Here is a 288,358-nt window from a genome sequence, read left to right on the forward strand (position 1 = left end):
TTCGAATTTTTTTCTAGTGGAAGGCACTACTTAATAATTAGATGTTAAATTGAGCACTTGGTTATGTAGTTAAGCTTAAGAGTCTTACAATGAGACCATAGGACTTGGTGACATGTACATGCTCTTGTCATGCTTTATGTATGCAGTTGATGCTTAGTGGGCTGATCTAGCATTACTTTTGGGCCAACACCTATCTCTGCCATGCTATTGCTATGATGTATGTATCTTGGTTGGCTATGTATTACCCATTACATTGCTCAATCCGTTGTGCCTTTGGTTAGTCTCTTTTGTTACCGATTTAACGTACTCTATGTATGATGGTTATGCCTATAGGATGTATCTCAGTCTGACACATTGATCCTTTGATAGTTCTCAGTGCTAATGGCATATTCACTCATTGCTAGTTGCAACTATTCCCTGGCAGTTGCAGTTTGTCTCGTCTTAGTGTGATTTTCCCTCTTTAGAATTGATTTCTTACTATTGTACTTCATTTTCAGCATATTGTAATTGTAGTTTACTGCACTATTTATGTAAGTAGTCACCTCCATTTGACAGTCTTTTGCCTTGAGTTTGTGGACAGGTCAATACCCCTTGTTTTTAGGTTAATATGGTAAAGGTTTTGGGGCTGATTTGCAGGTTATCACAATAGCCTATTTTGCCCATTTGTGCATTTGTTTGGTCTCTGTATGGTTGTTGGTTCCAATGATAGTGTTATCTTTAATATTGATAAGTTGGATAACACTAACTATAGCTATTGGAAGGCCTAAATCTGGCAAGTTTTAGTGTAGAAAATATAAGTTAAGTCTTGAAAACATGAGGATATCAAGCTTGAATGTATTGATGTAGAGGATTGGGCTAAACTAGATGAGCTATGTAAGTCCACCATCATTTTGTCCCTCTCTAAGCAGGTTCACTATAATGTTCTCTCTGATGGGCAATCCACGTGGGACTTATGGGATAAGATTTGCAATGTCTATGAAAAGCATATCCCCGTTTCTTAGATGTATTGGCTGAAGCAACTCATGGACCTTCACATGAACAAGGGCAATTCCATGTCAGCCCACTTAAATGAGTTTCATTCTATTCTCAAAACTGTTTGTCTTCGCAGGGAATTGAATTCAAGGGTAATGTCCCTCCCATCTTTTCCTCTTGGTTAAACTGCTTGAATCATGGGATACATTTTGTATTGCTATGTGTGTAAACATGCCTACTAAAGGATTAAAGTTGCAAGATGTAGATGGTACACTCTTGAATGAAGAGGTTAACAAAGATAATATCAATGCTTTCACACCTCTCATGCTTTGATAGTTAGAGACAATAATGGTAGGAGCGGTAATGATCGTCGTGAATGAGACTCTCAGTAGTCTCATTCTCAATAAGTCCACAATAACTCCTGTGGCCGTAAGTCCTCATTGAGTTGTCATTATTGTGGAAAAGCAAGACATATTCAGCCATAGTGCCATAAAATACGCAAGAACAAGCACAAGGAAAAGGGAAAGAGTAAAGTACAGGAGAAACATGATTATTACAGCATTGTCCCTAGCAAGTCTAGTGTTAAGATTGAAGAGATTAATATCATGCAAACTTATTTCGATAATGATTTCATACTTGTATCTTCTCTAGATATTTCATAGCTGACTGATGGCTTGTCAGGATATACTCAGTGTTGGTTGATAGATTTAGGGGCTTCCTTTCATGTGATCCCTTATAGAAAGTAGTTTCACTCCTATCTTAATATGATTGGATATGTTTGTTTGGTAGCATTAGAGATAGCTGGTATTGGTGATGTCCAACCTTGGTTTAAGTAGCACATTCACTCTTCATGATATACCTCATAGAAAGTAGTTTCACTCCTATCGCAATATGATTGGATCTGTTCGTTTGGTGGCATAAGAGATAGTTGGTATTGGTGATGTCCAACTGCAGTTTGGTTCAAGTAGCACATTCACTCTTCATGATATACATCATGTACCAACTCTCACGAAGAGCCTTATCTCTACTAGCACTCTAGATGATATAGGTCACATTGTCTCCTTTGGAGATTTCTCATGGAAAATTACGTGTAGGAATCTTTTAATTGCGTGTGGTGCTAAGTCCAAAACTCTCTATCCCTTGCTTTTATTTGGGTATGTTGACCATGTTTTGGCAATGGATGCAATTTCATATGTATCTCTTTGGCATCGTCACCTTGGACACATGTCTTTGAAAGGAATGAAAATGCTTGCCCATTTGCAGTATCTTCTGTCCCTTGACTATAACTACTTTGAGTCTTGTAAACATTGTTTCTAGGGCTAGCACACCCGTAATATGCATAAAAAGTTTGGTATGATATACATGGGTAAGCCTTTTCTCTTATTCATTCGGATGTATGTGGTTCCATGCCTTGCAAGTCATTAGGAGTGGTGCCAACTATATGCATAAGGTTTGGGCATACCCTAGCCAAATACGTATGAACTCTCCCCAAAAAGGTTAAGCAAAAATCAAAACTCTTGGCTATATTTTAGCATTGGCTTACTCTTGTTGAGAAGCAGCCTAGGTATAGGAGGCTGAAATACCTAAGGTCGGTCGGATAATGGGGGTGAGTATATCTCTAAAGCCTTTGAGTAGTTTTGTGACAAGGGCTATTAAGCATCGGTTGACCGCCCCGTACACCCCACCCCAAAATGGTATGGCTGAGCGCATGAATAGGACAATTCAAGAGTGAGTCCATAGTATGCTTAGGTATGCATGCTTACAATAGCATTTTTGGAATGAGAAACTTACCACTGTTGTACACTATTGGTCCCCATGTACTACTCTTGACTATTAAGTTACAGAGGAGGTATGGTGTGAAAAACCTCCATCATATGCTCATTTGTGTATGAGGCTTTTTGCCATGTTCCCAAGGACAAGCGTAATAAGTTGGATCCTAAGCTTAGGAAATACATCTTTCTTGGTTATGGAGATGGAGGTGAGATCGGCTAAAATATCACATATGGGATCTATAGGCTCAAAAGGTTATCTGTAGCCATGATGTTGTTCTCCATGAGGAGAAAATGCATAAGTAGCATGAGCATGTCATTGATATATGCAGGGTGATATTTCAAGAGGAGCCTTCTACTAACAATACAACCAGCTAGACAACTTGTAGCAACATATGATATTCCGATGGCCCAGGTCCCTAATGCTCCATAGGATATACAAGCTCCATAGCCTATTTTAAGGAAATCTACTAGAGATAGATGACATATGTGCGATTTGAGCCCTCTATAGATTATCTTATGGTGACAGATGCTAGTGAGCCTCTTACTTATAATGAGACCATATGCAAAGGTGATAGTCACTCTTGGGAGAGGGCCATGCAATCAGAGTATGACTCACTGTAGAAAAATCATATGTGGGATTTGGTTCCTTTACATAGAGGAAAGCATGCTTGGCCATGCAAGTGGGTATACAAGTTGAAAAGTACCGTTGGTGGATGCCCCAAGCCAACATATAAAGCCAGATTGGTTATTAGGGGTTTCAAACAGAAACATAGCGTGGACTTTGATGAAGTCATTTCTCATATTGTGAAGATGACTACCATATGCTTGGTACTAGCTTTGGTTGCTTATCTTGACTTAGATCTTTATCATATAGATGTCAAGACAACTTTTCTTCATGGGGACTTGCATGATGAGATTTACATGGAGCAACCTAAGGGCTTTGCAAAACTTGGTAGGGACCACCTAGTGTGTAGATTGAGAAAGACCTTTATGGCCTTAAAAGTGGGCACCTAGGAAATGGTACCATAAATTTGATGCTTTTATGCATTCACAGGGATATTCCCATAGTGATATGAATCCTTGTTTATACACAAAGGCTCGTGATGGCAACCTTATGATTTTGATCCTCTGTGTAGATTATATGTTGATTGTTGGGAGTGCTCATGATGAGCTAGATACCTTAAAAGATTAACTCAAGAAGAGCTTTGAGATGAAGGATATGCAACACGCCTCACATATTCTTGGGATACTCTAAGGGGTTTACTTGTCATAGAAGGAGTACATCCAAAAGGTCCTTGAGTAGTTTCATCTACAATATGTTAAGCCTATTGGTTGCCCTTTACCTTCTCATGTGAAGGTTAGTCAAGCCAATTAATGAGTAGAAGGATGAGATAGACAAGATCCCTTATGCATTTGTAATGGGCCCTTGAGTAGTTTCATCTACAATATGTTAAGCCTATTGGTTGCCCTTTACCTTCTCATGTGAAGGTTAGTCAAGCCAATTAATGAGTAGAAGGATGAGATAGACAAAATCCCTTATGTATTTGTAATGGGCAATTTGATATATGCCATGATAGCCACTCACCCTAACATAGTATTTGCAATAGGAGTTGTGACATGCCATATGGTTATACTTGTTAGACGGCATTGGGATGTCGTCACAAGGGTATCATGAGGTACCTGAAGGGCATAGTAGCTACGTATATATGTTATGGTGACTAGGATAATATAGGGGTCATTGGGTATATTGATTCTAATTATGCATGACATACAGATAGTAGGAAGTCCACCTCTGGCTATGTCTTCACCTTTGTTGGATGTGTTATTTCTTAGATGTCTAAGGTGCAAAAATACACGGACCTATCTACTATAGAGGTAGAGTATATTGCAGCCACTGAGGCTTGCGAGGAGGATCTTTGGTTAGAGGCCATCTAATGACAAACCTTGACATTATCACATTGATGAAGTCCCTGCACTATATTCAGATTCTATGAGTGCTATTCAGTTGACTAAGAATCTGATCTTCCATGCGAAGACGAAGCACATTGAGGTGCATTACCACTTCATTAGGGAGGTCATTGAGGACAAGTCCATTGAGCTTCTCAAGATCTTAACTAAACAAAATCCTACAGATCTGCTCACTAGATATCTATGAGTGGAGCATTTTTCCTTCCTTAGGAAGTTGATGGGAGTTGGATGAGATGACATATTTCCTCAACCTGTTGTACATATGCACATTTGTACTTTGTCACTTTTTTCTTGCTTTCTTCTCACTAGGGACACATTCACCTTTAAGTGGGAGATTGTTGGGGGTAAAGTTGCATGTGCCTAGCCACCCCTGTATCAGTTATATTGAAAATACCCACACTGTGTATTAGTTACCTGCATAGTTATACACTGCAGGTGGCGAGCGCCTATCACTATCACTTCATTCTTTATTCTTTCAATGTCATTTGAATAAAAGGAAGGCTGGTCACATATTGTGACTATTGGAGTTTCCACATCTTCTCTCTCTCTCTCTCTCTCTCTCTCTCTCTCTCTCTCTCTCTCTCTCTCTCTCTCTCTCTCGCTCCACCATAGCTCTTGGTTCCACTCCATGCTTCCACTTCAAGGGCTCACTCCCTCCTTCAATTAAATCTATTATAGTTACATGTAAGGAATATTTTTATTGGCATGCCATGAAGCATGATGTATGTGTGTATTACTTATCGATGCATTAAACATCACCATGGTTAATCCTATGTATTACTTTCACCTTTACTTATATCTAATGGACCATGCAAGTAAATCTATATGGATTTTATTATTGGTCTTCTTATGACATCCACACAAAATGACATGATCTAGACTATACTTTAAGGATTTAATAAATGTGCTTATTTTAGTCCATGTAAAAAGAGATTGACCATACCAAATGTTGCTAAACTATTCATTAATACTATCTTTTCGTATTATAAATTCCCAAAAGTAATAGTTTCTTATCATGATGGTAAATTTTGTAATCATTTTTGGGTAACATTATTTAAAAATCTAGGTTTTAAGATGGATTTTACTTCCGCTTTCCACCCCAAAAGCAATGTTGAATCCAAAACAACCAATAGGATAATCCTTGACCCTTTTAGATCATATCAATTGACCAATCAAACAATTGGGACCACTTGCGCATCCTTCAATTTGCTTGCAAGGACACCCCGTGCTCTGCTACTAATAGAGCACCTTTTGAAGTTATCTATGGTAAGAAATCACGTGTCCCTATGACACCATAGCTACCAATGTTTTAACTACATGTACTTTAGCCAGTGACCATGTGAAGATTATAGAAAAGGTGAGTGATAAGATTAATCGATCACATTTGAGCTACATAACCCAAGCAAACAACAAATATAACGTCATAATATTTTTTAAAAATCAATTTAGTATGGCTACATATTGAAAAGAGGAGGTTGAAATCCATTAAAAGACATTTAAAATTAAACTAGATCCAAGATACTATGGGCCAAATGCATTTAGATTGGCCATTCCTCCTCATTGGGAAATCCACAAATCATTCCATATTAGTTTGCTAGAACATTTTAAGAGAATTCCACCATAACTCCAATTACATATGACTCATTGATATTAGAAAAAGACACAAATATGCTAGTACTTGACCATGACTAAACCATCACTAGAATTGATCATCAATACCATAGAAATTTAGCTAAATATAAAAACCATTGTATTGAAGAATCCTAGTGGATTCAAAAGCCATTGCCTACTTTGAGCTATGGTTACCAACCTATGATTACCTAATAATTGCATATCACTCACAATCACATTAATGTTTGATGAGCATAGATTCACCAAATTGAGGCAATGTTCCATGAAAATCCATTGTAACCTTATTTTCATAGGTGTATGCACAAATTTTACGCATTGAGGTAGTACATAATGTAGTGTAGGTTCATGGCATGAGACAACACTAGCTTGAGGTTGGCCACCCATGCATTTTTGTTGTTTAATCACTTATGGACCATTGCTATTAGTGTGCACTCTCTAGCACGGAGATATTGTATGCATCTATGCATAATTTGTTTATTTGGGTGTAAGGCCTAAAGGGCTAGATTATTAATTTTATAAACCTTAGGATAGATTTATTAGATAGGAATTTGATATTGTTAGACAAAAACATGGTGTTCATACAAAGAAATCAAGACAGTACCCAAAAAGGGGGATGCTTTTCAATTATTTCTAAGCACAAAAAGCTACGTAAATCCACAAATATATGCATGGGGAGGTGCTCGCCTGCGTGGGAGATTGTACTCAATACTCATGCCATGCAATCTTTATCTCTATTTTTTATTTTCTTCAATTTGTGTTGTCTCCAATTTTTGAGTTAATATTTGCTATTGGATGGTGAATAACTACAATAATGATTCCATCTATTTATAGTGTGTTGACTATAAACATTTGTAGCTCTACTTTTATGCAATTTCCTATGATACAATTAGAGATCAAGGTATAGTCTATCCCCCCACCCCCAAAACCAACCAACTAAATGAAAGCCATATGCTATTGGCATGATCAAATTACATGATAAGGAGTGTGCATAGGATATTCCTTTACCACATACATATGTGGAGGTAAGTATAAACTCTAATCCACCTTAACTAGGTAATTCATCAATGGTTTGCCTAGTCTTTAAAATAAAAAATATATTCTAGATACGTTGAATGGAAGGAATTTAGGACTCAATGGAGAAGAGAGGGAGTAGAGAGAGATAAAATAACTTTTGGATGTGAGAAAGAGAGATAAAAACAATTAAGAGACATACATACATACATACATACATACATACATACATACATACATACATACATATATATATATATATATATATATATATATATACATACATACATACATACATACATACATACATACATATATATATATATATATATATATATATATATATATATGTATGTATATATATATATATATATACATACATACATACATACATACATACATACATACATATATATATATATATATATATATATATATATATATATATATATGTATGTATGTATGTATGTATGTATGTATGTATGTATGTATGTATGTATGTGTGTGTGTGTGTGTGTGTATGCATGTATGTATGTATGTATGTATGTATGTATGTATGTATGTATGTATGTATTTATGTATGTCTTTTCTCTTCTCTCTCGACTCTATTGAGTTCTAATGAGTCTAGAGAGAGAGAGAGAGAGAGAGAGAGAGAGAGAGAGAGAGAGAGAGAGAGAGAGAGAGAGAGAGAGAGAGAGAGAGAGATTATGTGACTTACTTTGACTTTTTTTTTTGGTCTTGAGAAGAGGGTTGCTAGTGACTTGTCAAGAAGAGGGTTGCTTGCAACCCCATTTTGAGATGAATTTTTTTTCACAAGTCTCCTCCATCATTTCTTTGAGGGGACTTGTAAAAAAAAAATCACCAAACAGGGGGTTGGGTTGTCGGCAACCCCTTCTTAGTAATTTTTTTTTCACAGGTCCTCTCTAATTTTTTTTCACTGAACATGAAGTTGTCAGCAATCCCTTCCCAGCCAAAAAAAAATCATAAGTCCCCTTAGAGAGATGGAGGCAACTTGTGAAATTTTTTCACTGAGACAGGGTTACCAGCAACCCTTGTCTTCTCTAGCGATAAAAAATTTCATGTCCCCTTAGAGAGATGATGGAGGGGAGTTGTGATTCAAAGCTCTCTCTCTCTTTCTCTCTCAATGAGGAAACTACTACAACATTCAAGTGAACAAAGATTTGTTCTTCTAGTTCATATAGGAGATAAAGAGAATAAAGCATGGTTTTAGAATCATCTTTTAGTATAGTCAATATGGAATTTAGGTCAACATATGAGATCTCCCATTTGTTCATCTTAATTCTAACTACCTCTATGCCACTGTCAAAGACATCATGCCATTGCCCCAATCCTCAATTGCATTGCATCCCTCATCCACGGTCTACTCACCAGTAGGGTATCATAATCAACTCCCTTTATGATTATACAATTTAGTGAAAATTTAATATCCACAATCTTAATTGGCCAATCCTTCAGTATCTCAAAAGATTTGACTTTCATTCCATTGACCAATGTGACATTAAAACAAGCCATTTCTACATGCACATTGCCCCAAGCCTACAAAAGCCTATGACCTAGGACACTGATTCCTACCCTAGTGTCAACAACTCCCTTTTTGTTTATGACTCCCAATGCTATGAATGGGATCCTAGAAGGCATTGCCTTGCAATGTTCTTGACATGGAGTTTAGGGTAGGCTTAGTATATCCATTTCAACATCATATCCTTGCATGATTCTTATTTTTGGTTGTATTGGTCCTTCTATACATTCCTTTAATGCTTCTCAAAGCATAGGCCTTTAATGTTGAGGTTAATGTCACAAGCATATAGACATCCAACCCCTCCTCCTTGAGGTTAATGTGGGAAGCAGATTGGCATCCAACCCTTTACCCCTTCTAACACTCTATCTCCATTGCTAAAAAAACTTGATTGGTGCCAAGTTGCATTACCACTTAACTCTTGGTCTAGTTCCATAGTCCTTTCATTCCCCTCTAACCCATGTATGGGGGGATGAAGGCAAGGTCATGCTTGAGAGGTTATACAATTCATTTTCCACTATGGGTTTGGCATCCTAGAGATGTGCCTATGCTTCTTTTACCCAACTTCTAACCTTTTCTACTATTTCCGATCATGGTACTCTCCAACATTCACATTCTCCTTTTCCTTCATCTTTAGAGTAGATATTTTTGCCTTCACATCAAGGACTTGTTTTCCCTTAGTTAATAGTGTGGTGTTGTCCATTTTTAGGGTGAATCAGAGTGGAATCTAGTGCAAAGGCCCTAAAGACATGATCATCGAGCTAATGGAGGGTTTCTACCTCAAACAACCAGCATATAGATATATGACACCACACTCTAGACATCTTAAATTCACCTTACCTTATCTTTGTTATCTTGTTCTTTCTCGAGACATATCGATGAAATATGACTTGGCTAGCCATAATTCTAACAAGTGAGACATCCTTAGGTTCCCCCCATTCCTCGACCTCTTCCTCTACCCAAAGCCATCATTTGAAGTGGTCTAAAATCCATGAGGATAAGATACCCTTCCTCATCATAATTGATGTAAGGGTTCACATAAAGTTCTTCTTCTAATGGCTCTTCCACAAAGTGTACGGGTGCATTGCTAGGTGAATGAATGACAATGGGTCCAAGCAATTTGGGTATTCCTATTACATATGGATATCCACCCTAGGTATTGCAGGTCTTTACTCATTGGGTGTTGGCAATGCCAATGGATCTCCCCTTTTGTAGTGGAGAAACCTATTCATCTAATAGAATGGTTGTAGATAATCTTGTGGAAATGGCAACCTCCTAGAAAGTTGATATTGCATGGCCTTGTACTTTAATCTTTTGTAATGCATGCAAGCGTGCAATTGGGAATCAAGGTATTCCACCAGAAGGTAATTGTTGCCACAATGAATGCATTGCATGTGTGGTCTTATGGGTCACTTCAATGCATCCTAAAGCTTTCAAGCTCCTACTTGAGGCTAGCCATTTCTTATGTGAGGTCCACACTTTTCCTTGTGTCTTCCATGTCAAAGATTAGATGTTCAATGTGAATGGTGAATCTCTTGCTATGTATGGTGATAATGCATGTTGGTTGAATGGCCTTAGCAATCCTCTCCTTCAATAGGGTATTGACTCATATTTATTCTTTGAAAAACTTGGCCAACATGTCTCTTTTTAGATTTGAATTACTAGCTAGCACTTTGTAAATCTTATCATTCCTAATCCCATTAATAACCTCTTTGGAGATAGCTTTTTGCATGGATTTCTCACCTAGCTAGGATCCTCTTATAAGGACTTTGAATATGCATGATGTAGTGAAAATTTTCTTCCTTGTCTTTCTAACTCACATTCATGATTCTAACTTCAATTTTTTGTCTATTTCCTACTTTAGAAAATCTGTTGATAAAGAGGTCCTTGAGTGCATCAAAATCATTGCATTTGGCATCTTCTAGGCTTGTGAATCAAGTTCTAGCCTTCTCTCCTAGACATGGCCCAAAAGCTTGTGCTCATTTGTCAAATTCTTGGAGGTTTTTGGCCTCGCAAACTTGTTCAAATTTCTCTACAAAGTTATAAGGATCATTTTCTACTTTGTACTTCTCCATTTGCAATGTGACTATGGGAATTTTAGTTTAATTTCTCACATTGGGTGCTACTCTGAGCCCAATTAGGATTGAAACTACTAATGTTGCAATACTTAACTTATTGGCTAAATTATCTAGTAATCACTTGGTCTAAAGAGCTCGAACAAGGTGAGGTTTGCTTCTAGGGCTCTCTCCATGTCAGGATTCCCTCCCTATCCTACTCTTCCATGATGAATGTTAGGATCTGCTAGATTTGATTCAATCAACCTTTCTCCATTACTTATCTATGCTATGCATGTGTGTACTTGACAACTTAACGTAACAGATCATTCCCTAGTCTCCTTTCTTTAAGTCTGCTATTATTTATTGAGCTATCCTTCCCACATGCACTATCTTGGTTTGTTGATCATGTTGCATAATAAACTACTAAATATCTAGTGGGAACTCAGTTGTGTCAAACCAAAGCCATCCCCATTTGAGCTTGAGGCAAGCATGGTTCCTATCTCCTCTTGCATAGCCAAGATTTCAATGAGATTGATAGTGTAGATAGGGAGGTAGTGGCTCCCAAGAAAGGCACATCTCATTCTAGAAGTTATCGTGTGACTGATGTGTTGCATGCTAAGTGCTAAAAATATTGTTGCCTAATTCACCCTCATTTATTAGTAAGGCTTGTTAAGTGATGTAGTTTATGTTGTCTATGAACTCTAAGATGATTCTGATAATAAGATATGTTTCTCAAGCACATTTTCTTCCTCTGGTCATTGAATTTGTTGATGGTTGATATTCAGTCTCTTTGTCTCTTAATTTCCTTGGTTTATTCTTCCTTGCTTAGGTCTCATTCACTTGTTTTCTTGGGGTTGATTTAATTGTTCTCTTGTGGTTCCTTTTTCAAATTTATCTCCTTGCGTGTTTCACATTCCTTTTAAAGCCAACCATTCTTTTTACTAAATCAATGCAAATATATGTAGGTGCAATGTGCACACTTAAGCTTCTTCTTTTACCACAATCAATGTTACTCAATGTGATGCACTTACTTTTGTTGTGAAGGTGCTTAAGCTCTAGTAACTCTCTTTTCAATGATTCAACCACTTGCAAATGATTTCCTAGGTTAATTAAGGCAAGACTACATCCTTCTTAGAGTTTGTTGTTTCTTAGGCATATTCAAGTCTACAAAACTAGGATAGTCACTTCTAGTAGTCTAATTGCATCGTTTGCGATCCAAGTGTGTGATTGTCATGGCTAGATAGCACCTCTACCCAAGGTGTTCTCCAAAATTGTTCTAAACAAGTATACATAGGATCTTAGGTTGTCTACTTGAATTCACTTCACGATGTATGTGGAATGCCTCTAGCACTCTCTCTTTTTAGGAAGTAAGGTCAAATTATGTTTCTTGTTGATTTTCCTCAACATGTACAAACCTAGATCATCAAAGTATGTGATGATATTTGACATTTCCAAAAGCTAAGACTCCCCACTCTCAAGGTTTCACTAGCAACCAATGCCTTGAAGGTCCCTCTCCAAGCCTACCATGGTTACTTCCAATGAGGACAAAAAGGGATCCCTCTCATGCAATGTAAGAGACACTTTAGAGCCCCACAAGTCATCATCGATGTAGTTGGTTGCGATCTAAGAGATATAGTGGTGGTACAACCCTTAAGGCCTTTAGCTTGCTTGTGTCCCAAGGGGAATCTAATAGGTGTGCACTAAGGGAGTCCCTTTGGGGAGCTTAGTATAACAACTTGGGTGGTTAGCTTCAAGATGCCCAATGATGTTCCTTGCAACCCCTCATCAAGTTTTGAGTGTGAACATTACGTGTCATCACCTTTAGAGGCTTTGAAGATCTCAAGTTTTTTATGGCAATGCTTCGAAGGGGTGCTACCTTGAAAATATAGTTGTCTCCTTTCGAGTTTACATGCACATGGATCGAAGTACTTGGTTATTGGCAATCGAGTAGGAGCCAAGGCATGAAGAGACTACACTCAAGGTATTTCATAAATGGACTACCTCAATGGTTCTAAAGCAAGACTTGCTTGCACTATGTCTTGCTTGGCTTGGCAGTTGGGAGCTATGCAATGCAACTACTTGTCCAATGAAGGAAAAAGCACTTTAGGTGTTTACTCGGACAGTACCTCAATGATTCAAAAGCATCAAGTTTCCTTGCATGCAAGAATCAATACTACCAAAGTAGAGGATCTTAAAGTGATGCAAGTCCAAGGTTGTAAGGTGTTTGGTCACCCAATAGTTTCCTCCCTCTCAGTCAATGCTTTATCAAGTTAGAGGGGTGAGAATGGGCCCAAATGTTGCTTAGAAACTTATGAGGGCCGAGTTACACAATCTTGAAGCCTCCATATTTTGATTATCTCAAGGATAGTTGAGTCAAGCATAAAGGATCCTCCATGTCATACAAAAATGGTAGTCTAGCTTTTGGTAATGCACTTTAATAAAATCAAATTTAGCCTAGCCTTTGTAAACATCTTTTGAATGATCATTTGTAACTTCTCTATGGTGGAGTTCTTAAGGATTCTCCTCCCACCATTGATGAGGGTGCATATTCATGACCACCATACATGAAGTGAGTTTCATGCAACCTTACGTTATATGGTTTCTTCTTTCGTTCTAGCTATGGCTACATTGTGCTATGAGCATGATGGTAATATGGTTTGATGCTATGGCATCACTATGGCTTGGTTATATCTTGGTCTTATTTTGTCTTGATAAGTATTGAATTTCTTTCCATTAGAGTTCCCTCCATTTCAATTGGTATCATAGCTTTGTCTTTGATGCATATCTAATGCTATTTTCAACCAAAATTTCCACATTAAAGAAGATACATGTAATCCAGACATGTTGATGTGACATTTCTATGCCAATAGAACTTCTGCAATTAACCATGAATATTTGTAGAACCATTTAAGGAAAATCAAAAAATATGGTGGAGATTTGATGTATTTGGCAAGTCATCACCAAATTTTAAGAAAATTTGAAGATATTTTGATAAAATGGAGTCTACAGGACTTAAAAACAACTAGTTTCACTACTGCTTTTCAAGATGTGACTTCTCTATTCTCCTCTTCAAACTCCCTTTCAGGTTCCATGGAGGATACCACTACAATCTCTTCATCATTGCTTTGTAGACAAATAGATACCCTAGGAGTGATCTTCATTGTATAAGAAAGCTATTCACTACCCTTATGCCACACTTCTCAAAGATAGAAACCAACCATTATAGCTTGAATACTAGTGCAAATTGCACTTCTTTCTTGGCTTAAAAGCATGCAAGAATCAACCATGTTTTGGTTATTGGAGCTTTGCCATATTCCTTGACACAATGATCATCTAGTAGCTTACATTTCAAATTTTCTTGAGAACTTATCATTCTCCAAAACCCTAAGATGATAGGATAGTGGGATAGTTTGTGGTTGCAACTTTGAATTCATTGGAGTTGCATTCTTCATCAAGTCCATTATCATGACATTCTATCAAAAAATGGCAAGCCATTATTGCTATATTTGAGCTCTTTCTCTATTTTTTGAGTGATCTTATTCTCCAAAATCTATTTCAAATAAGGGGAAACCATGAAAGCTTTAATAAAGCTTCAAAAACCATTATGAAAATGTCATTCCTTGTCTTCAAGAACTTATTTCATCAAGCATTCAAGAAAGTTAGCATCAAATTTGCAATATTAAGGACTATTGTTGCAAGATTGGATCAAGAGGCTTGCATTTGGGGGAAATTACAATTTCAGCCCCAAACTCTTCTATCAAGGCTTTCATATTCAATATGGAGCATCTATAGATCATGAAGGAGTAGCCTATGGAGTATCAAGCTCCTTGGATTGGCCTAGCCATTCATTTTGCCTTTGAGGCATCAATTGGGTATATTACTTAAGATATTTTCTACCTATTTCCTTTCAATCTCTCTCAAATCCTCTTGATGAGCTTATTCCTCTTACTAAAAGATAGATTTAAAATATTGATTGAGTCCCATTACTTGAATTTGTATTAGAATTGAGTTAATAGAATATATTGAAGTTCACTTAGGATTGATTACAATAAGAATCCTTGAATCTTAATCCCCATTCCCTAACATGTCATTGATTTCTCTAATCTTGACATTTTAGCTTCTTCTCCATTCAAAAATGTTTTTTCCATTCCTTACATACTTGTTTGATTAGCCTAGCATATACTTGCCATGTTCAAATTTTGATCAAGGAGAAAGATGTATATTAGAGGGAGGTAGTGCAAAAAAAGAGAGGTGACCCTCTCACACTATCAAATATCTCAAAGGGATGTACAACCTGGACTGGGGTGAAACTTTGCATACCCCCTAGTTATTGAAATGAAAATTCTGTAGACACATTGAATGAATTCTCATTTGGGAAGGTTTTGGATTGATATTTGAAGACAAATGAAAAAAGTATGAGTTACACAGCTTGTTGTCATGATAGGAAGATTTAGTATTTGCCACATTTGGATCAACAAGACACACCCATAATTGAGACGATTATTATCAAATGATAGATTTTGATGGGATCTTTCAAATAAGTCCTTAGTTGTTGCATTTGGATCAATTTGAAGGGAAGTTATTGAGGTTTTATTGTCACTTTCTACTATAGATAATTCTTGGATAACTCATATAGAGGTCATTATTTACATTTGTTTTACCCACCTATTGATTTCCAAATCGAGAGGTTATTATATCTACTTTTTTTTCACCTTGTAAGCTTTGTTTAAAGCTATAAGCCACTTCATTTGGACAAATATTTAGCAACATATTGCCCATTCTCTAATAATCAGTCTCTTTCTATAGTACTCTTTACATACGACATGAAATAAGGAGGAATTTATGGATATCAACATTAATAAAGAGTGTCAACCAAGTAACTGAGGATCTAATTTGTCTATTAAAGCCATAATCAAGGCTAAGTTGTTATTGGCAATAGTACTTTGAATGGGAATAGTGGTTCTTTTGTGGATCCGAATGACAATAGTTAAATGGCTAACAAGAATATATCCATGATTCTAACAAATATGTTCAGCTCTCCAATGATGTTAGACACATGAATGAAGGTATATTTAGCTTAACCATACTATGGAATCAAAGTTTGAGCATATGGATTCTAAATTTCATCAAATCGATAGCAATAGCTAATAATCTAGATGGCAAATTGTAAATCTATCGGCCCTCTAATGATCCATTGACAATGAAACAATAAAAAAACCTACTTTGAAGTGAGAGAGAGCCATCAAAAGTCAAATATACCAATTGGCCCTAGAGAGCAATAAGAATTACATGGATATAATTTTTTTAATGTCTTTTTACCCTCAATCCATGAATATGCCACATAGGATGCAAGTATAGAATTAGTCCACTTATGAGGACATGCATGAAGAAAGAAGATCTTTTCATGGTCATCCATCTTTGGGACACCATTCTTTTGGACAACAATCTCATGGTCAACATTCTTTGGGAAATGATCTTCATAGACAGTATTCTTATGGGCAGGTTCATAAATAGTAGACAACAATATTATTTTGATAAAGAGTATAAGAGCATATCGAATTTTCTACATTTTTCAAAGGGGACAATCCACCACTAATGGAATTGGAGGAATGGATAAACAAATTGGAAATACACTTCACTCTTTACCCAAGATGATGAGGCCAAAATATGCTATGCAACCCTACATCTTGAGGATTATGTGCATACATGGTGGCAATACATGAATAAGATGGGTAAAATACTTCCAAGATGGGAGGCATTAAATAAAGTAATAGTGGAAGTCTTTGTGTCACTAGTCAAAAAGGATAAACTAGTGAGAAAATGGTATGGTCTCCAACAAAAGGATTACTCATGTGGGATTATTCTAACCTCTTTTTAAATCTCTCCATGTATGTAGTCAACTTGAATAAGTGCATCTTTGGGCTTGACTCATTCTTTCTTTGAAGATTGGTACTATGCAATCTACCATCATACATAAAGCAATTCAACTAGCTAAATGTACATCCAAAAGTCTCCCAAAACTATAGAAGAGTTATGACCAATTTTCTACCCAAAACAATGGGGTTTCCCCAAACAAATCAGTGCATGAGAGTAGGGTATCATTTTAGCCAGCTAAAAGAGAGTTTTTAAGCAAGATAGAAGAGCTCCAAATACTTGTAGTAAAAAGCCAACTTTTCCTACAATATGTGCTTTAAAATAGGGTACTATTTCTAGGCTTAATGCTAAGGCCAAAAGTGAGCATAAGCGAACTGATTTTGAAGCCAAGCATTATTAGTAATCCACCATGAATCACAAAGTCATAAATTGAAATTAAATACAAAGAGGAATAGAGAGACAAATGCACAAAAAATAGCATGATACAAATTGGGCAGAATCATCCCCCCATGTATTAAGAGGTCTCTCCCCAATGCATGTATTGATAGATTTTTATTGCCCTTGTGCCCAAAGTAGCATATTGCAACCATGCTTTACTCTCTTTTTGTGAATTACTCCCTTCTTTCTAATATCTAAAAAGCTACACAATATATTGGGTTCAAAAATATAATAGTATCCAACCTTAGAAGTATACAATAAAATATTAATAGTAGCCAAACTTAGAAGCATACAATAATATATCTAATGCTTCATGTTCATAAATGTATTATTGAAATAATTAGCACTCCACCCAATTATTTTACCAAGACTTAGAAGCATTATTTTACCAAGACTAATTATTAATAGTAGCCAAACTTAGAAGCATTATTTTACCAAGACTAATTATTTGCACTCCACCCAATGCTTCATAAATTCCAACCTTCTTTAAATTTTTAATCTAAATATCTATCCACTAACATCATAAAACACATTGATTCTCCACATGTCCACATTGCACAATTTGATTTGTACTACATATTCCCACGTTCAACAAGCTATGATTGTGTGCGACAGATTGATAGAAAATAAAACATAAAAACCCAACCACTTTAAATAACTAATCAAATAAATTAATATTCATAATATTACTAAGAGATAGAAAAATAATTGTCCTTAGTTTACAAATTAGAGAAACAACAAGAGTGATCAACCACATGCAAGTGCCATCGCACATGGTAGATTGGCACCTTAGTCAGTCAAGAATTAATAATAGCAATAATGAATAGGTATGCTACCTCACATGGACAATTAGTACCAAAATAGAAGCAACCATATGCTACCTCACGTGGAAAATTGGTACTAAAATAGAAGTAACCATATACTACAAACATTGCCTTGTGCAATGCATCAATGTTTGATTAAAATTTCTATTTCCTTGTGGTGGTAGGCAAAAATTAGTTCTCTGTAAGTTAGAGACAGTGATATTTTTGGAATCCGTTTAGATTCTTCTACTAAATATTTTTTATATTTGATTAAATCATGATGATACTCATGACCAATATGTGTAGTAATTTTATTATGATCAAGTATGATTTTAGGGGTTAGGACCTAAGTATCTTTCTCAAGCAGGGGTGGATCATCAACCATTGGGGCAATAGTAGGTGGATCGCCTTTAAAGGGTTTTAATAGATTAATATGAAAAGAATTATTGATTTTCCAATGAGGTTGGATATCTAAACAGAAATTATTTTTTGGAGATTGTTTATATTAAGATCACATATTGTTTTTTCAATGTTAAAATAATTAAGTTTTTAGCTTTAATCTTGTGAACAATTCCAAAATGTCCATAATATCTTGGTGCATGTTTAAATTTGGGAGGTTGTTCAATAGATTTCAATATTCTTTTCTAAATTTGAAGTAGCTTTATGGTGTTTATTTGCTTGAGCAATGTACAGAACTATGATTGGAAACTTTTATTAGCAATTTTATAGAAGATTTTTGTATAGTTATAGGCTATTGAGTCCATTGTGGGTACATCAATGGATGTGTAGACATAGGTGTAGATAATTTCTTACCATATATCCTTGAGGCATAGTTATTATTATAGGAAAATTTAAAAATAAGAAAGTATTGATTCCAATTAGTAGGACAACCAAGAGTATAAGATCTAAGGATATCTAGAATAATGCAATTGGTGGCTTCAATTTGATTATTTGTCTCAAGGAGGAAACTAGATGTAAAGTCCATTTTTGTGACTAGACTTTTGAAGAGAGCAACCCAAAAAATAATTGTAGAAATGATCATCTCATTGGAAAAACCATGATGAAGATATATGGTGTAAATGAATAGGTTAGCAACATGAGGGGTGGATAGGTTCTTTTAATAGGGTATAAAATAGGCTTGCTTATTAGACCTATCAACAATTGTCCAAATCATGTCATTATGGAATGATGTAGCAAGTAAACCAATTATGAAGTCTATAAACATTTATTTCCATGGTCCATTAGGTATAGGCAAAGACACAAGCAAACCACATTTTATTGATGGTTGCTAATGGTATTACTTTCACTTATTAGATACTTTGTATGTGCAAGAGATTAAAAAAGAATTTGCAATCAATTCTTACACTTGCTAAGATTAGCTCGATCATCAAATTTGTGGATGATAGATGTATTGTTCATGATTTCTCAACTGTTGATACAATTATTGTATCTATTTTACTATATTGTGAATTATGCAAGCTCAATAATAATAGGAAATGCGTGGAAGATATGGCATATGCAACTATACAAATTTGTGGGTTGTGTCACATGCAAAACTTTGGCATGGATGGCTTGGTCATGTGGATTTTCCTATTTTGCTACACTTGTATAGTTTTAACATGGTGTATTTATTGCTTACTCTTGAGGCACCTATTGAATGTATTTGTGAGGTCTCCATATTGGATAAAATGTAGCATGTTTCCTTTGCAAAAGATGGTTTAGTGTGAGTTGTTTGCCAATTGTAGCTTGTACATAATGATGTTTTGTGTTTTGATGCAAATCCCATATTTTGGCAATGTAATTACCTATACTTTGTGACTTCTATCGATGATTACTTTGAACATGAATGGGTATACTCTTTGAACAACAAGTCTAAAGTGTTCTTATGCTTCAAAGGGTTTGTATGCATGTTTAAAATTTTTTAAGGATTTAAAATGGACACTCTCCATTTTGATTGAGGGAAATATGCATCTAGACAATTTTAATGCAATTTTAGTTGAACATGGGATAAAACACCAATGCACTATGTTGTACACACCTTGAAAAAATGGTATAGCTTAGGGAATCATGGATGTGGCACAAAGTATGATTAATAATCAAGCTTTGTTTCATGGTTTCTTACTTGAGAGTATTCCATATACAGCTTATGTACTTAACAAGTATCCACCAAAGCATTGCAATCTAATATGGAGGTTGGGTCATGCAAAGGAAAGTGCATCACATTCATACAAAGGGAAAACCTAGAAGGTACATGTAGAATGCATAGAGGTGGATGTAAGAGCAATAAAAAGACCACAAAAAACAAAAAAATTGGAATCCAAGAGCCCATAACTTTGGAAAGTATAGTTTGAAGAGTCATTGAAAAAAATGTTTTACTCAAGGAGATGGAAAGATGATATAAGGACACCAATGTGCACGAACCTTGCTAGTGGGAAAAATATGACATTTTCTCAAAAAGACACAAAAGATTGCAAAAAATTATACAAAATTAATATCTCCCAATTTGAGAGATAATGGAATGATCTATAAAAAGAGAAAATGTACCATTCAAACAAATTGATTACCTTCGATTGCCCAAAATCAATCAAACAAGGCATTCATACAAGAGAAGATTAAACATCCTAATGCTACAGGTTTCACTGTAGCATTCTAGCTTTGACATTTGGTGTAGCATCATGTGTAACTTAAATAGAACTTTCTAGACCCAAAGTTTAAATCCAGACTCCTTAGCTTTGACTCAATATCTTGTGTTTCCATTTTGGATTCCAACAAGTTCAAGTTGGCTTCTTGTTCTTCCCTCATGTCATGCATCTCTTGTGGAATAAATATGTTTGGTATGGTTCTTTCTTAATTAGTAATAAAAAAAGGTACATAGAATTTATTGACTTTTGTGTACACTTATGGATAAGTATTCTTCTTGATGATATTTTTCACACTCATGTGATCTTAAAGTATTTGAAGTTGCTTCTATAATATTTATTACATTGTTAATATTAAGTTTGAATGTCTTTAAGTACTCCATTAGCACATTCATCAACTCCTTGATGTTGTCCAATCATTGGACAATTAGACTTTAAGACTTTCACCTCCTAGTACATCCATAGTGGAATTTGGGCATCTTATTATGATAACATACACAAGTTGAGTTGCAAGTCGAGGGACTCTTCTTTGGCTCTAATTTAATGGTTCAAGTTGGGTTTTTGACTTAGTCTAGTTGGATGGACTCCATTATTGTACTTATTAGCTCACTACTACTAGTAGTATCAATTGAGGCCATTATGATTGTTGCAATTGATTTGTTGAAATTGTTTGAGGCTCCTGTTGAGTTGGAGCATTGTATTGAGGCATTATTGGTATGCATGGATAAAGAATATGTGAGAGTTCCTAAAAAGGGATTTCTTTGTTCTATTTCTATTGGCATTAAGGTCAACAAGACTCATTTTCATTGTTCAATGGATAATTTAGCATCCACTTCATCATATAATCTAGCATTTGTTACTTCTTACAAATTTGCAATGTTTTTGAGTTCCAAAGCTTTCTTACCTGTGGTTCTGATCCTCTTAAGAATACTTTCGTTTGGATCCCCTCATCCAAATTATGAGTTAGCCGTCTCTTCTCTACGAACTCCATTTCAGAGATATATGACTAGACTCTTTCTTTGATTAATCGATTTAAAATAATTTCTTCTCTCATCTACTTCTCAAATTATTTTTATCCAAACTTTAGGCGTATTAGTTTGTTTGACATTAAAGAAATCTTAGTTCTTATCTAATTTGTTGTGTACTCTCTATTTCTTGCTCAAATATTTTTTAATTCAATATGTATTTTTATATGATCAAGGTGATGCTCTCAAGGTGAAACTATGGTGATTTTTTAATGACAAACTTTCTTGTAGTATTTTCCTATTTTTATTGGTGTTCTCTAGAGAGCCCTAACTTTTAGTGTGCAACCATGGGAGACAACTATCAAAGAGCACTATAAGAGGATAGAGTTGAACAAATGGTGCTAGTGAAAGGGAAGCAACACTGTGAAATATTTTCAAATCTCAAAGACCAAGGAAGTACTACAAAACTTTATTGCCAAAGTATAAAAGATGTATGGATTTAACACAATGTTGTTTAAATGGAAGCATTGAAAGTGGACATATTTCCATTGTCCACTTAAAGCAAGAAAGCCTATGTTGTTACCTTGAGCATCTTGGAAAGGATTTAAGGATGTTAGCCCAATGGCATTGCTTCCAAAACCCCAATAGGGGGGTCGCTGGTCCCTTAGCAACCCCGAACCACCAAGGGCCACCTCCATGGCCCTTAGGACCCAAAATAGCAGGTCTTTAGTAACCCCTAGGCCCCACAATGTGAAATAGGGTTCTTAAATAATTCCCACACCTTAGAACTCGATGTAGTGTACCTTGAGTTACTACTAACTTAACTACTCTATCTAACCTAAAGGCTAACTCCACAAAGGTCACATTTTTGCCATCTAGTCACATAAACCTTATCTAACATGCAAGTTAGGACCCAACCAATTGTTGGGGGTAAAGGCGCCTTTGCCTAGCCACTCGTGTTTTACTACACTGACAGTACCTGCCAATGCCATTGCACACTCTGCAGGTGGCGAGAACCCGTTATCGTCACTTTATTCTTTATTCTTTTAGTGACAATTTGAATAAAGGAAGGCCCGGTCACATATTGTGACAGTTGAAGTTCCCATTTGTGTCTCTTTCTCTTCTTGCTCTTGCTCTCCACCATAGCTCACTTCTAAGCAAGCTTCAATCCTTCTCACCTTTCAACTGGTATTAGAGCTTTGGATTAGAGCTTGATCATGGAGCTTGGCCCGACATTACTTCAGCCTGGATTGAAGACCTAGAGCTTGGAGCTTCAATGCTAGCCATGGCTTCTTCCCCCCGAGGTAACTCGCGCCTCTCCCCGGCCCTCATAGACTCTTTGCAGGTGTTCCTTGGCTTCATTGGGCACCTTGCATGCCCCCATTTGCCCCCTTATCCTCAGCATAACCAATAAGCCCCACAATCAGCTCACGTTTTTTTTTTTTTTTTTTTTGCATGTTTCAAAATCTAGCTAAAAAATCCCATTTTTTCTCATATCCCGAGCATCCGGAACCTGATTTAGGCAAGGTAAGAGTCTAACTTGGGGTTTTGGCATGCTCTGGACGCGATGACAATGTCAGATCTATCAAATTCTGATCACAACATTTTTTGCAATAGATTTGAGTTGATTTACAATAAGAAAATGTCACGCTCTTAGCTTATGTGATGCTCCTGAGGCTTGGTATTTGATGCCCAGATACTTTGGGGATGTTTGCCCAATGTTTTGAGATGCTTTGGAACTTGGTTTGAGCTTTCATAGCTCCATTTATGTAGGGATTTACTATTGTACATTGTTTGGGTAGCAAGGTTCTATCAGGGACGGCTTATGCATAATGCTATTTGGGTGTACTGTTGGATGTATTGATGCTTGCTCATCATGGTTTATGCCCAGATATGCTATTTGAGAGCTATTGAGCCTTGATTTGGATGCGAACACTTTGTTGTTGGTTGGGATTTATGCTACCTTGGTTGACAGGTTATTTTACCTCCAGTTTGGTTATGCCTATTGGTTTCAAGCTATGTCTTTGGGATATGCAATGAAGTATTGACCTTCAGGGTATGACATCGAGCTTGTCTTTGATTCTGGATCTTCATTTGAGCTTGAGCTCAGCTTTGGAATGCATTTGATGCTTCGTCTTGGATGTACATATGGTATGTACATTACCTATGTCTGATTGGTCTTGACATGCTTGGCCTATGCCACTACTACATGCTACTTACATTGTTTGGAGCCGATTGCTACTAGTGCCTTGCCTTGGCTTGCATTTGGATTCTGGAAACTTACTTGGGATATTTCTTGGCTTGCCAGAGTTGTATTTGGGATACAATTGATGTCTATGGATGCTCTAATTGGAGGCTACAGAGCCTATATGCTCATGATGTCTTATTGATGTCTAGTCTTGGATATTTCGTCACGGGTACTCTCATATGCCCTTCTTGAGCTTCTTGGCTTGATCCATATGGCTTTTGTGCTAGTGGGAGCATTGTTGGATGTTTGACAAACATTGAGCACGTGGTTTATGCTATTGAGCTTTGAGTCTTCTGAGACTCGGATCTTCTTCACTTGGATGTTGCATGGTTGATATGCCATGGCCTGCATACATGTACTTGGGCTGATTTGGGCTTCGCACTCCCTGAGCATTCACCTCTTTATGTCATGCCTTGCTAATGTTGTGTACACTTTGCCCTATTACACAAGGGGTGTGCCGGCTTATTAACGAATTCATTTGACATGCTTGGGTGTTTGCTCGATGTCCGTATGATTGTCATATGCTGATTTATGCCCGCTTGATGCTGGTTATGCTTTGACAGTCGATGGTTGACTTAGTGCATTGATTTTGCTTACAATTTGCTCTCATTGTACTTGGCTGTAATTTATTATAGCAAGTAGTTGTGTATGGACTGATGTGGAAATTTCATGCTGAATCATTCTGATTTTATGTACTTTTGATGGTACTTGGTGGACAACATCATTAGCTATCATTTTGTGATCATTTTGCCTTGGTTTTGGTAGTATTTTGGTTGTTTACAACAGAAAACAACGAGCAGTTTTGAACTGCCTGTACTATTTTTGATTACATTATGGATTCTTCTTCCATTGACAGTGCTATCTTCAACATCACTAAGCTTGATGGTACAAATTATGCCTATTGGAAGAGCCAAGTTTTGCACATATTGGTGTAGGAATTGCAGATAAGAGCAGCCTGAGACTATGACTGATGACGAGTGGAATGAGCTTGATGAGTTATGCAAGTCTACCCTCATCATGTCTCTCACTAAACAAGTACATTACAATGTGGCTGAGGAAGCATAGAGTGCTTGTAACACAATATTAGTGAGTTTGGGAATCTCCCAATTTCCATTTTCTGAATACTAAAAAGATGGCACCCAGATAACATGCCCATAAGTTTCTCAAAACTATATGATATGACCTATCATTGAAAAGCACTTGAAAAATGGAATCTATTGAGCTATAGAGCGCTTGATTTGAAGTTATAGTGTTCAAGTTATGACAAATCCAAAGATTTGACCACATGTCCCAAACTGATGAGAAATTTCCATATTCTCTAATATGGTGTTTTGTGGCAGTTTTGGGATAAAATTAAGAACCTCTATGACAAGAAAAGTCTAGCAAGTCAAATGTATTGGCTGAAGCAGCTTATGGACCTGCGCATGAAGGGGAATATGACAATGTTTGATCATTTGAGCCAGTTTCATGCTATTCTCAAGAACTTGACTTCGCAGGGTATTACCTTTAATGATGAGATTACTCCATTGTTTTTGCTTGGGACTCTAAGTGAGTCATGGGATGTATTTTGCACTGCCTTATGTGCTCCTGCTACTATTTTGAACTTGTCTGATGTAGAGAATGCTCTTCTGTAGGAAGAGATTAATCATAAGAACTTGGATGCCTCTTGTGTGTCACATGCTATGACTGTTAGAGGCAGAGATGGTAATGGCAAGAATGACCGTGGAAATGGCAGTGGCAAAGACTCGCAGAAGTCTAGGTCTAAGTTGCGTGGTAAGTCACGTAGCAAGTATCGTGGGAGAAATGCTAATGTGACATGTCATCATTGAGGCAAGAAGGGTCATATACGCCCATAGTGTCATGAGTTATGCAATGAGAAAGCGGAAAGAGACGGGAAAAGACAAAGTACAAGAAAAGTCCTTTGATCGTAGCATTATGCTTGCGAAATCCAGGAGATAAATGCCATGCAGATTGATGACTCCGATGAGGAGTACATACTTGCAGCTAGTTCTTATGATGCTACGTCGTTGACCGATGTTCACTCTTATTGGTCACAAGGATGGCTATTCGAGATCTAAACCATGTAAGAAGCCTGTTTACGCATCAAACCGACATCCCAGAGTATAAACTAGTCCAATAAACATTATATGAATCCGAATCATTCGAATACATGTCGTCCATAGTATATATACAATAGACATGTGAGTGAATGAATGAGCAAGAACTCTTCAAATGGAGCTTAATATCAAGCCCTTCAATGCCGAGAGCAATGCTAAAGAGTAAGGGTAGTACTAGGAGTAAGAGCATAGGTAGTAGATATGAAATGATGTAGGGAACATGGGCTGAAAATCAATACAAAATGTGTTGGCTGCTCCATGCCTATCTATTGCTACTCTCCAACTCAATGGTCACTGATCAATGCTCAATAGAGCCTCTTGAAGCTGGAAAAAATGTCAAGAACAAGCATTACTGAAGAGGGAAGTCAAAACGTACCTTAGGAGTGAAGGACTAGGGTAGCCATGAAAGCTTTAAATGAGCTCTTTTCCTTGGGCTAAAGCAAGTGATGATGATGCTCCTCGATTGCATGCTTTGATATCGTCGAAATGTGAAGTGAAATTGGAAGCACAATCATAAGCAAGAGCTATAGAGGTTTGTTAACCCTCAAACGAATAAGTTGAAAAATCTAAAGTAAAAGACAAAGACAAGGAAAAGTGAAACGGAAGACGAAGGTGCACCAAGAACAATATGGAAACGCAAGAAGTGCTAAAAAGTCCTAAATCAAGGAGAAAGATGCACAAGAAAAAGTGCGAGTCAATACTTTTGTAAAAGAGTACAAGGCGCACTATGATTTATTTTAAGAGCGCTGGGCACAAGCTCTCATCTATGCAAATTGTAAAAGTAGATGGGTGGTAGGAAGGAAGCTAGGAAGATAGGAGGACAATGGGAAAAAGGGCCTAGGCCGGACATGTAAAAAAGTAGATGAGGGAATGACCACCCAAAAGGGATTTAGTGTTTTGTATATAAAGTTGAAAAGTGAATGAGAAGCTCATTCTTGTGTGTGGCCAAAAGTAGCTCTCTTCTTCTTCTTCTTCTTCTTCTTGCTTGATTGAGCTTGTGCTTGAGAGAGTGTGTGAGAGTGTGAAGGAGTGAGTGTGTGAGGGTGAGGGACCGTGGTGGAGAAGCTCTCCATCTTCTCCTATCTTCTTCTCTTCTCTTCTATTCTCTTGTCGGCAATGGAGGTTGGAGTGTGGAGCTTGGAGTGTGAACCTTGAGGGAGGATGGAGCTTGCTTGAAGCTTGCACTTGGATTGTGGAGCTACCGGAGTGCTCAGAAGAGAAGGCAACTCGATCAGACATGGAGGTAAGCTCACTACACTTGTTGAGATGGATAGTGCGTCGGCTATGTGAGAGGTAGCCATTAGTACTCAGCTAGGAACGCTTGAAACAATAAGCGATCTGTGGGTCTTGGCGGTTGAGCTTGAGCTTGAGCTCACCTCTACATTTTGGTTCCGTTGCTGGGACCAATGGATTCAAGCCTTGAGTACTTGCGCACCTCGAATAGAGCATAGAAGTAGGGTTTTTCCCGAATCGATGCTTGAGGTAGACAGGTAGGAAGCGAGGGAGTTTGAAGAGATATTTGATCTTCTTAGCAAGTAAGTTTTTGGTTTTTTGGATTTGGAAAGGTAAGTTGGAGTAGAGAAGGTGTTTTCTTTGTGATTTGGATGCATTAGGGTAGGAAAAAACAAAGAAAAAAAAAGAAAAATAGGCATTGGGGTTTCTACTGTCATAACAAGGCAGGAGGGTTTGATTTGCTTGCCAATTTGTATTTTGAAGTTTATTTGCTATTCCAGGTATATGCAATCCTTCATTAGGGTCTATTCTTACATTCTCGAAGTTTGTGCGACCCCTCATAACCAAAACCGTTAGAATCGAGTGATTTTCGTTATCCCTGGGAACTCATTCGTATGAATCGGACACTGTTACTAAAGTTTGATTCCCATAATTGGACTTGAATGCCCGATTCTTAGAATTGAACCGTTCGATTTTCAGAATCAGACCAACCCATCCTGTCCGATCATACCCTGTTTGATTTTGAAAATCGGAGACACGAAAATCAGACTTCCAAAATCAGATGCTCAGAATCGAACTACGGAGAATCGACACTTCAAATCGGACACCCCATAATCGGAGTCCAATTCCCAGAATCGGAAGCACGAAAATCGGGCCAACCCATAATCGAACCACTTGTACTTGGACCATTTGATCGACCAATCGGACCAACCCAAAATTGGACGTCCAATTCTAATAAGAGGACTCTTGAGAATTAGACAAAAAATGTCAAAATTAGATAGGTGAATAGAATTTTTTTTTGACACATCTAGGCCTTGAAACCGATCCAAAGACTGTATAGAGCTGAAAGCACATCAGAGATCTATCACCGAGCTGAAATCTAGAGTAAGTAGTTCAAAACTTGGCTATGAACAGTCCTTAAAATCACGCATGGTATTTAGTGTAACAACCTTGCAGGCTGGGGGGGACTCTCCCCCCCCCCCCCTTCCCCGCGGATCCCCACAAAGGGGGCTCTACGTTCTCTACACCTCTCCCAAGTAGACTGGAGAGAAAACGCACATCGTGATAGGTCCTTCAAATTAGATCTTAGTGTAGTAATGGCTCTGCATAAGCATAGACTCTCACTTGTAAAACAACAACCGAAAGCCCATACTTGAACAAGGACAAATAAAGACCATAGAACCTCAATGTGCCAATCTAGCCAAGGGCAAAAAGGCCACACCACAAAAACATGTATAGGTTGCATTCGAACTACATCTAGTCCAAGTAGAATGCAACAACATCAAGCTACAACTGCAAGGATGACTAGACATGACAGTTTTGACGATAGATGTATCTTGAACGGCACTGCACACACGACCCAAGATATCAGTGGAGAATCCACATCTGGTTGTGCAGTTGGAGACTTTAAGGCATGTATCAGAAGGCTTAAATTTATAAGCCAAGACCTGGAAGATGAAGAAATAGTACCATATGCTTATCTTAGGGTCAAACTCATCGCAAAAAGAGAGCACTGTGTCGATGCTCTCATCAATGAAGGAGTTGATTTTAATATCTTGACCTATGAAGCATGGACTCGACTAGGCCAATCAGAGCCCACACCAACTGATGCAACTCTTAATCCTTACGGGGGACACCCACAAGCACTTATAGGGAAGTGCAAAATCCTTGAAACTATTGAAACTGAAAGCTTGCATATCCTATTCCATGTTCCTTCAAATAGTGCAAATTGTGGAAAGAAAACCCTCCTAGGACAACCCTTCAAAAGGGCGATGAAGTGTGAGGCTGATTATGTAGCACAGAGGATACACTTGACACTATCGGGTGCGAGGATAACCACAATCTTTAGCAAGGGGTGACCTCATCAAACCTCGAGGAAAAGGCAATGAATATTCTGACATACTAGGCAAGTCTAGTGATGAGAGCAAGGACTTGTAGAAAGAGTTGATACAAGCTCATATTGAATAGAGAGAACCAATGAGTGAGGCTGTGCTTGAAACAAGAAGGTCAGGAGACAATGCCAAAGACAGGCTTTTGAATTACAAATATCGTAGAAGGATACAAAAGAAATCTAAGCCTTATAGACAAAGGTATCGATGGAGAGCCAACACAATGCCGCGATGGATATCCAAAGCGTTGCTATGTGCTCAAGGGTATGGCGCAGGTAACTGATGGATTTGGGTACCAAAACCCCCTGCTAAACCACCTCTGTCAGCTGAAGGTCAGGACGTATCAAGAGCAAATAAGCGTAGGAGGAAATCTAAACAAAAAACCAAGTCTCGAGTAAAAAACATTGGAGTGATCAAGCCCCTCATGATTGAAATCAAGAAACCAAATGGGACTATTCGAAGGGTAGATCCTCAGCCTAGTGTGCTTAACAAGCGGATATTAGATGTAACCGCCGAGTGTGCACAAAGACCACTAGTGCCCAAGGAGCCTTTGACTTCCCAAGAGGATAAGGAGCACCACAGGCACAATGCTACTCATGATAAGGCTTATTTCTCAATGAAGCAAATGGCAGAATCATCTAATAGCCACGAGCAAATCTTCCAGCCAGTGCCAAGTCCACCTAGGAGTCCTAAACCTCCTACACCCTGTTTCCCTAGAAGAACATAAGAAGCACAACAACAATCGTCAAGTGCAGCTGCTCAATCCCAATCTCTATCTCCATCTAAGCTTCCAAATATTTGAGATGCAGGACATGACACCACCCTTAGCTCTCAGCCTATGGATATGCTTGTGCAATCCAATGTGGCTAGCTCAACTGATGCTCGATCTGCACAAGTGAATGCTACCACTTCCAATCTGCCTAAGGACTTGACACCACAGTCGATTACTAGTAGCCGATCCACTGAACTAACTGCTACTACTTCCAATCAGGAATTGTAGCAGTCACAGCCTTTGGCCATGACAATGCCCCTTGCGGAATGTGTCCTTAGCAATTCACAAGTGGAAGAGGTGTCACAACCAACATCCTCGACACCTCCAGCACTTCCGAAGCACCTAAAACCTAGGCTTAAAGAGAAATCTCTCGAAGATTTGGCCAAGAAGATGGCACATCTGACCAATGAACTAAAGATGAAGTGCATGATGAAGCTTGAACAAAGCTGACGGCCATCACACGTGCGTACGTCCATGTGGACATGGGAAGGCCAACACCAAAGCACACAAAGCTCATAGCCAAACACCTTACTTGGGATGAGCAACAACATGTTTGCTCTCTTTATGTAGCTATTGCTAAAGAAGTCATAAAGGACATCCCAAAGGCCATAGCTAGAGAATTGTGCTTGATACCCTCACTCTATACTGCTCAATGTGAGACAAATAAGGAAAAGATCGAAGCAATCAAACAAAAAGGGAAAGGACAAGGCAACTTTGTGCAGAAATGGTACTCCAACTAGAGGTTGGTAGCCAAAATTGGCCACCAAATAATGACGCTCACTAAGCAAAGGAAAGCCCTTTAGACATCAAGATATGATCCCACATATGTTATCCCGACCTAATTAAGAGTGTTGGCAATGGTCCATGAGGTCCATCTTTCTATCTCACTGTCCAAAAACATCCCTTATATGATAAATTGCTTCTAGAAGAAGATCTACACATGGCTAGTAGGCTAGGAGTAGGGAGCATGGTGCTTGATGTTAGCGCATATGTCTTCTGCCTCACTCAAGTCCCTGCAATCCTAGATCTCTATGCTTCCCATCAATACAACCATGATTTCTTCAACTGGTTCCATCCAAGCCTACATGAAAGGAACCCTAAACCATCTCTTGGTTCTACATTAGAGTCACTCAAACCTCTTGAGCAAGATAAAAACAACTCTAAACACAACACCCGCTCTGATAAGAAACAATGGAGGCATGCTTCAATGGGTAAGGACAAGAGTCTAGAGCAAACGCCCTAGGAGCCATTGCCAAGGCAATCGGATGAGGGGCTAAACGGGGGGAATTAGCTGAAAAGCTAGACTCTCGAAAAAGAGAGGTAGTTGTGCCCTCACAACCTAGCAAGGTTGTCCAGCAGGCCACGGCTACGTCCTATAAGAACACACTAGAAAAAGAGAATGTTGAGGCCCAACCAACCACATCAACGACTGACCTAGTTCAGGGTCTTGAGTCTTTAAAGGATACACCTCAATTGCCCAAGAAAAAGAGGAGAAAACAATGATAGTTGCAAGTGGCTGTAGGCACCAAGAAGATTGAGACCATGAGTGCTGAAGAGGAGTTGAGGAAGAAAGCATTAAGTCCACCCATGAATAAACCCATTGCCATCTCTCCTAATAGTGGTGAAATCTCAGATATATCCATGTGTTCTAATAAGTCAAAGCAACCATTAACATCAATGGTTGCTTGCAATGCTCAATCCACCGACAACAAAACTTGCATTGACTAATCAAGACTGGATACAACACTATCACCACAGGTTGAAAAAACTATACCAGTCACATCCGAGGAGAACCATGACACAATAACAACAAAACCTCAGGAGAAACATGAAAACCCTGAGGACATAAGTAACCCTAGTATCGACCAATCTTGCTCATCTAGGCCTGAGTCCCCAACTATGCTAAAGCCTAGAGAAACTCCCAGAACCTTGCATGAGATAGCAACTGAGCAAGCCTTCATAGAACATAGAAGTGTCACAGAGTGCTTGACTGAGCTGGATACTAAACTCAAATTATTCGCACATGTCTATGTCCTTGTAGATATGGATACATTCCCTAAGGAGCAGCTTGAGGAATACATATCATATCCGCTATCCTGGGAAGAGCAAGAATATCTTAATGAGCACTATGGCAAGCTCCTACATGAACGCATGCAAGTCATCTCTGATGAGAAGACCGACAAGCTATGCTTAGCTGTGACATTCAACGATGTGCTTTGCCAACCATATCTCTTAGAGATAGAGCAACTAAAGTGACAATCAAAGGGTCGAAGTCAATTTGAAAAATGTTGGTTTGAAAACTGTGCTACAATGGTTGAACTTGGAGCCCAGATTATGACAACCTCAGAGGAGTGACTGGCCAAATGGCGGTCTCAAAGAGACCCAACCTATGTGGCGCCAACTTCCTTTTGAGTATTGATTATTGTTCGGGGTATGGACTTAGTCGGAACTAGCCAAGAGAACTCTGTGGTTGATAAAATTCTCACTGAGGAGGAGCTACATGTTGCTGGTAGACTCGAACAAGGCACCACACTACTCAATGTTGCACAATATATGTTGTTATTGAGTAGGCTGCCACGAGTACTAGATGCATGTGCCACACTCCAGTACAATCCTGAGTTCTACAATTGGTTTTTATCCTCACGAAGTGACATGGATTCATAAATGTGTACATAAATAAACAATGAGTTTTGTGATTGTGTATAGATAATACAAAAAAAAAGCCAGCACACACAAGTAATGATAATCAAGCGTAGGTGATATGCATTGAAGTCAACACCATGGGATTCGAATAAATGATGTCTCTTTTAGGTGCACCTATTCATTGTATTTGAAGCATATGACTTGCATGTACTCTCATGAGTTGTCAAGTGGATATAGGATGACATAGGTCTCTGTACAAAAGCATTCAATGTTCAAGTTACAACAAGACCACCAACCCCACAAAGAGCCATTACAAAAAAAGTAACAGAAATACCACAAACAAAGAGCCATGACGGAAGCCCCACTGCTAGAAGAGAAAATCACCCTTGCAGAAAGCCCGCATCGCATTGAGCATGGCCCAAAGCATAGTCATTGGCTACTCTCTCTTTCTCTACATTTGGCTCACTGCAGTTGCTACCTCAATTGTATCGATATCTCACATATTACAAAGAGGTTTGCAAAATCTCAAGTGTATCTCTCCATCTCAACAACTGTTCCTCTAGCATCAAGGCTAGTAACACAATCATCCTTGTAATATCCATTTTTCATGGCCTTTGGATCTCAACATTTCTCAGTCAAAATGAAAGGCTGATAGCCTCAATGTATTGCATTGGTTGTATTCATTTTATCCAAAAAAAAGAGGAAAAAAAAAGATAGAAAAAGAGAAAACAAAAAGAAAAGAAAAGAAAAAAGCACCCATGATCACAACATAGCACCTACAGGTCCTCAAATCAGGTACGTCCAATGACCTTGATCGGATGGCTCTGTCCCTAATTCCCTAGCCCTTTTACACATCCCCCACAATTGTTCAGGGCACATCAAGGGCATGACATACCTAGGGAGCTCGTCTCGCCTATGGTTTGACCTGTCACCCTGAACCATTAGTACAATTCTTTTTTGCACTCCATCTCAGTGCCATTGCAATAAATAGGGGTAAGCAAGGCATGGAAGACCATGGAAAGTACATTGTACTCTTCAACCACTACATGTAGCCACCAGCTACCAAAGCTAAGGCATCAATGAGCTCAATTATGCTACATCATGTTGAAAAAATCACAAATGATGTCTCAAGAAGCCTTCAAGTGTACTGCTCCTCAATATTGACAAAATTTTCCACCCCATCGAACCCTTGCTTTATCCACCATTGCTACGAGGAACCAGACCTAACTACGTAATATCTAAGTATGCACGTGCACTCACATAATATCTGCACCACAATATATACACAGTTTGGGTCCTTAAGTGTAGGATAATACTCTCAAGTTGCTTAGAGTTCGACCTGTCTCCCAAGCTAATCAAACTACGTCTTGTGTACGATAAGAATACTAGCACTACCTCAGGGAGAGACCACATATGAGAGGTTTTCAATTGCAGGTATTGTAGACTCCGACGAAAGTACCGTAAGCTCTTCATCAACACTCAACTCTGAATTCTTATCCTTTATCATCCTACAAGCCCACCAAAGAATCGTTGCCCACTGTAGAATCCCCAAAACATCAATACATGTGCCAACCCATGAGTGCAACTCCCAACAAAACCCAACCCTATCACCAACCAATCAAGTCAACAAAGTGCCACCAACCACCTTTATCCGCACCACCAAAACTCCAAGGCAAATCATAACAGTCCCTTCCATCCACGTCTTCGGTGTATGCCAAAGCTTGCTATCTACAACGGTGAGTGCCATGGGATTAGGAGGGGGGTAATGTTAACCCTTAGACGAACAAGGTGGAAAATCTAAAGTAGAAGACAAAGCCAAGGCAAAGTGAAACAGAAGATGAAGACGCGTCAAGAAAAATATGGAAATGTAAGAAGTGATAAAAAGTCTTAAATTAAAGAGAAAGGCACACAAGAAAAAGTGCAAGGCAATACTTTTGTACAAGAGCACAAGGCGCACCATGATTTATTTTAACAGTGCTAGGCTCTCACCCTTGCAAATTGTAAAAGTAGATGGGCGGTAGGAAGGAAGCTAGGAAGATAGGAAGACAATGGAAAAAATGACCTACAACCGACCATGTAAAAAATGGGATAAGGGAATGACCGTCCAAAAGGGGTTTAGGGTTTTGTATATAAAATTAAAAAGTGAATGAAAAGATCATTCTTGTGTGTGGCCAAAACTAGCTCTCTTCTTCTTCTTCTTCTTCTCCTTCTTCTTTCTTGCTTGAGCTTGTGCTTGAGAGCGAGTGTGCGAGAGTGTGAGGGAGTGAGTGTGTGAGGGTGAGGGACCGTAGTGAAAAAACTCTCCATCTTCTCCTCTCCTTTTCTCTTCTCTTCTATTCTCTTGTCTTGCTCGTGACAATGGAGCTTGGAGCGTGGAGCTTGAGGATGGAGCTTGCTTGAAGCTTGCACTTGGATCATGGAGCTACCGGAGTGCTCAGAAGAAAAACTCACTACACTCGTAGAGATGGATAACGCGTCGGCTACGTGAGAGGTAGCCATTAGTGCTCGGCTTGGAATGCCTGAAACAATAAGTGATCCGTGGGTCTTGGCAGTTGAGCTTGAGCTTGAGCTTGCCTCTACAAGGTTCAAGTAAGAGAAAAGAGTCTAGTGTGTGGAAACTCTAATAGTCACAATGTGTGACTTGCTTTCTCTTATTTTATCGTCAATAACTAAAAGAATAAAGAATAAAGTGGTAGTGATGGGCACTTTTCCCACTTGTAGTGCATAGGTGTGTGGGTACAATATACAAGTAAATATAGGCGACTAGGTATAGGTGGACTTTAACTCTCGATAGATAGGTGCTCTCTTTTGTGCTTGAAACTACTATGTAGGAAATTGATGGGCTTGTCTATCAATGCTCTTGCACCACATGTTAAGCATATCACTAGTATTCATTCTAGACTGTGCTCGTTAAACCATGCAAAGTCGGCTATTACATGGTGATAGATATGTCTCATAAAAGTATTGGTAATGGATGTCCAAAACTTTCATTTTCCTTGGAATCTCGATCCAAAGTGGAAAATAGTCCCAAATATTCTTCCCATGAGCATTTGAATGGAATTGATTGATACATTATGAATCTCACTTTCATGAAATTAGTTTTCATTTAGTTTAAGCATAATTCAAAGCTAATTTGAATTGTTATTGTAACCTTTGTTACTTGTTGCAAATAATTAAATCAACTAAACAAAAAATCAATGATATGCAATGGATGTTTACCTTCTTGTAATGTTTGGCCCTTACATGAGGCACATCACCCTCACTTCCAACTCCTATCTTAGTGAAAGCCACAAATACAAGTAGGTGAGAGTCATCAAAGACATAAGAAGCCATGAAAGAAAACTAAAACCTAGAAGACAAAAAAATTAGTAGTTTATATGGAGGTACCAATCCACCAAATAAATGCTTATAGATACTTCTACCACTCCTAATCAAATTGTGAAACCATAGATGTCTAAAGATGAAACATTGTGCAATCAAGAAATGTAGTGTCCACAACTATAGCTATGACATTTACCAAAAATTCTTCCAATGCCAATGTAAAATCCTAATAGTTGCATTCCTTAACTGTCACTTCCTCCCCAACAAAGAAGAAGCCAGCAACACAAATAATATGCAAAAAATTCAAACAATCGAAGAGCAATCTAGAAGTAGCTAATGCAAATCTATATTAGGTATGCTCTAGTAAGTCCAAACCTTCTCTTGGGCTAAAACCAAACTTACATCTCTCATACTCTCTATATTTCTCCACATCATATAAGGTCCACTCCAACCCGATGTTGCAAATCTACATTAGATATGCTCTATTAAGTCCAAACCTCCTCGTGGACTGAAACCAAATTTACATCTCTCATGCTCTCTTTATTTTTCCACATCATCTAAGATCCACTCCAACTCGAAGTCATTCAAATCTTGCTCCCTTAATAGTAAGAGGTAAGAGTTTGTGTGCTTCATGTGAATAGGGATTAACTAAGGGAAGTGTATGAATGAAGGGACTTAGGGTTAAAGTTTCCTAGATCTAGATCATGGCCTATGTGAAGAGCTAAGAATGCTTCTTATACTTATAAGCAAGAATATTAGTTGTACTTCTAAGCAACTATTACAAGCAAGGAAATCTTTTTTGCATATTTTGCCATTGTCTATCACTCTCTCTTCCTCTTGCTCAAGTTTGTTAGCTTCAATTTGTCTTGTTCCCTTATCTTCTCTATTATAACATGGTATTAGAGCAGCTCAGCTTTGATCCATAGTCATTCTTGAAGCATTTACATAACTTGAGAGAAGATACACTTATCATAGCCATCTCTAATCATTATGGCCTGAGAGTGGCAACTTTCATTGGAGCATTTACAAAAGGAGAGGACAGGATGTGTCAACTCTGAAAATGTCTCTTGGGAATTTCTTCCTCTACTTGAGGCAAGTTGTGCAACACAATAGGATGCCCTTTCTTATAGTCCTTTACTCTCCTACAACATCTAACGTTCCTCTCACAATATTGTAACTTACAACAGATAGATCCCTAACCCTTTCACCTCTCACAAGGACCATATAATGTTTTTGCAAATTATGGCCCATTCCTAGCATAAGCCGTTGCCTCAAATTACAGGTTAATCGAACTCTTGCAAGTAGGAAATAGTTAGGTTTTTTGGGTATAGTTGTGGAATGGTCAACAAATATCCCATTACATCAAACCTCAACATTGGAGCTCCAATAGACTACTATTGTGATTTCACTCAAATCTAGATACATTTTGAGAGTAGTCTTGTTCATATTCATCTCATGGCTATTAAAGGCAATAACACTAGATCCTATCAGGGAGACCTCTTGATTGAGAGCTACTACTAAAACCCTAGCTTGGGGTAGTGTTGTCACAAACATTACAGTTTTGAGACAAGTTTTTCATCAAGTTTTGATTTTAATCTAATGATGTTGCTAAGTCATTATGACTAACTTGCTACCTCTTTTTTGAGCTAACTTCAAGTCTCAAGAATCCAAGTTGAAGGCATTGCTTATATTAGAGAATATTAAAATTCCCACTTACAAGCATTCATAAGCTTGACAAATGGCATTTTATAGCACGAAAGGTATATATGAACACCATCTTTATAGAAGCTAAATACTAGCAATTTTTTTAAACATTGAGGAGATGTATTTCAAAGTCATCGGATCATCAATAAAAACTAGCAACATCCTTGTTTAAGCAGACATCTATTTGTTTGCCTATTTACTCTTTCTACACAAACATCACCTCCATTGGTAGCTTTGAGATGGATTGGCTCAAAGTTCACTAAATACCTCCATTAGTGAACCAAAGAAAGAATTCTAAGATGCTCATATTCATTATGTTTAACCCATTGTACAACATTTGGCTGAGCATATCAAACTTAAGTGCTCTCATGCAATTTTGTGCATGTATTTAAGCTTTTTTCATGATTACAAGGTGTCATGGCATAGTATGAGCCATGAGACAACCATAAATGAATTCAAGATTTCTTTCTTAGGTTTAAAATCTATTTATTCAACATATAAGTTGGTCATAAGAAGAGGTCATAACATCTTAGCATGCATATATTTGATATTTCTTGTTATATTTTGTCAAGTCTTAATATCTCCTTTATAAAGACATAGATAAAGTTATAATCCATGCTCTCATAAGCCAAAAAGAGCAAATCTTGCCATATTATATATTATATTCAACTCCTTAACTCATCTCATTGAGCTTGTATCTGATTACTCATATGAGTTTGTAACGCCTTGACTATAAGCCTACCTTGTGGAGTAGACATTTCTCTTGACCATGTTATAAGATGAATGGTAAGACCATTCCTTATAAATCCATATGTCATTGCCAACCATCCAAAGAATTCCCTCATTGGTAATTGAGGAGATTATTATGCCTCATTGCCTAAACAATGGAGAGATGTTGCTATCTTTAGGATAAGGAGGATGTAGAGACAAAGTGGTCATCAAGTGCAATGGTTTATGTTTCCATAATCAAGAGTTCTAGCCTTATATTTATTCTTGTGGTAGAATAACCACAATGGCACAAATGTGGTATACAAGGATTTAAGATATCTACTACTTGAGCATAAAAAAGGAGCATCATTGAAAACCCAAGAGCAACCTCGTTCATGAAAGATAGAAATCTTGAACAACACACCCATAAATATACATTGTATCTTGCTTTTGTAGCATCTCTCCATGCATTAAAGAAACGCACATGATAGTAAACTATCATCGCATTAAAGCATCCCAATAAAATAGCACCTTGTTTTTTTGAACACTCTCAAATGTTCTTATCTGGAACTACTTGGGTGGAGGGTGCATATTGGACTGCCAAAGAAGAAAAGTAGCATATTGCAATGTAAAAGATGCACTGCTCACCTCACATCCTTACCACATATCCCAATAAGGAAATATCATTACTATCAAATTTACATGTTTTTTCAAATTTTGATTGGGTTGGTTGTTACAATACTCACGTATTCAAAGTGGATTTTGCTTCATGCTTGGAAGCTCATGCATATCCACTATGGTCACTTTTAGTTGTGAAGTTAAGGATATGGCAACTTTTGTAGCTACGATTGAGTATGTTTAGCTTGGACGTCTATTGGCTTATTTGGGTGTTGGATAGTCATTCACCACCATTATCTTCATTGATAATCAAAGTGTATTGGGAACTACATGGAGCTTGGTGTTTTATGCTCATTTTAAGTACATTGAGTCGCATTGTCATCATGTTTGAAAGACTCTTTGTAAGCAAGGTCAACTTGGCTTATGCACCAATACATAACCTAGCAAATCTCTACCTCTTAAGAAATTTGAAGCTTTTCATAAAGCTTTGGGCTTATTGACCTTTGTGGGTTGATCATAGTCTATCGAGCTTGACACTTCCCTATATATGAGTACCACCTCTTGTTCACTATATCACTTCTAGGAGAGATTTGTTACCATATTTTAGTCATGATACATGAGAACACTCTTATGACTATTAAGGTACTTTTTTCCCTCTTTAGGAGGTTTTTTCCACCAATATTTAGTCTTGTGACTCTTCTACTTTGATACCTCTTAATACATTTTGTGTTGTGCTTTTTGAAGTATCTTCTTGTCTAAGCTATGTGCGTGCATTTGTACAATCCTAAAATCTAGTTTCATTTGAGTGATTTCTTTGATTTCTAGTTTATTGGCTTTTTGCCTTGTACTTTATGCAACATTGGCTTGCTTTAAGTAACTTGAAGCATCACTTTACTCCTTATCTTTAACTTTTTATCAAATTTTCTACAAGTTATATTGTCTACTTTACACAACTTTTACTAGCAATATGTATATGTTAGTGGTTGCTTGTATCTATTATCATTTTGAGGATCTAAATGGCTACATATGATCATTAATTGACGTTCAATATACAATCAAATATTGATTGGACTTTAAATTATGATTTAAAATATAAGTATCTATTATAATATACATAGAACGTTGTAAAAGTAATGATAAGCTCTCTCTTTAGTTAAGGTTTTTTAAAAAAATTGTAATCAATTTTTCAAGAAACATGTTTGAAAAAGAAAATTGCTAGCTAAAATTTCCTTTAATTGAATGACTATTTGGTTGCTTTACTAATTTTGTTCACCATATGACTGAAGCTTAGAGATTACTCATTAGCATATGGCCAGTTGCTTATAGTACTTATAACTAGTTTTCTTAAAGCATTACTAATCAATGTGTAGAAAAAATTGATTACATTATTTACTCATGTTGACTATCTTTTGCAAACACTGCAAAACCACATTTTATGAGGAACATTTACTTTTTTTGTTGCCTTATTTCCCATGTTAACCATAGTCATATTTGATTCTAATCATAGTACAAGGATAGGGTGAAAACTACATGAGCTTGTAGAAAAAGGTGTCACTATGGCACCATGCCTTTACCACTCCTTCAAAAGGTGTTAATAATCTCTCTTCTATAACTCATTACTCTTTACTTTATTTTTATCTCTCTTTATAAAAAAACACACACGCACACACAAAAGAAATAGCGTAAGTTGACTTTCAATAGAGGTAGAATTGTAAACATGGAAAAGTGAGCCAAATAATGATGTGCCACTCTATGGGACTAGCCTTATAGTAGTAGTCTAAAAGCGCAATGGTACAATATGACTAAATGTTGGTGCATTCAAGGAGGCATTGAGAGAGAGATATTGTATTCTATATGCATATACATTAGGGTCCATATAGCAAACTTCCACAAATAGCATGATATAAATGCAAGTCAATATACATGAGGGAGACACGTAGTGGTAAGTGATAGTCTTGCTTCTTAGAGAAGTTGTATCAAATGATCTAGATAGTTTGTAGAGATGAGAAATCCAAGCTGAGTACCTCTCAAATACAAAGAGATTCACAAAGGTTGTGCATAAACTTACTCATCTCCAAGATTGTTTCCATGTTGCTTAAGCTAAATGTCTACATAATGATGCAGTAGGTCCAAACCTTACATATCAAAAGTTGAATTCAACTCGATCGTAAAATTAGCAATATATATCTCATTATATTTTGCCTTGTAACACCTACTATAGATTTTACTCTAATTTTTCTTCTCATCATTATCAACTCTTTGTTTGAATAACATTTACAGATTTCTACTTACTAGTAAAAAAATGTAGCTTTTCCTTTAATTTTTTAATGAGCCACAAAAGCTTGATTTGCAACATATATCATACACTTGTTTTATCAAGACTATTCTGCTTGTAATATGACAGAAACCAATTCGTTAAATGATAAAGCATTTAGATTATCTTTCATTATCAACGGGACAATAGATGCAAAACTTGGTTAATAATAAGAAAAACCATTAAATAATAGTTTGCACAAGTGAAATCTTTGGCAAAATCTCATCTTTGCAGTAGTTGACTACTTAAGATATCTAATATTTATAAAAAAATGTTCCATAAGTGTATTTGCATGTTCACTCTCTAATCCCTTATACAAGTAGGTAGCATAAGCCTCATTTCTTCCTTGTTACAAACATACAAGTATACCCTAAGCATCTTTAGCTATCATATATAAGCAAATGTGTAGGATCATAGTATGTGTTGACAAATAATGCCATCAAAGAATGAATCTTTGTATCTCTACCATCCCCATGAATCTTCTCAAAAGTAAATGGTGATGGTGCTTTGGTATTAATTGGAGAAAAACAATAGCATACAACGCCCTTAATAACAATTATTTCTATTATACTTGTAGCTTCCAAAGTACCACTAGGGCGAACTTTAATTCCATGCACAATGTTTCAAACCTCTTTTGCAATCAATACATAATGCATGATATCTAAATAAATAATCTCATTAGTTCCAAGGGCAATGCTTATCTGTATTCAATATATATACAAGCTTGTTAAATAATAAACCTACTTTTGAAAGTTATTATCTTAATAACAACATAATATCAAGGATTGCAAATAACTTATAAGCCTTGCTACTCATGTATAAACATTGATAATCAATTGTATAACTTATCTCAATTGCTTATTGTGCAATATGATTGCCATACACGAGCAAGCAATTGAAAAGACTAGAGTACATACTATTTTATATATAAACTTTTGACTCATGACAAGTATGATGAGCATGTTGAGATAGCAAGCTCAACACATGCGTACATTGATGATGGACCCTATGGCTAGATGGGTTCGTATGTCTACACTTAGCATTTTGGTGGTCACTATGATCCTCACATGGCCACTAACTTATCACTTATTACATTTAGTTTGTTGTTTGTTGCACCTACCTACAACATATATAGTTATAGCGCTAGTTAATTAGTATAGTTTGTTATGCACAGTTTGACTTAGTAGGCTACTTTCCTTTATGTTGTACTTATCTATACTTTGTGTACATTGTATTGTGGGCGAAAGAAGAAGAAAAAATCAATAAGAAAATGTTTGGCCTCCATCTCTCTTCTTGTGTCATTAAGTGAGCTTTCTCTTTCGTCTATGGTACGTGTTTGGCACAACGGCTCAAGCAAGTTCACCCACTATACGATTATTGACATGGTATCAGAGCAATATCACTAAGAGAGGCTAGTTTTGAAGACTAAAGAGAAGGAAAAGAAGCAAGGATTTGAGCAAGCAAGCAACTGGTAAGAAGCTCTCCCATTCTTCCACTCTTACTCTTGGATAGTGCATGTGGAAGCACCGAAAGCAAGGTGGAGCGAAAAAATATCATGTTGTTGTGAGATTTGGGATGTAAACTAAGCATGATATATTCTATAAACAAGCCCTTTCGAGCCTACTCGCTGCTTTTTTAGGTATTTGAGGCCATTTTGGAGACCCCTTTTTTAGAGTTGTAAGGTTGTAGACATCACTTTCAGAGTATATTCCCTGCTTTTTAAGGTATTTGAGGTAATTTTGGAGCCCAATTTTTTGGAGTTGCAAGGTTATAGACATTAGTTTCAGAGTATACTGCAATTTCGACTGTATCGATCGAAAGTGGATGCATAGGTTACAGATTTCGAATATTTAATTTTTGAGGGGTTTACTAAGAAGCAAACATAAGTTTTATCTCTAAATAGATTGTAGATTACATGTATTGTTGAGCAATCAATAAAAAAGATTGCTTGGTCTATTACGCACTTGTTATGAAAGATTGCACAAGACTTGCTTTCTATTTTATATCATTTTTGTGATAATGGTAGAGAATAGTGCAAATCCCGTCATTGAAAAGCTAGATAAGAATAAACTACTCTTCATGGAGTTTTATATGACGATCTTTCTTATTGAAAAGTAAAGAAAGTGGGCTAGAGCTGAGTATCCCTGCGATTGTAGATGAATTAAAGACATGAAAAGAATGGAATGCAAAAGACAAAAAGATGATGTATTAGCTATCTGCAGTCATTGATAATACTATATTGAAATATATCAATAATACAAAAACTTCACATACAGCTTGGACAATTTTTAAAAACGTGTTTTCAATAAATACAAAGACATGAAAGATTCAACTCTAGTAAGAGTTGAATACCTTGAAGAAAGAAAAAATTGTCTATTAATGAGTATATTTTGAAGGTGAGAAGCATTGTAGATGCTTTAGAAGCGATTGGTGCAATGCATGATGTCAATGATTTAGTTTTATCTACTTTGGGTGGCCTTAATAATCAAAAGGCTTGAAAATCATTTGTCACTTCTGTATATGTACGAAAGCCATTTCCAAACTTTAATAAGTTGATTTATATTATGATTATTGAAGAGATTAATATGTAAGATGACTTATTTGACAGAAATGGTAAACAAGTCCAAGCATTTTATTCAAATTCAAGAAAAAAACGTGATAGATCCTCTTTGAGACGTCATGATATAGGATGTGTTGGTGTAGCCATCAAAATATGTTAAATCAACAATTTGATAAAGTACAAGTTCTAAGACACTGTTAAAACTTTTAGAGGCAAGGAGAGCTCTAGACGAAGAGGTGGATAGCAAAATAGAGATTTTAATAATTTTATTGCTGTTTGCTATTAAGGTGGTAAAACATGTCATATTACAATCCATTGTTATATTTAAAAAAATGATATCCGCAGTGATAAATTGTAGCAAGAAAACTATTTATTGTTTTTATGACAGAATAAAAACAAAATGCGTATCTACTTGTTACGAATCATACGAAGAATGCTATTACAAGAAAGAAAAAACATGATGATGTATGGTATATTCATTTAGATGTATCTAATCATATGATCAATCATGTTGAATGGCGACTTGGAGAGATGCTAGATTTACAAAATTCAAGTTACCTATAAATAAGTGATGATTCATGCTTTCTAATTTTATATATTGGAAATGTTTCCTTATCCTTACATAATGGCCAGACAAAGAGTATGTTATATGTATTACATATATTATCAATTACAAAGAATTAAGTATTTGTTGATCAAATGGTAGAGCAAGGGTTATATGTTTGATTTAATGCAAAAGGTTGTTTTGTAGCAAACTTTAATAATAAGTGCATGTTGGTCACAAAATGAAATAGAGTTGGTCGTATATTCACTATAGATTCTAGAATTTCTACAATGAATGCTGCTATGTATGCTAAAGAACAAATAGTTGTAGATATTGAAATATGACAAACGTATTGGACATGCAAATATACAAAGGCTGAAATAAATACAATCCAAAGGATTGATTAAAAGATTGCTTGCTTTTAGAGTTATAGAATTTCATAAAGTGTGAAGCATATCGATTTGATAAGTAGACAAAACAATTATTTTCGCATGATAGAGATATGAGCGAAAATATACTTGATGTTGTACATATAAACGTTTGAGAACCTACACAAAATCTATCTCTTAGTGACAACAAATACTTAATTACATTTATTGATGATTATTTAAGAAAGCTATGGATAAATTTCATGAAAAAAAAATGATACATTTAAGCACTTCAAATATTTCAAGATAACTTTTAAAATAGAAACAATCTTGAAAGTTAAGTGCTTGAGATGAAATAGAGAGGGAGATTACCTCTCTAATGAGTTTAATGGGTTTTTGAGGTCTCATCGGATAAAGAGAGTTTACTTGCATGTATACCCCACACGAAAATGGAATTGCATGAAGAAAAAATAAGCATATTGTAGAGGTTACATGAGCATTGATTGATTGAAAAAAATATGCTAAAATATTTTTGGTATGAAGCTATTCATATTATTTTCTATATTATGAACAGAACTTCCACAACTGCAGTTTATAAGATGACTCCCAAAGAATACTTCCGATGTGTTACACTTCAAAGTGTTTGATTGTATTACATATGTTCATGTATCAAATGAGCTATGAAAGAAGCTTAATTCAAAGGTTTAAAATACATTTTTATTGGATACTTTTTAGAGCAGAAAGAATATCATTATAACCTTGTCACGCAAATAAGTTTAAAGTGAGCAATGATGCTATTTTTGATTAAATGAATAATTGATATACATCTATTGGTTATGTATTAAATGATAATGATCATGATAGCTATGTGCACAAAAAAGCAAGAATTATGAAATCTTAGTGAACCAAAAACATCATTTGATACTATACCTATAGTTAGCCCTTGGTTTGCGAAACTAAGGAGTAGCCCCACATCTTCAAGTGGATCTACAAGTGTTGCGAGTAAAGATAAAAGAAAAAACAAAGTGTTGAATAGTAATGATACATCTACTAGTCATTTGGGATTTGATGGAGGTTCTAATGGTTTAGAGAGCTTAAATAATGAGCTTAGTATTCCTTCAACCAGAATACCAAGTGTATAGAGAGTACATAGTAATGTAAAGGCTCCATTGAGTGACTCATTGATATGTAGATCTAGCAAGGTTAGATACCATGTTAAATAATTTGATTTTTAAGGTTATGCAGCTCACCATTATACTTATATAATGAAGGCAGTCGAGGATATTGAGTCCACTTGTTTTGATAATGTTATTTATCATGTTCATTAAGATGCAACAATGGATGAGGAGATGGTTGCATAAGAAGCCAATAAGACTTGGAATTTAGTATCCTTACCTATGGGCAAGAAAGCTATTTGTTGTAAGTGAATTTACAAAATCAAGCATAATACAGAGGGTTTGATTAGCAGGTATAAGACTAGGCTGGTTGCAAAATACTATGCTCTAACATAAGGCATAAATTATGAAGAGACATTAAGCTCACTTGCTAAGACCGTAATTGTTAGATGCATAATTACTTTGGTAATAGCCAAATGTTAGAGTTTGTAACAATAAATGAATGTTAAGAATGCCTTATTGTATGATGAATTGTAAGAAAAAGTGTATACGAAACAACTAGTAGATTATGAGACTTAAGAGTATCCCACGTATGTATGTAGATTAAAGAATGCACTTTATGGACTCAAGCAAGCACCTAAAGCATGGTTTGACAAGATTGGAGAGTATCTTGTCAATATTAGCTTTTATATTTCTAATGTTGATCACTCACTTTATGTGAAAAAGAAAAATGCATACTTAGCTATCATAGTTATCTATGTGGATGACTTTTTGAAGAAAAAGTGTCACTAAATTGATTGCTTATTAGGCATTCTCTATTTAATAAATTTATTTCAATAAATTAATAACTCACTTTTCTTCAAGTGTTGATGATGATCTAGCATGGCCATAAAACCATTTAGAGACCAATATTCCTAGTGCATCACTTAATGGGGTGATCAAAGCACTATGACGGAAATATATGGTACATGCAGTATAAGTTATGAAGGGGGAAAGAAGTATCTACCAAGTATAAGAGTGTACACAAGAATCGAGGAGTTACACTTAAATGAAGATGGATTGAGTTCTAAGAAGAGGAAGTGCATTAGCATTGTGTATATGTATTTATGTGTGTATCCAAGGACGCCTGGGAATGTTTTACTTGTGTGTAATTAGCATTGCATTCATTTGGGGTCATCCTCTACCCTACAAGTCAAGGTTTAAGGTTTTTTCTTTCATTAAGAAATACGAGAGAGAGAATTCTCTCACTAAGAAAGACGAGAGACGTGATCCTCTAGAAGTGAGGAGAGAAGTGATTTTCTCTTTCGAAGGTCTAAAATGACACAAGCTTTTGTGTGGAATTCAATCTTAAGGTTGAGGCCCAAGGCAATTTAATGAACTCTCCTTATCTACGACTCAAGGTGGTTGCATGGACCATAAGTTAAGAGTACAATTTAAAAAGCTGTTTTTTGAAAAATCCATTTTTTAAATATATCGCAATAGAAAAATGATATCTAAAAACAGGCCGCGAGGGATATTGAAAACAACGAGATCTACAACTTTCATGTTGAACTTTTTTCATCCAAACAATGCACAAAGAGATATCTCGAAATTAGTGATGCAGAGTGGAACAACCATATCTTGCATGAAAAACAACTCAACTCTCTCTCCAAGAAGAGAAGCTCTTGAAAGCCTATAAAAGAGGAGACTCTCCTTGGGTGCAGGGGAGAGATGAAGGAAGCATCACTTTGCACGTATCCAAGAGGAGAAGAGAAGGTGCAAGTGCTGCAAAAGCCTTGCTGAAATCAAGTGTTGCGGAAGCTTTGCTGAAATCAAGCTCCAAGAGGAGAGCCCTACATATATTGTGTAGGAGAGAAGGAGACTCAAGAAGGATCGAAAGGTGCCAACTTCCAAGTTGTGCAAGTGTATGCCGTGTAAGGATCCGTGATCTTCTTCCCAAGATCTACAAGTAAGAACTAGCTTATGTGTAATGGAGAAGCTTGCTCCTTGTCAATAATATAACTCCACAAGGGAGGGGGGGGGGGGGGGGGGGGGGGGGGGGGCGGGGGGGACTGGCCCATCTTCCAGTTCCTAGTGTGTTGTCAATCTCTCTCTCTCTACATCTTTCTTTTCTCTCATATGTTTACTCTTTGTGCCAGTATAATATTTACCATATATCTTTTAAGTATATAAGAAAGTCGAGCGTGTATCTCGGATTTTATAACAGTGGTATCAGAGCAGGTCTCTTTGCTTTTCTCAAAGTAAAGGCGATCCTTGCAAGAAGAAGGTAAAGATGGCAACTGATGAAGCACCTACAAGTGAGCAATTATAGGCTTGTTGGAGATTCCCGAAGTATGTCAATTGATTGATAGCTGAAGGGCAAGGGAAGAAGCTATTTATAAAGAATCGAATCCTCCAAAAGATTGTGATACTAGAGGAAACACCATTGCACCAATTGATGATAAAGATGCAAAGCATGCAATTCCTGAGAAGCTTCCTTAGAAGGAAGAAGGATTCTCGGGTCAAGAAGAGTAAAAAGACCTGACCTCGAGTGAGGCAAATAAGGAGGGAGTCATCTCCCTCAGCAACCAGCTACTCCCCTGATTACTCAAGTTCCTCCTCCTCCTCCTCATCTTCTAGTTTCTACTCTCTTGGTTCTAAGTCTCGTGCAATCCGCAAACGGACAAAGAGGGACCATAAGAGGAGCAAGCTTAAGAAGACTGAGACTTTCAAGTCTGGGGATAAGGACATAAAGTTTGACTCTTACTCTGGTAAGATAGATCATGCTAAGGCGTTAGCCTTTGTCAGGCAATTTGAAGTTACTTTTTCTAATGGTAATTTCTCAAAAAAGTCCAAGCTAAGGCATATAGGCATGCACTTGAAAGACACGCTAGCAATTGGTGGTTGACTCTCATTTTGGAGGGAAGGAAACCTACGACTTGAAAAAAGTTCAATAAGAGGTTTTATGCTCAGCTCTTACCTCTTGATTTTGAGAATGAATTCAAGAAGGAGTGGGATTGGCTAGGCCAGAAAGAGCATGAAAATGTCACTAGTTATGTGGAAAAGTTTCGGTCTACTCTTCTCAAGGTTACTCCTTTCATGCAGATCGACGATGAAGAGAAGAAAAGGAAGTTTGAAGCTGGCCTACTCCCTCATTTACACATAACCATGAAGGTGTATCCACATGAAATCTTGTCTCGCATGATGGAGTCCGCCATCATAGCTACAAGTTTGCATACACCTAGTACATCTCGAAAGTTGGAGATGAGTTCTTATAGAGCTAGACAAGAGCAGCTTTATGATCAACCAAGACACGGGACTAATCAAAGAAGGCCTACCTTTACCCATGACCAATATTCAAAGCCAGAGGGTAACAAGAAGAAGCGTAAGTATCTCTCACTCTTTGAGATACAAAAGTACAAAGAGGAAGAAAGGTGCTTTCTTTGTGGTGAGTTAGGGCATATGAAGCTTGATTGTCCTCACAAAAGGAAGAAAGTAAATGTGGTTAAAGATCCTCCTCTCCCATCCTCAAATTTTGTTCTAGATGTGCAAGCCAACACTCATTCAAATGAGAAGAAAAGACAACTCTTAAAGGGTTGGAAACAATCAACGAGTTTTGATACTCTTTGATCCAAGGTCCACAGATAATTTTGTGTCAGCAGATACTGTTGAAAGGCTACAAATTCCACCGGTTGATTGGGAACGCCAATTGGATCAGGTTCGGCATTTGAAGGACTTACAACCAATTCTACTCCCATTCAAGGGAATTTGAATTGGGGATTACTGTGACCAAGAATCTATTCTACTTGCACCCATAGGTAACTGCGATGTTATCTTAGGCATACCTTGGCATTACAAGATTAGACCTCTTCCCGATTTTGTTAAGAAGACCCTTGCATTTCAATTCAAGTGTCAGAACATAGTATGCATTGCTGATCCTGGAGATTGGTATGTGCCAATGGTTAGTCATGTTAGCATTTCTAAAGAAATGAAGAAAGATATTTCTGCGTACATGATTTTTGTAAGAGAGTCAAAAGAAACTAATGGTTCAAGGGCACTTGGTGTCTCTAATGAACACATAATACCAACTAATGCTTCTAAGCCTCAGACTTTAAAAGAGCCCCTCTCTTTAATTGATCAAGCTAGACATGATTTTGTTAAACAATATAAAGATTGTTTTAGTGATTCACTCCTAGGAGAGTTACCTCCTAAGCGCCGAGTAGATCACACAATTGATCTTATTCCATTCAGTTCACCACCTCACCAACCACCTTACCGAGTAAGTGTAAGTCAACAAGAGGAGATCCTAACACAAGTAAACAAATTGTTGGAAAAAGGGTTAGTTCAACCTAGCTCTTCTCCATACTGCTCTCCAGTCTTACTTGTTCAAAAGAAAGAGGGTTCTTTCCGTATGTGCATATACTATCGATCTTTGAACAAGATCACAATCAAGAATCGTTTTCCTATCCCAAGGATAGATGATATCTTGGATAAGTTGGAAGGGGTCAGTATCTTTAGTCGCATTGATCTCAAGATGGGCTATCACCAGATATAGATAGTAGCTGAAGATGTTCATAAGACACCTTTTCGTACGACATTTGGACTATACGGGTTCTTAGTCATGCCATTTGGTTTGACTAATGCACCCGCTACATTCAATCAAATGATGGAGAGAATTTTCAGACCTCACTCAAAGTTCACATGTGTCTTCTTTGATGACATTCTAATATTTTCACGGTTTGAAGAAGAGCATAGAAAACATATATCTATTGTTTTTCAAGAGCTTCGCAAGCATAGACTACAGGTCAATGCTAAGAAGAGTGAATTTTTCCTTTCGAAAATTCATTACTTAGGCCATATTGTTTCTCACAATTTGGTGAGAATGGATCTTGAGAAGATTCGAGCCATTGTTGAATGGCCTACACCTACTTCTGTACATGAAGTTAGAAGTTTATTGGGCCTATGTTCATACTATAGAAGGCTCATACGAGGTTTTGTGTATATTGCATCTCCTCTACATAACCTTACTAAGAAGCGAATGCCTTTTTGCTGGGAATCAAGGCAACTACAAGCCTTTGAAAAAATTAAGTTTCTTGTGACTCAAGAACTAGTTCTCATAGTTTCGGATCTTCAAAAACCTTTTGAAGTTCACTGCGATGCTTCTGGGGATTGCATTGGAGCTGTGCTTAACCAAGAGCATCATGTAATAGCATTTGAGAGCCGATGCCTCAAGGACCATGAGCTACATGCTCCAGTATATGAGAAAGAGCTTATGGCGATAATACATGCTCTTCAAGTATGGAAACACTATTTACTTAGTGCAAATTTTGTTATTAAAATAGATCACCAAAGTCTAAGATACTTCCTCACTTCGAAGAAGCTCTTAGAGAAATAGATGCGTTGGGCAAATTTCTTATCTATGTTTCATTTACAAATGCTTCACACATCTGGGACTTAGAATGTGGTAGGAGATGCTCTACCACGGCGACCTAGAGTAAATGCAATTACAATTGTTTACCATAACGAGTTCATGGATTTACCCAAAATGTATGCAACTGATTCTGACTTCTTAACCATGTGGAATCAGCTTAACTCAAGTCAATCGATTGCACCTTACTCGATTCGAGATGGTTATTTCTATTATCATCAAGCAATTTGTGTAGCATTACCATTGCGACACAAGGTAATGGATGAAGCACATACATCTCCATATATTGGACATAGGGGTATTCTACCCACTACTCAAGCATTGGAAAGATATTTCTTTTGGCCCACTCTTAGAGCTAACATTGAAAGATATGTCCGCGACTGCAAGATATGTCAAAAAGTAAAGTATAACAAGCATAAACCACCAAGTCTACTGAAGCCATTACCTATTCCCAATTAGCCTTGGAAAAGTATAGCCATGGACTTTATCATGGAGCTTCCTTGCACACAAGCAAGCAATGATGCAATTTGGACTATCATTGATAGATTTAGTAAGCAAGCTCACTTTATACCGGTGCGAAAGACAATCAAAGCCGATCATATGGCTAAGCTATTCATTGCTCATATTTTCAAGTATCATGGCATATCTAAGTCCATTATAAGTTATCGAGATCCCCGCATGACTAGCCCCTTTTGGCGAGCTCTCTTCGAGAACCTCAGGACAAAGTTAAAAGTTTTCATCCTCTTATCATCCTCAAATGGATAGGCAGAGTGAAAGTGCTAATTTTACTATTTTGGACCTTTTGAAATCCTATGTCTCTGATAATCAAAGAGAATGAAAAAAGTATTTGCCTTTAGTAGAGTTTGCATATAATAATACGGTGCACTCTAGTACTGGTAAGATACCCTTTGAAATCATCTATGGTAAGCCTTAATTACCACCCATTTTTCTTACGAAGGATAAGATCTTTGCAGAGCAGATGAGTTTATTACAGACATTGATACAACTTTCACTCAAAAAAAAGCTGCTATCCAAAGGACACAAGAGAAGCATAAACGCGAAGCAGATAAGCATCATTGTAAGTTAGATTTCAAGTTGGAACAGTATGTTTTTCTTAAGTTTGAGAAGGCTCGCTTGAAGAAGCAGAAAAGTCAAAAGGGTAAAGTGATTAAGCTTTTTAATCGCTATTATGGCTCTTTCAAGATCACAGAAAAGATAAACGATGTGACTTTTTGTTTGGATCTACCAAGTCATTGGAACATTTATAATGCTTTCTATATAAGTTTGCTACGTCCCTATATTGGAGAACCTCCAATGGAACCAATCAAGGAAAATTTACATGACATAAAAGAAACAAAAGAGTTCCTTGGGCCTGAAAGAATTTTACACCATCAAGACAATACTCTAAGGTCAAGTAAGGTATTACGGAAGTATCTGGTTAAGTTTAAGAATTATCCCCCATTGGACGCTTAGTTTATGACTGAGAGAGAACTAAAAGACTTTCCACATCCTCTTAAGGACTATGTATCCCCTCTACAGTTAAGGTCAACTGTTTAGAAGCCAGAGGGATGTCACTAAATTGATTGCTTATTACACATTTTCTATTTAATAAATTTATGTCAATAAATTAATGACTCACTTTTCTTTAAGTGTTGATAATGATCTAGCATGGCCATGAGACCATTTAGAGACCAATATTCATAGTGCATTACTTAATGGAGTGATCAGAGCACTATGACCGGGATATCCGATACAGACAATATAAGTTATGAAGGGGGAAAGAAGTGTCTGCCAAGTATAAGAGTGTACACAAGAACCAAGGAGTTACACATAAATGAAGATGGATTGAGTTCTAAGAAGAGAAAGTGCATTATCATTGTGTATATGTATTTATGTGTGTATCCAAGGATGCCTGGGAATGTTGTATTTGTGTGTAATTAGCATTACATTCATTTGGAGCCATCCTCTCCCCTACAAGTCAAGGTTTAAGGTCTTTTCTTTCATTAAGAAAGATGAGAGAGACAATTCTCTCACTAAGAAAGATGAGAAACACGATCATCTGGAAGTTCGAAGAGAAGTGATTTTCTCTTTCTAAAGTCTAAAATAACACAAGCTTTTGTGTGCAATTCAATCTTAAGGATGAGGCCAAGGCAATCTAATGAACTCTCCTTATTTATGACTCAAGGTAGTTGCATAGATCATAAGTTAAGAGTACAGTTTAAAAAGCTGTTTTTTGAAAAATTCATTTTAAAAATATTTTGCAACAGAAAAATGATATCTAAAAACGGGCCGCTAAGGGTATTGAAAACAACGAGATCTACAACTTTCATGTTGAATGTTTTTTCATCCAAACAATGCATAAAGAGATATCTCAAAATTAGTGTTGCAGAGTGGAACAACCACATCTTGCATGAAGAATAACTCAACTCTCTCTCCAAGAAAAGAAGCTCTTAAAAGCCTATAAAAGAGAAGGCTCTTCTTGGGTGCACGGGAGAGATAAAGAAAGCATCACTTTGCATGTATCCAAGAGAAAAAGAGAAGGTGCAAGTGCTACAGATGCCCTACTGAAATCAAGTGCTGCGGAAGCTCTACTGAAATCAAGTGCTGCGGAAGCTCTACTGAAATCAAGCTCCAAGAGGAGAGCCCTACACATATTGTATAAGAGAGGAGACTCAAGAAGGATCGAAAGGTATCAACTTACAAGTTGTGCAAGTGTTAACCGGTTGTATACCGTGTAAAAAACCGTGATCTTCTTCCTAAGATCTATAAGTAAGAACTAGCTTATATGTAACGGAGGAGCTTGCTCCTTGGTGTCAATAATATAACACCACAAGGGGAGAGACTGGTCCATCTTCCAGTCCCTAATGTGTTGTCAATCTCTCTATCTCTCTCTATCTCTATCTATCTCTCTATATCTTTCTTTTCTCTCATATGTTCTCTTTATGCCAGTATAATATTTACCATATATCTTTTAAGTATATAAAAAAGTCGAGATAAGGGATTTCAATGAGCTGAGATACTTTCTTAATATTAAGGTAACCAGATGTAATGATAGTATATAACTATCCCAAATATAATACGACTCACATATACTATCCAAGTATAGTATAACAGTATATAAATCTCTTTCAATACCATTGGAGCAAAATATGAAGTTGAGTGTTAATATTAGAAATGAGATAGAATATCCTACTATGTTCAAAAGAATAGTAAAGTTTGATTTACATGACTATCACACGATCTCATTTGAGTTATACTATTAGCCTTGTTAATCTGTTTATGTAGATACTTAAAAAGCCTCATTTGGATGTAGTTAGATTTTTTATGGGATATGTGAAGTTCACTTTATATTATGGACTTTTTTATGAGATAAGTAAGGATGTATAAGTGTGTGGATACATAGATGTAAATTAGATTGATAGAATGATAAACAGATCTACTAATGGATTCATGTTTTTCCTTTGTATAGCAATTACATAAACTAGCAAAAAGCAACTTACAATTACATTATCGAATATAGAGACTGAGTATAGAGATACTACTATGCTAACATGTGAAAAAATATAAGTGTAAAAGTTAGTGTGATTTGGATGTAGAAAAAGATAGTCCAATTATCATTCGATGTGGCAATATAAGCAATATACAACTAGCTAAGAATCTAGTGATCCATGCTATGACAAAACATTGAGGTGCACTATCACTTTGTGAGAGAAAATGCTTGCTGGAGAGATTAACTTGGTATATGATAACATACAAGATAAAATAATTAACATTTGTGAGAGAAAATACTTGCTCTAGAGAGATTAACTTGGTATATAATAACATACAATATAAAATAACTGACATTTTCACAAAGACATTGGATACTGAGAAACTTTGAAAGTTTTAAAGTTTACTTGGAGTTGCAAAGATACAGATGAGCTTGAGAAAAGTGTTAAGATAACAAGCTTAACGCGTGAAAACATTGATGATAAACCGCTTGGCTAGATGAATTTACGCGTCTATATTTAACACGTTGGTGATCATTATGATCCTCACATGGCCATTAACTTATCACTTATTGCATTTAGTTTGTTGCAATGGCCTACAATTGATATGGTTATAATGCTAATCAATTAGTATAGTAAGCTATGCATTGTTTTACTTAGTAGGTATCTTTTCTTTATGTTATATCTTATTTATATTTTGTGAACTTTATATTGTGGGTGAAAAAATAAAAGACCAACAAGAAAACGTTTGTCTCCATCTCTCCTTTTGTATCATTGAGCAAGCTTTCTCTTTTATGTATGGTGTGTATTTAGTGCAACAACTCAAGCAAGTCTTCCCTACCACACGATTCTTGACAGAACAAGGCAAGTTTGTTATATTAGAATGTACAACACTTATGATAACCATTTGTAGGAAGTCAATACAAAAACCTTCATTGTACATGTTTGTTCTATAGTTTGCTTTTACCATTTGATAATTAAGCATACCTCCTCAACTTTTCTTGAACAAGGTTCTATGTGGAAGATTTTTATGTTTGCATGAGACTAAAATGCCTACAAAGTCTCAAATATTTGCTACTTTTATGACTACAATGCCTTACAATTTGAAGAAATTTTGTTTGCTTTTACAAAATCTTATGACAACAATACCTCAAAGTTTGAAGGCTTTCTAAATGGCTTTCTTTAGAGTCATGTTTTGCCATGACACCAAGCATTCTTCTAGAATACTAAAAAAGTTATGTTTAGCTAACGGCTTGCCTAAAAATTTACCTTAAGTGAACTAGTCAGCTATATATGTGTCCGAGTTGGCTTATTGCACGCAAGCTAAAGACAAAAGGTAATGTGTTCTTCGGAAGAGCAAATGAGCTAAGCTAGCTCACCTCATTTAGAAATAAAAATGGAAAAAAGATACGTTCCATTTGACTTACCTTCAAGAAAAGGTCATTGAGAATCCATGCTCTCGCAATACTCGGCGCAGGTTGTTACGTTCTTCTTTAACGCGCAGGACAAGCTTGAGTTCTTGTAACAAAACGTTCATCATTAAACAGAATGCTTATCTATATTATCTGGCGGGTTCTACAAAAGAGTAGATTGACGTTCGTAAGATTTACTATACTTCACAGACAACAGATTCGACGAAGCTCGAGTGCAGAAGTGGGCCGTTGGGAACGTGCGAAGCTCAAATTATACGTCGATATCAACCTACTCGAAAAGATTCAGCAATCTGTTTGAGTCCTTCGCCATACTTCTTCCACTGTCGAGCTGTTCATAACAGACACATGGTTTGAGAAAATCCCATCGTTTTGATTCATTCTTGTATAAGAATTGTTCAAGAGAAAAAGGAAACGTAAGAGATTCATTTCTTGTGCATAAGTGGTTATTCACAACTTACTCTGCTTGCATGTGTCTGGAGGCTTGCGTTACACTTTTTGTGCCACATTTACGGCTGGTATGGTGGGGCAGCTTCATATCAGAGGGAAAGAAGTAGGCAAGTACATGTATTGGGAGAGAGGGTTTTGACCAGAGTACCCAAGCTTTGGACATCGGGCAAGTTGCAGATTCTGGAGTGCACACAGAGTCTCTTTATTTGGCATCTATCTGTCGGAGCATCTCTTAGGCTACATTTGCTACTTTCTTGAGGTTGAAGTCGAGTGTCGTGATGAGACTTCTTTTTCATCATTATCAAATTTTGCTCAAGGGCGAATAGGTTAACAAGCTTGGAGTCTAATCACTCTGACCTTGACATAGAAAGGTGTGGTGACTCTGCAAACACATTATTGCATTTGGGTGCAAATAACTTTTCTATGCCAGTTTGCAGCAGCAATTTCAATGGCCCATTACTCCAATCCAGTCCTTAGATAATAATCAACATCTTTATTTGACATGTACAGGTCATGCATATTATGGCTTTATGATCGAGTCATCTCCATCAATACAAAGACATGAATGTTTTTGACACTTGTCTATCCTCTACAAAAAGGGTGTGGAAGATCGGTGGACTTCACTCCTCTCACATAGATCTAGGGTCTAACCAATCACGGGTCCCTTTCACAACCTTGGACCTAGAGGGTACATCGCCCTCTTTGAGCTTCTCCAGACCATGGTCCTTAGCTATAGGAGGATGTCTCACACTTACAGATGTAGTGTACTTGGGAAACAGATTTAAGGATATTTGTTGGCTTCATGAATCCCCATTTTGGAGTTGCAATGGGTTGTTATAAAGTAGATATTCAGGGCATGTCCACATACAAGCCCACCCAAAATCTAGCTAGATATCTAGCTCCAAGGTGACTCTATGAGAAGAGGAGTGATATGAATCAGAGTTGCACTAGCATAGTTCGAAACAAAGAATGATATGGGCTAGACATTCATGCTGTCTCAAAATACGCTACCAAGATACTCTCTAAAATCTCCAAAAATAGGTAAGAGCACAAGCTGGCTTGGTCACAAACTCCCACATCTTGTGTGTCAGGATGGCGTTTGCTTTTCCACTTCCAAAAGGAATATTGAGTTTCTAAGGCTTTGTAAGAATGGGATGGTAGGTGCTTGAAGGGGGAGACCAGGAAAATTATATGATCCAGCATAGGAGGCTGGGATTGTAATTTAGAAGATAACACACTGAACAGGATAGATGCTATTGTCGAGGGTTGCTCCTCCCCAACAGCAAATGTCACTAAACCTCTGTCCTGAAATGGCAGATGTCTACTACTGCCAGATGGGGGATATAGTTGGCAAGCTGAAATGCCCCCTCTGGAAATGAAATTGCAATAAAGGAAGCCTACTCCTAGGTTGAAAATACAAAATTTAAGACCTGTTTGGATGGCCAGAAACTGTGCAATCTGGTTGTATCGAAAATGCTGCACACCAATGATGATGAAGACAATAAACCATGAGACAAGGAATGGCAATTCCAGAACGTAGGACAAGTCATATCTTTTGTTATCCATGGCCAGGCATTTTCGAGTACCTACTAACTTGACCATACATCACCTCATGAGTAGCAAGTGGCAAACATGGAAGTGCTTAGCCTTTGAAGCTGGTTGGTTACAAGATAGGAAACAGCTACTTAATGCTTTCATATGTTTCTAGCAAGGCAACCAGATATGTTTCATATGTTAATGCTTTTACTAAGCTTATACCAAAGAAAAATCTGACACAGTCAAGATTTATTTTCATGCAAGCAACAACAGATCCTAGAATTCTACTGTCTAAACCACCTATGACTGAGGATGATCTGGATGGTCCACCCAAAACCCAAGCAAAGCAACTTATAGGCGTAAGCTAGAACGATGAGATCACTTTGGTGTGATTTCTGGTCCAAGCTATGTTGAAAGTTAGGACCTGCTAGATGAGATCACTTTGGTATGCTTTCTAGTCCAAGCTATGGTAAGAGTTAGCACCTGCTAAAAAATCCCTACTATGACATCCGGATGGCTAGAGGCATCAGCCATGTATAATGGGATGGGTGCACAGTTGCCCGAAACAGAGTTTTGGACCCTTGAAGTGGAAACACTGAAATGGTTGAAGCTTTTTGGAGCTGCAACACGTTTCAGGATCACCTCCTGTCTTTTCTGGAGGTTTTTAAAAACAAAAAACTTTTGTTTTGTTTCTTGGGGGTTGCTGGGGTTTTGGGTGTTTTTTTTTGGGGCAGGGGTTTGAACTTTACCCCACCTATGCATCCATTTTTAGCTGACAAACAGTGTTTTAGTTTTGGCCTTCATTTGTAGCCTTCAAATTCTACTTTTATTGCCTGTGTTTGCATGCTTGTTTCTCTCATCAAAGCCATCTATAATGAGGGGATGCATGGAGTTCCACGTAAGATTTGTGTAACTATGAAAGTTGCACTAACTCTCAGCTCCTCCTAGCAAACAATAGCTACAAAATAGTGAGTGTAATGGGTATGCTGGGCAATGGAAGCATCTAATTATGTAAAGGCTAAAGTAGGAGCTGTATGACATACTACAACTACACACACGCGCGTGAGCTTTCGCACTATATATTTTTCGGGTTCTTGTTTCCCCATTTCACCATTCTAGACCAAGGCCCAAACTTCAAATTGCAACTCCCAAACATGTTTCCATTTCCCCGTTTCTAAAACTCCTGGCAACTATGAACGGGTGACAGGCTTCCGTTGAGCTAAAAATGCATTAGCTTGACTTAAACAGCCCCAAAACACGCTTAATTAATGAAGAAACATTCTTATTTAAAAAAGTAGCGCGATCCTAGAGAGTTACAATGTCCCACATGCAAAACCCTAATTTGCGTGCCCCAAACTTTTTATAAATAGGCATGCAACCCACCACACAGGTTTCAAGAGCCATATCTCCGTTGCCTCTATCCCGTTCGCAAAAGACATCGCAGTTAGAGCTTCCCATTGCTATCTACTACCATCTGGTGCTTAATTCCAGTCTCCAACTCCACCTATGAGTTGTTGCCTATAGCCCGGAGCTGTCGCCTGCATCTAGGAGTTGTCACTTATTGAGAAACCACTTCTTTAGTTTACATACTTCATTTGGGATTTTGCACTGATATCCCCAAAAAGGGTTGGTGTCCACATTTTGGCCACTTTTTTAGTGGCTGCCCACACAATGGTGCATCACCCTAGACAGCCTATGTCTATAAGTAGGCAATCACTTCATTCATTCTTGACCACTCTCTTCAGTTATTCTTCACCACCTTCTTCAGTCACCACCACTTCCCTTTTCTCTCCAGCCCCTTCCATTGCTCTCGCATCCCTTCTAGAGGACATTGCGGTTCGTGGCTCGTGTGACTGCCTTCACCCTTTCTCTTTTGCTTCAAGTGCCATGTTCCATCATTAGGCCTTGCATTTGGAGCATCTTCCATTTGGCGTCACCATCATCTACATAGCGTCAACACCCTTCTCCTTCAAGCTCCACCTTCACCTGCGTTTTACAATGAGGTCTTCTCCTTGCTTGGTGTCATCATCTCTAGCTTGGCATTAGCATCCTAGCCTTTGGCAACAGTCTACACCACCTAGTGTTAGTGATTTTATCATTCATCTATCACATGGGCTACTGGGACGCTTTTTTGCAGCCCGGCTTCTCCTCCATCACATGGCGTCACTCGCCTGTCACAGAGGCTGCTGGGACATGTGTTGTTGCAACCCAGCTCATACTCCATCATCTGGTATCATCATTATCCACTTGGTGTCAGCATCTGGGCTGCTCTCCTTGTGTTTGACAAATCCGACACTCTAGGATTTGCGTTTTACTGCCCAAGTCACTCCCCAGCATTAGAGGACTACGGTTCGCTCCCTTGACAATTGGTGAACATCCTCCACATCTTCGATGGCATAAGAGGACTGCGGTTTGCTCCCTCGCACTATTCGAAGGATTGCGTTTCGCTTCCTTCACAGTGCAAATTTCCCTTAGGTGTTGTTGCCTGATTCAGATAGGATAGTGTAGTTATCTTTTGAGCTTTAGCTCCACTGTATTAGCTTTTTCTTTTCATAGCATGATTTAGTGCATCATCACTATGTTCTTGTGTTTCTGAGGTTTTCTTCTCTCTTAGTATTTGCCGTACACACTGTGTGTTACTCCTTGCAAACCCTACTCTCTCTGCATTGTCGCTTATTTTGACATCATATTAGAGGATATATGTTATTGTGACTTGGTATTAGAGTGTAGGAGCTTAGAGAACTAAAGACCTTGTTCATCAGAGAAGGCATAGACAAGTTGCGTGTTCGGCATCATCTACTGATTTCCCCCTTCATTCCCACTACATCACTAGGAGACAAGGATACCTTTCTCTTCCTCTCCCACCTTCATTCCCCTTTTACAGGTTGATACTTTGGTGCTATGACTTCTCCATAGGCAGATGGACAGAGACCACTCGGTGTTCCTCTTCTGGCATCATTGGAACCCCCACCAATGCTTACCTCCACAGACCTGCTCTATCCCACTGAAGTATATGCATCTATCCCTAGGAGCTCATTGTGTCACCTCTCCGTTCTGGGCCACATATTTTATTTTGCACTGGCTTTCAATTTTTTATGCTCAAGGTCATAAGATGCATCTGATGCATACTAAGCCCTTTCGAGCCATAGGAGGATTGATTGGTACCATGGCCTTCTTGCGACCATCGCAATGCTCTATGGAGATTGCTTCTACTACTTTTAAAGTTTCAAGAATGCCACCTCGACAACCTATCGTTATGTAGCTTGCTCCCTCAAGAGAGAGTGATTGTTGGATACCGTCTCCCTTGGCAATTTGCTCCTTCCAAAGACAATGATTGTTTAACACCCTTGATTATTTTGTCTCCATCGTTTGCTCCACTGAGAGATAGTGATTGTCGCTCAATCCGCCTAAGCCTCCTTTTTTCCCACCTTGAACTACTGAGGTTTGAAAGGCCATCTCTAGGAGTTCTTTGATATTTTTCAATACCACAAATACCTTCTTCAACACGATCGGTGCCACTTCCTTCGTCGTCAAATGATTTGGAGTTTGTGATCTATGAGTTTTTAGATTCTCTCTCTCTCTCATTGAGGGGGCTTCAAAGAGGGATATACTCTGTTTGCCCTTACAGGGGGCTTCTATTGAGCTAAAAATGCATTACCTTCACTTAGGTAGCCCCAAAACATGCTTAATTAAGGAAGAAACCTTGTTTATTTAAAAAGAAATGCATTCCTAGAGAGTGCTTGGGAGGAGGGCCCAAACTTTCTATAAATAGGTATCCTACCCTCAATTCAAACTCAATCTCGTTTTTGCAGATGCCAAGTATTTCAACTTGATGCCCACACCTTGGACGTGGAACACACAGCGGTCCAAGCTGGCCATTGCTGTCTACAACAGTTTGGTGCATGTTTCTAGCCTACCACACACTATTTGGAGCTGATTTCAGCATGCTGACTACTGCTGCTGCTAGTTTTTCTTGCGTTTTTAGTATCTCTTTCTCCTACAGCCTGCGTTTGCTGTTTTCTCTCTGCCACAGCTAGTTTTTTTGTCTTTCTCTCTCTTGCATTGCCATTTGCATTAGATTCAGCCCTCCTTGGTTGCATTTGTTGGTGTTCAATATCCGAAGGCTGCCTTGTTGTGTTTCGAGATCCGTTTAGAGTATGACACACTCTCCAACTCATTATCCCTGCCTTGATCCTTGAGATACATGAGTTCGAGGTACAATATTAATTCATTGCATAGTGTGTTTGCTACATGAGCATTGTTTATTCAATAGTTATATCACTTCATTCATTCTTTGTGTTCATTGTCTCTGAGTTACCCTAACCCTAATTGTGTTCTTCCATCAGTTTGTGCTTTGTCGTATGCCGTCATTTGTGTTTCTATGTTAGGATATTTCTTCACATGGTATTAGAGCTGAGTTCTCTAAGAGAAACCTAGGCCTTGATCTGAAAGCTCTACACAAGAAGCAAAAACAACAGAAGTGAAGATGACTTCGAACTCTACTTCTGCACCACTTCTCACATCCAGGCTAAATCCATCGATGAATGAGTCGGAGTCACCTCACAGCTTACTTCACAAGCTCCCGACATGGTTGGATAGACATTGGACTACCATGGAGTTCCATTACCTTACGAGATCACTGTAGTTGAGTATGATCTCATTTTGATACATAGAGCCCAGCACTAGATAGAAGGTAAGTCTAAATTTCACCCTTTAGATTCGGTGCATTGATCTACTGACCATGTAGAAAGGGCATAATCTCCACTTAGGACTGGCTATCCACAAGTAGAAACTGGCATAGAGTACACTCCATTGCCTTTAAACTTATTCTCTCTAGTGTCATATATGTCTACCATTTTAGATTCTGTTAATGATGATTCCCCTTTTCCTATTGGTATGGATGATTTTCATGATGGACGTATGCAAAACAATTTCTAGTTTATAAGTAATGAGGAAGACAAATATTTCTTTGTGAACTCGAGACTAGGTAAGCAGTTGAAACAAGAAATTCAATACTCCTTTCTCTTCTTTTTTTTCAAATAATTTTCTTTTCAAAGGCCAAAATGAAATACGTGCATCTTTATCATCATTATGTCAATTTAATGCATTTCATGGACAAAAGGAACCCACATTATTTCCTACATCTACATCTATCACAAAACCATTTAATCTCCCTCCCATCCCATCCTCTTATTCCGTTGCCACATCCTTTCAGTCTCCATTAAGTGCACCGCATGTTGCCTCTCATGTAGAATCACGTGTGTTTTTATTCACTACACTGCAGGGTTCTTCAAACTTAGGCACAACCGTTAGGTCCTCATCTCTTCCTTAGCCAAGTGGTGTTCCACCTTTTCCTCACATACTTTTAGGATCATTGCAGCTTGGGTATTTCCCCTAGTCTCTCCCAAGTGTGGATCAGTTGGTGCCACAGTTTGCCTCCATGGCATTACCTAGTGGATCCTTTGGTCATTATGTTGTGTCCTAGTCGACATTTGGACAGGGCTTACATGTCCCATTGCCTTCTCTACTAACACCTCATGGAAACATTCATGTTCTAGTGACTCCATATCAATTAGCACTCACTGGACACTCACAATCTTTTTTTGTCTACTGACCTCTTCCCCCTTCTCATTATCAAACACCACCACCACCACCACCACCACTACCACTACCATCTTATCCTCCACATCCATCTTACCCCACATTCCCAACACCTCATGGTTCTACCTCATCTTCCGCCAAGTATGTATTCAATGACAAGACCGGTTTTAACGGGTCCAACTTGCAACTTGGTTGAACTTGATGAGACATCTCCTTGACTCATAGAACCTATAGGATCTTGCGTAGAGATTGAAACCCTAGCCCAATCTTGCATTTGTTCCATATGAGGTCATCCGCTCATGGAAGGCTAGAAATGCCTCCGCTATTGTCGAGTTGATGTAGGACTTATTGTCCGAGTTTCATTCTCAGCTTCAATATTTTGACTTAGCGTTAGAGCGATGGGTACATTTGACTGACAGCTATGCGGCTTGAGATAGGACCTGTCGAATAAATCTTGACCATGAGTTTCAGAACTTCAAAATCTCTGACCGGGATGACTTGAAAGCCAAGTTGGCTGAGTATCAACGTCTCCTTGTTAAAATCTCCACTACAGGGACTTCAAATTTGTGTAGCAAGTGGTTTCTTTGCCCAATCTACCCACATTCTATGAATTTGAATGTCAGCTATTGCGTTATGTACGACTGTTCGTGATCAGTTTCATATGAATAATCCATCAAAGGAGGCTCTTGTTGCTCATTCTCAAAAGGAGTGGCAAGAGAAAGGTAAACAAAATCAAACTTCAAATCAAAATAAAAATAAAAAACAAGCAGGGAAATCAAAAGGATGCTCCCAATCTCAACTCAAACTCTAGTGGGAGAACGTACCTAAGAAGAATAGGTATTGTCAATATTGTCAAAGGGTTGGCCATTTTGATTACAAGTGTTAATCAAAGGCAAGAGACATGGCACCAAAACCCAAATCACATACCCCCGCCCCTCAGTCAAGCAACTCCTCTCAGTGGAGGTAGGGTGAAGGCAAGGGTGGGTGGAAAGCTCAGACCCACACTACCACCGGTCAGCCATCTCAATCGACAATGTTCTTAACTCCACAAGGCTTGTTTGACTGGTCTACAGAGGCCCACATCGTCTCCATAGAGACATCCCATGCGAGTCTCGTCCGTGAGTTGCCTTCGGACGAGGTTACCGCCGCAGAGGCCCACTCATCACAGTCGAGCACATGAACACCTGTTTGGATTGTGGACAGTGGAGCTATACATCAAATGACTCCTATAGAGGACATCTTCCATTCCCAAGCCCCTATAGTCGGGCGGGTCTACGTAGAAAACTCCTCGATCAAGATCGAGGCTCATGTTTGTGCAATTTTGCCATTGACAAGGGTTCACATCTGGCTTCATTGGACAATGTATACTGTGTCCCTTAGCTTGGGGTGAACTTGTTATCTATTTAGCAGCTTTGCCGGTTGGAGCGAGTAGTTTTCTTTACAGCGATCACAGTTGAGGTCCTTTACTCTCAGACTGATATAGTGATTGATTGTGGTGAGGCACAGCCTAATGGCCTATACCACATGACCCACTTTCTTACCGAGCTGATAGCCAAGGGCTTCATATTCCATAGCTTCTAGGCATTAGCCACATCTCAAAAGCCTACGAACAATGAGTGTCTTTGGCATTTCCGCCTAGGGTATCTGGGCTATGACTCTCTTTATGAGTTGTCGCTGTGAGATGGTTGAGAGCCTTTCTTGCTTGAAGCTAGCTTCACATGTCTGTAGAGCATGTTAGCTCAGGAAGCAACACTGTACCCCATTTTCTCAATAGTCTACACATAGACCTAAGGCGCCTCTTAGATTGATTCACGTTGTTCTTTGTGGACACACATCTATTGCTGCCTTGAACGAGCATGCTATACGTCTTTTTGACAGTGGATGATCATTCGCAATACATGTGGTTGTACTTCCTCGGGCAAAAGTCCAATGCTTTCACATATTTCTCTGCTTGGGTGTACTTGTTATTTATTCAACAGCTTTGCTGGTTGGAGCGAGCTGTTTTCTTTATAGCGATCACAGTCGAGGTCTTTCACTCTCAGACTGATATAGTGATTGCTCGTGGTGAGGCCCAGCCTAATGGCCTATACCACATGACCCACTTTCTTACCGAGCTGACAACCAAGGGCTTCGTATTCCATAGCTTCTAGGCATTAGCCACATCTCAAAAGCCTATGAACAATGAGCGTCTTTGGCATTTCCGCCTAGGGTATCTTGGCTATGACTCTCTTTATGAGTTGTCTCGCTGTGAGATGGTTGAGAGCCTTCCTTGTCTGAAGCTAGCTTGAGATGTCTGTAGAGCATGTTAGCTCAGGAAGCAATACCGTACCCCATTTCCTCAATAGTCTACACATAGACCTAAGGTGCCTCTTAGATTGATTCACATTGATCTTTGTGGGCCCACATCTATTGCTGCCTTGAACGAGCGTGCTATACGTCTTTTTGACAGTGGATGATCATTCGCAATACATGTGGGTGTATTTCCTCAAGCATAAGTTCGATGCTTTCACATATTTCTTTGCTTGGGTGCTATTGGTTCATAACCAAACGGGTCGTCATGTTGGTTGCATGAGAAGTAATAGCAGTGGTGGGCTTATCTACCACAAGTTTTCCGAGTTTCTACAATAGCATGGCATCTCTCGCCCCAGCTCACCTCTACCAACTCCCCCTCTCAAAATGGAGTTGTAGAGCATAGGAACCGAATAGTCATGGAAATGACACGCTCTATCATGTTCGCAAAACAGAGCTCCCTAAGCGCCTTTGGGTTGAGGCTACTAACACTACGGTGTACATTCTCAACCGATGCCCTCTGATTACGACTCTTTCTCAGAAGACCCCATACAAGGCTTTCTTTGGCTCTCGACCTATCATATCTCACTTTCAGAGTCTTTGGGTGTCTTGCATGCACACACATACCTGATGATAAAATAGGAAAGCTCACTCCCTGAGCTAATCTCCTTATTGGTGTAGGGAAACTTCTTTGGTTAATTTATACTAGGCCAAACTTAGCTTACTTAATCAACATTCTCGGTCAGTATTTTGCAACAACTAGAATGTCACATTGGATTGCATGCCTTCATTTATTGCATTATTTACGGTGTATTTATTCTAATAGCCTCACTTATGGTTCTGGTTTATGTTTGTAGGGATACACTCATTTTGATTGGCTAGGAGATCCTGACACCCGGCATTCCCATGGTGGCTACCTCTTCACCTTGGGCAAGGCTCCCATTTCCTTGTCCAACCGTAAGCAAGAGACGATGGCGGCTTCCATGGCCGAGGCTGAGTATAGGGCTCTCTTCAATGGCACCATGGAGGCCATCTACCTGAGGAGCTTACTGGCGGCGCTTCACTTCCCTTGTGACTCTCTGATCATTGCCTACTGCAACATTGCCCTTGCGGGCAATCCATCATCACACCACAGACGCGGCATGTGGAAGTCTACTTCCACTTTTTCAAAGAGCAGGTTGAGCTAGGCACTATCCGCCTAGAGTTTGTACCTCCATCAGATAATTTTGCAGACATTTTGACCAAAGCGGTCAACTAGCCAGTTCTTCAATACCTTTTACCTAGGTTCGACTTTTCTTTTTTGCAAATAAAGTGTGGCTAATTATATTACTTCAAAAAAAACCTGAATACAAGAAAGTGCTCATGCTCAACAGACTAGCTGGAGCTGATGCAGAGTCACAAATATATCAGATGTGCAAGCCTCCCAGGGCAGTCTAGGAGGGGTAGGGGCAAGAAGCCATGGAGGGGGGGTGTATCACCATCTGGGGCTGCTTGCCTGCATCACGAAAAACAGGTCCTAGCCGCCCCAACTGCGGATGAAATGACAACGGAGCTCTTGACGAGCCCTAGACTCGCCCTGCACCTGGTTTCATCGACCGCAGAGGAAGTGGATGATGAAGGTCAAGAGCTTTGCTAAGGTCGCCTGTACTGAAAGCCTCTCTCCGTCAAAAGCCTCTTAACACCGCACCTTCTAGATATGCCATCCAATAAGACTCCCTATAATCTCCCATACCTTAGAGCGGTCTGATGTAAGCTCCAGTACTTGGCGGATGGGTAAAGTCCAAGTCGACCACTACGCATGACCCTGCCTCAATAATGAATATTGTGTCGTGCATCCCAGCCTCATGCAGAAGGTGAGGGCCCCAACTGACTGCCTGCCAACAGAAAGCTCCCCATGAGATACATCCAAGACTGGGTGCTATACGGCAGAGGATGTGGCATGCTCCTCTCCACACAAGTTGCGCCGTCTCACACAACCAAAGGCAGCGCATTGGGGTTTCCAAAGGCTGCTGTGTGCAGCGCTTAAAACCTCCCTCCTGCATCTAGACTAGCCAACTTCCCATTGCCATGCCTCCATGTGCCACCAACCATAAGAAATACGATACCCTTCTCAGCCTCCAGCTATCCCATAGGCGACACCAGAAGGTCCCTCAGAAAGCCTCCGTAATGCTGTGCTCCGCCCAGTGCCTGCTACGTGACGATGCCCAATCCATGTCCTCTTGCATCAGTACGTGTCTGCCAATCTTGGTTGTGTACTCCAGGAACCTCAGTGGCTTCTTGGCGACCGTAGTGGCTGGCCATAGCCACTCTCTTGGATCCCACTCTAGCTTATCAAGTGGGTTGCCATCTCAGATCTAAAGGCGCCACTCCCTGAGCTCCTCCCAAAGACATAAGGGTCCAGCCGCCATGTCTTTCCCTTAAGGCCAATCACCCGACTCCTCCATGAAAGGACATCTATCCCCTCATCTTGCTACCCTCTTTCAAGGGCCAGACGCCCCCCCCTTTTGCACGATGAAGGAGATCCCAAGTGGAGCACTGCCCAGTCTACCTGCCACCTGTAGGGGAATATCTACTGGTGAAAACCTAGTGGCCCATACCTCCCTGGACTCTACCGGCTCTCCTATCAAGGGAGCAAGCCACTCCTAAGGTATTCCTATGTCTATCTCCCTTCTCCTCAACTCCACTCCTCTCTAGCAGCGCGATACTCGCTATAGCACCTCCGCGTCCACCATCCTGTACACCTCTTGCCATGTCTTGACGGTACGAGCCGGGCCGACCTCCCAACCAGTCCATTGGATGTGGGGGCGCTCGTCAATCTGTCCCCCTTTTGAGAGAAGACTGATGAGGCATACCAAAATGCCTCCCTGGCATCTGTCTTGAAGTAAAAATCTCCTAGAAGGTCCTGAAGTGAAAATATCCTAGAAGGTCATCAATAAGGGGTCCTTCACCACCTCCTAGTAGGTAGTGAAGAAAGCCTTAGAAAGGCCATCCTCTCCCGAGCATTTTTGCCCGTCCTGTGTATGCAAAGACTCCTCTAGTTCCTTCTTTGTGAAGGGGGCTAGGAGGAAGCGTCCCATCTCGTTTGTGATAAGGGACAAGATGTGATCCGGGACCTGCTGTCTACATCGCTTTCCTCTAGCTAAGGCTGTCTCCTGCTAGAAAAGGCATTCGTAGTAGTTGGTGACAATCTCCATCACCTCGTCTGGGCTAGAAGGAATCCTCCCATATTGACCCCGAAGGCTGCGTATCTACCATCCTGAGGTGCGGGGATGGTGCACCTGAAAAAACTCCTTGCACATCGTATCTCCCTTTTGCACCTAGAAGGCTACTAAGGTGCGGAATGAGAACTCCAAGTGCTTGTCCTCTAGGCCGGCCATGGCTGCTCGCGCATGCACCTCTTGTGCGTGGAGGGTGGGATCCCCTGGTGCCTCCTATAATAATCTCTGCATGGCTACCAGGTCCCGTCAAAGTACTCTCTCCTTCTCCCAACTTTATTGCATGGCCTGTAGGGCTTCCCCCCGGTAGATACTGCTCGACTCGGCTAGGACCTCTACAACCTCCTCTGCGATCCGGTCCCTCCTGCCTCACTCCCTAGTCAAAATCTGCTCAATTTGTCTCTCCACCTCCTCCCTCTTATAGATTAAGTCAGGGATCCGACAAGATCATGTGTCTAGGGCAGATGCTGGGGGATCAAGTGTCAGGAGAACCAGGCAATGATCGGACAGCGTGGTGCCCGCCAACTGCCCAAACCTAGCCTCTAAGAGAGCATCCCGACTCTCCCACATAGAACCTGCCCAACCACTCAAGCAGGACTCCACCTAGTCGCCTGTAACCCCAAGAAAAGTCTAGTGATCTCTTTCTCCTGTGGAAGGCAGGGTCTCTCCAAGCATCGCGTGCTCCTACTACCCGTAGAAAGACCTCTCATGCCCTCTCCAACCATGCCCTAGTAGTTTTTGCCTCTGCCCTGCTAGTCCTCTGAAGCCTCCAAGTGGTTGAAGTCTCTTCCAACAATCCAGGAGTCCACCCTTCCAAGTCCTGCCGCGATCTCCACCTAGAACCTGTTGTGTGTCCTAACCTCAGTAGGGGCATAGACATTGAGGACTCCAAGACACGAGTCCCAAGTATCCAATCTAATCCATAGAACCCTCCCTGCCACTATTGTCCCGTGGTCTCATACACAAGCGGTGAGACTCGGGCCAATAGAGGTGCATATGCATCCACTCATGCCATGGGCACTGATAGCGTACTCCCTGTAAGTGTGTGAACTGCCCGAGAGTACATTCCCTACCCGTTGGGCCGGGGCAAGTGTGAGCTTGTGCTCCTATAGAAGTAGAATGCCGATCCGTCCGGCAAGGGCAGGCTCCAACTCTTGCCAAACAATCAACTTCTTGGAACCACGTGTCCCACTATAGTGGAGGCTATTCACATTCCATGATGCAAGGTATAAACTCATAGGGAGACCTGTGACTAACTAAACAAGCATCTGTTCGGTGTGGAAGCTACTGACGAAGAAGAGGAACTATGAGGCATGTGTATACGCTTCGCTGCAAGCCTAGATGGTGAACTCCATTCCCCCATATGGTAGCCCTTGGGCAAGACCATAGGGGTGATGGATGCACGTAGTGGTACCATCCCGATCACATCCATTGGCGCTCTCCACTACGGAGGATCTCGAAAGATAATGCTCAGATGAGGGACCTCGGCCCCAACCCACCAGTTAATGTCCATCATGCAACCTGGCCACTGCTGGGAGAAAAGTGACAGTCCACCTGTTAATGTCCATCGAGGCTGGAAAAGGCATCTGTAGTAGTCGGTGGCAATCTCCATCACCTCGTCTGAACTAGAAGGAGTCCTCCCATATTGACCCCGAAGACTGCATATTTACTCTCCTGAGGTGCGTGGCTGGTGCACCTGAAAAAACTCCCTGCACATTGTTTCCCCCTTTTGCGCCTAGAAGGCTACTCGGGTGCGGAATGAGAACTCCAACTGCTTGTCCACTGGCCAACGATGGCTGTTCGCGCGCGCACCTCTTGTGCGTGGAGGGTAGGATCCCTTGGTGCCTCCTATAATGATCTCTGCGTGGCTACAAGGTCCCCTCGTAGTGCTCTCCTCCTCCCAACTTTGTTGCCTGGCCTGTAGGGCTTCCTCCTGGTAGATACTGCTTGACTCAGCTAGGACCTCTACAACCTCCTCTACGATCCGATCCCTCCCGCCCCACTCCCTAGTCCAAATCTACTCAGTTTGTCTCTTCATCTCCTCCCTCTTATAGATGAAGTCAGGGATCCGACAAGATCGTGTGTCTAGGGCAAATGCTAGGGGATCAAGTGTTAGGAGAACCAGGCAATGATCGGACAGCGTGGTGCCCGCCAACTGCCCAAACCTAGCCTCCAAGAGAGCATCCCGACTCTCCCACATAGAACCTGCCCAACCACTCAAGCAGGACTCCACCTAGTCGCCTGTAACCCCAAGAAAAGTCTAGTGATCTCTTTCTCCTGTGGAAGGCAGGGTCTCTCCAAGCATCGCGTGCTCCTACTACCCGTAGAAAGACCTCTCATGCCCTCTCCAGCCATGCCCTGGTAGTTTTTGCCTCTGCCCTGCTGGTCCTCTAAAGCCTCCAAGTGGTTGAAGTCTCTTCCAACAATCCAAGAGTCCACCTTTCGGAGTCCTGCCGCGATCTCCACCCAGAACCTGTTGTGTGTTCTAACCTCAGTAGGGGCATAGACATTGAGGACTCCAAGACACGAGTCCCCAATATCCAATCTGATCCATAGAACCCTCCCTGCCACTATCGTCCTGTGGTCTCGCACACAAGCGGTGAGACTTGGGCCAATAGAGGTGCATACACCTCCACTCATGCCATGGGCACCGATAGCGTGCTCGCTGTAAGTGTGTGAACTGCCCGAGAGTAGCTTCCCTACCCGCTGGGCCTAGGAAAGAGTGAGCTTGTGCTCCTGTAGAAGTAGAATGTCGATCCGTCCGGCAAGGGCAGGCTACAACTCTTGCCAACCAATCAACTTCTTGGAACCACGTGTACCACTATAGTAGAGGCTATTCACATTCCACGATGCAAGGTGTAAACTCATAGGGAGACCTGTGACTAACTAAACAAGCATCTCTTTGGTGTGGAAGTTGCTAACAAAGAAGAGGAACTATGAGGCATGTGTATATGCTTCGCTGCAAGCCTAGATGGTGAACTCCATTCCCCCATGGTAGCCCTCGGGCAGGACCATGGGGGTGATGGATGCGCGTAGTGGTACCATCCCGATCACATCCATTGGTACTCTCCACTACGGAGGAGCTCGAAAGATAATGCTTAGATAAGGGACCTCGGCCCCAACCAACCATGTAAAGTTCATCATGCAACCGGGAGAAAAGTGGCAGTCCATCAGTTAATGTCCATCGAGGCTGTCTTCTGCTGGAAAAGGCATCTGTAGTTGTCGATGGCAATCTCCATCACCTCGTCTGGGCTAGAAGGAGTCCTCCCATCCTCACCTCGAAGGCTCCGTATCTACCCTCCTGAGGTGCGGGGCTGGTGCACTTGAAAAAACTCCCTGCACATCGTGTCCCCCTTTTGCGCCTAGAAGGCTACTGAGGTCCGGAATGAGAACTCCAAGTGCTTGTCCTCTAGGCCGATGATGGCTGCTTGCGTGCGCACCTCTTGTGCGTGGAGGGTGGGATCCCCTGGTGCCTCCTATAATAATCTCTGTGTGGCTACAAGGTCCCATCGTAGTGCTCTCTCCTCCTCCCGACTTTACTGCCTCGCTTGTAGGGCTTCCTCCTAGTAGATACTGCTCAACTCGGCTAGGACCTTTACAACCTCCTCTGCGATCCGGTCCCTCCTGCCCCACTCCCTAGTCCAAATCTGCTCAGTTTGTCTCTTCACCTCCTCCCTCTTATAGATCAAGTCAAGGATCCGACAAGATCGTGTGTCTAGGGCAAATGTTGGGGGATCAAGTGTCAGGAGAACCAGGCAATGTTCGGACAATGTGGTGCCCGCCAACTGCCCAACCTAGCCTCCAGGAGAGCATCCCCACTCTCCCACATAGAACCTGTCCAACCACTCAAGCAGGACTCCACCTAGCCGCCTGTAACCCCAAGAGAAGTCTAGTGATCTCTTCCTCCTGTGGAAGGCAAGGTCTCTCCAAACATCGCATGCTTCTGCTACCAGTAGAAAAACCTCTCATGCCCTCCCCAGCCATGCCCTGGTAGTTTTTGCCTTTGCCCTGTTGGTCCTCTAAAGCCTCCAAGTGATTGAAGTCTCTTCCAATAATCCAAGAGTCCACCTTTCGGAGTCTTGCCGCGATCTTTACCCAGAACCTATTGTGTGTCCTAACCTCAGTAGGGGCATAAACGTTGAGGACTCCAAGACACGAGTCCCCAACATCCAATCTGATCCATAGAACCCTCCTTGCCACTATCGTCCCGTGGTCTCGTACAGAAGCGGTGAGACTCGGGCCCATAGAGGTGCATATGCCTCCACTCATGCCGTGGGCACCCATAGCATGCTCCCTGTAAGTGTGTCAACTGCCTGAGAGTACCTTCCCTACCCGCTGGGCCTGGGCAAGAGTGAGCTTGTGCTCTTGTAGAAGTAGAATGTCAATCTGTCCGGCAAGGGCAGGCTGCAACTCTTGCCAAACAATCAACTTCTTGGAACCACGTGCCCCATTATAGTGGAGGCTATTCACATTCCACGATGCAAGGTGTAAACTCAATAGGGAGACCTGTGACTAACTAAACAAGCATCTGTTCAGTGTGGAAGCTGCTGACGAAGAAGAGGAACTATGAGGCATGTGTATACGCTTCATTGCAAGTCTGGATGGTGAACTCCATTTCCCCATGATAGCCCTCGGGCAAGACCATGGGGGTGATGGATGCGCGTAGTGGTACCATCCCGATCACATCCATTGGTGCTCTCCACTGCGGAGGGGCTCAAAAGATAATGCTCAAATGAGGGACCTCGGCCCCAACCCACCAATTAATGTCCATCATGCAACCTGGCCACTGCTGGGAGAAAAGTGCCAGTCCACCTTCTCCCATCCACTGGGAGATGTGATTTGCCACCTAGCTCTTCATGTCCTCTTGTATCTAAGTCATCGTTCAGTCTCCTCTGTGAGAAGTCTGAAGTAAGAAGGCGTAGTTTGGTCCATCTAGTGGTGCTAGTAGATGGCCACCTAGCTCTTCATGTCCTCTTGTATCTAAGTCATCGTTCAGTCTCCTCTGTGAGAAGTCTGAAGTAAGAAGGCGTAGTTTGGTCCATCTAGTGGTGCTAGTAGATGGACATACCATGAAGATTCTCACCTACAAGGGTACTGGGAACTCTCCGTGCTCACACGGCGGGTGTGGGATGGGGCCAATGGGTGAGGCGGTATGTGATACCTCAATGGGGGGTGGATGTGTAGCCTTGTGGTCCTCTGGGTTGGGGGGGGGGGGGGGGGGGGGGGGGATGCTCTGTCGAGGGAGCGACGCTCGCTCTCCTGCTCCTTTCTGTTGTGGCTGTGTTTGAGGGGTTGCTTCCGACCCCCCTGCCTCCCTCTTTGTCATCTCTGTACTCGTGTAAAACGGTCCACCTGTGGGCTTGTCGACGAAGCTGCTCTAGCTTTGAAATGCGTGCACTTTGATGCCTGGTGCCCAAAGTCATGGCAACGCAAGCACTGCCCTGGCTGCCCAATCACAATGACCTGCTGCTTGAAGGAGTGTGCGCTTGCCTCTATCTCTAGGAACTGTGGTATATTCTTGGTCTCTTTCACTGCCACCCGTATCTTTGGGACTCTTGCCACTGTCACTGCATCTGCGAAAGAGGCGGGAAGAACAGTGCCGAAGAGCCATCCAAAGTCTTCCACCAACTGGCGATACTCTATCACCAGTCCGAGAAAGAGAAGGGTAAATGGGTGTCTAAGGAACCTATTGTGGAGTGCAAATGCCTCCACTATGAAGCCACTATACCAAGGGACCATGTAGATGACCCCCTTTGTGGAAGTATAGGGTGAGCTGGCCAGCAACTCACAGGCTACGTCTGCCAAGGTGAGTTGTACCATGAAGATCCCTTGGCCCATTAGAATTGCCTCCACGATTTGCGTTGTGCTGATGCGCAGCATGGAGTGAAGCTAGTCCCGAGTCTGGGCCTTGGATGGGGAATGTCCTACTACCTGACCAATTATCATTTTTTCTTTTAGCTCCAACTTTGTGGAACAGACGGCTAAGAGTTGTTCCTCAAAGAGGATGACGCACAAGGCATTTGACTGGGGGGGCCTCATTGAATGCACCGGCGTCTGACCAAGGGTTTTCTTGCAACAAGGGGGAGGGAGGGGGGTGTTTCTGTTTTTCCAGCGGTGGCCAAAGGGGGGGGTCAAAGGAGGGGGGAGGCGCTATGGCGGCAAGAGGGATGGGGGAGGCGCGATGGCGGCACACAGCGCATCGGTAGGGAGCCATTTATTAATGCTTCCTTCAATCTAAACCACACAAGCTTCGTTTTCAGCCTTGGGAATGGTACCTAGGTTCTACTTCTTCAGATTGACAGGGAGAGGATAGTGATAGTGATGATGCTTATAGTTTTTAGACATTCATTCATTCGTTTATTCTTTTATATTGTACTTACGGATATTTGTAACTTCATCCGCACTGTCATGAGGATGACATGATTGTAACAGGGCACTTGGGCAAGTGAACAATTTCCCTGCGAGAGCACTATCCAAGAGGCACCGTTGCATTGCATTTTGCGTGAGCATGACATCTTGTATCTCTCTTTGCATTAACCCATGCATTGGCATTCTATTCATGTCAACATGTATCTTTGCGTATTTATCGCTTTTCGGTCTTTTGGAGTAGTCGACTCTGGATCCACCATATCCGTGGCATTGCACATGGCAATTTCCAAGGTAGTTTTTCCTAGCTTGCTTGCTTGCTTTGCTTGTCTTGCTTGCTTCACATCTTAGCCATTTTCCTTTTTCACTAACATCCAATAATGGTAGGGATACTATGCTTGTTTTGTGAAGGTCTTGAGTCTAACAATCCCTTATCACTCTCCCGTTTGGGGCACATATATTCAATAGGACGAAAACTGATTTGAAACCCACCCTTAATGTTAAATCTATCAAAACTACAAAGCCCTTTAAAAAAAGGAAAAACAAAAAAGTCTATAACTGATTCCATCTACCTACGCAAGACTTGATAGGCCACTAGGTAGCCGACGTGCACCCTTTGTCCAATACCATGGCCTCTCTAGGGTGATCACTTGGGCTCCCTTGGTAAGATAACCATCACCTCTGTAGTCTTAGTAGGCCACTGGGCAACTGACACACAACCTTTCTTCGATGCTTTGGCTGCTTTGGAACGGGACGCCTTGGGATATAAGACAAACGGTAAAAAAAGAGCTTGGCTGACCTACTTCTTTGGGCACCGTTATTGGGCTAGAGAGAGGGTGTTAAGCTAAAAATGCATTACTTTCGCTTAAACAGTCCCAAAACATGCTTAATTAAGGAAAAAACCTTGTTTATTTAAAAAGAAATGCATTTCAAGAGAGTGTTTGTATCCCATAAGCACAAACCCACGTGGGAGAACCCAAACTTTCTATAAATAGGTATGCTACCCTCCATTTAGTCTCAATCTCGTTTTTGCAGATTTCAGGTATTCCATCATGTTGCCCATACCTCGGACGCGGAGGACATCGCGTTGCAAGCTGGCCATTGTTGTCTACAACAGTCTAGCACCTCTTTCCAACCTACCAACCTAACACACACTGTTTGGAGCTGAATTCAACATGCTAACTATTGCTGTTGTTTTTTCTTGCGTTTTTAGTCTTTCTCTCTCATTCAACCTGCGTTTGTTGTTTTCTCTCTTGCAACCAACGTTTTTAGTCTTTCTCTCTCCTGCACTGCCGTCTGCATTAGATTTAGCCTTTCTTGGTTGCGTTTACTAGTGTTCAACATCTGGAGGCTGCCTTGCTGCGATTCGAGATCCGTTCAAAATATAACACACTCTTCAGCTTATTATCCTTGCCCTGATTCTTGAGATACAGGAGTTCGAGGTACAATATTCATTAATTGCATAGTATGTTTGTTGCATGAGCATTGCATATTCAATAGTCATATCACTTCATTCATTCTCTGTGTTCATTGTCTTTGAGTTACCGTAACCCTAATTGTGTTCTTCCATCAATCTGTGCTTTGTTGTACAGTGTCATTTGTGTTTGTGTGTTAGGGTGTTTCTTCACTTATTCTACTTCTTCGACTTTAGAGGGGATCCTTGTGTCTCCAACCTCTAGGGGGATACCTACTCATCTTGAAGTTTGTCACCCTCCATTTACTCTTTGGGGATGACTGTCTTGGAGCAATCATTTCTCCTATTAATACCCAAGATCTTTAGCGACTGCCTAGATCGGGGCCTTGGAGGTCTAGCCACGATTTGATGACGAGGCCTTCGAATTCCTTTTAGCATGGAGTTATGGAGCTAGTGGCTTCTCTCCTGAGGTGGAGTCAGGTTCTATAGTTTATCTTATCTACTCTTCCTTACTATAGGTTACCTTTCAAGTGGAAATCTTGGATCTTTGGCATCCTCTACATCTTCTTTGTATCTCTCTTTGCTTCTCTTTCTTCATCTCTTTTTGGGCTTGAGAGAGGGTATTAAGAAACTATTTCTTCAGCTTACACATTTCATTTAGGGTTTCACATTGATAGCCCAAAAGCGCTAGTGTCCACATTTTGGCCACTTTTTCAATGGGCGCCCACATAGTGGTGCACCACCCTAGACAGCTTATGCCTATAAATAGACAGTCACTTCATTCATTCTTGATCACTCTCTCTTCAGTCATTCTTCACCACGTTCTTTAGTCACCATTGCTTCCCTTCTCTCCCCAACCCCTATCACTGCCCTCACACCCCCTCAAGAGGATATTGTGGTTCATAACTCATGGCTGCCTTCACCTTCCTCTTTTGCTTTAGATGTCATATTCCATCATTAGGCCTTACATTTGGAGCATCTTCCACCTCGGGTCACCATCGTCTGCTTGGCATCAACACCCTTTTCCTTCAAGCTCTACCTTCACCTTCATTTTTCACTCTGGAGGTCTTCTCCTTGCTTGGCGTTAGCATCTAAGCCTCTTGCAACAATCTACACCACCTAGCGTCAATGATTTCATCATTTGTCTATCACATGGGCTTGGGACTTGTGTTTTTGCAGCCTGGCTTCTTCTCCATCACTTCGCATCACTCACCTGTCACACAAAGGCTACCGCGACCTATGTTCTTGCAGCCCGGCTCATCCTCGATTTGCATCATCATTATCCACTTACTGTTAGCATTTGGGCTGCTCTCCCTGCATTTGACAGGTCTAATACTCTAGGATTTGCATTTTATTGTGCCTAGGTCACTCTTCCACATCGGAGAACTACAATTCTCCCTCGACAGCCGGTGATCATCTTTCACATCTTCGATGGCATCAGAGGACTGTAGTCCACTTCCTCGACAGCTGTCTTTTACCTTCTAGTGATGATTACTCTGTGTAGTGATGGGTTAGACACGAAGATCAAGACAGTAGGTGTTCGTTAGGTACGGAGAGACAGAGAGAGTAAGAGAGAGCAAAGTAGAGAGTGTGCACGATTTTAGGTACAATGACGAGTGTGTACCTTTAGGTTTTTAGATAGATATATATGTGTAAGTACAAGTGCTAAGGGTGTGTTCACACCCGAGCACATTTAAAGGCACAAGGGCCTTTATTCCCAACAACCTCCCATCTAAAGGCAATGTGCCTTAAGAGGAGAAAAGAATCAACTAAGTCTAGGTATGTACAAAGCTAAAATACATATATCTATCCAACTCCCATCATCTGTCAACAATGAGCAAACCGCTCTACTAGAAGACCCTTCGTAAGAAGGTCTCTAGGATTATCATCTGTATGCACTTTGACAAGCTCAATGCTCTTGCTATCAAGTACATCTCTAATGAAGTGGTACTTCACCTGTATGTGCTTTGTCTTTGCATGAAAGACTAGATTCCGTACTAGCATGATAGCACTCTAACTATCACAATGGAGAAAAGGTAACTCTGTGATGCCAAGCTCTCCCACCAAACGTGAAAGCCATAAAGCCTCCTTGCATGCCTCAGTGACAGCCACATACTCTGCCTCTATAGTAGACAATGCAACACACTTTTGTAGCCTGGAGATCCAAGAGACTGCTCCTATGAAAGCAAACACATACCCAGAAGTGGACTTCCAACAATCCGCATGACCAAACATAGTCTGCATCCGTAAAGCCAACAACAGATACCTTATGCTTTCCAAAGCAGATGCACAACTCCTTTGTGCCTTCGAGGTATCTCATAATTCCTTTCACTGCATCCCAATGCTTCTTGCCAAAGTCTGCAATGTATCTGCTAACCACTCACATTGCAAAGGCAATGTGAGGACATGTAGCAACCATAGCATACATCAAACTGCCAACAGCTGAAGCATATGGTATCTTGGCCATTTCAGACTTCTCATCATCAAATGTAGGGATGTCCTTTGCTCTAAGTTTTACATATGGAAGCAATGGAACCCCAATTGTTTTCCCCCCCTCCATATTGAAACGCTGCAAAACCTTGGAGATATACTCCTACTGAGATAGATAGAGTAAGCCTTTTGATCTATCTCTGAGTATTCGCATGTCAAGAATGTGATTTGCATCACCAAGATCCTTCATGTCAAAGCTGCTATGAAGACTTTGCTTCAATGAATCCAATGCATGAGTATCCCTGCTAACAATCAACATGTCATCAACATACAAAACCAAGATAATCAAGTTGCCATCTGTTGCCTTCTTGGTGTACAAGCAATGATCTACTTGACTTTTATGAAAGCCTTGAGACTGCATGAATGTATCAAACTTATGATACCATTCTCTTGGTGCTTGTTTCAGCCCATACAAACTCCTTTTGAGTTTAGTTTACATATCATCTTTTCTTTCCCTTTTCAACAAACCCTTCAAGCTGCTGCATATATATGTCTTCATGCAAATCACCATGTAAAAATGCAGTCTTTACATCCATCTGAATGAGCTCCATATCTTCACCTGCAACCAATCCCAAAATGGTTCTCAATGTAATCATCTTGACTATAGGAGAGAAGAATTATCAAAGTCAATTCCATGTTCCTGCTTGTACCCCTTCGCAACCAATCTGGCTTTGTACTTTGGTAATGAACCAAAAGTGACCTTCATCTTGTAAACCCATTTGCATGGAAGTGTTTTCTACCCTTTAGGCAACTGCACCAAGTCCCAAGTGCCATTTTTCTCAAGAGATTCCATTTCAGACAACATGGCTTTATACAATTTCTTGCTGTCCTATCTCTCCATTGCTTCCTTGAAGCAAGACCGTTCACCACAGTCTGTTAATATGACATAATCAGCCACATTGTTTGCACCAGAAACAAATCTGTCAGCTTGTCTAGTAGCCCTAGACGATCTCCTAACCCAATGATCATTGTTTGCTAGTTGTTCCTGCAAATTTCCATTTTCAGCATGCTGTCCTAGCATTTCAGCCTGCAAATCAGCATTAACAGCTTGCTGTCTTGACTATTCCTGCACATGTAGTAGCTCATTATCATGGGCAATAGCTGGCTGATCAATTCCAACATCATTTTCTGTATTTACAAGTTCATTTACAGCAAGTATTTGCTGCTGTACAACGGGTACATCTTGCTATCCAAAAGGTATTTCTTTCTGGAATACAATTCTACGGACCTCAATCTTTTCGGGCTGTTTCTGCATGCGATCTTCCCGGAAGATAACATCATTGCTGCGTACTACTTTTCTTTTCTCGAGATTCCATAATCTATACCCAATTTCACCCTCGTCACCATATCCTAGAAAAATACATTTACAGGACTTTGGCTCAAGTTTGCTGTGTTTTTCTTTACGAATGTGCACAAAAGCCTCGCAACCAAACACTTCCAGGTGAGCATATGAAGGTGGCTTGCCCAACCACGCTTCTTGGGGAACTTCCCCCACAAAGACCTATTTGGTGACCAAATAATTAAGTGAATGGCTGTCATAACAGCCTCTGCCCAAAAACCATGGGGTAATGTAATATGAGACAGCATCGTACGGACCGTATTATGTATGGTCCGATTCATACGCTCTGCAACTCCATTTTGGGGTGGATTATGAGAGGCAGTGAGCTCCCTCTTTATCCCTTTGCTGTCACAAAATGCCTGAAAGACCTTGGACACATATTCCCCACCATTGTCAGAGCAAAGACACTTAAGTGTCTTTTAGTCTGATCACAGTGCTCAAAATCAGCATAACGAAGACAAGGCAAGTAACCCAAACGTGAAAGTACTTTCATTCCAGTTTGACTCATATGTCCCAACCGGCCATGCCACAAAGAAACACCTGGCTGCTCGATCACGACAACAACATGGTCACGCACACTAGATACATGAAGTGGATACAAAGTATCACTCTTGCAATCTCTGGCAATCACTCTAGATCCCTTACAAATCTTCAATTTTCCATCACCAAAGGTGGTATGAAAACCATTATCATCTAGCTGCCCTATGCTACTCAAGCTCTTCTTGAGCTGAGGTACATGTCGTACATGCTGAAGTGTAAAGACAGAGCCATGCTGAAACTGCAACTGCACAATGGCAATACCTGCAATGTCACATGCATAGTTGTCCCCAAGATGAACAACACCATATCGACCCCCTGTATAGTCAGAGAACCACTCATGATGAGAGGTGACATGAAAGGAAGCACTTGAATCAAGAATCCAAGTATGCATGTCATTATCTGTATCTGCAAGTAAAGCATGTGCACCAAAGTGTGAAGAGACAAAGAGTACGTCACTCCCACTATCACTATCATGAGTGACTACATTCACCTCTTCAATTTTGACACTGCTCATCTTAGACTGACTGTCTTTCTTCTCTTCCTTATTATCATCTGTCTTCTTGCCTTTTTCTTTCTCTTTCATCTATTTGTACCAGTCACGTTTAAAGTGACCCTTCTCGCTACAATGATGGCATTCAACATCTTTGCCACGTGATTTACTACGTCCCTTGCTATCATATTTGTCTTTCTGCTGTGATTTGCCCCTAGTATGCAAAGCACTGGAAGACTTATTGGATGCATTGTTTTGCCGATTCATTTCTTCCATGAGTAGAGCACTCTCTACATCAACATACAAAAGGAACACATTAGAATTGCTCATAGCAGTCCCGAATGTATCCCAACTCTTTGGTAGAGTGCAAAGCAAGAAAGTAGCCTGAAATTCCTTATCAATCAAGAACTTCAAGGCAACCAGCTGGCTGAAAATGGAGTTAAACTCACTCAAGTGAGTAGACATTGCTATACCCTCTTTCATATGCAAATCCATAAGCTTTTTCAGCCAATACACTTTGCTTGCAGCACTCTTTTGTGCATACAGTTCTTCGAGTCTAGTCTATATAGCATATGCAGAATCCAAACCTTCAATGTTAAACAACAAGACATCACAAATTGATAGCTCGATGGTTGAGCGTGCAAGCTCATTTAACTCATCCCAATTGTCTTGTTCCATATCTGTGGGCTTTGCCCCTTGTTTTGATTGGCTTTGCCTGCTTCTTTTGCAACAAGATATTGTAGCACTGCTTTTGTCAAACTGCAAAGTTATGTGCTCTTTCAAGCTTCTTTATGTGCATGAGATTACTGCTGTCATTGCTGCCAGCCATGATTTTCAGCCCAAATGTGACCAAAAAATCAGCAAATGCAGGCCCAAACTGTCACCCAAGTGACCAAGGTACAAACAAGTACCAACCAATGATAAATGACCATGTAAAAGCACAGATTTCAGATCTGTAAGTATATTTTCAGAAGCACCAAACCATGTGCTACAGCATTCCACAACTGATTACAACTGTTCCAAGGGCATATACATCACATTACATGAGAGATCCCAAAATTTTAGCTGCAATTTCTGTTGTACATGTACCCACGAGCATAAAATTTGACACGCACGGTCAAAAGCCCCAAAATTTTTGTTATCAAAACATCAACCATACATCTGCATTTTCTCTATCATGCATAGAACATGCCAATTTTACCAAAATAGAGCAATTTCAGCAAAGCCCCCAAATTTTACCAAGTGTTGATGTCCAAATTGTGTAAAATTCAACCTGCATGTACATAAAATGACCAAATGCCGCACAGATTTTGCCCAAACTGCAAAAGCCCTAAATTGCACGGGGTCTAATGTGCATCAATGTTGAGAAATTGGGTAAATTTCAGCCCAATTTGTGTAAGTATATTTTCAGAAGCACCAAACCATGTGCTACAGCATTCCACAACTGATTACAACTACTCCAAGGGCATATACATCACATTACATGAGAAATCCCAAAATTTTAGCTGCAATTTCTGTTGTACATGTACCCATGGGCATAAAATTTGACACGCACGGTCAAAAGCCCCAAAAATTTTGTGCTCAAAACATCAACCACACATCTGCATTTTCTCTATCATGCATAGAACATGCCAATTTTGCCAAAATAGAGCAATTTCAGCAAAGCCCCCAAATTTTACCAAGTGTTGATGTCCAAATTGCGTAAAATTCAACCTGCATGTACATAAAAGGACCAAATGCCGCACAGATTTTGCCCAAACTGCAAAAGCCCTAAATTGCACGGGGTCTAATGTGCATCAATGTTGAGAAATTGGGTAAATTTCAGCCCAATTTGTGCATATACATGAAAAGATCCAAATGTCGGGGACAAAATGTCACAAATTCCTGCAATTTCTGAGACAGATATCACTGTTGCATCTTGCTTGCACCAAATCTAGACAAATCCCCAAATTTTCCAAGTCCTGCATGCACTAATTTCAGTGAAATTGAAAGAATTTCACTAAATGTGAAAAGCCCCAAAAAATTCCCGAGTAAATGTACACCAACTTTGCAATTCCTTAGTCAGATTGTCTAGTTCTGCGTTAAGATCCCGGAACTGTGGAAAAGCCCCAAATTTCTAGGCCTAAATCTGCCCAAAATCCTAAACGTGCATACACGCATGAACACCCGTCAGTGGGCAAAGGACTTGTTTGCAAGAAACCTTTGAAAAAATAAAATTTTGCAAAGGGAAAATGAGAGATCCATTCCCGTTGACCAGTCACAGTCGTCGTGACCTGTCACCTGCAGTTGCATTGCAGAAAGAAAGTGTTGTCTAATCACGCCTACAGCTCCCGCCAATTGCCTGCAGTCGCGTTTGTCGTCAGTGCTACAGTCGTCGTGTACAGCTCCCGCGAATTGTGCCTCTAAACCATGCAGTGTCTATCGTCCGCACTACCACGCTGCCACACTTACTCCTTGGTCTAGTCACTGCCCGCTGGTCTTCAACTTGATGTTGGTTCCCTAGTCAGGTGGACTGCCCAAACGCCACACACGTCAATTCCTTTTTAGCACAACTTGAGTTGCACAGGCCTTTTGCCTGACAACCTATTCGATGGCTGCCTACACGACCTGTCGACTATCTTTCTTCTGCTTGTCCAATCCACCTGAGACTCTTGCACGAACTCCGAGGAGTACGAACCCCTCAACCACAGCTCTGATACCAGTTTGTAGTACGGGTTAGGCACGAAGATCGAGAGACAGTAGACAGAGAGAGTAGAGAGTGCACAATTTTAGGTACAATGACGAGTGTGTACCTTGAGGTTTTTAGATAGATATATATGTGTAAATACAAGTGCTAAGGGTGTATTCACACTCGAGCACATTTAAAGGCACGAGGGCCTTTACTCCCAACACTTTGATAGCCCACTATCAGGAGGACTGTGTTTCGCTCCCTTCATTGTGTAGGTTTCCCTTAGGTGTTGTTGCCTAATTCAAACAAGATAGTGTAGTTATCTTTTGAATTTTTGCTCCGCTGCATTAGCTTTTTCTTCTCATAGCAGGATTCAACGCATCACCGTCTTTTTCTTGTGTTTCTGAGTTTTTCTTCTCTCTTAGTGTTTGTTGTACACTGTGTGTTACTCCCTACAAACCCTATTGTCTCTCTACATTGTCGCTTATTTTAACATGATATCAGAGTGTATCTACTATTTTGACACACATGGTACCCTGGAGCTATCGTCTAGTATTTGAAGCTTGTTTTTGCTGCTGACATCATCATCTAGAGTTATTGCCATCAATTTGACATTGTCACTATCATCCAAAATCTACATTTGTTGAGTTTCTTTGTCTTCTAGCTGTCGCATACACTTCCTACACAGTTGTCTATTGTGTCTTGTTGTTGCCTAGTTTTTCTATCTCCTCACATACCTACATTTTCGATCTTCCTCTCTACTCATTGCTTGTTTGCATTAGATTCAGCCTCTCCGGCTGCGCTTCTTGCTATTCGATAAACGGAGGCTAGCTTGCTATGTTTCAGGATCCGTTCAGAGTATGATACTCTCTAGCTCATAACTTTTTCCTTGATCCCAAAGATATGAGAGTTCAAGGTTCAATATTCACTACATAGTGTGCTTGCTCCATGAGCATTGTATATTCAATAGTCATTCACTTCATTATTCATCGTGTTTAAGTTACCCTCACCCTAACTCTGTTTTGTGTTTATCTGTTAATGTTTTGTTATACGATTGGTTTTGTATTTTTGCATTTAGAGGATTTTTTTACATGATATTAGATTAGAGCCAAGTTCTCTTTGAGATACCTAGGACGTTGATCACAAACTCATTTGTATAAGGGAGAAGAACAAAAGGGTCACATGACTTCGAACACTTCCACATCGCTTCAGTCTCCACAACCAAACATGTCCAAAAACAACCAATTGTGGGCTTCCTGGCTTGCCTCTAATAGATTTGACATGGCTAGAGAGACTTCAAACTACCATGGAGTCCATCGACCATATGAGATTTCAGCTACGGGATACGATCTTATCCTTACGCATAGGGTAAGACTGAAAATGACCATGCAAGAAAGACGGAATCTCCACCATGGACTAACCATCCACAAATGGTAATTGGCATGAACTATACCCCACTTCCATTATTCATCTTTACTCCAGTGTTATGTATGAACACATCTATTCATGCTGATTCCTCTTTTTGTGGAGTGTCAGAAGATCCTCTTGATGAAGGGACTACCCATAATAATTTTTGGTCTGTGAACAATAAAGAAGATAGATATTTAATTGAAAGCAGAAATTGTAAGTATCCCTTCACTTCCTTTTCCTTCAAATGATTTTGTTTCTCATGGTCAAATAGTGCATCCACATCCTCATCACAATCATCTTTTCAATTTCATGCATTAATGGACAAAACTTAAAAGGAACTCGCTTTATTTCCCATTTCCACACCCATAACAAATCCTTTTGAGCTCCCACCCTCACATTCCGCTACACCTTCCTTTCAATCTCCATTGAGTGCATCACATGTTCCATCACACAGCACCTTGGGGGGTTCTACACACTTAAGCATAGCCTTTAGAACACCTCCTTCCCCCTATTCGGGCAGCATACTCGTGATGGAGGCTTAACCTCCCCCCCAGACACTTTTTGGGTATCCCTTTGGGAGTACATCCCAAACATATTGGAGTGTCCCCCTAGTTGATACCACAATTCATCTCCCTAGCCTTACCTAGTGGCTTAACTGGTCATTCTTCCATTTCCCGGCCAACATTGGGACAGGCTTCTCTCTCTCAGTGCCTCCACCTCCCCCATCGGCACCTTATGGAAATATCCATATTCTTGTGTCTCTGCATCAATTGGCACCATTGGGCACACAACCTATTTTTGCACACCACCCTCCTCCACCTTATCCACCTTCATATTCTACACCACCCATCTACCCCCCACCAGCTTCCCATTCATCCTTATTTGCCAAGCATGATTTTTCAAGCAAGACTCATTTTAATCGGTCGAATTTCACCACTTGGTCCAAGTTGATAAGGCATGTATTGGATTTCCAAGATTTGTAGGAACTTGTCCTCTGATAAAAACCTTAGCTTAATCCCAGCATCGTTGGTATCCATACGAGGTTTGTCGCTCTTGGAAAGGCAGAAATGCCATAGCCATTGTCGAGTTGATGCAAGGTCTCCTTCCTGAATTTCACTCACAACTCCAGCATTTTGACCTTGCCTCTAAGTGTTGGGCCCATCTTGTTGACTGCTATGTGGCGCAAGATCGGGCTCATCGCATTAACTTAGATCATGAGCTTCAAAACTTCACCATCACTAATCAGGATGACTTGAAAGTCAAGCTAGTTGAGTATCGGTATTTACCCCCCGCTGAGTTCTCAATCGGTGGGGTCCCTAAATTCCCTAAAGATCAGGTTACATTGTTCCTTAATAAGCTGCAGCAGAAATATTTCCATTTTGTATAGCAGGTGATCTCAGAGTCGTAGATGCCCACATTTTATGAATTTGAGTGTCAGCTTCTACATTACAATCCGCTATTTGATTAGTTTCATGGAACATCCTCTATAAGGGAGCCTTTTACATTACGATCCGCTATTGAATCAGTTTCATGGAACATTCTCCATAAAGGGGGCCTTTGTTGCATCTTCTCAGAAGGGGCAGCAAGGGGAGGGCAAGCAAACTCCACCTTCCAATCAACATCCAAATCCAAACCAAGTTAGTGAGTCACAAGGAACTTCCTAGTCAAAACTCAAATCTAGGTAGTAGAATGTACCAAAGAAAAATTGGTATTGTCAACATTGTCATCGGTATTGTCAACATTGTTAAAACATTGATCGCTTTGACGACGAGTGTCATTCAAAGGCTAAGGGCGATCCGCCCAAGACTCGTGTCTCGAGTCCATCTGGTGCAAGTACTTCTGCCCCCCTCCACAACCAAGACAACAGGCTAGACCCATTGCTTGCATGGTAGCTGGTTCTTCTAAAATGTTTATGTATCCTAATGTTGTAAGCTCAGTTATCCTCAAGCATGTGTTGCCTCTCTTGAGAACCAACTTGATGAGTCCCTTCTTGCTCGGAGTTGACCTCTCCTTCGAGTTCAGAGCTAGCACTATTTGAGCCCATTTTCTCTAGAGACATTTATACCCACAGATTGTGGGGCCTTCCTTCAATTCAGATCTCCATGATATTGACCGTGATTCCTTTCCACTCCCTACCTACACATCACTTCATCCTTGTAGGGCACACTCTAGTTTGTCTTCTCTTTTCTGTTGCACATTTCTCCTTTTACTTTCTTGCATTCTTAGTGTGTCTATCTTTTGGTAGTGGGAGTCCCATTCACATTTGTCCATAGCACTCACTTGCACTTAACATTGAAGTTGAGATTTGCATGTTTTATAATCTTATGTAGTTGTTTTTGCTTCCTTTTGCAAGTTGACATTTGCTTCTATAGGATCTACTGCCTAGCAAAGCCTTGAATCATTTCAACACTCCTTCCCTTGGTTCCATCTTCTGATGGCGCTTTTTTCACAAGGTTTGTCATTGCCTCTTTAGAGGTCATTTTGAGGCTATTCATTTCATAGGTTTTCAATTGAACATGTATCTCACTCTTCTTCTTTGGGTGCTACTACTTTTTTCCATTGACATTGATATTTTAGGGATAGAGGGGGTCCTTACTTTTCCCTCCACCGTCTGATGGTGAGAGGGATTGGTTTATGATTTTCCCTTCCACCTTGCGAAGGGCAACTTCTTCTCTTGATAGTGACAATGATGATGATTATAATTTTTTACTCTTAGACATTTATTTATTTTGTATTGTACATTATGGACATCTGTAACTTCATCCGCACTGTCAAGATGATATGATTGTAAAGGATGCTTAGACAAGTGAATAATTACCTTGTGAGGGTACTATCTAGGTGGCACTGTCGCATCATATTATATATGAGTATGAAAACTTGCATCTTCCTTTTTGTTCATGTAAACATGCATTTGTGCGCATTTATATCTTTTTAGTGGAGTTGTTGACTCCGGATCCACCACGCATTTATCCCTTTTTTGTCACCCTTGGAGTGGTCGAGTTCGGATCCACCATACTCGTGGCATTGCACATAGCGGTCTCCTAAGGTAGTTTTTCCCTAAGCTTGCATGCTAGCTTTGCTTATCTTGCTTGCTCTCACATCCGTTGTGCTTGTCTCTCCACATATTCTCCATATGATTGGTATACTCAAACCCTTAGGTAATCCCTAGGCAATTATCCTAGTAGTATATGGGATTGTTTTGCTTGTTTTTGAAGGTAGTTGGGCTATCCATCCTTATTTCTCGTACTTTGGGATGTAGTAACTCAATGGGAAATTAATGCTAAATCTTATGACAAACTAAAAAAAGCCCTCAAAACCAAAAAAAAATTATATTATTGATTCCATCCGTCTTTGCAGGACTTTGTAGACCCTTGCACAGCCGATGAGCATCCTTCGCCTTAATGCCCTGGTCTCTTTGGGATGATCACTTGGGATCCCTTAGTAAGATAACCATTGCCTTTATAGTCTTGGTAGGTCATTGGGTAGCCAACGTGTACCGTTTGCTTGATGCCCTGGCTGTTTTGGGATGGGATGCCTTGGGGTAATAGAAAAATTAACAAAAAGGGCTTATTTATCATGGCTCAATTTTGGGCCTCAGAGGGGGCGTTGAGCTAAAAATGCATTAGCTTGAGATAAACAACCCCAAAGCATGCTTAATTAATGAAGAAAGCTACTTCTTTTAAAAAGAAACGTGATCCTCAAGAGTTATTGTGTCCCACATGTAAAGCCCTAATTTGGGTGCCCAAAATATAAATAGGCATGCAACTCACCACTCTCCCTCCATCTCATTTTTGTAGGTTTCAAGTATTGTATCTCTGTTGCCCACACCCTATTTGTGGAGGATAGTACGGTCCAAGCTCCCCATTGCTGAATGCTACCATCTAGGGCATGATTCCAGTCTTTGACTCCACCTATGATCTGTCACCTGCAGCCCAAAGTTGTTACGTGCATCTATGAGCTATCACATGGTACCCTAGAGTTGTTGCCTACTATTTGATGCTTACGTTTGCTGTTGACATCATCATCTGGAGCTATCGCCATCAGTCTAATACTCACCATCATGCAAAATCTGTGTTTGCTGAGTTTCTCTCTCCTCCAGCTACTATCACCTTCTTTGTTGGTGTCGACATCCACCTACTTGGAGTTAGATCTTCTCTTTTGGGTGACGATTCATCCTTGCGTTCAGCTGCCCTAGAGGTCCTCCTCTCACCTACATCTGCATCATCATTTGGTGTTAGTTTTTCAAGCTCCATACATTTGCATTTTGGTTCATGGCCCCTCTCGTTCATTAGGCATCACACTTCCTACTAGTGCTCCCATCATCAGAGGCTGTTACGTTTGTGTTTTTAGTTTCTCACTCTTTGTTTACCTCTGGTATCACTCCCCAGCAGTTGGCATTAGTGTTCAGGCCTACGTTTGCGAACCTAGAGGCTCCTCACCCTTCGACGGCAATCTCCTTGCTCCAAGCATCACCGGTTATCATTCCTGTGTTGCGAATTCAAAGGCTCCTCTTTGACGGCAGTCTCCGTCCTCTAGGCAATACCTCATAATCCTTGCGTTTACAGTCTTAGAGACTTCTTCAGCAATCTTCCTGCTCCATGGAATCTTTCGTACTACGACATCGTTGTATCAGATTCACTTTATTATTTCAATCCACCACCTTGTTCATTTGAGTTTCCCTTCTCTTCTCACTATTTGCCGTACACATTGTTTCTCCCTGCAAATCCTATTGTCTCTTTGTTTGCTTACTCATTTCTTGACATAGTATCAGAGCCAGAGGCGCTCAATGAGCTACGAAGATCCTCTGTATCGAAAAAGGCAAAGACAGGTTGCAGGTTCAGCATTAACATTTGATTATCACTCTACTTCCGCTACGTCAAGGGGCTCTTACTCCATCCCTAGATCTATCTTCAATTACAACCCTTGGATTTTTAGCAGCGACTCTGTGACTAGGCCTTCCTTCCAACATGGTATTATAGAGCTAGTGGCTTCTCACCTGAGGTTGTGTTTTAGGTTCTACTGCTCATCTGGTATCCTAACTATCTTCACAGGGTCTCCTTTCAGGTGGCATTCTTGAATCACAAGGTGAATCTTCTTCTCTTCACCTCACTCCTCTTTTGTGCTTCTTTTTGGGCCTAAGAGAGGGTGTTAAGAAACCACATCATTTCATACAATTTTCTTCTTCAATCCCAGTTTTGATTTCAATTTTCAGCCCCAAAAAGGCTTTCTAGGGCCCTTTGAGAAAGTTGGAGCACCATTTCAGAGACTTTAGTGGGCAAGACTTGAGACTGTTCGTGCCTATATATACAACACCTCCAGTTCATTCTTTACCACACACCACTCCCTCTCACTTCTTTTGTGAGACCATCATCTCTCTCTACTCTCCTTCACCATCCCTATTACGAGATGCCAATCTTCTTCCTTCATAGGGCTGCGTTTATGGTAGCAAGCTTCACCTTCTTTATTAGCGTTAGCATCCACTTGCCTGGTGTTAGATCTTCTCTTTTAGGCGACAATCCATCCTTGTGTTTGGCTGCCTCGGAAGTCCTCCTCTCACCTAGCGTCTGTATCATCATCTAGCGTTAGCTTTTTAGGCTCCATACATTTGTGTTCTGGTTCTTGGCCCCTCCCCTTCATCAAGCATCACACTTGTCAAAAGACGACATACCAGCGAGACAATGGGTTTGCAGGGAGGAACATGGAGTGAACTCGGCAAACATGAAGAAGACAAGAGAAGAAAGAAGAAACTCTGATGAATAAAATGATAAAGTTCTGAATCATGGAGTGAATGTGAGACAAGGGAACAAGGGTGCCGTAGCACAAGGAAGATGATGAAGACAACCATGAACCATGAACCGCAATGTCCTCCTGAAGGGGTGTGAGGGCAATGGAGAGGTTGGAGAGAAGAGGTGATGGACTGAATGAATCAGCCGCGAAGAATGAGTGACAGGGGCAGCCTATAAATAGGCAAGTAACTATCTAGGGTGGTGCCCGGAGGGAGGGCGTCAGCTGTCTAGGATAGCGCCACACAATGGGTGTCTAGTCCCTTTTTGGGGATGTCCACTGTGAAACCCTAAACGCAAAACGTGAAACCCTAAATGCAAAACGTTAAACACAAAACTGCACGTGAAGGGTTTCTCAACAACACTTCTTATTGCCGCTTCCATCATCAAAGGCTACTACATTTGCATTTTTAGTTTCTGGCTCTTTCTTCATCTCTAGTGTTACTCCCCAGTAGCTGGCATCAGTCTTCAGGCCTACATTTGCAGACTTTGAGGCTCCCATCCTTTGACGACAATCTCCCTACTCCAGGCATCACCAGTTATCATCCTTGTATTGCGGATTCAAAGGCTCCTCTTCAATAGCAGTCTCTGTGCTCCAAGCTACATCTCATAGTCCTTGCATTTGTAGTCTTAGAGGCTTCTTTGGCAATCTTCTTGCCCGAGGGCATCATTCGTGCTACGGAGCTCTTGTATTAGATTCAGTTCCTTATTTCAATCCTTCATCATCTTATTCATTTAAGTTTCTCTTCTCTTCTTAGTGTTTGTTGTATACACTTTGTGTTTCTCCCTACAAACTCTAGTGTCTCTCTACATAACACCTTTCTTTGACATAATGATAGTGAATCTCAATGTGTTCCATGTGAGCATGAAACACAAGATTTCATACTATTGCTATAGCACTCTTAACTATAAGACAAAATGGATATAGGACCCTCCAATGAGATTTGTAGATTAGCCAACAATTTGCATAGCCATACACATTCAACTCTTGCTGGGAAAGCTGCCCTCATAGTTGTCAGGTACAAAAAGTACGACACGGTACGGTACGATAAAATATGGTACTAAATGGTACCTTAAGATTTTATAAGGTATGGTACGATATTAGTACGAAAAAAAATTAACTTCATTATTTTGAACTATAGATGATAGAACAGATGTTAAGAGTCTAAATAGCAATGCTATTGGAGTATATAAGATGAATACTTGAGGGTAACACGTCAAAACCTCTATGGCATATGCTGCATGCCCAACATGCGCTACGACTTACAAGTATAAACATAGGAGTGGATACATCATACATGAATGATCATACAAATAAGAGGCATGTATGCTTGAGAGAGAGAAGGTTGAGAGAGAGGGAGAGGCGAGAGAGAGAGAGAGAGAGAGAGAGAGAGAGAGAGAGAGATGAAATGACACGAGATGCTTTATTAACGTCTACAAGAGGCCAAAATAACTTGTGAGACCAACAGTTACCAAACAAACCACCAAAGGTTTTAGTAAAAGATTTATGAATTTTGTTATGGTTTTGTTTGGCATTGCTAAGGATAAAGTAGCTACCGACGGTACATTCACTAATTCGTGTACTCTCAGAAGGTACATTAGGCCAAGCTATCCTCTAGCCTAGTTTTATTAGCAATGTTTACTAATGCTTTGGGTTGGGTGATGCAAAATGAGCTGCGAACAAAGGTAAAATCAATAGGATTAAGCTACTTGATGATTCTCAAATGGTGCTGAATTTATTTATTGATGACACTAACATATTGTGAAAATGATGGGATATCAATTAGAAACGTTTGGAACTGCTTGAATACCTTATGTATGGCCTTTGGCTCTAGAATAAATCATAACAAAACATGTATGAGGAGTCTAATCAAGCTTCCACCCCCTTTCTTGGTTGATCTATTAAGGCTACAAAATCACCACCACCACAACAACAACAACAGTCAACAACCCAAACCACCATCAACAACAACAACCACGCAACAAAACAAAACAAAACAAAAAGTGCTTGTTTTTTTGTACGAATTCGTACAATATGGTATGAACCAGCTCGTACTACGTACGAGTGCAACTATGGCTGCCCTATACTTGGCCTCACAAGACAAGGTAGCCACTGCGTGTTGTTTCTTGCTAAGCCATGAAATGCACAAACAACCTTAAAAGAAAGTGTCCTATAGTAGATTGCAAAGTGTCTGAGTCACCAGCCCAATCCAAATTGTTGTAAGCTTGCAGTTGTAAATCTCCCTCTCAGCAAATAATAATGCATACGTCTGAGTACCTTTCAAATAGTGAAATATCTACTTAACAGCTTGCCAATGGATTGTCTGTGGACTGTTCATAAACATGCTCACCCAAGATACTGCAAACTGTAAGTCCGAGTGTGTGTTGCAAAGATAAATAAGATAGCCAACAACTTGGTTGTAAATTGCAACATCAAACATCTCACTACCATCATGCATGGACAGCTTCAGCCCTGACTCCATCGGAGTGCTTATTGGCTTACAATCTTGCATGTTGAACGTATGCAAAAGCTTATCCATATACTGTGACCGTGACATAATGATACCATGCTGATTTTGGGTGTAAGCCCCAAATTATAGTGTAAGCATCCCATATCTAATATAGCAAAAGCATGTTTCAAATCAGCCTTAAAATCTGCAATTTTATCCTCCCTAGGTCTGGTGAGCAGCATATCATCCACATAAAGAATGATAACCAACAAGGCCCCCCCTCCCCTTCATTCTTAATGTATAGAGTGGGAGCAATTGGACTATTTTTGAACCCAATGCTGGCCAAATAAGTATCAATTTTTGAATACCATGCATGAGGAACGTGTTTCAATCCATAAAGAACCTTATGCAACTTGCAAACCAAGTGCTCTTTTCCTTTCACCACAAACCCTAGAGGATATGAGATATATACATCCTCATGAAGGTCATCATTCAAGAATGTTGTCTTTATGTCCAAATGATGCACTTTCCAACCATAATGCACAGCCATAGCAATAACACACCTCACTGTACTCATGCGGGATGTAGAAACAAATATCTCCTCATAACCTGTCTTTCTTCTCGGCATAGCCTTTTGCTACTAGACGTGCCTTATACCTAGCTCTGGCTTTGGCACATGAACATAAGACTATGTATCCAAACACACAACAATAGTCAAACTTCAATTTCCTCTCATGCCAAGTTTCAAAAGGAGTGCTAGTTTTTAAGTGCCTTTGTAGGCGCAAGATTCAACACATGATTAGCACATTAAAGACCCTCAAGCCAAAATCTGTGGGGTAGCCCCTTACTTTTCCGCATACATCTACTATCTTCATGAGTATCTGATTCTTTTTTTCAACAATGCCATTCTGTAGAGGTGTCATCCTCATAGTGACTTGATGTGTGATGCCATTCTCAAGTAAGAATGTCTCAAATGTGCAAGACGTGTCCCCTTGATCCGTATGAAGTGTCTACACATTTAAACTTGTTTCAACCTCTAGCTTTGCAACCATGTGACCATAGTGGGCATCCCATAGCTTTGTACTCTACATAGTGGCCATGAGTGTGCTGATTGGCAGAGCATCATGAGATCTTCTCTTATATGTATCTAATAAGAAAAGGCCCTTATACAAGAGGCTTGACAATCAAAGAGCATAATCAAGCTCTTTGCCTTTGACAATGCACTTGTCATCCTTAAAGATGACTTGAAAACCTTGTTTATTGAATGCTGAAATTGACAATAGATTTTTAGTAATCCCAAGCATAACAATTCATCCACAAGCATGAGGTTTGATCCATCTACAGCAGTAATCAACATTGAACCGATGCCACAAACATCATAGCTAGAGTTATTTGCACATGTAGCTTGCTTCCCCGTAGGGGCTGAATGCATAGATGTAAATAAATAGTTCCTTGAACTGATGTGTCTAGATGTCCCATTGTCAAACTACCATGTATGCTGCTGAAAAAATGCAGAATCAGCCATGGAGGTGTAAACAATGCATAATCCTCCTCAACTAAATTGGCTATAGCATCATCATCTGAAGACTGAGCGGCTGATGTCTCCTGGACAACCAAACCAGAGTCTTTCTTCTCCTCCATAGCCAACCTTTTTCTACATTCTTCAATGTAATGGCCGGGCAAGATAAGACTCTGGAAGTGACTTTAAGGTGATGTTGATCATCTCATCATCAATCAGCACCTCATCAATGTTCAATAGCTGCTCTCAAATCTTGAATGTAAGTGAAGTGATTTGTCATAGCATCATCTTCATCTATGTGTGCATTGGCCAATTCTCTTCTCAAGTAAGAGATTTTAGCCTCATTGTGTGTTGCAAACATCTGCTCAAGATATCCCAAGCTGCCTTGGAGGCCTTCAATGATCGGATATGAGGTAAACTTGCCCTCTTGATTGAAAGAGCAATCAAAGATAAGGCATGTGCAACCTTAGCATCCCATTTCCTTTGTTTTTTTGTAGGGGAAACATGGGCAGCAATAGGGGCAGCTTACTGTTCTCTAGTCCCTCTTTGAGGTATCTTAGGTGCAAACCCTCCTGGTCAGGCTGAATCACCAGTCACAAAATCCCAATGACCCTTTGCAACAAACAGATTGTGCACCATGAAACTCCACAAGGAGTAGTTGGTGCCATCTAATTTGTCCTCTTGAGTGAGGACACCCAACATGTTTCTATGGTCACCATGACCTTGCTAAGCCATTGTTGCAATAAAGTGCACAAACTGCAGCTAAACACTTCCCAACTAAAGTGTAAAACGTACTCTCATGAGTATCGAGATCCCAACATGGGGTATAAATGCAAGTACCAAAACTGTCCAAGCTTGTCAAGTGCCTTGAAATGCATGCCAAGATCAGTACCAAATCTGCAATACAAAACAATTCACTGCTGTACCACTGCAGTTGCCTTGGAATTTGTGCCAAATACAAATTTCAGCAATTTAATGCTGCAAATCCCCAAATTTTCAGAAAATTTTGTGCAAAATCTGATCCAAACAGCAAATGAATGCTGTTGCTGCACCTCTTTACTGCTTTGGGATGTGTGCCAAGTAAAATCCCTGAATGTTCTAAACAAAATTCCAAGAAATTGAACAGATTTTATACTTACAGCCCAATGATTTGATGTAATGTTGCCTTGGGATGCTTGCTGGACCAAAAAATCGGAAACGCCCCAAATTTCTTGCACAAATGTCAAAGAAATTGCTCAATATTGGCAATTTTAGTGGAGATTCAGACACTGGATCTCAAATCGGGGAAAGCCCCATATTTCAGGGCATCCTCCTCAGGGAGTGTGTTGATGGGTTCAACAACTCCAAGGTGATGGCAGCATAGTCGATAGAGTAGGTGGTGCTGCTGCTGTTGTGGTGTGCAGGATGTACAAGCAGCATGCGGCACAATGCAGGCTGGGGCAGAAGGCAGCAATGCTATCTGAACAGGCAGCAGGTTTATTTACTCTAGAGCCTAGTGTCACTACTTTAATGTTCTAAGACACTAGGTGTACACACCTTACATTGACACTTTAATAAGTATCCACACCACACAAATTACATTGGGCACTGCCTAGAATTGGCAAATTCAAAAGATTAACAATAAATAGCAAACAGCACGGTACTCAGACACTTACAAAACATTAGACAGCATGATTGGCAAGAGTATGTGGAATGTTAACTGCTAACAAGGTATCAACAGGCAACTTGTTGGTACTCTTATGTAGATACCTATTGCATACCCATCGATGCACTCAAGAACCACCTCTGAGATTCACAATTGGAAGGCATAAAATTCTGGTCCTGGTGTGCATCTATGTACAAAGTGTCTATATGCAAGTGCAACAGCTACTCCACCTTGACGGGCTCATAAGTTTTGGAAAGCATAATGTCAGGGCAGTATCCTTCCAATTTCTTTGCGACAGCTATTTTCATGATGCATAAAGGGATAAGAATAATCTCAGTCATTTTACGAAAAAAAAAAGAATAATCTCAGTCATGTACTTGGACACACTTTTCTTCCTTCTTGTGATAAGCACAGATTTCAGCACACCTTGCTCAAAATATGATTCTAAAATGTATTACTAGAACCAGATCTGTTAGCTTATGACCAACAGCCTTCCATTCAAAGCCTCCTCATTGCAAGCCCAGAACACCAATGCACCTTCAATTTCACAAATGAAAATTCTTCTAATATCATGAAAATCAAAAGAGGGAATTCATTGCCATACACCCTATGGCCCCTCCCTCCCCCCCCAAAAAAAGCAAAACAAAAAAAGTGGGTTAATAATATCAGCTTACCATTGCCACTGACAGTCATCAGGTAAAGTCTGTTTCCAGCAGCAGTTGCAGTGATAAGAACATGTGGTATCTTTAACTCATACAGGTAATATGTCCTTCCATCATGTTCAACAACTTCCATATCTTGTACCTGCCCTTCCACATTCTGACCAACTAATTCTGGTCCAAAAGCATCAATAACTTTCTCCGGTGGGCCAACTGCTTCAATTTTTGCATCATCCCCTAGATCTGATGTCAAAAGTTTTAGTTTTGTTTAAGTCAAAACTTTATACATTACTTGTTGCACGCCATATTATTCTAGCAGCCTAAAAGGAGGGATTTATTTTTCAAAACATACAATTGACCATGAAGAAAGCAATCTGGAAGTACAATTTGTACTTTTGAAAGTAATGCGTACATTAAAACCACTGTTATGGACAATATTCTTAGCCACCTATATGTAGGAAAAGTTTCAAACTACAACTACATGCTCTATAAAAGATTGGCTATAGAATGTAATTCTGGCAAATAAAACTTTGGCCATATCCTGTGGTGCTTCATCATTTAACCTAGAATATCCTAAGTACTGAAGAAAGTATTGATGACATCCTTGAACAATCAGCTGCACACACAGCACAATGTCTTAGATTCTGCGAAGTATTGAATTCTTGACCAAGGGTTGATGCTAGAAAGAGAATATTAAGTAAAATCCCTAGGTCAATATTCTCATGTAGCACATGGTGTATCCAAAGTGTTACACTTGTAATAACATACATATTCAAAGTGTTCAATATATCATCTTTGTGGCATTTGTTAGGATATATTTTCTGTGTGCCCTGTGTGGCTATGAATGTGCTGTGTGTGCTTGGAAAAACACTATCCCTGTAATAAGGGTCAAAAGCCTATGCAATAACATTTTATTATGTCCCATTTCCTAACTTTTTTTTCATGGAGACTGTTGAATTAATGAATAGAAATGTGTGCAAAATTCAGGCCAACCAAATATAGCCAAAGACAGCCAAAAAGCTGCTAGCCAAGAAAAGAAGGACAATGGCAGATGGACAATTGGAGTGAAATGGATAATCTCCATCCATGTACCAGCTACCTGATTATGGAAAACAGCAACAGAAACCATAAAACCCCCTCAATACAACCCTCTCTCTCTCATAATAATCCCTGCTGATATCATAGAAGCCACTTCCAATAATAAGCCTGTAATGACCAACATGACCATGAATTCCAGAGGTAGAGTCAAATATAAAAGCTGTTAAGCCTTTCTAGTATGCTAGATGTGCCAAAGTCTGATCGAATGCCAGAAATGAAACATATGAGAATGTTACAGCTAAAACATGTCAATCTGAGATATTCTTCTCAAGACCCATGCATGATTAGTAATTCTTTGGGATGTCCCTCAAGTCCAAACCTTGGAAATAAATTCCCAAATCTGTCTGGCAACCGGGCAAGAAACAAAACGATGAGATGCAGTTTCCGCACGTCAAAAGACACAATCACCACAACAATCTTGCATTGTCACCCTATGTGACTACAAGGGACACTTGCAACACGAACTCTTTGTACAAAAGTCCTGCCCTGATATGAGATCTGTGACTTCCTTTGGTCCAGGTCAGACAGACCCAAGGATTCCAGGGCCAAGGTGGTGTGGGCGACCATCATACAACATCGGTCAAAGGGAGGGCTTGGGATCATAGACCCATAGTATCATAGTATAGTCCTCTTGGGCAAGCTAGTTGTCCGCAGCCTCACCCCAGGAGGGCAGACCTAAAAGGTCCTATTGCAGGAGGGTCTTCAGGATTGTAGAGGCCGTCCCTGAGATGGATCTTCACGTCAGCCCACTTCACCCCTCCCCCCCAGATCACCTTTCATACGCAGCTTGCTCTGCGTGTGATAGGGCCTCCGTAAGGCCCTAATCCAGAGCCTCCCAAGCAGCCAAGATGAGATAGACCATCAGTCGGTGATCTGAAAACCCCGGGTCACAGATCGGGAAGGGGCACAGATTCGCGAGCACCCCCACATCCAATGGGCTGGGTGAGAGGCCGGGGTGAGAGGCCAACCCGGCTCGTACCATCAGGACATGGTGGGAGGTGCACAAGATGGTGGACGAGAAGGTGCTGCAGCGAGTATTAGGATGCCAAGAGGAGTGGAGTTGAGGAGAAGGGAGATAGACACAACAATACCTCAGGAGTGGCTTACTTCCCCAATACAAGAGCCAATAGAGCCTGGGGAGGTGTGGGCCGCTAGGTTCTCACCAACTGGTATCCCCCTACAGGTGGCAGGTATAGTGGGCGACGCTCCACCTGGGACTTTCTTCACTGTGCAAGAGGGGGGGCATCTAGCCCTTGAGACAGAGGGCGATAGGATGAGGGGATAGCTGTTCTTTCATGGAGGAGGATTCGGGTGATAGGCCTTCAGGGAAAGAGATGGCGGTTGCACCCTTATGTCTTCTAGAAAGAGCTTAGGGAGTGGCTCCTCTGGATCTAGGAGGGCATACCACTTGATGAGCTGGAGTGGAATCTAGGAGAGTGGCTATGGCCAAGCACTACGGTCACAAAGAAGCCACCGAGATTCTTAGAGTACACTGCTAAGATTGGCCAACACCTACTCATGCAAGAGAATATGGATTGGGCGCCGTCACATAGTAGGCACTGGGCGGAGCACACCATCATGGAGCCTTTCCGATGGACTTTATGGTGCCGCCTATGGGATAGCTGGAGGTCGAGGAGGGTATCGTATTTCTTATGGTTGGTGGCACATAGAGTCTTGGCGGTGGAAAGTTGGCTTGCCTAGATGCAGAAGGAGGGAGGTTGTAAGCGCTGCACACAGCAGCCTCTGGAAACCCCAAAGCATTGCCTTTGGTCGTGTGAGGCAGCGCAACTTGTGTGGAGAGGAGCATGCCGCATCCTTCACCGTTTAACACCCAACCGTTGATGTATCTCATGGGGAGCCTTCTGCTGGCAAGCAATCAACCAGGGCCGTCACCTTCTGTATGAGGCCGAGATGCAGGACACGATATTCATTATTGAGGGAGGGTCGTGCGCAGTGGTCGACTTGGAGGCTCTACCCATCCGCCAAGTACTGGATCCCACAGTAGTCCGCTCTCAGGTATGGGAGATCATAGGGAGTCTTACTAGTTGGCATATCTGGAAGGCACGGTGTCAGGAGGCTTTCAGCGAAGAGAGACTTTCAATACAGATGACCTTAGCATAGCTCTGGACCTCCATCATCCACTCCCTCCGCAGCCGATGGGATCAAGTGCAAGGCGAGTCTAGGGCGAGTCAGGAGCTCCGTTGTCATTTCATGTGCACTTGGGGTGGCCAAGACTTGTCCTTCATGATGCAGGCAGGCAACCCCAGATTGCAATACATCCCCCCTCCGTGGCTTCTTGCCCCCATCCCCCCCAAACCGCCTTGAGAGGCTTGTACACATGATGTATTTGTGACTTTGCATCAGCTTCAGCTAGTCTGTTGAGCATGAGCACTCCGTTGTAATCAGTTTTTTGAGTAATATAATCAGCCACATTTTACTTGCAAAAAAAAAAAAGCATGAGGACGTGCTTGCATCTACAAAATGACGGGCTACTAATTCTCTATTGCACCAAGCTTCTAAGAATTTGTGCACTTGGTTTTTCAGCAGGCAGGAAACTGCTAAATGATGACAAACAAACGACTTTCAATCATGATGAAATTTATTTTCAAAGTTCAAACACAATGCTCACTAGCTCAACAAGCACGCTGAACATATAGGCATGTCACATGTTTTTGTAAGGCATTTGTATTTAAGTATGCAAAAGACGAAGAAAGTTTTGTTGTGTATAAACTCTCAAACTTTAGTGTGTTGCAATATTCTTAAAAGCCAGTATATGTCTTTCCTTGTATTCACTTTGTCTACTGGGGGAGACACAGCAACCTTTATTCTTTTTAACCATTACTCAGCCCAGTTCACTAAGATTATACAGTCCAATCATCAACGTCAATTGATGCATGTTCTTAACAAGTCTTACTTGAAACTGTTTCCCTAATCTAAATGTGACTTGAAGATACAACCCATCTTTGAAGCGAGTGTAAATGAGCACTCCCATGATACCAGGATGAAGCCATGTCATGGCTCAGCTCATCCCTATGATCCAAAACCAGATCATGTCAAGCACTTTTCTGAACCAATCTTGAAGAAGCACTCGTTTACTTTTCAACCTGGCAAAGCATGCATGCTCTATACTACACAATCACAGAAAACTTCAAAAGCTATGGGCAATCATTCAGATATTGACTGTTAAGAAATAAGATGATACATCCAAATAGAGTAAAATTGGAGAAATATGGTACTGCTTCAACTGCAGATCACAACTTGATGAAAGCATATAAAACCAAAAAACCTCGAGAAGTTGTTATACATACCACTTGCAAATCTCAAGACCGGGGCCACAACAACACTAATGTTCCCTTCTTGTTTGCTTGAAAACCTTAAGTCAATTTCTGTGCCTCCAAGGTCAGCAATCGAAACAGGAACCTGAAGACAAAAAGGACTCATTCTGTTACTGACTGACATAAGAATTCAGAAACCACAAAAAAATCTGCATTGCCATCCTAATGACCTTCATATTGGACTTGGATTCACAGAACAATATTCAAGAATTCTGAGGTGGTTACATTACCCATTGAACACAGCACAAGAAAATATGTCAAACCATAACAGGGTTAATTCACATGCCAATCCAAGTCTCGACCAGTTTTCCACCAGTAACAAATTTCCTCTCGTATCCAAACGCCCAGTGGCATGTCAGATCCAAAGCCCAAACAGCATGTCAGCTTACTAGTTTGTTTGGGGATTTGATAGAGAAAGAGCTTTTTTAACTTTCACTTTGCATTTCAAAGTTTCATAACTTGTGGATTGATTCATACTGTGGGGAAGTTTTTGTGATGCTGAAACTAGCTGCCCACTGTCAATATTGTTTGGCTGAACAAGCAAGATCTCACCTTGACTAAGTAAACCCAGCAATCAACTTCATCTCACGGTTCACCTGAGCATTGGAATTGTTTTGCAGTATTCTTTTGAAATTAAAAATTAGAAAAGCCTTGTGCACTGTCAGAGTGTCAAACAACTAGCGACCATGCACATCTATTTGGCATTAACACTCCATCATCAAGCAAATGATTTCTTTTCCTTTGCATGCACATTAATCATTTTTATGACCATCTCATCCCTCAAGAAGAGTCCCAATTGCAATTTGAGTTGGGTAACCTTGTCCCATTCCCATGTTGGAGTCCCTCTCATGTTGACTAGGGATGCCAGTTCCTGTCCTAGTCTCCCATGGTTGCATTCCCTCCATGGATGGATCCATATAGTATGATCCGTCCAGGCAGAAATGCCCGGGAGAGGATGGCCTCTCTAAGGCTTTCTTCACTACCTTCTAAAAAGTGGTCAAGGACCCCCTATTGATGGCCTTTCAGGAGATTTTCACTTCAGGACAAATGCCGAGTCTATCGACAAGCCTTATCAGTCTTCTCCCCAAAGGGGGAGACTGGTTGGAGCTTTCCAAGTGGAGACCGATCACCTTATTGTCAGTGGCCTATAAGGCACTGGCAAAGATGATTAGTAGGCGACTATGCCCCTTGCTTCCAAACATCATCCATGACACACAGACAGGCTTTGTCCAGGATAGGAGCATCCTGGACAATGTATTCACCTTCTTTGAGGCAATAAATTGGGCCCAGTACACTGGGCAGAGACTGGCCATACTACTCTTCGATTTTGAGAAAGCCTATGACACGGTGGACTGGGATTTCCTAGAGGGCACCATGGTGAGGTTGGGTTTCCCCCAGGCTTGGATTTCCGGGGTCTCCGCACTTTACAGATCGGCCACCAACAGGGTTCTCATAGGAGGGAGGCGAGGGGAGGAGTTTCGGCTGGAGAGATCGGTCCGACAGGGCTGTCCCCTAGCCCCGTACCTATTCCTTCTCTTTGCAGACGCGATGCCTCACTTCCTCGGGTCACGTGTGAGCGGTTTACATGGCCTTCGACTTCTAGTAAGATAGGAGACCGAGTTGTTAGACTCAGAGTATGCAGATGATACAGCGCTCTACATAGAGGACGACGAGTTGATGCTGGAGAGAGTGAGGTTGGCTCTTGAGGTGTTTTGTTCTGCAGCAGGAGCAAAAATCAATTGGCAAAATTCAGTTGGTTTCCTCACAAACCTGAACTCTAGCACGGAGTGGGACATCCACCTGGGATTTAGATGGGTGAGCGGAGGATAGACCATTCAGTACCTAGGGTTCCAGGTGGGACTCGACATCACTCCCGCCCAGCAGTTCCTTCCAGTCCTCGATTCTATTCGGAGGAAGCTGACCTACTGGAGCACGGCTCGCCTCTCACTAGCCGGCCGAACCCTAGTAGTTAGCCATGTCCTCCTGGCGACGGCCTGGTACATCGCCTCGTGTTGGTGCTTCTCCTCCTACGTAATGCAGCTTCGCTGCCTAGTGCAGAATTTCCTTTGGTTCGGGTCAGATGGCTCCAGGGATTCAATGGCCAAGGTAGCGTGGGCGACCATTATACGACATCGGTCAAAGGGAGGGCTTGGGATCATAGACCCAGAGTACCAGAGTATGGCCCTCCTGGGCAAGCTAGTTGTCCGCGGCCTCACACCGGAAGACAGACCTGGCAGGTCCTATTGCACGAGGGTCTTCAGGACTGTAGACCGAGGCTTGGCGGGGAGTGGAGGCCGTCCCTGAGATGGATCTTCACGTCAGCCCAGATCACCCCCTCCCCCCCCCCCCCCCCAGATCACCCTTCCTACGCCGCTTGCTCCACGAGTGGCAGGGCCTCCGTAAGACCCTAATCCAAAGCCAGGCTGCCAGAAGAATATAGACCATCATCTGGTGATTTGGAACCCCCAGGTCTAGGACCGGGAAGGGGCACAGATTAGCGAGCGCCCCCACATCCAGCAAGCTGGTTGGGAGGCTAGCCCGGCTCGTACCATCAAGACATGGCGGGAGGTGTACAGGATGGCGGACGAGGAGGTACTGAAGCAAGTATTAGGCTGCCAGCAAGGAGTGGAGCTGAGGAGAAGGGAGATAGACGCAGCAATACCTCAGGAGTGGCTTGCTCCCCCAATCCGAGAACCAATAGAGCCCAGGGAGATATGGGCTGCTAGGTTTTCACCAGCAGGCATCCCCCTACAGGTGGCAAGAAAAGTGGGTGGCGCTTCACCAAGGACCTCTTTCATAGTGCAGGAGGGGGGGCGTCTGGCTCTTGACAGAGGGCAACAGGACGAGGGGATAGCTGTCCTTCCATGGAAGAGGATCCGAGTGATTGGCCTTCAAGGGAAGACATGGCGGTTGGATCCTTTGGTCTTTTGGCAGGAGCTCACAGAGTGGTGGCTCTAGATCTGGGAAGGAAGGCCACTTGATAAGCTGGAGTGGGATCCGGGAGAGTGGCTTTGGCCAGCCACTGCAGTCGCCAAGAAGCCACCAAGGTTCTTAGAGTACACCGCCAGGATCAACAGACACGTACTGATGCAGAAGAACATGGATTGGGCGCCATCACGTAGCAGGCACTGGGCGGAGCACAGCATCATGGAGCCGTTCTGAGGGACCTTGTGGCGCCGCCTATGGGACAGCTGGAGGCCGAGGAGGGTATCGTTTTTTTTTTTTGCTGGTGGCACATGGAGGCTTGGAGTGGGAAGCTAGCTTGCCCGGATGCAGAAGAAGGGAGTTTGTAAGTGCTACACACAACAAGCTATGAAAACCCCAAAGCAGTGCCTTTGGTCGTGTGAGGTGGCATAGCTCGTATGGAGAGAAGTATGCCGCATCCTGCGCCGCATAGCACCCAGCCTTGGATAAATCTCTTGGGGTGCTTTCTGCTGGCAGGCAGTCAGCCAGGGCCGTCAACTTCTGTATGAGACCGGGATGCAAGATACGTGTAAACGCCCCGAACAACGTAGTATGCTTAACAATTATGATATTCGCTTGTTTTTTAGACTTAATATAAAAGAGAATGAACACTTAAATCTGAAAATGAAAATTACTCACAAAATTACAACCATGAAAATGTAAAAGTAATGGAGATAAGATTGAGGGTTGAAGATGGGCAAACCCCCCCTCCCTTCCCCCCCCCCCCCCCGAAGGAATGTATTTCTGCTCAACCCAAGTCCCTTAGGGAAGAGCTCAGTTACAATCAACGTGAGAGTGAGGAGAAGTAATTCTCACTCTCACAAGATCATGCAAAGATGTACAAACACACATGCATTATCTATTATGCAATGATAAGAACTGATTTCTTTACAGTATGAGAGAAGAAAGAGGGGAAATCAGCCTTTCTCTATCGTTGATCAGCAGTACATGGATAGGGCTTGCTTCTTGTTGCTAAAATGGAAGAAAGAGCTCGAGAAGGAGGTGTTGTAATGAATTTACAGGCTTGTTGTCCTGTAAAACAGCAGTGATAGAAGAGGAAATATGGAGGAATTTGATAACGGAGAAGTGGGGGATGATGACGGGGATGAATGGGGCCAGTTTCTGGCTATCTGTGGGTGCTGTACATGAGTTTACAGCAAAGAAAAATGATGCATAGGAGGGAGGAGAACTAGTACAAAAGGGGAAAGTGGAGTAGCGCAAGACAAGTGTCCAGTCACATGCCATGAGATGTGACAAGTGGTGGGACACTTAAAAACTTGTGAGACAAGTGTCTTGACACTTTGTCTCTTCTCTATGGCCTTCCTTTTTGGGCTGACTACTGTCAAGAATAGAAACAACCAAATTTAGTAAGCACAGTCAAAGTATAGAATTTACTATTTTTAGAATAACATCCCTATTTTTAAGGACTGGCATTTTTAGGCTAATTTGAGGCTCCTAAAATTTAGGGACCTCCTAAAATTTGGGGATCTCCTAAAATTTAGGAACCCTCCCCCCCCCAATATGGGTGTCATATGAAAGCTTTTTCCATGTACATCGCAAAAACAGTATCAAAATCTTCATGTGACTTTCCTATGCAAAGAAATGTGCATTTCAAGCTTTCAGTCCACACATGCACATTGTACAAGCATTTCATGATCATGCCATCTTGTTGATTGTAACTATCTGTTCTGGCGGATCTAGCCCACACTTCAAGGCATCAATCCTTTCTGTGTGCGAGTCTAACCCTGATATGCGTGAGTTCTGGTCACAGGCGCCCAATCGGGCCATATAGGTGAAAGTGTGAACTATCTTTTCTCTAACCCACCGTGTGGGTCCACCATAACCTGTGACCACTCATCAGTGGCCAGCTCCAATGCACTTTTCTTTATATCTAATTAGTGCAAAAGAAACAAATTTTTAATAAATCATTATATAGACAAATTAGTGAAAAATGATACAAATTCTGTTTCTATAGAGTTGTGACAATAAGATATTCATTATTGAGGTAGAGTCGTGCGCAATGGTGGGTTTAGAGGCTCTGCCCATCCGCCAAGTACTGGACCCCACAGCAGACAACTCTGAGGTATGGGAAATCATAGGAAGTCTTACTGGTTGGCATATCTAAAAGGCACGGTGTCAGGTGGCTTTCGGCGGAGAGAGACTTTCAGTACAGGTGACCTTAGTAGAGCTCTAGACCTCCATCATCCACTCCCTTTAAGGCCGATGGGATCAAGTGCAGGGCGAGTCCAGGGCTCATCAAGAGCTCCAAGGTCATTTCATGCACACTTGGGGTGGCCAGGACCTGTTCTTCATGATACAGGCAAGCAACCCCAGATGGGGATACACCCCCCCCCCGCCCCCCCCCCCCTCCATGGCTTCTTGCCCCTATGTCCCCTAGACCGCCTTGAGAGGCTTGTATATATGATGTATCTGTGACTTTCACCAGCTCTAGCTTGATTTGTTGAGCATGAGCACTTCTTTGTATTCAGGGGTTTTTTCTGAAGTAATATAATAAGCCACACTTTATGTGCAAAAAAAAAAATTTGTATGATCCATCCAGTCTAGTTGGATATGTACGATCCATTCAGTTTTCGTCCAACTTTTTTTTTTTTTAAAGTTCATGTTCAAAGAAAAGTTGTTTTCCGCTCTACCCTTATCACAAGCTCCTCTACTTTTCTCTGTCCTCCATCCACTTCTCTCTAGACTCTACCTCTACATCATCTTCCTCTTATGTCTCATCCCCTATAGCTCTACTTCTATTTTCTCTTCCTTTACCTCCTCTTCTTTCCCTTCCCTTGCCTCTACCTATATCTCTATATTCTTTACTCCTCTTACAATGTCTAAGCCTCTTCATGAAGCCTTCCCATTATACACAGCTCACCTTAAGTCTTAGCCTTAAATTTCTTTTTGTATCTACTATCTACTACTTGTTGTACTTGCCACTTGACACTTGTGACTTCCTATACCGTGATCCATGAACCATGATTCATCATTGTAGCTAGCTTTTTCAAAATCCATCATGCATGTCTTCAATCTTATAAATAAAATTGGATCTTGGAAATCACTTGTGATTAGAGTCTTGGATTTACATTTTGTCTCAACCTCTCGTCATGTCCATGACTCATTGTTGAAAATTGAAGCAAAGACATTTGTGTTTCATAAACTATATTAGTATTGGACAGATAATACCTTCTGATACTTTATCTCATGGGTAGCCACTCTCATGTTAAAACAAGTAATATTTACTAGTCTTACCTTTAATTTTCTAAGTATTTTTTAATGACCATATGAAACACGGGATTTTATTCAAGATTTTTTCGTGTATGTTCTGTACTGTACTAAGTCCGTGGACTGGATGGATCGGACAGATCGTACCTAACTATCCTACTATCTCCATCCCCAAAACCTGTCCCATGTTACTATGTCTTCAGTGTGTTACCAAGAGTTTTCATCAGCCACATTTCATTTCACTACTGCAGCATTTGATGGCCAGCACTATCTCACTCATTGTATGGAAGCAAACAGAGCAATAGTTACCTATACTTCACAAGGTTTCACGACCCTTAGGAATAGGCTCACAACATGGTATGTCAGTTGGAGGACACCCTCACGAATGCTACACAGTTGGGCAAGTGAACTGAAGAGAAGCTGTCAATTTTTTTAGATGGACTTGAGCACCAGATTTGGAGCTGGATACTCAACAAAGAGCTCCCTTGAGCTAGCATAGAATTTTGAGATATGCAGCAATGGGGGAAAGCCCAAGCACTTGTCATCTAGTACCCCACAACAATCTAGTAGTTCTCAAGATACCATCCAGAGGTGCATGACCTTTGCCGCTACTTCTACTATAGCCAGTTTTGGTCAGAGATTTTCAAACCTGTTTGGGACCCGTAATAGTGAATATGTAATATCATTAAAGGCCACTCAACATTGGCATGGACTGCTTGCCATGGTCCAGTGAAGGCTTTCAGGAGGAAATACAGTCAATAGCTCAAAAGGTCATTAAATATTGCTCTCGAGGTTCATAGGACCACTTCTATTGGGACTTTGTGTTTGTGCCTCTCATTCACTGTCACATAATCCTAGGTATTAGGTAGTTTCTTGAATATCAACCTGCACCCATCTGGCCTCAGCATTCTTTGCTCATCACCCAGATCATGCATGGTAACCCAGAAACCCATTACACTAGGGCTGAAATGTCAAATGCATTTCCCAACTGAGATGTTTCAACCTGCAAATGGTTGGCCCTTGCACTCTAGAAATGTGTAGCTGATAGTTGAGCATATATTTTTAAATCTAATTCTCTAGCCATTTCTTCTCTCAAAAAAAATATATATTGAGTCATTTTACTGCCATTTCACTTACAATCAACCCAAGGGGGTGACCTTTCATACATGAAATGCATGGGAACTAAAATGTTCTGCAATTACCCTACCCAAGTATGCCAAACCAATGACCATCAATGAAGATAAAAGGCATCCCTAATTCAAATTTTACTCTTGATTTTCAATGGTGCTAAAGGTCTCAGTAATTTAACTTTGACCTCAAAGACGAAGGTGTGAAAAGGTGTTGCTTATGCACTTGCCAGTTGTATACATACATGGATGGCAATGGAAAGAGAGAGAGAATCTAAGAGATGGAGAAGCACTAGAATGCTGAGTCTGACTTGCATGCCCATTCAACCTGTCTGCAACAGCTGACTGATAGAGTCCACCAACTGTTGCACATATCCTCTGCAGCCGACTGCATACCTGCTGCTTGCAACTTCTATTTCTAATCGCACAGAAGTCCTGTGTACAACCACCCTCTCTTTTCTAGCCAAAAATCACTGCCTCCTCCCGTTCCTGCATCAATTATCTCTGGCATCTGATATCTCCTGCCCCATGATCCACCCCTGTGTTGTTTGCTGTGACAGCGGCCTGGCGAGATCTGCAGGGATTTCTGTGAGACAGACTGTTTAGCAGACCTTCAGCTTTGGTGGCCACTGTGTCTGAGATTAGCGTATCCTCCATCCACCAAGTAGCAATGGCCATGGGATCGGACTGTAAAGACAAGGAAGAAATGGCACATTGCACCCATTTGTAGCTAGTCGATTAAACGCAGCAAGAATGTTATAGATAATCTCATGCAGGGCTTTGATGGCCAGAACTCTCCAGCACCTGTAGTGTGCTCATATGCTCCAATCACTACCCAATCCAATGATTCTCAAGATATCAGTTGGAAGCATTTGTTGGAGTTTGCCAATACTTTGTTGAGTGAATAATAAGTATATTGAATATAATCACAATAATCTTCCGGACTATGATGAGGATGCATTAGATACTCATGAGGACACAAAGAAAGTGCTGCATTGTTTTTCTGCATTTTACAAGAGAGACGTTATACTCTTTTTCACGGCCACAATTCCTGTGGTCACCTAGCCAGTGGTTGCACTCTGTTCTAAAAGAGGATTGTGAGGGAGAGATTCTTATGGGTCCAAGAGGTTTTTATGAAGTCATGCTTGAATTGGCTAAGAAGGGAGATGATCTTTTGGGGAAGTTGCACTCTGTTTTGCAAGACGATTGTGAGGGAGAGCTTCTTATGGGTCAAGAGGTTTTTATGAAGTCATGTTTGAATCAGCTAAGAATGGAGATGATCTTTTGGGAAGTTGCCTCTATTTTTTATTTACAGTTGGTTCATGCTGTGCCATGGTGGACCGTGGCAGACTTTTAGCATCTACTTGAACACAAATGTCCAGCCTAGGTTGAGGATGAAGGATGTCCAGCAGTTTACTAGCCTTTATTGAAGGATGTAATGGCTGCCATTGGCACTGTTTTGGTGCCTCCAAGCATGCAAGCAGCAAACTGAAATCACATGTGTCTATCATGGATACTACATGCAAAAGACCGAATTGGTTGAGCTTGAATTGTTGTGGTATGCATCCCTTAAGATTTAGACCCAAATGGGATACTTTTGCAGGTCGTTGTTTCCCCTGAGAGAAAATGGGCCATTTCATGGTTGAATGCCCTGGAAAAATGGATGCCAGGGTTGATCTCAATGTTGATGCAGCCATGATGCTTGACGGGTTTGGTGTTGATGAATCTCTTTGGCACATTGGCAAAATCTCAGAACTCATTCCATACATATGTACATAGAAAGGATAGTAGTCTCATGAGTGTAATGCAATCGATATGGCTCCCTCTAGTTCCAAGTTGCCAAGTAATTGCATGTTGATCACTCTAGGATCCGCCATCTCATCTTGCCTTTGATAAGAAGGGCAAGGTGATTACTCCTGGAACCACCATTATCCACGATCAGCTTCTAAGAATGAGGATAAACCCTCTACTCCCAAGTCTAAACTTCATGGGCAGAATGCAGTGTAGTGCTAACAGATTTCCAGGATGATGGGGCGCTCAAAGCATTGGCATCTACAGTTAAAATCGAGGCAGGATCAGCCTCAGGTCTAAGCTTTGTTTGGTTTATGAAAGAAGATTGCAACTTGGAATGTCTGTGGCATTTGCTCTCGGAGCAGAAGCACGATATGTGGAATATTTCCATGAAAATGCATGGGATGTGTTATGCGTTGTGGAGCACAAGAGACACAAAGAAGTGAACAAGATTATTCAATGCCCTGGGTACAAGTTGTTTTGTATTGGAGCCCAGACGCACTGTGATGTGGCACTCTAGTATCCTCATGGTTGTTCATGAAAGACTTCAGCCTATTCCACTAAAAAATGATGTGTTTGGCCGATTCCTAGTGATTGAAATTATGTTTGAAGGCAAGCTTTTATGGCTGGTGGAAGTCTTTGAGCATAAGGATGCCTCACATCATCATGATTTATGGGAACCGCTTAGAGCCAATTTGTTCCTTGGCAGAGCAAACTTGCCAATGGGTGATTTCAATATGTATACACACGTCCCGTTCTCCTTCCCCACACTTGGTAATGGATGCACCAAAAGGCCACAACTAGAATCACTTTGCATCAACGGTTCTTAAACACGATCTTCAGCCTGGGCTATGTCTATCGGATTCTGGATATACCATCCATTTGGCACAGCACAGTGAGACATGGAGTCATCTGTGCGAATCTATGTCATGCACCATGAAGCTTTTTTATCAAAGATTTTGGAAATGAAAGTTTTACAGCAATATGTTCTATTGGATCACTTTTCCCAACAATTTTTCATGCTTAGACAGCCCATCAAAACCTTTGCGCCCACTTCAAGGCAAGATACCCTGCAGTCAATTAATCAGTTTTTACCTGATTTTCCATGTACACAGAGTGTATCCTTTGATCTATTGATTGGAAAACGGGTTTCCAGGCACTCATTTGTTTCCTAATGCTTGGGTCTCTAGATAATGCATTTTTTGCACCCTTGTCTTCACGCTTGGTTGATCTTATTAAGCACTTTCAGCCATGCTCTTATCGGCAAGTCAAGCTTAATGAGTCCTTTACACAAGAGAATATGGCATAGATGTAAAATGCCAAGACCCAGATGGTTACAAATCCTAAGATTGTTGTTTGTCTATGTAGGCAATATTTTATGCATATTCTTGGTTCACTGAAGCCCATTCCAATTAGATTGCCTATGCTCGTCCAGTGTTTCATTGATCCAAGATCAGGTTTCTCCTGATATTCATGTTGGTTGAGATCACAGATGTCTTGTTGCATCTGCTCAAAGATAAAAGCCTTTGCTAGGATGGTCTCACGAAGGAATTCTTTGAGACTTATGCTACTACCTTGGCCAAACCTTCGACATCTATATGAAAAGAGGTGTAGGCCATGGGAATTATGCGTGCATCTTGGCAAGAGGACATGTATAAGATCTCCTCCAAGGTGTTGGCCAATTGCCTCCATAACCATCTCCCTACCATTGTGCATTCGAATCAATATGTCTTCATCAAGGGCAATAATATCTTGGATAACATTCTGAATGTACAAATGGGTATTGTGTGTGGTACTCAAATGAGGAGGTTGTACTCATACAAATAGACTTGGAGAAGGCCTTTGATTATTTGGAATGGGGCCTCGCATATCTCACTTGACATACACTATCAGTGGGGATGCCTCTTCTCAAGTCATGCTAAATGGTCGATCATTGAGCCCTTTGATCTAGCATCAGATATGGTTACCTTTTGAGTCCCTTGTTTTTTATCCTTGCTACCCATCCTATTCTCAAAATATTGTCACATTTAGTTGATAATAGGCAGCTGGTTGGCTTATTCCTTCCATCAAATTAGCATTTTGTTGGGTAGGCATGGGCTGATGATACCTTTATGATATAGAAAGCTTATCGGGATAACCTCCCTAAGGCATTGGGCATCTAGGACTTGTTTGGTCAAGCTTGGAGCCTGCATATTTGTTACACTTATCATGTTCCTCCTAAGTTCTATTGTGAATGCTCCCTTATCCATGGGCACTTTTTACCTTCCAGCTGAAGAACGGTTTTTTGCCAATGTGAACACCCGTCAATGGGTGTGGTACTTAGTACCTTAGGGGTTGTACTTTCACATCATTCTCACATAGTGGATGTGACATTCCAACACACTCCTCTCTCTTGCTATTCATTTGTTCACTATGAATGTGTGTATGCGCATGCTGCTGAACCCTAACCTGATAGTGGTATCAAAGAATACCTTTCAGCCACCGCCATCACCACTTGAGCTGTTGTAGAGCCTCGTGCTTGGCTACTCTTTTCCTCGCCAATAGTTTTGAGTGCCGCCATAGAACCTCGCACTTGACTGCTCTTTTCCTTGACGACTGTCTCTAAAACCTGCTTTTGATCAGCTCATCCTTACGTTTGCTACAGCAACTTTACCGCCCTTCACAAAAGTAGCTTGCATAAGCTGTACCAGCCTGCTTGTCATCAACGCTATCTGCCATGTTCGAAATCAGCTCTTGACTGCCCCGCTCTATGTGCCATATGCACTTGACTACCCCTTTCATATGCTTCACACTGCTAACATCGGGTATGACAGCTCACACTGAACAGGGGTGGACAGGTCTGGCACCGAAACGCAGTGGTGCCCACATCATTTTAACCCCGACGGGCCCGACAGTTTGCATTTCAATCAACAACCTGCACATGTGCTCACATGATGCCCAACAGACCAAACATTCAATTATTATTTCTTCCACACCTTAATCAGCATTAATCCAACAAATAAACTCGTGTTCACGTGCAGTCCCCATCCAAGCACAATTTTAAGGATTTTTGTAGCAGACATCAATTTCAGCCCAATTTCTTCAAAAAAATTGGGGCTTCTGCCTAAAACCATTGAATCTCACCAACATTTTGGGGATTTTGTCCACTTCCCAAAATTGCAAATTTTTTTGCCAAAATTTTCGGGCTTTCACATTCGAGCTCAAATTTTTAAAAAATTTCAGTAAGTAAATTTGGAGCTTTTGTGAAAATTTTCCAGATTCATCGACATTAAGGCCAATTACACTTTCTATATCGACATTTGTGGACATTGGAGCCTTTTTAGTTGCAAATGCTTTATCACTATCATCCATTTTGCAAAATATTGTAAGTTTTTTGGCCTTTTCCTTGCTTTATTTGTCACAAATACCATCAATTTGCACCAAGGCATGGCAGGGCAAATTGATTTGCTCAATATGTTTGGGAACTCTGATAAATTGGATGGCACTAATTATCCCATGTGGAAATACATCATGAAGTATGTTCTAGTTGCCAAGCAAGTTTAGGGTTATGTATGTGGTTCAAAGGTTAGGCCTACACGCCCAACTATGCAAAATGCTACAAGTTCTTCTAGCTCATCCACTGTCACCAATGGATCTTCCACTACAGCTCCTACGACACCTCCCACTATAGATTAGTTGAGATGGGATGGGCATGATGCCCAAGCTCATGTTTTGATTGCAGTTTCGTGCAGGAGATAGGCTATCCCACATATTTGATCATGCACAACGGCCAAGGATGCTTGGGAGAATGATTGTGCCTAGAAACAATGGGTTTATATGTGCAAGAATGGTATGGGTCCACTAGTTAAGTCTAGTGCGACATAATTTGCATGTGCCTACATAAAGATACTTCTATTCTATTGAATTATGTGACCATGTGAAGGTGTGTGACTAAAGAAATTTCTATGTGGAACCGGTCTATGACTCACATAAAGCGGTAATTCCTTCAACTAACACCTAGACTTTACATACTCACATATAAACAGAGACCTCTCTCCCTCGCTCAACACCAGATTGGCCTCGAAGACCGGCGCCCCTCTCGATATTCCTTTATCAATTAAAAGACAAAAATTTACAAAAATGGTAACGTTCCAAAATACATAACCTGTGAACAGTTGGTTTTTATCTCTTCTAAGTAAATCCCAGCTGCATAGGAACAATACAGCATGTCCAGATCAACATCCCTTACTCTCCAACATGTGCAGAATTCACTGTTCTTACTATCCAGCACACTGTTCTTACCGTTCAGCATGTGCAGAGTTCATTGTTCTTACTCAGCATGAGCAGAGTTCACCGTTCTTACGATTCAGCATGTGCAGAGTTCACTCTTCTTATTCAGCATGAACAGAGTTCACTGTTCTGATCCAGCATGTGCAGAGTTCACTGTTCTGATTCAGCATGAATAGAGTTCACTGTTCTTATTCAGCATGTGCAGAGTTCACTTCGATGGAATCAATCCATCATGCAAAGCATTTCTTCTGAGAATAGAGAGAGGTGATCAGAGGGAGCAAGCTCTACCTTCGTGCTTGAGTCAGAGACGTAGAAGTACTCTCCATGGCTGGTTTTCTTGCAGCAATCTGCCCTCAACTCCTCCAAACTTCATTCTCCCATCTGTCCCTTATGCCTATTACGTTTTCTTTTAATGCTCTCTCTCTCTCTCTTTTGAGAATTTGTGCCACATGGCATACATGTAACAATTTTCCCATTTAAACCTTCCGGTCTAAAATTCTCCATGATCGGTGCAAAATTTGACCTCGATACAAGCCAGAGAATTAATCCTCGTGTAAAAACGAAGACAATGATGCGAACAGATTCTGGGGTCCAAAAATAGTAGCTCCCTAAATTTTAGGGATGGTGACCCCTGCATTCCTTAAGTTGTTCTGTGCAACTTTTATCATTGCGACCACATCAAAAGTGTAATGTGGCTCAGTTACAATGACTTTTATTCCATGAGCATTCTCACATGTGCATCTTCTATCTTGGCCAGGCTCATTATCCTGCACCATCTCCAGTAGCTAAGCACACAGTCCCAAACTACTGACATTCTATTCTTCAGTGCCCATTCAATATGGAACTAGTCCTAAGGCTCAGACAAACCATTAGTCCAATTTGTCCCAATGGCTGCCTCTTCTGGCCATGCAAAGATCCCGCTTATTCCAAGAGAACTCTGGGGTTAAAAAGCAATAGCAACAAAAGAAAAGAAAAATAAAATATTTATATAAGTAAATAAGAAAAGCAATTGTAAAAAGTATCACTACCTGGTGACACTATGTGTGTTAAAACCTAGTGTACACTATTGGAACATGGTGTGTGTGCATATACTAGTGACAGTGATCAAGTGGGTCAATCATATTAATATAAAGACCCGACCTTATCGTACTGTACCTAATCTCATGGGAGAATCGTATTAATATAAGGAGCATTTAGCTCATCCCAAAGTGAAGTTCAAATGGAAAAAGATGTATCCATTAAGTTGGTATCTTATGGTACTAATACATAAGGTATGGTACCTAAAGTATCGTATAGTATGAAACCTTTCGTATGTGGCACTAGTGCAACTATGGGTTTAATACTTTGGTGAACTACCCTATGTGAGTGCACAAGTGTGTCCACTGACTCTATGTGCTTCATTGTATCAGGTGCGCAATGAAGCTCGTGTAGCCTATTTGTATAAACAGCACGAGATAGAGCACATGACAAAGGATGATTCAGTGGATGTATACATGACATGTATCAAAGCATCACGAAGCAACTTGCAAATATTGATGAGATAACTCCTGATGCCTCTCTTGTATCTACAGTCTTGGCTGGCCTCCATGATACTTATCAAAGTTTTGCTACTACACTTTGCTTAGTTGCAAAAGGAGATGCTGAGGAATACACATTCGATGCATTGGTGTCATTCTTATTGCAAATCTTAAAAAGGCCAAAATGTCAGTCAAATTAGCTCTTGTAGTATCCTCATTTGGACAAGCGAATTCAAATTCATGAAGGATCAACACCCACTTAGTTACTCTTAGTGCATTTTCAGCATATTGCAAAACCTAGGACAAAAAAACTGAGAATGAGTGAGTACTATGAAAGGCTTTTGAATCAAGTAAGATTTCCATCCTATGACTGCATATATCAGTCCCATACTAATAGCTCTTCTTCCATCCAATCCTTTTACGTGGCTCCAATTGATCTACTTATATAAAATACACGTCTCATGCGAGACATTCCGTTCCCTTTATGTATCAAAATAACTCCAAAAACATTCTTTCCAACATTAATGCTAAACTTTTCTTCTATTTGTGAGAATGCATCCTCTTCAACCTATATGCAGACTAAAAGATCTTTTTGAGCTACTTTGGGCAAGGCATGTACATATTCAGCTAGCATATGGAAAGATCTCGATAGATACATGAGATTCCGAACAAAACTTATTAGCTCTTATATAGTTTTTGGAGAATCCATAAAAAGCAAAGCCTCAAATTTACTTAGTTCCTGTGAAATGCCACTAGCTATGATTTGGCCTTGGCTGAAAATGGCAGTGGATGCAAGCTGATTACACTCCATACCAATCGAGAGGGGAGGGATACATGTCACGAGAGTTCAACACTTTTTTGGCTGAAAGGGGAATTACACATCATTGTACTACATCCTACACACCTCGACAAAATATGTGTGAAGTGTATGTGCTGAATTGTAGACCCACTAAAGCATTAAGCTGAATGTACACCTTATCAAGCTTGGAAAGGCCAAAAACTGATGGTGTCACATATTCATGTCTTTGGTTGTTTGGCATATGCTTTGGTGCCACAACCACCAAGACAAATTGCAAGACAAGGCTGTCAAATGCATTTTTACAGGTTACAATGTAGAGAGTAAAGGGTACCCCTTGTACCAACCCTCTATGCCTCTTTTGACTCTGTCCAAAAGTAGACTGTGAGAGATTACTTGGACTATCTACTTTATGCTTTGGACGACAGCCTTGCATGTTCATATTTCTAGGGTTTCCTAGAACCATGTTTACTCTCCTAAATAAATGGGCAGTGGTACTATTTTGAATGTGGAGACTCGCATGGTTGCCCTTCGTTGGTGGTTGTTTCAAGCCATGTGTGTTGGTCATCAACTTTCGGTCTCTATTGCCGCTATTTTCTCAAGGACTACGGTGTTGTACATTGGAATACTAAAATTCAAGGCTCCTAATGGCGTGTGCTTAACATTGATCAAGCAATTATTGTACCATATTTTCTATTAACTCATTTGTTGTGCTCGTGGAAGGTTGTAATTCAAAAGGTTGTTTGGCATCCAACGGATTGATGCCAACTCTTTGCAAGCTAAATTGTTAGTCATTTCTAGGCTATCCCTTCAGAAGGAAAACAAGGTGATCACCCTAGGTTTGATAAAATGGTACAACTCCAATTGTTGATGCTACACTAGCGGCACAAGGTGTCCTAATGTCGCTTCACAACATCTAACAGGTTTTTCGGATCCCTAGCAGATACGTGGTTTGCGGCACATGCTTTTCTTGCATTTGGTGGATTGGTGGCCTTTCCCTAGACTTACTCCAATCATCCATAGCAAGATTACAAACTTGCAATCCAGCTACATTTGGAGGGTGCCTTTGTTAATCAAATCTATCACCTGTTGGATATGACTCACGCCTATGCTCACAGAGGAGTGTTGGTGATCCACGGTCGGACATTGGAGCACTTTTTACTCTCCTTATGAGAGGTCTTTCCCCCAATTATATTCTCTTTTATTATATGTGCTTATGTTACGCAACTCGAGCACTTATTGTGTTTTACAACTTGCGGGTATGAACGCACATTAACAACCCTAAGGTTTAAGGGTTGTACTTTGTACTTTCATTATACTCTTGGTAATTGCATTGGGAGTCATGTCTTCACTCTCTCACTCTCTTCACTGTCAGTTGTGTACTCTCAGTTGAGCTTTGATCTTCCCCATACATTTGGTATCAGAGCTGAGATTCAACTCAACTTCAACTTTACCCAATCCTAATCAGCTTGGAGCTCTTGACCTTGTTCAACTTAGCCCCGCTATCTACAGTCTGCAGCCCACACCCTAGCCCAGTGGCAGCAGCTCTAGCGCCGCCACCTACCTCCTCAGCAGTGCTTGGTCCATCCCCAACTTCCACCTACATTAGAACTCCAAGCTCCCCTCACCTGTCTCCAACGCCGCAACCACCTACAGAGTCACTTGCCTCAAGGAGCACCACATGCATCCTATGGCACCGTCTACCTATTACTCTGCCACCTGAAGGCTGCTCCGCCAGGATTCTCCTACTCCATCAAGCCTGTCAGCTCTCGTCAACATTAGGCAGCCAACATTGAAGGTAACAGATACATTTTTTATTATATTCAAAATTTTGAATTTCAGAAAGGGGCTTCTTGCCCAGGTAGTCTCGTGTCGTGGACACACCTCTTACAGTGATTTCTTGGAAAGCAAGATAAAGAAATTTGGGGTTTTTTGGTTCAGTGCGCGCAACATTGGCACATGTCCTTCAAGTTCAGTCTGAAATAGACTAAAATTGTGCATTTTGGAAGACAAATTTTTGGGGATCTTGCATTGATTGTGTTGTTGAGCATTGTTTGTGCATTGGACAGCTGTACATTGGACAGTTTTGACAGAGCGTGACACATTTTTCAACAGTCAATTACAGCATGGTGCATGCTGTAATTTTTGGAAATTTTCAACTTTCCAAGTTGTTCCAACTTAAGCTCTTGCCCTTGTGCTCTTTGAAACAGTGATATTTACTATGGGCAATCAAGGACAAAGTGATGTATTCACATATGTATCCAAGGAGGATAGATTGGACGGCAACAATCATTCTCTACGGTCTTTCATGATGAAGAATGTGCTGATTGCAAAAAATCTTTGGGATTATGTTATTGGTGGAGAAGTCCATCCTCAAGTTGTGGCTCATGCAACACCTCATACAGGAGGATGTGGTCAAAGGCCCACTCCAGCTCAGCCACTTCCATAGAGATCTGCAGCACAAAAGGCTTGGGACACATGTGATGCTTAAGCATTCTCACTAATTGCATTGGCAGTTCAATGGTCTCACAAATGCAATCTGCAGCTTCTTCATGTGAAGCATGGCTTACACATGAGTAAATGTTTGTGGGAAAAAATGAGACACGCATCTCTTTCTTGAAAAAAGAGCTTGAGAATGTGAAGATCGATGAAGGTGATTCCGTACAAGATCATCTTAACAAAATTCAGGACTTACCTGAGCAACTAATGAATGTAGATTAGTATTACTCGGATGCACACTTGATCTTTACTACTCTGAGTTCTCTGCCCCCTCTTATTTGGCCTTTCATATGGCCCTAAATCTCACCATGAGAATTTCTTCGCAGCCACTTACCTTTCTTCAATTGGTTAGTTTTCTCTTAGAAGAAGAGCAAACAAGAAAGAATAGTGGGATGGATGTAATAGCCTCTGAACACACTTTTATACCAAGGCAAAAGGGCAAGGGCAACCAGTCTAAAAATGCTCCACAGAGTTCTAGAAGTTTAGGTACTTCACAGAGCATCAAGAAACAAGGGGGACATGCAAGCCAAGAAGGGCAAGTGCCACTATTATAAAAAGCCAAGTCATTACATCACAGAATGTATAAAGCGCATTGCCAACGAGTTAGGGATGTCTGTTTCTAATGCACCTTCTACTACTAAGAGTCCGCATATTTTATTGTAGACCATGACTATCGCTTCTACACTTGCAGCTATGACTCTTCTAGGACCGATAGAGCATTTAACTCTACTGAGGATGCTAGCACTTGGTTTTTTGATAGTGCTACTTCTAAGCACGTTACATCCCACAGGGATTCATTTTCCTCTGTTATTGCATGCCAACAATGCATCTTACCTTATTAAAGGTGTTGGGGAGATTGTCTTGATAGCCATCAATGGCTCTACTCTCCATTTATAGGATGCATTATATATGCCAAGCATAAAGAAGAATTTGTTGTCCATTTCTTCTTTAGCAAAGTGTGGTATGCAGGTCACGTTTGATGATGACAAATGTATGTCAAGGATAAAGAATTCTTGACTTTGGTTTTGATTGGCACATTATGTCATGGACTCTATGAGTTAGATACTTATTCGATTGATCAATCGGTCTATTTAACATCTACCCTTACTCCTACTATAGACAGAGTTATGGCATGCTGACATGGGATATATCAACTATGGCAGTTTGATGCTTATGCAATGTACTCAGATGCTAGATGGCTTACCTTTCTTGGAGAGACCTCCTGAGCATATTTGTGAGAGATGCATTTTAGGGAAAATGTATCAATTCTCGTTTTCTTGTGATGTTGCTTTTGAGGCAACCACCAAGTTACAAATTGTGCATTCGAATGTAAGTGGATCTATGCAAACAAAGTCATTGGTTGGATGTTATTATTTCGTCACCTTCATTGATGACTTGTTTTTGTTGGGTCTACTCATTGGTGAAAAAGTCACAGGTGTATGATGCGTTTTTCGATTTTGTTACACTTGTTGAAAATCAATCTGGCTGCAGGATTAAGACTCTCCCTTTGGACCGAGAGAGAGAATATGTCTTCCATGCTAAATATTTTTTTGAAGCAAAAAGCCATTGTCCATTAGTATCCTACTACGTATACTCCACATCAAAATAGGGTTGCAAAAAGGAAGAATTGGTCACTCATGGAGATGGCCAAATATATGCTGAAAGCTAAGAAATTGCAACATGGCTTTTGGATGGAAGCGGTTACATGTACTTGCCATGTTTTAAACAGGTGCCCTACCAAGGCATTAAAAAATGCTATGCAGTTGGCCATTTTCGTACTTTTGGATGTCTTGTGTATGCTCATATTTCCAAAGTACTAAGAAAGAAGTTGGACAATAAGGATGTTAAATACATTTTGTTAAGGTACAGCAATGAGAGCAAAAAAAATAGACTATATGATCCTATTTCCAAGAAAGTCTTTGTCAGTAGGGATGTGGTTTTTGATGAAAATAAAAATTATCCCTTCCTGATTTTGATACGTATCAGGCTGCATATGATGTGTTTGAAGGGCTGCTGCCAATTTCTTTTAGTGATACAGCTAGAGCTTTAGTAAATGAATACAATGTTCGGCCAACTACTCTATTGAGCAATACAAAAATTCAACCCATGGCTGATCTGAATATTCAACAGGAGCTTGTACACAATTAGGAAGCTAGGTAGATGCCGAGATAGTACTTGCAGATGAAAGATAGTCATTTGGATGCTCCTATTGCTGGTCGTACTAGAAGACAAGCTCATTTGCATGATCATGCTAATACAATGAAGTCTATTATGGCAGCACACACACTTGATGAGAAGAAGCCTAAATGTTTTGACGATGCACAACAAAGTGTGCATTGGATGGCAGCAATGCAAGCTGAATTTGATTCTATGATTTATCATAAAGAATCAAGCATGGGATTAGTGACATTGCATGTTGGGAAGAAAGCCATTGGTACAAAGTGGGTATATAAGCTGAAAACAAATGTAGATGGATGCATTGATAAGTGTAAAGCCAACCTTGTGGCAAAAGGCTACACGCAAAAGAAAGGCATTGACTATGAGGAGACATTTGCTCCTACATCCTACATGACTACCATTCGATCTATGGTTGCTTTGGCTACCCATCATAGTTGGATTGTGCACGAGCTTGATATTAGTACTGCATTTTTACAAGGGAACTTCAAGAAGAAGTGTATGTACAACAGCCCATTGGTTTTGCAGTTGAGGGATCAGAACACTTGGTATGTAAGCTCAAAAAGGTTTTGTATGGTTTAAAGTAAGGACCTTGAGCTTGGTATGCAAAAATTGATGCCTTTTTACTCAGCCAAGGGTTCATTAACAGCTCATCAGAGTCTACTCTTTACGTATGCAAAGAGAGGGGATTCTTGCTGGTCATATGTCTTTATGTAGATAATCTTTTACTCACAAGGACACATGCTGATCAGATTTCAGCATTCAAGAAAGATTTACAACAAACTTTTGAGATGTCAAACTTAGGGCATTTGCACTACTATTTGGGCATTCAGTTCATTCGTGATGCTAGAGGCATTGGATTGTCACAGTCCAGATATATTGGTAGACTCCTTGAGAGGTTTGGCTTACACGATTGCAAGCCAGTTTGCACACCAATGGAGATTGGATTCAAGTTGTCCTTGCATGATGATAGTGATTCGTTTGGCATCCATACATATGCTACAGCACTTCAATGTCTTATTTATTTATGCAACACAAGGCCACATATTCAATTTGCAATTTCAGCCCTGAGCAAATAGACGCACAGCCCATACATGTCACATTGGCAAGCTGTTAAGTGTGTTTTTTAATTACTTGCAAGGTACTAGGACTCTTAGACTACTTTATGCTAAGGGGGAACCCACTGCAACTACATGCTTACAATGATTCAAATTGAGCTAATGATTTTGATTCACGTCACTCTACCAGTGGAAACGGTTTCTTTCTTGGCTCATTTTGCTTCTCTTGGCTTAGCAAGAAACAATCCATTGTTGCCACATCATCTTGTGAAGCTGAATACAAGGCAGCTTTCACTACCACACTTGAATGTGTATACTGAGACGTTTGTTGACTAATCTTGATGTATCTGTCACCACAGGGCCTACTCCCTTGCTTACTAACAGTCAAAGTGCCATTGCAATGGGACAAAACCTAGTGTTTCATGCACACACAAAACACATAGAGATCCACTATCACTTTCTCAGAGAGAGGCTACATACAAGAGATGTCAGCCTTGTCTACTATCCTACCACTAGTAATGTGGAAGACATCTTCACCAAAGCTCTTCGTCGCGACAAATTTGAAGCATTTCACAATGCTTTAAATTTGATCTCCTTTGGTGGATGATTCTTGTAGGGTAACCACTTTTCACTCCAAGGGCGTTTGTTCGATATGACTCACACCTACACTCATAAAGGAGTGTCAATGATCCATGGTAGGATATTGGGGCACTTTTTACTCTCCTTATGAGAGGTTTTTTTCCCCCTAGTTATATTCTCTTTTATTTTAGGTGCTTATGTTACACAGTTCAGGCACTTATCGTGTTTTACAACTTTCTGGTGTGAATGCACATTAACAACCCTAAGGTTTAAGGGTTGTACTTTGTACTTGCATTACACTCTTGGTAATTGCATCGCGGTTATGTCTTTACTCTCTTACTCTCTTCACTGTTAATTGTGTACTCTCGGCTAAGCTTTGATCTTTCCCATCTCACATTAGCTACTTGATAGGATTCATTACTAGTTGGAAGCCATAGTTGCCTTCATACATCATATGGTACTAATTGGATCGTACGGTCAAACTGGTCATTTCAGGCCACCCTGTCTAGTGGGCTTTTGCATGTTCCCGCCTGCGCCTTTTTGGGTCCATGTTGTCATATGTGGCACTTTAGGAGGGTGGGAAGCCTTGGATACTTCAGCCCACCCCCTTCTCCAGCTATACACTCCTCCCCCAATCCCCCCTTGGATTCCATCCAGCTGGTAGCCTTGTTTGACTATTCCCCCCTTCTCTCATCTACAAAAGGTGCTCCTCTCCTCCATGCTTCCATACCAATTCAACAAGCATTTTCCATTCTCATCTTCCTCTCTTGGATCTTGAATCTCGGTGGTGATTTGTCAATAGAGTCTCTAGCCTCTCACTCTCTCCTCTTTCGGGCACCCCATCAAGGCTCAAGCCTCAAGTCTCACCCATCCCCTCTCTCTCACTCTTCCTCTTTCAACTTTACCCCAACCCTCTCCCTCTCTTTCAACTTTCAAGAGTCAAGACTCAAGCATCTCACTCTCACTCTCCCTTAGGCCTCTCCATAGTTGTCAAGTATGAAAGGTATGATATAGTACGGAACAATAAAATACGGTACTAAATGGTGCCTTATGATTTTATACGGTAATGTGCACTATTAGTACGAAAAATATTTAAGATGATTTTTTAAAATAACAAAAACCACAAATCATTAAATGATAGAATACATGTTTAAAATGGAAATAGTCATTTCATTACAAAATAAGATGAATACATGAGGGTGACCATCGCAGTTGCATGGGCCACACAAAACATACAGACTATACAACTATAGTCTAGATGTCTACAAGCTAGTCGAGCCACCCCTCCTCGATGTTAGAGGGTGTCAAATGACCATAACCCTACTACCACCTACTTGAACTCCTCGCCCATGAGCACGCTGACTACGAGTATCACGAGAATCTGCTGCTATAAGCTCTCTATAGAACTCTACAAAATCATCTCCTCCTCCTTGTCCACCTCATGATGTACATTCGAAACAGTGTCGCCCGTCAACTTAAATGTATCAACATTCACTTACACAATGCAGTGATGCATGTAAGATTATCAATGCTAAAGTCTAAATTGTAAAGTATAAACTTCAAAGTTCAAAGTTTAAAACAATAAATTTTAAATTTTATGGATACAAAGAGGTTCAATAGATTTAGCGATCAAACTTTACCTGCTTCGGACTACCCATACTCATCATAGAGAATAGGCACTCCAATTTCTCTCACATGCACCCGAAGAGCAATCCTGGGCAAGGACCCTCATGGCTAAGGGCTAAAGAATTTCCAATGCGTATCCAAAGTTTGCCACCAAAATAAAGGCTTCACACGTGACTCTCTCCTCCAACAAGTGAGAGAAGTAAAAGCCACATACCCTCTCTGATCTACAGAGCATCCTAGCTTCTCCAGCACTGCATTGTGGTCATCCACAGGGACCAAACGAGTCAAATAAGCAAGCTAGTCTGAATGGAACTCTCTATTATCCATGACCATCGGCCACTTGTAGACCGGATGTACCAATGTAACAAAACCATGGATAGACTTATGCATCCATGCCCATCTCCCCTCTACTATTTCTAAAACATATGTACACTGTGTCTCTGTGATCACTCTACAAATACGTACCTCCACCAATGCCACTCTAAAGAAGTGAACGAGAAGGCCCATGGTGGACCCCTCCCAATCACTCATACGTAACACCCTATAAAAGGGAGTCATGACAATGACAATGACATGGACTTTTTGCCAAAATTGCTCATTAAGGCACAAGCGCTACAATGGCTTTGGCCTTCTCTATCTCATGCTCATCCCACTCGTTCCATAGAGTGGACACCACTGTTTGGCGCAAGGTGGGCAAACCGCACCTCATAAAGGTGCTCCAGCAATAACCACATGTAAGCAAAGCGAGTTGAATAAGGCTTCTTTAACTCCAATGTGCTATGCTCACGATAAATCGCAAGCACCTTTACCTTTACTGTGAAGAAGGTGACAATTGATGTAGCTTTGCGGACCACCCTCTTCACCTACTTGAGCTTCTTAATATCCTCCATAAGTAAGTCCAAACAGTGACTTACACATGGAGTCCACACAACCGTGGAAACTCAGCCTCAAGCAAATGGCCCATGTGCCAACAATTCGATGCATTGTCGGTAATAACTTGCACCACATTCGAGGGGCCCACCTACAACCACAATTGGCAAATTACAAGTAAGTATACTAACAATACTTGGAGGTTAGAGAGAGAAAGAGAGAGTTGAGCCTTTCAAGTTTCAACTTTCAAGGTTCAAGAATAAAAAGAGATGGGGGTTGGGGCCCGGGGGGAAAGAGAATCGAGATAGATATTAGAGAGAAATTAGAATGGGGAGATAGATAGTTATGCATAAATCAATTATCATAATGAAAGAAAGTGAAATAAATTTGAAAACATAGCAGCCAAAAATATCAAAAACGTCTAGAAACGAAACATCAGAAACATGTTTCATAAGTTTCTTTCAAAAGGGGGTAAAATAAGAAACACGTATTTTTTATATAGGGATTTTTAATAGTTTTCACTAGGGAAAGAGGTTTTAAACCTCTATGAAACTCTCTCTTAAACAAAGAATAGCCAATTGAGCTTGAGTGATAATAGAGTCAATTAAGAATAATACGTTACATATCCATGATACATTATTGACTTATCACTTATGTCAAAGTGCTATACTATGGTTTAGAACTCAAACATTATGATTCATACATATCATACAAAGAAAATTGAAATTAACATGTAAATAGCCTATCTACAATATGGACCGAGTCAAGTTGCAACATCATGATTCTCATTTCAAAACAAACTGACAAAATATCAAAATCGAGAATGAATCGTAATATATCATAAATAACTCATAAATGAGACTAAAGTCATATAAGATTCAACTCTTAAGACAAAAATCTTGAGCCCTCACAAGTCATTACACATCATCATCATCATGTTTAACATTGCCCAATAGTTTTTGTCAAAAAAACCATGTTTTGGATTCCAACTCACCGAACCAAAAAAAAAAAAAAAAAAAAAAAAAAAACACCCACGTTTTTTACTCTCAGAAACGTTACGTACTTTAAGAAATGTTTCATAAGTTTAAAATTTATAGAAATGCGTTTCGTAGGTGCTATGTTTGAAAAGCAATGTATACCTCAATGATAGCTTATCGAATGTGGCGGTAGATGAATGCGCCCGTTGTTTTTCTCTCCCTCTGTCGATATCTACGGCCCATAAAAAGTAAATGCCAAGTGAATATGAGACAAGTATGTTAATGATGCCCCCTTTCTTATGATCACTCCATCCGTCTGTGAAAATGGAGCAACCATATTTTATCCATGCGAAATAGGATCAAGGGCTCTATGAATCCTCTCTTTCTCTTCATCAATATTTTCGTCCTCATGTCACTGTATGTGACACCGGTTCATCCTTCACATGGACCCACATTGGCAATGGCTTTTACCATCTTCTTCCATTGCTCTTGCTTTAGGACATTGAATGCAAGATTACACTCAATCACCATGTGTGATCCACGCATATGAGAAGGAGCTTGAGAGAGAGAGGATTGTCTTTCCGGCACCACATGAGCCTCCACTCTGTCTTTTACCGAAGCCATACGGATATGGAGCCTCCACCACCAATGGTAGAGCCCTCTCCCACATTAGTCGAAGATACACCCGTATTCGATGCTTCCTCGTTAGTAGACATAGGAGTTGGTGCCGATAAGCGACTTCCTCCTCCTCTTGTGAATTCTCCTCTCATCTTGGCGAGAATCTCTTCCACGATGTTTTGAGGGATCTCCTTGCATGCAACAACTTATCCCCCATCTTGGAAAGATGTTGGAGAAGCCGAGTTGCACCACTTGTATAGCGCTTCTCGCAATACTTGCATGTCCAATGGTGGGATTTGGTCTTTGTGTCCCTCTCCACATGGATCACATGCAAATTGAAGGCCCAGTGCTTCTCACGAGTCATGGTGTCCATGACGAATAAAGAGGCCCCAAGGGGGGAGAGAGAGAGAGAGAGAGAGAGAGAGAGAGAGAGAGTCGGTGTGGAGATTGCTCCTCGAGCCTTGCTGGATTGAATGGCATCCCCTATTCATGATCGGTTTATGTACTGGAAGTCTCAAGGCTAGCCTCTCCATGTGAGACTTAAAGATGCTCAATGCATTATGATCAGCATGATTTCGTTTTTCTTGCCATTGCTTCCTTAGACCAAGAAATCCCTATTGGAATTGGTTCATCCTATCCAATTCATGCTATGGAAAAAGAAAGGAAATCCTCAGGGCTAGATGTGGATTTCATGGCAGCATGTGACTACTCCTAAAAGGATGGGGGAGCATCTCTTTTGGATGTTAATTTTCATATGGCTGCTTTGAAGTTACCTCTTCTACAGGCACTTTGTATAGAGAGTAATCCCTCGACAAATATAGCAAATTTTTTATAGAAAGGACTGGCATTTCTCATGGTAGTACAGTTATTCATGCTTCTTGGTGGCATATACTTAACTCCACAAGATCTATTAAGGTCTCCCAGTCTTTTTTCCTTTCCTATATGATCACCTCTTGCCAGGCGATGTTACGTTGTACAGTTTGACACCCCCCGGATTTTCAAAAGGAGGAGAATTCCCTACTAGGTGAAGTACTGGCTTCCTCCCAATTGTTGGATTGGCCTGATAAAGATCTGCAGCATGACCAGTTTAACCGGATGGCTTGTTTGGGGTTACAGAAAGTCCTGGATGGTGTCATTCCTAGGCAGGCCCGTCTTTATTTCTTTCGATGTATTCGTTAGCACTTTCGGGTGCCTATAGTATCATAATATTTGAACAACCATACAACATAAACTTAGGAGCTACTATCTTTTCCCTGCATTACAGCTTTGTCTCCCTGGCATGATTGGATGTTTATGATTCTTGATGATTTCGAGAAAAGGTCAGCTAACTAGATATATCATCAGATGGTGGAGGCCAAGAGATGGGTCACGGATAAGGCTAATAAAGTATGGCATATTCAAGACAGCAAAAAAAAATGGCACGATAGATTCATCCAGCTCTGGAAATCTAAGGTTCCATATCAGGGAAAAGTGTTTATCTGGAGGCTACTTATTGGGGCTCTTCTTACTGGGAATGTGTTACGTACTCGTAAAATCTCTATTGGGAACTGTATCTTTTGTACCACATATGATGAGATAGTTCAGATTATCCTTGCCTTTTCCATTTCCTTAGATGGACAGCCTTGTGGCATAGTGGGTGAAGAGAGTAGTTTGCAAAGCCATATCAGTTGTCACCTTCTTCACCATAAAGGTAAAGGTGCTTGCGATGTATCGTGAGCATAGCACACTCAAGTTAAAGAAGCCTTCTTCAATTCACTTTGCTTACATGTGGTTATTACTCGGATGAGTGAGATGACCATGAAACACAGGAGGCCAAAGCCATGTAGTACTTGTGCCTCAATGAGTAATTTTGGCAGAAAGTCCATGCAATTGTCATTGTCATGACTCCCTTTAATAAGGTGTTACGCATGAGTGATTGCAAGGGGTCCACCATGGGCCTTCTCCTTCACTTCTTTAGAGTGGCATTGGTGGAGACACGAGCTTGCATGGTAATTACAAAGACACAACCTGCACAAGTTCTAGAGATAGCAAAGAGGAGATGGGCATGGATGCATAAGCCCATCCATGGTTTTGCAACAGTGGTACATCTGGCCTACAAGTCACCGACGGTCATGAATAATAGAGAGCTACATTACGAACAGCTTGCTTATTTGACTCATGTGGTCCTTGTGGATAACCACAATGCAGTACTCGAGGAGCTAGAATGCTATGCAAATTAGAGAGCAAATGTGCATTTTACTTCTCCCAGTTGTTGAAAGAGAGAGTCACTTGTGAAGCCTCTATTTTAGTGGCAAAACTTTGGATACGCAATGGAGACCCTTCAGCCTTTGGCCATAAGAGTCCTTACTCAAGATTTCTTTTCAAGTGCAGGCGAGAGAAACTCGAGTGTATATTCTCTCATTCACACAAAGATTTGCAATCAACTTAGCACACAACAATTAAAGTAGCCAACCTATTGCTGCACTAACTTACACATGATAAGGGCTATGATAAGCATGGATAGTCCAAGACTCGTAAACACTTAACCATAAATTTTAAAACTTTTTGTTTTAAATTTTAAAGTTTATACTTTACAATTTAGACTTTAGCATTTACAATCTTATGTGCATTCTATAGGTGAATATTGATACATTCAAATTGCAGTCAACACTCTTCCGAGTGTACATCAAGAGGTGGATGAGGAGAAAAAGATTATCTTTGCGGAGCTCTATAGAGAGCTTATAGCAAGAGATACTCGTGACACTCATAGTCAATGTGCCCATGGGCACGGAGTTCGAGTAGATAGTAGCATAGACATGGTCATTCGGTGCCCTCCGACATCGAGGAGGAGTGATTTAAGTGGCTTGCAAACAAATGTAAGGCGGGACTCTAGTAGCTCCCATCCCATGCCTCATGATGGCATCCCTCCCCTTGCTTACACAACCAGCACCTAGCAAGCTATCATTTGATGATGATGATAACCTTATCAATGAGGACGAGAGAGTGTCTCATCATCCAATGTCGAGGAGTCATCTTCAAACTCTCTTGATGGGCACTCATATGGTTCTGATGATGATGGTGATAGTGATGCCTCATCATAGATTCATAGGTCTATCTCTTGTTTGTATCTACTATCATTGTATCCACATACCATTATGATCCATCGTCCATGTATATACTAGACTCTAGTGTCTAGTTGTATCACATGTTGCACCCAATGCATACAACCGCAAGGGCCACACTCATGACTCATCTTATTTTGTAATGAAATGGCTATTTTCACTTTAAACATGTGTTCTATCATTTAATGATTTATGGTTTTTTTAATTACTTTTTTCGTACTTATAATATACTGTACCTTATAAAATCATATGGTACCATTTAGTACTATGTTTTATCGTACAGTACCATATCATACATTTTGTCCCTAACGATTATGTTGGAAGCTAAAGCTAATTTTGTTTGGGGCCTTCACAAAAGCAGGTCATGGTAAGAATTGACTATTATGGAAGAATGGATTAATAAAACTCCATTCAAATGCAAGGTCTTTCTTTGGAGAATGCTGATTGGTGGCTTGCCCCTTGCTTTGGCCATCTCAAGAAGACATATTTCTAAGGGCACCTACTTCTCTTGCACAACCAATGTAGAGTCTTCTCAGCACAATCATGTTGCTAGATTCAAAGGTCTTCTCCACTAGTAGCTGGATTTTGTTCAATACAAAAGCCTTCTTGGGTAGAACAACTGAGGAAACTGTGTATGCCAGGAGACTAAATCCTCCGTCAAAACTCAGAAAGTGAATGCTGAATACTGAATATGAGAAGGTAGAATAGGCACAATTGAGTATAGCAATATCCCTCTCACGGAACCTCATACTCTATTGTATCTTACACACTCTGTTGGAACCACATGACTACATGAAATGAACACCACAATCACAGTGGACCAAACTGCGCAAACCTATTGCACACAAATAATAATATCGTAAGAATGGCTACACCAGATAAACAACTGGCCAACCTGACCAGTAAACTATCTGGGTTTCCTGAAAGGAATATACAGGAACTACATAACCTCTAACCACAACTCTAGGATCTAAATTCAAAAAAATCTAACTGTATGCTGAACGTGTTCAAGTGGATCAAAGGTGTCTAGTCATAACACAACTAGCCACAACAAACCAAAATGACCAAACCAACTATAAATGGACTAAAAGTATCGAAGTTCCATGATGTCCCCTAGGGCTTACGACCAAGAAATGGCGTAGGCACATATAGTTAACAGCTCCTCTCAAATCCTATATGGGATACTACATATGCTAAATCTGGGGTGAAAACTCGAAAAATTAATCTCCGATAGACATCCACCAAGCATAGGTACTTCACTCTAAAGAAGTTTTATAGGTTACCTATGTAGTAGTCTCTGACTCCACCTGAAAGGGATCCAAAATACTTCTCTGAATTGAAAATTACTCTTGTTGAGAAATACTCGTAAATATAACTAAATGCAAAAGTAGAGAATGAAGTCTTGTGAAGACATGATTGCCTCCTACTTTAGACTGTCCAGTGCAATCCAGTAACTATAATGTTGTACAAGCTAGTACGATGGATTGGCAATGACCGTTTGTATCAAAAGGTGTTTTTACCCGTTGGAAGTGAGCATTTGGAAAAATTTTCTAGCCATTTGGTGGAGCATTTTGGCCGCTGAGGGCTCTCTCCCACAATACCGCTCTAATGCAACCCTGAAGCTAAATCCAAAAAAAATTATATGTCCATGGCTTTGTGGATATTTTCCTTGATAGCCTTCAAGAGCATAAGGTATCATCTACCAAGACTTGGCAGACTAACAATTAATATGACAACCTCAGCATCTTCTACCAAGTGAGATGACATCGTCAGAATAGGATAGGTTGCAAGAGCAAAGAACATAGGACTCAATGGATAACCTTGTCTAACAAATCTCAAAAGTAAGAACAGCTCTATAACACCTCCATTGAGCATCACTCATACAAACAATGTGGATCAAGGTGCACTATCTTTGGGATATGTTAATGCAATCTATTAGAAAGCAGCTTGGCAAAAATCTTACACATACAACCCATCAAGAAAATAGGCCACCAATGTTTGAGAAAAGAAGGTGAGGGTGCCTTAAGTAGCAATTGCTAACTTCCACTTTCCAAAAAATCAGGCATAATCCCTGTTTCCCAAACTTCCTAACAAAAAGAGGTAAAAGGTGGCACAAGTACATTTGCATACTTTGCAAAGAAATCATTTGTCAAGCCATCCTAGCTAGGGATTTGGTCCGTGGATGTATGCACCAAACTACATCCATCTCATCTTCACTAATATTTGCTTCCAAGGACACAATTGTGTGGGAGGCAACTTGATTCTAGACCAAATCATAAAGCCTGGGAGAGTAGCCACAACCCTCTCATGAAGCCTAAGTCCATCCATGAGCAATCTCTACACACATGCACAATGTTTTGTGGCTCTGTAACCATCTAATCGAACGAGTTTTGCTATTAGTAAGTTGATCCAATGGCCCAGACCTCCTAGCATATAGCTATCAAAGGTTTAGCAAGGTAGTAGCATAAGTCTCAAAGAAGTCATTCATGAGACCATCCCACCTAGGGCTTTTATTCCTAGGCAGATGCAATAAGACATCCATGACCTCATCCTTGCAAGCCTCCAAAGCAACATTAAGGTCAGGAGAAACCTAATCTTGGATCAACACATAAACATCGAGCAAGTATAGGCAATCTGATAAGAACGGCACTCCCACAAACCAAGGAGATCCATAAAATATTGCCTACACAAATGCATAGTAGTCTTAGGATCTTTAACCATCTAATTATTGGCATTCTGCAGCCACACCATATTCTCCCATGCAAAGGATGCATGCAGCCCACGATAAAATTAATATGACTGGCAAGAGTTATCCTACAAGCCTTCTATCAAAGCCTTAAACTTGGCCTATTAATAAGAGTGCAGCTGAAAGTGCTTAATAAGATCAGCCAAGCGTGAAGACAAGGGTGCTAAAAATGCATCATCTAGAGACTCCAGCAATAGCGAATGAACCAACACTAACATCGCCTTAGCAACATGCGTGCATTGCCTGTTAAGTGAGGCACGATGAATTCCATATTGTGTGGCAACCCGTTCGACATTGCACATTTCCAATCAATTCATCAAAGGATGCATTCCTTGTATAGGGAAAATCAAGTAAAAACTAATCAAGTAACTGTATCATGTAACCATTGAAGACCTCATGCCTCCAAAGCACAACATGCCCAAAAACGGCGTAGAGGTATTGAAGGGTTGCTAAGCATGAGAAACTACAAGGGAAAGTGATCCGATACAACATATTGCTGCAAAATTGTCATTTCCAAACTCTTTGGCAAAAAAGCAGTATCTTGCATGACATAGATCCAATCAAGATGCCTCCATGTCTCACTGTGCTATGCCAAATGGAAGGTATATCTAGAATCCGATGGACATAACCAAGGCCAAATACTGTATTTAAGGATCGCTGATGCAAAGCGATCCCAATCATGGCCTTTTGGTGCATCACATACAAAGTGCAGAGAAGTAGAATGCAACACATCTACACACATTGAAACCACCCATCGACAAGGCTGCTCTATCAAAGAAGAGATTGGATCTAAGCCATTCTCATAAAGCACCAGAATGTGATCCATCATTACACACATAAACTCCCATTAGCCATAAAGCTTGCCTTCAAACATAATTTCAATCACCAAGGCGGCCAAACACACCATTTTTTACTAGAGCGGGCTGAAATCTTTCATGAACAACCATGAGGACAAGAGTGTCACATCGCAATGCCCCCAACACAAGACAAACTTGTATCTATGGCATTGAACAATCCCATGTTCTTCTTTGTGACTCTTGTGCTCCACCACACATAATGCATCCCATGCATTTTCATGGAAAACACACCACATATCATGCTATTTGCTATGAGAGCAAACACCACATGTAAAGAAATACTCGTCTGCAAATAACAAATACAATCATATGACAAAGCACACATTGATAAAGAACACAATTAGGGTTAGGGTAACTCAAAGACAATGAACATTAAAAAGAATAGTGAATAAATTATGCTCAATATATGTACATTGCTTAATGCAACAAACAGTGAAATACTAACCCTCAACTCTCTCGTCTCGAGAACTAAGGCAAAGAGTATGAGCAAGAGAGTGAGTTGTACTTTGAGGGATCCCGAAATGCAGCAGATAGCCTCCGTAAATGTCTAACAGCAATGAATGCAAATCAGGTGTGGCCAGATCAATGATAGATGGATAGTCGAAGAGCAAAATCAGCAAACATAGGCTAGAATGATGATGTGGCAACATGGCAATAGCTAGAAGCTGATAAACGCAAGTTGCTGATGGCATGTGAGACTTGTAGACAGCAAACACAAGTACAGTTGATGATGTCATAGGTTGGTGACAATAGTCGGAGCCCAAACGCAGGTATAGTGTCTAATTTGGGGGTAAATGCCACAAGCTAAGCAATGACAACAGGCCGAAACTGATAAAGATGGCTAGACAACATACGCCAGGTGATGAGTAGGAGTAGACAACAGCTCGAACTGAGATATTCTCCACGAAGTGAGGTGTGGATAGCAGAGCCACATGCCAGCAACCTACAAAACAAGATTAAGGATGAGTGGTGGGAAATTTGTCTATTTGTAGATGGATGGGTCCCCCAAAATTAAAGTTCGGCTTATGGGCCATAGACACTCTCTAGGATTATGTTCTTTTTAATAAAGTCCAGTAACTTTGAGTTTTGGGCTGTAATTAAAATCTAATTAAGTTTAGAATGCATTTTAACAAGAGCCAAGAAGCAATAATCAAGATAGCTCCTGGTCCCTTTTTCCTTTTACCCCAGGGCATCCCACCTCAAAGCAGCCAAGGCACCAAGCAAATACCCCCTCTAGGAGGTGTTCACAATAACCCCCTCTAAGGAGGACATACTATGGAACTAATCAAACAACCGAACATGACATAGTAGCTTCCACTCCAACTCATAAACCGTGGGTATACTTAGCTATGAAATCATTTTTTCTAAGAAATTGAAATATTTCTTAGGGAGCTTGTTAAGGAACAATGCAACTTAAGGTCATCTTGTTCTATGATCCTAAATTCATGGAGCTCATAGTTAAGATTTATATTATGGGTCTTATCCCAAGCTGCCTAGTGGTTAGTCAAGTGTTTCTACTGCTCTAATGCAATGTCAAAATGTTGTAATTGAGAATGAAACTCTAGGAGTAAACCGGCATCCACTCAACAATGGCTGAGGTGTTTCTAGCTTTCCAAGAACAAACAACCTCGTATGGAACAAGGCGAGGGTCTCTTAAGAACTATGAGGTATCTGAAGAACAAGGCGAGGGTACTAAGGAGAAGGAGATACGTACACAAAAACAGGCTATGATGGTCCAAAAAGTGCCACCTGAGGAGGCACTGGGACTCAATAGCCTTGCCCAACTGTAGGCTAAGGCATAGGGAAAAAACCAGTTAGTCCACTAGGTAAAGTCATCATAGTGAACTATGGTACCAACTAATCCACACTCCAGAAAACTTGGGAGTGTGTCCCACACATAAAACCCGAAATTCTATCAAACAAAGGTCGAACCTCCTATTGTGGTGCATCTATACCACCCGAAAATATCCTAAAAGATGTATCTATGTTTTGTGTATCCCCCGATGTGATGTGAGGTGTCATTGGTAGTGTATGCATAGCAAAAGTGAATCGAGTGAATGGTAATGCAGCAGAAGAACTAGGTGCAATGGGTGGAATATTTGAAGTGTGAGTGAATTCATTAAATTGAATTTCTAAATTTAGCATTTGAAAATGAAAAGTGAATGAAAATAGAAATAAAGAATGAGATGTTTCCCCTACTTCAAATTGACCTTGTGCAGCGAAACTTGAAGGAAAAGTAGAAGCAACAAAACTTACAAAAGTGTTTACAAACTTTTTCTTATATGCACCTCTTCTTGTATTTACATAAAGCAATCGGTCCTCTTTGGGAATTAAACTATTGTGAATTGATTGCACTATTTCTTCATCCTTCTAAGTATCTCCGAAATCCTGCAAAGAACTAGAGACTTAAAAAGATAAGAGAGGGGTAGAAAATAGAGATTTTTACCCTGCATTGGTTTGTCTAGCAATGGAATGGCCTGTCCCACCTAGAGTGTTTGGCCTTCCTAGAAAATTAGTAGCAGTGATCATTTAGGCTCCCTTGGTAAGATAACCATTGCCTTTGTAGTCTTGGTAGATCATTGGGCAGCCAACATGCACCCTTTTCCCGATACCTTGGCTACTTTAGGGTGGGATGCCTTGGGGTAAAATCAAAATCCATATCAAGATGTTAAAGTTGAAGTTTGCCAATATCACTTTCTTAAGAGTTTCAATAGGTGGAGATTCCCCCTTTGGAGGTGACAATTGCTTTGATGATGAGAAACACAATACGCTTTGATGAAGCAAAAGACTAAGATGTGAGATCATAATTTATGTGCTCTTGAAAGGTCTAATACTCATGGTAATTCAAATGTCAATGGGGATAACAAAGGCTTACCTTCTTCTAGTAGTGTTGAGCCCAATGCATAAAAATTGTGCTCAGGTCGTGTAATCTCATATGGCCTTTGAACTCCATGGTAGCCTAATGTCTCTCCTTCTATATCAGATCCTTACAGAGCAAGCTATAAGTAAGAGACTTGGAACATTACTTAGGGTGGACACAAGATTCTCATATGGATCCTTGTTTACACTTGCAAGCAGTACAGCTATTGCTTCATCTTCATCAATTTTCTTCTTAAGAGTTGCAAGCTGGGTTTTTAGGCTCTTGAACTTGTTAATGTGTATGGTCATGGAAGCACTATCTTTCATATCTAGTTTATAAAATTGCATGAGTAATTTTACCTTTGAATTATTTGCTTGGGTACCAAACATTCTGTCAAGTTTCTCCCAAGCATTTCTAGCATCTCTAATGCCAGAGATATGATGTAGCACATCATCACTTAGTCCCCAGGCAATGAAGCCTAGAGCCTTGTTTTTCATCTTTTTTCACTACTTTGTCTTGAGCTCGTCTTCTTCAACGAACCCATCTTCATCATCTTCCTTCTTGGTATCTGCATCATCTTCAAATAGATCCCAGAAGTCCTTTCGTATAAGGTGGTACATGGTTTTCTCTTTCCAGGCATGAAAGCCTTCACCGTTGAATTTAGTTGTTTGCTCAAGCTCTTCCATTTTTTATTAATAGCAATTTAGCTAGGAAAGGAGTTGTTCCTCAATGTGTCAAACCTAATCAAGTCTCTGCACACAGCTCTAGAGACTCGAGCAGTGTAGATATGTTTGAAGTCATCGTCCCTCTATGAACCTCTTTCTAATGGCGAGCTCTCCAATCAAAAGCCTAGAAGTTGGAAACTCGAGAGTGTGTCTTTTGAGTTCGATGCAAGGCCTAACATCTTCTAGGGATGCAAATCAAATCTTAGTTATACAACAAGATCTTGAATTAATGTGAAAACAAGCATTGCACCGGGACCAAGATTTTGGGGCCAATCAGGTGTCGCCTAATCTCAACTTCATGTGGCAATCTAGCCCAAAGTGCTAGGAGTGATGAACTTATCATTTATTATGTATTATATGACTTCATTGCTGACTATGATGAATATATTTTAGGGTTCCACCACCCTTCTATGAAAAGCAAGGCTGCTTTCACTTCTTCGAAGGGGAAATTCGAAGGTCGCAACAAGTAATAAGGTTGGAAGACAAGTCCTAAAAAGGGTTACACCCCTTCTTCAAAAAGGACAAAGGTCCTAGACAAAAGTAGCATAATATTTTAAAAAAGAATAGATATGGCAGTCACAACTAGGACCATATCAATTGGAGGAGAAATGCCATAACAAGGGCCAAGGTCATTCTCCAAGATCACCTCCCTATCAAGTCTCCGATCCACCAACAAGTAATACTCCCTCTCAAGTCTTCTTCTAGCACCTGCACGCATTGCTCCTATTGCTCCTAGTTCCTACCCACCCTAATGGTGACTCATAGGTAATGTGGCATATAGATAGGCCCCTTTATCAACATCTTTCTAAAGGTATGGCTAGCTAGTCCTGCTTGCCACCCGTGATTGACTTCACACCACAAACTCATCTAGCTGTCTTTATGGGGAATTTTGAAATTTTCATGTTGCCATGATCTGCGCAGCTTCTCCCTCAAGTTCCCTTGGCAAAGATCTACTGAAAACGTGTCCAATCATAGTACTAACCTTAAGTTAGCCCTTTCTAAGTCTCTTAAGGTAGATTAGGCTAGTCTGGCATTTATACTACTCTCGCTACTAAGGCTACCTAAGTCTAACACATATGCTACTTTGTCCTTAGGATAGGTACCTTTGGGACTTTCCTTCCTTCAATTCCATCTACTTACTCACTCACTTTTATGTTTTGTTGCATTTTACTCTTACTTTAGCTTACTTTTTTTCTTTTCTCAGCTTAGTACCAAAGCATCTCTTCTAGCACTTCCATGTTGGGCTTGTATTTCAATTAAGGATTAACACTCCAAATATGCACTGATCCTGACTAGGCTAGAGACACAATTTGTTGGTTGGTGGTCCATGGTGGCTCCATTTCCTCTCTTGATTGAGCCCTCATTCGTTTGACAAGTACAAAGGCCTCCCTTTGGAGGCCATGCATCACGCATCTCTTGATGTACCATGGTGGCTATTTCTTGAACATAAACTCTTCCAATGAGGTGTTTCTATATCGACTTCTGCATCAGGTTCTTTTCAGCATGAGCCAACACTACCTCCTCCTCCTCCAACATGAGAACACAAACTTGCCAAAAGCATAGGCTGAAATGATAAGAGGATGATCAAGCATGCCAAAAAAAAGTTGAAAATGACTACATAACAGCAAAACGTCAACTGTAAAAGGAAAAAGAACTGCAAATATGGTAAAAACACAGGCTGGACAGCAAAAATGCAAAGCTGGCAGCAAAAACGCATGCTACAGCAGGCCACTTCAGACTGAAAATTTTGCCACCCAGCTATCTACACCATCGCCTGAACCTACCAAGATCATGAAGACAAACCTGAAAACAGCAGTCAAAAAGAGAAGGCAGCACTAGAACCAAGAGACATCTCTAATACCATGTCAGAAAAGTGTAGAGCAATGGAAGCAAAGAGAAACTTCTGATAGAAACAACAATCAGCACAAAGAACAAAAAAGAACAACAAGAACATTGGAACTCAAAAGAAAATAGATTGGGAAAATGGAATCCATATACCAAGGTCAAGAACAATAAATGGCACAGGCTGAGTGTGCAGCCAGCAGAGTGCAGACTCCCTCTCTCTTCACTAGGAAGCAGGCATGTTGTAGGATGAGTATCTAATGACTGCATGACAATGGAGCAGCAGGAGCCTATAAATAGGCTAAAATAAATATATAAAAATGACCAGTCAGCTAGAAATTCTAGGTGCACTAAATACTGTCAGCCAACGAAATGGCATTGTCATAATAATGAAATGCATTGTAGTTGTGGGTCTAGACATCCATATGGAACACTTTGGCACCCAGGATATGTACACTGTTAACAGCATTGTGTGTATATGTTGGGCCCTTGGAAGGCATAAAAGTCTACGAGAGTTTGTTCCCTCCAAGGTGAAAATTTTACCTCATTGAGCAAAGCATTCATGAGCACTCTGTCGCTCACCCAGGACCGTGAACAGCTACCACACTACCTTTACTACCCTTTACTTCTTCATACTTTTACATCAGCATCTTTGATTGTGGTCGCATGTAGTTGCAACTACGGAACCAAATCAAACAAACAATTTTTTTTTTTGTTTTTTCTGATAATCTAAGTTCCATCGTTTGGGTAACTCGCAAGAAGTTATATTTTAGCATTCATTGCATTTATGTTCTAACAGCTGATTTGCAACATATGCAACTTTCTATAGTAGGATGACATGAAAACAAAACCTTTTTGGCAGCAATTTCTAGCCCTCCAGCCCAACAGAACCTTCTACAGCTGGCTGCTGTCTTTTCTCAACCTTTGTAGCAGGCATTTTCCCCTCTCTAGAGTTCCTGCCCTCAAATGCAGCAGTTTTTGTGTGTGTTTGTGGTTTTTTGCAGGTTTTATCAGAGGACAATGGCTGATCAGTACAATTGGCAAGATCAGGTGAATCGTCAATAGGACGAAGACTATGTGCAAAGATCGAGTGAATCATCACTCTGATAAAGACCATGTGGACCAACATAGCAACGGTCATGATCATGAAGGCCGGCATTACAACCACCAAGATAGAGATGATCATCACAAAGACTGTCAAGGTATCACCATTGAGAGGATTGTGCGACAAGAGGATTGTCGCAAAGACTAAAGATATCAAAGATCGAAGCGTGCTTCAGATCATGATTACACTTCATCACCAGCCCAATCCCTTCATGTTTCTACCTTCTTGTGACATTAATGTGACATTAAAAGTGACATTTAATGTCACGTTAAGGTCATAAATATGGAATGTGACATTAAAGTGACATTTAATGTGACATTAAGGTAAATCTAGGGGAACATGCACGAGAATGACCGTCCGGGCTCTTGGGCGCCCGAACGGGGTTAAGGGGAGCCTAGAGAGTAAGAGAGTCCAAGAATAGTAGGACTCAAGAAAAGTGGACGGCTGGCAGAGGAATACGGGTGAGAGGTGCCAGCACTTATCTAGGCGTGGTTGGGAGGAGAAGAATCACTCGTGCTCAGGGTTTTCATCGTTTTTCTCTGTCTTTCCCGAAGCCATTTTTCATTGGTATCAGAGCCGTGAGGATTCCTGGAGATCTTCAACGAAAGGGCAGTGACGAATTCTCAAGTGCCCGCAATCCGTTTAGTCGACAGTCGACGGACCGTAAAGTCATTGGTCAAACGTCAAGTGCCCGCTTTTCATTTAGTTGACAACAGTCGACGGATCTGTAAGCCACTGGTCAGATGTGACGTGACACATCACAAAAAACTTAACGTGACGTGTAATTGTGGTCACGAAACGTATCGAAAGGGCAGCCATTTTTTTACGCCTGTTTAAAAAACGCATAAGCTGATCGTGGGCCACCGAATCCTGGCTACGCCTGTTTGTGAATGCCCTCCATGAACACACCAACAAAACACGCATTCTTCTCCTTTTCACGGGCTGAAGTTGAAGTTCTTTTCTGATACGTGTTTGATCAGTCGCCTGCGTGTTCGGACTTCTTCTTTTCAGCCTCGACTGTATTTATATCACAAGTACATGTTAAGCAAGAAGCAAATTCAGGAAAGCGACATTGATGACCAGCGTAATTATTAAAGAAGGGGGCTGAATACTAGTCGTTCTGCAAAGAAGCTCCATTTTCTGCGTGACCGACTTTGTTCGGGCGATAAAATTTGTTCCTTACTCTTCTGATTTCTTTCCAAACCAGCAACCATTGCCTGCCATTAAAATCAGGGAAGTACTTTACTTTGTCTGCAAATTTCTTATCTTTGCTTTCCAATTCCAGTGTATTAATGGCAGAAAAAGGGAAAGAAAGGGTAATGGAAAGCTCTAGTTCTGGGGACCAACCTATGGTAGATCCCCATGAACCAGAAATACAAGAAGAACAATGGGAAGAATTTTTTGCTACACGAGAGCAATTTGATGATCTTACTGCTCGTGTGCAAGCTCAGGGGGTTCAAATGGAATTTTTAACTCAAACACTCACTGAAATAAAATCTCAAATAACTTTATTGTTGGAAAGAGATAAAAATAAGATAGAAACCTCCGATGTCCCATCTTCATCGAAAGATTTAGATGTGACTATGCGAGATCCTAAGGAACCCCAACCTTACCATAAATTGAGGGATAATCCAGTTCTAAAGGATATGAAACCACCCCAATTTTACGGGGAGGAAAAAGATAGGAATAAAGACACAATCTTTAATTTTCTCCAAAAATGGGAAGATTTACATAAATTAAAAAATACCCCACCACATCTCCAAGACTTTGGGGCCCAAAGCATATAAGTGGTGGCGAACTTTAAAGGAGGTAAATAAAATACCTGAAACCTGGGCTCAATTTGAATCCGTCTTTTTGAAAGAATTTCTTCCTGAAAATGAAATGGAAAGAAATTGGGAAGATTGGGATTATGTCAGACAAAAGGGACGACCCCTGTTGACATATCTGAAGGAATATCGTGAGATAATCCTCAAATTGGAAGGAATAGATGAATTCCAAAAAACAAGAGGATTCATTAGGAGACTAGATAAAGCCTGTAAAAATGAAGTAAAACGGAGTTTACCTAAGACGCTGGAAGAGGCAATTAAATTTGCATTAATTCATGAAGATAGTATGCGTCCAGGTACACTCACTAGTCTCACTGATACGGAACCCAAGTCTAAGGAATTGGAAACCTCAAAATTTGTGGGTAAATTTAAAAGGAAAATGCCATTTTTTAAGGGTAAAAAACAACCTTTTGAAAAGAAACCATATATGAGGCCAAAGTTAAGTCCTGATGACTTTGATAAGGCCAAAAAAGAAAAGTTGTGTTTCAATTGCCTATCCCCTAACCATGCTGCTTGGAATTGCCCTCAAAAGAAAAAGGGGGAAGACAAAGGAAAGGATAAGGACAAAGGCAAGGGAAAAGAAAAACAAATCCATGTAGTGCAGACCTTAGAATTAAAGGACCATGAAAAGTACAAATCTTTAGAGGTCTTGCACATGGATGTACAACATAAGTGTTGTATGTCAACTTCTATGTGGCAGCCTACTTTTGGTTCACATGATTTACTTAGAGTACATGGATTGATAGCTGAAAAAAGGGTTAGAGTCATGATTGATGACTCTGCCACACATAATTTTATAAATTATGCACTTGTCAAAAAATTGAAACTTCCCCAACAAAACAGTGGGCATCAATATGTTGTTCGTATGATGCAAGGCCAATACAATAAAATATGGGATACAATGGTATCCAATTTGAAAATTGAGATTCAAGGATATAAAGATAAACTTGATTTCCAAATAATGAACATGGAAAGAGCTGATATTGCTCTAGGGAGGGAGTGGCTATGGGGATTGGAACCATCGTTAAAACGTAGTTATCACCATAATACACTGGAATTTGAAAGGGATGGTAAGATTTTTTATTCAAGGTGAACATCAAGTATCTGATAATCCTTTGCTGTGTTCTACTGAAGTTCAGAAGCTGATAAAGAAGGAAGTTTGTGAGGTATATATGCTATGGTCTCTTCCTGTACAGAATACTTTTACTTTCTGTAATATAAAGCAACAATTTTCTTATGTTTGTGAGTTGAATGTTAATAATGAATTGAGTAGTTTGTTAGATAATTTTAAAGATGTGTTTCCTTCTGATTTACCAAGTGGTCTGAAGGATATCTAACAAGGGGATAGCATTGGGACGGTTTGAGGACAGGCTGAAATTGAGATGGGAAGCTAGAAAATGGCCATCCCATGTCACTATGCCATCTAAAACTGGTGTTGTGGAATGACAAGATCAGACCATATTCGAGATGGCATGTTCAAAGCTTGAGCAACAAGGGTTATCACACACCCTTTGGACTGACGTTGTATCTACTATGGTTTATATATGCAACAGCTCATCAACTCTTGCCTTACAAGATATATCTCCCTATCAGACTTTCTTCAAATGAAAGCCCTCTATTTCCCACTTACGCATCTTGGATGTCATGCCTAAGTCCATGATGATAAGAAAAAGAGGGGGAAACTCAATGCAAAGTCCATGTGGCAGGTATTTGTTGATTATAGTCACATAACTGAAGGATATAGCCTCTATGTTCCCGATTCCAATAAAGTGGTGGTGAGCCAAGATGATGTCTTCAATGAGTCCCTTACTACTTCTATAGACACTTCCCTCAATGGTGCTATGCATGTGGATCCTCAATGATTTCCCCTCCCTCCCCCACCCTCGGCACCGCCCCTTCCTTCCACATTACCTCTTAGCATCCCTTCCTCTTCTTCAGCACTCCCACCTCCCCATCCCTTGCCTCCCCCTCCTCCAACAACCTACAACCTCTACTACCCCTAAGTCTTCTTCAAGGGACACTCCACCGCCAAAGGGGGAGCTTCCTTCCCATGATGAGGGGGAACCACTTTTTGATACAAGTGCACCACAGGTACTAAAGACCCCTCAGCCTCCCTTGCAGGATGAGCAGCCATATGATTTCAACGGTTGATGTAGGATTCTTGGGTTACCTCTTTCCCAAAGACACCAAAGGGCCCTCGTCGATCAGCTAGACTACCAAAGAGCAGTGGTTGTTCACTATATGTAAACTATGCCCTTATGACCCAAGTCTTCGACGACTAGGAGCCCACCACCCTTGATATGGCTCTTGCACAGCAGACATGGTGTTGTGCTATCCAAGATGAGCTCAATCCAATCGAGCAGATGGGAGTTGGTTTTGCCTCCCTTGAGGTGGAAAGTTATTGGTGTGAAGTGGGTCTAGATGACTAAATACCTATCTAATGGCACCTTGGACAAGCATAACACAAGGCTTGTTGCTAAGGGTTTCACTCAAAAGGTTGGCTTGGATTACTTGTCTTTGCTCTGACGAACCAAATGTCTACCATTCGGACCCTATTACCTCTTGTAGCCCCACATCACTCATCCATGTATCAAATGGATGTGAAGTCCACGTTCCTTAACATCCTATGGGGGGAGATTTATGTGAATCAACCCCAAAGTTTCAATGTGCCTGCCGGCGAGGAGGAGCATATGTACCACTTGCATAAGACTCTCTATGGCGTGAAGCAAGCCCCTAGAGCTCGGTATCAGCATAGACCACTTCTTCCTTGAGCATAGGACCCCAATCTCTCCTTTTGTGCTGGAGGGTCAGGATTGTATTCTCATCATCCTTTACACCAATATGAACATGCATTGTTTTGCTACATTGAATGCTGGAAAGCTTCCACAGCCTTCCAAAAGGCTGGTCAAAAAAATACTCAAGCCATGCTGCTGTCTCTAATCACTCTCTCAGCCAAAACAAAGCGGTTCCCTGCTCAATGAACTTCACTGTAATGGGCATTTGTGAAGCCTCTGCTGACTTCCTTTTATTTACAGAAACATTACATTCTAGCAAGCACTTATCACTCCCTTCACACACTTAAGTTTATTATCCAGAAGTTACTATGATGCACAAGCAAGCATACTTCTACTTGTAATTACAGCTTTGATAAACCCACTCTACACTTTTGCTGCCTACTCAAATCTTACAAAGCTTCTAGGCTCTAGCAACCTCCAATAGGAAAAACCTATATGTCCGTCCTTCATCACGTGTTCTTTATAGTACTAATGTGGAATAGGCTGAGTTTTATTTTACTTGAGAAAACATTTTCCAACTTCAACAAAATGCTAGATCTAGTTTTAAGCATACGTTTTCTAGAGCTCCTAGATGTCTTGTAAGTATATTTGCATTTCAGAAAAACTTCTACAACTTCAAAATCAAAATGGAAGAGACGAAGTTATCCACTTATGTACAAATGTTCTAGCATGACTAATGGTTCTAAAACATTTATTAGAGGCCCAAGTAAAAATTTTGCCCATTATTACAATCAAAGCATGTTAATTCATCCAATTGATCACTGGTTTTTTTGTTTCTTGTTAAGTTTACCTCTTCCCAATCCTCAGGAACTTTGAATGAGTAAGGAATTATTGGGCTCCAGCCAACGCCATGACCACCAGACTTAGCATCCGGTCTACGATATGTTCTAAGCCCTAAAACCCCACCCCGAAAAAAAAAACATGTCAGTCCAACAATGAAATTGCTCATTTATTCAAAGTAGTTTTAGACATTCAAAGCTACCTTACAAGTTACAATACATAGCCTTGAAATGTCAAGTCTAAAAGAAGACTTGTCATCTAATACTAGAGAGACTCTCTTAATGCTCTTAAAAACATGAACATTGAACTACAAGTGTGCACTCAAAGCTATCAGGCAAGGTGAATAGAGGTCTTAGATCAATGAAGACAAATAATTAATGCTTTTTAGTTTAATAGGAGAGTTGCCATACACAAACTTACAAAATCTTCAAATGCAAAAAACTTGAATAAACAAAATGTGCATATCTCAAGCAAAAGACATTGAGAAGATTTTGAATATGCCACACTTTTTAAAAATACTTTGTTAGCATTGAAAGAAGATTGAGACAAATCATGCTGGTGCAATGCTTCAAATTACTACTAGTTAGCTAGTTTAAAAGTGGGTGGCATGTTGTCGTGTGGTGATCTTAACTTCCAAGTAGTGCTCTCTCCTTTTTTTTCATAAAGGGTAATTGTATTAATTACCAAAACATAATCTCAAAAGGACAACATGACCAATAATACAAAGATTCTTCTTTTTTTCATGAAGATAATTGAATTAAATAGCAATATTTACATCAAAACATTAGGTCAGTTAAGAAAAGCAGAATAGACACAAATCAAGCCAAAAGGTCTCCAAGACCATAACACACAAGAATCACATAGAAAGGATTGTTGGAGTGGAGTAAACAATATCCAACCAAGGAGCAGCAATGTCAAGAAGAACTAGGTCCACTGAAACCATACAGGAGATCTACCATAACAATGAACCGCAAACACAGGCCACATGACCATGGATACCCGAGGCAGAATCAAAAATGAAAGCATTCCGAGTACACCAAATGCACAATGCCCAACAAAGATCTTTCGGACATGGAGCACTTCTCCCGTTGGAAGACCCCCAATGAGCAACCGCCACATAAACACTTTTCCTTGATACGGGACCTTAGACTTCCAAAGTTGGATAAATCTTTCCCGCCACTTCTTTTTACTATCCCTACGATGCCATAACCTATTCACTTTCCCCATGACCCATCTCTTGCCTTCTACCATCTGATGATATATCTGATTAGCTGACATTTTCCCAAAATCATCAAGAAGCACAAACATCCAATCATGCCAAGGATCCAATGGTTGTACTGCAAGCAAAGGAAAGAACCTCTGAAGACTGTCCTGTATGGACGACCAAATGTCCGTGTATCTACGAGGCACCCTAAAGTACTAACAAATACCTCTCTCTCTCTCTCTCTCTCTCTCTCTCTCTCTCTCTCTCTCTCTCTCTCTCAATCAATAGGTAATTGTATTAATTGCAAAAAAGGTACAAGATTACAAGATGCAAGATGGCTCTAAGCCATCATACACATTTTTTTGAAGAAGTACAAAAGTCACACAAGAAAAGAACAGAAATGAGCACAAAAATCAGCCCAGGGCAAGGTAAACCCATGAAACATTTCACCTTTGGGCAAGTCCCAAGTGAAACGCAAAGTGACACGATTGAACAGTATATGTGATATAGTTTTCTTTATAAATAATGAGATGCAACTTACATATTTATACCATGCAAACCCTTTCATGTCAATAAATGATGTCTATCATATATGCAAAGTGTTTAAAAACACTCAAAAAAGCACAAAAAAACAATTTTCTTTCATTTAAACATCTTGTTTCAGTCAGCCGTTTCACTCTAGGCATTTCGTGTTTCAGTGAAATGTTTCAGCCGTTTCGCATTTCACTGCCAATGAAACGCGTTTCACAATTACCATGGGGCAGGGTCACTGAGGAGACTGCCCAATGCCAAGGTACTAAATCCTCAGGGAAAAAGGAGCACTAACGACCAGGAAGGGCTATCGTATGGGCTTCCACATGCAAAACAAACCCACCCCCCATGGATTTCAGTGTGCAAGCATGATTTTCAAGATATCCATGATATGGCAGTATGCATAGAGTCTTTCTTTCACGGCATAAATGGGAGTGGCAGGTGAGATCCTTCAAAGCAATATTAGACTAAGGCAACAATGGCAAAAAGTAAGTGAGCATAGGAAGCATAATGGTCTATGCCACTTTAAGGCATACATGGAAGGGCCAATCTTGAGATTTCCAATAAACAAATTTGGCTTCTAGTTTTTGCGAGAGCCATTTCATCAAGTGTTTGGGCTGCACATCCACTCCCAAGGGATAGAAAAGATGCCTAACGATGTCTCCCTCTGCTAAACAAGCACACCCTACCATCCCAAATCCAGTAAATTGGAGCCCATGGAAGCAATAAGGGATGATTTGACAACATTAATGCACAAACATTGCATTTCCAAACAAATTCCAAACATCCGAAGCCTTGTGAAGATTAGAAGCATCCGCTTTCAAAACCATGAAGGTGTCATCAACCAACACCTGACCAACAAAATGCTAGGGGATGAAGGAAGGGATAAACTAGCTAGTTATCTTATATCAGCAAGATGCGACAACATAGAAAGAATGGGGTGTGCAGCAAGTGCAAAAAGAAGAAGGCTCAGAGGACAGCCCTAGCGAACCAAGCATGCAAGGGAAAAGGGCTCAATAACTCCACCATTGAGTATAACAAAAGATGTAGCCCCCACACCAGTAGTATAGATCAACCTGGACATACAAGGCCCAAAGCCCATGGCTTGCATGAGGTCCACAAGAAAAGACCACTCTAGGAAATCAAAGGCCTTTTCCAAGTGAAGTACCAGGACCACCTCTTGCTATGTATGTCACAGATACTCAATGGACACTTGGGCATTTAGGAGCTTAGCCTCTTGATAAGACTGCAGCTGAAAACACTGTATAAGTCTGGCCAGCTTTGCCCATAACAAGACCAAGAAAGTATCATGAGGAGAATCAAGCAATAGTAGGCAAACCAAGTCTAGGGTGTCCTCCACAACATGCAAGCTTGACAAAGTGAGAAGGCATTGTGCACATAAAGTCCCACAAGCCACAAAACCTCTCCTTCAAAAACAATTTCCACCACTATAAAGCAGCCATGCACATCATTCTTGATAAGAACAGGCTGAAGTTTCACATGCACCACCACAAGGACACCGGAGTAGTATAGTGCTCCGCATAAAAAAGGTAAAAACCCTCACAATCCAAAGTGCAATCAGCCTCGTCATGACTTTTGTGCTCAATAGCACACAACACATCCCAAGAATTCTGATGCAAAATGCGTCACATGTCATGTTGCTACTACGAGAACAAATTCACACTCTAGTAGACATTGGAAATCTGCCAGGGGCCGCCAGGGCACAACATGCACCAAGCGGCGGTCAAAAAACAAACGTAGCTTAGCCAATAAAGCATCCCGTATATGAGCAGAATGCAAGAGCACCTCATAAAAGCCCCTACGGCCTACGAAAATTTCATCCACACAGTCAGCTTGTATCAAAGAGGCCAGCCATTGACGGAGGACCCGGACAAGCATGGGGATTCTACATATGAAAAATAGTATGACACCGTTTTCATACAAACCAAAAACTGAGCACAGCACAGCCTTAGTATCCACATTAGCATTGGAAAGATTTTGGTGAGCATAATCACCCAATAAAGTATTCGAGAATTCAGACAACTGTTCCCAATCCAACTATTGGGAGTCGTCAGAGACAGTGGCTGCTTGTGCATAAGAGCGGACAAGAGTGTGCACTGGAGTAGAAGCCTCCACAAAGTCCATAGGTTCATCGGAAGCATCTTTAGGACATTTGCCTCCTGCTGATTATCCCAACAGGGCACCATTTCTTCTGTACATGAAACCATCTCCTCATAGTTAGCCACACAATCCAGGGCCACTGCAACCTCTGGTCAGTCCACATGCACAGTAGCAGGCCCAACCATGTCGGCTGTTCCCCTCTCCTCTCTATGTTTCTCTATCTCTGCCAGACTCCTGATATGCTCAGCCCTGCACACAGAGGTAGGGCAGGTTTGTGCTGGCCTGTAGGCCTGATCTTTTGTCTCTATCTCTGTCGCGCTGCAAAGTTGCAACTGCAGTGTCTGCCCTGCCCTGCCCTATCTGTGATAGTGCCCTGCTGAAAACCTAACTGCCACGCATCCTAATCTGTCTGTGACAGTGCCTGCACACCACCTGTCCTGCCCTGTCTGTGACAGCATGTTGCCTTGTCTGTCCTAGTCTGTGACAGCCTGCCGACGAACCAATTGTCTGCCCTGCCCTGTTTGTGGCAATGCCTGCTGAAGACCTGACTGTCCTTCACTGACTGTACTGCGCCCACCCTGCCCTGCTCTCTCTCTCTCTCTCTCTCTCTCTCTCTCTCTCTCTCTCTCTCTCTCTCTCTCTGCATCACAGCCTGCCCTGCACACAGCAGGAACAGGCGAACGATAGGCAGCAAGCTGAAGAGCAGGCAGGTGGCACACAAGCCCCAAGCCCACACAAGCGCAGGGAACACTGATCAGGTAGGGAAGATCTGGCATAGAGGAGCAGCTTTTATCATGTTCGACCCTCTCTCTCTCTCTCTCTCTCTCTCTCTCTCTCTCTCTCGGGGCAGCCGGGTGCTATATCTTGCCCTTTGCTACTTTCCCCCACAAGGGTCAAGATATGCCATCGGGGAGCCCTAGCAACAGGAGGGAAAGGGGAATGGAGGAGGAGAGCTCCCTTTCACAGACTTATCAGATGAGATAATACACTATTCCAGACAGGGAGAGATTCTCCTCGTAGGAGATTTTAATGCTAGGACACAAAGCAGATGGTGTGACACACATGATTTTGAAGTGGTTACAACACTCAGGATCCATCTCCAGTGGTCGTCACTCTCCGACACTGCATTGCTCTGCCCTTCAGCATTCTGTATACTCTCACATTCACTTACAACATTCATTCACTTCAAAGTTTATTCTCTCTCTGTTTGTCTCTGTGTGTGGGTTTTTGCATTTTGCGTTTAGGGTTTGTGGTTTACTTATCTTTGTTTGAGTCTTTGTGTTTTAGTCTTGGTCCTACATGCTATGTTTGCTCAGTGCAAACCCTAGCATATCTTCATAAGCATCATCTAACCAGCCTTCCTTCCATGGATGGCTGGTAAATCCCTGATTGCAACTTAATTTCAGCAGCAAACAATAAATGCAAATCTGAAAATACAAATTTACCTACTGATCTTGGACAATGCACTCCTGATTAGCCCCAAAATTAGTGCCCCTTTCAGTATTTCTTTAGCTTTATTGAAGAAATTTTGATTTACAATGGGATTCTCCTGATCCCCTTCGCAATCCAAACTCCCCTTGCTATCCAAGGTGACCAGCAAGTCTTCAAACTAATTTGCCCCTTGATTCGGGCACTTAATTGGCCTTCACCCACTTCATACACAATGAAGATGTCCCAAATTCAATAGCTGGCTAGTCCTCCACCTGAATTTAGCTGAAATTCACTTCAGTCCTGAAAACTCCAAGTCTTGGAGCTCCAATATCTGGCACACTTCCTGAGGCTGCTACAAACCCTAATTTATGCTGTAAATTAGGGTTTACAAAAGAGAAGTTTGTAATTTCTCAACCTCCAAGGGTCTGAATGCTGAGATCTTCAGAGCAAGACTCTGAAATGGTTGCAAGATGAGAGAAAAAGCCGTAAAGAGAAAAAATTCAGAGTTTTGTCGCGAAGAATGACTGAAAATCAATCAAAGGCAGCTACTGCCCTGCTACAACAGCTTGTAAATGCAAAGAATTGAAGAGAATTAGTCATTTACTGCTACTTCCCTATCTCAACAGCTTGTAGATGCTGTCACCTGCTGTTGATTGATTGGTCTTCTCCTGCCCCTGGCTGCCTGAGAAGGTCCTACAATGGCTGCAAATCAAACCAGCAACATCTTCTCCCTCTCTCTTGCAGGTTGAATCCACTAAAAATGCGTCTCTCCAGTCCCTAAAGACGTTTTTCAATCAAGCATGGGCATTTTTGACAAGTGGCAACCTTACCAAATGGTTTTTCCAGCATTTTTCATAATTAAATATTAATTTTCAGTCTTTAAATACTGAAAATTAATCTAATAATTATTTCAGTGCACTGAAAAATAATCTGACTGGCCAATAATTTAATTGGCTAGGCATCTTCCACTCCTGAGTGTCTCTGTGCTATCTTTGACCATCAAATTGGTATTAGGTACCATTAAACGACACTCCTCTACTGTCACTAACTAACACTTATGGCCAAATAAATGACCTAGGCCAACAACTAGCACCACATACAACCAAGTACTTGTGTGGCGTAACTTATAGCAACTTCTGCCTTTGGCATCATGTGATTTCCTCGGGTCCCGAGCTCATAAATTTACTCTAACCCCAATTGCACCTCACATGTGCAACATTTACTTAATCATATAATTAAAAGTGAATCCACGTGTTAAGTGAGGTTTCAAAAATACATGTCCTCATGACAGCCCTCCCCCTTGAAATCCTTGCAATCCTCCTCGATTGCGCTGCCAAATCCATCAAAAGCAAAGTACTACACTCGAATTTCCATAGGGCATCATAGTTAACATAACATTGCGTGTTGTTGTTCAACCATTCCATATGCCCAACATATGCTGAAAACTACCAACCAACATAACATAACATAACACTCACAAAGAATCTCAAAAACATTGCCAAATTATCATGTGACATATCCATTTCTTATGAGCTCAACTCATTTGGCAAAACCAAACCATAGCATAGCATAACCAAGCATAAACTATGGCTAAAACATCAGTGGCATCATAACATATGTTGTTGTGCATGGAACTAGATGTAAACCATTGAAAACTCAGCATAATCTGATCATAAACTGATCACTTGTTGTTGATCTGAGAACTAATCACAAACTGCTGCAAATGTGACCCCAAACTTATCACAAACTCATTGCAAGAACTGACTAGCAATCAATGCAAAAACTGATGCAAAATTGATCCCAAAAGTGACCATAAACAATTCTCAATCTGATCAAAAACTGAGTTGAATACCACTAAATATTAATGATCATACGCTGAAAACCAATATTCGATAATCAGCCCCTAATGATCATTAACTAATGCTACACCAACCATAGCCAATGCCATACCAACCATAATTGATTATACACCGAGCATAGCGGATGCAAATGTACAATTTCAGAGCTCTAGTGAAAACCATACTGATTTGCATACCAAACATAGTGACTAGTACACTGAATAGTGATCTGGCAAATATACTGTTCAGCTACAATACCCTGAATGTATGTTGAATACATTCAAGATCCACTACTTCTAAAGCTGTCCATTATTGAGGAGCGCAGGTGCTAGCTCCCTCTCAAGCATCAGGTAATACTCTGGACCTTTGCTCTACTGAACATGATTGAGCCCGAACTAAAGTCGAACTAAAGTCAGCTCTAACTGGAAAGCATCAAGGTAAAGCTACAACTGCTGAGGATGGTCTGCCAAGTCATCCTCCTCCATCCATTTCTTCTCCATTGGTGAATAATCCTGAAACTTCACCAAGTACCTTCTAGAATCCTTACCCCTAATATTCCTCTCTTTGTGTGCAAAAATCTCCTCTGGTACAATATTTCATCAAGCTCTTCAACCTCTGATTGAATTTCAGCAGATACATCCTCTGGCACATCTCCATGAAAAGGTCTAAGCAAACTCACAAGAAAGGCATTGTATATCCGTCAGTGTGGAGGCAATTTCAGCCAATAGCATGCATCATTGGTCCTCTTCAACACTTGAAATGGCCCATGCTATCTCATAGACAGCTTTGGATACAATCGCTCTTTTTCCTTCATCTTTTTCAACCATGCCTTTTCAAATCGCAGCAATACATAATCGCCCTCTGCAAAGTTCAAAGCACGCCTATGACGATTAGCTGCTCTCTTTTGCTTATCCTCTGATCTTTGAAGCCCATACTTAACCTTCTGATAAGCTGCATCCATGCTTTCCACATAGCGATCAAACTCAAAGATCTTATCTTTTGTGTGCAAAATAGAGGGTACTTTCTTACCACCCTCTACCACCTCAAAAGGAGCCTTACAAGTGGAACTATGTATTGTGTTGTTGTATGCAAACTCAACCAAGGGCAAATACTACTCCCATTGTGTCTTGTCGTCTAAAACATACCACCTCAAAAAATCTAACACTGTTGCTTCCTCAAATTGACCATCTGTCTGCGGACTGTCTGCGGATGGAAGGATGATGAGAAGTTCAGTGTGATACCCATATTCTCAAACAAGCCATTTCAAAATAAACTCGTCATCCGCGGGTCTCAATCACTAATGATCAACTCTAGCATACCATGATACTTAAAGATATGTTGCAAAAAAAATCGTGCCATATGATCAGCCTAAATTTTCTTCCTCTCCGGAATGAAATGGGCTTGTTTGCTAAACCTACAAATGATAGTCCATATCCCATCATTCCCTATAAGTGTCTTAGGAAGCTCAAAAATAAGGTCCATTGCAATGCTCTGCCAAGGCCTATCTGGAATAGGCAAGGGCTGCAACAAATGCCGCATTTTTGCCTATCATGCTTTATCTTCTCGCATACAATGCATGTCTTAACAAACTGTTCTACATCATACCTCAAAGCTGGCCAATAAAAGAAATGCTCCACTACCTTGACCGTGGCATCAATACCTCTATGTCGTGCATACGAAAGAGCATTACTTTCAGTGATAACTCTAGGCCTTAACTGTTTTGTGGCACACAGCCGTCCATGCATCATCAAAAATCCATCTCTTACACAAATGTCCATCCCTTTGGCCATTGCAAATCTGATCATAAACATTAGCAAAGTTCGAATCAGCAACATATTGCTCTTTCATGGCATCCAACTCAGTGTAATAAACTATATTGACAGTCCACAACTGATTTTTTTTTCTTTTTTTTTTTGCAAATAAGTGTGGCTAATTATATTACTTCAAAAAAAAACTTGAATACAAAGAAGTGCTCATGCTCAATAGACCAAGCTCGAGCTGGTGAAAGTCGTAGATACATCGTATATACAAGCCTCTCAAGGCGGTCTGGGGGGGATAGGGGCAAGAAGCCATGGAGGGCGGGTGTATCACCATCTGGGGCTACATGTCTGCATCACGAAAAACAAGTCCTGGCAGCCCCAAGTGCGCATGCAATGACCTCAAAGCTCCTGACGAGCCCTGGACTCGCCCTGCACTTGATCCCATCAGCCTCGAAGGGAGTGGATAATGAAGGTCCATAGCTCTGCTAAGGTCGCCTGTACTGAAAGTCTCTCTCCGCCGAAAGCCACCTAACACCACCTCTTCCAGATATGCCAACCAGTAAGACTCCATATGATTTCCCATACCTCAGAGCGGTCTGCTATGGGCTCCAGTACCTAGCGGATGGGTAGAGCCTCTAAACCCACCACTGCGCATGACCCTGCCTCAATAATGAATATCATATCCTGCATCCTAGCCTCATACAGAAGGTGACGGCCCTAGCTGACCACCTACCAACAGAAAGCACCCCAAGAGATTTATCCAAGGCTGGGTGCTATGTGGCGCAGGATGCAGCATACTCCTCTCCACACGAACTGTGCCGCCTCACACGACCAAAGGCAGTGCTTTGGGTTTTCCATAGACTGCTGTGTGCAACACTTACAAGCTTCCTCCTTCTGCATTTGGGCAAGCCAGCTTCCCACCGCCAAGCCTCCATGTGCCACCCGCCAAAAAAAATACGATACCCTCCTCGGCCTTCAGTTGTCCCATAGGAAGCGCCAAAAGGTCTGTCGGAATGGCTCCGTGACGCTGTGCTCCGCCCAATGCTTGCTACGTGACGGCGCCCAATCCATGTCCTCTTACATTAGTACGTGTCAGCAAATCCTGGCAGTGTACTCTAGGAACCTCGGTGGCTTCTTGGCAATCGCAGTGGCCGGCCAAAGCCACTCTCCCGGATCCCACTCGAGCTCATCAAGTGGCCTTCCTTCCCACATCCAGAGGCGCCACTCCCTAAGCTCCTGCCAAAAGACTAAAGGGTCTAGCCGCCATGTCTTTCTCTGAAGGCCAACCACCCGGATCCTCTTCCATGGAAGGACAGCTATCCCCTCGTCCTGCTGCCCTCTGTCAAGAGCCAGACGCCCCCCCTCCTACACTGTGAAAAAGGTCCCAGGTGGAGCGCCACCCACTCTTCCTGCCACCTGTAGGGGGATGCATGCTGGTGAAAACCTAGCGGCCCATACCTCCCCAGGCTCTATCGACTCTCAGATCGGGGGAGCAAGCCACTCCTAAGGTATCGCTGTGTCTATCTCCCCTCTCCTCAGCTCCACTCCTCGCTGGCAGCCTGCTACTTGCTTCAGCACCTCCTCGTCCACCATCCTGTACACCTCCCGCCATGTCTTGATGATACGAGCCGGGCCACCCTCCCAACTAGCCCACTACATGTGGGAGTGCTTGCCAATCTGTGCCCCTTCCGGTCCTTGACCTGGGGATTCCAAATCACCGGTTGACGGTCTATCTCCTCCTAGCAGCCTGGGGGTCTCTAGATTAGGGCTTTACGAAGGCCCTGCCACACGCGGACCAAGCTGCGTAGAAAGGGTGACCTGGGCTGACGTGAAGATCCATCTCAGGAACGGCCTCCACTCACCGCCAAGCCTCAGTCTACAGTCCTGAAGACCCTCCTGCAATAGGACCTTCCACGTCTATCCTCCCAGTGTGAGCCCACGGACTACTAGCTTGCCCAGGAGGGCAATACTCTGATACTCTGGGTCTATGATCCCAAGCCCTCCCTCCGACTGATCTCGTATAATGGTCGCCCACGCCACCTTGGCCCTAGAATCCCTGGAGTAGTCTGACCCGGCGAAAAGGAAATTCCGCACTAGGCGGCGAAACTGCATTACGCAGGAGGAGAAGAAGCACCAATACGAGGCGATGTACCAAGCCGTCGCTAGGAGGACTTGGTTAACTACCAGGGCTTGGCCGACTAGTGAGAGGCAAGTCATGCTCTAGTAGATCAGCTTCCTCCGAATAGAATCGAGGACTGGAAGAAACTGTTGGGCGAGAGTGATGTCGAGTCCCACCTGGAACCCTAGGTACCGGACGGTCTATCCTCTACTCACCCATCTAAATCCCAGGTGGACGTCTCGCTCCGTGCTAGAGTCCGAGTATGTGAGGAAACTAACCGACTTTCGCCAGTTGATTTTTGCTCCCGATGTAGAACAGAACACCTCTATGTAGAGCACTGTATAATCTGCATACTCTGAGTCTAACATCTCGGTCTCCTCTCTTACTGGAAGTCGAAGGCCACGTAAACTGCTCACACGTGACCTGAGGAAGTGAGACATTGCCTCTGCAAAGAGAAGGAACAGGTACGGAGCCAAGGGGCAGCCCTGTCGAACTAATCTCTCTAGCCGAAACATCTCCCCTCGCCTCCCTCCTATGAGAACCTTGCTGGTGGCTGATCTGTGAAGTGCAGAGACCCCGAAAATCCAAGCCTGGGGGAAACCCAACCTCACCATGGTACCCTCTAGGAAATCCCAATCCACCCTATCATAGGCTTTCTCAAAATCGAAGAGTAGTACAGCCAGTCTTTGCCCACTCTACTGGGCCCACTCTATCGCCTCAAAGAAGGTGAATACATTGTCCGAGATGCTCCTATCCTGGACAAAGCCTGTCTATGTGTCATGAATGATGTCTAGAAGCAAGGGGCGTAGTTGCCTACCAATCATCTTTGCCAATGCCTTATAGGCTACTGACAATAAGGTGATCGGTCTCCATTGCGAAAGCTCCAACCGATCTCCCCCTTTGGGTAGAAGACTGATAAGGTCTGCCGATAGACTCCCTGGTATCTATCCTAAAGTGAAAATCTCTTGAAAGGCCATCAGTAGGGGGTCCTTCACCACTTTCCAAAAGGTAGTGAAGAAAGCCTTAGAGAGGCCATCATCTCCCGAGCATTTCTGCCTGTCCTATGTATGGAAAGCCTCCTCTAGTTCCTTCTCTATGAAGGGGGCTAGGGAGAGCATCCCATCTCCTCTGTGACGAGGGACGGAATGTTATCCCAGACCTGCTGTCTACATCTCTGTCCTCTAGTTGAGGCTGTCTCTTGCTGGAAGAGGCGACTATAGTAGTCGGTGGCAATCTCCATCACCTCATCTAAGCTAGAACGGGTTCTCTCATACTGATCTTGGAAGCTGCGTATCTACTCTCCTGAGGTGCGAGGCTGGTGCACCTAAAAAAACTCCTTGCACATCGTGTCCCCTTCCGCGCTCAAAAAGCTGCTAAAGTGCGGAAAGAGAACTCAAAGCGCCTATCCTCTAGACCAGCAATGGCTGCTCGCGCAGGCACCTCCTGTGCATGGAGTGGATCCCTTGGTGCCTCCTATAATAATCTCTGCGTGGCTGCAAGGTCCTATCAGAGTGCTCTCTCCTCCTCCCAACTCTGCTACCTGGCCTGGATGGCTGCCTCTTGGCAGATTCTGCTCGACTCAGCTAGGGCCTCTGCAACCTCCTTTGCGATCTGTCCCCTCCTTGCCCACTCTCTGGTCCAAATCTGCTCTATCTGTCTCGTCACCAACTCCCTCCTGTAGATCGAGTCAAGATCCGACAAGATCGTGTATCTAGGGCAGATGCTGGGGGATCTAGTGTCAAGAGAACCGGGCAATGATAGAACAACGTGGTGCCCGCCAACTGCCCAATCTAGCCTCCCTGAGAGTCTCCCCACTCTCCCACATAAAACCTATCCAACTGCTCCAACAAGACTCCACCTAGCCACCTATATCCCCAAGAGAAGTCCAGCGACCTCTCCCTCTTGTGGAAGGCACCCCGGCCAAGCCCTGGTAGTTTCTCCCTCTGCCCTACTGCTCCTTCGAAGCCTCCAGGTTGTTGAAGTCTCCTCCAACAATCCAGGAGTCCACCTCTGGGAGTCCTTCCGTGATCTCCACCCAGAACCTGCTGCGTGCCCTAACCTCTGTAGGGGCATAGATATTAAGAACTCCAAGGCACAAGTTCCCAATATCCAATCTGATTCATAGCACCCTCCCTGCCACTATCATCCTGTAGTCTCAAACACAAGCAGTAAGACTCGGACGTGGAGGGCGGTGGGATGTAGAGGGCAGTGGGTGTGGGGGCTGTGGAGACTCAGGAGAGGTAGTCTGTGGCACCGGTGGTGGATATGGAGGGGCTGCGGTCCTTCCGGGTGGAGCGGGCACGCTTTGGGGGGGAGCAAAAGGGGGAGTGCTCTGCCGAGGGGGCGTCGCACGCCCACCTGCTCCCTGTTGCCGAGGCTGGGTCTGAGACTGGCTGCGCCCCCCCTACCGTCTCCCTCTCTGTCGTCTCTAACCCGTGTGAAACCATCAGCGTCCATCTGCGAGCCTATCGGCGGAGCCACCTTGACTCCGAAACACGTGTAACCTGCTGCATAATGCCCAAAGTCGTGGCAGCGCAGGCACTGCCCAGGTTGCACCGTCACAATGACCTACTGCCTAAAGGAGTTCCCACCCGCCTTAATCTCTAGGAACTCTGGAATATTCTTGACCTCTTTCACTGCCACCCGTACCTTTGGGACTCCTGCAAGTGTCACTAAATCCGCAAAGGATGCGGGAAGGATAGTGCCGAAAAGTCATCCAAAGTCTTCCACCAACTGGCGATACTCAATCACCAGGTCGGGGAAAAGAAGGGTGATCGGGTGCCAAAGAAACCTGTTGTGGAGTGCAAATGCCTTCACAATAAAGCCTTTGTACTAGGGGACCATGTGTATGACCCCTTCGTGGACGCATATGGTGAACTGACGAGTAACTCGCGAGCTGCGTCCACCGAGCTAAGCCGGACCATGAAGATCCCTTGGCCCAATTGGACTGCCTCCTCGATCTGCATTGTCCCGATGCGTAGCGTGGAGTGTAGCCAGTCCTAAAGCTGGGCCCTGGCTAGGGAATGTCCTACTACCTGACCATAAATCGTTTCCATTAGCTCCATCTCCTTAGCTCGGATGGCTAAGAGCTGTTCCTCAGAGAGGACTACGCGCAAGGTGTTTGACTGGCGGGCACTTACTGACTGTGCCGGCGTCTGACCAGAAGTTTCCATTGCGCGTCCCTATTGAAAAACATGCTGATCACACTTTTGAACTGCCGGAGGAGGGGCAGCGTTGCTACAAATGGAGGGAGCAATCGAGGTGGAGTGGGGGTGGTGTGCGATGTCGATGAAGAGGGGGGAAAGGGGGGGGGGGGGTTTCTATTTTTTTACGTTGATGGAGGCACCAAGCACCACAAAAGATGTTTCCAGACTGAAGTCGCACGGGCGAGGGACCTGGAGCTACCAGTTGAAAGCAACGGGGGATAGCACAAGAGTTGGGGGGGGGAGGGTGTGTTTTTGGGCGTTAGATTTGGGGGATGCAGAGGGGTCAGAAAGAGGGGAATAACAGAGAACGTTAGGTTGGACGTCTAATTGGGGGTCAGCGCAAGATTTGGGGTTGGGGGGGGGGGGGGGGGGGGGGGGGGGGGGGGGCGGGCGGGGGGGGAGAAGAGATGGGCTTCAGATCGGAACCAAGGCGGAGGGAGGTTGGCGCGAAGAGGTGAACTTGGGGAGGGGAAACAGGTGTAGGGCAGTGCTGTTGAAAGCAGCACGATGGCACAAGAGTCTGGCAGGGGCGAGAGGCACAACGCGTCGTGGGAGGGGACAAGCGGATGGAATGGTTGGGTCATGGGGGGCACACTGTGACGAGTCAATGGGAGAGACGGGGGTTGCGGGAGCGTGGTGGCAGGTCAGCGATGACGGGCGACAGAGTGTTTCAAAAATGATCGCGCTTCTTCCTGTTCGACAACTGAAGTTTACGTGGCACTGCATCACTTTTCCCACTCTTTCTCTGCGATCTGTTCTTGTTTCCAGCCCTATTTATCATATTTGACCTGATTTTCAGCTTTATTTTAAGATTTATCATTTTTCTCAACCTTTGACTCTTTGACATGTGACTTGGCATCATCATTGTGGAATCCTGCATCCTTTCCATGCGGCAATGTGTCGGTTGTAGTAGCAATTTCTATAAGCTGAGATATGCTGGAAACAATGGACTTAATGCAAAAATCTCGAATACCCTTTGGCAAACCACAAATATACTTCTCCACCTACTCATGGAGGGGTACTGTGCGATAAGAAGTAGTTGGCAGCAATGCATCCCAAAACTTCTAATTATACTGATCCAAGTTCTTGCAGTCTTTGGAAATCAACTAATTCCAAGCTGTTATGATATCTACTTCAAAGGTACTTGTCAACCAATTTAAAGCAAACATTTGCTTGAACTAGACCCAAGTGGTAGGTGACTTTTCTTGAATAAGAAGTGTAGACCACCACTGCAATGCATTTCCCTTCAAAAATGTGGCTGCCTTGCGTATCTTAGATGCCTCTATAAAGTTGCCTCTAGAATGGGCTGCATCAAACTGCGGAATAAAAATAAGTGCTTTCAACCTACCTTGTGCACCACTGAAAGGCTCAAACTTCACGCCTTTTGCCACCTTCATCATAGTCCTTCGGCAGACCTATGGGAGTCAAGTCATCATAAATGGGCTGCTGCAAAAAAGGGTGCATTGGCTGTACTTGCATAAAAACCAGCACTATTTGAAGCGCTTACATGACCAGCACCAAATCGTTGTGCTCCAATAGTCCCTAGGGGTGCCAATACATATCATATGGCCCGCTTTGTGCCTCAAGCATCATGCTTATGCTGCCATACATGGGATTAGGCATTCCACTTGCATTACCCGCATACATTGGGTGTTGTGAACCATACATTGGCTGCTGCATACCGTAGGGATTTGTGCCATACATTCCCGTATGCGGTGTCTATCCAATGATAGCATGAAAAATAGTACCACCACCAAAGTATCCTTACTGTCCCATGCTTGCATGTGCATAAGTGCCTTCTTGCCCATGTTCCCATGGATTGGCACTACCAAGTTGGCCATGCATTTGCACTTGCTACCCCACGGATACCAACTATTTGTACTCATCAAGCATTTTGGACTCTTCTAAAGAAGGCTTAGGCATTTCCTTCAGTTCTTGTAGTTGTCTCGAAGCTGTAGAAGGTGTCTTCTTCTTATACGATGGAAATGCCCCAAATTCAATGGCTCGCTAGTCCTCCACCTGAATTTAGCTTAAATTCGCCTTCAAACCTAAAAATTCCAAGTCTTGGAGCTTCCAATTTTTGGAACGCTTCCCAAGGCTGCTGATAAACCTTAATTTCTGCTGTAAATTAGGGTTTACAGCATAGAAATTTACAATTTCTCAGCCTCCAAGGGTCCAAATGCTGAGATCTTCGGAGCAAGGTTGTGAAATGGCTGGAAGATGAGAAAGAAAGCTGCAAAGAAAAAAAATTCAGAGTTTTGTCCCGAAGAATGACTGAAAATCAATCAAATGCAGCTGCCACCTCTCCTTATTGCCATGTCAAGTTTTTATGCATGTTTATAGACCTAGTGCTATTTGTTGTGTCTTGAAATTGTCAAATTCTCAATGAAAATAAAGATACATAAATTCACTGTGAAAATATATTATGAAGTTCTTGCAATCCTTGGGAATACAAATCTGATTGTCATTGCTATCACCCTACAAATAGCTTATCAAGTCAAGTGTTTCAAGAAAGTGGCAATGGCTACCTCTCACATAGCCATGCACGCTCTCACACAAGGATGTAGTAAGCTTACCGTTGAATCCGATTGTTGTAGTTCTCTTCCTCAAATCCTTCAATGGCTACATGATTCAAGGTGCTCGCTCAAGCAAGCTCCAACCTCCAACCTCCATAGCTGCATATGCTAGAAAAGAGAAGAGAAAAAGGAGGAGGAGAGAAGCTTCACCACGGTCCCTCACGCTCACACACACTCACACACTCCCTCTCTCATCCTCCCTCTCTCCCTCTCTCATGTACAAGAAGAAAGCAAAAGCAAGAATAAGAAGAGAGCTAGTTTGCTTGCATAAACACTAAGAATGATCTTATCCATTCACTTTTTGACTTTTATACATGCCCTTCTCCCCTTGGGCACCCAACCCTTTTCCATGACCGCTACCCTACCACAATAGCTTGTAGATGCAAAAAACTGAAGAAAATCAGTCATTTACTACTGTTGCCCTGTCTTAACAGCCTGTAGATGCTATCACCTGCTATTGATTGGTTCTCTCTTGTCCCTGGCTGCCTCAAAAGGTCCTCCAATGGCTGCAAATCAGACCAATAGCATCTCCTCCCTCTGTCTTGCAAGTTGAATCCACTAAAAATACCTCTCTCCAACCTCTAAAGATGTTTTTCAGTCTTGCATGGGCATTTTTGACAAGTGGCGACCTTCCCAAATGGTTTCTCTAGCATTATCCATAATTAAATATTAATTTTCAGTCTTTAAATACTGAAAATTAATCTAATAATTATTTTGGTGCCTTGAAAAATAATCTGACCGGCCAATAATTAAATTGGCTAGACATCTTTCACTCCCGAGTGTCTCGATGCCATCTTTGACCATCAGATTGGCATTAAGTACCATTAAACACCACTTCTCTAGTATCACCAACTAACACTTATAACCAAATGAATGACCTAGGCCAACAACTAGCACCAGATACCACCAAGTACTTGTGCAGCATAACTTATAGCAACTTTTGCCTTTGACATCCTATGTTTTCCTCGGGTCTCGGGCTCGTAAATTTACTCTAACCCCAGTTGCACCTCACATGTGCAACATTTACTTAATCATGTGATTAAAAATAAATCCACATGTTAAGTGAGGTTTCAAAAATACATGTCCTCATGACACATCAACTCTCATCATGTGGCGTCTGCTTCCTCCCATCTGGCATCAATATCTACACACCTGGCGTTAGCATCTAGGCTGTCATCGACTGCATTTAACAGTAGCTCGCACACCTTTGGCTTTTGCATTTTGCAATCAAGCTATCTTCCCAACATTTGAGGATTGCAATTCACTCCCTCGATAGCTCATGATCATCTTTCTCATTTCTGATGGCATCAAAGAACTGCGATTCGCTCTCTAAACAGTTGTCATTCACCTTCTGATGATTACTTTGATAGTCTACTACCCGAAGGACTGTGTTCTACTCCCATAACTATGCAAATTTCCAAGGTGTTGCCGCTTAAGTCAAACAGGACTGTGCAGTTATCTTTTGAGCTTCGGCTCTGCTATATCAACTTTTGTTCACATAGCATGATTCAACACTTCATAATCTTGTTTTCTTGTGTTTCTGAGTTTTTCTTCTCTCTCAATGTTTGCCGTCACACTGTGTTTCTCCCCGAAAATCCCAAAACACTAATTACAGCAAGTATGAAATTCACACAAACTGAAAATGCAAATGTTACCACTTTAATCTTCGACAATGGACAACCTATTGGCCCCAAAACTAGCGCCCCTTGCAGTATTTCTTTATTTTAAATTGCAAATGGATAAAGCACAACTAAGATTCACTAATCTCCTCCACTAATCCAAGTGCCTCCGGCTGTCATAAATGACCAACAAGCCTTCAAAGTTCAAAACAATTTACCTCTTGGTTTGCTTGGGGATCGGCCTTTACCCTACTCCTTGAAAGACAAATTGAACCCTAAATCTGATATCGGGTGGCTCCCCTCTTGAATCTCCCTAAAATTCCTCAATTTCAACTACTCGAATTCAAGTCCCACACCCTCAATTCTAAGCACACATCCTGAGGTGGTTGTCAAATCCTAATTTCTACTTTAAATTAGGATTTACAGCAAAGATTTTTCAATATTTCCACCTCTAATGACTCAAATTGTTGGATTTTGCTAAGATAACTTGCGAGATGGCTGGGGGACGAAAGAGAATGCTATGGAGAGAAATTTCAAAGTTTCATAACAAGAAATGCTAAAAATTTGATGCTACCTTGTTCAAACAACCATGGAAGCTGTCACCTATAGCTTAGGACCACCTCAAAGACTGTCGTCCCCTCCTGTATGCTATCACCTATACCATAATGACCTTGGGTTGTTGTCACTTGCTCTGGAGGGCTCCAAACTGCTATCACCTACTATAGGAATGGTCCTCGTGGCTGCAAATCACTTTAGCAGCATCTCCTTACTCTCTAACAAACTCCTCCTCTCTCACAATGGCTAGAATAGACTTCCATCGGCCCTCAAAAACGTTTTTCCCACTTGCATGGGCAATTTTTGCCACATGGCAACCTTCTAATCTCATTTTTCACCATTATCCAACTTATTAAATTAATTTTCAGAATACTATTTAATAATTATTTTAGTGCCTAAAGAACCTTTTGTACACAGCTCGAAGCTATAATGGGGGCTTTTTATTGCCTATAGACTAAAAGAGCATTAAAAATAATTCCACCAGCCAATAATTCACTTGCACCTCACATGTGCAAGTCACATTAGCACATTTGATTGAATTTTAATCAAATGCTAAGCAATGCACTAAAATCTCACCTCCTCATGACACATGTGCCCGTCCTAGAGGTGACCAACTCTCTAACACCTTTAGGGGCTTCGGGAGCAAAAACACAAGTGTATGCTGATAGAAAGGACCTTTAGCAGCATAAATACAGCCATCTATTGATAAGTAGAGCCTCCAAGAAGTAGGGTGACTGTTGTAGAAGGTGAGCCATTGTCTACAGCAGTGGCAAAAACACAAAATATAGAAGCAGCTCTCAGAATGTGATAGCAACAGCTTGTAGGAAATGAACAACTACTGGAGCTAATAGATGACTGCTCCAGGCTTTTTCGTGATTGCCTTGGCAGTGGGTCTCTGTGTGTGGTAGGGATCTGTTTGTATAGACTTTAGATCTTAGAGACATGACTTCTCATGCTTCTATCTTTTGACTAAAAAAATTTCATGATCTTAATAATGAGGCCATCCCCATAACTGAGTTTGGCAAAGTGCTTGATGAGGATCAGATCCTTAACTATATGAAAAAAACATTTTCAATGGCACCTAGACTAATAAATTAGGTTTGCCCCTTTTCTCCTAAGCAAAGTCTAAAAGCTTACACTTGCATGGCATCACCAAGAAGGTTATTTATAGACTTGCTCAATTTGTTTAATAAAGCTGTAGGGGTCATTGTTGACTTGGTACTTATCTAGTTGTTTTGCATCTAAGGGAATTTTTGCACGGTCTCTAATAGTGCCTAGAGTGTCTCCTATTCAAATAAGGATGGTTGGTGGGATGTGGTGGGTCCCTATACCTGCATATTAGAATGATCAAATGAGCATCATTGCACAAAATCCAAGAGGGAATCTTGTGATAAGCCTATTGTTCCTACATTCAAGAACATTCTACATATACTTTTCATTTCACTTGCATGATCACAAGTTGATATCTAGTATCATTGTTAAGATCCAATGGTCAAATGAAGGTGTTTGTCCCCTAACCTTGCAATACTTGGAGCTTCCTTTCCATGGCCTCCAGTATCATGCTTGAGATGTCAAATTTCAAAGCCCTCGACTGTTGGCTTGGAAAGAAAGTCTCTCCTGTGGTACAGGCCTCTAGACTGTGCCTTACTGTGAGCAGTCACTAAACCGGCTTGAAAGTCAAGGACCTCAATTGTGGTCGTTGTGAAGAAGACTGCTCAACCCAAGTGGCAAAGTTGTTGAATGAACAACAAGTTCACTCCAAGTTGGGAGAGAGAGTATATATCATTCAACGTAGCATGATTTGGGCCCTGGTTAGAAGTAAAATTGACACAACTATGAGCTTGAATCGTGATTGAGGAGTTATTTCCAACTCGAATGTGCTGGGATGTAGGGGCTTGAGAAAGGAAAATGTATGCGATGGGGGTCATATGATGGGTAGCTCCATTGTCCACAATCCAAGGAGTAGCTGAAGTACTTGTCTATGACGAGTGCGCCTTTGTAATCATCTCGTCAAGAAGCAACTCACAGATGTGGACTAGACTCATATCCTCAAATGTTTCTATGCTAATGATGTGGGCCTTTGCAAACTAGTTAGACAAGCCCTCTGGTGTTGAGAATGTTATCGACTATGATAACTGACTAGTGGCGGCGTGGGTCTTGCCACTGCCCCTGCTAAGGATTGCCACCAACCTGTCTCCCTTGTTGGGGGTTACCTTATTGAGGGGCAGTGGTTTGAGTCTTAGCTTTTGGTGCTATGTCTCGTACCTTCGATTGACACTCGTTGTCAAAATGGCTAGCCTTTTGACAATGTTGACACTCATGGTCAAAATGACGGGCCTTCTGACAATGTTGACAATATCAATTTTTCTTTGGTATATTCTGCCACCCGAGTTTTAGAGATGACTAGGATTTTCCTTGTGTCTCACTAGTTTGGTTTTGATTGGAATTTTAATTTTGTTTACCCTTTCCTTGTTGCCCCTTCTGAGAAGAAGAAATGAGAGCCCTCTTTGTAGAGGTCAAACTATGAAACTGATTGAATAGCTGAGCATAACGTAGTAGCTGACACTCAAATTCATAGAATGTGGCCATGGTGGATTGTGAGATCACACGCTGTACAAAATGGAAGTATTTCCTTGGTAGCTTGTTCAAAAACAATTTGATTTGATTGTCTGAGGACTTGGGAGCCCTCATGGTATAGAACTCCACGAGAAGGCGTCGATACCCAACCAACTTGACTTTCAAGCCATCTCGTTAGTCATTTTAAAGTTTTGGAGCTGATGATCTAGATTGATGTGATGGGCCTATCTTGAGCCACATAGTGATGAGTCAAGGGTGACCAACACTTAGATGCTAAGTCAAAATGCTGAAGATGTGTATGAAATTGAAGTAAGAGACCTTGCATCAACTCGACAATAGCGGAGATATTTCTAACCTTCCATGAGTGGACAACCTCGTTTGAAACAAGGGTGGGATTAGGTTGGGGTTTCAACCTTTGCACAAGATCCCATAGGTTCTAGGAGTCAAGGACGTCTCAAGTTTGACTAAGTAGTGAAGATCGACCCATTAAAATGAGTCTCATCATTGAAGGTATGTTTGGCTGATGAGGATGAAGAACCATGAGGTGTTAGATAAGTGGAAAAGGAAGAAGGCGGTGGAGTGGGTAAGGAGGGGGAGGTGGATGGGTAAAAATAGGCTAATAATGTCCAATGGGTGTTGATTGATGCGGAGGCACTAGAACATGAATGTTTCCATGAAGTGTGGTGGAGATGGAGACAGCGGGACATATAAGCCCTGTCCAATGGTCGACTGGGGCATAGCAAAATGACCAGAAGGCCCACTAGGTAATGCCATGGGGGCAAATTGTGGTACCAAGTGATCCACACTTGGGTGAGGGTTGGGGGGCATTCCCAAGCCATGAAAATCCCAAAAGTGCGGGGATGGGAGGATGAATCTCCATCATGGAGACACCACTTGGCTGAGAAAAAGATGAGGTCCTAAAATGCGTATTCAAGGGTCAAGGATCCTTTGGTATGATTTGTGAAGACAGGTAAGGTGCAGTTAATGGAGACTCAAAAGAGGGTGTAGTGGAACTCGTGGATGGGACGGGTGAGAGATTAAATGGATTTGTCATATGTGTAGATGTGGGAAATGTGTTAGGTTCCTTTTGTCCATTCAATGCAAATGATGAAAAAGATCAATCGCCAAAATCATATTGACCATGTGATATAAAAGCTGAAGGAAAAGATGAGGAAGTACTCACCATAGATTCTTGTAATTTTTGTTTACCTTTTCTTGAGTGCAATTGGAAAAACCTATCCTCTTTGGGGCTAATAAATTAATACTTAGTTTGAAGAGTTTCTTCATCATGAGCATCTCCGATATCTTGTGGAAAAGAGGAAGTAAAATCAAAAGATTGAGAAGTAGCAACATGCATACCTGACATAGGAGTGAATGTTACAAGAGTTGGGAAGACTTTCCTTATAGCCTTTAAAAGTATTGTGATGGCATCTTCTTTAGCAATGTGAGCTTGGACTGAAGTTGCTTGGGCCATTAGTGTTAGAGATTGTCACCTCCTCGATAGGCATTTCCTGTCATTTGTGTGAGCTGGTAGGTTAGTACGGTTTGCAGGTGTGCCACGTCAAGAAGCAAGAGTGCCACGTGGTAGTGCAGATCTGATTGCCATATTAGTTGGTCTAGCCATACTATTTCATGCAGTCAGATAGTACAGCCACTTGCATTAAATGCAACCGAATCATATTTTTCCTATTTTTTGGTAGGCTATTTATTGCTTGTCTTTAGCACACACTTTCACAGTTTTTGATCTCAGGTTTCCACATTGCTAATCGCGGAGATTGCCCTTGGGGTTCACAGAGAGTGAGACCTTCGAGGTGGAGACATACACAGATATACAATCAGTGCCCATGTACATATTTGCTTCCTTATGCAGCATTCTTCATTGCAAATTTTTTGTGTTCCATTCTTTCTCTCTCTCTCTTCACTCTTTGTCTTGGTCATATGCTTCCGTATTGCTTCACTCTAACATTGTATTAGAGCATTGAAGGATTGACCAAGGGTGGGGACCTACTTGAAGAGGAGATTTCAGCGCGACACAAGGCTGCGTTTTCAGCGTTCAAGGGTGAGCAAGAGGGTTGCACATCAAAACGAGGCTAAGGCGCGCATGGGTGTGTGAGAAAGGAGTAGAGTTTCTGAAGCTGCTGCTGATTTCTGCTGTTTGAGAAGGAAGAAGGCTACGTTTTGGGCCTTCAAGTGCAAATTTTACCTTTTTCATTGCCTCTAGCTGGTAAAGGAGGAATGGGACGAGCAGAGAAGAGCTCTAGCAAGCTGCATACACACAATCAAAGGGGACTGCTTTTTGTATTTTGTGCAAGCATTTTAGGTGAAGATGTCTTTTGAGACCGAGACTGGGTTTCAAGCGATCATGGACCAGAAGGTGCCCATGTTATCGGCTCTTCCATTAGATTAAAAGCTCGATGGTGAGAACTACCGCATCTGACAGGTTATGATGCTTGCCATTTTGGATTCCTATGATTTGGAGGAGCTTGTTATGAAAGCTATTCATCGTCCTTCTTCACGAGACGAGTCCAAACTCTCTTCAAGTGATAAGTTGGAGTTGGCAAAGGCTTAGGCACATTGGGACAAACTAAATGCTCGCATCCGCTTGTTTTTATCTCTTATGCACTACAATTGTGATCTCCCATATAGAGCCTTTGACGGTGGCCCGAGAGATATGGTTGGAGCTTGATGAGATGTATAATCACATGACCATTGTGAAATGAGTTTCTTTGGAAGTATAGATGAGGACCATGAGTATCAATAAGTTATCTTCTATGCGGGAGCATATTTACAAGCTGAGGCAGCTTCAAATGTAGGTACAAAACACAGGGAAGGTGATCATTTCTGAAGAGATGGCGATAACTCTTCTTTCATAATTACCACCCTATTTCAATGGTTTTTATTTTTCCTTGTTTGCCTTAGGGCGGTCTGAGACTCTTCGTTGGGAGGAGTTGGTTCCTATGGTCTTGAACTAAGAGGAGCAATTGAAAGGGACCAATGCTTCTAAATTTGAGGCCTTGGTATGTCAGTCCTCTTTGAAAAAGGAAAAGGACCAAAAGAAAATGGAGGACAAATCAAAGAAGGACAAGGAAAAGGAGTCCACTTGTCACATCTGTGGCAATATAGGTCACTGGAAGAAGGATTGCCCCGACAAGGAGAAGAAGGAGAAATATTCAAAGGATTTTAGAGCGGTGGCTGCTCCCTCATCAGCTGCTTTCCTCCACTTGGAGGTGGTTGAGGTATCGACCCTGGGCCTCCGATGCTGCGTTGATGGCCCCTTACACTTGGGAGTGGATTGTTGATAGTGGTGCCTCACGGCACATGACTCCTTCAACAGTAGGTTTTGCTCGTTTGCGGCCTTTGCATGGCCAAATTCCCATTAGTGATAGTTCTTCTAACCCTATTCAGGGACTGGTAACATACATCTTATTCCAAATGGGCAAGGTGGTGCCCATACATTATTCGAGGTGCTTTATGTGCTGGCCTTGGAATACCATCTACTATCCGTGCACAAGATTTGTGCCCTTAGTCTCATGGTCGAGTTTGATGTGGATTCTTTTCTGATTCTTGATCGTGGATCGAGACAAGTCCTTGCTTCCGATTATGAGGAGAATGGAGTCTATAAGTTGCAGTCTTCTTCTGTCTTGACTTCTCTTTTTCTTACCTCTCAAACACAATCCAAGATTTGGCATGCTCGGTTAGGCCACCTCAACTATGATTACCTACAAAAGGAATCTAAGGGACAGCTTGTTTGAGGTTCGTCGAATATTGTGGTTTGTGTATGTTGCATCCGTGGGAAGCAAACTCGTGATGCTATTCCTAGCAAGGCTTTGAGGCGGTCTTCAGCACTCTTGGAGGTTGTTTCTATTGAGCTTTGTGGACCAATGAGGATGGGGTCCCTTAAAGGGAGCTTGTATTTCATGCTAATTGTGGATGATTACAACAGGATGACATGGGCTTATTTTTTGAAGCTAAAGTCGGAGGCTTTCTCCAAGTTTACGGATTGGTTGCTCTTTGAGGAGAACCGATTGGACTGGAAACTAAAGACCTTACAATCGGATAAGGACAGATAATTTGTTTCTAATGAGCTTGCTCATTTTTGTGTAGATTGCGGTATCCACTAGGAGTTTGCTGACACAAACACCCCTTAGGAGAATGACATATTGGAGTAGAAGAATCAGAGTGTGATCAAGATGGCCCATACCACAATGGAGCATCGATAGACACCTTAGTGTCTATGGGTTGAGGTTGTGGCTACTGCAATTCACATTCTTAATCGATCCCCTACTTCCGTTGTGGTTGGTATGACCCCTTATGAGACGGATTTTGGGCCTAGGCCAGATGTTTCTTATCTCAGGGTTTTTGGGTGCGACGCCTATATTCACATCGTAAAAACACACTATGACAAATTTGAAACAGCTTCCAAAATGTAGGTGTTTGTGGGCTATAGCCCGCAGTCTCAAGGTTTCTAATCGTATAATCCTATTAAGAAAGATGTCTACATGAGCTAAGATGTTCGGTTCGTGGAAGTTTCAGCCTTAGAGGGGGGTGAGCAACACCCCATTCCTAGAGATCCTGGTGATAGGTGGGTGCTAGTGACTGTCTCTTTGGAGCCTGTGCCTTTTGAGGATTCTTATTCAAATAAGGAGCTTATTTCTCAGCCATCGAACTCACTGGTAAAACCCTAGTAGTCGATGGACCTTCCAAAGACTGCAGTAGATGGAGAGCGATGAGGAGAGATCCGGCCTCCTCCTCATTGGGCTCGTGACACTCTTTGTAATGCAAGGGTTCAAGGGGTCCTTAAGGAGTGGCAGCCCTCGCAGGATGGCCCACGGCATTCTCGGAGAAACCAGGCACGCCACACCAAGCTTGTGTATACTAATTACTGTTTGATGACTTGTGCCATGTAAGGTCAAGAGCCTACCTACGTGAAGGAGGCTTTACAGCATGATCATTGGCAAAGAGTGATGGAGCAGGAGCTAGAGTCGATTGAGAGGAATGACTCTTGGTATCTTGTGCCTAAGCCTTCTCATAAGAAGGTCATAGGAGTCAAATGGGTCTTCAAGACCAAGTACTGCAATGATGGCACATTGGACAAGCACAGGCCTGCCTTGTTACTAAAGGTTTTGCATAGTGTCCACATATTGATTTCCATGATACTTTTGCCCCTATAGCTCAAATGGCTACTATTCATATAGTTCTTGCCTTGGTTAGTCATAGGAGATCGTGCAATTCTTGCCTTGGCTAGCCATAGAAGATGGCCATGCTAGATGTGAAGTTTGCCTTCCTGAATGGAGAGTTGAAGGCGGAAATCTATGTTGAGCAGCCTCCGGCCTTCGGTTCTTTTGATGATAAGGTGTACAAGTTGAGAAAGGCCCTCTATGGCCTTAAGCACGCTTCCCGTGCTTGGGATGAGAAGATTGACTCGTTTCTCCAAGAGCGATTGGGGTATCGACGTTCCAAGACCGACCCCCAGCTTTCTATTCATGCCTCAAGTGGAGGTCGTGTGTTGTTTGTCCTTTATGTGGAGGACTTGATTGTGATAGGTGACCATGCTAAGATGGTCGAGCAGATGAAGGCAGCAGTTCATGAGAATTTTGAGATGATGGATATGGGACTTCTTCATTTCTTTCTAGGTCATGAAATCTATCAGACTCCAAGGGAAACTTTATTTCCCAAGAGCGGTATATGTAGGAGCTCTTCACTACGTGTGAGATGAAGGGATACAAGTCTATTATGACTCCTATGGATCTGAACTGGAAGGCTACAGCCCATCCCAATTCTCCTCTGGCGAATACTACATGTTAGGCATTTGGTTGGCTCCTTGATGTGGCTTCTCAATACTTGTGGTGACTTATGTTATGTTGTAGGTATGCCGGTCGGATTCATAAGTAAACCCAAGATGGTGCATTGGTTGGTTGCTCAGAGGATTTTGAGGTTCCTTCGTGGGACCCTTGATCTTGGGATCTATTATCCAGTAGGCACACGTGATGTAAACTTGGTATTTACAGGGTGGAGCGATTCAGATGGGGCTGGCGATGTGGATCATCGGAGGTCCACAACAGGTTATTGCTTTACCTTGGGTGTCGGTGTTCATGAAGCAGCAAGAAGATACCCATGGTTGCCCTATCTTCGACTAAGGCGGAGTATTGGGCAATGTCTTCTACCACGTGTGAGACAGTGTGGCTTTGCAAGCTCTTGGAGGAGCTTGGCTGCCCACAGATAGGTCCTATTGTTCTTTAGTGCGATCATGAGAGTTGCATTGCATTGGCTTGGTGGAACCCTGTGTTCCATGCTCGGATGAAGCATATTGAGATCTAGTACCATTTCATTCGGAAGAAGGTTTTGGATGGGACTCTTGCCCTGGTCTACTACAAGACAGAGAACAATCTTGCAGACTTGTTTACGAAGGCCCTTCTTCAAGCTTTACTTTGATAGCATTCCAAATCCCTTAGCCATTTGCCTTGTCCAGAATTTTAGAGGGGGTGCTAGAGATTGTCACCTCCTGGAGAGGCTTCTTGTCATTTGTGTGTGTTGGTAGGTCAGCAAAGTCTGCAAGTGTGCCACGTCAGCAGGCAGGAGTGCCACGTGGTAGCACAGGGCTGATCGCCACGTCAACTAGTCTAGTCGGAATGCAGCCAACAGCATATTTTTCCTATCTTTTGGCAGCCTATTTATTGCCTGTCTTCAGCACACACTTTCATAGTTTTTGATCTCAGGTTTCTAGATTGCTGATTGCGGAGACTACCCTCAGGATTCAAAGAGTGTGAGATCTTCAAGGTGGAGACTAACACAAACATACACTTTGCGCCCGTGTACATATCTGCTTCCTTATGCAGCATTCTTCATTGCAGATTTTCTATGTTCCATTGTCTCTTTCTCTCTCTCTCTTCTCTCTCTATTCACTCTCTGCCTTGGTCATATACTTCTGCACTACTTCACTCTGACAACTAGCCCCTTCATGTGGGAAATGAACTCTCCCAAGTCTTCTCCTTGCTTGTATTCCAAGTTGAAGAACTCTATTTTGAGGAAGATTGAGTTCTTTCCTCTTGCACCATACAATTTCTTGAGCTCATCCCACTTCTCCTTTGCAATTGCAAGTTGATCAATGTGGTGGATTAGGGATTTATCCAAGTGCAGCATTATTATAGCTTGGGCTCTTTCATCATCTTCTAAAAGGGCTAGTAATCCTTCTCCATCATTTTATCAGAGGTGCGTAGCTTCTTGGGAGCATGTGTGTTCTATTTGATTTGGATCCCTCACTTTGCACATGTAGCTGATGCTCTGTATCAGCTCTTGAGGAAAGTTCAAAGGTTTCATTGGGAAAGGAAACATCAGAAAGCAATGAAGAAATTGAAGCAGCTCTTAAAATCTGCTCCTACATTGAGAAAGACTGACTATTCACATGGAAAGCCTATCATTACTTCTGTTGATACAAGCCCAATCGGAATTGGATGGGAAATTGGGAAAGATGATGAGGAAGGGAAAAGATATGCAATATGGTTTGATGCTAAAGTATTAGCAGGCAGGACAGCCTGCAGGAGAGAGAAAGACTAAAAACGCAGGCAGCAAGACTATGATGATGTGGCAGGCTATCGCCTTGCTGGAATCAGCTCCAAACTATGTGAAGAGGGCTGGAAATCGGGTGCCAACTGATGGAGACATCAATGGATAGCTTCGGCTGAGATATCCTTTGCGAACGGGGCGTGGACAACAAGTTGAAACACCTAAAATTTGCATAAACGAGATTTTGATGTAGTGAAAGAAGACTCATCAAACTTGTAGATTTGAGGTTTTACATCAACATAGGCCATAATAGGAAGGTAATACCAATTGCATAGGGCAATGGCAGTGTCTAATCCTTTACAAAGCAAGCAATAAGAGCGGAAGTAAATAAGAAGATGCTTAAATCAAATAAGTAATAGGCTGAAAGTGACTTAAAATCTGATTTAAAAATCAGCAAGATAACATTCTGAGAGGAGCAGTGATATGGTCTACGTGTTTATAGTTTTACACATGGCCTTACCAGGTCAATTCTCACTTGAGATGTGAAATGTCGGTCTTTTGATGGACTTAATGACCCTCTAAAACAAAAAAAATTTAATTTCACTTTCGTACCTTTGGGTGTCTTGCCTATGCCCATATTCCACAGGTACTTAGAAAAAAATTGGACAACAAGGCTGTTAAGTGCATTTTTATGGGATATAGCAATGAAAGCAAAGGCTACAGACTCTATGATCCTGTTACAAAGAAGGTTTTTGTCAGCAGGGATGTTGTTTTTGATGAAAAATCAGAATTATCCTTGGCTGGTTTGGACACATATCAGGCTGCCCGTGATGTTTTTGAAGGGCTGCTGCCCATTACTTTTGGTGATTCAGCTAGAGGTTCAGAAAATGAACCTAATGTTCAGCCAGCTGCTCCTATGGAAAGTGCAGAAATTCAGCCATTGGCTGATCGAAATATTCAGCATCATGCGGAAACTGAAATTCAGCAAGAGCTTGCACACAGTCAGGATGCTAGACAATTACCTAGATGGTATTTGCAGACTATGCAAGATAGTCCTTTGGATGCACCCATGGCTGGTCGTACTAGAAGGCAAACTCGTTTGCATGATTCAGCACATACCATGGAGTTTATTATGGCAGCAAGTACTTTTGATAATGAAGAGCCTGAATGTTATGAGGATGCACAACACAGTGTGCATTGGATGGCAGCTATGCAAGCTGAATTAGATTCTATTACTAAAAATCAAACTTGGGATTTGGTGTCCTTGCCATTTGGGAAGAAAGCCATTGGAACGAAATGGGTCTACAAACTGAAAAGAAAAGCAGATGGATCCATTGATAAATACAAGGCACGGCTGGTAGCTAAAGGCTACGCACAGAAAAAGGGCATTGATTATGAGGAGACATTTGCTCGTACTTCCCGTATGACGACCATCAGGTCTATGATTGCTTTGGCTGCACATTATGGTTGGACAGTGCATCAGCTAGATATCAAGACTGCATTTTTACATGGGGAACTTCAAGAGGAAGTTTATGTACAGCAGCCCATTGGTTTTGCAGTTGAAAGCTCAGAACATTTGGTATGCAAGCTCAAAAAGGCACTATATGGTTTGAAACAAGCTCCTAGAGCTTGGTATGAAAAAATAGATGCTTTCTTGCTTGGTCAGGGGTTTCTAAACAGCTCATCTGAGTCTACCCTTTACGTATGTAAAGAAGGGGGATCTATGCTGATTTTATGTCTTTATGTTGATGACATTTTGCTCACTGGAACACATGCTGATCAGATTTCAGCATTCAAACAAAATTTGCAGCAAACTTTTGACATGTCTGACTTGGGAGTTTTGCATTACTACTTGGGCATCCAGTTCATACATAATGCTCGAGGTATTGGGCTATCACAGTCAAGGTATATTGGGCAGCTTCTTGAGAAGTTTGGCTTACAGGATTGCAAGCCAGTTTGTACTCCCATGGAACCTGGACTGAAACTATCATTACATGATGACAGTGATTTGTTTGATATACATACATATGCTCCTGCAATTGGATGTCTTATCTATCTATGCAATACTAGGCCGGACATACAATTTGCAGTTTCAGGTTTGAGCAAGTATATGCATCAGCCACGTATGTCACATTGGCAAGCTGTCAAGCGTGTTTTTCGCTACTTGCAGGGTACTCGTTCTCTTGGGTTGCTTTATGCCAAGGGGGGACCACTGCAGTTACATGCTTACACTGATTCTGATTGGGCTGGTGATTATGATACACGTCACTCCACTAGTGGCAATTGTTTCTTTCTTGGCTCTTCTTGCATTTCTTGGCTTAGCAAGAAACAATCCACTGTTGCCACATCGTCATGTGAAGCCGAATACAAGGCAGCTTTCACTACCACAGTTGAATGCATATGGCTTAGACGCTTGCTAGCTGATTTGGATGTATCTGTTACAGAGCCTACTCCTTTGTTCACTAACAGTCAGAGTGCCATTGCAGTGGCACGGAACCCAATGTTTCATGCTCGCACGAAACACATTGAGATTCACTATCACTTTGTCAGAGAGAGGCTACATGCAAGTAATATCAGCCTTGTCTATTGTCCTATCACCAATAATGTGGCAGACATCTTCACCAAAGCTCTTCCTCGTGACAAATTTGAAGCATTTCGCGATGCTTTAAATTTGATATCCTTTGGTGGCGGATGATCCTTGTACTCTTGATCACTCTTCACTCCAGGGGGGTTTGTTGGGTATTTGACTCACGCCTCACTTACACCTAACACTTATATGGGAGTGTCGGTGATCAGTAGGACACTGGGGCACTTTTTACTCTCGGTAGGAGAGGGTTTTTTCCCCCAGACTTATGGTCCTATTGTCGTATGTACTTATGTGCTTATGTTACACACATTTGGGCACTTAGTGTGTGTCGGGTGTGAACACCCCCTACAACCCTAAGGTTTAAGGGTTGTACTTTGTACTTTCTGGTTACACTCATTCAGTCTATTCTCTTGGGTGTCGTGCTTCAACTTTGTCTCTCACTCTCACACTGTCTACTGAATCCCAGTTGTACCTCGATCCTCCCATCTCACATGAAAATCCCCCTCTGAGTGTGATAAATCTCGTGGCCCAAAAAGAAATGGAGAAGTCCTAGATTCGTCATCTCGAACTTCTGATGTAAGGCTTCCTTCGTCTCTGTGACCTTGTGGGCATGGTCACTTGTAACAATCAAGTCATCAACATACAAAGCAAACAACACACAACCACCTTCGGAAGTGTACACATAAAGTTGTGGATCTTCCCTAGAGTACCAATATCCCAACTCTGCCTAAGGAAACGAGTCAATCTTCTCATTCCCAAGCATGCGGAGCCTGCTTCAAGCCATACAATACCTTCTTCAACATGTAAACCTGCCCATCTGAGGAACCGAAGCCAAGAGGCTACTCTACATAGATCTCCTCCTCTAAATCACCGGCCGACTTCACCTCCAATTGAAAGACGGGCCATCTCCTATGACCAACCAAGGCAAAAACTGCACAGATCGTCACCATATGAGCAGTGGGGGCAAAAGTATCATGGAAATCAATGCCTAGGTGCTGAGCAAAACCTTTAGCAACAAGGCGGTCTTGTGCTTGTCCAAAGAGCCATCACTATGGTACTTGGTCTTGAAGACCCATTTGACGCCTATCACCTTCTTATGAGAGGAACGAGGCACAAGGTACCAAGTGCCATTCCGCTCAATAGCCTCCAACTCGGCTTCCATTGCTTTTTGCCAATGGTCAGACTGTAAAGCCTCCTTCATGGAGGTAGGCTCTCTATCCTGCATAACACGGGACATCAAACAGTGGTTAGAGCAAACAAGCTCCGTAGAATGTGCCCGGTTCCTTTGTGATTGCCGCGGTCCATCCTACAATTGCCACTTCTTAGGGACCCCATCGATCCATGAATCCCGGAGCATGTCACGGACCCAACGAGAAGGCCAAATCTCGCCTCCTTGCTCGCCATTTGTTGAAGTTTCTAGAAGGTCCACCAACAGCGGAGGAGCAATCGGTGAATCCGGTGGCTGGGAACTAAGCTTCTCATCCGAAGAAGAGTTCTCAAGAGTCACAGGCTCCAAAGGAATAGTTGTTGTGGCCCACCTATCATTGGGATCTCCAAGAACAGGGTGGTCCTCACCCCCCTCTGGGGTTGGAACCTCCATGAACCGAACGTCACGACTCGTATAGACATCCCGTTTAACAGGATCATACAATTGATAGCCTTGAGATTGCGAGCTATAGCCCACAAACACCTGTCTTTTGAAAGCCGCTTCAAATTTGTCACGGAATATAGGCATCACACCCAAAGACCCTGAAATAAGAAACATTTGGCTTTGACCCAAAGTACGCCTCATAAGGAGTCATACCAACAACAACTGAAGTAGGGAAACGATTAAGGATGTGAACGGCAGTAGCCACAGCCTCAACCATAGACACTGAGGTGTCTAACGTTGCCATTTTCCAAACAAACTAGCCCTTAGATGCCTTCCGAAGGTAATCATAATTGAGGTGGCCAATAAACCGAGCATGCCATACTGAGTTTGAGAGGTCAGAAGAAGAGAAGTCAAGGTAGAAGAAGACTGCAACTTGTAGACTTCATTCTCCTCATAACCTGAAGAAGGAACCTGTCTCGATCCTCAACCAAGAATCCGAAAAGAATCCTCATCGAATTCGACCAAAAGTTCGAGGGCACAAATCTTGTGCACTAAGAGAATATGATACCCCAAAGCTGGCACATAAAGTACCTCGAATGCATGGACACCACCAAGTCCATCTAGAATAAAATTCATGTTGCCCCGTCCGTGAATAGGAATAGATGAACTATCACCAATGAGAATCTAACCATGGGAAGGCCACAAATGAGCAACACCTACTGAAAAAGAAGTCATGAGCTGAGAGGCACTACTATCAACAATCCACTCCCGAGTGTATGGGACCATCGATGTAGCATTAGAAGCCGTCAGGGTCGAATCCTCAACCACCTCCAAATGGAGGAAAGGAGCTCATGAGGGAGCAGCCACCGCTCCAAAATCCTTTGAAGATATCTTCTTCTTCTCCTTCTCCTTCTTCTCCTTGTCGGGGCAATCCTTCTTCAAGTGACCTATTTTGCCACAAATGTGACAAGTAGACTCCTTATCTTTGTCCTTCTTAGATTTGTCCTCCTTCTTCTTTTGGTCCTTCCACTTCTTCCAAGAGGATTGACCAACCAAGGCCTCAGATTTCGAAGCATTGGTTCCTTTCAGTTGCTCCTCTTGGTCCAAGATCATAGGAACCAACTCTTCCCATTGAAGAGTCTCAATCTCCTTGAAGCAATCAAGGCAGAATAAAAACCACTCAAGCAAGGTGGTAACTATGAAAGGAGAGTTATTGCCATGTCTTCAGAAGTAATCATCTTCCTTGCATTTTGAGCCTACATCTGAAGCTGGCTTAGCTTGTTGATATGCTTCCACATGGATGATGACTTGTTGACACTCATGGTCCACATCTGCACTTCCAAAGAAACTCGCTTCATGACGGTCATCCGATTATACATCTGATCCAACTCCAACCATATCTCCCAAGCTACCATCAAATGCTCTATATGAGAGATAACAACTGTAGTATAGGAGAGAAATAAAAACGAGCGAATGCGAGCATTGAGTTTATCCCAATGTGCCTGAGCCTTTGCCAACTCCACCTTCTCACTAGAAGAGAGTTTGGACCCGTCCAGGAAGAAGAACAATCGATAGCCTCTGTAACAAGCTCCGCCAAATCATAGGGCTCGAATATGGCAAGCATCATGACCCGCGAGATGTGGTAGTTCTCACCATTAAGCTTTTGATCTGAAGGAGGAGCTCGTAGGAAAGGCACCTTCCAGTTAATGATCACCTGAAACTTTGTCTCGGCCTCAGAAGACATCTTCACCTAGAATGTCTACACAAAACACAAAGAGAAGCCCCCTCTGACTGTGAAAATACAACCTGCTTGGGCTATGGTTCGCTGGTCTCGCTCCTTTTTCACCCACTGGAGACGATGAAAAGGAAAAACCTGCACTTGAAGGCCCAAAACATAGCCTTCTTCCTTCTCTAAAAGCAAAAAACAGCATCAGCTTTTGCAAATCTTCTCTTTTCTTGCACATCCACGCTCGCCTCAGTCTTGTTCTGATGCGCAGGCCACCTACTCACACTTGAAGGCTGAAAAATGTAGTCTTGTGTCATGCTGAAATCTCCTCTTCACTTGGGTCCACCCTAGGTCGGTCCTTTAGTGCCCTGATACCATGTCAAAGTGAAGCAATGCGGAAGCGTGAACAAAGAGAGAGAAAGAGATAGTGAAACGTGGAAAATCTGCAATGAAGAATGTTGTATAAGAATGCAGAATTATAAATGGGTACAGAGAGAATATATGCGTATGTCTTTACCTTGAAGATCTTAGTCTCCGTAGCCCCAAGGGAAGTCTCCACAATCTGCAGCTTGAAATCTGTGGGACACAACCAACTGAGACTGCTAGAGAGAAAGCCTATAAATAGGCAGAAAACTATGGCCAAAAGAATGCAGGTCGGTTGCAATTGATGCAACCGATTGCTGCAGTTTGAGTGCAAGCCACATGGCACCTAGCCGCTTGCCAACCATGTGACGCCTACTTGCCTGTCCAGGAGATGACTCGCTAACATGGTGGAGGTTGTGGACTCGTATGTCTACTTAGGGATCACTTACACTACATTTGTTGTGGGAGGTTTACCATGGCACGAGTAGCGAGAGATTGTCTCATACAAGGAAACACAACATTGGTCATGATGGAGACAATGCCACCAGACAGTTTTGGGAGTGGCATACACGGAGATGGCTATTTGACACACGTGACACTGGTCACACCAACCATGATGCACCTATTTGGACCCCTGACTTGGCTACATACCTATGGACATAGATCAAGAGACCATAGATCATCATGCTCTCATGAATGATCCGTAGCAAGCCATTAGTTTCACATGAGATTATTAGAATCGAGTTTATTGCGACCCCCATGATGATGGCGACCCTTTTTCAAACCATTAGCTTAGCATCTGTGGGGAATCTACACAGTAAAGGGAGCAAAATGCAGTCCTCTCCGAGTAGTGGGCTATCGAAATAATCATTGGGAGGTGAAGGACAACAACTGCAATCCTCTGATGCCTTCGGAGATGAGGAAGATGATCACTAGTTGTCGAGGGAGTGAACCGCAATTCTCAGATGCTAGGGAGATGGCATGGGCAACAAACACAAATAAGAAGTGTGTCAGAGCTATCAAATGTAGGGAGAGTAGCTAGATGTTGATGCTTTGGATGATGAGGCCAGATATGGAGGATGTCCCTAGGCTGCAAAACGCAAATACTAGGGGCTCAAGATGCTTATGCGAGGTGCCTGAAGATTGACTATAGGAAGAAGAATGCTAATACTAAGTTGGGAATGATGACACCAGCCAGGGGGAAGGCCTCCACACAGTCAGACACAAAAGGTGACACTACTTGGAGATGGAGGATGCTGATCCGAAGCTGATGAAAGAAGACACCAGATGGAGAAGACCCAAATACAAGCAGATTGATACTGTCAACTAGAAGAGAGAAGTCGCTAGTTATCAAGTGAAGACACAAGTAAGGTGGAGCCTCCAAATGCAGCTTGAAAGGTGATCAAATAGGGTGCCTAAAGGAAAAGAGGGCGGCCACAAACTACGATGTCCTCTAGAAGGGATATGGGCAACAATGGTGTGGAGAGGGAAGAGTATCAGAGTGATGGAAGAAGAAGGGTGTAGAATGACTAAAGTGACTGAAGTGGATGCCCACCGAAAGTGGCCAGAATGAGGACACCCAAGCCTTTTTGGGGGTGTCAATTTGAAACTTCAAGATGTGCACATAGGCGTCACACCCAAAGATCCTAAAATAAGAGACATCAGGCTTAGTCCCAAAGTAAGCCTCAAAAGGCGTCATCCTATCAATGGCCGAAGTGGGAGATCAATTGAGGATGTGAACTCCCTCGGCCCACAAAAACTGAGGTGTCTATCGGTGCTCCATCATGGTCGCACCATCTCGATCACACTTCGGTTCTTCTGCTCCAAAATGCCATTCTCTTGAGGAGTGTTGGTGTTAGCAAACTCCTAGTGAATGCCCCTATCTACACAAGAATGGGAAAATTCATTAGACACAAATTCACCACCCTTGTCTCATCGCAAGGTCTTCAGTCTCCGGCTAAATCAGTTCTCCTCGAAGAGAAGCCAATCCTTGAAGTGGGAGAAAGCCTCCGACTTCAACATCAAGAAATAGGCCCATGTCATCCTACTGTAGTCATCTACAATCAACATGAAGTACAAGCTCCCCTTCAGGGACCCAGTCCTTATCGAGCCACAAAGATCCGTAGATACAAGCTCCATAGGTGAAGTAGACCGCCTCAAAGCTTTGTTGGGAATCGCATCCCAATGCGGTTTCCCACGAAGGCAGGAGACACATGGCTGTTGGCTCACCACGATGTCCGAACAAATGATCCTCGCGACACCTTCCGAAGGAACTCGTAGTTCAAGTAGCCAAACCGAGCATGCCATAGCTCGAACTGTGTGTGAGAGGTAAGAAGAAGAAAGATAAGAGCTGTAGAAGACTTCAATTTGTAAATGTTGTTCTCCTCATACCTTGAAGAGAGAACCTTCCTCATCCACAATCAAGAACTCGAACAGCATCATTGTCAAACTCCACCAAGAGGCCAAGAGAAAAAATCGCATGGACCAAAAGCAAATGATACCCTAAACTTGGCACATGCAACACCTCGGAAGTGTGGGTACCACCACGTCCATCTAGAATCAGCTACATCTCACCCAGTGCAACAATAGACAAAGAAGAGTTGTCTCCAATGAGAACCTGCCCACGCGAAGGTTGCAAATGGGCAACATCAATAGGAGTCGTCATGTGCCGTGAGGTACCACTGTCCATGATCCACTTGCGAGCCTGGGGAGCTGTCATCACAGCATCAGAAGTCTTCGGTGTAGGGTCCTCAATGACTGCCAAGAGTAGAAAAGCAGCTGGTGAGGGTGCAGCCACCACTCCAGAATCCTTCGGGTCCTTCTTCTTGGTGTCCTTCTTGTCCTTCTCAGGGTAATCCTTCTTCCAATGACTGGTCTTATCACAAATATGGCAAGTCGATTCCTTGTCCTTATCCTTCTTGGATTTGTTGTCCTCCTCCTCCTTATTTTGGTCCTTCCCCTTCTTCTCAAAGTTTTTTCCAACCAATGCCTCTAATTTGAAAGCATTTTGTCCCTTCAATTGTTTCTCTTTGGTCTAAGACCATAGGAACCAGCTCTTCCCATCAAAGAGTCGACGCCCGGATGCAATAAGAGCGGAATAGAAAGTACCGAATCGTGGCAGCAACTGGGGCATTAAAGTGATCGCAATGTCTTCGGAGGAAATAGGCTTCCCCGCATTTTGAACCTACATCTGAAGCTGCCAAAGCTTGTTGATGTGTTCCTAAAGCGAAGACTACTTATTCACGGACAAGGTCCGCATCTGCACCTCCAAAGAAACCCTCTTTATCAAGGTCATCCGGTTATACATCTGGTCGAGCTCCAATCATATCTCTTGAGCCACCGTCAAGTGCTCAATGTGAGCTATCACGGCTATAGTACAAGACACAAAAAGCAAAAAACAAATCCTGGCATTCAGTTTGTCCCAATGAGACTGGGCCTTGGTCAACTCCGCACGAGCATTTGAAGAGAGTTTGGACTCATCTCTCACCAAGGGCCACTTAATCTCCTCCATCACAAGCTCTACCAAATCATAAGACTCCAGAATGGCCAATATCATCACGCACCAAATGCGGTAATTATCACCATCAAGCTTCTGATCTGATGGAAGAGCCGATAAGACAGGCACATTCCGGTCCATGAGTGCCTAGAATTCCAAGTCAGTCTTTGTAGACATTTTCACCTACAATGCCTGCACAAACGCAAAAGCAGCCCCCTCTAATTGTGAAGACGCAGCCGGCTAGGACTCTTTCCTCTGCTTCCCAAACCTTCTTCAGCCCGCCGGAGGCAATGAAAAGATAAAATTTGTAGTGGAAGGCCTAAAACGCAGCCTTCCTCCCCTTCAAACAGCAACAACCTGCAGCAAATTCATCAGCTAGACTCCTTTCCCGCATGCCCACGCTCGCTTCAACCTTGATTCGATCCGCAGCCCTCCCGCTCACCCTCAAATGCTGGAAACACACAGCCTTGTGTCGCACTGAAATCTCCTCTTCAGGTAGGTTCTTCACTCAGTTAGTCCATCTTCACCGCTCTGATACCATGTCACCGTGCAGCGATGCGGAAGCATGGGACCAAGACTGAGAGAGAGTGAACACAGAGAGGAGAGAGAGAGAGAGAGAGAGACAGAGAGAGGACAGTGAAACACCGAAAATCTGCAGTGAAAAATGTTGTATAGGAATGCAGAAATATGCATGGGTGTAGAGAGAATATCAGCGTATGTCTCCGCCTTGAGGACCTCGATCTCCATCAGCCCATGTGCTGTCTATCACCAGCATGCTGTCTCTGTCAGATACAAGTGATCACAATGTGCTGAAGGACTGCCATAAATAGCAGAAAAGAAAAGGCCAAAAATGACCAGGTCGGATGCAGCCAACTGCACCTGAACTGTCCGACTGCAGACTGAACTGTCCAACTACACCTGACACTGGCTGCTCAGATGGCGATGACGTGTCCTGCCTGCTGCGCTGTCCAGGAAATAACCACCTCTAACAACATCCTCAAGTGATGCCTGATTGTGATTGTTCCTCAAAGGACTCTATATGAGACATTCTCTGACTCTCGGCCTGTAGGTTTCCGCTTTAGAGTCTTTAAGAGTCGTGCTTACACACACACACCCTTGATGACAAAATAGGCAAGCTCACTCTCTGAGCTGATCTCTTGATTTTTGTAGGATACTCCTCCAAAGCAAAAACCTATCATCTATTCATCAATCCTCGAACAAACAAGGTGATTGTTAGGAGAGATTTAGTGTTTGATGAAAAGGACATGGTGTGGTCTTCTGAACTAGATTTTGTGCCCTTTCCTCAAATTGTTCCTTCTGAGATAGGGCTTTCTAAGCTAGGTCTACTACCCCCGCTCCTAATCCGCCCGCAGATCCTTCACCTCCTAGGTCCGCCCCGTAAGACCCATTACCTCGCTCATACCAACAAACCATATGGGATTCGAGGATCCTGCCACCAGATTCCGCTCTGGAGGGCCCTAGAAGATTTGTCCATCTTGCACCTCAAGCTTCATTTGTGCCACTGTTTACAGTTGATTACATAGCACATTTTGAGCCAGATAGTTGGCAAGAGACTCTTCAATACCTCCAATGATGAGAGGCCATGGAAAAGAAGCTCGAGAATATTGACTAAAATGAGACTTGAATCTTGGTGGATTGTTCGAGCCACAAGAAAATCATTGAGACCAAGTAGATTTTTAAAACTAAGCTAAAAGTTGATGGGACTTTAGACAAGTACAAGGCTTATATTTCAATGCAAGTGTTTTGACAGAAGCAAGGTATTGATTATGAAGAGACCTTTGCTCCTAGTGGACAGTTGACATCATTTTGTCTATTAGTTGCACTTACCGCTCACTAGTTGGCCAATCTATCACATGGAAGTCAAAAGTGCCTTTCTAAACAGTGATTTGGAGAGAAATTTTATGTAAAGCAACCTCCCAAATTTTCTTCTACTAACCGAAAAGATAAGATCTTTCCACTTGCACAAAGTTTTTTATGGGTGGAAGCAAGTACCACAGTCTTGGTTCCGAAGGATAGATGAGTTCTTTAAGCCTTACGAATACCATTCTATCCCTTATAACCCAAACTTATATATCCATATTACAATATTGCTTCACAAGGAACCAGCTATATCCTATTGTGCGTGGATGATTTACTTATCATTGGCTCTAATTCTCCTACCATAGTAGAAATAAAGGCCCAACTTTGCTCTACTTTCAAGATGACAAACTTGGTTTGTTGTCTTATTTTTTGGGGATGGAGGTAGTTCAATCTAGGGATAGTATTTTTGTCTCACAATAGAAGTACACTCTTCAATTTAGTAAACCAATATTACACAAATCAAACATGACCTGTGGCCACACCTCTTCATCCCACTATCCATGCTTTTGAGACAGTGTGTAGTAACAGTATGGACTAAAAGTTGATCATAGGTTGTTGAGGTGGATGTTGAGCTAGTGCTACCTTCCTTTTAATTTCTTTTTTCCTCATCTAGACAAGACCGAATTACATCTTCAAGTATAGGATTTGGTACATTTGTTAGGGTAGTAACAAGAAGTGAAAAGACTTTCCTTATAGCTTTTAAAAGTATTGCAATGGCATCTTCCTTACTAGAGCTTGGACTGAAGCTAATTGGGCCTTGCTTAGTCAGTATTTCATTGCACCTAGAATGTCACATTAAATTGCATGTCTACGTATTTTGAGATATTTGGAATGCACCTATTCTTATGGTCTAACTTATGGATCTATTTATGTTTGTAGGGGTACACTAACTTTGACTACGCAAGATATCTTGACACCCAACATTTCCATGGCGGCTACCTCTTTGCTTTGGGCACAATACCCATCTCTTGGGCCAGCCATAACCAAAAGACAACAACGGCTTCCATGGCCGAGACTAAGTATCGGGCTCTCTTGGATGGTTCCACGAAAGCTATCTACTTGAGGAGCTTATTGGCGGCATTATACTTTCCATGCGACTCTCCCACTATGTCTACTGCGACAACTAGAGTACCATTGCCCTTGCGGGCAATCCGATTATCTGACATTATACCATAGACGCAGCATATAGGGTCCACTTCCACTTCACTAGAGAGCAAGTTGAGCTAGGCACCATACACTTAGAGTTTATGCCTTCCTCCGACAACTATGCAAACATATTAACCAACACAATCAATCGGCCAATGTTGCAGCACATTTTACCTAGGATCGTCTTGGGTACACCCTCTACTTCGAATTGACAGGGAGAGGGTGCTTCCCTCTAGCTTTCCCTTCTAGTTTGAGAGGGGTTGAGTTTCTTATCTTGGTAGTGACAGAATGTTGTTTATAGTTTATTTTCAAACATTATTGTATATTGTACTTTGTATCTTTATCCACATCATTAGGATGACATGATTGTAAAAGGGCACTTCGGCAAGTGAGCAATTTCCCTATGGAGGTACCGTCTAAATGGCACCGTTGCTTAGAATTTTGCATGAGCATGAGCACATCTACATCACCTCTTGCATAACTCCAAGGCATTCGCATTCTGTTCTGTAAATATGCATGTGCGCATTTATCCCTTTTTAGTCTTTCTAAGTGGTCAACTCTAGATCCACCATATTCGCAACATTGCACATGTCAATCTCCAAAGCAATCTCCCTTGCTTGGTTAATCTTGCTAGGTTGCTTTCCACATATTTTTTATCTCTCTACATACCCCCATATTTGCTACACATTCCACTAGCCTATTCCTTTGTCCTCAACATCCAATAGCAGTAGGGATAGCCTATTATTTTGTGAAGTCTCTAGGTCTAGCTACTAGTCTCCTGTCTATTACTTAATCGACCGGCATCTCCCATTTTTGAACCAATCTTTATCAAACCCACAAAAAAACCAAAAAAAAAAAACAAAAACAAAAAAAGTTCACTGTGGTTTCATCCGCCTTGCAAGACTTGGTAAGCCACTAGGAAGCCGACATGCACCCTCTATCTAATGCTGGAGTCTATCTTGGGTAATCATTTAGACTCCCTTGGTAAGATAACCATCGCCTCTGTAGTCTTGTTAGGCCACTAGGCAGCCACTATGCACCCTTTGTCCGATGCCTTGGCTGCTTTCAAGTGGGACACCTTGGGACCCTAAACACATAAAAACTAAATCACTCACAAAATTCTAGATTGGCCTTCCTTTCTAGCTCAATTGGGCTTGAGAGGGGGAATTGAGCTAACATAAACATTACATGTTGAATTAGCCACTTAAACAATCTCAAAAACACTTAATTAATCAAAACCCTAAATTGGTGCACGGTTTGAGAAAGCTTTAAAATGGTACACAGTTCAAGAGAGTTTTAAAGCAGTGTGTAGTACCAGATCCTAAAACTTTCTATGAATAGACAACTTGCCCTCCATTCAGCCTCAATCTCGTTTTTGTAAGTTTTAGAAGTTGTATCTCTACTACCCACACCCTGTTTGCGAAGAACATCGCAATTAGAGCTTTCCTCTACTATTTGCTATCATCTAGCGCCTGATTCTAGCCTCCATCTCTACCTATTGGTTGTCGCCATCTTTAAGAGTTGTCATCTAGTCCTCTGGAGCTTGTGTTTACTATTATCGTCACCTGCTAGAGTTGTTGCCATCATCCTTGCACTATCACCATCACCTAGACATTTGCATTTGCTGAGTTTCTCTCCCCTCCAATTGTCACCATCATCTCCTATACAATCCCCTTCAATCTCCAACTATTCGCTCAATTTTTCTTTCTCCTCAAGTTACTACATTTTTAGCCTTTCTCCTCACTACCTGTCTGCATCATATCCAACTTTCATAGTTGCGTTTCCTAGTGTTCGACTCTCAAAGGCTACCTTTGCTGCATTTCGGGATCCATCACGAGTACAACACACTCTCTCACTCAACGCCTCTACCTCGGTCCTCAAGACATGAGAGTTCAGGGTACAGCTTTCATTCCTGCATGATTTATTTGTTTCATGAGCATCATATATTCAATATTCAGCCATTGATTTAGCTTCCATTGAGTTCATTGTCTTTGAGTTATCTTAACCCTAATTGTGTTCTTTTGAGTTTATACTTTTGTTGTATGCTTTCATTAATGTTTCTACATGAGGGTATTTCTTCTCACTATGATCCAAGACTACTACTTTCATCATGGTTTTTATCGTACTCGTATGCTTGGCCATGCAAGCATTTGTAGACACTTGCAAAAACTGAAGCATGTTTAGCCCAAACATACTAAACTTTTCTCGGACCTTTAAAAATGTCAATACATATTGATACTGGAAAATGGAGGTTCTTAGTGCAACTCTATTGTTACTACTTACTAGATTTTTATGTTAAAACTAGCAAATGGCAACTGGTAAATTTTCAGCCACATATGTTTAGCTCGAGTTAGCCAAACATGCTTGAAGCATAATGTCATACTTAAACCATGGTTGGGGTTGCTTTGTGGTAGGAAAACCTTGGCTCTAACTGGTTCGCCTGTCCCTTATCTGCTAGGTTTGGTCATCCCCCGTCTTTCTCATTGTCCACGTCCTTGTTCTTGTTTCCATCCCTAGTCCCATGTTTCTATCAGGTACCTTTTCTAGTACTCCTTGAGGATGAAAGGCTGCTGCTGCTGCTGTTGATAGTCACGGCCTGCCCACTGCTTTCAAAGGATCTGACACTGCCTTTGAATTTACTTAAACCCTTGCAATATCCCTCACAGAGCCTGGTTTTTTTGTCCATATCTCTTGCAAGCATTCTCTTCATCAGCGCTGCAGGTTACGCTTTCTTGTACAAAGTGCACCACTAATGCACCTAGGCGCTTGTTGTTTCCAGAGAAATAGGAGATTTATCAATAGATGTTAGAGATGCATTACAGGTAGGCAAAAGGCAGGACAACCTCCAAGAAGTAGGCTAGCCAACATTCTCAAAAGAAAATGGCCATAGTTCATCAGAAACATGCTCCATAATCCCTCGTTTTTTGGCTCCGTGGTTGATTTCCGCACGTTATCCAGTTCAAAAATATGCACAGTTGCGGCCAAGGAATATGTCATTTGAGGCAGTGGTCTTACCGCTTTCATCTGGTGGTGAAAGCCCGGGTATACGACCAGCCAAGAGATTCTGCTTGACGGCAAGAGCCTGTCCTCCGGAGGAAAACCCGAGACCTAGAGATGCAGCCGCCAAGGTCATCCTGAGCAGAAAGCTCCTTCTGCTGTCAGAGATCCCGGGTTCTTCATCATCTGCACTCGACGAACAGGTAACCAGCGGGCTTCTTCGCTCTTGAGCCTGCCTTTTTGAACAGCTTCGCAGTGCTCTTGCTGTTATTGCATCTGTGTGTTCCGAGGGGCGACAGCAAGGAACGGGAGCCTCGTTAAAAGCGATTGATGAAGGAAAATAAGAAGAGGACGAAGCAGCAGCAGCGGAGGACGGGGAAGCGCGCAAATATGATTGCAGTCTCATCACGGGCTGACTAAACCCAGTAGATTGCATCGCCATTAGGATGCTTGTGCACCATCGGCAGGCTGGTGAGTATGTAATGCATGCATTCGTCTTCTTTGGTTCAAAATGTGCCACATGGAAGCGTCCACCAAGCCTTTTTGCCCAACCGGCAACCCTTTAAAGTTTATCCCTCCGGGCCGCCGCTTTTCTCCAAAGTGGGGTAAAAACTCGATTATTTCACGGCCACCATGGCTTACGGATGCCGCATCACCATTATTCACTACTTCCTGCCAGGCTACCACGTCAAGGCCATATACAAGCCCCGTGAGTGGTGGAACCATCAGCACCACCCCATATAGCCCACAACGAGTCTCACTCATGATGTTGTGTTCATCATAGGTCTTGCTAGTGGATAGCTCTCCTATTGCTACCCATGATGGAAGTAGCCCCATGCATTTACTATGGATTAGATGTGGAGGTGCTCTCAAATGCATCACTAGCATAGCCCCTTGTTGCACAAAAGGGGCACAATCCATAGTGCACTGCATGTTAGGGGCTAAAACCACATGTGTCTAGTACCTACATTTACTTGTACTTATTATCTGTACACATGTACATTGTAGATAGCAGTCACCCATCCCTATTGCTAACCATGACGGGAGTAGCCTCCCCATGCATTTACTATGGATTAGATATGGAAGTGCTCTCAGATGCATCACTAGCATAGCCCCTTGTTGCACAAGAGGGGCACAATCCATAGTGCACTGCATGTTAGGGGTTAAAAACCACGTGTGTCTAGTACCTACATTTACTTGTACTTATTATCCGTACACATGTACATTATAGATAGGAGGTCACCCATCACTATCACTTTATTATTTATTCTTTACATGAAATAGAATAAGAAAAGATAGGTTACACATTGTGACCATTGGAGTTCCCACATACCATCTTGCTCTCTGTAGCTTGAACCTCCATAGCTCTTACTTCTGCTTATACTTCCACTCTTACTCCACCTTTCAACTCGTATCAGAGTCGAGCATTCAAAGAGATTCACTGACATTACATTCAGCTCTGAAAGAGAGCTTAACTTACAACCTTCATAGCAACCCCATTTTTGTCTATTTGAAGTATGCATTGACTTCACTACCTTCAACACTTGTTCCAAGTTGGTTGAGGAGCTTCCCGAGACTTAGCTAAGCCTTATTGAGTGCTTACTAAGCTAAGCAACCATTCTATCCATTTTGAGTGGATATAGAGTATGTTGTAGAAGTCATTGACAATTATGGCAGCTTAATAGTACTTTCTTATTTTGGCCATAACTTTTGCATATGATATTAGATTGAGATATTCTATAGCTCAATATGAAACGCAAGATGAGAATCATAGATTTGAGCAATCATAGAGTTGATTTTGTGCAATTTTTAGTTCTGTATTTTACATAAAACATAACAAATTTGGTTTAGATACAAGCCTTTACATTTAATGTTTATGTATTAAATGCCTACATATATCGAGTATGTTACATGGTTATGTTGATGATTTGTTTATATATGGATATGCTTATTTGATCTCTACATCTTGAATTTGAGCTCAATTGGTTGCATTTGGATAGTGGTTATTTGCTTCAATGATTTTCACTTGTGGACTTGAAGACTTATTGAAGGTATATGCATGGATGCATACATGATGTATTTTGGACACCCCAATGCTATAAGCTTTATGCATTGAGCTTCCTTTGCTACTTGCAGACTTTGAATTTACTATCAGTGGGACTATTTGGTATTTTCTTCCCAAAGCTTAGTTGATTTAAGTCAATGGGAGACTTTCTTATGCTTTATGAGTTTATGTATATACTATCATTATAGAAGTTTATGATTGTGGGCTAGTTTGCCTTTGATTCGAACACCTTGTACCACCTATTGTTAGTGGGTACCTTATGCTTTGACAAACTTTGATATTTGGTGGTTTATGCTACACCGCTAGTTGCATTACTCATCTTGATCACTACATGGATTTTCCTAGCAATGGGAGCTTATTCTTTTGCATGTTTACCTATAGCTACAGTGTTTTCTCCTTGTGGACAACAATGTATGGCTCAGTCTTCCTCCTACTATACTCTTTTTGACTTGGTTTTGGGATGGATTTGATGTTATACAATAGCGTATACTCTCCTTATTTGGTAAACCTAATGATAAGTGCTTCAAATGCTTCCAATGATAGTGTTATCTTCAACATAGAGAGGTCCGATGGCAATAACTTCTAATATTGGAAGACGTAGATTTGGCAGGTATTGGTACAAAAGAAGCAAGTCAAGCCATTGAAATTAGAGGGCATAAAGCCAAAACTTTATGATGCAGAGGAATAGGAAGAGCTTGATGGACTATCCAAGTCTACCATCATTTTGTCCATTGTCAAAGGAGGTATACTTCAATGTCATTGAGACTAAGGGTAGTGCTTATGTTGAGGCTTATGCATTATGGAAAAAAAATGTGTGATCTCTATAATAAGCAGAGTCCTACAACTTAGCTATTTTGGCTTAAGAAACTCATAGACCTTCGCATGAAGGAAGAGATGTCTATGTCGTCTCATTTAAATGAGTTTCATTTTATTTTCAATCAACTTCTTTACATGGTTTTAAGTTTAAGGAAAATGTCAAGTCTCTTTTTTGGCTTGTCGCACTCCTTGAGTCTTGGGATACATTCTACACTGCTATGAAAGTGAATCATTTTGAACGTGGCTTTCAACTCAAGAATGTAGAGGATTTTTTGCTTATTGAGAAAGTAAATAGAAAGAATATTGACAGGTCATGTACTTCTCATACACTTACATTGTGAGGAAGACAAGGTTGTAATGAGAATAATACTCGTGGTAAAGACTCACATCCCAACAACGGTAACTCTAAGTCTTGTGGACAATCACATAGTAAGTCTTGTGGTCCTAAGTTCCCTCTTACTTATCGTCATTGTGGGTAGTAGAATTACATAAGGCCACAATGCCATAAGATGTGCAATGATAATGCCAAATCTTTTGATGATCATAGCATTGTTCCTAAGTCCAGTATTAAGATAGAAGAGATAAATGCCTTGAAGTACATCTCAGATGATTACATACTTGCTACTTCATCAATTGATGTTACTCAATTAACCATATTCTCAAAGACGAATGCAATAAGATGGATCCAAAGTATGTCAAATGTATCTTTATTAGACATGGTGATGCAAGTGAGATGGGTTACCATCTTTGGGATCTGTAGGCTCGAAAGATTATCCACAATCATGATGTCATTTTCCATGAGAAAAAGATGCGTATGAAACCATATTAGGTAGTTGAGATACACAAGGTGATCTTTTAGAAGGAGCCTCTTGTTACAGTATGTTCAATTCCAATTAGATAGCCTATTATAGCTTGCCAATGATGTAGTGGCCCAAGATCCGCCTGTTCATGTTGGATAGAGGACACATGCCATATAGGCTCTATAGCCAATCTTGAGATGCTCCACTAGAGCCTCATGTCCTCTTGATTGTTTTGAGCCCTCTATTGATTATGTCATGTTAACATATATTGGTGAGCCTCTCACTTATGAGGAGATTATGCATAAAGATGATAGCCACTCTTGGAAGAGGGCCATACACTCTGAGTATGACTTACTTCATAAAAACTTACATGGAATTTGATTCATTTACCTAATGAAAAATATGTATTGCCATGCAACTCCGTATACAAGTTGAAGAGTACCCCTAGTCACCCTAAGCTAGTATACAAGGCCATATTAGCTAGTAAGGATTTTAAACAAGGGAAGGGTGTGGGAGCTTTCACTCAACCACTAAGACCCATGGACTGCTTATTGTTTCAAGCATTCCAAGCGAGCTCTAATGGCTATCTCTCACCTAGCCGACGCGCCGTCGATCCTAAGAGTGTAGTGAGCTTACCTTGATACCCGATCGAGTACCCTTCTCTCTCTTGCATCCCGGTAGCTCCACGATTCTTGATGCTAGCTCAAGCATCCTCAAGCATCCTCCATCTCCAAGCTCCATCCTCCATAGCCGTGCGCGCAAGAGAAGAGAAGATAAGAGAAGAGAAGAGAAGAGAAGAGGAGATGGTGAAGAGCTTCACCCTCTTAATCCCTCACTCTCACACACACTCACTCCCTCACACTCTCACACTCCCTTTCTCAAGAGCACACACAAGCAAGAAGGAGAGAAGAAGAGAGGAAGAAGAAGACTCTTTTTGCCACACACCAAAGAATGAGCTTCTCATTCACTTTCCAACTTTATATACAAAGCCCTAAATCCTTTTTGGGCGGTCATCTCCTTTTCCCTCTTTTACATGGCCGGCCGTAGCCTAGGCCATTTTTCCCATTTCCCACCATTCTAATTTATCATATTCCCAACTAATGCATATACTTTGCACAGGAGCGAGCCTGGCACTCTTTTACACAGATTCGGGGGCGCTTCCGCATTTTAATGATGCGCCTTTTTCCTCTTCCGTTGCCTTGGCCCGACGCTGAAGCTTCTTGAGGGTCATGTCCAAACATTTGAATTTTTCAGGGATTGGTTGCCGGTCAATGCGCCTTTTTTTACTTTTATCTTTTTCTACTTTTATCCTGCGCCTTTTTTGCTATTTTTCCTTCTTTCCATTTTCCGCTCCCTTGTGCTGCGGAAACACGGTAGCATTACCCCCCTCCTAGCCAAGCGCCAGTCCCATGGCACTGCGGTGGGACATAGTGGCAAGTTACGTCGGCTATTAGGCGGAATAGGTAGGTGGATGGTTAGGGATGATGACCAGGAGAGATTTCGGCGTGCTTTAGGCTCCATGAAGATACTCGGCATCTGTCACACGGTTGTGGCGCTAGTTATGTAGCTGGTCGTCTTTTGAGTATAAGAAACGCTTGAAGCAATAAACAATTCCTTAGGATGATGGTATTGGAGGGATTTATTCTGGAGAAACCCCTCGAACGCTGTTTGGCTTGAAAACCCATGGCTTCAATTGAAGATCCTTGTCTTTGATTTGAAGGTCTTCAGTTTTGAGTTGAAGGTCTTCAGGCCGGTGGAATCAATAAGCGATCCGTGGATCTTGAGGCGTTGGGCATGGATCTTTGGATGATGCGGTTCCAAGATCTATGCCAATGGCAGTTTTACCGCAACCTGGTTCGATCATGGTGGCCATCAGCAGCAGCAGGCGGATGGCTGGATGCTGGCACGTTTGGGTCATTAAAGGGTGCCATGGGTGACGGTCTTCCGCGGGTAGCCATTTCTTGAGAGTCGAACATAACCTGCAAGAAAAGTTGTGCCCTCCCTAAGGGGTGTGTTTGCTTGCCGTGTAGTGTGTGGTTCTCGTGGCAGTGGAACTGGGAGATGGGTCTAACCTTGGGCAAGCCCTTGGTAACGTCCCACACTTGAGGACCCAGCTTGTGCTTCGTTGGAGGTGCGGTGCGAGCCTTAGGGTGACAGGTCTGAAAGTCCTGCCCTTGATGTGCCCTAAGCGTGAAGTGGGAGAGGGGGCTAGGGAGAACCCTAGATGCAGTGTCTGTGGTGCTTCTCTTTTCTTTTTATTTTTTCTTTTTTTTTTTGAAATGATACATAGGCCTAAGTGTCTTAGTCGGAATGAGGAGGAGAAGGGGGGTGGAGAGACTTGCTAAAAATTTGATGACTCTGCATGTAATCTTTTAGATTCATGCAGACATAAAGGGAAGTAGTGGAGAGAAAGGGGTGGTTGCATCTGGCTATCGTTCATGTCCTCTAGGAGGGCTAGGCAAAAAGAGGGAAGGAGACTAGCCCTCATCATGAGACGAGCCATGGCACAATTATCTATAGCGTTAGGGTCAAAGAATAGGGGAGGCAGGCCGCGCTCTTGTGGAGTCGGGTCCTGCTTAAGAAGTAGCCTAAGTAACCTAAGATAATTACAAGTGGTTATAAAAGCGGGGTCAGGACATGAGGAAAAGTCTGCAAGGAAGCGCATCATAGACTCGTCTAGGCTTTCTGCGGTAAAAAGAAGGGCGTTGTCAAAGGATGCTACAGTGGAGTTATAAATGACGGGAAAGTCATACCGCCCGTGGAGGGTGGCATCAAAATCTACGCCTACCCTTTGAGGGTACGCCATGTAAGTAGGGTCGTTTCGCTCGAATGGCAGGGTATTACAAAAAGCCATCCAGGCGAGCATGCTTATGTAACATACTCGCCTCCTCCACAGGGGTTGGCTCCTTTAGTTTTGTACAGTGTGGGGGATTTCAAAAATTTTATCTTGCCAGTAGTCGGCCGCTTCGGTGCCCCAAGAGGTTGGGGTCTTTTCCCGCTCCTCCAGCCATTTTTTCCCCAACCGGCCACCGACCGCGATCACCTTGTCCATCACTTTGAGAGGTAGGACCCTCCGCAGACTGTTGGGTAGGAGGAAACTGAAGGAGAATGGCTCCTTTCTTAGTTCATGTACCTCCCACACCACCAGTTCTGCGTGGAATCCTGCGGGAAGATCATCTGGGCACGGAGGGAGAGGCGCAGACGGTAGCATGGCTGGTTTGGCTCGCAGTTTCTGTTTGGCCTCCTCCACCAGCTTTTTTTGTCTTTCTTTAGAGATGGCTTTTCTTTTTGCAGCTGGATCTTCTTGTGGCGGGTCTTGGGCCTGTGGCGAGGGGGGTTGCGGGACTATGTCTTCCCTGAATCGATTCACATCGATTTCCAGCTCTGCTTCTTCCCCCTGCCATTCTGTGTGTACTGCTTCTTCCTCGAACCCGAGGGCGTCTATCTCCTGGGGGGTTAGGCCGGCCCACATTAGGTATTTCCGTTGTTCCTCCAAACTCAGCCTAACCTTCGCCGATAATGGTGGCATCTGTAGTCTAGCATGTATCGAGGAAGGCCTTCTGTTGAGTGCTGAAGGCCACTTGGGCTACCTCCGCCTTGCTCTCTGCGATGATTTTCTCTTTTTCTGTTAGAGCAAGGTGGCGCGCCAGTGTCTTCACCCTCTTCTCGTTGTGCGCGGCCCACTCCTCTGCCCTTTTGTTCATTACTTCCAGACCCTCTCCCTGTCTTAAAGTCAACATCATGATTTTTTGTCCATAATCCTCTAGTTCCCTAACTAGTCTCTCTTATTCTTCTCTTTCAGAGGTCAGCTGATCTGTTAGGCGCTTGAGTTCCTCCTCCTGCTCCTCCATGCCTCGTTGTCTTTCTTCGTCCCTGGCATTCAGCTCCACCCCAAGTGTATCAACCTCAGCAGCTTTTGCAGCAAGCTCCTGGTACTGCACTATTAGGAGCTTGTGCTCTCTGTGCATGCTTACTAAATCTTGCGTCTCGTTTTCGAGTAACTGCGTCCAATGTTCCTCCCTCTCATCCCTAGCTTTCAATTCTTGTTTCAGATCTGCAATCTCACGCTGCTGCAAGGCTATCATTCTTGTCTTGTCCAGCTGGAAAGCGGCCACGGTTTCCTTCTCGGCTGTCAACTCAGCCATGGCTATTTTGCATTCCTCCTTTGCTCTCTCCAATTGGGAGAGCAGCTCGGCGACGTATTCATCGTAATTAGCCAGTGGCATCATCGTTGCGTGAATGGGCGAGGTAGAGGCTTTGACTTTTTGCTTTTTGGGTTCTTGCCTGGACTCTGCATCCGTGGCTGGCCTCTTCTGCCCTGTGGCCATAGTCTCCGTGCTCTACCCCCCCTAGCCCATTTCCTTGTTGATAAAATACTGCATCCACGCCACGAAGTTTGACACATCTGCGCTAGTGGGGATGCTGGGGGTGACGGTGGTGAGTTCCGCGGGAGGTACCAAGAGGGTAGGGATCGGATGGAGCGGGGCTTTGCCTTTGCCTTCGGAGACTGGAGGTGGCACGAACTCTGGCACTTGCGTGCTGGATCCTAGCCCCTCTTCTCTACACGGGCTCAGGTTCCTTAGTTCGTCTGCTCAGCACTGTTGTTCGATAGACCGTCGGGTGGCCTCCGCCAGGTCCTCTTCCTCCTTCCTTCGTAGCTCCTTCTCTTCTTCCTCCACTTTTCTCTTCCTTTCCTCCTCCCTTTTCTTCTGCTCCTCCTACTTTTTCCCTTTCTGTTCTTTTTCCCTCCTTTTCTCCGCTTCAGCTTCTTGTTTTGACGCTCCTTGGCTTTCTGTAACTCCTCTTTTTCCCTCTGCTCCTCTTGTCTCTTTGTTCTCTCTCTCTCCTTTGCTTCTTTCAGGGATTCCTTATTCGCCCTTTCCAAGTCTTCCCTTTCTTTCTTCCTGCTTTCATCACTCTTCTTCTTCCCCTGTGCCTTCTTCTTCTTCATTGTCTTGATTGTCTTCTTACTAGTTTGTCCCTCCCCTTCTTCTTCTGTTTTCGTTCTATCGTCGGTGGACTTGTCTTTGTCCTATCGAGGGGGCGACCTCTCCGGCGTTTCTCATTCTCCCTCCTCCGGCTCCTGTGCTGCCTTTACTGCCTCCCGAATGAGTGCAGTCACTCCTCCGCGCCGATGAAAGAGGCCTTGGAGGAGGCTTTCTTCCTTTCCGTCACCTTACAAGCTGGAGATTCTCCTCCTGTTGGTGCACTTCCCAGGGCTAGTGCCTTGGCCGCTTGATCAATCGTCTTCCGCACGTAGCCATTCCAATCCACCTCGTCTAGAGTGTGGGCTACTACATTCTCCAGCATTGGCACGCTAATCCGATGCATTAAGGAATTGTAACATTGGCTAGAGAAGAGCACATGCACCAACTTGGCCTGCAACCTGGCGTCTATGTCAGGGATGTCCTGGATGCTTATGCTGTCATTCGTGAGCACCTCTTCCTTCTTCATTTTCAGCAAGGCATAAACATCCCTTTTTTGTCGCCTTTCTGTCCTAGGTACCAATCCCAGAGCCTTTTCCACCAAGGCTGGATCCAACCGAACTTGCACCTGCTTTGCACCCTCTCCTCGGCCCACTGTTACAATGCCACCTTCCTGGTCCGGATTGTATGTTTTGAGGAATTCTACACATTTAAAGTGATCCGGCTCCTGTGAGAATTTTTCAATGTACTTTGTAAGGTTGCACTGTTCCACTACCCTCCTGGCTGCCTCCTCCTTCGCCACCACGACTCCGATGTTGTGGATGGTTTGGAACTTGAGCTGGTCGAAGGCGCGGTTCTCCAATTGGATGCAATACTGCTCCCTTGCCTCGTCAGTGAACGGGAGTCGATTGGCGCGGTCTTGCTGCGACATTTTCTGATCCTGCCATAATTCGTAACTTCCGTTAGTATTTTCCACATAGCACGTTGCTGTTTATGCGAGAATAAAAACTCTTGATTGAATTTTTTTTGAAAGCCATTTTTCTCATACTAATGCTTATGCTTTTCACTACCTTTACTTTACTATATCCCCTTTTTATTCATTTCCTATCTGATTCTTTTCACCTTCACCACATATCCACATACCCCCTCCTCTTCGGGCTGAGAGAAGAATCCTTCCTAGGATTGGGGGTTAAAAGGTGAAGGGCGTTGGTCCTGTTGGGGTAGGACTTTACGTGTGAAGAAGCCACATGCAAAATTTTGGATTGTATTCTAGTTGAGCATGACAATCAAGAGCAGCTGGTTGGACAGAGACTTGGGAGATGTAGGTCAAGACATCGTGAAATAGATCTCTAGTATTAAGGCGGTTGGCGACATGTAATTCCTCTTCCATGAGGAATTGGTCAATATAGGGGTGGGCAAGCACATGGTCGTCCAAATGCTGATTGCGGGTGATGGCCAAAACCCTAAATGAGATAGGTGCCACATAAGTGGGGTCATATTTGATGGTTTAACTGCCCTGCGTTGCTCAGCATTGGTCATTATTCGGCGACCTTTTTTCTCCCATTGGATTCTCAGAGCAAACCACTGCTGCAAGAACGTGGAAGGCGAGCTTGCCATTTGCGTGAGCTCTTGCATCTCGTGTTCAGGAATAGAACGAGGAGGCTTACGATATGAAGTGACTAGGCGTCTGAGGGCTGCTTACTCCTTTGAGATTTCGTCGTTTGCTATCAGTTCGACAGTGATTTTGGGGAATTTAGTATTCATAAGTTCGTATTCTTCCCAAGTGCATGGTAATGCACGAACCTTCTAAGCAAGGGTTTTGTCAAGAAGGCCTAGGTCTAGCCTCTCATAACTTCTAGCGAATATAGTGAAAGTTTCGTCCAACATCTTGATGCAGGTTATTAAGTCATCCCCAGAAGTCGCGGCAAGGTCCTTAGTAGCCAAGGAGAGGAAAGGTCGTATTGCGTATGAAGGTTTAAGACCTGCTGGTAGGGATGGTGCAACTGGACTGGATAGTGGTGACTCCCTCATCGGTGTCACAGGTTGGACTTTGCACTCCAAAGCACTTTGAGGTGCTGTAGGAAGCTCTGGGGGCATGGGGGTTGTGTTGGGTTCTGAGTGAGCAGTCATAGGGGTTTTTAAGTTCTCTGGATTAGGTAGGTTTAAGGCCTGTGGCGTTTGCTTTGGTCGATAGATGAGCTGAGACTTACTAGCCACAGCTGGCAATGGCGTGCTGACTATGTTCTAGGCACCACGTGTGCAAGCCTCCCTCGCTAGGGTGAGATTGCTTGTAGATGAGCTTTTTAGCTTGCCATTTTTAGGCACCCAAATCTAGGGGTTGCCCTCGTAGTATCCTTGTGCCCGCAAGAGATCTTTGGGAATCCATCGCGGCGTGGTTGTGTGTCTACGTCGATAGCGTCTAGATTGCCTCTTAGGCCGTGACAACTGATGATTTTTGTGGTTAGGATCGCGTTTGGGTGGTGTACCCGGATGTGGTATTTGCCGTTTTGGCACCCACATAAGCTTGGAATCCTTGGCCTTGTGAGCACTCTTAGTGGGTTTGGGCCTGGGGTCGAGAGCCTGGCATGAGGCCATAGGTTTCTCCAGTTTAGACTTGGGTTGGAGTGTGGTCCTAGGGGTTTCTACCGGTGGCTTCATAATGGTGGAGGAATCATGACAGCCCTTGCTGAAAGTCGTCACTATATGGACATTGCCGATAGCAAGATGAATGTGGTTTAGGTTGTAATCCACATTACAGTTCGTTTGCTTCTTGAAAGTGTGACCCAATAGTGACACGTTACCGGCTCCTTTAGTGTCAGGCAACACATGGAAGAAAGCTGGTAAACTTTCAGACTCGATGGAAACGAGTACCTTGCACTTCCCCAGGAGTGAATAAGCAGCACCCCCAAACGGGGTGAGGTTGGCATTAGTGGGCTATAGTGTCGGTTGACCAATGCGTGTCCAATGGTCATGCATCAAGATGTTGTAGTTGGCCCCTTCATCAATCAAGGCATCAAAAGAATGCACCGCTCCTGCTGTGACTGTGATTCGTAGATACGCCGGTGCCACTGCTTCTTCGTCCTGATCTGTAAGGTCGGTTATAGTAGCCATGCAGACGTTCAGTGGGGGTTCTAGCATGGGTGGCTCATGTAATGGATGGGAAGGAGGATAGTACTTCTTTATGCGGCTGCCGTTAAAAAAGCCTATTCCTTCACCTTAAAGTGTCTCCAACTCAACATTCCCGGTTCTACCAATCATGCGTACTCTGAAAGGCCCTAGCCCCCGAAACTTCATCTTTTGTTTATGTCCTTTTACCGAGTATAGCAGAACAAGGTCCCCTTGTTCGAAGTCTCGCTGTTTGACATGCTTGTCAAACCACACCTTTCGTCGAGCCTTTTCACAATCAGAGAGTGAGTGGCGAGGAGTCGGGTCTTCGTTAAGCGCTCTAGCTCCACTAAGCGGTTGGTCCAAGCCTCTCTTCCCTCCCAACGCTCCTGGACTGCTAGCCTCAGGCTAGGGATGAAGAATTCTAAGGAAAAAACGGCTTCAGTTTCGTACATCAGCCTAAAAGGCGTCTGTCCTACAACCGTTTTATAAGCTGTGCGATAGGCCCACAAGGCCGCCATTAGTTGTCCCAGTCACTTCTTGAAGTAGACACGACTTTTGTAAGCACATTGACTAAGATTTTATTTGTGGATTCGGCTTGGCCATTAGCCTGAGGGTAATAGGGAGAGGACTTCCGATGAATTATTAGAAAGATAGAGAGCAAGTGGGCAATCACTTCATTAACGAAGTGTGTGCCTTGGTCGCTTACAAGTTCGATTGGACAGCCAAACCGTGAAATGACCTGCTCCCACAAGAACATTGCAGTGGTCCTAGCATCATTCTTCCTCGTGGCTCGTGCCTCTGCCCATTTTGTTAGATAGTCGGTTTGCCACTATGATGTAGTGAGCTTGGGAATATTGTGCCGCCGGACTAATAGGTCCAATAAAATCGATGCCCCATTTTTCAAAGGGTTTTCGGGCTATGACAGGGGTCAACTCCATCTTGTCCTTCCACACAGGCACTTTGGTCCTTTGGCACTCATCGCAGTGCTTTACGAATTTAGCTGCATCACGGAAGAGGGTGGGCCACCATAGTTGAGATTGTAGCACCTTTCGGGCTGTTGTGTCCCCGCTAAAGTGTCCTCTAGCGATTCCGCCATGTGCTTCGTTCAATGCATCGTGCATCTCGTGCTCACATACGCATTTGCGCAATAAACCGTCTTGTCCCAACCTGTAGAGTTGGCCGGCTATCAATTGGTATGGCTCAATTTTTAGGATAAGCCTTCTCAGCCTGGCCTTCTCAATGGGTCGCTCAGGTAGTCCGTTCTCTAGTACTCGCACTATGTCTTCGGCCCAATACGGCGTCAGATCAGCTTTAAATAATTCTTTCTCGCTAGACAGGTTAAAGAGATGAGCATCCGGCAAATTGTCAGGTATGCCTTGTTAGCAGCTTCTCCTGTGGGTATGCGGGACATGTGGTCAGCCATGTAATGCTACTTTCCTTTGCGTACAACCACAGAGAAGTCGAACTCCAGTAGCAGGAGTAACCATATAGCTATGCGTCCCGTAGCGCAAGACTTGTTCACAAGATACATCAAGGCCTGATGGTCAACAAAGAAGACAAAGGGAGTGGCCAACAGGTGATGCCTGAATTTCTTTACCGCAAATACCATGGCCAACCCTTCCCTTTCTGTCGTGGAATAGTTCATCTCGGTCTCTGTGAGCTGCCTGCTGGCAAAACTCACCGGGTAGTCTAAATTATGTTCGCCAGGCTGGCATAGCATGGCTCCCATAGCAAACTTAGAGGCGTCTATGTGTACATGAAACATTATATTCCAGTCTAGGGCTCGTAAGATTGGTGCAGTAGTGAGAGCCTTTTTCAACTCCTCATATGCGCGATGGCATTCCTCAGTCCACTCGAACACTATCAACAACTTGTACAATGGTCTAGCAATTAGTGTGTAATTTAGTACAAAGCGTCATTAATATCCAGTGTGTCCTAAGAAGCACTGAACTCCCTTGTAGTTATTGGGTGGTTGTAAGTCAACAATGACTCTGACTTTAGAAAAGTCAGTGGCAATGCCGTTCTTTGACACTATGTGCCCTAAGATGCATCCGTGTTTCACCCAGAACTGGCACTTTAAGGGGTTCAAGGAGAGACGATATAAGTGGCACCGTTCAAAGACTGCTCGAAGTTTGTTTAAGTGTTCGATCCAGGTCGAATGGACACACAGATCGTCGACAAAGACCTCTAACTCCTTGCAAAGCATGTCTTTAAAGATGGTACACATGAGGCGTTGGAAAGTGGCAGGGGCATTGGTCAACCCAAAAGGCATGACTATGTACCCAAAGACACCCCACTCAGTGGCAAAGGCGGTGCCTGCAGGATGTACTTGCACCTGGTTATACCTTGAGAAGCCATCCAGGAAACTGTAGGCTTCCTTGCCTGCCACCCTCTCAAGCATGTGCTCGGTATATGGCAAGGGATAGTTGTCTCTCTTTGTAGCAGCATTCACCTTCTTGTAATTGACGCACACTCGAATTTTTCTATTCTTCTTCATCACAATGACTATGGGTGACACCCAATCTGTGTGCTCAAATTTGTAGATGAATCTAGCTCTCATCAGCTTGTCGATTTCCTCTTTGACAGCATGAGCGTGTTTTGGATTCATGGGGTACGGTCGCTGCTTGACCGGCATTGCATCCAATGTCATGGGTATGTTGTGAGTCACAACACTCGGATCTACCCCCCGTAGCTCTTCTAAGGACCAGGCAAATATGTCTATGTACTCCCGCAAGAGAGCGACAAGACTCAACTCTTCTTCACCAGTCAAGTCATCGGCAATGAACACTGCTTGGGGTATCTCCCCTTCCAGGGCTAGGTTTACCTCCTTGACCTTGGCTGGTCCTTCGATTGGTTTGCTCGTCTACCCTTGACGCTTAGTACCTAGCAGAACCACTACCCTATCCCCTTTGTTGAATTTAGTGAAGCATTTAGGAAGGTCTGCGGCTTTCGCTGCTCTTCTGATCGTGCATCCCTGGTGTGCTTTGCCCTATCCTACTTTGACCGTCTGCGTCTTAGGTGGGCGGGTAAGTCCCCCTTGGTGCGTCTAGTCATGGGCGGCCTAGGGATCTCTGGGTTACTATCCGAAGTAACTTCTGATTCAGAGTCAAACCCTCCATCTTCGCTAGAAGAGGTGGTCTCCCCTGGTGGCCGCAATTCGGATGGCGATTCGGTTCTAAGTATTGATGTCGTTCCTGATTGGGCTAGGCCTGCTTGCTCAAGGTCTATGGCCCCTACACATTCCAACCACGCACGATCACATTTCATGTGCATGACTCCTTGCTCCAGTCTAAGGGCTTGCCTTTTCTGCGGCTTGGCGTCTGCTCGTATCTGCTCAATTTCTCGTCCTTCAGTGTCGTACTCTATGGTATCCACTTCACCCTCGCTCTCATCACTGAAGGATTGGCAGTCTTCGTATTCATCATAGGAATCTTTGTCATTCGACTGTCCATCATCTCCTAGGGCTTGGTATGCCCCGTGTTGTTGGTTTGGAACTAGGGCCCAATTATACATGAGGTTCAGCTCGTGCACCCTGGTTGCCACTTAGGATCCTCTAAGAGATCCTAGAGCGGCTTGAAGTTGGCAGGCGGGTTGCCCGCTAGTAGCTGGTCCGCTAGGTATTCTACTACCCCCTGGAGTTCCCTTTTGTTGGATGGCACTTGGAAGGTAACAGGCTTAAGCCTTCCATGGAGGCTTGCTGCCATCATGTAGACTGGTGTAGAGAGTGCTTCGTTTGTCTTACCGATTGTTTTGATGGCCTGCTCATACGCCTCATGGTCCGAGAATGGCATGTCAATTGTAGCGAGAACATGCATCCAATCCCGCTCATCCTCTGGGCATGGGATATACTTAGTCAAGGACCCATAGGGCTTCCTGACCTGAGTGTTTCCTTTGAGAATAGCAGAGATGGCGTCTAGGTTGACTGGTGAGGTCTTCCAAGTATCCATCTCTATTCTTACGGCGTCAGTTCTATTGCCAAGGAAGATCAAGCCGTTACCCCAATCTTCGATGACTCTAGCGTTGCGCATCTAGGGTCGGCCTAATAGGACATCATAGTCCACTCCCTTCATGACTATAAAGTCGACAGAGAACTGGACACGTGCAATCTTCACTGGCCAATTCTTTATGACCCCAAATGGCTTCACTCTCATACCATTTGCTAGCGTGACGTTAAACCTAGCAGCTTCAACAGGCGGGTTTCCCCAAGTCTGCAGCACTGCATGGCTAAGCACACTAATCCTGGCTCCCATTTCTACGATTCCCTTCCTCGTTGTGTCACTCAGGGCTAGAACCGGCAGGACTGCGTGCATCTCAGAGGCCTTGACGTGCAAGGATTTAGGCACGGAGTGCAGCGTCAGACTTGGCAATTGCATTTCTGCATCCTGGTCTTGAGGGTCTGCCGTGACCTGCTCTTGTGATCCCTCGACCTACTGCTTAAGGTCTTGCCATACGGCAGGGTGCTGCTTAAGCAAATCTCCCAGGCTAATTGTTACAGGGGTGGTCACTAGCGTGGTCAAGAGATGGTTAGATACTCGTCCTTCCTTTAGCCCTGACTGTCCGGGCCAATGGCTACGGGGATGATCTGTGGCTCTGTTGAGTCTAGACTTGGTCTCAGAGGCACTGCTTGTGGCATAGTGGCTTTGGTCGACTTAGGTTGAGGTGGTGACATTGGCGTGCTCATGCTGGAGAGATCATCGATCTCATCCTCTATGATGGGTTCAGCGTCTTTGAGATGCTGTTGAGCCTCCCTCACCCACTCCCTCAACTTTTCTATGGCCTCTAATTGTTGCTTTGGATGAGGGTATTCCCCTATCTTAGCACTTCCCTTTTCAGCTGTCTTAGGGGCTGAGGTCGCTGCCTCCACATCTGAGACTTTCTTCCTAGTAGAAAGGTAAAGACGTAGCACTCTCGGTCTTCAATGCGACCTTAGCTTCCGATCTATTCTTTTTCCATTTACGGCTTTTCTTTCCTATTGAGGTAGCATCAATATTGCTAGGTCCTGGCAGAGAGATGTCGGCCTGCTTTGTTTGGGCTCATGTCATAACTCGCAAGGGAATAGGTGTGGCCTCCCCATCGGGGTTTTCGACACCAAACAACCCCAATGGGACGAATGGCAAATTAGCTCGCAAGGGAATAGGTGTGGCCTCTCCATCGGGGTTTTCAACACCAAACAGCCCCAATGGGACGGATGGGAAATTAGTTGAGCTAGAGGACAGCTTCCGCTTTGGGCAGTCTATGAAAAGATGGGTGATTCCGCACTCTGCGCACCTTTGGTCAGCCTTGTCCCTGTTTTGCTGCTCTCTTTCAGGGCAGCGTGATGAGACATGACCGGGGTGTCCGCAAGTCCAATAAGTGACTGGATCCTATGGGGGCTGCCCTCCTAGGCCTCTACCCCGTCCTCATCCTAACGCCATCACCGGCACGGGTCGATAATCCATGAGGACTGTGTTGCCCTCGTCATCATGCGAGATGTAAGGGTATATGTAGGTCTCTTCATCATTCGGCTCCTCCACGTAGTGTACTGGAGCGTTGCTCGATGGATGGGTCACATAAGGACCAGGCGGTCTAGGAATGCCTGTAGGATTTATGTCCATTCTAGGGACGGCTGGTTTCATATCGTTAGGCGCGGGTAGAGCCAAAGGGGCTCCCCTTCCGAAGAATGGCTGCGGCCTGTTAGCTAGATAAAGTTGGTCGTAGGATTGTGAGTATGGAAGTCTTCGTGGTAGTCTACAATGTGCGACATTGTGGCCGAACCTACCGCAGTTAGCGCAAGGTCTTGACCTAGGGTCTTGACACTCGGCTGGCAAGTGGTTTTCGCCATAGTACACGCACTGGATGTGTAGGCGCGTTGGTCGTCTCAACATGTCTTGTATCTTGGCTAATTCCATCTTGACCTCAGCCAAGCATTGGTCTGTCTCGGTGGCCTTCCCCTTATCTTGGGATGATGGGTTTAACCACTCACTAGAGGCTGACATTCTCTCTAAGATTCACGGGTTAGTCTCTTCTAGAGTTGAGCTCCTAGAGCTTCGCTCTTTCAGTTGATCATCGACTCTGATGGCTTCCTCAAAAACTCTAGCCACCACGTCCCGCTGCAAGCTTGAATTGCCTGCCAATGCCTTATATAACTCCTCGTCTCTAATTTCCCTGATGAATACAGTTGAAATTGCTCTGTTAGTCGGTCGCTCGCCTAGAGGGATTCTCTTAAAGAGACTCCTCACATGGGTCACGTAGTCGCGGATGTCCTTCTTTTTCTGCTTGATATTCATCAAGCGTACTAGTAGGTTATCGGAGTATCCGGGCTCGACGAACCTCTTGACGAAGAGATCCTTGAGATTATTGAAGTTGGCTCGCTCCACGGCATCCAGGCTTGTGTACCACGTCCTACCCTTGTCGCCTAAGCAAAGCCCGAATGCTTGCGAATGTTGAGTTTGGTCATTGAGGCCGTTGGCTTCGCAGACTTGCTCAAATTGCTTGACAAAGCTGTATGGGTCATCATGCGGTTGGTACTTGTTGAGTTGCTTGGCAACAATCGGTATTTTGTTCTGGCTCTTTGAGCCCTGGTTTGCCCCTAATCCTGCAAGCAGAGACATCGCTAGTGCGGTGGCACTTTGCTCAACTGCGGTGTTATCAAGCAGCCGTTTCATGAGGAGCTCGCTTAGCGTCAGGTCTCCCTCTAGTGCTCTCTCATGGTCTGTTCGGTTCCGGCCAGCTAAGTTCAGCACTCGTTGCACCTCATGCAGCTCCATGCTTTGTCTTTGACTCCTAGCCTGTTGATCCCTATTATAATCAACTATACCTTGCAATGCCTTGCGGGCTAGCCTTCTCTCCTCCTTTAGGTCTCCAATGATTGCATCTGCTGTCCTGCCACGGTGCTCGTATTGGACATGCACATCGTAACTACTCACCATCTGATATATAGCATCTGGGAATACGCTCAAATCGAGCTCCTCATTAGACCGATTGTCTAAGTTTTCTTCCGTCATGGTTGAATTCTTGCACCCCATTGTGCTATCAATTAGGTTGAATAGTCGTGACGGATCCTCATTGTTGGTGCTCCTTGCTTGGTTCTTCCCTGCACTTTGCGTGTTTGTCCTCGGTGAGTGTGTTGTTCCTCGTGCACTTGTGCCCAATCAGGCTTTCAGTTTTCTTAAGTGTACTTCAAGTGCGGAAATTCAATGTGAGTGCCGCAAGCAATTCCTCGGCATCTTACTCACTCTCGCTCGTTTCGGGCCTGATAGGCTTGTAGGTCCATTTTCCGGCCGTTTAGTCAGGGTTTAGGGTTTCCTTGTATGTTTCCTTGTTCGCTTCCGATTGATCAGGTCTTGTGGTTCAGTGGCTCGCGTCCTAGTCCTTGGGTCCCTCAACTGTCTACTACCAACTGCTTTTATGGTCCCATCATTGTGGTCATTGTCTGCACATAAGTGGCTTTATCGATTGGATATGCCCCCCCTTCATATATGTTGTAAACTCCAAGATCTTTCCTCTAAAGCACTAGGCTCTTCCATCACCTCTCAAAGTTTGTGAACCATGTCTTGAGCTGGGTTGGGTGGGCCCAAGAATTGCCTATCAAAATTGCAACCATATTTGGCCTGAGATGGTAGGCACATGTTGCTATCCTACTCCTTCTACAATGTCCTTCCATGTGGCACTTTTTAGTGGTCTTACTACTGCAAGGTCTATTTTGTAAAGAGGAAGAGCATTTTCTCTAGGTTCATTTATGTGGTTTAGTATTATCAACATTAAGTTAGGATTGTGATCATGGCCATGCATACTTTCATAACATGATGAATACTTGATTCTTGAAAGGGGTCACTTTCCTTACATGGGACAATGGAGCATCAATATTTTATTCAAGAAAGAAAGTAATATTTCTAGGTTTTGAAACCCTCTTGATTGTATTAAAAAGCCCAAAAAAAAAAGGTTTCCAAGTTTTGAAACCTTTAAAGTTACATAAAATCACTTAAGGTGTGGATTTTGATAATCGAACTTTGGTCAATATTGATATAGCTTTACTAATGTAGCCTAACCAACAAGCCATACAACAATTGGATGCCATGCAGTTAATTTATTATTTTAGCATAATTATATTCAACACAGATTCCTTTGAGTATAAGACTTTTTCTTGGTCAAATGTGCCATGTTAAAAGAGAATACATGTCATAAAGAGACCCAGGATGCTACTTGCCATGCAAGGATTGGACTTGAAATATATCTTGAGTTGGCCTATTTGTAAGCCTCCCCCTCCATTCAAATTTCTTTATCATTTTCTTGGTGCTTGAGATCTTAGGCAAGATGCTCAAGGAGATCAATCCTTCTCCTTGACTAGCTCCACCAATATGCTCTCTGGGCTCCTACCTTGAAGTGCAACCCACTACAAAGGCCTAATTAGCATGTTGCATCACCATAACAAGCATGGCCTTGCACTTAGTCTAATGCCCAAGGATGGAGAGGGTTTGGCAAGCCAATATATGCAAATGATCTTTGACATGTAGACAACAGTGATAAACATGATAAAATCATTGATTTACAAATTAAAATTGTCTCATGCTACTTAACAAATTAAAACATTTTCATTTTGAGAGGCCCAATCTCTCTAGAGTTTTGTCATTTGTTTCCACATAAACATGTGTGCTTGAATATAAGTATTTCATGGATTTCAATGTTTCAGAGGGGGGTGTGTGTGTGTGCGTGTGTGCTTATATATGTACATAAATGCATACACATGATATATATCTCTCACACAACACCTACTAACTCCTATATACATATATATCAACAACATGAAATAAATCTAATTAATAATGGGCCGATGCCTATTTATATAATGCAAAGAATGACCATATACAAGCAAATACCATAGCAATTGCTAATAAAACAATGTGCAATCTCACACGGTACACCCCTAGTGCATAGAGTGGTAGTAAGGGGTAGCATTGAAGTTTTACTTAGAAGTGCAAGAGTTACTTATGGCATAATATCCTTTTATAGATTAAGCACTTTCTCTTTTATATTTGGAATTCTACAGTTCACATACAATCTAAATTCAATCCTCTACTTCCATTAGCTATCTAGCTAATGCACCAAACATGACTACATATGGCATTAGCTACACGTATATGTTATGTTACATTGCCCTAATGAGTGGGGGTGGATTATTGTTGATTGATACGTTAGCACCCTTACCATAGATATGTGAATGTTGATGTGACTTTAACCCATTGTATATGTTTTGTATCCCTACTTGGGAGATGTGGGTTGTTGACAACTTTAGTAGTAAAAAATCTATTGTGATATGCCCCTCCCTACACATATACATAGAGGAAGGAAAAAGGAGTATTGACATGCATTAATTATATGGTGATTCACACATTGATGCATTGTGCTCCAGAATGCACACATTGTTTCTTTGCATGTAAAATAAGTATATTTATTAATATGTGAAGTACTCGAAATGTAGGGCTTTTCTCTCAAAAAAAAAGTGTTTTAGGGTCATGAAGAACATATTTCACTATTGTCTAATGTCTTATAGGGTCAATAGCATGTAGGGATATGACTAATGTTTGCTATTGCTATGTAGGAACATATTTGAATCTATACTTCTATACTATCATTTTATTGAGCAATGAAACAAAATTAAAAAGCAAGCACCATAATAATACTAAGGACCATACATGCTTTATTGTATACAACAACCAAATTTAACATCTAACCAAATAAAATGGCCATCCTCCAAAGTCTCTTCCAAACCCCACATTTCTTGGTCTTTGTGTCCAATGACCTATAATGCTCCTAGACATTGAGCTTAAAGAATCCAATGCCATCCAACTCCATTCACAACTCATAACATCTTTCAAATGGGCATGAGTATGCCTAGCAAATTTTAATGTTCTTGTATGCATATAAGACCGACAAGCTCCAGTAGGTTTGAACTAGACATATGCCATTAATTTCAATTAGGGGCAACAACCAAGGAGGTTGGCAGAGTCATCAGAACTCGTCATGTGACTAGAATCTCTCTCTCTCTCTCTCTCTCTCTCTCTCTCTCTCTCTCTCTCTCTCTCTCTCTCTCTCTCTCTCTCTCTCTCTCTCTCTATCTAGCCCATGCCATTGGTGCCTCCAATCTCTATCATCACCAAATGCCACTACACCTTTGTTGCCGTGCCACTACTACCATTCTCTAAAGCTTCATCACTACCACATTGCTTATTGTGCTCATCATTGCTTTACATGCTACTACATCCTCTTTGTTGCTCTACCCACTAAGTTAACTTGCAGCCTCTTTGCTCATCGCCCATCCCTCTATTTGCTCTCCTTGTAGTGTTGAGTTCACCGCCTTGGTGCTCACTACCTACTTTGCCCTCTTGTGCTTTCTCATGCTCTCCTTGCCATTGCAACTGCTCCATCCTCTTCTTCACCCACTCTACATGTTGTTTAGCATGTGTTAGAGAGAGAGAGAGAGAGAGAGAGAGAGAGAGAGAGAGAGAGAGAGAGAGAGAGAGAGAGAGAGAGAGAGAGAGAGAGAGAGAGAGAGAGAGAGAGAGAGAGAGAGAGAGAGAGAGAGCACCTTTTTACTTTTGAAATTTAAAATAGGTTTGGGAAGTTAGGTTTTTGGGGATTTTGGTGGTTTAGGAGGTCTATTTGCCATGAGCTAAATTGTAATACAAATAGATGTGCACTTGACCTCACGCAATCTGCTACAAGTCATATGAGGTTATTGATATTCCACATGCTTCTTTTTGTCTCATATAGGTGTGGATAGTATGTAAAATAAATAAAGAACTCTTTTGCCACTACCTTGGATGTAAACAATTTCCTTAAGAGCATTTCCTTGCATTGAGTTGCAAACAATCACTCTGAATGCATTAGTGTAGCCCTATAATTTTGCAAAAACCTTCCCCCAAAATTCAATTCAAAGTTGCTAACATGCTCATCAGTCTCTAGATCATTTACATAGGACCACTACAATCACATCCCTTGCTTAAAAAGCAAACATCGTTGCTTATTATCTATAAATTGATTGAAATGATCAAGACTAGAGCCATCTCTTCCTTAAAAGGCAAAAGTTCCAAAGCGCATGGATTTCCTATCTTTTTGGGATTTTTCCCCAATTTGCTAATGGAAAAGGTATAAAAGTAAGAGAAGTTGTAGTTTTATGTTTCAAAAGTCATGTGTGGTGGTGGCCTTGTTGAGTTTTGGAGTGTTTTTTATAGTTATGTGTGTCATAATGGTGGTTACACTATTGAGATATTAGTTTAATTGGTTTTGTTTGTCATATATGTTACTGATTTTGTTTACAATTAGTGTATTGTGATGAACATACCAATGGAGGATGCAATCATTTTTTTTGTAATTTTTGTTATTGTGGGTATGGTTAGGGGGAGAGAGAGACTAGGGTGAGATCTCTATTTGTTTTGTTATTATCTTAATCAATACTAATCTTTTATATTTTTTTGTTTTAGTTTTAATTATAAAAATTTGTGATTGAAGTTATGATTTATAGATATATTTAGAGAGAGAGAGAGAGAGAGAGAGAGAGAGAGAGAGAGAGAGAGAGAGAGAGAGAGAGAGAGAGAGAGAGAGAGAGAGAGAGAGAGAGAGAGAGAGAGAGAGAGAGAGAGAGAGAGAGAGAGAGAGAGAGAGAGAGAGAGAGAGAGAGGTCACACACACACACACACACACACACACACACACACACACACACAATATGTTCTTATATTTGAATTTGGACTATCAAAATGCATTCAAATGAAAGCTTGTATGATAGTTTATGTTGTAGGAGAAGTAATTCTTTGTGCAGGGCCTTTTTGTATTGCAAAAAAAGTTTTTAAAAAAAGGCAATGTTAACAAAATTCCCAACTTGAAGGAGCTTCCTCTCACACTACATATCACTCATAAACCTTTGTGAGGGGATCCTCATACCCCACACTAGTCATTTTATGGAGAGGAAGCTCTACATTTGCTAATAAGGTGCACACAATATAGATTGTTATCTGTCACATGTATAGAATACTTATCTCATTTTGTTTTATGTAGCTAACCTTTAGGTGAACTACACTTTTTAAAACTATTATGTTATTATTATGTATAATGTAATATATATTTCAAAAATAGCTACTCTAAGTTATACTCCCCTAGAAAAACCAAGGAGTAATGTTGGGTAGTCACCTAGTCGCTTATCCTAAGCATCACCACTTGAAGCCCATGTGTTTACCACTTGAATCCCACGAAACACATGGGCTTAGATGGTTAGGCTACTATTGAGTCTACCTCCTATGGACTCAATTTCAATCTCATAAATAGCATTCTAGTGTCGAGTTAACATAGCCACTTGTGCGGGACAACAAAAACTCAGAGTGAGCTAGCATCGCACTTGGTTTAATGAGAGTGAGAGATGAGGTCCAGTAGAATGTTGACCCCTTTTTCTATAAAGCATAATCTCACCTAGCCCCCTAAAACAACGATAAGCTAGGTTCTATGACACAACCCTAGGTGCGTCACGCTTTGTCTCTAATATTAATTCTATATTTCAAAAAGTACTCGATGGCTACCCAACCATATAATAACTTTAATCAGGGAAGTCATCCACCCAATTTCCAGTCAACACACCTAAGGTATTCTTTAATTCGTTAATTATCATAATACATTCAGTGTGGACATATACAATTGGCTTCCTTAATTGGTCCATTAAGCACTAGTTAGTTTCATGCCTTTAGTGCACATACACAAAGATAGCGGTAAATAAAAATTTCCAAATAGTTCTTTTATTGAAAGCAAGTGAATAAGATTTATTTCATCCATGGCCATAGGCTTATCCACTCCAAAATATACAATCCTTCCCTAAATTGGGCCCAAATTTGGCCATCAACATAGGCTAAGAACTTGCCCATCAATCTAGGCCTCCATCATCCATCCCCCACTAGTATAAGAATCTTTCGGATCACTTCTAGGCTTGCAAGGCATTAATCATGTCCCAAACTTTGTAAAAGTTTACTTAGAGTCCCGTTAGTGATCACAATTCATGGGCAACCAGTCATATATCGTGAAGAGACTGACACTTGGGGATAGCTATCTTTGCTCCTCGTACCATCTGTATGGATATCATGTACAATGATCAAGTCAACCAATGATTACAAGTATTCTATCCTTAATGAAAAGGAAATAAAATGTCCAAATAGTCCTTTGAAAGCAAATTTATTTCTATTGCATTAATACTATAACTCAAATAATAATAAACCACGGTTTGCAATTGCACCATACATTATCTAATAATCACAATAGTTAAATGAGGTTTCCTCTTGTAGATTTCAAGGTGATTTTTACTGATTATATTTTTATAAATTGATCTCATTGGCATAACTCAAATGCAAGTTTTTCCATAAGGATTTAGGTTTCTTTATGCATGGTAGTTATAAGTCAATTATAATCCACATTTATAGTATAGTCTAGCTAAATCAAACAGCAGTAGTTGTATTGATTCCTTGGCTACGTGATTTTTTTGAATAATTATTGACTATTTAAAACTAAGAATTAAGTAAATTTCATAAATATACACTAATTCATTGCAATATATTACCCTAAATAAATGGAAATAATTAGTAGTAGTAGATAAAAATCACATTTTGAAGGAAATTTGACCACTAGAAGATTACAAAACTTTTAAATGGTAATTAGCACGTGGTAATCTATACAATTATTACACATTAACATTCAAGAAGCTTATTGATTTTTATGAACTATTATAATTATAATTTGATATTACTAAGCCTAATAATTAATCCATAATTAAGACTATGACAATGCTAGTTAACTATATACTATGTGTAGAGCACTTCGTATATGGGGGGGTATATGCCAAATAATGAGACTGTGTTCATTGTTACAACTATCAATTTTGCTCCAACTATGTCTGCTTCGAGATTAGTTATGCTCACACGTTGTTTAGGAGCCATTATAGAATGCAAATACTTCAATTGAATATGCTTCCTTCGATAGGCTAGTTATATTAGCGCTTTGACACTCCTTTGATAACTCTGTATACAGTTTGCTAATAAATTTCATGATTTTTTGGTAAATTGCTAAAGTAAATTATTGATTTGGCACACTTTATAACTTGTCAAAAACCATTAATCTCATATTTGAAATAGCTTGGAATTTTAGCGGGTAGTTTGGAGTTAGTGATAGAATAGTTGAATATTGCCCTATAATGCTTTGGGTGGCTAATCAAGGCTATTTTTGGGGCATGTGGAGAAGTGATTATACCACTAGTTAGCTCTGTGAACTAATCTAAATCAAGGCTTAAATGAACCTAGTTTCTGAGCTAACTTGATTCTATCTTGCTTGAGATAGTGTAGGGGTCAAATTAGCTTTACAAGTGCTAGTTTTTGGTTAAGAATGAGGTTTCAGGGCTAGATTGAGGTTATAGAAGGGTTATGAACTAAGTATAATAGCATGCGAGCTCTCTTACAAATGAAGTCCATCCATGATATCTTCCCATGGAAGTATTCTGGCCGTTCCCACTTAGGACCGACCTGAATCAAGGTTTTCCCTAATGGTCATTTCCCTAAACGAAAACTAGCATCGAACCCCAAGCGAACTACTTTACGTAGAAACTCCAGGGACGAAGCGGATTCATATTGCACTTGGTTTAAGGAGAATGGGAAACGAGGGGGATGCAAGGATCGACCTCTTTGCCCATAAGGCATAGTCCCATTCCATTCCCCTAAAACAACATAAATTGGGATTTCTAAACTCTAGGTCAGCGCCCTTGCTGTTAATTTCCTTTAAGAAGAGCTCCTTACTGTTCATTACGATTGAGAAAAGTTCTCGGCCAACCGGGACCACCCATCCATAGGACGGACCCATGGCCACATCCACCACACTTTCCTCAAGGTTGCTTTAGTTGTCTAATTACGTACCACATTTAGTTGGATATGCATCAAGCAACTTCCTTAATTAGCCCGTTAGACACCGGTTCCTTCACGTAATCTTAGCACTTGACATAGAAAAATAGTGTCAAACAAGTTCCTTTTCAATAGGTTATCATATTTATATTTGGAATACATTCATAAAGTCTAGCCCACAGGCTTAATCCATAATCCACCCGAAGGCTATCCATCAATCCATAGGGATTACTAATCCAAGATTCCGCCCGTAGACTAGTATGCGAGCCTCAAGATCCAATTCCAAGTCGCGTTGGCCTCTTGTGCAGGGCCCGAAAGGCGAGGGATTTACGGCCAAAGCCCCCCTTGGCACCCAAGCGTCCTCCTGCTCCAAGTAGCGCTCAACGAAGAGACCTCATGCGGCGGGTTCGATCCACCTTCCCAGCGCGGCTAACAACCCCCTTGGTTAGGGTCAGGCAGACAGTTGGGGGTGATTGAGGCTGCCTCTCCCTTCAGGCCTTCAACCTGAAGCATTAGATATCTTTTCATCCTTTAGTTCCTTGAGCAAACAAAGCAAATAGTGCTCTCTAAACTGTTACAAGCATAATCATTTCCAGTGGTCATTATTTGGCCAACTGCTAAGGAGTGAATCCTTCTCTCCGAATGCATCCAGCATTCGATCCGGGATCAATTGCGACTTGGCAAGATCCCCAAGGGTTTGTCTGTTCTCCCTTTTGTCCTTGGGTTAAGGCCATACCCTATTAACCCAACTTAACCAATACCTTAGGTTTTATTAATAGTAAATCATGGCGACCATGTCGCTCCAAATTATTGATTGGTCCTTTGCTTCCAAGCAAATACCTAATTCCCTTATCTTGGCAACTTCTTCCCCCAAGAAAGGTGCTGTAGTTGAATACCATGGTCCCTTTCCACCAATCTTCACCTACCAATACCACCTACTGTAAGCCTATAAAAGGCACTCATCCCCAAACTCATTCCATTAGTCATTATCAATCAATTGTACTTGCATTATGCTTGGATAATATTAGTTGTTCTTCTTTGTCAATGCTTTCGCCTCATTATGATTGTCTATTTGCTCATCAGTGATCCTCCATAGCATGCATTCTCAATATTTTAACATTTACAATGTATAAGAAAGACAACATTTATATGTTATCGTACAATTTCATTATGTTAATTTCTACAAGCATTGTGAACATTTATGCATCCCAAATGGTTAGGTTCACTTGATGAAGGTGTGAAATAAAATGGAATGAGAAAGAATCACTCCATTATCTATTTGAAAAGGGGAATAGCCCTTTGACAAGTGGTTGTTAATAGTAATTTATTGGAGATGTATAAATAAAATATCTCTAGGAAAGAGATTTTGTTTAATCATTGTTGTGCACAAGCATTGTTTCTTTGTAGTTTTTTAATGAGATAATGAACATGACTTGCTCAAAGCTCATTTATGTAGACTTGATTACACATTAAAGAGCTATTAAATAAAAAATAAAACCTTTAGTCGTATATTTGAATGTTATGGTGCAACTAATTGATGTCATTTGGCACATTTTCATATAAGTTGGCTCTTTTGTTTGAGCAATTTATAGATATATTTTGAATTGTTAGCGAGCCAACATACACCTTGTTGGCTACTTGTTATTTTAGTTTTGAAAATTTATGGGGTATCTTTTTTGTGTCGAGAGAGATTACTTGTGTGTCAACTTTGATATTTCTGATCCTAACTATATGGGAAATGAACCTTATTCATTATGTATTTTATGCAAATGATCTACTTATAAAGTTACATCATGTACAAATGTGCACAATTTTGTAAATGCAAATGCTTAACTTTCTTACTTGTTAACCCTCAGATGAACAAGGTGGAAAATCTGGAAAATCTAAAGTAGAAGACAAGGCCAAGGCAAAAGTGAAACGGAAGACGAAGGTGCACCAAGAAAAATCTGGAAACACAAGAAGTTTAAAAAAGTCCTAAATCGCGGAGAGAGGCGCACAAGAAAAAGCACAAGTCAATACTTTTGTAAAATAGCACAAGGTGCACCATGATTTATTTTGTAAAAGAGCGCCAAGCTCTCACCCGTGAAAATTGTAAATGGTTAGAGGCATGGGTTGAGGCCATGCTAATAGGGAAGAGGAGGAGAAGGGTTGGAGGAATGACCAAAAAGGGGATGACCGCCCAAAGGGATTAGGGTTAGGGTTTTGTATAAAAGGCAAAAAATGAATGAAGAAGCTCATTCTTGTGTGTGGCCAAAAGTAACTCTCATCATCTTCTTCTTTTTGTTCTTGCTTGTTTGAGCTTGTGCTTGAGAGAGGGAGTGTGAGAGTGTGAGTGAGTGATTGTGTGAGGGTGAGGGATCGTGGTGGAGAAGCTCTCAAACTTCTCCTCTCTTCTTCTCTTGTCTTCTCTTACTTATGGAAATGGAGCTTGGATCGTGAAGCTTGAGGATTGAGCTTGTTTGAAGCTTGCATTTGGATCATGGAGCTATCGGAGTGCTCAGGAGAGGAGGCAACTCGATCGAGCATGGAGGTAAGGTCACTACACTTGTAGAGAGAGAGCGTGCTGGCTATGTGAGAGGTACCAATTAGTGCTCAGCTTGAATGCTTGAAAGAATAAGCGGTTCGTGGGTCTTGGCGGTTGAGCTTGAGCTCACCTCTACATTTTGGTTCTATTTTGCCGAGACCAACGGATTCAAGCCTTGAGTGCTTGCATGCTTCGAATCGAGCATTGAAGTAGGGTTTTCCTTGAGCCAGTGCTTCATATAGATAGGTAGGAAGCGAGGGATTTTGAAAAGGTATTCAAGCTCCTTAACAAGTAAGTTTTTGGTTTTTTGGATTTGGAAAAGTAGGTTGAAGTAGTGTAGGTGTTTGCTTTACGATTTGGATGCATTAGGGTAGGAAAAAACAAAGAAAAAAATGAAAAACAGGCATTAGTGTTTCTATTGTCATAATAGGGCAAGAGGGTTTGATTTGTTAGTTGATTTGTATTTTCAAGTTTATTTGCTATTCGATGTATATACAATCCTTCATTAGGGTCTATTCTTACATTTTAGAAGTTTGTGTGACCCCTTGTAACCAAACTCATTAGAATCGAGTTGATTTTTGTCATCCTTGGAAACTTGCATGCATGAATTAAACATTGTTACCAGAGTCTGATTCCCAAAATCAAACTCGAACGGTCTGATTCCCAGAATCAGACAGTTCAATTTTCAGACTCGAATATCCTAAAAACTTGTCTGATTGGACGCACGAAAATTAGACACACAAAAATCGGACTAATTGTAGAGGGAGCTCATGCTCAACCGGCAAGACCCACAGACTACTTATTGTTCAAGCAGTTCAAGTAAGCACTAATGGCTACCTCTCACATAGCCGACACACTATCCCTCTCTACGAGTGTAGTGAGCTTACCTTGATGCCTGATTGAGTTGCTTCCTCTGTCGAGCACTCCGATAGCTCCACGATTTGCGATGTGAGCTCAAGCATCTTCAAGCTTCATCCTCCATAGTCATGCATGGGACGAGAGAAGAGAAGAGAAGAGAATAAGAAGAGAGGACATGGTGAAGGCTTCACCTCCAAGATCCCTCACCATCACACACTCACACTTCCTCCCTCAAGCACTCACAAGCAAGCAAGAGAAGAGAAGGAGAGAAGAAGAAGAGTCCACTTTGCCACACACCAAAGAATGAGCTCTTCATTCACTTTTCAACTTTATATACAAAACCCTAAATCCCTTTTGGGCGGTCATCCCCTTATCCCCTTTTTTACATGGCCGGTCGTGGCCTAGGCCCTCTTTCCTATTTTCCTAGCTTCCTTTCTACCGGTTATCTTCCTTTACAATTTGCACAGGAGGGAGCCTAGTGCTTTTTTACAACAGTTTTAGGGGAGCCTTGCATTTAAAAATGCACTTTTGCCTTTGATTTGATTTTTGAGGCCGCCCTTGTGCTTTTAGTTGTTCTCCCTCATGCCTCTTTCATTGTGTCCGATTTCCTCATGGGCCACCTCTCTTAGGTCTTGACTTGTGTTTTTCCATTTTTTTCACTTTCTTCTTGTGCTAAGGTTAACATTATCCCCTCCTAGTTTAGTGTCAGTCTCATGGCATTGATGGAGGTGGGATATGTGTAGCTAGATGGCTTTTTTGAGTTTGTATACAAGCCCTTGTGGGAGATGGTGTTGGGTGGACCGTCCTTGAAATTGAAGATATAGTTAGTGCGGGTCCTTCCTTGACACTGACTTGGAGTGGATCTGTCCCTTGAATATGGTGTTGGACAGGTCTCCCTCTCACCGACCAAGGTTGCAACGATACAAGTGGAACTTGGCTTTTCCCCATTCCCTTTAAGTTGCCTTATCTCTTCACCTATGTATGTTCAGAGTTCACCATTAGCATAGGAGGAAACTTGTATTCCTCATAAAATGAATTACATTGGGCCTTGCGCTTTCCTTGTAAGGGCCTTTAGAGGTTCTCCTTCATTCTTGAGAGAACCTTGCTAGAATATTCGGTGCTTACCGTCATCCTTGAGAGAGCATCCTTTATTATAATGAAGCAAATTTGTCACATTAGTTCACTTTCCTTTACCCAAATAAACCATGTAAATACTTTTACTAGGGTTTACTATAAAAAGACTAGAAGTGCTAATGTAGGAAGCTTTTTGACACTTACACTATTTTCTTAGAGATTTCTTGTTCATCACCATCTTGGGGTGAGTACCAACCTTTGTTTTCTTGTATCTTGATTTCAATTTCCATGGCTACGTTGTGTTTGTGGTATAATTGAAGATGTCTATGGCATGGCCATGATTGAAGCATTTCATGGTATTTCCTATTATTTTCTTAGTTCAATTCATTAGTTTTTCTGTTGATTTTTATGGTAGAATAGACATTCTTTACATTGCTATCACAACATTAGTTTAGATCCTATCTGAAGTCATTTTCATGCATTAGATTTAGTTGCAGAGACTAGAGAGTGAAAACCACAGTTTAAATTTAGTCATAGGAGGTAGTTCATTCATAACCGTGGTCAGACATGGAGATATGTCATAAATTGTGACCAAGATGGAGGTTCTTGGCATGAACTAGTGGATAATGGCGGGCTCCAGCTATTTTGGCAGGTTATGGCCAAAGTTTTAACCAAAATTTAGGGTAAGATGGACAAAATGAAGGCTATAGTCTTTAATGGAGACCAAATTTGAGTTACTTTTTTTGAAAGATAGAGTTTCTTCTCCTTCTTCAAGCTTTCTTTCATGGATTCCATGGAAAAATTATACTCCTACCTTGATTCTATGGCTTCTATCCTATAAAGGCATTCCATAACAGGCTTCTTCATTAACAAAGCTTGTCTACAAGCACCATTTATGGTGGTTTTTCTTCAACTGTGTTGCTTGCTGTAAAGTTTTCAAAGGCATTTGACTAGCATAAGAACTGGTGTCCATAGGGAGGTAGCTTCAAACATTGATGAAGGATAGGTAGAAGGCAGCCTTGGTAGTCGTGCATCTTTTCATGTTGCTCCAATTGGGACTTCATATCCTCCATAGGCCTTCTTTACATTTTAGGCATCTTAGACACAAAAGTTATCATGGATTAGTATCATAATCTCTTTTCCTTCTTTGTTAGACGGGATGTCAAAGACCCACTCACTCTCATAAGATCAAGAGGCACCTGATCATCGAGACACCGATTCTTACTGGCATCTTTCATCCCATAATTGCACGCAGGAGAGACAGACAAACATTGACAAGTTCATGTTGGTTGTTTAACTTTCTATAGGTGCACATATTCCTCTTTGCTTAGAGCCATTGATTTTTCCTCAATCTACAAAAAAATTCAACCCTCAGAAGCAAACAAACCGTTTCACTATCGGATGCAATGGCAAAATATGATGAAGAGGTTGAATAACTAGATAGATCACAAGATCTTCATGTAGGACATCACATTCGGGTGGCCATCCTCCAGTTGCTTCATGCTTGGCTTTAACTACTCATTTGTTCTTCTCAGCAATCCTTGTCCTCTTCCCTTACAAGCATACAGAGAAATCTCGACTGACGATGCATCCTCTGATCGACTTGCATCTCCACTCATCCTTACGTCTTTTGTATCCCCTAAAGTAGGAAGTACCTTTGTGCATCAATAAACTTGCACATCCCTTCATCAAGACTCCTTTCTTCATAGGAAATCCCTGCTTGTCACAATCCCCATGATCTTGAATACATAGCCTTTGAACTCCTCACCAAGAGCATCACCATTCACCTCTTGGGCAAGCCCCTTGCCATAAAAGGCTCTCAGTTTCTGCTCAACTTCTTTTGAATTGCTTCATTCATAGCTGGATAGATTTCTGAACTGGATGGGGATAGTAGGTAGGCTTGTAAATTGTGAAGAGGTTCACCTTCATAAAAGAGTGGAACAAGAATGCCAATTCAGTAAACCCTTTGATCAATCTATTTCTGAAGGATCAGTGAGGTTCTCATCTGCTAGCATCTCTTGCAATCTGAGAAAGAAGTCTTAAGAGAAATCTTCAACCTAGCCATCTATGGACAGTATAGACCCTCTTTACATTAGGGATTTTGACTACAATCAACAAATCTTGGTTTAATGGAGTACCTATGAAGCTTGAAGGAGAAGAGCATGCTGCGAGGTTGAAAATCCAACATGGAGCAAGCTTTTAATGAAGAAACTTGGTCAATTTGAGGCTAAGTTGAAGCCATTCTGTCAAAGGGATTCTTCATCAACAATATTCTCCAAGCGAAGTATATGAGGTATTTTCAAACATCTTTTAATCTCTCTTGAATATCCTATTGCTGAGCTTACCCAATTGATGAAAGAGAGGTTAAATTGATGAAAATTTTATCCATATTCTTGAAAGAGAAGAGCATGTTGCGAGGATGAAAATCCAACATGGAGCAAGCTTTTAATGAAGAAACTTGGTCAATTTGAGGCTAAGTTGAAGCCATTCTGTCAAAGGGATTCTTCATCAACAATATTCTCCAAGCGAAGTATACGAGGTATTTTCAAACATCTTTTAATCTCTCTTGAATATCCGATTGCTGAGCTTACCCAATTGATGAAAGAGAGGTTAAATTGAGGAAAAGTTTATCCATATTCCTAAATGTATTGCATAAATTTTCCTTAGAGTTTTCATAAATGGTAATGATTAGCAAATCATTCTAATTTCCTTTCCATAACCATAATTTAGTCTCCAAATTTCTCATTAACCTTGACATTGCCTTGTTTGATTGTTGTCTCAAATGTCATGCGAAAATTTGTGCCCAATGGTGAGTTTAAATAAAAAGCTGTGGCATAATGCTTAATGAAGCATCTATAAAATGAAGAGAGACCAAGAAAACCATGTAATGAGGTAGTGTATGGATGGGGTTGGCCAATCCTTAACACATTGCACCTTCTTAGGGTCAGTCTAGATGCCATTTTTGTGAACAATGTGTCCCAAGTACTCCACAAATTTCTGCATGAAGATACAGCTACTTTCCTTAGCAAATAGTTGATGCTCTCTCAATGTATCAAACACCCTTCTAACATGTGCCACGTGCTTCTCTTGTGACTTGCTATAAATGAGATGTCATGAAAGAAAATGAGCACAAACTTGAATAGGAAGGGCTGAAGGATTTTATTCATGAGGCTCTAAAATGTTGTGGGGGTATTAGTCAATCCAAAAGGCATCACTAGGAAATGATAAAGCTCATGATCAATCTTGAAAGCCATTTTGATCTCATCACCCTCCCTCATACGGATCTGATGGTAGCCAAAGTCCAAATCAATCTTAGTGAGAAAGCATGCCCCTTTCAACTCATCCAATAAGTCATCAATCTGTGGGATGGGATAGTGGTTCTTCATTGTGATTTTGTTCAAGTCTATGTAGTGAATGCACATGTGAAAAGAGCCATCTTTCTTTTTTACTAACAAGATATGGGATGCATAAGGGGAAGAACTCGGTTCAATGAAACCCATCTCCAAAAATTCCTTGACTTGCTTTGCAATCTCTTCATGTTCACACTTGGAGAGTTTGTAAAAGATGGCTTGTGCATTGGCTTGGAATGGGGCTCTAAATCAAGTGGATGGTCACTTGCCTCTTGGGGGGAAGGATTATAGACATCTGAAATAAATCAATGTACTCTTGAAGTAGGATCTCAAATGTTAAATCCTTAGATACTCCTAAAGTAGGATTTCAAAGGCTAAATCCTTAGATACTTCAGAGGGTGACCTAAATTTTCCTTATTCAATTGCAAGACAAAGATCTGTGAGCATTTCTTAAACTCTTGTTTGAGCTACTTTGTTGTAATAAGTTGAAAATTAGCATTATCTTGAATTCCCTCTAAGCGGATGAGCTATCCATGCATCATAAACTCCATGTAGAGCTGAGTGAAGTCCATAACAAAATTTCCCAATTGTTTCAACCAATCACATCCCAAGACAACATCAATGGGGCCCATATTTGAGGCAATGAGGTCAACCAATGCTACATGATTTTCAAACAAGCATAGGGGGACTATGGGACATAGAGGGGGCATGCATGTGTGTTGATTTGTTCCTCTCCATTTTCTACTTGAAATTTTAGGGGACATTGTAATTCCATAGGGGTGCATTTCAACTAGTCAATGGCTGATTTATTGACAAAAATATGAGTACTATCACTGTTCATAAGGATAAAAACATATTTCCCATGAATACTACCTTGAATGAATCAAGGATTAATGGCGACCGCTGCTCAGCATTAAACAACTTCACAATCAGAAATAGGATGGGATAGGTATTATGTGCTTGATGATAAAAAAATTGTAATGCCTAGCCAAGGAGTCCTTGAGCTACGACCTGACAGAATCCTAGATGTTAGGGAGAGACAATTGAGATCCAGGACCTTGAGAGAATACCTCATTAAGTGGAAAGATTATCCCAAAGAGGATGCCACCTGGATGGATGAACGTACTCTCAACCACCGAACGGAAATTGTGGGCCGAGTGTGTTGCTCGAATGCACCGAGTTGTCATGGCTGAGGGTTGAATGGGAAGCTCGGACAGGGTGACTCGAACGGGGTGATTCGGACAGGCTAAGGAGATTCACTCGGACGGGGGCTGAGGCATGTAGGCTGAGGGCCGAGTTTCGATATGATCGAGTGAACCTTTGGCCGAGTTGGTTTGTTCGGACGCAGGCTGAGGGCCAAATGGGGTAGATTGGCCAAGGGACGAGTTGCGAGTGGGCTGAGTGATATGCTCGAACAGGACGATTTGACTAGTGGGTGTGCATATATACGCGAAAACAGACGCAAACGTCAAAATTCAAAAGTTTCTTGAATCATTTCTTTTCAAACTGCGCCTTTCCTTTCCTGTGTTTTTTGTGCATTCTGAAGCTCGAGTTTAGCCGACATGCAGTCTCTTCATGCCTCACCTCCTCATGACTCACCTCTTCTTTCACTTCAAAGAGACAAGAGGGAAAAAAGGAAAGCCAAGGAGAGGAAGAAAGAGAGAACAAGAGAGAGGAGAACAAGAGGAAGAAGAAGCAAAGGGAGGAGACAACAAGCAGCAAGCAAACATCAAGGGAGAGTAACTCACCAAGGAGAGGAAGAAGGAGAAGGAAGAAGCGCCACCACCCGCCAAGGCAGTGAGTCACTGTTGAAGGTATTTCCCACCTACTCCCATTCATCTTTTAGTCCATTTCACTCAAATTCCTATATATCATGAAATGAATACCTGTTTTCCTTCAAGCCATGCATTTCATGCTATTTTATTAGCCTAGTATTGATCTGCCATGTCAAATCCCACGAGGAAAAGTGGATGCTAGGTGAGTTGGTAGGACAATAGTGAGGTGACTCTCCCCTACTGATGAGGACCCTGAAGGGGAGCACAAACCGGCTTGAGAGGGAAATTTACAAACACCTCAAGTCATTGGGATCCCACGTATTTTTCAATTTAGGTGCAGGTATCGACATATAGAGTGATGTACTTTGGCCTACAACATGATGTACTTGGCAAATGACTCCATGATGTATTGACAAATGTATGGGCAGCATGATATATGGGCAAATGTATGACAGCATGAAACACTTGGCAAATATGGGCAAGAGAGCAACATGTATGCTTATTGATGCATTGAAGTACTTCAATTCAACATTGAAGAATCTGGTAGTAAATGCAAATAGGGATTCATTGTTGGATTACTTTCCTACAGTCACAGTGGGATTAGTCAACTTCTTTTGGGTATTTGCATAGGTTATTCAGTACTTGCAGGATGCGGGAAACAATGAATAGCCATTGAAAATTGCTTACAAAAATTTCTGTACTAAACTAATTTCAATGTTTGATAGTTCATTGGAAAGGAGACATTCTTAGTTTCGAACAGAGCCAAGAAGTTCATCATTTGGATCATTGAAGCTCAAGATATGTGAGTTTTATTGCTGTTGTATATTCAGGACAGATCATCAACTATGGCCAAATACAAGAAGAAGGATCCCATCATGGATACTATCAATGAAGGATTAAAGGATTACACATCAGGAAATAGAGCATGAAGCCTCCCAAGAAGCTATTTACCATGTGAGCCTTGATAATGAGGAGGCACGAGTTCAACTCATGTTGCAGTCAACAATCAAGTGAATGGGGTTGGCACAACTCATGTATCTACAGATTCTAATAACTTTCAACAACTATCCAATGATATAAGGGAAACGAAGTCGGGCATTGACAAACATGTAGCTCTCTTAAGTGAGAGAATATTACCTACGACAATCCCAAATGTTCCAAGCCCTCCCATTGTTGAGGAGTAGCGAAGGATCACAACGCCTAAGGTTGTGGGGCATTATGAGGTTGGAGAACCATCTAGAGTTCAACATCTCAATTTCAGCCTCGTTATCAGCCTTAGGTTTACACAAGTTCTCATGGTCAAGATCCACACGAGAGGATCCATGCTAACTCTAAGCATGATGAAAACACACATGGGTGTGATCCTTTCTACAAATCTTTCTATGTTCAATCATCAACCATCCCAAAACCTATCCATGAAGAGAAGTTTGAAGAACAAAAATCATATCATGGTCAAGCAAGTGGGGGCAATAATTCTCATGGACAGAACCATTATAATGGACATAGTCATGTTAATTTAACCCCAAATTTTTATGGGTAGCAGTAGCATGTCAACAATAATCATGCTTACGATTAGTCTTCTAAGCAAAGTCCTCATTTTGATCACTTTTGGCCTCATCAAATTAGTGGGCAACAACCACAACTAAATGCCACAACAAATATTCAGCCTCCTATGTAGGAACAACATCAAGGAGTATATGAACAACCACATGTTATGGGTAATTCCTTCTCTCAGCCACAAGGACAATATAATCAACCACATGGATTTGAAAACCCCCATGAATAGCAACAACCATATGCTCATGGAACATGGATCAACGATACTCAAAGGCAAAATTCATTTGGTGCAAATACTTATGGGCAACAACATTATAATAGCCAACCTCATTAATTTGAGAGGGAATACAAGGAGAAGATTACCATTTCTAATTTCAAGGGCGATAATCCATCCCCAACTGAATTAGAAGAATGGTTTGACAAACTTGATATGTATTTCTCTTTGTATCCTAGATCACAAAATGCTAAGGTCAAGTTTGCATCCCTACACTTGGAGGGATATGCACACACTTGGTGGAGGTATATGTCAAGGATCGGTCATGAGTTCTTGACATGGGAAGAATTAAAGAGAGAAATGATCGAAGTATTTGTATCTCCAATCGAAGAAGAGAGGCTAGAAAAGAAGTGATATGCTCTTGAAAAAAGGGGATTATCGGTTAGAGACTATTCTAGCCAGTTCCTTAACTTCTCTACATATGTGGATGGAGTATCTGACAATGCCAAGCTAAATAAATACATATTTAGGCTTGAATCTTTTCTATCTTTGGAAGTCAGAGCCATGAAACCTTCTTCCTCACAAGTAGCTATATAATTGGCTAAAAGTTATGGTAAAAAATACAAGAATTTTTTGCCAAGAACAAGGCATCATTTTCAACCAAATCAGATCACTAGGACAACTGCTAAATTTGGGTAGACAAAGACTGATTTACAGTATACAGGAAAGCAATCAAATACCTACATCAAGATTCCTTCATTTCCTACAGTTTATGGGCCAAAACAGGGCACTAATTTCAGATTTAATGTTGAAAATAGATCAGATGGAAAAATGATTGAAATTAGTGGAAAATTTTAAGCTTCTTTAGTGCCAGGCAAATATGTTTCCAATGACAAGCTGAAAGACATGTATGCAAAAGGACTATGCTACAAATGTGGAGAGAAATGGTCTCTTGATCATAAAGCAAAATGCAAAGCCAAGAATGTCAAAGTAAGCATGATCTTTGAGGAAGATTTGGATGTTGAAGCAAATGATGGCAGTGCATTTTAGTTTGAAAGCCCATCCACTCTTGAAGAGATGCATGACCATGAAGAGGACAACCATGAGGAGTTTTATGATCCCATGGATAATTTTCCATTTGACTTTGGTGGATATTACAGGGTTGATCCTTGGACTGATTTGGATTCTTTGAGGTTATGTTCTATTTCCCATGATGCATGATATGGTTCTAAAGGGGATAATACCCTACACCTTAGAGGCTACATCAATGGAAGAATGGCTCATATTCTTATTGACACTGGGAGTACTCATAGATTCATAAACACAAAGTCTCTTGATGGGCTAAAGTTGAGTATTCAAGAAATGCATTCCTCTCTATGGATTCAAGTGAAAAAAAGAGCTTATGAGAGCAATAACCAGATTTGCTCTGATGTTCCTATCACTTTATCTTCATCATGTACCACTTCGGTGAGTCTTATTGCTTTGGAAATGGGCCCCAATGATGTGATACTTGGCTATTATTGGGTGACGAGTATTGGCAGATTTACCATGGATTTGGAAAGGCTACAAATGGAATTCCAATGGCATGGACAACAAGTTATTCTTCAAGGGATTGAGAAGAAGAAGAAGCTAGAGGTGATCAATCCCAAGAAGATTAAGAGGGAAATCAGTGCTAAGGCATGTATGCTCACTCTTCTCTTGTCTAAGATTGATGAGGATCAGTCCTCTTCAAATCAACCCTCTACACTTCCCAAGGACATGGATCCTTGCCTTTGCAAATTGTTGGAAGATTATGATGATCTATTTCAGCCTCCCTCTTCTCCTCCTCCCAAACTTGAAGTGGATCATTCCATTGACTTGCTTCCAAATACCAAGCCTATCAAAATAAGCTCTGTATCGTCTCTCGAAGGTGGAGAGAGAAGAAGTTGAGCGCCAAGTAAAGGAATTACTTGAGATGCGTCTCATATAACCAAGTCAATCTCCATTTGCTTCTCCCGTTCTTTTGGTAAAGAAGAAGGATGGATCATTCCGTATGTGCATAGATTATCGTGAATTGAATAAGGCCACAATCAAGAATAGGTATCCAATACCAAGAATTGATGATCTCTTGGATGAGTTGAAAGATGCCAAGGTCTTTTCAAATATCGATTTGCAATCGAGATACCATAAAAAGTGTATGAAGGAGGGAGATGAATATAAAACAACTTTTAGGATTGAAAGGGGACTACATCATTTTATGGTTATGCCCTTTGGTCTTTCAAATGCTCCAGTCACATTTCAAGCATTGATGAATAAAATACTTCAGCCACTCTTGTTTGAGACAGTTTTGGTCTTCTTTGATGATATATTGATATATAGTAAGAGCAAAGAAGAGCATTTACAACATGTTAAAGAGGTGTTTGACTCTTGAGGAAGCACAAATTATTTGCCAAAGCATCTAAATGCACATTTATGACCAAAGAAGTAAAGTATTTGGGAAATATTGTTGGGAAAAATGGTATCAAGGTTGATTCGAAGAAGGTCCAATGTGTTAAGGATTGGCCTACACCGACAAATACCACACCATTGAGGGGTTTTCTTGGCTTGTCTTCTTTCTACTGAAGATTCATAATAAAGCATTATGCGCATGTGGCTGCCCCATTGACCGATAGGTTAAAGAAAGAAGTTTTCTTTTAGGATGAAATAGCCAACACAAGTTTCAACGAGCTTAAGCAACTCCTCATTTCAGCACCTATATTGGTCTACCTCAACTTCTCTAAGGTCTTTACCATCTATGCGGATCTATGAGGATGCTAGTGGAAGAGGATTGGGGGTTGTTTTAGCATAAGAACATGGTATCATAACTTATGAGAGTAGAAAATTTGATGAAAAATAAAGACAAATGCATGTATATGAGCAAGAGATGTTGGCTATATTACATGCGATGAAAAAGTGGTGTCATTATCTTTATGGGAGCCACTTTAAGGTGAAAAGTGATCATACAGTGTTGAAGTACTTTCTTTCTTAGCCCAACTTGTCTCCTAAACAAAGAAGATGGTTGGTAACCCTTTAATCTTATGATTTTTGAGATTGCATATATGGTTGGAAAAGATAATATAGTGGCAGTTGCACTCTCTAGGATGTGGGCTTGCAATGTATCTACCATCTCTGCTATATACAAGAATTGGATAAATGGCATACAAGAAGAATATTTGATGGAGGAGCATGCTGCCACAATTATGCAAAAACTACAGCAAGGGAAAAATGAAGATCACCCAAATTTCAAATGGCATAATGAACTTTTATGGTACAAAGGAAAGGTCTACTTGATCCCTCAAAATAATTTTGAGCTGAAAGTCCTTCAAGAAATGCATTCTTCACCTTTGGCTAGTCATCTTTGCCTCTTCAAGACCTTTGACAAAGTACATAAAAGTTTCTATTAGAAGGAATTATGGCGGGATGTGAAGGAGTATGTCTCTCATTGTTTGGAATGCCAACAAAATAAAGATTCTTCTTTATTACTAGTCGGCCTCCTTTAGCCCTTGCCAATTCCACAAGGAAAGTGGACCGATATCTCTATGGATTTCATTACGGGCCTCCCTACCACAAGGCATGGTTGGAATAGTATCTTTGTTGTTGCGGATAGACTTACCAAATCAGCCCATTTTCTTCCTACAAAGATGCAGTTTTCAGCCAAGCATCAATTCATGGAAAGGGTATTCAAGCTACACATAATGGCTTTGAGGATTGTGTCGAATAAAGATACTAAATTCATGGGAAATTTTTGGAAGAGTTTGTTTACTTCCATGGGCACTACTCTCATCCAAGTACTGTTTACCACCTTCAAATTGATGGCCAAACTGAGAGGGTTAACCGTTGGGTGGAAGTCTACTTGAGACATTTTTGTTATGACACTCAATCCTCTTGGGATAATTGGTTGCATCTTGTTGAATTTTGTTACAACAATACATATCATATGAGTATTCTATGGATACAACTATGGATACAAGGTTCAAATTCCTTCAGCCATGTTTCATGAAGAGATTAATCCACAAGCAAAGGATGAGCTAGAGAGAATGGAGATGCTTATGAAGCAATGTAAAGAGAATATGAGGAAGGCACAAGAGGTCATGAAATCCTATGTTGATGATAGGAGGAGGCACATAGAATTTGATGTTGGAGATTGGGTCTTTCTGAAAGTTCCCAAGACTCATTATGCTACCCTTAAAGGAGGGCAGAACAAGCTGGCTCACAGGTCTTATGGCCCATACTTGGTGTTGGAAAAGATTGGAGAGCTTGCATATAAGCTCCAATTACCTTCTACTATCCACATACATAATATTTTTCACATATCACAATTGAAGAAATATGTTGGGCCGGATACACAAGTTATTGAAGAGCTTCCACCACTTGATGAAGAAGGACGACTTATTATTTATGATATTGAGAAAATCATTGGGAAGCATGAGAAGGTTCTTAGGAACACAATACTTACTAAATTTTTGATTAAATGGAAGGGCCTACCTAGGGAAGAGTCCACTTGTGTTAACCATCAGACGAACAAGGTGAAAAATCTGAAAAAGCTAAATCAGAAGAAAGAGGCCAAGGAAAAGTGAAACGGAAGACAAAGGCGCAGAAGGAAAATCTAGAAACACAAGAAGCACAGAAAAGTCCCAAATAAGGGAGAAAGACGCACAAGGAAAAGTGCAAGTCAATACTTTTGTAAAAGAGCGCAAGCGCATCGTGATTTAATTTAAGGAGCACCAGGCTCTCACCCATGCAATTTGTAAAGGTAGATGGGTGGTAGGAAGGAAGCTAGGAAGATAGGAGGATAGTGGGAAAAAGGGCCTAGGCCACGGCCGGCCATGTAAAAAAGGGGATAAGAGGATGACCGCCCAAAAGGAATTTAGGGTTTTGTATATAAAGTTGAAAAGTGAATGAGAAGCTCATTCTTGTGTGTGGCCAAAGCTTCTTCTTCTTCTTCTCTTGTTTCTTGCCTTCTTGCTTGTGCTTGAGTGAGGGATTGAGGGAGTGAGGGAATGAGTGTGTGAGAGTGAGGGATCAAGGAGAAGAAGCTCCCCCATCTTCTCTCTTCATCTTCCCTTCTTCTCTTCTCTTGCACGGCTATGGAGGATGGAGCTTGATGGAGAGGGCTTGAGGTTGCTTGAGCTTGCCACAAGGATCGTGGAACTACCGGAGTGCAAGAGAGAGGAGGGAACTCGATCGAGCATCAAGGTGAGCTCACTACACTTGTAAGGTAGGCATTGCGCGTCAGCTATGTGAGAGGTAGCCACGGTCGCTCGGCTTGAAATGCTTGATCAATAAGCGGTCCGTAGGTCTCGAGGTAGAGCTCCGTAGCTCCCCTTCATTTTGGTTTCATTGCCGGGATTGACGGAATCGAGCCTTGAGTGCCACGCACATTGAATCGAGCATAGAAGTAGGGTTTGTAGCCTGAACCGGTGCTCGAGATAGTTAGGAGATTTAGAAGGTTTTGATCCTTGGAGGAAGTAAGTATTTTGATTTGTTGCTGAATATTAGAGTAGGACCATTCATCTCCATCTCCGGTTTTGATTTTGGTTGCATTAGGTTAATATTAGGATAGGAAAAAGAAGGAAAATAGAAGGGTTCTGCTGCTACTGGAAATAGGGAGATAGGGGCACAAAATTAGATTTTTGGCTGGAAGAGTATGAGGGATTAATTTTTGAGATTACAACAGGTTGGGATGGGGCAATAAGAGGCCCACGGAACTAGGAAGAGTATGAGCGAGAGAGAGAGAGAGCTGCGGGGAGATTGTTGAAGTGCCGATGCATGGCGGTTCCTTGTATTGATTTGCACCTATTTGGAAGGCACGGGATGATTCTGTGAAGTAAGCGTTGACCTTGAGGCATCGCGTGCAACCCACAGGCCGTCGTCCGTGCCGTTAGACCAGTCCGTCCGATTCCCAGAATCGGTTCATTCAATTTCGGGGGTCGGACCGTTCGACTGCTAGAATCGGACCACCTTGTTCGATCCGATTCCCAAAATCGGACCACCTTGCCCGATCCGATTCCTAGAATCGGACCACTTCAAGAATCAGACCCAGTGTCAAAATCAGACCACATGTCCTAGTCTTAAAGTCGGACCAATTGCAAGGATCAGACCACTTTTTCTAGTGTGAGAATTGGACCATTGGTCCTAGCGCCAAAATCGGACCACGTGTCCTATCGCAGGAGTCGGACCACCCTGTCGGACTAGGGAAATCGGACCAAAGTAGAAATCGGACCCAGTGCCAAAATCGAACCACCTTATTTGATTCTCACAATCGGACCAGTCCGCCGTCCGAGTCTCACAATCGGACCAGCCCTCCGATTCCTAGAATCGGACCACCCTGGCCGAGTCCCAGAATCAGCCCTCGACCCACTGCCACTAACATTCAAACCATTTACATTTGGCCCTTTCTACTCAGCCCTCGGACGGGGCCGAATCGGGGATTCGGCCCCTGCAACCCGGACTTGTTGGGACGAATTTGGATTTTTTCAAATTTTAACCTATAGACCTAAAACTGACCGAGAGACCATATAGAACCGAAACCATATCATAGATCGATCACTGGGGTGAAACTTAGAGCAAGTAGTTCAAAATTTGGCTATAAACGGTCCTCCAAATTGCGCATGGTGTTTACCGTAACAGCCATGTGGGCCGGGGGGGACTACCCCCTGGACCCACGCAGAGGGGGCCCCCTCTGCACCTCCCCCAAGTAGGTTGGAGAAAAAACACGCGTCGTGACGGGTCCTCCAAATTGGACCCTAGTGTAGTAATGGCCCTACACGAGCATGGATTCTCACTTGCAAAAGAGCAACCAAAAGCCCATACCCGAACATAGAGAAATAGAGATCCTAGAACATCAATGGGTTTAGCCAATAAGGGCAAAAAGGCCACAATGCAAAAACACATACGTGTTGCATTCGGATTGCATCTAGTCAAAGCGAAAAGCAACAACATCAAGCTACAACAACGAGAATGACTAGATATGACAGTCCTGATAATAGATGCACCTTGAATAGCACTGCACAGACGATCTAAGACATCAGTGGAGAATCCACATTTAGTCGTGCAGTTGGGGACTCAAAGGCATTTGTTAGAAGACTTAAATTTACAAGCCAAGACCCGGAAGATGAAGACATAGTACCACGTGCTTATCTTAGGGTCAAACTCACCGCGAAAAGAGAGCACACTATCGATGCTTTGATTGATGAAGGAGCATATTTTAATATCTTGACCTATGAATCATAGACCTTACTAGGCCAACCATAGCTCACACCGACTAGTGCAACTCTTAGCCCTTACGGGGGACACCCATAAGCACTAATAGGGAAGTGCAAAATCCTTGTGACAATTGAAACTGAAAGCTTGCCTATCCTATTTCATGTTCCTCCAAATAGTGCTAACTACGGGAAGGAAACCCTCCTAGGAAGACCCTTTAAAAGGGCGACCAAGTGTGAGACTGACTATGTAGTACAAAGGATACACCTCACACTACCGAATGTGAAGATAGTCACAACCTTTAGCAATGGTGACCTCATCAAACCTCGAGGGAAAGGGAAGGAAGGTGCTGACATAATAGTCAAGTCTGCTGATGAGAGCAAGGACTTGTTGGAAGAGTTTATACAAGATCATGTTGAACAACAAGAACCAGTGAGTGAGGCCATACGTGAAATAAAAAGGTCAAGAGACAATGCCAAGGACAGCCTTTGGACTTACAAATATCATAGAAGACCCCAAAAGAAGCCCAAGCCTTATAGACGAAGGCATCGATGGAGGGTCAACACAATGCCATGATGGATATCCAAAGCATTCCTACGTGCTCAAGGGTATTACGCAGGTAACCGATGGATTTGGGTGCCAAACCCCTTGCTAAACTTCCCTTGTCGACTGAAGGCCAGATCGTATAAAGAGCAAAGAAGCATAGGAGGAGATCTAAATGAAAAAACAAGTCTCGAGTCAACAATAGTGGAGTGACCGAGCCCCTCATTGTCGAAATCAAGAAACCAAACGGGACCAATCGGAGGGTAGATCCTTAGCCTAGCGTGCTTGACAAGCAGATATTAGATGTAATCGTTGAGGATACGCAAAAGCCACTAGTGACCAAGGCGTCTTTGATTCCCCAAGAGGATAGCAGGCATCATAGGCACAACATTGCTCATGGCAAGGTTGAATGCTCAACAAAGCAACAGATAGCAAAATCATCTAACAACCATGAGCAAATCTCCCAGCCAGTGTCAAAGCCACTTAGGAGTCCCAAGTCTCCTACACCCTCTTCCCCTAAACGGACATAGGAAGCACAACAGTCATCAAGTGCAGCTACTCAATCCCAATCTCTACCTACATCAGAGCTTCCAAATGTCCAAGAGGTAGGACATGACACCATCCTTAGCTTTCAACCTAAGAATATGCCTGTGCAATCCACCGTGGCTAGCTCAACTGATAATCGATCTACGCAAGTAAATGCTCTAAGGGCAACAAAAGACACGACCACTTCCAATCGAACTAAGGACTTGACACCGCAATCCACCAATAGTAGCAAGTCCACTGAACTAGCTGCTACTACTTCCAATCAGGGATCACAGCAGTCATGGCCCTTGGTCGTGACAATGCCCCTTGAGAAATGTATCCTTAGTGGTTTACCTGTGGAGGAGGTGTCGCAACCAACTTCATTGACAACTCCAGCACTTCCCAAGTGCCTAAAGTCTAGGTTGGAGGAGTTAAACAGAAGGGAAGAGCTAGACTCTCCAAAAAGGGAGGCAGTTGTACCCTCACAACCTAGCGAGGCTATTTAGCAGGCCACGGCTATGTCCCATAAGGATACACTAGAGAAGGAGAATGCTGAGGCTCAACCAAGGACATCAACGGTTGACCTAGTCCAGGGTCCTGAGTCGTTGAGAGATGCACCTTCACTGACCAAGACAAAGAGGAGAAAACAATGAAAACAACAGCAGTTACAGGTGGTTGTGGGTGAAACCTTAGACACATCCGCGTGCTTTCAAAAATCAAAGCAGTCGTTACCATCAATGGTTGCTTGCAACACCCAATCCACCGATAACAGAACTCGCATTGACCAATCAAGAGTGGATACAATGCTGTCACAATAGGGTGACAAATTTATACCAGTCACATCCAAGGAGAACCATGACGCAATAACAAAGCCTCAGGAGAGATATGAAAACCCCAAGAGCATAAGAAATCCTAGCATTGACCAATCTTGCTCATCTAGGCCTGAGCCCCTAGCTATGCTAAAGCCTAGGCAAACTCCTAGAACCTTGCATGAGATAGCAATCGAGCAAGGCCTCGTTGAATATAGAAGTGTCATAGAATGCTTAACCGAGTTGGATGCTAAGCTCAAAGTGTTCTCATGTGTCTATGTCCTGGCAGACATGGCGCATTCCCTAAAAAGAGCAGCTTGAAGAATACTTACCATTTCTCTTATCCTGGGAAGAGTAGGAACATCTTGACAAGCACTATAACAAGCTCCTGCATGAACGCATGCGACTCATCTCTGACGAGGAAGCCAACGAACTACGCTTAACTGTAACATTCAATGATGTGCTCTGCCAACTAAATCTCTTAGAGATAGAGCAACTAAAGCGACAATAAGGGTCAAAGTCAATTTGAACAACATCGGTTTGAAAACCGCATTGCAATGGCTGAACTAGGAGCCCAGATCATGACAGTCTCAAAGGAGCAATTGGCCAAATGGCGTGGCCAAATGGCGGTCTCAAAGAAACCCAACCTATGTGGCACCAACTTCCTTTCGAGTGTTGATTGCCATTCGGGGTATGGACTTAGATGAAACTAGCCAAGAGAACTCTCTTTCTGATAAGGTTCTCACTAAGGAGGAGTTACATGTTGCCAACAGACTCGAACAAGGTTCCATGCTACCCGATGTTGCAAAATATCTATCGGCATTGAGTAAACTGCCAAGAGTACTAGATGCGTGTGCCACACTCCAGTGCAATCCGAAGTTCTACAATTGGCTTTTATCCTCGTGAAGTGATATGGATTCATAAATATGTACATAAATAAACAATGAATTTTGTGACCCTATATAGACAATATCAACACACACAAGCAATTATAGTCCAGCGCAGGGAGAAGAGTTGGGTTCAACATGCTAAGCTCCTCAGGTCCTCCTCTCACCACACATTTAGAAGTTGTGTGATCATTCCCGCTTCCAAGTGGAGGGCATGCAACCCTCATTACCACCATAGGAAGCCCTGACCAACATCTCTGGTGGTGTAGACAGGGAACCGTCCCTTTCTATACAGCTTTTCCCCTTTTCGGTCTATCCTTCCGAGGATGAGCCCTTCCCCACTCCATGACAACCAGTCCACGCAACTTAGTATGATCCAAGATCTGCTAATGGCTGAGGCCAAATGAACATCATCATGGGGGCCATCCCTCTACAACAAACACTGCATGCCTCACCTCTCCCTTTCTCGTCATGTGTGCTTGATAACCCACTGTATAATCCCTTCCATGCGAATAGTTTTATCCTGCCTCAAGGCCTAATCATTGGTTCGCATTTTACAGGTCCCCCTATGGTAGCTGACATGGAGCACCCGGTGCAGTTGGCTTGTAAGGACACTATCCACCGTTGAAGGGAGCATGTAGCACAAGCTCCTCCACCGGAATGCTACGTACCTACCCTTAAAAGGTATGTAAAGAAACGAGGCCCCAAGCAACACCGCCCTGGATGTAGGCCAAAAATTCCCCAGGCCAGGGGAATAGAAGCTCAGGGGAGCACATGGGGCATGGCAACACCAGTCGTGCAGTCTCCCACCAGACGCTCGGGCACTAGGTGCTCAAAAGAGGAGAGGGCAGCTTGAGACAAGCAGGAATTTGACGCATTATTTAAAAGCATTCTAGAAACAGTTGCGGCCAGGGACTACACCATTCAAGTCCTGGCCGACATTTTCCCCACCCAACCTCACAGGAGCCCCTCACCAACACAGCCTCAGTCGCCTGACCACCCAGACTCGCCCCGTCTCGTACAAATAGAGTAGCCCCATGTTGTATAAAAGGCTTATCAAATGCTACCTGGCCATGACTTTTTTGTCTTTAAATGGTTAAGTGCTGACATGTTCCCCGATTGTACAAACTTTTCATATTTGTGTTTAATGTATTTCACATCTTTAGCAAAAGAAAAAGCTAATCAAGCGCAGGTGATAAGTATCTAAGCCAACACCATGGAATTCAGATAAGTGATGTCTTCTTGCGTTGCATTGGTTTATTCTAGTTGCGGCATATGTCGTGCATGTATTCTCATGAAGTGACAAGTGGATGCAGGATGACACAAGTCTTTGTGCGAAAGTGTTCAATGCCCAAGTCACCGCAAGTCCATCGATCCCACAAAGAGTCACGACAAAGCCACGTTGTTGAAAGCAAAGATCATCTATGCGAGTGCCCACATCGCATGACCCAAAGCATGATCTTAACCACTTCCTCTTTCTGGGTTACACTCTGCGTTTGACACTCATGGCAGCTGTTACCCCAATTGTACCAACATCGCATGTTTCAAAGAGGGTTGCGATATCTCAAGTATATCTTCCCATCTCAATGACTGTTTCTCTAACAACGAGGCTAGGGCACAATCATCACTGTAATATCCATTTCCTGAGCCTTCGAAGCTTGACATTTTCCAACCCATTGAAAGGTTGATAGCCTCAACATATTGCAGTGGTTGTACTCAGGCAAGTCCAAAAAAAAAAAAACAAAAAAAGAGAAAAAAGAAAGAAAGAAAGAAAAAGCACAAAAAAAGAAAAGAAAAAAGAAAAAAGAAAAGAAAAGAAGAAAAGGATACGAAGCACCCACGATCACAGCACAATACCTAGGGGTCCTCAAATTAGGCATGTCTAATGACCTTGGTCGGTTGGCTCCGTCCCTAGTCCCCTAGCCCTTTAGCATCACCCACAATTGTTCAGGGCACATCAAGGGCAGGACATACCTAGGGAGCTTGCCTCGCCTATGGTTAGACCTATCACCCTGACCCATTCGCACAATTCCCTCTTGCACTTTGCCTTAGTACCATTGCAATCAATTGGGGTAAGCATTGCACGAATGGCCATGAAAAATACATTGTCCTCATCAAGCAAGTCCAATAGCTCCCAGCTTGAAAGTGTGGTGTCCTTGTGTTCAATTATGCTACGTCATGCAGTCACAATGCAAAGGATGTCTCATACACCTTCACGTATACTTCTCAACATGGACAACTTTGCTTTATCCACACATTGTTACGAGAAACCAGCCCGCAGTCTTCTAACTATGTAATATCTAAGTATGCACGAGCACTCACATAATATCTGCACTGAAATATATACACAGTTTGGGTCCTCAAGTGTAGGACAATACTCTCAACTTGCTTTGAGTTCGATCTGTCTCCCAAACTAAGTGAACTATGTCTTGTGCACGATAGAGAAGACTTAGCTTCGAGTTTGACCTATCTCCCAAACTTGCTTCGAGTTCGCTCTTCATCGACACCCAATTTTGAATTCTTATCCTTTATCATCCGGCAAGCCCGCCAAGAATCGTCATGTGTAGAATTTCCAATAAACCAACACTTGTGCTGGCCATTAGTGCAATCCCCAACAAAGAACAGCCCTACCACCAACTCCAACCTCCCTACCACCAGCCACCTAGGCCACCAACATGCCCCCAATGACCTTCCTCCACACCACCACCAACACTCCTCCATGGCAACCATCGATGTCCCTTCCACCCATGTCTTCAATGCCGGCCAAATCCTGCTACCTACAACGGTGAGTGCCATGGGACTAGCACTCGTCTAGGAGGGGGTAATGTTAACCATCATATTACGAACAAGGTGGAAAATCTGGAAAAGCTAAATCAGAAGAAAAAGGCCAAGGAAAAGTGAAACGGAAGACAAAGGCAACAAGGAAAATCTAGAAACACAAGAAGTGCAGAAAAGTCCCAAATAAGGGAGAAAGACGCACAAGGAAAAGCGCAAGTCAATACTTTTGTAAAAGAGCGCAGCCGCATTGTGATTTAATTTAAGGAGCGTGTGCAATTTGTAAAGGTAGATGGGCGGTAGGAAGGAAGCTAGGAAGATAGGAGGACAATGGGAAAAAGGGCCTAGGCCACGGTCGGCCATGTAAAAAAGGGGATAAGGGGATGACTGCCCAAAAGGGATTTAGGGTTTTGTATATAAAGTTGAAAAGTGAATGAGAAGCTCATTCTTGTGTGTGGCCAAAGCTTCTTCTTCTTCTTCTCTTGTTTCTTGCCTTCTTGCTTGTGCTTGAGTGAGGGATTGAGGGAGTGAGGGATTGAGTGTGTGAGAATGAGGGATCAAGGAGAAGAAGCTCCCCATCTTCTCTCTTCATCTTCCCTTCTTCTCTTCTCTTGCGCGGCTATGGAGGATCGAGCTTGATGGAGAGGGCTTGAGGTTGCTTGGGCTTGCCATAAGGATCATGGAACTACCGGAGTGCAAGAGAGAGGAGGGAACTCGATCGAGCATCAAGGTAAGCTCACTACACCTGTAAGATAGGCATTGCGCGTCGGCAATGTGAGAGGTAGCCATGGCCGCTCGACTTGAAACGCTTAATCAATAAGCGGTCCATAGGTCTCGGGGTAGAGCTCCGTAGCTCCCCTTCAACTTGGCAACCCTCTTCATACTTGGATGCTTTTCCATGGCTCTTACAACAAGAAGTATCACCGTTTGTATAGAAACATGTTGCTGTATAAAAATACTATCATAAATTAAATTGCCTTAGTGACATCAAGAAGTGGTTTTGATGGTATGGACTAATGCTTTAGGTTGTGAACTTCATTTCTATACCTCAAATACTCAATTTGGACACTCCAATCAAAAGTTATGGCAGTTTTACAAAATTAGCCTGATTTGGACAGGAAGTAGTCATTTCACAGTTTTAGGTTCATTATGAGATTTCTTCATGGAAAGTGCTTCCACATTCTTTTGGGTCTTAATCAACATGATTTGCTTCATTTATGACTTGTCTATCGCCCCATTATCTTCAGTTTTGAGGACAAAACCAACTTTGGGATGGGATGGTTTGTAAAGAAGCAAATTAGCTACATTAGTTCACTTTCCTTTACCAAAATAAACCATGTAAATACCTTAGCCATGATGGTACTAGGGTTTACTATAAAAAGGCAAGAAGTGCCAATGTAGGGAGCTTTTTGACACTTACACTATTGTCTTAGAGATTTCTTGTTCATCACCATCTTGGGGTGAGTACCAAGATTTGTTTTCTTGTATCTTGATTTCAACTTCCATGGCTATGTTGTGTTGTGGTATAATGGAAGATCTCTATGGCATGGCCATGATTGAAGCATTTCATGTTATTTTCTGTTATTTTCTTAGTTCAGCTCATTAGTTTTTCTGTTGATTTTCATAGTAGAATAGACCTTCTTTACATTCATCATGATAGGGCCTCCCTCATCCTTGAGAGGACCTCGTCAAAGTAGGTGGAGCTCCCTCTTTTTTTGAGCTTGCCTTATCTTGCATTTCTCCAAATGAGCTTCTTCATTCACTTTTTGACCAGGGTTGCCTTGGCCTGTATCTGCTGTGTTTCATCTGCATGGTAACATGTCGTATAAGATGACCTCCCTCCTAGACATGTGCTAGTTTCATGACACTTGCGGTTTTGAGTTGGAGAAGGTTCGGTGATTTAAAAGGACAGTTGTGCGAGTCGATGATGATGGGGTCTTGTGGGGAATGGTTTTGGGGGGAGGTTGATTGACCAGTTGAGATGTTGGGGGCCAAGAATGTATTGCATGGATGATGGGGCCTATGAAGTTGATAGGTTGCAGTTTCTTTTATTTGTGCCTGAAAAGAAAAGAGGGTGCACTACCTGGGGGTGTGCCTACCTTACCATGTAGTGCATTGTGCTCATACTAATGGAACTGGGAGTTGGGTTTGAATCACAAGCTAGCGTGGGTGTCATCCCACACTTAAGGTCCCAATTTGTGCAAGTGGAGGTGCTATGGACATGACTTAGGGAGACAGGTTTATACGAAAGGTGAGCATGAGCTTCCCTTGTTGTGTCCTGTCCTTGATGTGCTCTAAGTGTGCAATGGGGGAAAGGGCTAGGGGGTTAGGGACAGAGCTAGCCGCCAATCAATTGTTGACCAAAGCCATCGGACACACCTAACTTGAGAACCCCTAGATGTAGTGCTTGTGATCTATGTGAAATGAGGTGGTGCAACTACTTGCTTGTGAGGTGCGTCTCTTTTCCTCTTGTTCTTGTTCTTGTTCTTGTTCTTCTTCTTTTTTCCTTTGATCTTCGAGGGGTATTACTGAATAGAGGATCTATTCCTCAAGCTCTTTAGTGTGAGATAGGGAGGTAGGGGGCTTCAATGATTTACTAAGGAAACTCCTACTTAGCATGTACCCTTTTTGGCCTATCCTAACATGGAGAGGGGTGGTGGACAAAAATGGATGGCTACAACTTGTAAAATGGCTGTCGTTCATGTCCTCAAGGAGGGCCATGCAAAATGATGGGAGCAGAGCATCAAGCAGCATCAGTTGTGTCATGGCACATCCATCTATTCCCGTATTGATGTAAAAAAATAGCGGTGGTAGATGGTACTCTACTAGTGCAGGGGGTTGCCTGAGGAGGGTGCTAAGTAATCTAATATAGTTACATGTTGTTACAAAGGCAGGATCTGGGCAAGAGGAGAATTCCATCAAGAAGTGAGCCATGGAGTCCCATAGATCCTATTCTGAGAAGGTTTAGGGGGTCCACTAGGGTTTACCATATGGTACCACATGAGTGTAAGGGAGGGGGGTTATTTAAGGGAAGGAAGGTACATTTTATAAGGTAAGGTCCCATAAATAGGGGGTAGATAAGGGGTACTTTCATGTATTTCTTGCACGCAAGTGATGTCTCCTTATTACTACTATTGAATCCCCCGTGTGAGAAGGCGAGTGCTTCCTTAGGCTTTGTAGCATTGATGTTGTAGATCTTTGGGTATATGTATCGATCATGGATGTCAAGGCCAAAATCTACTCCTACCCTTTGAGGATACGGTAGATAGGTCGGATCATTTTACTCAAAGGACAAGGAGCTGCAAAACGACATCCATGCATCCACATTGCCATTCCAGACTCGTCTCCTCCATTTAGGTTTGGATTCATAGCCTTTATTGTGTGGGGTATCTCCTCAACCTTATTTTCCCAATAATCTGGAGATTCCATCCCCCAAGCCATTGGATTCTTCTCTCTTTCAGTGAGCCATCGATCACCAAGCCTTGTTCCCACGATGATTACTTCCTTTACCACTTCAGTGGATAGCACTTTGCTCAGGGCTGCTGGGTATCAAAAGGTGAAATTGAAGGGGTAGTGGCAATTTTCCCATTGCTCCCATACTGATAGTTTCGTGTTCCAGTTCATGGGTGAGCAGTGTTTCTTTGGTGGGACGGGAGGCTCTGGGACTGCAGGCGGTTGCGCCCTTGCCCTTTTGGGTCCTTGGTCAAGCATTCTAGCACTCTTCTTTTTAGTGTTTGCTTTCCTTTCTACTGTGGCATCTTGCTCTTGATGGGGTTTTGGCTGTGGTGAGGGAGGTGGTGAAACCCACTCCTCATCTTGTTGTGCCCTGTCATGGCTTGACCCTACTCCTGCTTCCTGTGGTTGTTCTTCTTGGAGTGCCAATGTGTCGACCTCCTGCAGCGTCAAGCTCGATCGCAACTGATTTTCTCGTTGATCTTGCCAGGTTAGATTGAGTCTTGTGTCCTTGATTTGGGAGCATAGCCCTTGTTTAATTGCCTTGCGAGCAATTTCCAGTTTTCTCTTAAGCGCCTCAATTTCCTCTTTAGAGAGTGTGATGTCTAAGATTGTGCTGAGGAAGGCATGTTGTTGGGCTTCTAGACTGGCCTAAGCAGTGCCTATCATGCTTTCTACTAGTATTCTGCTTCCTTCCACAAGGGCCAAGCGACTCGCTAGGTCCTTCACTTTCTTCTCGCTCTTGGTCTCCCATTCCTTTGCCTTCTTTTTCATCTCTTCCAAGCCCTCGCTTTGCCTTTGTGACAAGGCCACTATCGTCGGCTCCTGCCTTTTCCATTTCTGCGCAATTTCTTCTTTTTCTTCTGTCAAGTGCTCAATCTCTCTCTCTAATCTCGCGTGTTCCTCTCTTTCCCTTTGAACTCTATAATCTGCTTCTTCCCTCTCTCTTTGTCATTCCTCTTGTTCTTTCACTCTGTTTGTCTCTAGTGTGGCGAGCTTTTCCATGTCCTCCTGGAGTTTTCTCATCTTTGTGTTTCGAGCTCCACCTGCTATAGAACGAGGAGTTTGTACTCCCTTTGTGTTCCGACCAGCTCTCCTGGTTCTCTTCTTCTAGTCTTTTTTGTCATTGTTCCTCCTCATCTTCCTTGGCCCTTAGTTTCACTTTTAGCACTAGGATTTCTTTTTGTTGCATGGCCACTTGGCGTGTTTTTCCTAGTTGGAATGCAGCTAACATTTCTCTTTAAGTTTTGAGCTTTGTCATTGCACCTCTCTTCTTTTGTTTTGCTCTTTCGAATTGAGCATAAAGCTCCTTGATATGCTCGTCCTAATCAGTGGGATGTAGCCCCATGGTAGTAGTAACCTCGATTATTGGTCGCTTGGGCCCCTATTGAGATTCAACATTTGTAGTTGCTGGTCTTTTCATTCCTGTCATCGAAGTCCCTGCACTGGAGTCGGGCATTGGGGTATGTGCTTTATCAACCAACAATTGCACCCACGTCATGAGGTTTACTGGTGTCAACCGTGAGATTGGGGTGCCTGGAGTTGTTGCAATGGTTGGGGTGGCTGGCAAGATGGTGGATGGGATCAAGTGGAGTGCAGCCTTGCCTTTTCCCTCTGGAATGGATGGAGGCATGTCTTCCGGTGCTTGACCACCACTGGTTCCTGGCTTGTCCTGCCTTGGAGGGCTCATTGCTGCCAAGTCCTCATACTTGCACTACTGCTCAATGGACATGTGCACAGCTTGTGCCAAGTCCTCTTCTTCTTTTCTTCTCAACTCTTCATCTTCTTTCCCCCTTCTTTCGAAGTTCTTCCTTTGCCCTTTTTGATTCTTCGGTTATTTTTTGCAATTCAGCTTTATCTTTGTTTCTTCTCTCTTCTTTGGCTTTCTTGGATTTTCTTTGTGCTTTTATTAGCTCTTCCTTATCCTTTTTGTCATTCTCTCTTCCTGCCTCTCTTGTGTTGTCTCTTTCTTGGGCATTTTTGGTTTTCTTTTTCTAGGTTGGCCTTCTGGTGCTTCCTCCTCATCACTAATTGTTCTTTTACTTGATTGTTTTCATTCTTGTCGGGGAGGTGACCTTCTAGGCATTTCATTGGCTCCTTCTGTCACATTTTGCATCTCCTTCACTACTTCGTGGATGAGGGCGGTCAAGATTCCTCCATATCCGATGAACAAGGCTTTGGAAGATGGTTTCTTCCTCTCCGTTCCCTTTGATGCCAGGGATTCCCCACCCGCTGGTTTGATACCCAGGGCTAGTGCCTTAGCAAATTGATCAATAGTCTTCCGCACATAGCCGTTCCAATCTATTTCATCCAATGTGCAAGTTGCCAAGCTCTCCAGCATGGGCACATTGATTCTATGCGTAAGGGAGCTGTACAATTGGCTGGAGAAGAGGGAATGGATGACTTTTGCTTGCATTTAGATTTCTGTGTTGGGGATTTCCTAAATACTTATGCCGTCATTAGTCAAGACTTGCTCCTTCCTCATGTTTAGCATGGCGTATACATTCCTCTTTTGTCTCCTTTCCACATTGGGTTCCAAACCCATTACCTTCTCCACCAAGCTCTTACTAAGGTGAATTTGAATTTGCTTCACTCCTTCTCCCCTCCCCACAGTCACCATTGTTCCACATTCCCTATCAGGGTTGTAGGTCCTTAAGAAGTCCACACACTTGGCATGGTGAGGTTCCTGTTTGAACTTTTTGATGTACTTAGCCAGGTTGCATTGCTTCACGACCCTTTTGGCAGTCTCCTCCTTAGCCACCACCTTTGCGATGTTATGGATTCTTTGAAACTTCACTTGGTTGTAAGCGCAATTTTTGAGGAAGAGGCCATACTTTGCTCTTTCCTCATCTGTGAATGGAAGATGGTGGACACAATCCTATTGTGCTGCCATGTTCAATTCCTATCACAGAATCTTGGTTCACCATTAGTGTTTTTAAGACACTTCCTTGCTAGAAGATAAACAAGAGTTGATCATGCTTTTTATAGAGAGAAGACATGCTTAAGTATAAAAAAGAAAAATTTCCTTCGAGGGGTTCTTATTCATTTCCTAAAATTTTACGACATTCTTCCTTAATGAAGAGTTGATTTTCATCTATTTTGGCATTGATTCAAGCTTTAGTTTTTCCTTGCATGTTTCATTTTCCCTTACATGTTTGACTTCACCTCTTTATTCCACCTGTTGATTTACCTTACTTCGAGTTCACCTCTTCCACCTTTCCCCCTCCCCTGGGGAATGAGAAGAATCCTTCCTAGGATCTAGAGGTCGAAAGGTCAAGGGCTTTCAATGCTTGTGCTTAGGGACTTTTACGTTTGCATGAGCCAAGTATAGAACTTGGGATTGTATTCTAATTGAGAAAAGTGGTCCATGTTGAAATGACGAATGCTTTTGAGTGATGTATGTGAGAAGATCCATGAGAAAGTCACTGGAGTTTACGTGACTGGTGATGTGTAACTCCTCCTTGGTCAGAATTCAATCTAGATATGGGTGGGTCAGGAGGTGTTCTTCCAAAGGTTGGTTACAGATGGTGGTCAACACCCTACAAGAGGTTGGAGCTACATAAGTGGAGTTGTACTTCGAGGTTTTGATAGCATGTCTTTGTTCCACATTAGTCATGATTTGAGAGCCCTCAAATTCCAATTGAAGGTGGAGAGTGTACCATCTCCTCAAGAAGGAAGAGTCATTGTCAGCAAGTTGCTTCAATTCTTTGACCTCCTTCTTGGTGGCGTATGCAGTGCGCTTGTCGTATGATGTGATAAGGCGTCGTTTCTGTGCTTGCTCGTGGGAAATCTTGGTGGCGATTAACTCCTTAGCTACATTGACAGCCTTAATGAATATGAATTCGAATTCCTCCCATGAGTAAGGTATTATATGCACCTCTGTCTTCGAAAAGGTCTAAGTACAAGTGGTCTTAGCTTTAGCAAGCAATCAGTAAGTGGCATCTAAGTGTCCAAGGCAAGCAACAAAGTCATCCCCTATGTTCTCAATGAAGTCCGCTATGAAGGTTAGAATTGATCTCCGCTCATAAGAGGGTTTGCATATAACTGGCTGAACTAGAGAGCTTAGTAGTTCATCGCTACAGCTCTAGTTTCTTCTGTGGTTGTGGCATGGCCTCTTATTCAATAGGTTGGGCTACATCTGCTAATGGTGCTTCTGAGGTTTGAGGAGTGCTAGTAAGCCCAATTTGAGACATCTTGTTAATAGAGGGTTGTGGTTTAGGCCTATAGATTGTTTTAGATTAAGAGAGAGGGGCTGGGCTTTGGAGGTTCTTTGGATTTAGCAGCCTAAGCCTCTTGTGGCCTATGCGCCTAATCAGTTGTGATGGTTCGTGTGGCCAACAAGCTTGAGGGCAGCGTTTAAGTAGAACCTTTGGTGATTTTGGCTTTAGGTACCTAGATCTAGGTGTTACCCTCATAGTAGCCTTGCACTTGTAACAATAAGGTTTTGGGGACCCATCACAGCTTGATCATTCATCGATGTCTATGGTTTCATCTTGGCCTCCTAGGTTTCAAGTGTGGATTCTTAGCCTTGTGTGGTGGGTTTCGATGTTTAGGCATGCATTGAAGCCTTGGTTTGTAGGCCTCAGCTTTGGCTTTAGTGATTCACTCATCTTGGGGTCTAGTAGTTGTGTGGTGAGTAGGTCATGACCCCCATCCTTAGATTCAAAAGTGGGTTTCTCTACCGATGACTTTGCAGACTTTAAAAGACTCATGCATCCCTTGCTGGAAGCAGTGACTATACGTACATTGCCTATGGCAAGGTGGATACATTGGGACTCGTAGTTGACATTGCAATGAGCTTGCTTTTTAAATGTGCATCCTAACATCGATTCCGTACTTGCATATTTGGTGTTTGGGAACACATAGAAGATCATTGGTATGCTTTTAGACTCAATAGAGACTGTAGCCTTGCTTAGTGCATATGATCAGCCCCCATATGGGGTGAGTTTGGCATTGGTGGGCGCTGCAACTGCTGTCTGCCAATGTGAGTCTAATGATCATGAGTTAAGACATTAAAGTCAGCTCCCTCATCGATCAACGCATTGAAGGCGTGTGTTTGGTTGGTAGTGACTGCTATGCTTAAGTAGGCTGGTTCTACTGCTTCCTCATCCTCATCGACAATCTCTGTGATAGTAGCTACTGGCACATTGATAGGGGATTTCTGCATTGGCAACTCATGCAGCGGGTGCGAGGGAGGGTAGTACTTCTTTATGAGACTGCCATTGAAGAAGCCTATGCCCTCACCCTCTAGGGTTTTGAGTTCCACATTGCTAGTTTGATTGATGATGCAAACTCGGAAAGGCCCTAGCCCTCTAAACTTCATTTTCTGCTTATGTCCCTTGACTGAGTACAATAGTACTAAGTCTCCCCATTCAAAATCCCACTATTTGACATGCTTGTCAAATTAGCTTTTCTGTTTCATCTTCTCACATATCAGTGTGTGGGTGGCTAGGAGTCGAGTTTCTGATAGGCATTCGAGCTCAATTAGGTGCTTTGTCCATGCCTTCTTCCCCTCCCATCTTTCTTGAAGAGTGACTCTCAGGCTGGGAACGAAAAACTCTAGGGGTAGAATTGCTTCAGTCCCATAGGTCAACTTAAAGGGAGTCTGTCCTATCGCCATTTTATAGGCAGTGTGGTAGGCCGATGCCATCAACTTGTTATCCCAGTCATTTTGCAAAGTAGAGACTACTTTAGTCAGGACATTCACTAAGATTTTATTAGTAGACTCAGCCTGGCCATTTTCTTGAGGATAGTAAGGCAAAGACTTGCAATGGATGATTAGAAAGATAGTAAGGTAGTTAGGAGGTGAGCAATCACTTCATTAATGAAGTGCGTGCCTTGGTCACTCACCAGTTTGATGGGGCAACTAAATCGTGAGATTACGAGCTCCCACGAGAACTTGGCAGTGGTCCATGCGCCATTCTTTCGAGTTGCTCGTACTTTAGCCCACTTTGTGAGATAATCCGTGGCAACAATAATGTATTTGGCTTGTGAATATTGTGCCGTAGCACTAAATGGCCCAATGAAGTCAATTCCCCATTTCTTGAAAGGCTGTCTTGCAATTATAGGGGTTAGTTCCATTTGATCCTTGTGAATCGGGAGTTTGGTCCTTCGGCACTCATCACAGTGCTTTATGAATCGTGTTGCATCTCGAAAAAGAGTAGGTCACCAGAGCTGAGATTGCAGCACCTTGCGGGCTATTATATCTTTGCTGAAATGCTCTCCTACTATTCCGTCATATGCCTCTGTAAGCGTGTCATGCATTTCATGCTCGCACATATATCTACGTAGCAATCCCTCTTGCCCTAGCCAATCTAGTTGGCCTACTATCAACTAATACGGTTGGACCTTGAGAATGAGTTGCGTAAGTCAAGCTTTTTTTATTGGTTGTTTAGGGAGTTCATGCTCAAGCACTTGGACTATGTCGTTTGCCCAATAAGGCATCAAATCAGCCCTAAACAAATCTTTTGCGTTGGATAGGCTGAATAGATGTGCATCAGGTAGTTCATCTATAATGCCTTATACAACGTCTTCTCCCATGGGGATGTGAGACATATGGTTAGCCATATAATGCTGCTTCCCTTTTTGCACGACCATAGAGAAGTCAAATTCTAAAAGCAGAAGTAACCATCAAGCTATGCGTCCTACAATAGCGCATGGTTTATTAACAAGGCAAAGTAGGGCTTGATGGTCAACAAAGAAGGTAAAGGGTGTAACCAAAAGATAATGCCAAGACTTCTTTACAGCAAACACCATGGCTAAACCTTCTCTCTTTGTTGTCGAATCATTCATTTTAGTATCTATGAGTTGTCTGCTAGCAAAGCTCACAAGATACTCTAAGTTGTGTTCACCAGGGTGGCGCAACACTGCTCCTAGAACGAACTTAGAAGCATCGATGTGAACATGAAAAGTGATTGTCCATTCTAGGGCTCCCAATATCCTCTTTCAATGCATGAGCATGCTTAGGATTCATCGGATACAGTCACTACTTGACTGGTGCTACATCGAGTGTCATGGGTATGTTGTGAGTCACTACACTTGAATCTACCCCTTTTAGCTCATCAAGGGACCAAGCGAACACGTCGATATACTCTCGCAAGAGAGTAAGGAGACTTGCTTCCTCTTCCTTAGTCAAGTCATTGGCTACGAAGATAGGTTAGGAGGCCTCCCCTTTCGTGGCCAGATTGACCTCCTTGACCATGGTGGCCCTTTCTATTGGTTCGCTGGCTTGCCCTTGGCGTTTGGCTCCTAGCAAGATCACCACCCTATTGTCTTTTTTGAACTTTGTGAATCACCTTGGCAGGTCTCGCGTCTTCCTTTGCTCATCCACCTATGGTTCCTTGGGCCGCTTCCTCCTTTCCTTTGGTGAACGGGTAGGTCCCCTTTGGTGCATCTAGTTCTTAGAGGTTGAGGCATTTCGGGATTGCTATCTGAGCTTACTTCCGACTTAGAATTGAACTCCCCGTCTTCATTAGAAGAGGGAGTTCTCCTGGGGGTCGCAGCTCTTAGAGGGTGAATCCTCGACCTAAACAATGGTGCGACATTTAGTTGTTGGACCATGCCTGTTTTCTCGTAATCCATTGCTCTTATGTGTTCTAGTCATGTGCGATCGCAAATCCATGTTCATGACTCTTTTCTCAATCCTAAAAACATTGTTCTTGCTCAGTTTGGAGTCTCCTCGTATGTGTTCTATAGACCATCCCTCAATGTCATATTCTATGGTATCCTCGCTTTGGTCACTAAGGGAACAATAGTGATCGTATTCATTGTTAAAGCTATCTTCATCCGACTGCTCATCATCTCCTAAGTCTTGATATGGCCCCTCCATTTCATTAGTGAATGAGGCCCCATTGTATCTCAATTTTAGGTTGTGCACTTTGGTCCATCACCACTTAGGTTCGTTCAAGAGACCTTGGAGAGTTTTAAGGTTAGTGGCTGGGTTGCCTGCTAGCTTGTTCGTCAGATGCTCTAGGATCTCAAGGAGTTCTTTCTTGTTACTGGGAATATGGAATTGGACAGGGTTTGGTTATTCGTTTGAGCTTTCACCCATCATGTAGATTGGCATTGATGGTTTGTCTCTGGGCTTATCGATTGCCTTAGCAGCCTGCTCGTACTCTTCCTTGTCCGAGAATGGCTGATCGATAGTAGCTAGCAGATGCATCCAATCTCGCTCATCTTCTGGCAAGGGATATAATTAGTATACTACCTGTAAGATTTTCTAATTTGGGTGTCACTCTTCAACATGGCTAAGATGGCATCTAGGTCAACTAGCGTTGTCTTCCAAGTGTCCATCTCTACCCTCACTGCCTCTATTCTATTGCTTAAGAAGATCAGACCATTATTCTAGTCCTCTATGACCCGTGCATTGCACATCCAAGGCCAACCTAGAAGGACGTCATAGTCCACCCCCTTCATGACTATAAAGTCAATGGAGAATTGGACTCATGAGATCTTCACGGGCCAGTTCTTTAGCACCTCGAATGGCCTTACCTTTATTGTGTTAGCTAACATGACATTAAATCTAGCATTCTCAATAGGAGGGGTATCCCACACCTAGAGTATTGTGTGGCTAAGCACACTAACTCCTACCCCTGTGTCTACAAAACCCTTTCTTGTGGTATCTCTAAGAGGTAAGACTGGTAAGATGGTATGCATTTTCATGCCTTCCCAGAAAGCATTGATGTGCAAGGATTTGGGCATTGAGTGCAGCGTCAAACTTGGTATTTGAGTCTCTGTGTCATGTTCGTGCAAGTCAGCAAGACATCTTGCTCCATCAAACCTTCAACCCACTGCTTCAGCTGCTCTTGCCACAACATTGGATGCTGCCTAAGTAGATTTCCTACGCTAAGTGTCATAGGGGTGGTCTTCAGTGTGGTGAGGAGGTTACTGGTTACTATCTTTTCTCCAAATCTTGAATTTCTAGGCTAATGGCCTTGACTGCTTCGTTGGCCCATAGCTTTTGAGCTCTGTCTAAGTAGCATTACTTGTGGTGTAGTCGTGCTTCTCAATTTTGGTCATGGTGGTGAGATTGGTGTGCTTATGCTTGAGAGATCATTGATCTCATCTTCCAATATGGGCTTAATCTTTTAGATGTTCTTGGGCCTCTTTAACCCACTCCTTCACTTTTTTGATGGTTTTGAGTTGGCGCTTTGGATTGGGGTACTCCCCAACCTTCACACTTTCCTTCTCAGCCGTCCTTGGAGCCTACATTTCTGCCTCTGCATGTGTTATCTTTTTTCTAGCATGCGACATTGTGGCACTCTTCGTTTTTATACGACCTTTGCATCTCGTTTCTTTTTCCTTCACCTATGACTCTTTTTTCCAATTGAGGCTGCGTCTAAATTTCTAGGCCCTGGTAATGACATGCTGGCCTACTTTATCTATGCATGGGTCATGACATGTAACATGATAGGCGTGGCCTCCCCGTCAAGTGCCTTGACACCGAATAATCCCAACGAGACTAACGACATGATTGCTAAACTAGAAGGTGGTTTTTGTCTTGGGTAATCAGAAAAGAGATGAGTGATTCCACACTTTGCGCGCCTAAGATCTGCCTTGTTGTGGTTGGCCTGCTCCTCTCGAGGTATGGCAAGGAGATATGTCCTAGGTGTCCGTGAGTCCAGTACGATGGCTCTTGGGTTTTCTCTCCTCTGCCTTTACCTCTACCTCTACCTCTACCTCCACCAACTCTACCTAATGCCATCACTGGTATTGGCCTATATTCCATGAGGATCGGATTACCCTCTTTGTCATATGAGATGTAAGGGTTTACGTAGGGTTCCTCATCATCCGGCTTCTCCACATAGTGGATTGGAGTGTAGCTCAGTGGGTGGGTTATGTAGGGTCAAGGTGGCCGGGGTATTCTAGTGGGGTTTATCTCCATCCTAGAAATGGGTGGTTTAGTGTCGTTGGGTGCCAGGAGACCCAGTGGATTCCTCTCTTGAAGAAGTTTAGTAGCCTATTCGCTAGGTAAGGCTAATTGTAAGGTTACGAATACGGAAGTCTCCTTGGTAGTGGGCAATGCATGGGATCGTGGCCAAACCTACCGCAATTTACACAAGGTCGGGACGTAAGGTCATGACACTTGGATGGCAAGTGATTTCGACCACAATAATACACACATTGAACGTGAGGACGCATTGGCCTTCTCATCATCTCCTATAGTTTGGTTAGCTCCATCTTCATATCTGTGAGTTCTTGACTTAGATCTATGTCCTTTTCCTTATCCTAAGTACTTGGGGCTGAGCATACATCACAAGAAAATAGAGAATATGACAGCACATCATTGCCTTGAAAATAGAGAGCATGAACACAAATATGCTATCTACGCAGACTTCAGCTACCATAACTGAAAGTTTTAGTGTTTCCATAATGCAAATCAGAAACTCAAACACTTAAAGATCATGACACAATCATCAAGAATAGCCTGCGGCAGCCATAAGAGCATGGTGCTGCCTCTCTCTCTATATTACAGAATCACATGATTGACATCAAGAAATAACTCCCTGAATACCAAAATTAGTTCCTTGACATATACGTAGGCAATCAGTCCCATGACATTTTAAGACACAATTACATAGGTTGATCCATATATGAAAGTAAAAGACTAAGGTTACTAATGGAATTCATGGCTTAGGGATTTGTGTCCCTAACACTTGGCACAGCCCAACTGGCACATGCATGACCCGAACCCACAAGCAAAAAGTAAGAAACCTTATGACATAAAGAACATACTTATACCTTGCCAGAGGCCTTGCACCCCTTGACAAGCCACACTAAGTAGTAGTGAGCAGAGCCCCTCTAGGATACTAAAAGCCCTCTAATGCAGTTGCATAAGTAGTTCTAAAGTCAGTGAACAAAATGGCTGAAATACAAAGATAAAAAAGACATAATAGCATGATACTAGAACAGGAACATAGATAATAATGTCTCTCTAAGATGACATCTGCATTCCAGAAGATTGACCCTCATGACCAATAGATACATCAACTCTCATCTCCTGGAATTCCTCATGCACCTCATGCATAACCTCCTGCACAACATCATTGGCATCACTAGCATGAAAATGCTTTTCTTGCAATAAAGTAGCCACATAATCCTCACTGTTTCTTTTAGCCTCCTAAGCCTCTTGCAATTTGGTCTCCAATTCATGGCATTTACTCTCAAGATAAGATATCTTGATATGCAACTCTTCACTTCCATCCATATCAACATGTTGCTGTACCACAGACACATACTTGAACATACCAAATGGTCGGGACACTAAAACATCCAAAGCTTGAGCACCCTTTTGCCAATATTGTTTTACTTCCAAAAGCAAAGCATTATGAAGTTCATCAAACTATGATTTAAGCACTATAGACCCATCCACATCTACATCCAAATTTTGTAGAATTTGCTGCTCAACCACTTTCAAAGGCTCAAACCTATTCATCAACAATTTATGCTCAACCTGCAACTGTGCATACATATCCATAAAATTTTGCATACTACCCCGAACAATAAGATTTCACTTCTGCAATCCATCTTTCAAAAACACTAATTGAAAATTTTTTATGCTCTATCTGCTGCTACAATGCTGCTGTTGGGGTAAAAGGCCTTCGGGCCTGCCACACACTGACTGCCTGTATTCTTTATATATGAGATAGTGCAATAAGGCTATCATATCATTCTTGACAGCACCTACATTGTGTGTGCTCTTCTCTCCCACATCTTCCTCTCCTCCTTCTCCATTGCCATTACATCCCCTTCAACTGGTATCAGAGCTTTAGATCAGAGATTGATCATGGAGCTTGGCTCGACATTACTTCAGCCCGGATTGAAGACCTAGAGCTTGGAGCTTCAATGCCAGCCATGGCTTCTTCCCCCTGAGGTAAGATTTCATCTCCCGCCTCTCCCCAGCCCTCATAGCCTCTTTGTAGGTGTTCCTTGGCTTCATTGGGCACCTTGCATGCCCCCATTTGCCCCCTTATCTTCATGATAACCAGTAGGCCCCACTGTAGCAGCTCACGTTTTTTTGCACAGGTTTCAAAATTTGGCTCAAAAATCCCATTTTTTTCTCATATCTTGGGCATCCTATCTCGATTTAGGCAAGATAAGAGTCTAACTTGGGGTTTTGGGACTCTCCAAATGGAATGGCGATGTCAGATTTACTAAATTTTGATCAGATCTGGGTTGATTTACAGCAAGAAAATGTCATGCTCTTAGCTTATGTGATGCTCTCGAGGCTTGGTATTTTATGCCCAGATGCTTTGGGGAGGTTTGACTAATTTTTTGAGATGCTTTAGAACTTGGTTTGAGCTTCCATAGCTTGATTTATGCCGGGATTTATTGCTGTACACATTGTTTAGGCAGCAAGGTTTTATCAGGGATGGCTTATGCATAATGCTCTTTGTTAACATTCGAGTGTCCTGTTGGATGTATTGATGCTTGGTCATCATGGTTTATGCCTAGATATGCTATCTGAGAGCTATTAAGCCTTGATTTTGTTGCAAAAATTTTGTTGTTGGTTGGGATTTATGCTACCTTGGTTGACACGTTATTTAACCTCCAGTTTGGTTATGCCTATGGTCTACGAGTGCTCTCGACTACTTGGGATGATATGCTGATAAATTTGGATGATGCCACTTTGATGTTTATGATCCCGCATGCTTCTTGAGCAAAGAGTAGAGCTCAATTCTTGGTTCACTGTCATTTTCTTTGTAGGTGGCATTTCACTTGATAAGGTTTATGCCCCGTGCTACCCATTATGGGACTGATGTCTGATATGGATGCTTTTGGGTTTGGCTATAGTATGATAGATGTTTGGGCTTGAATCAACTTGCATTTGAGAATTTTGTGGAGTAGTTTGCATTTGGTTGGCTTATCACTTATGCAGCTTGGATGCTATTTGGCCCTTAATGCCCCGATTATGGATCTTGGATTTACTTGGATGTAGATGCATGTTTGAGCAGTGCTTGCTCCATTGTCTTGGCAGTTGGTTATTGAGATTTCATTGCTCATTGATGCTTTTGGGTTACTCCTTGATCAATGGACTTCTTGACAGTGCTTGGGTTTAGCAGTTATGGCTTTGTTGCTTCTGTGTTGCCTAGCTTCTATGCTAGTTGGGTTGCTTTTGCCCATACAGGTCAAAGAGCAATTGCTCTTGATGCTTACCGGGCTATGCACATTGTCTATTGTCATGTAATTTATAGAGCCACTTATTTGGATGTTGTTGTACAGATACTTAGGCTTTTCCTGAAGCTTGACTCTTGCAGGATTTTTTGTCTCTTGCCGGTGTTGGCTTGACTTGGCATTTTTGAGATATCATTATGTACTGCAGAGCTATGCTTATGCATATGGTTATGGGCTGATTTTATGGCTGAAATCCGTATGCTCTTATGATAGATGTCTTATGCTTTATCTTACTATGGTTGGTTATGTCATGTAGTTGGCTACAACTCTTCTTCATGTGGGAGCTTTTGCATCCTTGGTTGATGCCTTTATGTCCTCCCATCCGTTGAGGTTTCATGAGCCTTTGCAGCATGCTTCTACCACTTATGTACTTGCAGATGATTGTCTTCATGAGCAAGTTCCCTTTGTTGGGACAACCCTCGACTCCTTGAGCTCCGTGGATGCTATGGATAGCCCTATTCATGATGACTTGGATTCCTTGTCGTCTTCTACAGGTTCTTCAGTTACAGATGTTGTGTGCTTTCATTGTGGAAAGCTTGGACATGTTAAAAGAAAATGTTTTAGACGGATTAGGGAGTAGCAGAGATAGAGATGGACTCAACATGAGCAGAGAGTCAACGATGCAGCATGTGTTACCACTCTTTCTAGTGGTGAGGTACATGGAGTTATCCATGATGATGCAGTTGAGCATGTCCTCTTGTCGTCTAGTTTCCCTACAGCTTACTTGCTCAATGATTAGGCCTATGTCTTTGATTGGCTGTTGGATTTTTTAGCCTCTTGTCATGTTACCCCTCATAGAGCATGGTTCTCTTCATATAGGGAGGTTGACAGATGTATTGATTTGGGCCTTGAGCAGACTTATGCTATTGTTGGTATAGGGGACATACATCTAGCTTTGCCTGATGGAATTTCTCTTATGCTCCATGATGTATTACATGTTCCTATGCTTAGTAAGAGCTTGATGTCTATTTGTCAGTTGCATGATGCAGGTTACTCTATTTCTCTTTAGGATAGGTCATGGAAGATCTGTCGTGGTTGCTTGGTTTTGGCCAGAGGTTCTAGAGTTGGTTCTCATTACCCAGTGCATGTCTCTCATGTGGGAGATTCTATGGTTGCAGTAATCCAGATACCACATGCATTGTTATGGCATTATTGCCTAGGCCATATGCACCACAGAGAGATGGAGATCCTGTCTTGTTCAGACTCATTGCTGCCTCTTTTGTCACATGTAGTTCTTGATACTTGCCCTGATTGTACTTATGGTCCTTGCAGAACCCCTTTGGCTCATGGCGATCATGAGAGGCACGATCCTCTAGATCTTGTCCATTGTGCAGTTTATGGACCTATGCCTACCCAATCACTTGGTGGAGCTTCGCATTTTGTGACCTTCATGCATCATGCTACCCACAATGTTTGGGCTTTTCCCTTGGTATGGATTGAGGATGCTGCAGTTATGCTTGACATGTTTATGGATTTTGCTAGTTGCAGGCCTAGGTGATTGCAGATGGATTATGAGAGCCATGCTATCTCTCCTAGCTTTCAGTCCTATTGTCAATAGTTTGGCATTGATTTCCTATGCCCACGATATTATGGGATTGCTCATGGCATGTGTCTGACTCTATAGGCAAAAGTTTCTTCTATGCTTACCACAACTAGGTTATCTTATGGCTTTTGGGCTAAGGCCCTTATGATGGCAATCTACTTGCTTAATAGGACATCGTGTCTAACTTTGGATGGTATTACACCACACGAGGCATGGAGTGGCATGAGACCCTCCTATGATTACTTAAGGATGTTTGGCTGCCAGACATTTGTATGTATGCCAAATATGCCTATGTCACACATATGTATCCTCCTTGGTTATGGAGATGGTGACTTTCAGGCTTACAGGTTATGGGATTTGGATGCCCACAGCAGGTTATACACGGCCGTCATGCTATCTTTTATGAGACACAGACATCTCTCAAGCCTCTTGATGTGCATTCAGTGTGCTTTATGGTTGATGCTACAACCGTATGTCGGTATTTTGTTGTGCTGAGGCCACATACTATCTTGAGACCCCGTCTGGATACTAGCCCTTCTTCTATGATCGACTTTGGAGAGTCTATGTGCTCTCAGTTGTCTCCTATGCACCATGCTGATACTATGCGCTACTCTGATGCTTATGCATTATAGTCTTGCACTCATGAGTTGTGCTTGCTTCATGAGAAGCATTCTTGGATTGCTCCGTTGTATGGAGCTGTGGATCGCTTATCTCCTGGATGTCATGGACTCGGGGATGCTTGACTCTTCTTTCACAGAGGTTCCTGCTTATTGCACAGCTCGCTTTCCTATTGGGCATTGGGTGAGATGTCATGATTCCTCACCTTGTCTCTTTAGCTTTTTTCTTTGTCTTTTCACTCCTTGGCCCATTGGCCTTTTAGTGGGAGGTTGTTGGGGTAAAAGACCCTTGGGCCTACCCATGTACACTAACCACCCATATTCTTTATTCATATATATGAGATAGTGCAATAAGGTTGTCATATCATTCTTGACAACAACTACATTGTGTGTGCTCTTCTCTCCCGCATCTTCCTCTTCTCCTTCTCCATTGCCATTGCATCCCCTTCAGCTGCAACCTACTCATTGTGTTGAACCAATAGAGCATCATACTTTGCTGCTTTTTCATCAAACTGCTAAGCCAGATCCTTAGCCCTCCTCCTCTCAGTAGTCAACTAATGCTGCAAACTCAGAATTTGTGCTGCAATACTCGAATGACCTTTTTCATACTGTCCCAAATAAACCATAATTTTTTGCATCATACCCATGACATTAGTCATACTAGTAACTCGAGAAACATCAGGACCTATCTCACCTGAAACCAAAGGAGTACCAAACACATTAGCAAACTCAAAGTCTCTATACAAAGCCTTCTTGACAGTAGCAGATGCACTAGCCAAAACCTCTTGTGGGTGATCATCCATATTGGATGTACCCCTGAGCCAAATGTTACCAATCTTTTGCTTCTTTTTCCCCATAGTACCTGTAGACTTTAATGCATCCCCTATGGCCTCTGCATCCAAATGCTCCATCTTCTCATCATGAATTGACTTCCCTTGATCTTTAACAAAATCCATAGCAGCTTGTTTAGCATAAGACTCCGGATAACATACATGCAATAAATCTTTATAGATAGCCAATCTATCTTCATCACCACCAAAAATATTCAAAGCATCATCATAGTCTTTGTCATTATCAGTATCCTCTGTCAAATCCTCAACATGTCCTAAATCTTGAGACATTAACTCAGGTGTCCAAGTCAATAAAGACTCCATAGTCAAACCAGGATATTGCTTAAAGGCATACTCATATAGGGCTGCAAGAAAACAACCCATATGAGATTTGTGGAAAGCCTTCTTAGTTTTCAGCACTTTTATCTCTATCATTAACCTGCCATACAACACTCCACCCCAATTTGGCATCCCAACATTCTCTGCATAGTAAATCAGCCCATAAGTCTCCCATCGAGCTATTGAATTGGTCTTAATGAACAACATGAATTTCTCCATAAACCACTTGATATGCATCCTGCGATCAGCCTCAATTCTCTTCATAACATAAACCTTGCGTGGACCTGTGGCATCACCAAACGCATCATGCATTTGCTCCTCAGAGCATCTCCACAAGGTAGGGTTTACATTCATTAGAAGTGAAACACATGGCTTACCACACCAATTGTAAGCTCCAATGGACCTACAATTTTACCTTGAGATTGTCTCAGGACATCTAGCTGTACCTAGGCATGTATATTGGTGGCCCATGTGTGCCATGGAAGGCACGCAAATTCACACAATCCGATTCTTTCCAGCCATGCCTTAGTAGGTTCATGCTCAACATCCAATGTCAAAATAGAGTCTACAAATGGTGTAGACGCAACACTTGCAGCATTTACCTTAGGAGAAGTCTTTGTTGTTGGTGTCGCGTCTTGCTGCTCCAAGTGTGGATCATACTCGGTATCTTCATCATCCTCAACATGAACTCTCCTCTTCATGGACAACACTTTGATGGATGTACACCGATTGTGTGTCATGGTAGCCAACGCAGGTCGACACACAGACGAAGAGGGAGAGAAAGAAGAGGCAACAAATGAAGAACTCATCTTCTCCATCTCAATGCTAAAGTCGTGGTACACTACCAATTTGCATCTTTTCATGCCATTTGTCATTTTAGTACGACATACCTTAGACCATTCCACACAATCACTACATGTCACACTTGAGTTAACTAACCATGGTGAAATTAAATTAGCTTGTGCATAATAAGGTTGAACGAGTCTTTTGAGCTTGAATCCATTGATTGCAGGCTGCAACACCTTGCCTTGTAGATCCTTAAGCAAAAATGTGCCATGCCCAACATCTTTAAATACCACTAATGGGCTTGCATAATGAAGTTTCAATTTACCTGGAAACTTACCAAGTTGGGAATTATACACCAAAACCCAATCACCCTCTTGAATTTTTTTCTTTTTGATATGCATGTTGACCCAAGCTTGCCTCCTCTGATGAGTAATTCTTGAAATATAGGCCACAAGAACCCTACCCTCCTCTAACTTTAGGAGTTATCCTAACATGTGGTTTACTAATTTCTAAGGATCCAATTTATGTGTGACTGCTATCCTTAGGCTTGGTACCACAAACTCCATGGGCACCATAGCCTCCAGCCCATACACAAGTCTAAAAGGTGTCAACCGTATTATAACAGTCCTAAATGCCCATAATGCTGAATCAAGTTTAATATCCCAATCTTCCCTATTATCCTCAACAATTTTCTTTAAAATGTGGAGTAAAATCTTGTTGGAACTTTCAACTTGACCATTAGCTTGAGGGTGATACAGAGTAAATTTCTTGTGCAAAATCATATGTCTGATAGACAAAGTAAATTTCTTGTGCAAAATCATATGTCTGATAGTCAGTTCTCTGATCACTTGATTCAAGAAATGATTTCCCCGATCACTAATCATCTCAATAGGAAAACCAAATCTATTCATAATTTTAGAGTATAAAAAGTTGGCCACACTTGCTACTTTATTATCTTTTAATGCCTAAGCTTCTGTCCACTTTGTAGCGTAGTTAGTGTAAATCAAAATGTATATGTTACTTGTCCTTTTAGCTACTTGTTTGATGGGCCTGACAAAGTCAATTCCCCATTTCTGAAATGTCTCAAGTGGTAATACAGGATGATCTTGCATCCTATCCCTGTCAAGTGGTTGACCTTCCTTCAAACATTGCAAACACTCTTTGGCATATTGATGAGCATCTTTCAACACAGTAGGCCACCAAAGACTTGCCTACAATATTTTCCTACCTGTAATCTCTCCTGAAAAATGACCTCCTGATAGTCCAGAATGAGCTTCATGCAACACTATTGGTTGCTTGAATTCAGGAACACACCTTCTCAACACATTATCAACTCCCCTTCTATATAGTATGTTCAAAATGACCTGATATAATCTACTATTTAATGCCAACCTTCTTCTCCGATCTGTTGAAAGGTGTGCAGGCATAATTCCTGACTTCAAGAAATGCAACATCTGGTCATAATATGAATCAAGGTCAAGCACCTAAACCACCTCAAAAAGTTCAGCATCAGGTAACTGATCATGAATTCCTGCTTCAGACTCATCAGTTTGCAATCTATTGAGATAATCAACAATGGCATACTCTTTCCCAGGGGTATGAATAACCTTAAAATCAAACCTTGTAGCATCAGCATCCATCTAGCCAATCTACCTGTCAACTGGGATGGCTTATTAATAAAAAACAACAATGTTTGATGATCCACATGGAAAACAACTTGATTTTCCAATAAATAATGTCTAAATTTTTGCATCGAGAAGACCATTCCAAGTGCTTCTCTTTCTGTTTACTGAATAGTTTTTCTGCGTAGCAGTCAATCTCCTGCTTGCATAATAAATTGGTTTGTACCGACCTGGCACTTTATATTGCATGAGAACAGCTCCCACAACCAAATTAGATGCATCCACAAAAACATGAAAAGGTAATTCCCATGTTGGAGGTTGCAAAATCGGAGCCACCACCACCATCTTTTTCAAAACACTAAAAGCTCTCTCATGATCTTCCCTCTAGAAAAATTGCATCCCCTTCTTTGTGATAATTGTAAGAGGAGAACAGATATGTGACTGGTACCTTAAGTATCTGCTATGCCACTTAATCTGCCCCACAAACCTCATGATCTCTTTCACATTACTGGGAGCCTTAGCTTTCTGCACAACTTCAATCTTCCTGGGGTCTATACTTATACCCTCTTCAAACAAGATATAACCCAACAACACACCTCTTTTGGCTGCAAACACTAACTTGAAAGGATTTAATGACATATCAAACATTCTGCATCTCTGAAAGCATAGTCTGAGGTGGTTTAAGTGTTCCCTTTTGCTGCCAAAAACACAAAAATCATCAATGAATACTCTCATAAAAGTTGTTAAATGTGGTTCAAATGTTTTGTGAGCAGCTCCTTGAAACTCAGCCCAAAGTTCATAATTGTGCTAACATAAGCTCCGCACTCTATAATGAAAGTTGTCTTATCCATATCTTCTAGATGCATCCTGATCTAATTATATCCTAAAAAACCATCCAGGAAACTGTACATCTCATGACGTGCTACATCATCCAAAAGATAATCAATAAAAGAAATGGGAAAGGGATCGATGATAGTAGTTGCATTTAATTTCCAGCAATCCACACAAACTCTAATCTTCCCATTCTTCTTTGGCACTACAACAATAGGAGATAACCAAGTAACCTCATTAACCTATTTGATATACCCAACTCTCAAAAGCTTGTCAATTTCTTCCTTGACTTGTTTGGCATAGTTATGATTCATTCTATACCTCTTCTGGACAATAGGCTTAGCATCTCTCTTCAAATTTACCTTGTGCTTACATAGAGCTACATCAAATCCTTTCATATATGTACAATCCCAAGCAAAAATGTCTTGAAACTCTATGCACAACTGAATTAAATCGTGCTTGAAATTGACTTCCTCAAAAATACTAACTTGATTAGGTTTAGGCTCTCCTTTTATATTCAGGTTAACCTCATCTTCAACCACTCTTGCTTATCTTCTCATTGTATGCTCATATCTTAGTTTAGCTTGAATAATAGCTTTCTGCCCTTCTTCATCCAATGCACTAGAAATGTCCATAAAACTATCCATATCAATTTGCTGTCTTTAAGGTATTTCTTGCTAAGAAACTTCAAGATAAGTTGATTTTGGTCCTAAATTAATTTATTTTGCTCATTCCCAAACCTGTCCTGAAGTATAGGCTGCCCATGATCTTCAGGAAGACCTTCCAAATTCTGCCTTAACTGATTTTGTGCTGTAGTTTGAACAATTTGCTGTTGCTAGACTACATTTCCAATCATATCGGGCTGTTCCTGATACTCTTATATAATACCATCAACATCTATTTCAAAAACTAGAACCACATAAGGATTTTCTTGAAGAAATAATTCCTCCTCATCATCTTCTACCTCATATGCGAAATTAATAGTTTGAGCTACTATGAACTTTTCAAAATAACCTTATTTATTGTGGATAACCTAATTTCCTTAAGTCCTCTTGGGATACACACATAGTCATTTCCCCAATCCGACTTAAGTTTTCAGCCAGACTGAACCACGGTCTTCCCAAAAGCATTGTATAAGAGTCTCCAATTTCTAACATTCTCAAGACCACAAAACTAACCCTAAACTTTAGGCTAGATACTTGAATTTGTTGATTTCTAAGAATACCCAAAGGCTCTGTAACCTCCTTTGGTCTGCCATCCGGACTTGAAATGGGGCTGGGAATAACTCTTCTTACTTAGTTGCCAAATATGTATGTTTATGAGTATATTAACTCTTAAACCTCCATCCAATAAGGCATCATCATGTTTTCTTTTTGCATACTCAACTTGAATGGTGGGTACTTGATAATCCACAACTTCTTGTTGAGTTGGTATGACTGCTTGACAATTAGGAATTACCTGAGCTTGAACTATTATACTTTCAAGAACTTCTTGTTGCTTTTGCTTGATCTTCAGGAGTAATTTCTCCTTAAATCCCGGTACTAGATCCAAAATTTGCTCCAAGGTCAAATGCAAAGAACACTTTTCTAAAGCTTGAAATAGCTCCTCAGAGCCTCGTTGCTATAATTTTCTAGCATTTATGCTCTTAGGAACTTGCTCTTGATCATCAAGAGACCGATTCCGCTATTCAGGAACATACTCCTGATATTCAAGAAACTGCTCATGTAGTTCAAGTTTCTGTAGACCTGAATCCCCTACATCATCAACTTGATTAGATTTAAATTCTTTAGCCATTTTTTGTATTTTTCTAACTTTTTTTGTTGCCTTTTTCCTTGTCTTCTCTTGTTCTTGCCAATCAAGCTTCATACCAGCTTGGCTCCTAGTTACTGCTAAAACCATTGGTTACTCTTGACATTCCAGAACTTCAATACAATTAGAACAATCACAATGAATATGCATACTTGTAGCATTAATACTACCTGACACCTCCTTTGCCTCTTCTTGACCTTCTCTTGAAGCTGAAATTTCCTATAGCTAGCAACTCCTGCACCATCAAGAGATTGCCTTTTCACAGCTTGATTAGGTAACTCTATAAGGACTGCTGCAACCGGGGCATGTGGATGATGTTGATGAAATGCTCCTGCAGGCCTTCTGCCATTGTAGGACCTTGCTACTGGCATTCCTCTCTTAGTCCTATGTCCTGCCCAAAGTTCACAGTTTGGTCCAACAAAGTGTCTTGATCTCCACAATAATGGCATGCTCCCGTTTCGGTAGTTTGCTACTATGCGTGAAAATTTTCCCAAGGGTCTCTTGCATGCATTCTTCTAGGTCCTCTAAAGGGTCTTTATGGTATGGTGTCAAGAATAATCTGATTTACTGCAGCTAGTTGAATAGGTCTTGGCCTAGCCTGCATCATTGGCATCTGTTGTGCCATCCCGACATTAGGATTATACCAGCAAGTCCTAGTTTCATGACCCTTTCTCTGGCATATCTCACAATGCTTTTCCTTCTTCTTACTTTTAGAAATACCCAAATCTTTTAGCTTTTGTTTTATCATTTTATCCACCTTGTTGTCCTTTGACTTCTTCCTATCTTTGTCCTTTGCCTTCTTCTTTTTGGTCTTGGCTGATCTTGATTTCTTCTTCTTCTTCTTATGTCTCCTCCTGCTAGAGTTATCCTCATCAAAATCACTTGAATCATCATTTGAATCTGAGTTGTAATCACTATCCTCAGCATCACTATCTATGTTTGAATCAAATTTTGAATCTACATCAGAATCTGAGTCTGAAGAATCCTCATCTTTATTGTTCTTAGATCTAGAGGTACCAAGTCTTTTTTCCACTCTCATAGCTGCCCTAATCAATGTGTCCAATGTATCATTTTGACCCATCTCAACATTGGCAATGGGATTTTGAATCTTACCTCTCAAACCCTTCATAAAGTAGGTGATCTGCATTTCCACTGAAGGTGTATCATCAGCATCCAACCTATTCAATAGGTTCTTGAATTTCTGGGCATAGTCCTCCACTAACATAATTCTTTGTTTGATCTTCTTGATCTTCCTTAAAATATCTCCTAGAGTTTTGTCCTTATAGAACCTACCTAAAAATGTTGTTTTTAAAGTATCATATGAATTGAAGGCTGCCATACCATAACTGGCAAACCAATCCATAGCATGTCCCTAGAAGGGTCCATCTTGTCTCGAATTGTGCCACATGGCAATTAGGGTCTTCTTTCTTCTTACCTGAAAATTTGGATGCTCAAACCTTTGGATTAACTAACTAATTATGATTCATTATGATTTTCTTCTTGGGCTTCCTTTGATAATGGATCAAAATTCAGAACCCTCTGAGATGAAATTCTAACCCTTCTTAACAAAAATATTCTTCCTAGCACTGCATGATGTAGCCTCTCAAATGCCTACCTAGGGGGGGTATCTTGCTGTTCAAGAGTTAATATACCCTCATCATCGGACAAATTTGGAGAATCTGTTGAAGTGGCAGGATAATGATAGGCTGTTGAGGTACTTGTAGAGGTACCCCCTTCCAAAGAAATCTACCCAACATGAGTAAATTGTTTCTCATCGAACCTGTCTAAGCCTTTTGATCCACTCCTATCATCTAGCCTTGCAACATGTTGTTGATGTCTTGCTAAAGCCTCCCTAATTTCCCTGGATCTACTCCTGGTAAGGACATGGTTGGATATATAGGGATAATTGTCTGACATAAACAATGCCCATAGAAGGCACCCTATCAAATCTCAATGCCATCAACATTCCTACTGCTTGATCAAATAACTATTTATTCCAAATCTGCGCCTTAATCAAGAAAATGACTTTCCTAAAACCAATAGGATCACCAAAGTATTTAGGGCATACATCACAAGAAATTAGAGAATACAACAGCACATCATTGCCTTGAAAATAGAGAACATGAACACAAATATGCTATATGTGTAGACTTCACCTACCATAATCGAGAGTTTTACTAGTTCCATAATGTGAATCAGAAACTCGAACACTTAAAGATCATGACACAATCATCAAGAATAGCCTGGGTAGCCATAAGAGCATGGCGCTGCCTCTCTCTCTATATTGCAGAATCACACAACAGACATCAATAAATAACTCCCTGAATACCAAAATCAATGCCCTGACATATAGGTAGTCAGTCCCATGACATTTTAAGACACAATTACATAGTTTGATCCATATACAAAAGTAAAAGACTAAGGTTACTAATGGAATTCATGGCCTAGGGATCTATGCCCCTAATAGAGCTATTCACTTTGTATTCTATTAATGAATACTGTGGACACCACTCTCTCGGTTGATCGCTCGCCAATTGGGATTCTCTTGAACAGACTCATGTGGGTCACGTAATTCGGATATCTTCCTTATCCCTCTGCTTGACATTCATTAGCTGCACTAGCAGGTTGCCTAAGTACCCAACCTCTGAGAATCTCTTAATGAAGAGATTCTTGAGGTCATTGAAGTCATTGCACTCTGTGGTGTCTAGATGGTGTACCAAGTCATTCCCTTGTCGCCTAAGCATAAGCTAAAAGCTTGCAATCGTTAAACGAGATTGGTGAGACCGTTGGCTTCACAAACCTGCTTGAACTACTCCACGAAGCTGTAAGGGTCATTATCTAGTTGGTATTTATCCAATCGTGGTAGTTCGCTTAGCGAAAGTGTTGCCTAATAGTTGCTTCATGAGAAGCTCACTCAGCATGTAAGATCTCCCTCTAGTGCTCTTTCCCTCTCGACATCAAGACCTATCCTATTCATGTTTGCTAGCACTAGCACCCTCTGAATTTCACGCACTTTCATGTTCTATTGTCGCAAGCTCCTGGCCTGCTCCTCCTAATTGTAGGTCACCAGGCCTTCATAAGGCTTTGTGTGCTAATCTCCTCTCCTCCCTTAGGTCTATTATGACATCCTCAGACATCCTACCATGGTGGTCTGATGTCCAGGCCTATAGATCATAATTTGTAGCTAGCCATTGGGTTTCTGTGGGAAGACCGCCTAGGTTGAGCTCCTCGTCCCACCCATGGTTAGTGCTTGTCTTTGCCAAGTCCGTAGTCTCTCTCTCCCCCAAGTTGTCGATGAGATTGATTAGATAGGGTAGATCCACTCCTCCAATGGTGTCTGTTCCTCTTGGCTTCCCTGCTGCATCTTCTGCTTGGTCCTACACTTGGGGTTTTAATCACCCGACTATGTCTCCAAATCTTCTCCTATTGGTGGATTCGTTCTTGGGTTATTTCTGGGTGAGTTCCTTGTTAATTACGAATAATCTTCAATTTATAGTCAGCCATTGTGTGTGTATGTGCTATTTTCTGTGCATTGTGCGCAATCAGGATTTCACATGTTCTTAGGTGCATTTCAAGTGCTAGAGAATAGTACAAGTGTGAAGGCAGAGTGACTACGCAACTCTCGCACTCTCATTTACAAATTTGGCATGATAAGCTACAAGCCCGATTTTTGGCCGTTCTTACTGGTCCTAGGGTCTGTGCTACGTCATTTCGGTTGATCGCTGTTTGGGGGTCTATGCCTTAGTTTGGTGCTACTTTACGGCTTAGATTGCTAGCTGGTCGACTAGAGTCACTTCGATGTCCACATTTAGCTGATTTGCCTATTTCTCATTATAGAAAGGTGTTCTAAGCATCTGTATGGTCTGCAGGGTTCGTACGACAATGTCTATCTAGATTAGCCAAGGTCTTCTGGGAAAAATCTAGATTCGGCCCAATAGGTTCGAATTGTAGGGGCCGAATGTCCTATTCGGCCCGTCCAAGTGGATGAGGGCCGAATGAGAATGGTTTGAGTGCAATTGGGCCAAATGTCCGATTTAGACTGTCTGATTGGGTTTTCTGAGGGCAACTGTCTGAAAGGTCGAGGGCTGAGTCAAATAGATTGAATGCCAAATTGATCTAAATGGTCGATTTGAATGGGTCGATTTGGACGAGTCAATAGCCGAACATGGGAGGGCTAAGGGCTGATTTTGGGAATCTTCCCAAAATCACCATCACTCAAACAGCCGAATGTTGCGTGATTTTGGCCGACACAATAATAATTGGCTCGAATTACACGATTTTCCACATGCCCCATAGCAAGCACCTCTAGATCAAAGCTATAGAAAAGGGAGAAGAGTTGTGCATACCTACAATATGATAAAAACACATGGGTGAGTCAATTGATCCAATGCGGGTGATAGCTCTCTCTCTCTCTCTCTTTGAATGCAACAGTTGCAAATGAGCTCTTCCTTGGCGTCTTGGGTTATAAAACATTCTAGACCTCTCCAATCACTCTCTTGATGACAGAAACCTTTTCGAGCAATCCTTTTTTCCCCCTTTTTGCTGATCTATGGCTTGTTTGGGCCTGTTTTATAGTAGCAACCCTAAGGCTTCCCCGCTTCAATTTCTCGGTCCTACCTACTCTAAATGCAAAAAAAATCAAAAGGAAAGAATTGAAATGATTTCTCCTACTTGCCTAATCATCAAAAACACAAAATACTTACTTTTTTTGAAGATTAAACTCCCAAATCTTCTACCTACAAAGAGCACCAGTTTGGGGGTGAATCCTACTTCGATGCTCGATTCGAAGTGCGTAAGCGCTCAAGCTTGAATCCATTCCCAGCAACGGAATCAAAATGTAGAGGGAGCTCATACTCAATCGCCAAGACCCACGAACCATCTATTGTTTAAGCATTTCAAGCAAGCACTAATGGCTACCTCTCATATAGCCAATGCGCTATCCCTCTCTACGAGCGTAGTGAGCTTACCTTGATGCTAGATTGAGTTGCTTCCTCTCTCAAGCACTCGGATAGCTCCATGATTCGCGATGTGGGCTCAAGCATCCTCAAGCCTCTTCCTCCAAGCTCCATCCTCCATAGCCACGCGCAGGACGAGAGAAGAGAAGAGAAGAGAAGAGAAGAAGAAGAGGGGAGATGGTGAAGGCTTCACCCCAAGATCCCTCACTCTCACTCTCTCACTCCCTCACTCACTCACACTCCCTCCCTCAAGCACTTACAAGCAAGCAAGAGAAGAGAAGGAGAGAAGAAGAAGAGTCCACTTTGCCACACACCAAAGAATGAGCTCTTTATTCACTTTTCAACTTTATATACAAAACCCTAAATTCCTTTTGAACGGTCATCCCCTCATCCCCTTTTTTACATGGCCAGCTATGGCCTAGTGGCCTATGCCCTCTTTCTCATTGTCCTACTATCTTCCTAGCTTCCTTTCTACCACCCATCTACCTTTAAAATTTGCACAAGAGGAGCCTGACACTCTTTTACAACAGTTTTAGGGACGCTTTGCATTTAAAAATGTGCTTTTGCCTTTGATTTGATTTTTGAGGCCACCCTTTTGCTTTTAGTTGTTCTCCCTCTTGCCTCTTTCATTGTGTCTGATTTCCTCCTGCACCACCTCTCTTAGGTCCTCGACTTGTGCTTTTCCACTTTTTTCACTTTCTTCTTGTGCTGAGATTAACACCAAACAAAATTAGACCACTCGGACCGTCCGATCAACCACTCAAACCGTCCGACCCAAAATTGGATGTCTGATTCTGATAATTGGACTCCTGTGATAATTGGACCTTTAAGAATCGGACAAAAAATTGTCAAAATCAAACAAGTGAATAGAATACAAATTTGACACATCTAACCCCTGAAACCAACCTAGAGACCGTATAGAGTCAAAAGCACATCATAGGTTTATCACTAGGCTGAAATCTAGAGAAAGTAGTTCAAAACTTGGCTATGAATGGGGTCCTTCAAATTGCGCATGGTATTTAGTGTAACAGCCCCTTGGACCCCTGCAGAGGGGGCTCCCTCCGCACCTCCCCCAAGTAGGTTGGAGAGAAAACATGCGCCGTGATAATCCTCCAAATTAAATCCTAGTGTAGTAATGGCTTTGCACAAGCATAGATTTTCACTTGCAAAATAGCAGCCAAAAGACCCTAGAACCTCAATGGGCCAATCTAGCCAATAAGGGAAAAAAGGCCACACTACAAAAACATGTATATGTTGCATTCGGACTGCATCTAGTCAAAGCGGAATGCAACAACATCAAGCTACAACTGCAAGGATGACTAGACATGACAGTCCTGACGATAGATGCACCTTAAACGGCGCTGCACAGAGATGACCCAAGACCTTAGTAAAGAATCCACATCTGGTTGTGCAATTGGGGACTCAAAAGCATGTATCAGAAGGCTTGAACTTATAAGCCAAGACGCAAAAGATGAAGACATAGTACCACATGCTTATCTTAGGGTCAAACTCACCACAAAAAGAGAGCACGGGGTTGATGCTCTCATCGATGAAGGAGCATATTTTAATATCTTGACCCATGAAGCATGGACTCTTCTAGGCCAACCAAAACTCACATCAACTAATGCAACTCTTAATCCTTACGGGAGACACCCATAAGCACTTATATAGGGAAGTGCAAAATCCTTGTAACTATTGAAATAGAAAGCATGCCTATCCTATTCCATGTTTCTCCAAATAGTGCAAATTGTGGAAAGGAAACCCTCCTAGGAAGACCCTTCAAAAGGCCAACCAAGTGTGAGGCCAATTATGTAGCACAGAGAGATACACTTGACACTAACTGAGTGTGAGGATAATTACAACCTTTAGCAAGGGTGACCTCATCAAACCTCGAGGAAAATACAAGGAATATTCTGACATGCCAGGCTAGTCCAGTAACGAGAGCAAGGACTTGTTGAAAGAGTTACAAATATCGTAGAAGACCACAAAAGAAGCCCAAGCCTTATAGATGAAGATATCGATGGTGGAGATCCAGCACAATGCCGCGATGGATATCCAAAGTGTTGCTACGTGCTCAAGGGTATTACTACACAGGTAACTGATGGATTTGGGTACCAAAACCCCCTCCTAAACCACCTATGTCAGCTAAAGGCCAGATCGTATTAAAAGTGAAGAAGTGTAGGAGGAAATGTAAATGAAAATCCAAGTCTCAAGTCAACAACATTGGAGTGGCTGAGCCTCTCATGATTGAAATTAATAAACCAAACATTGCTATTCGAAAGGTAGATCCTTAGCCTAGTGTACTTAACAAGCGGATATTAGATATAATCGTCGAGTGTGCACAAAGACCACTAGTGTCCAAGGATCCTTTGACTTCCCAAGAGGATAATGAGCACCACAAGCACAGCATTGCTCATGATAAGGCTAATTGCTCAACAAAGCAAATGGTAGAATTGTCTAACGACCGCGAGCAAATCTTCCAGCCAGTGCCAAGTCCACCTAGGAGTTCCAAATCTCCTACACCCTCTTTCCCTAAATGGATATAGGAAGCACAATAGCAATCATCCAAGTGCAGCTGCTCAATCCCAATATCTATCTCCATCTAAGATTCCAAATGTCCAAGGTGTGGGACATGACACCACCCCTAATTCTTAGTCTTAGGATATGCTTGGCAATCAAGTGCAGCAAAAGACATGACCACTTTTGACCTACCTAAGGACTTAACACCGTAGTCTACCAATAGTAGGTCAGTCCACTAAACTAGCCACTACTACTTCCAATCAAGAATCACAGTGGTTAAGAGCCTTTGGCCATGACGAGCCCCTTGTGAAACGTGTCCTTAAAAAAAAGATGTCGCACAACCAACATCCTTAACACCTCCAGCACTTCTGAAGCACCTAAAGCCTAGACTTAAGAAGAAATCTCTCAAAGATTTGGCCAAAGAGATAGCGCATTTGACAAATGAACCAGAGATGAAGTGCCTAATGAAGCTTGATCATAAGCTAACAGCCATCACACGTGCATATGTCCACGTGGATATTAGAAGGTCAATACCAGAGCACAAAGCTCATAATCGAACCCTTGACTTGAGACAAGCAACAACATGTTTGCTCCCGCTATGTAGCTATCATAAAGGGCATCCCAAAAGCCACAACTAGAGAATTGTGCTTGATACCCTCACTCTATGCTGCTCAATGTGAGACAAACAAGGAAAAGCTCGAAGCAATCAAACAAAAAGGGAAAGGACAAGGTAACTTTGTGCAAAAATGGTACTCTAGGCAGCCAAAATTGGCCACCGACTAATGACACTCACTGAGCAAAGGAAAGCCCTTTGGACATCAATACATGATCCCACGTATGCTGCCCCAACCTCATTAAGAGTGTTGGCAACAGTCCATGAGGTTCAGCTTTTTGCCACTGTCCAAAAACATCCCTTGTATGATAAATTGCTTTTAGAAGAAGATCTACACGTGTCTAACATGCTAGAAGTAGGGAGCATGGTACTTGATATTAGTGCATATGTCTTCTGCCTCACTCAAGACCTTGCAATCCTAGATCTCTATGATTCCCATCAATAGAACCCTAACTTCTTCAACTGGTTTTGTCCAAGCCTACATGACGAGAACCCTAAACTGTCTCTCGGTTCTACACTAGAGTCACCCAAACCTCCAGAGCAAGAGAAAAATAGCTATAAACACAACACCTGCTTTGACAAGAAGCAATGGAGGCATGTTTCAATGGGTAAGGACAAGAGTCTAGAGCAAACACCCGCGACCCAGAGCAACCTTCAATGCAATTGAATGAGGGGCTATTAGCTGAAGAGCCAGACTCTCCAAAAAGAGAGGCAATTGTATCCTCACAACCTCATGAGGTTGTTCAACAAACTGCAACTATGTCCCATGAGGACACACCAAAGAAAGAGAAGGCTAAGGCCAACCAAGTATATCAACGATTGACCTAGTTTAGGATCCTGAGTCTTAAAAGATACACCTAGATTGCTCAAGCAAAAGAGGAGAAAACAACAAAAACAACTGCAATTGCAAGTGGCTGTAGACACCTAGAAGATTGAGACCAAGAGTGCTGAAGAGCTGAGGAATAAAGCATTCAGTCCACTGTTAACCCCAACACGAAGAAATTAAAAGGAAATAAAAAAGACACAGGGCAAAGGTAGAAAAAAGGTAGCCCGACTGAAGAAAGAAGAGGAGAAAGGCCAAAAGTGCAAGGGCAACCTTAAAAGTCCAAGGCAAATGCAAAAGGGGAAATGTGCATTTTAAAATACAAAGGCACACCCTGACATCTTGTAAAAGACTGCCAGGCTCTCTCCTGTGCAAATTGTAAAGATAGACGGGTAGTGGAGAAGAAGCAAGAAGGATAGGAAGGAAATAGGAAAAGAGGACCTAGGCTAATGGCCGGTCATGTAAAAAGGGGATGACCGCCCAAGGAGGAGTAGGGCATGTATAAAAGCCAAAAAGTGGAATGAGAAGCTCATTCTTGTGTGTGGCCAAAAGTAGCTCTCCTCTTCTAATGGCCGGTCATGTAAAAAGGGGATGACCGCCCAAGGAGGAGTAGGGCATGTATAAAAGCCAAAAAGTGGAATGAGAAGCTCATTCTTGTGTGTGGCCAAAAGTAGCTCTCCTCTTCTTCTTCTTCTTCTTCTTCTTGCTTGCTTGAGCTTGTGCTTGAGAGAGGGAGTGTGAGAGTGTGAGGGAGTGAGTGTGTGAGGGTGAGGGACCGTGGGGTGGAGAAGTTCTCCATCTTCTCCTCTCCTCTTCTCTTCTCTTCTCTTCTCTTCTCTTCTCTTATCTTGCTCGCGGCGATGGAGCTTGGAGCTTGGAGCAGGAGGATCGAGCTTGCTTGAAGCTTGCACTTGGATCGTGGAGCTACCAGAGTGTGCGGGAGAGGAGGCAACTCGATCGGCATGAAGGTAAGCTCACTACACCCGGTAGGCATGAGAGCGCATAGGCTATGTGAGAGATAGCCATTAGCATTCGACTTGAAACGCTTGAAGCAATAAGCGGTCCGTGGGTCTTGGCGGTTGAGTGTGAGCTCCCACTACATTTTGGTTCCATTGCCGAGACCAACGGATTCAAGCCTTGAGTGCTTGCTCGCTCCACATCGAGCATTGAAGTAGGGTTTTCCCCGAACCGGTGCTTGAGATAGGTAGAAAGTAAGGGGGTTGAAGATGGTATTTGATCTCCTTGGCAAGTAGGATTTTTGCTTTTTTGAGATTTATGTTGTGAGATGGAGTAGTGTAGGTATTTAATTTGTGATTTGGATGCATTAGAGTAGGAGAAAACAAAGAAAATGAGCATCAGGGTTTCTGCTGCCAAAACAGGGAAAGAGGATTTGATTTGCTTGTCGATTTGTACTTTGGAGATTATTTGCTATTCTAGGGGTATAGAATCCTTCATTCATGTCTATTCTTGCATTCTAGAAGTTTGTGTGACCCCTCAAGACCAAAATCATAAAAAACGAAGCATTATTCGTCAAATCTGCCAAAACTGCTCTGCATTCGGCCCGTCCGAGTGACGGCCATTCTAGGTCAAACCCTAGAATCGGCCCTCGGCCCGCTCCCATTCGGCCCTCGGCCTCGCCGACTCAGCCCAAAAACTCATTTGGCCCGGCCGGCTGACTCAACCCAAAAACTCATTCGGCCCGGCCGACTGACTCGGCCCATTCACATTTGGCCCTAGGCCCTAAGATCGACTCGGCTCGTCCAAGCGATCCACTCGGCCCGGCCGACTCGGTCCATTCAGCCCACTTGGCCCTCTGCCCACACCCATTCGGCCCTCAGCCTGGCCCACTCGGCCCTCGGCCCACACCCATTCGGCCCTTGGTCCACTCGGCCCTCAGCCCTCGGCCGGCCGAATTTGGGACTCGGCCCAAAAACTGCACTTTTTCTAGAATTCCATTTTGGCCAAAAACTGAGTTGCCACCACCAAAATAGAGTCCAAAAATCGTATAGAGCCAAAGGCACATCATAGATCTATCACTAGGCTAAAATCCACAGCAAATAGTTCAAAAATTAGCCACCAAAGGCCCCCCGCCCGGACCCCCGCAGAGGGGGCTCTGCCCCCTCCGCACCTCCCCCAATAGGCTGGAGAGAAAACGCACGCTGCAACAGGTCCTCCGGATTAGGCTCCAGTGTAGTAATGGCTCTACACAAGCATAGATCTTCACTTGCAAAGCAGCAAACAGAAGCCCATACCCAAACAAAGACAAATAAAGATCCTAGAACCTCAACGGGCCAATCTAGCCATCAAGGACAAAAAGGCCACACCACAAGAACACATGTACATTGTGTTCAAACTACGTCTAGTTGAAGTAGAATGCAACATCGTCAAGCTATCAATGCGAGGATGACTAGACATGACAGTCTTGATGATAGATGTACCTTGAGCAGCGCTGCACAGACGACCCAAGACCTCAGTAGAGAATCCATGTCTCACTGTGCAGTTAGGGACTCAAAGGCATGTATCAGAAGGCTTGAAGCTGTAAACCAAGACCCGAAAGATGAAGACATAGTGCCACCTGCTTATCTTAGGGTCAAACTTACTGCAAAAAGAGAGCATAGTGTTGATGCTCTCATTGATGAAGGAGCAGATTTCAATATCTTGACTTATGAAGCATGGACTCTACTAGGTCAACCAAAGCTCAAACCAACTGATGCAACTCTTAATCCTTACAAGGAACACCCACAAGCACTTCTAGGGAAGTGCAGAATCCTTGTAATTATTGAAACAGAAAGCTTGCCAGTCCTGTTCTATGTTCCTCCAAATAGTGAGAATTGTGGAAAGGAAATCCTCCTAGGAAGGCCCTTCAAAAAGGCAACGAGTTGTGAAGCCGATTATATAGCACAGAGAATACACCTAACACTACCAGGTGTGAGGATAATCACGACTTTTAGAAGGGTGACCTCACCAAACCTCTAGGGAAGGGCAAGGAGCATTCTGACATACCAAGCAAGCCTAGTAATGAGAGCAAGGAGTTGTTGAAAGAGTTGATACAAGCGCAGGTTGAACGGAGAGAACCAGTGAGTGAGGCCGTACTTGAAACAAAAAGGTTAGGAGACAAGGCCAAGGATAGGGTTTGGACTCACAAATATCGTAGAAGACCACGAAAGAAGCCTAAGCCTTATAGACAAAGGCATCGATGGAGAGCTAGCACAACACCATGATGGATAACCAAGGCGTTACTTCATGCTCAAGGGTATTATGCAGGCAACCGATGGATTTGGGTACCAAAACCCCTTGCTAAACCACCTCTGTCTCAGAAGCCCAAATTATGTCAAAAGCAAAGAGGCGTAGGAGGAAACCTAAACGAATTTCAAGTCTCGAACCAAAAATATTGGAGTGATTGAGCCCCTCATGATTAAAATCAAGAAACCAAACATGATCTATCAAAAATTAGATCCTCAACCTAGCGTGCTTAGCAAGTAGATATCAGAGGTAACTGTCGAGCGTGCACAAGGTCTACTAGTGCCCAAGGAGCCTTTGACTTCCCAAGAGGATAATGAGTACCACAGGCACAACATTGCTCATGATAAGGCTGATTGCTCAACAAAGCTAATGACAGAATCGTTTAACAATCACGAGCAAATTCTCCAGTCAGTGCCAAGCCCATGTAGGAGTCCCAAATCACCTACATCCTCTTTACCTAAATGGACACAGGAAGCACGACAGCACAGCAGTCTCGTGCCGCTACTCAACCTGCACAAGTGAATGCGCAAAGGGCAACAAAAGACACGACCACTTCTGATCTGCCTAAGGACTTGACACCGCAATCTACCAATGGTAGCCAGTCCACTGAAGTAGCTACCACTACTTCCAATCAGGGACCACAACAGTCACAACCTTTGGCCGTGACAACACCCATTGCGGAACATGGTAGCAATTCACCTTTGGAAGAGATGTCACAACAAACATCCTTGATACCTCCAATCCTTCCAAAGCACCTAAAGCCTAGGCTTGAGGATAAATCTCTCAAAGACGGTCAAAGAAATGGCGCATCTAACCAATGAACCAGAGATGAAGTGCATGGTGAAGCTTGATCACAAGCTGACAGCCATCACACGTGCATACATCCATGTGGACATCGAAAGGCCAACACCAGAGCACACAAAGCTCATAGCTAAACCACTGACTTGGTATGAGCAGCAACATGTTTGTTTCTGCTATGGAGCTATTGTTGAAGAAGTCATGAAGGACATCCCAGAAGCCACAGCTAGAGAATTGCACTTGATACCCTAATTTTATACAGCTCTGCGTGAGACAAATAAGGAAAAACTTGAAGCAATCAAACGAAAAGGGAAAGGACAAAGTACCTTTGCACAGAATTGGTACTCCAACCAAAGTTTGGCAGCCAAAATTTGCCACCGACTAATGACACTTGCTGAGCAACGGAAAGCCCTTTGGACATCAATACATGATTCCATGTACGTTGCCCCGACCTCATTGAGAGTGTTGGCAACTGCCCATGATGTCCAGCTTTCTACCATTGTCCAAAAATATCCATTGTATGATAAAGTGCTTCTAGAAGAAGATCTACATGTGGCTAGCAAGATAGGAGTAGGGAGCATGGTACTTGATGTCAGCGCATATGTCTTCTGCCTCACTCAAGACCCTGCAATCCTAGATCTCTATGCTTCCCATCAATACAACCTGGACTTCTTCAATTGGTTTCTTCCAAGCCAACATGACAAAAACCCTAAATCGTCTCATGGTTCTACACTAGAGTCACCCAAACCTCCAGAGCAAGAGAATAACAGCTCTAAACACAACACTCACCTTGACAAGAAGCAATGGAGATAGATTCTAATAGATAAGGACAAAAATCTAGAGCAAATACCTAACCAGGAGAAACTGTCAATGCAATCAAATGCGGGGCTGAACAGAGGAGAATTAGCTGGACAGCTAGATTCTCCAAAAAGAGAGGTAGTTGAACCCTTGCAACCTAGCAAGGTTGTTCAACCTACTGAGGCCGTAGCAAAATCCCATGACGACATGCCACAGAAAGAGAATGCTAAGGCCCAACCAAGCACATCAACTACTGACCTAGTTCAGGATCATGAGTCCTTAAAGGATACACCTCTAGTGCCCAAGAGAAAGAGAAGAAAACACTGAAAACAATGACAGTTGCAAGCTACTGCAGATGACAAGAAGATTGGGACCAAGAGTACTGAAGAGATGATGAACAAAGCGTCTAGTTCATCCATAGATAAACCCATTGCCATCTCTCCTAACAGCAGTGAAATCTCAGACACATCCATGTGTTCTGATAAATCAAAGCAGCAATTACCATCAACTATTGCTTGCGACACTCAATCCACCAATAGAGAAACTCACATTGATCAATCAAGAGTGGATACAACACTGTCACAACAGGATGCTAAGACCACGCCGATCACATCTGAGGAGAACCATGACACAACTACCATAAAGCCTTAGGAGAAACATGAAAACCTCGAAGGCATAAGCAATCCTGGCATTGATAAATCTCGCTCATCTAGGCCTGAGCCCCCAGCTATGCTAAAGCCTAAGGAAACCCTTATAACTTTGCATGAGATAGCAACCGAGCAAGCCCTCATAGAACATAGAGATGTGGCAGATTGCTTGACCAAGTGGAACACTAAACTGAAATTATTCGCACGTGTCTATGTTCATGCAGACATGGGTACATTCCCTAGGGAGCAGCTTGAGGAATATTTTCCTTATCTGCTATCATGGGAAGAGCAAGAATATCTTGATGGACATTATGACAAGCTCTTACATGAACGCATGCGACTCATCTCTGACAAGGAGGCTGACGAACTACGCTTAACCGTGACATTTAATGAAATGCTCTGCCAGCCAAATCTCTTAGAGATAGAGCAACTAAAGCGACAATCAGAGGGTAGAAGCCAATTTGAAAAACGTTGGTTTGAAAACCGCGCTACAATGGCCAAACTTAGAGCCCAAATCATGACAGTCTCAAAGGAGTGATTGGCCAAATGGCGGTCCCAAAGAGACCCGACCTATGTGGCACCAACTTCATTTCGAGTTCTAGCTATAGTTCGAGGTATGGACCTAGCTGGAACTAGCCTAGAGAGCCCTTTGATTGATAAAGCTCTCACTGAGGAGGAGCTACATGTTTTCAGTAGACTCGGACAAGGCACCATGCTACTCGATGTTGCCAAATATTTATTATTGCTAAGTAGGCTACCATAGAAGCTAGATATGTGTGCCACACTCGAGTACAATCCAGAGTTCTACAATTGGTTTTTATCCTCGCGGAGTGACATGGTTTCATGAACATGTACATAAATAAACAACGTGTTTTGTGATTATGTAAATAATACCAAAAGAAGCAAAGGCCAACACACCCCATGAGCAATGATGACCAATTGTAGGTGATACGCATCAAGTCAAAACTAAGGGATTCATGTTGGCAATGTCTTGTTTAGCTAGACATTTTCATTATGGTTGAAGCATGTGACTTGAATGTACTCTCACGCCTTTCCAAGTGAATGCAGAATGACACAGGTCAATGCCTAGAAGCGTTTAATATCCAAGTCACCACAAGACCACCAACCCCACAAAGAACCATTATGGAGGAAGTGACAGGAATACCAAGAAACAAAAGCCATGACGGAAGTGCCACTGGATGAGAACCCAAGGGCACCTCTGCAGAAAGCACATATTGCAACTGAGCATGGCCAAAGCATAATCATCGATTACCTCCTCCTTCTTGGCCAAACTCTATGCTTGGGCAAGAGCCACGCTCTCAACAAGGGTGAACGTCTCTTCATCATCCAAGATTCAATTCGCAAGATGCTCTGCCCTTGTCCATGCATAGCTCACTCCAAGTGCTACCTCAATTGTTCGATGTCTCACATGTTACAAAGAGGTTTGCAAAATCTCAAGTGTATCTCTTCATCTCAACAACAGTTCCTCTAGCATCAAGGCTGGTGACACAATCATCTCTGTAATATCCATTCTTCATAGCCTTTGGATCCCAACATTTCTCAATCCAAATGAAAGGCTAACAGCCTCAATGTATGGCATTGAGTGTATTCATTTTTTCCACCGCACCTAGGGGTCCTCAAATTACAGCACCGCACCTAGGGGTCCTCAAAAAAGGATTTAAAAAAAAGAAAATGAAAAAAGAAAAAAGAAAAAAAAAGCACACACAATCACAGCACCGCACCTAGGGGTCCTCAAATTAGGTACGTCGAGTGACCTTGGTCGGCTGGCTCCATCCCTAATCCCCTAGCCTTCTCCTCTCTTCTTCTCTTCTCTTCTCTTCTCTTATCTTTCTCACGGCGATGGAGCTTGGAGCTTGGAGCGGGAGGATCGAGCTTGCTTGAAGCTTGCACTTGGATCGTGGAGCTACCGGAGTGTGCAGGAGAGGAGGCAACCCGATCAGCATGAAGGTAAGCTCACTACACTCGGTAGGCATGAGAGCGTGTAGGCTATGTGAGAGGTAACCAGTAGCATTCAGCTTGAAACGCTTGAAGCAATAAGCGGTCCGTGGGTCTTGGCGGTTGAGCGTGAGCTCCCACTACATCCACCCACAAATGAACCCATTGCCATCTCTCCTAATGATGGTGAAACCTCAAACACATCTATGTGTTCTTATAAATCAAAGCAACCATTACCATCAATAATTGATTGCAATCATTAACAAAAGAACTTATATTAACCAATCAAGTGTGGATACAACACTATCACAATAGCTTGATGAAACTATACCTGTCACATCCGAGGAGAATCATGACACAATAACAGCAAAGCCTCGGGAGAAACATGAAAACCCTAAGAACATAAGCAATCCTAGCATTGACCAATCTTGCTCATTTAGGCTGGAGCCCCCAGCTATGCTAAAGCCTAGGGAAACTCCCATAACCTTGCATGAGATAGCAACTGAGCAAGCCCTCATCAAACATAGAAGTATCATAGAGCGCTTGACTGAGTTGGATGCTAAACTCAAATTATTTACATGTGCTTAGATCCTTGTTGCGAACATGGGCACATTCCCTTGGGAGCAACTTGAGGAATATTTGTCATATTCGCTATCTTGGGACAAGTAAGAATATCTTAACGAGCACTATGACAAGCTCCTATATGAATGCATGCAACTCATCTTTGACGAGGAAGCCGACGAACTACGCTTAACTGTGACATTCAATGAAGCACTTTGCCAAGAAAATATCTTAGAGATAGAGCAACTAAAGTGACAATCAGAGGATCGAAGTCAATTTGAAAAATGTTGGTTTGAAAACCGCACTACAATGGCTGAACTTGGAGCCTAGATTATAATAGAGCCTCAAAGGAGCGACTAGCCAAATGGCAGTCTCAAAGAGACCGCCGACCTACGTGGCGCCAACTTCCTTTCGAGTATTGACTACTATTTGGGGTATGGACCTAGCTGAAACTAGCAAAGAGAACTCTCTTATTGATAAAATTCTCACTAAGGAGGTGCTACATGTTGCCAGTAGACTCAGAAAAGGCACCATGCTACTCAATGTTGCAAAATATATGTTGTTAATGAGTAGAGTGCCACAATTATTAGATACGTATGCCACACTCCAATACAATCCTGAGTTCTACAATTGGTTTTTATCCTCATGAAGTGACATGAATTCATAAACGTGTATATAAATAAACAATGTGTTTTGTGACTATGTATAAATAATACCAAAAGAAGCAAAGCTAGCACACATACAAGCAATGATAATCAAGCACAGGTGATATGCATCAAAGTCAATGCTATGGGACTCAGATAAGTGATGTCTCTTTGAGCTGCACCTGTTCATTATGGTTCAAGCATATGACTTGCATGTACTCTCACAAGTTACCAAGTGAATGCAAGATGACACAAGTTTCTATATGAAAGCATTCAATGTCCAAGTCACCACAAGACCACCAACCCCACAAGAACCAATATGGAGAAAGTGACGTAAATACCAAGAAACAAAGAGCCGTGAGCGGAAGCCCCACTGGAAGAGAAAATCACCCCTGCAAAAAGCACACATTGCATTTGAGTATGGCCCAAATCATAGTCATTGGCTACTCTCCCTTTCTTGGCCAAACTCTAAGATGTAATGCTCTCAGGAACAAAATAGGTGCATCATTTTTTAAGAGTCTTGCAGCCAATGCCTTAGACAAGGAAAATTGAAATGCCTACGTCCGAAAGACAATACAAGCATCCACAAAGGTACTAGCCATAGCACCAAGGGTGGCAAAAAACAAGTCTACGGCTACTATAGCAAAGTTTGAGAGGAAACAACCTACCTCCAAGGCTTCGATTGTAGGCTTTGGAGGAGTGTTAACTGCCATCATTTAGGAAACTCTAGGGGAAGCGAAAAGAGAGGTATCAGAGAAGACCCTGCAATCACCGATCCGAGAGGAGCATCACTCTCCCACCCCATCAAGCCCATCCATCTCACTTTCAACTACCAGCAACACGAGAACAGGGTGGAGACAAAGTCCACAAGGGATAGTAGGACAACATAGAGAGAGTTACTAATAAAAAGGAGAATGACCAACCATCTCAATAGCAAGAGAGCGAGAGGACAATCCATGAGTAGCAAGGCCAAAAAATTGTTAAGTCAAGGGGAGAGGAAAAGATCACACTCTCAAAATCCCAATAAGAAGAATTCGATCCACCTCCAAAGAAAACAATGAGCTGCAAAGGGTGGAGGAGGAATCGAAGAGACTAAAAGAAGAATGCAAGAAAACACCAAAAGAGGAGGAAGAATGACTAAGACAAAAGGGAGGAGGATATTACTCTAACGAAGATGGAATCAAAGATTTAGCCTACAAGCTGGCAGATCACTGCAACATGGACTCCATGCCACGACACCTAAGCCTAACACTGGCCTAGGAGTAGAGGAGCAACATATCCCCTAATCTCAACTGGCTGAACCTCACTAGAACTTTCCTTGCTAGGGCTTGGGGAGCCAAAAAAAACAAATGTAGCCACCTCAACCCGAGCCACTGGAGTCGGTCCAAGAAGAAGGGTGTGACTCTAGATCAGATCAACAAAAGAAAGAACGAGTGCAAGAACCGAGTCCTCCTCCATGGCCATAACAAGTATAGCAAGAAGAGCAAAGGGCTCCATACCAAGCCATGCAATCCTTGGTAAATCTCTTAGGCCCCCTCGAAATGTAACTACTGTAGAGCATCACGATGATGTCTAGCATGCCCCCTCCCAATGCATCTCAAAAAGAAAAAAAAGAGAGAAAGAAAAAGAAAAAGAAAAGAGAAAACAAACAATAGACCCACACAAAGTAAAAGGAAAGTAATAATGAGCTTTTCCATGTATATCAGAGTGCCACAAACACTGCACCTAGGGGTCCTCAAGTTAGGCATGTCCAGTGGCCTTGGTCAGCCAGCTCCGTGCCTAACCCCCTAGCCCTTCCTATCCCCCCCACTTCACACTTAGGGCACATCAAGGGCAGGAGACACCTAGGGAGTTTGTGCTTGCCTATGGTTAGATCTATCTCCCTAAGTGGCACCCATAACACCTCCCCTGTACACAAAGTGGGTCCTCAAGTGTGGGACAACACCACAGGCTTGACCCAACTCCCAATTTCACTAGCACAGACACCATGCAACACTACACAATGAGATAGACCCACCCTAGGTAGTGCACTTCCTTTTTCTTTCTTCATGTATACTCAACAATGGCAATCAACCACCGACATTGAAGGTCCCCCACTACCTGATCAAATCTAATCTTGGCCTCTGCAATCTAATCTCAATGTCAATTAGCTCAATTATGCTACATCGTGTTGTCAAAATCACAACTCGTGTCTCAAGAAGGCTTCAAGTGTACTTCTCCTCAACATCAACAATATTTTCCACCCCATTGAACCCTTGCTTCATCCACACATTGCTACGAGAAACCAGACCAGCAGTCTTCTAACTATATAATATCTAAGTATGCACATGTACTCACATAATATCTGCACCACAATCTATACAGAGTTTGGGTCCTCAAGTACACGACAATACTCTCAACTTGCTTGGAATTTGACCTATCTCCCAAACTAATGTGCACAATAAGAAGACTAGCACTAACCCCTAGGGAGAGACTATATGAGAGGTTTTCAATTGCAGGTATTGAAGACTCCAATGTACTCTAAACTCTTGTCCTTTATCATCATGCAAGCACTCATCATACGTAGAATCCCCAAAAACCAACACTTGTGCTAGCGGTGAGTGCGACTCCCAAACAAAGAACATCCCTATCACCAACTACAACAACCCTATCACCAGCCAATCATGCCAACAAAGTACCACCAACGACCTTCATCTACACCACCACCAAAACTCCTCCATAGCAAACCACAGGGGTCCCTTCCACCCACATCTATAGTGCATTCCAAAGCCTAATACCTAGGAAGGAGAGTGCCATGGGATTGGCACTTGTTTAGGAGGAGGTAATGTTAACCCTCGGACAAACAAGGTG

At 42.0% G+C, this 288,358-nt stretch overlaps 1 protein-coding gene across 2 annotated transcripts; it reads right to left on the reverse strand.

Annotated features, from left to right (window-relative positions):
* Positions 1 to 55,965: 55,965 nt before the first annotated feature.
* On the reverse strand, positions 55,966 to 192,742 carry LOC148018463 (thylakoid lumenal protein (Mog1/PsbP/DUF1795-like photosystem II reaction center PsbP family protein)). 2 transcript variants are annotated; one of them, XM_087662175.1, is made up of 5 exons: positions 192,240 to 192,741; positions 147,405 to 147,508; positions 102,637 to 102,748; positions 98,246 to 98,473; positions 55,966 to 56,697 (listed from the first exon to the last, which is right to left on the reverse strand). In XM_087662175.1, exons 1-5 carry the CDS (start codon positions 192,661 to 192,663, stop codon positions 56,633 to 56,635), a joined length of 933 nt encoding a protein of 310 aa, XP_087518301.1. In that variant the 5' UTR covers positions 192,664 to 192,741; the 3' UTR covers positions 55,966 to 56,632. The 2 variants fall into 2 exon arrangements, with proteins under 2 accessions (XP_087518301.1, XP_087518302.1); XM_087662176.1 differs by lacking the exon at positions 55,966 to 56,697 and adding an exon at positions 97,937 to 98,108 and having other exon boundaries at positions 192,240 to 192,742.
* Between the last annotated feature and the right edge of the window lie 95,616 nt (positions 192,743 to 288,358).

The sequence above is a fragment of the Lygodium microphyllum genome, chromosome 21, assembly GCF_053477565.2.
Source record: "Lygodium microphyllum isolate KBCC chromosome 21, Lygodium_microphyllum_v1.1.10, whole genome shotgun sequence".
Classification (NCBI taxonomy): domain Eukaryota; kingdom Viridiplantae; phylum Streptophyta; class Polypodiopsida; order Schizaeales; family Lygodiaceae; genus Lygodium; species Lygodium microphyllum.

Excerpts from the sequence above, each read along its gene's own strand:
- LOC148018463 (XM_087662175.1), bottom strand. The coding sequence starts at position 192,663 with ATGGCGATGCAATCTACTGGGTTTAGTCAGCCCGTGATGAGACTGCAA. Across the intron at positions 98,474-102,636 it reads GGTCTTGAGATTTGCAAGTG|ATCTAGGGGATGATGCAAAA; the intron begins GTATGTATAACA and ends TTTTGACATCAG. Across the intron at positions 56,698-98,245 it reads GATGACTGTCAGTGGCAATG|CTCGACAGTGGAAGAAGTAT; the intron begins GTAAGCTGATAT and ends TGTTATGAACAG.